Here is a 288,358-nt window from a genome sequence, read left to right as displayed (position 1 = left end):
ACTATCTACTTCAATTTCGTGACAAGTTAAACTACTTCTAACAGCAACAAACACGCCACCGCCAACCGTGTTTAGCCTATCCTTTCGGAGCACCGTTAGGTTTACGGCAAAAATTTCGGCTGAGCTTATATCCGGCTTTAGCTATCTTTCAGTGCCTGTAACGATTTGAGCATCAGTGCTTTGTGCAGAAGCTCTTCCAATACTAGGCTCATTTGTTCCCGTCTCATCAGTCTTCACAATCATCTTTTCTCATGTACACAGCTCCTTTATCACCTTTGCATTCTTCCAGTCTACGCCAGTACCTTTTAAGGTCTTTAAGAGAATATTTGTGTTAGTTTTGTCACTCTCCTTTTCCTAATCAACAAAACAGATACACATGGCCTTGTTAACATCCAATATTCTTCGGTCTATGATTCTCAGACATCTGTTATCAATTCTTTTTCCTCTTCCTTCATGAAATAATGTTGGTACTCTCCAATTCATTCCAAAATTTTGGTTTTAAATTTTATTAGCGGAACATACAGACAATGTAATATGACATATAAAAACTAACTGTTCTATAATCCTTACAATCTTTTTCGTTTGTTTTTTTGATAAAGCGACTGTAACAACATTAAACAGATTTTCGGACAACATATTATATTGAAAATCCTAATCAGTCCAGACACTGATCAAGTTCTCAATATGATTAGTGCCGCAAATGGTCTTTTCTCACAGCTTATTGCTTTTCTTGTCCTTAAATCTTAAATAGTCTTCTCCATTTTCATGACAACCCGTTTGGTCCACGTTTCATCCAGTCACACTGAAATTAAATCTCCAGTTTAGTCATATACGACCTCCTTGAGTCTCGTTTAATTCATGACACATATCTGTACCTATTTGTTATGTTGTACACCTGATGTCATATTTCTATTTTATGAAGTTTTCGTTCCTCATTGGAGCTTTGGTTTTTAAACGCTTAATGTCTTAGTACTGATTCTGTTCTGTATTGATTTCCCAAATTAAATGACAGTGGTTTTCTATAACCTGTGTATTAACCAGGCTGCAGTTACGGTAACTGAAGGACGTGAGTGAATCCACAGGTGCAGATAAGATATCCTAATCCTCAACACGTTATTATAAAAACACACAAAATGAAACCATTCTGCTGAGGCAAACACGCCTAAATGATAATCGTTCTCATTTGCTTTTACAAATGAAATATGAAGTCTTAGAGATAATAGTTCATTCGTGATATCCAAAGCACTAAATTATTTCAAAGTCCAGTCGGGTATCTATTATACATTAGTGTTACTTAGTACTATAAAAAATCAAAACCATCTGTCGCATACCACTATAGGAATACATTGCTTGATTGAGGCTGAGGTTGCTGCAGGTGATGACTCTGGTTGGGACAGCTGGTGGCTCGTTGTGGTGCTACTGTGGCGACCCGGATAGGTTGGTGCCAGTGGTGCCGGAAATGGAACATTCGACTTTATGGCCAGACAGCCTCTTAAGTAAAGACTAGTCAGACTGCTACTAGCTCGGTGTTCCTGTAGATACTTATCTGCAGAGGGAAGTAGCCTCTCTCGTGTAGGGTGCATGTGGTAAAATAAGCCTGGTGAGTGATAAAGCTGCTAGCGCCGCAGATCTCCATGTTGTCCTCTGGAATCTCATTGTAAACAGACTGGCATGTTTTGGTCAGCTGCTGTGTTGATGCAGACTCCAGCCTGTATCGTGATGTATCGTGAAGCCGGCAGGGGACTGAGTTAAGGCAACGTGTCCGTATTGTCCTTATTGTGGCTAGCTGGAGCTGTATGATGTAACATCACTCGGCCGTAGTAGATAGATGATGGAACAGAAAGTGTCTTCGGGTTTGCTGCCGGATCCTAAAATCAACTCGATTCAATATTTCGGCGCTCCAACTGTTCGCTATCTTCAGGAGGACGCTACTTCTGCCGACGATGAGAAGTTCTCAGAGGGACTCATTAGCAGAAGCAGCGTTCTCCTGAAGATTGCGAACTGTTGGAATGCCGAAACATTGAATCTAGTTGATTTTAGAATCCCGCAGCAAACCCGAAGAGACTTTCAATTTCAAGGCTTATTACGTCGGGAAAGCCTACGAAGTCACAGATGATGGCACTACCTCGATTCAATATTTCAGCGATCCAGCTGTTCGCCATCTTCAGGAGAACGCTACTTCTGCTGATGCTGAGAAGTTATTAGAGGGTCTCATTAGCAGAAGCAGCGTTCTCCTGAAGATGGCGAATAGTTGGACAACCGAAATATTGACTTGAGTTGATGTTAGGATACCATCGCACAAACGTCCTCAAGGAGCTTAAAACCATGGGTCGTTCTGCTGGCAGCTTGTCACTGTGGGCGGCGGTCTTCATTATCCATGGCTTGGTCCAGTGAGGATGACTGTGGAGCTCTTCGGCCAGGCTAACTCCATCCTGAGATGTGATCCAATTTGAAACAAAGAACAGCATGCGAAAGTCTTCCATATTTCAATCCTGCTGTTGCTTGTCCGTTTGTATTTTAAAAGTGCACATAAACTATTATCCCAAGCGAGAGAAGCAGAATCGAAGAGATCATACACACATGATGAAATATAGTAGTTGTAAGAAACTATTGATAGTCTGTGGAAGAATACTGGGGTCCTGTCTGTGACGATCGCAGTAAGTAACCATTCAATGGAGAGGACCTGAGCCAGAGCTCCAATAGATTGTGTTGCAGTTATGGGCCACATGTTTGAGATTTATGGAAATTTAGATGGGTATCGATGAATATGAGCCATAGTCTGCCCTTGAACGCTTGCAAAACCTAGATAAAACGATGACCATAGCTGAAATGGAGGAGGCCACAGGAGGTATTTCCCTGCAGGAGCTGCCTGGTGCTATCGGCAATGGCGACAGTTGGCGAGGATATGCTCGATATCTTAAGCCCCAATGCTCTTGAGAGTGTAGTCCTAGCGCATGTCGTTGCAGGACTGTGGTAATGATAACCCTAGTTTTGACGCCCCTTTCCCCCTCGGAGGATGACCTCTTTAAAAAACGTAATGTTCATAATGACAATGCCAGTATGCTGCAATGTCGTGCTTGCTGATTAACATTTCGTCAACTGGCTGCTCGTGTCAGACATGAAGCACCACAACGAATGGAATGGGGTCGCTCAGAATTAAACTGCTGACGGTTCTAGAGCGAAAGGGAAACAAGGTGACCCCTTCAATGGACACCAGATCTGTACAAAAACATGGTTGTGACGCCATGTCCAAATCCATGTTCTGCCCTGCTGGAAAGCAGTAGAATACGTTGACCTTTGTATGTTGTGTCATAGAGCTATACTGAAGTCTTAATGTAGGTATACGGACAAAAATATGGCTTACCATTTCCTATGGAACGCTGGCTCTCTTATGAAAAAAAAGACAGCAGTGTCTTGTGATTGGTTAAGAGGGTGAACAATTTGCCACTGATGTAATCACAGAATTTTTTGAGTATAAAAGTGATTGCTAGGGATTCTTTCCCTCTCTGGACGTAGGTGCATTGGGCTGTCATCAGAATTTCTGAAGCAAGAGCCGTAGGGCTTTCATTGTTGTTTAATTTGTGGGCTATAATGAAGAAGCTTGCACAGGATAGAGTAACATGGAGAGCTGCATCAAACCAGTCTCAGGACTGAAGACCACAACAACAACAACAATCCCTCCTAGCCCATAATGTGATGTGTCCACAATCACTATTAAGAATCTCTGAGGATCAGATACTGTCAGAGACGTGGGCTGGAAGAGAGCCTGCTTGTGATCGTGGAATGATTTTCGGCAGACAGATGACCAATACCACTATACATCCTTCACAGAAGGCTGTGCATGCGCTCCAATGAGGAGAATAAATTTCTGATAATAGTTCAAGCGTCTGAGAACTGACTTGAATTATTTGGTGTAAGTGGGCGCCGGAGTGTTTCTATGGTCTCCATATGTCAAGGTGCAGAATGGACCCCTGAAACTCTATAAATATATCCAACCTATTCTAGCGGTCTGACAAAAAATACACATTTATCTTTATTGCATGTGAGGTTGGCTTTTTCCAAAACTTCCAGTAACGTCTCCTGATTCCGCGACAGATGCCTTGTGTCCTGTCCTGTGGTTATAAGGTTGTCTAAATAGTCCGCAGTTTCTTGGACATCCAATGTCAGCTGTTCCAGATAGCGCTGCGAAATAGCGGGTGTACTTTATGTCCCCAAATGGCAACTTGTTGTACCGTAATAACCCGAAAAAAGTTGTGATCACCAGGATACATTTGGCCTGTTCCTATAATTATCATAGAAGGTACGCTTTTCAGAGTACTATTTTAGCACAAATGGTACCGTCCGCTAGTTTGAACATGATGTTTTCATCATTTGGGAAAGGATATGTGTGCAGAATCTCTGGGTGTTCACTCTGCAGTGGAATTCACCACGGGTGTCCAGATTTTGTTGGATATCAAATTGAGGACAACTTCTTCCTGCAGCTCTTGGAGTTATATCCTTAATTTTCTCATAAGGCGAGTGGTACATCCCTTGCTTCACAAAACTTTGGGACTGGTGGCAGCTGCATCGAGATGTGAGCCTCATAGTTGTGACCACAGAACATCGCCGTGCAATAATGGTCAAGAGTCACTTCTCAAGGGAGACTCATAGGAGACAGACAGCGCTAAATGACAGAGGCTTGTATATATTGTGAGCTTTGTGAAACCTTTGCTGTAGCAAAATCCTACGTGGGATTAATAACAGAGGTGAAATTCATGCGCGATGAAGAAGCAGGAGCTGAATTCATTTTATAGTGACCAGTGTTTGAGATTTCCTGTTGGCATGGACTTGGCACAGGTTTGTGGCAGCGGATAAAAATATTTTATTGAGAAGAAGAAATAAGTTTGATTTAAAACGCAAATAAAGGGTCAAAGACGAAATGTTTCATCAGAAGACGATGTCGTCGTCCGCAGCCATTTCAATTTTCAGCAGCTTATACGCTGTTATTTAAGCTTAAAATGCACAGACTCCACAAAAAGTAAATATGTGAAGGAAAATTGCTGAATCCCTCAACAGCGAGTCAATTAAGGAAGTAAATAAGTCCACGAGTGGGAAGAGCAACACGCGAATCAGCCCAAAGTAGCTTAGTCAAATGGTCCAAATGGCTCTGAGCACTATGGGACTTAACATCTATGGTCATCAGTCCCCTAGAACTTAGAACTACTTTAAACCTAACTAACCTATGGACGTCACACAACACCCAGTCATCACGAGGCAGAGAAAATGCCTGACCCCGCCGGGAATCGAACCCGGGAACCCGGGCGTGGGAAGCGAGAACGCTGCCGCACGAGCACGAGCTGCGGACGAAGTTGCTTCGTCAACTCCTAACCATAACGTCAACACATCTGCAGACCACCAACGGCGTCGTCAGCGCCGCTAATTCCAACGTCGGCCGCTCTCTCAGACGACTAATCGTCGGCAACGTGGTCTGCCTCGTCATGTGAACCTACTTCTCGCCGACCTCTCCAGGTAATGAGTGCTCTATTCAGTCTTCGGTGAACTGTATTTGAAACATGTTTCCTTATTTTCGTAGTTGTGGTGTGTGTGTGTGTGTGTGTGTGTGTGTGTGTGTGAGTGAGTGAAAAAACTGGTTCAAATGGCTCTGAGCACTATGGGACTTAACATCTGAGGTCATCAGTCCCTTAGAACTTAGAACTACTTAAACCTACCTAACCTAAGGACATCACACACATCCATGTCCGAGGCAAGATTCGAACCTGCGACCGTAGCGGTCGCGCGGTCCTGGGCTGAAGCGCCTAGAACCGCTCGGCCACTGCGGCCGACTCTGAACGAGGAGTATGTAGACTTTCTATATTACAGTAAAGTACTTTGGTAGAGCCAAGGGGCACGTGTGGGGCGATTTTTTTATTTCAAACTAGCTATTGTTGAATTTATGGAGGAAAAAGGAGTGCAGGAACGAAAATTGGAACATCTGCAATGATTTACAGACCTCGTATTTTCAGTGGGCTTGCCTGCACACTGTCTACAGTAAGATATTGCAAGGTGACATACAACTTTCTTCTGATCTGATGGGGATGCATTTAAAACGAAAATCTCTTCGTAGATGGGACAATTCAGACAAACACAGTCCAATTTCCTAAGCTGACTGGTGTTAAAGGAAATGCAAAATTTCGACGATTCATTGTAGCCTTCAAACCATTACAAGGAGAGATTCTTAAACGTTTTGAGAACACTGCCAAACCGGCCGGAATGGCCGTGCGGTTCTAGGCGCTACAGTCTGGAACTGAGCGACCGCTACGGTCGCAGGTTCGGATCCTGCCTCGGGCATGGATGTGTGTGATGTCTTTAGGCTAGTTAGGTTTAAACAGTTCTACGTTCTAGGCGACTGATGACCTCAGAAGTTAAGTTGCATAGTGCTCAGAGCCATTTGAACCATTTTTGAACACTGCCAATCTAACATTTGTGTCTGAGTTGTTTGCGAGACCGTTTTCCGTTTCTGTCGAAAACACCCCTGAGCATGTGCAGATGTAACTGACTGATCTGCAAGGTAAGTCCCTTTTTAAAGACAAATCCCTTTAAGATTTACTAAATTTTCCGTTGGCGCTTGGCAGAACATGATAAAATATTCAAGAGGGACACATTTTCTAATGACGAAATAAATGTCAGGTGAATAGCCTGGTATGAGTGTGCATGGGACGCAATATTTCGGCAATCGACCACGTTGCCATCATTAGGCACGCTGATGTACTGACCTGCGGTGGGTCGGCGCCAGGTGTATAGAGGACAATCCCCCTCCTCCCTCAGGCGCTTCCTATTATTTTCTCTTCCTCGTGATGACTGGGTGTTGTGTGATGTCCTTAGGTTGGTTAGGTTTCAGTAGTTCTAAGTTCTAGGGGACTGATGACCATAGATGTTAAGTCCCATAGTGCTCAGAGCCATTTGAACCAGCTTCCTATTAGTCGGTGCGGTTCGCGCTCCGCGCGCGGTCCACCTACAGCGTCTATTCTCCCGCCGTCTGGGCGCTGCGTCCTAGGTCTTCTCGTTCAGGAGGGTCTGTCGGCAACGCTCACGTTATTCTTCCCTCCTCCCCCGAAGCTGATGAAACCGAACATTTCCTACAGGGAGAGGGCCGCCATACGGGAGCTAAGAGAAGATCCAGACATAGTAATATTACCTGCAGACCGGAGCAACGCAACGGTGATCCTATCCCGACAGGATTATGCTGAGAAGATGTGGAGGCTATTTGTTGACAGCGCATAACGCAAGATTGACACCGATCCTACCAAGAGGGTCGAGAGGAAGGCTCTGGCCCTTCTCAAGGATTCCGGCTTCCCTGACGAGATTACCAAGAAGCTACGGCCGAGGGCTAATGTTCCTCCAAGATTTTACGGACTACCGAAGGTGCACAAGGAATCGATTCCGTTACGTCCCATTTCAGCAATATTGGTGCCCCAACGTACCATCTCGCCAAGCACCTCAAACAACTGCTTAGCCCTTACGTTGGGAGATGTACACACCATATCCGTAACTCCGTGGATTTCCTGGGACGCATTAACAACCTTACGCTGAAGGAATCTGACATACTGGTGAGCTTCGACTTGGTATCTCTATTCACTAAAGTTCCGTTACAAGTATCCTTGGAACTCATCAGTCAGAAATTTGACGAAGAGACCACCAACCTTTTCAGACATGTTCTGGCATCAACTTGCTTCTTATTTGACGGTGAATACTACGAGCAGACAGAAGGAGTAGCCATGGGGAGTGCACTCTCACCCGTTGTCGCAAATATATACATGGAACATTTCGAGGAGGAAGCTCTTGAATTAGCACATCTAAAACTCATCTGTTTCTTTAGATATGTTGTTGATACCTTCGTTGTCTGGCCACATGGAAGAGATAAACTGGCAGACTTCCTCACACACCTCAACTCCAGACACGAGAATATTAAGTTCACCCTGGAGATCCAGACTGGTGGGATGCTTCCTTCCGTAGATGTTTTGATTAGATGACGAGCTGATTGCACTTTGGGCCACATCGTGTATAGGAAGAGGACGCACACCGATTTGTACCCACATGCGGATAGCTGCCACCAACCGGCACAAAAGAATGGCGTGCTCAAAACTCTTGTATACAGAGCTCACACCATCTCCGACAGGGACAGTCTCCAACAAGAATTGGACCATCTGAAGACCGTGTTTCGTAGAAACGGTTACAAGGAAGGACCAATTCGGAAGGCTTCGCATCCCACACCTGCAGCACCGGCGGAAACTGAGGATGAACCTCAGCAGGAGGCGGCCTTGGCTATTATTCCGTTTTGTGGGGCTTTATCCGGAAAAAGTGAACGCATTTCACGTAAACACCAAGTGAAAACCATCTTCCGTCCTACAAGCAAAACCAAGAGCCTTCTTGGTAGTATCAAACACAACCTTGGTCTACGTAAATCAGGGGTTTATCAGATATCTTTCGAATGCGGGAGTGTATACATAGGTCACACTATTCGTAACATTGAGGACCGATGCCGAGAACATCATCGGCACACTAGACTGCAACAGCTCAGTAAGTCGACAAACGCTGAGTATTGCCAGTCGGAAATCCACAGCATGGATTACGGCCAAACCAAAGTCCTGACACAGACTTCCAAATACTGGGACTGTGTCATCAAAGAAGCCATAGAGATTAGAGTAAGGGAGCCACAACTAAATCGTGACAGCGGTTACATCCTTAGCAAGGCGTGGGAACCCGCAATCACCCAGATTAAGAAGTTGTTGTTGTTGTGGTCTTCAGTCCTGAGACTGGTTCCATGCAGCTCTCCATGCTACTCTACCCTGTGCAAGCTGCTTCATCTCCCAGTACCCTCTACACTGCCCTCCAATACTAAATTGGTGATCCCTTGATGCCTCAGAACATGTCCTACCAACCGATCCCTTCTTCTAGTCAAGTTGTCCCACAAACCCCTAATCTCCCCAATTCTATTCAATATCTCCCCATTAGTTATGTGATCTACCCATCTAATCTTCAGCATTCTTCTGCAGCACCACATTTCGAAAGCTTCTATTCTCTTCTTGTCCAAACTACTTACCGTCCATGTTTCACTTCCATACATGGCTACACTCCGTACAAATACTTTCAGAAAAGACTTCCTGACACTTAAATCTATACTCGATGTCAACAAATTTCTCCTCTTCAGAAACGCTTTCCTTGCCATTACCAGTCTACATTTTATGTCCTCTCTACATCGACCATCATCAGTTATTTTGCTCCCAAAATAGCAAAACTCCTTTACTACTTTAAGTGTCTCATTTCCTAAGCTAATTCCCTCAGCATCACCCGATTTAATTCGACTACATTCCATTATCTTCGTTTTGCTTTTTATGATGTTCATCTTGTACCTCACTTTCATGGCACTTTCCACTCCATTCAACTGCTCTTCCAAGTCCTTTGCTGTCTATGACAGAATTACAATGTCATCGGCGAACCTCAAAGTTTTTATTTCATCTCCATGGATTATAATACCTAATCCGAATTCTTCTTTTGTTTCCTTTACCGCTTGCTCAATATACAGATTAAGAAGAAAAAGGATATTTCCCCGAGTGTACCGACTTCCGGGGAGGAGGGAAGAATAACGGGAGCGGTGCCGGCAGAACCTCCTGAACGGGAAGACCTAGGACGCAGCGCCCAGACGGCGGGAGAACGGACGCTGTACCTGGACCGCGCGCGGGGCGCGGACCGCACCGACTCATAGGAAGCGCCTAAGGGAGAATGGGGATTGTCCTGTATATATCTGGCGCCGGCCCACCGCAGGTCAGTACACAAGCGCACCTGATGATGGCAACGTGGTCGATTGCCGAAATATTGTGTCCTATGCACACTCATACCAGGCTGTTCACCCGAGATTTATTTCGTCATAAACTACGCCTGGAGAAATTGAAGAATCACACATTTTCTAATATTCTGAAAAATTGTATTTGTTTTCACATGATCCAGCTTTCGCCTTCTCAGTCCATCTCCAGGTGACAACTGAATGTCGCAAACGTGGATAAGCAATGTAAGCCGCTCATCATGTGCGTTAAAACTGACCAGCACGTCTATATTGCTTTCCTCACGTAGGGTTTGAACCTTTCCGTAATGAGGTTGTAAAAGTGCTGCCACAGTATATTTCTACCAACATATGTCTGTGAAAGACGTTTTTCCGTTTATGAAACTAAATAACAAGCGATAACGTGACAACTTGAGTGCGAAAAACTGAGAAACTGTCTGTGTCCGTCCGCATGTTGGCAGTTTGTACCATAAAAAAATATGTCTCTTCATCACGGCAAAACTAGGTAATGCTGACTTAAAAGCAGCAAGTGTGCGGTTTCCCCTTCCTTACGCTCAGACAGGGTGGCATGGCGGGGAGGGGGGAGGGGGAAGGGGAAATGTGCCAGCCAGGTTCAGCGCTATGGCACTCGTACCAGGCCGCGGTCCCTGAGCCGACTCTTCGCTACCCGTGTGCTAAGGCGTTAATGTTAATTGAATCACATAATTCCTTGTCCACAGCTCGTGGTCTAGTGGCTAACGTTGCTACCTCTGGATCACGGGATCCCAGGTTCGATTCCTGGCTGGGTTGGGGATTTCTCTGCCTGGAGACTGGGTGTTTGTGTTGTCCTCATCATTTCGTCATCATCATCATCATCACTCATGGTAGTAGCTAGACTGGGCTGTGTAAAAAAGTGGACTGTGTAAAAATTGGAACTTTGTACGGGTGCTGATGACCGTACAGTTGAGCGCCCCACAAGCCAAACATCATCAAACATAATTACTTGATAAATCACATAATTACTTAGTTGGGATGTAATACTGAATTAGTAAAGTTAGATGTTATCAGTGTCACCTGTTGCTTAAGAGTGTTAGTGTCTGTGAAATCACTGGTCTAGTACAATCAGTTAAAAATATTCCTATGGGCACTTTTAGCGTGTCTGCTCAATGTATTTGAGATTTACTGCTAATAACACTGTAAGTGAGTAGCCTTTACCTGAGTGTGTGTTTTTTTTTTTTTTTTTTTTTTTTTTTTTTTTTTTTTTTTTTTTTTTTTTTTTTGGCGTCAGTCTATTGATTGGTTTGATGCGGCCCGCCACGAATTCCTTTCCTGTGCTAAACTCTTCATCTCAGAGTAGCACTTGCAACCAATGACCTCAATTATTTGCTTGACGTATTCCAATCTCTGTCTTCCTATACAGTTTTTGCCCTCTACAGCTCCCTCTAGTACCATGGAAGTCATTCCCTCATGTCTTAGCAGATGTCCTATCATCCTGTCCCTTCTCCTTATCAGTGTTTTCCAGATATTCCTTTCCTCTCCGATTCTGCATAGAACCTCCTTATGCTTACCTTATCAGTCCACCTAATTTTCAACATTCGTCTATAGCACCACATCTCAAATGCTTCGATTCTGTTCTGTTCCGGTTTTCCCACAGTCCATGTTCCACTACCATACAATACTGTACTCCAGACGTACATCCTCAGAAATTTCTTCCTCAAATTAAGGCCGGTATTTGATATTAGTAGACTTCTCTTGGCCAGAAATGCCTTTTTTGCCATAGCGAGTCTGCTTTTGATGTCCTCCTTGCTCCGTCCGTCATTGGTTATTTTACTGCCTAGGTAGCCGAATAACTTAACTTCATCGACTTCGTGACCATCAATCCTGATGTTAAGTTTCTCGCTGTTCGCATTTCTACTACTTCTCATTACCTTCGTCTTTCTCCGATTCACTCTCAAACCATACTGTGTACTCATTAGGCTGTTCATTCCGTTCAGCAGATCATTTAATTCTTCTTCACTTTCACTCAGGATAGCAATGTCATCAGCGAATCGTATCATTGATATCCTTTCACCTTGTATTTTAATTCCACTCCTGAACCTTTCTTTTATTTCCATCATTGCTTCCTCGATGTACAGATTGAAGAGTAAGGGCGAAAGGCTACAGCCTTGTCTTACACCCTTCTTAATACGAGCACTTCGTTCTTGATCGTCCACTCTTATTATTCCCTCTTGATTGTTGTACATATTGCATATGACCCGTCTCTCCATATACCTTACCCCTACTTTTTTTAGAATCTCTAACAGCTTGCACCATTTTATATTGTCGAACGCTTTTTCCAGGTCGACAAATCCTATGAAAGTGTCTTTATTTTTCTTTAGCCTTGCTTCCATTATTAGCCGTAACGTCAGAATTGCCTCTCTCGTCCCTTTACTTTTCCTAAAGCCCAACTGATCGTCACCTAGCGCCATCTAAATTTTCTTTTCCATTCTTCTGTATATTATTCTTGTGAGCAGCTTCGATGCATGAGCTGTTAAGCTGATTGTGCGATAATTCTCGCACCAGTCAGCTCTTGCCGTCTTCGGAATTGTGTGGATGATGCTTTTCCGAAAGTCAGATGGTATATCGCCAGACTCATATATTCTACACACCAACGTGAATAGTCGTTTTCTTGGGACTTCCCCCAATGATTTTAGAAATTCTGATGGAATGTTATCTATCCCTTCTGCCTTATTTGACTGTAAGTCCTTCAAAGCTCTTTTAAATTCCGATTCTAATACTGGATCCCCTATCTCTTCTAAATCGACTCCTGTTTCTTCTTCTATCGCATCAGACAAATCTTCACCCTCATAGATGCTTTCAATGTATTCTTTCCACCTATCTGCTCTCTCCTCTGCATTTAACAGTGGAATTCCCGTTGCACTCTTAATGTTACCACCGTTGCTTTTAATGTCACCAAAGGTTGTTTTGACTTTCCTGTATGCTGAGTCTGTCCTTCCAACAACCATATCTTTTTCGATGTCTTCTCATTTTTCCTGCAGCCATTTCGTCTTAGCTTCCCTGCACTTCCTATTTATTTCATTCCTCAGCGACTTGTATTTCTGTATTCCTGATTTTCCCGGAACATGTTTGTACTTCCTCCTTTCATCAATCAACTGAAGTATTTCTTCTGTTACCCATGGTTTCTTCGCAGCTACCTTCTTTGTACCTATGTTTTCCTTCCCAACTTCTGTGATGGCCCTTTTTAGAGATGTCCATTCCTCTTCAACTGTACTGCCTACTGCGCTATTTCTTATTGCTGTATCTATAGTGTTAGAGAACTTCAAACGTATCTCGTCATTCCCTAGTACTTCCGTATCCCACTTCTTTGCGTATTGATTCTTCCTGACTAATGTCTTTAACTTCGGCCTACTCTTCATCACTACTATATTGTGATCTGAGTCTATATCTGCTCCTGGGTACGCCTTACAGTCCAGTATCTGATTTCGGAATCTCTGTCTGACCATGATGTAATCTAATTGAAATCTTCTCGTATCTCCCGGCCTTTTCCAAGTATACCTCCTCCTCTTGTGAGTATTGAACAGGGTATTCGCTATTACTAGCTGAAACTTGTTGCAGAACTCAATTAGTCTTTCTCCTCTTTCATTCCTTGTCCCAAGCCCATATTCTCCTGTAACCTTTTCTTCTACTCCTTCCCCTACAACTGCATTCCAGTCGCCCGTGACTATTAGATTTTCGTCCCCCTTTACATACAGCATTACCCTTTCAATATCCTCATACACTTTCTCTATCTGTTCATCTTCAGCTTGCGACGTCGGTGTTGTCGGTGTTGGTCTGCTGTCGATTCTGATTAGAACAACCCGGTCTAATCAGAATCGACAGCAGACCAACACCGACAACGATAGTTCAGGTATACGTGCCGAAGTCGCAAGCTGAAGATGAACAGATAGAGAAAGTGTATGAGGATATTGAAAGGGTAATGCAGTATGTAAAGGATATCTTAAATACAAACCTGGAAATGTGAACCAACAACGTAAATGGGCTACCGAGCTCAAATCCACATCATTTACATGAAATTGCCTAACAACTGTTTCTCTGAGTACAATTCTTCAAATATATCATTTTCCCTTTTAAATATTAACATAGCCAATAACATCATCAAAAAATAATCATTTTACAGTACTTGCAGAAGTATTAGTGGTCTGTGGAAACCTAGTTGTTTGATCATGAAGCAGTTAAAATAATAATAAGAGAAATTACCTAACAACAACAAGCCAACGCTTCAACCGCTACAAATAATTACACTATTGATCTGGCGCTTAGGACATTTATGTTATTGTATTATGAATTTATGTCTTGTACATTTGGGTGCTACTTCATAACATATATGGTACGCTAACATATTATGAAGTGGAGGTGTTTGAGTTAACGAGTATTTTGCTCTCATTAAATATATGGCCTAAAGAGTCAGCCTACAGGAATTGTGAACCGAATCAAGTCGTCCAGGACCGCGTGCCACAATGGGTGCAGATTCACCTTGAGGTGGGGAACTCAAAGGCGTATATTGTGTATTGAGGCCTAAGTGCTGTGGTGTGCGAGTGAGGCATAGGGAAATCCAGTAGAAGCCGTTTGTGGCCAAGAAGACGTAGCAGTGTTTAGTATGGCGGACCTAAAATCGGCCATAAAGGGAAACATTTATGAAAACTATTTAATTCTGTAGCAATGCAGGGAATCAAGCCACAGTAATTTTAATCTGCCATCCTCCATAAATTTCGATGGTGATCCCAATAAAACTTGAAGATTGATCATATCTATAATAGTTTAGGATTTACTGTCAAAGTGATATTAACAGGTTTTGTAACAAAGACCTGAATGCTAAAATCTGAACGCTTTGGTCGATCTTAATGATCTACATTTCGTATAGAAGCCCATCATTAAACTGAAAGACAATGTAAATATCAACTCCGTAATTTTATTTGTTTAAAAGATATAGTAAATTTAAATTATCAGTGTATTCAGTTTAGCATCAGATTATCATTTCCACTACACAAAACACATTGAACGACGACAGCATGACACCTTTTTGAATCACTAGGTAATAGATTATTTGTTGTAAGGTTTAGTGCATAATAGTTACTTTTGTTCTCTATTTATTTATCAGAAAGCACATTGGTGCAAAGCTACTGGCAGTGGCATTCATAGTTAAGAAGGAAAATATGTTGGTTTAATGTAAAAGAATTTAACAATCGATATTGTTGCCATTTTATTTAGAACGTGAAAGTGGTCAAGCTTTGATTATTTACTATGTTAAAATGTAAAATAATGTAGGAAAGCTGTAGCCAATCAGATGGACGGCTTCAGGAACGGAAACTGCCCTAGTCAGTTTAGCGAAGATGTTCGGCGCGCGGGAGAACACGATCGGGGACGGGCAGAGACAGTGCTGGTGCAGACGCCGAAGGGAACAGTGTTGGTGGAGACACGAAAGCGGACGGTCGGTCTTTAGGTATCTAGGAAGTCAAACGACTTACAAAATTTCGCGTTGTGTGGTATCGCGCTACTTAGTCTCTGAGCGGTGAGCATCCGCGCGCCTGGTGTGAACTCTATCTTTTCGCATAGTTTACGATGCGTAATTCACAATGAGATTGTCAATGATCGAACTGTGTCAAACCGAAATGCGCTCGAGTGTAACAGTAACTCTAAATACGACCACTTTTGCTGTTAGTTTGCTTTCTGAATAATCATTATTCTACTCAAATCGCAACTGTGTGACCTACATCATTTTTTGGTCGTTAATCTAGATCGTGATATTACTACTGTTATTATGTGTTATGTTAACTTTGTATTTCCCAAACTTGCCTTCAGCCAGTGTACTGTTTCCCCTGGATGGACATGAATGTGAAATGTATAGATTACATGTATTTACAATAAATATTGTACGAGTAACTTGCGAGTTTTACCACGGAACAATATATTATGCTACAATGTATGCCTATTCCATGGAATTGAGATTTTGTCTTTGAACTCTGACCCCTTTTGGCATTACTATTCTTCTTCTTGGCTTATGATCCGGACGCGAATCGTAAGGAGCGTTGAACGAAAGTTTATCTTGCTGTATCAGCCAATGTAAATTATTAACAAAACTGAAAATAGAGTTGTTTGTGACTTAAAAACTGTATCCCTGTTGAAATAATTTGTAATACAAACCTTGCATGTCCACAGTAGACATGGACCTTAACAGAAATTCTCTTAGCTCATCTTAAAGACGTGCCGCCGGTTACAAAACTAAACATTTCTTTCAGATTCTACGAGCCTGGCGGTCGTTGCAAATTATTTAATGAGATTCACTTTCAGATTTTCTCGAAGTTGCCCCAGGCAGGAAGGCCTGGTCACAGGATTCTAGTTCTGGTATAAGATTGCATTTGGAAAAGCTAAGCTTGTTATCTTATATTTGGAATCAAGACGAAACCACGATTTTGAGTTACGGAATTTATTGTTGTAAAGTGAACGGACTGGTGAAATATTCTCTGGTGCTATAAGCACACGACTTTTAACTTGTCGTCTACGACGCATATATTGAGGAACATCTGTGGTGTTTTAATAGTTAAACAAATGAGTATTTACAATTCCGTAACCCCTGGGAACTGAGCTAGTTTGCTGAGTGCTTATAGGCGTCGGGCTAAATTAAACAACATATTACACTGTTAATAATATTCCTACATTAGTTATTTCCCTTTTATGGTGAGCCATTGCATTAATGTGTGTTTCTTTTTTATATAAGTCATGCCTCATATTTATTCATTTACATTACACTCATAGTAAAGAAAAAGAGCCACAACTATTTTTATTTTATTACATTACCCTGGCGCCGGTAGTAAGTAATCTGCAGCATGTGTAACTGAATGTTCAGAGACAATCATTATCACGACAGAACTTATGTTTTGCATGCAAACAGTGTGCTGCACATACACCAACAGCTGACCGCACTGCGATCGAAGTTGAAACTAGAATCCTCTGACCGAATTTAATTGTTGGCATTGATTAAATGTATGAATAAAAGCACAAAGTGAATTGTAAATAGTGAACAAAACGTTTCCGTTGCATGTATCATACGCAAGGGAACGACGACCAGCTGACAGAGAAACTGAATGAATGATCGCAGACCCACGCTGTTCACTACATCCAAAAGAGACTGTGAGGTAAGGAATCGGAATGCACGCGACCAGGTTTCTAATTAATGGTAGTTTGTACTATCTGGCCGCATGCAATTAATAACAAACTTTTAACATAGTGGCCTTCTAGTATTTCGATTGTGACTATTAGCATAGAAAGTGCTGTTCAGTTAGTGTCTGATTTTTGTGTGACGGGATTGACATTAGCTAGCAACATGGGTACACCAAACACTATGCGTAACCGTATAGACGTAGAAAATTACGAGAGCGACGAACAGCTTGAGAATATTCCTGTATGGTTGACAGGAGGAAATGCAGTCTCTGAGGCTGAGCAAACCACGATCCCACCGGATAATGTAAGATCGCAGACTGATATTTGGCAACAAAATTTACAATCACTGCGGCGGGGGGGGGGGGGGGGGGGGGGGACATTATAGGTGGTGCCCGCGCGCGAAATCAGCTGCGAGAGAACAGACGAAAGTGAACGAACGCATGTAGAACTACTAAATCCAAGCATCCAAGCGATAGGCTTGCACTGCTGTTCCAGAGATTGGAAATAATGTAATGGAACAGCAGAGAAAAATGAGCAAGAAATGATGGAACAGAAGAAAAAAATAGAGCACGAGGAGGATGTCCGAAGTCAGACTGCTTTTTTTGGAAAGTTTGAGACTAACATAATCGTCAAAGTAGACGAGATGTTAGTCAAACCCGAGCAAGAGTTAATACGGAAACATAATCGTGCCCTAGATGACAGGGATCAACGTATATTAGATCACGTTAACAAATAAATAGAAAAGGTAGAGTCGGGCCGGCCGGAGTGGCTGTGCGGTTCTAGGCCCTACAGTCTGGAACCGAGCGGCCGCTGCGGTCGCAGGTTCGAATCCTGCCTCGGGTATGGATGTGTGTGACGTCCTTAGGTTAGTTATGTTTAATTAGTTCTACGTTCTAGGCGACTGATGACCTCCGAAGTTAAGTCGCATAGTGCTCAGAGCCATTTGAACCATTTGGTAGAGTCGGAAGTATGTGAGGTTAAGAATTATTTGCGTGATTTACCCAACAAAGTAAGTAGTTTGGTCGGAGAGGTATCCGAGGTCAAAAAGGTTCCAGGAATCTCTCGATACCAAGGCCAAGCAATTAACCGAGGGCGTCGAGGAGATTTCTTTAAATACTGGACGAAAGGTAGAAGTAGAAGTGAAATTAGCAATGATTGATCAAGTTAGACATAAGAGTCATGAAGGTACAAGCATAAATCACGAACCTTTAAGACCCGAGATTATAGAAAAACCATTAAGTGGCTGTGATAATAGAATCATGAACTGTGTCGCGCCTAGTCCAAGCGGCAGTAGTTCACATGTAATGTACATCAGGGCGGAAACAATGTGTCAAACCAAAGGGCGGACGGAAATTCACCAGCAAATAATGTGACCGTTAGTATATATGTTGTGAATACATGCAAAAATAATCCGATAGTTGTTCACAATGAAGTACTTACTCTTGTTACCCTACAACAGGAAGAGTCATTGTTGAAACACAGACAATTTCATGTATTTTCCGAAGAAAAGTGATCTGTTCATCCGGTAACACTCATAAAGAGATTTAAGAATGTGTTTACCTGCATCGTGGCAGGAAAGGCAAAAGATACAGTTTGTCATCTCATATATTACCGGAGATGCCACATTATGAGCATCAGAGGTCGCAGAGAACTGTCATTCTTTTATTGAGTTCGAGCAACATATTTTGGCCTGGTTTTGGTCAGTTAGCTTACAAGTGAGATTACGGAAACAGGTATACAATCCTGAGATGTACAATTGGAAGCTAGGAACCCTCAGAAAATACTTTGAGAAGTATATAAACAAAACGAGGTACTGGTCAGAGACGATCGCCACACGCGACGTGCTTAGGATATTGAAATCCAAGTTGCCTATCGCAATACGTAGAGAACTGGTACACATACCCTACAATGACTTAGAGACATTCATGTCGGCCATGGATTCTTTGGATCTGATACAAGAGGACGCGCGACAACAAAATAATAACGGTGAGGGAACGAGTAATAACTACAAATTTAGGAATAACGGTTATGGAAATCAAAACCTGAATAATAACTAGGGACACGAATATGGTGGTTATAATTGTGAGAAACCAAATGGAAATAGAGGGAATGGTATGTCTAGCTGTAATAGCTCTTCCAGTTCGAATAGTAACGTTCTGATGAATAGGAAAAGGAGGAATGAGGAAAATTACGGAAGTAATTTTCAGCCTAGAAGTGTGAAACAAGGAGGTGGCAAGTGGTGGCAGAATAAGGCTGCTAACTGGTTTGCACCGTAAAATAGACAGGAACAAAGACTCCCGATCAAGAATGTCGAAGTTATTCCCATGCCGGCGAATACGTCGACATCAGAATGGGTTAATAACCCAGGCACTACACAAAATAATACGATCCAACAGCACAATGTGCAGATACTAGAGGTTACCGAGGACAAACAGCCAACAAACTACAGGGGGTCGATGTAAGCCTTCGGCACTCGAACACTCGGAATGGAAGCGAAGGCTAACTAGAAAAGGACTATAATCAGATTGCTATGCTGCGGTGTAATGATGGCCAGGATTTGCAGGAGGAATTAATTACCGAACCACATAAAAGTTCTGCCCCACAAACCAAGATCGTGCAAGCTGCGGTACACGTAAAAGTAAATGGTGTACCCGCAGAAGTTAATTTGACACAGGAGCGGCTGTGTCGGTGATGTCTGTCAGTTTTTTCAATGTTATCAATGAAAAGAAAAGACTGCCTATACTGCCGGTTCAAAATTGCAAAATTACGGGGGCAATAAAGGGAAAGTCTCAAAATGTCAAAGCTCAGGTGCAGGCAGGAATAGAAATAGGAAATGATGATATATTATGCACGTACCTCATTATTAAGAATTTAACTGCAACTTGCATCTTGGGATGGGACTTACTGGGGGAAAAAGGCGCTATGATCGACATCCCTCAGGCTTTGTGTTTCCTACGAACGCCTACCAAAAGTTTGCAATTCTCTGGTGCTGTAAGCACACGACTTTTAACTTGACATCGACTACGCATATATTGAGGAATATCTGTGGTGTTTTAATAGCTAAACAAATGAGTATTTACAATTCCGTAACCCCTGAGAACTGAGATAGTTTACAGAGTGCTTACACGCGTCGGGCTAAATTAAACAACGTATTACACTGGTAATAATATTCCTACATTAGTAGTTTCTCTTTTATGCTGAGCCATTGCATTAATGTGTGTTTCTTTTTTGTATAAGTCACATCTCATATTCATTCTATTACATTACACTGATAGTAAAGAAAAAGAGTCACAACTACTTTTCTTTTATTACATTACACCAGACAATTTAACCAAAGGGTCGCAAGTGTCTAATTTAGGGCGTGTAATGCGACACGTGCAGTTCAACCCCTAGACGAGTTAGAGCCAAGACATTTCGACGAAGAGGAACCGCATGTGAGCCCGAACATCTTTGGGATGTTAGCTCGCAACCGAAAGGGGAGTTCCTTCATAGGGAACTATAAGTATGTAGGGCGTGTCTTTCTGCAATAACTGGTATATTTGACAGTGTTTATAAGAATAGTATACCACTTTTAATCTCTATTTTTTGTTACCATATTGTGGCAAGATAGCGTAACTATACTGATAGCAGCAAAAGCAACTGAAGTTTACAAATTCACTTCGGCATTTTACTCTTCTGAGGTGAGAATAAAGGCAATACTGGATCCGTTGATACATACTTAATTATATGCAGAGCATATGGCAAGAACAATCAGGGGACAAACCTACCTCAGTAATAATTACCATATTTTATTTTATGCATTGTAGAGAATTTGTGTTAGTTTCGTAGACTGTCTGTAATAATGGGATTAATTGCTTGTATCTGTGGAATTTTATAGTTTTGTGGAATATAAGAAGGAGGTGTTGGGGTTTATAAGTAATTTTTCAGGTGAGTTTAGTTTTATTTTAGGATAAGTCATCTATGCATTTTCTTAAATGAATTACTAAACAAAATGAATATAGTAATAAAATAATGACTGGTAGATATATTTACCAGTTCATTGAGTAAAACCAATAGGAGTATGAAGATAAACCAGATGACTAGAAGGTAGTGACGACTAAGTAGAAGCTATGAATAATGGAACAGTTGTTTTGGAAGGCTAGCCCTATCAGAATACGATATAGCTAACATAGAATGGCGTAGTGTGAAAAACGTTGTTGCGGTAAGTGCTGTTAATAAAAGGACTTTGTGAAAATGTGATACATATAAACGAAAAACTAAGGCAATACTGAGAGATTACTAAGACTTGCAAATCCCATTGACAAAAATACAAACATGAGGGCACGAGGTATGATAGAAGTTATGTTCACATTTTGAAATGAGCTCTAAAACAATATAAAATGACATACTGCATTTTTGTGTAATTCGTTATAAGTAATGCAAAGGAAGAATTATTTTTATGTGTAATGATTTAAGTGCAAAGTCGCTCTTAAAATACTTAAAGATATTTTTAGTTACCTGGACGATTGAATTTTCATGACATCCTTCGTCTAAGTTGGGGATGTGAGGGGTAACGTATCACTTTCTCTCTCTAAACAACGATGGATACTCATGACCCTGAAAAAGCACGTTTGTTATTTTAGTAAGTAGGTGTATGTTATGAGCAGCATATTTTACTTTTGTGCACGTCATGAGAGTGAAAATGGAGGCAGGGGAAGGGCAGCTGGATTTTCTGCACATGGAGACACCTGCTCATCGGAAAAGCTATTCCACGAGAACGGCGTCCCACCTCGGAGATTCGCTACGCTCTCCAGAACCTCACCGTGCAAGACAATTCTCATGATGTCACTTATAAAGGGGCACTCGTAGAAGGCAGAGAGAGCTAAACGACAAAGGGGTGTATATAGTGATGTGGTCATCATCAGATGTAGAAGTATCTTCGGGTGTGTCCCAAGGAAGTGTGTTGGGACTCTTGCTGTTCATGTTGTAATTAATGACCTTGCAGGCAATATTAACAGTAAAACCAGGCTTCTTGCAGATGATGCAATAATCTGTAACGAAGTACTATCTGAAAGAAGCTTCACAAATATTCACTCAGATCATGATAAGATTTCAACTGGTTGCAAAGATTGGCAACTTGCTCTAACTGTTCAGAAATGTAAAACTTTACACTTCCCATCCTAGAATACTGCTCAAGTGTGTGGACCCGTACTAGACAGGACTAACAGAGGATGTTGAGCGTATATAGAGAACGGCACCACGAATGGTCACAGGTTTGTTTAAACCGTGGGATAGTGTCACAGAGTTGCAGAAGGAACTGGGTCGGAAGACTGTTGATGATAGACGTAAACAGTCCTGAGAAAGTCTACTAAGAAAGTTTCAAGATCTGGCTTTAAATAATTATTCTAGGAATGTACTCAACACCCTACGTAGCGCTCACATTGGCATCGTCAGGATAAGAGTAGAATAATTGCTGCACACACAGAGGCATTCAAATAATCATTCTTCCCGCGCTCCATACGTGAATGGAACAGAAAGAAACACTAACAAGTGATACAATAGGACTTAACTCTGCCATGGTCAAGATATAGATGTAGATGTATGGTGAGCTTTGTTAAATATGCAGTAAATTCTAGCGTGTAACGTAATACCGGAGATGAAGAACATGCGTGATAAAGAAGCAGCACTTGAATTTTTTTCTATTATCTGGTGTGTAGAATTCCAGTTGGCATGGACTTAGCATCTTCTTGAACGCAGTCTACGCCTAAAGACAGAGCATTCCGCTATAACTAAATCGAAGTAAGCTGGCAGTTAATGGCGGGTCATGTCCCATCTAACATATGCCGGTGTGAGGTGGAGGTTACACCATTAAGTTAAATAACGGTTTAGACTTTGTACACATGTATTGTTTGTGTTTTCTTTTTTTTCGTGTATAAATGTATAGCTATGGTGTTCTTTTAATCACTGACAAAGGTCTTCTTAGGCACTTGTGGGTTTTATTGTTCTGAAGAAGGTATAGTTATCTACGCCGAAACCTAGATTAACACTAGGTGCTTTTTTCGCAATCAAGGCGGGTTTCTGGTTTTTTAATAAGCTACTTCATGAGCTGGTTCATCGAGAAGAGTACTCACAATTAATTCATAAACTATCAATACAATCGTCTCACACATCTTATGCCTGTAAGATAAATACTAGAGACCTGTTTTCAATATGATTCAATCAAAACATGCACATCTCTAAAATGGGTCGTATTATATTCCGTTGTGAAAGAGGATAATGATTTAACAGAAAAGCCATTCATTGTGAGTTTCATGGACAATTTATTCCAGTCCATTCCGTAATAAGTTAAACGAACGAAATACATGTAAAATTAGCAGAACTGAACTAGTACTGGATATTTCTTTTAATTTACTTTCAATTACATTGATGAGGAAAATTTGTCTTTCAGTACATTAAAACGTAATTTACTGATGTGTTGCTTTTAATATCTGTTTCACCCTCGTCTGTTAATGGTTGCCTGTGCTCTCTCAAAAGTTCTCTTTTTCAAATAACTGATGATTAATTCCATGTATGGACCTTGGGCGCTTTTCAATTGCCCACTGCTAAAATACCGGTACTTTGTTTCTTTATCGATTGTTAACACCTTCGAAGCTATGACGTGAGCTAATGATCCAAGGTTTGAAAAAAAAGTTTTGTTTCTCTTCACTAGTTAAGTTTGAGTGATCTTCTAGCATATCAATGTAGTTGCTGCCATTGGCCGATACAAACCTTCCAATTTTAGTATTCAGTTCCTCAGCTGCTGTGTCGGAAGTCATTAATTTTCCAAATAAATCTTCACTTCCAACATAGTATAGCACTTCGATGCATTGTTAATTTACACAGCCGCAAATTATAAAAGATAACTATTAGTGTCCCTTTGACAGAGGAACTCAAAACCATTAAATTGTACTTGCTACGACTATAAGCTGCTCTAGAATGCGGATGACGATTAGGGTTGTCCGTGGTGGGTCGAAGACAGGTTCCATTACTCGTACTTCCCTTTAACCTGGCCTGGATCATCTCCAACTGGCTTGCGGTCAGCGGTTCGTCGTGTCAAGTGGCTAATGTGATGCGTTCTGAGAGAAAATTCAGCTCTAAGTAAGGAAATAGAATTGAAAAATCTGTTTGCATTAGATAATCAATTAATTTATCATGCAGAAATTTCGGGCGTATTATAGTATTTGAGAGTGTAGCATCGTGTTTTAGTACCTGAATAGTGTAATTTCGCTTAGTCTCCTTCCGCCGCCGAGCAGTGTCAGCAGTGCGCAAGTAGCAGCATTACTGCATTTACTAGGCAATCTTGTATTTTAATAACCGTTTAAATTTTGTCGATTTGTTTGCGCTCTCTGTAGATTAGTTCAGACGTTCTTAGCAAAACAGTTTTTAGCATGGATAGGGCCTGCAACTGCTGTGTTCGGATGCAGGCTGAGTTGGCATCCCTTCGCTCCCAGCTTCAGGCAGTGTTGGCTTCGGTCACACAGCTTGAGGCTGTTGCCAATGGGCATCACTGTGGGGGTCGGGATGGGGGTTTGTCGGGGACGGCCAGCTCGTCCCACGCATCCCCTGATCGGACTAAGACTGTGGTTGCCCGGGATACTGCCCGCATTGAGGCTGATCCCTCACCTGTGGTACAGTGGGAGGTCGTTTCAAGGTGTGGCAGGGGGCGAAAGACATTCCGGAGGGCTGAACGGAAAGCCTCTCCAGTTTGTCTGACGAACCGGTTTCAGGCTCTGTCTCAGGCTGATACTGATCTTCGGCCTGACATGGCTGCTTGTCCTGTTCCAGAGGTTGCCCCTCAGTCTGCAAGATCCGGGCAGTCGCAGAGGGTGGGCTTACTGGTAGTTGGGAGCTCCAACGTCAGGCGCGTAATGGGGCCCCTTAGGGAAATGGCAGCAAGAGAGGGGAAGAAAACCAATGTGCACTCCGTGTGCATACCGGGGGGAGTCATTCCAGATGTGGAAAGGGTCCTTCCGGATGCCGTGAAGGGTACAGGGTGCACCCATCTGCAGGTGGTCGCTCATGTCGGCACCAATGATGTGTGTCGCTATGGATCGGAGGAAATCCTCTCTGGCTTCCGGCGGCTATCTGATTTGGTGAAGACTGCCAGTCTCGCTAGCGGGATGAAAGCAGAGCTCACCATCTGCAGCATCGTCGACAGGACTGACTGCGGACCTTTGGTACAGAGCCGAGTGGAGGGTCTGAATCAGAGGCTGAGACGGTTCTGCGACCGTGTGGGCTGCAGATTCCTCGACTTGCGCCATAGGGTGGTGGGGTTTCGGGTTCCGCTGGATAGGTCAGGAGTCCACTACACGCAACAAGCTGCTACACGGGTAGCAGGGGTTGTGTGGCGTGGGCTGGGCGGTTTTTTAGGTTAGATGGCCTTGGGCAAGTACAGAAAGGGCAACAGCCTCAACGGGTGCGGGGCAAAGTCAGGACATGCGGGGAACAAGCAGCAATCGGTATTGTAATTGTCAACTGTCGAAGCTGCGTTTGTAAAGTACCGGAACTTCAAGCGCTGATAGAAAGCACCGAAGCTGAAATCGTTATAGGTACAGAAAGCTGGCTTAAGCCAGAGATAAATTCTGCCGAAATTTTTACAAAGGTACAGACGGTGTTTAGAAAGGATAGATTGCATGCAACCGGTGGTGGAGTGTTCATCGCTGTTAGTAGTAGTTTATCCTGTAGTGAAGTAGAAGTGGATAGTTCCTGTGAATTATTATGGGTGGAGGTTACACTAAACAACCGAACTAGGTTAATAATTGGCTCCTTTTACCGACCTCCCGACTCAGCAGCATTAGTGGCAGAACAACTGAGAGAAAATTTGGAATACATTTCACATAAATTTTCTCAACATGTTATAGTCTTAGGTGGAGATTTCAATTTACCAGATATAGACTGGGACACTCAGATGTTTAGGACGGGTGGTAGGGACAGAGCATCGAGTGACATTATACTGAGTGCACTATCCGAAAATTACCTCGAGCAATTAAACAGAGAACCGACTCGTGGAGATAACATATTGGACCTACTGATAACAAACAGACCCGAACTTTTCGAATCTGTATGTACAGAGCAGGGAATCAGTGATCATAAGGCCGTTGCAGCATCCCTGAATATGGAAGTTAACAGGAATATAAAAAAAGGGAGGAAGGTTTATCTGTTTAGCAAGAGCAATAGAAGGCAGATTTCAGACTACCTAACAGATCAAAACGAAAATTTCTGTTCCGACACTGACAATGTTGAGTGTTTATGGAAAAAGTTCAAGGCAATCGTAAAATGCGTTTTAGACAGGTACGTGCCGAGTAAAACTGTGAGGGACGGGAAAAACCCACCGTGGTGCAACAACAAAGTTAGGAAACTACTGCGAAAGCAAAGAGAGCTCCACTCCAAGTTTAAACGCAGCCAAAACCTCTCAGACAAACAGAAGCTAAACGATGTCAAAGTTAGCGTAAGGAGGGCTATGCGTGAAGCGTTCATTGAATTCGAAAGTAAAATTCTATGTACCGACTTGACAGAAAATCCTAGGAAGTTCTGGTCTTACGTTAAATCAGTAAGTGGCTCGAAACAGCATATCCAGACACTACGGGATGATGATGGCATTGAAACAGAGGATGACTCGCGTAAAGCTGAAATACTAAACACCTTTTTCCAAAGCTGTTTCACAGAGGAAGACCGCACTGCAGTTCCTTCTCTAAATCCTCGCACAAACGAAAAAATGGCTGACATCGAAATAAGTGTCCAAGGAATAGAAAAGCAACTGGAATCACTCAATAGAGGAAAGTCCACTGGACCTGACGGGATACCAATTCGATTCTACACAGAGTACGCGAAAGAACTTGCCCCCCTTCTAACAGCCGTGTACCGCAAGTCTCTAGAGGAACGGAGGGTCCCAAATGATTGGAAAAGAGCACAGATAGTCCCAGTCTTCAAGAAGGGTCGTCGAGCAGATGCGCAAAACTATAGACCTATATCTCTTACGTCGATCTCTTGTAGAATTTTAGAACATGTTTTTTGCTCGCGTATCATGTCATTTCTGGAAACCCAGAATCTACTATGTAGGAATCAACATGGATTCCGGAAACAGCGATCGTGTGAGACCCAACTCGCCTTATTTGTCCATGAGACCCAGAAAATATTAGATACAGGCTCCCAGGTAGATGCTATTTTTCTTGACTTCCGGAAGGCGTTCGATACAGTTCCGCACTGTCGCCTGATAAACAAAGTAAGAGCCTACGGAATATCAGACCAGCTGTGTGGCTGGATTGAAGAGTTTTTAGCAAACAGAACACAGCATGTTGTTATCAATGGAGAGACGTCTACAGACGTTAAAGTAACCTCTGGCGTGCCACAGGGGAGTGTTATGGGACCATTGCTTTTCACAATATATATAAATGACTTAGTAGATAGTGTCGGAAGTTCCATGCGGCTTTTCGCCGATGATGCTGTAGTATACAGAGAAGTTGCTGCATTAGAAAATTGTAGCGAAATACAGGAAGATCTGCAGCGGATAGGCACTTGGTGCAGGGAGTGGCAACTGACCCTTAACATAGACAAATGTAATGTATTGCGAATACATAGAAAGAAGGATCCTTTATTGTATGATTATATGATAGCGGAACAAACACTGGTAGCAGTTACTTCTGTAAAATATCTGGGAGTATGCGTACGGAACGATTTGAAGTGGAATGATCATATAAAACTAATTGTTGGTAAGGCGGGTACCAGGTTGAGATTCATTGGGAGAGTGCTTAGAAAATGTAGTCCATCAACAAAGGAGGTGGCTTACAAAACACTCGTTCGACCTATACTTGAGTATTGCTCATCAGTGTGGGATCCGTACCAGGTCGGGTTGACGGAGGAGATAGAGAAGATCCAAAGAAGAGCGGCGCGTTTCGTCACTGGGTTATTTGGTAACCGTGATAGCGTTACGGAGATGTTTAATAAACTCAAGTGGCAGACTCTGCAAGAGAGGCGCTCTGCATCGCGGTGTAGCTTGCTCGCCAGGTTTCGAGAGGGTGCGTTTCTGGATGAGGTATCGAATATATTGCTTCCCCCTACTTATACTTCCCGAGGAGATCACGAATGTAAAATTAGAGAGATTAGAGCGCGCACGGAGGCTTTCAGACAGTCGTTCTTCCCGCGAACCATACGCGACTGGAACAGGAAAGGGAGGTAATGACAGTGGCACGTAAAGTGCCCTCCGCCACACACCGTTGGGTGGCTTGCGGAGTATCAATGTAGATGTAGATGTAGAAGTAATGTTCATGTGTATTTTTTTGGGGAAATTTGTGTAAAATCCATCTAGAATACAATTAGATTAAAAAAGGAACGGCAGACGAGTAAAAGTTAACGGTTCCAAAATGGGGAGCGATCTCTAGTGTACTAGTTCCCAAAGACCACAGAAATGTAGTTTCCTGTTCCCTTCTTCATCGTACACTGTAGACCTAAAACACCTATTTGGTTTCAAAATTGCTCCTCCTTCCAGTGTAAGCCAATGACCGACTTCGTCCGACACTATCCTAAGAGGATGTTGCCACTTGAATCGAATGAGGCTTTTTTATCCAGATCGATTTTCTATCGCGGTTTGATTGCTCTTTTGCACATCCACAAAAATGTTTTCCCCTCGAAAATGGGCAAGTGACTTAAGAATATTCCCTTACTGAACTGTAGGTCTATGACAGCACTAATAAACTATCAGAAATTATATATAGATATTATACCTAGATATTTAAAATGTCTGAAAGTCTCAGTAATTTTTATCCTTTAGTAATTTAAGCTGGTAAATACATCGTTTTTCTGTACTCGTGCAAATTAAAGGAGCCATCATTCATTAACGGAAATATTGTATTTTCTTGGCATCAAATTAAAACGTTTCAAGTAAGAGACAATAGATAGTATGGTATGAGGTTCATGACGTGCTAATGTATTTGAATTGAATTAATCCACTGAAAGGAAATGATGGATCGACAGGTATGAAAGCAGTGAAGATGCAGTTACTTGAAATGATACAAGTGGAAACTTTTCATTTTAGAAAATGTGTTGCGACAATTGAAAATCTAGATCCGGCAAAAATTCAGTTTCCAGAATAAAATTTTCATTCTGCAGAGCAGAGTACGCTGATATGGAACTTCCTGGCAGATTAAAACTGTGAGCCAGAGCGAGACTCGAACTTGGGACCTTTGTTTTTTGCGGGTGAGAGCTCTCCTGACGCAGCTGCTCAAGCACGACTCAGATATCCTTCTCACAGCTTTACTTCCGCCAGGGCCTCGTCTCCTACATTCCGCACTTAACAGAAACTCTCTTGCGAACTTTGCAGAACTATCTCTCCTAGAAGAAAGGGTATTGCTGAGACATGGCTTAGCCACCAGTTGGGGGATGTTTTCTGAGTGAAATTTTCACTCTGCACCGGAGAGTGCGCTGATTTGAAGCTTCCTGGCAGATTAAAACTGTGAGCCAGACCGAGACTCAACTCGGGTCCTTGGTCTCTAGTAGGCAAGTGCTCTCCCGACTGAGCATATCAGCGCACACACCGCTGCTGATTGAAAATTTCACCTGGAAACTTCCCCTAGGCTGTAGCTAGGCCATATCTTGGCAATATCCTTTCTTCCAGGAGTGCTAGATCTGCAAGGTTCGCAGGAGAGTTTCTGCGAAGTTTGGAAAGTAGGAGACAAGGTACAGGTAGAATCGAAGCTCTGAGGAGCGATAGTGAGTCGTGGTTGGATAGCTCAATGGGGAGAGCGCTTCTCCGCTAAAAGAAGAGGTCCCGAGTTCGACTAGCGGTTTGGCATACTGTCTTAATCTGCCAGGAAGTTTCAGACTTTCAGTTATCAGGGCATATTAATTTAACTTTATTAATTATAACTTGATTTCAATGATCGAAGGCAGCTTTTCTGAAATATTTCTCATAAGTCCTTTTAAAAATAAAAAATTCCGTAGTAAAGTAAACAATTAAAATTCAAAAAGTAAATTTCAAATTACTGTGACCCTAAAGTCAATTGAAAATACTGTGACACGAGAAAACAAGCTAGCCTCTGCAAATGTGGAGACTGATAACTCCGTCCCAACAGGCCTGGAAGTCCCAACGGCACCGACTGGCCGCCGTTTCATCCTCAGTCCACAGGCGTCACTGGATGCGGATATGGGGGGGGGGGCATGTGGTCAGCACACTCCTCTCCCGACCGTTTGTCAGTTTACGAGACCGGAGCTGCTACTTCTCAATCAAGTAGCTCCTCACTTTGCCTCACAGCCCGACAGCGCTTAACTTCGGTGATCTGGCGGGAACTGGTGTTACCACTGTGGCAAGGCCGTTGACCGGAGACTAATATGTGAGCTAATATTAATGATTAATGAAAAGTGCCACAATTATTTATTTGCTCAATTTTTAATTTATTTATTTATTGACTCTAATCCGATTGGGGAAGTCAGGCTTACTCTTACATCGTACATGGTTTCACTCATATAGTACGTTTTTTATATCATAGTTTCAAAACAAATAACAATTTCAATATGAGACCGCCACTCGGGACCGCCACCAGCGTAAAGCCCTCGGGTTCCAGATGTATGCCATCATTGCCGCAGAGGCGAGGGAGGCATCACCCGCTGAGGTGGACACTACCGTTCGACAAGCGGCCACAGCCCGTGGGCTACCCAACGTAGAAGGTTTCAGGTTCGATGAAAACTTTGAACAAGCTTTCTCGTTGCCGCCTCACTGCACTGCAGCAGGAAGAAGCGTTCCTCATCCCGCGCTGGGAAGGCGGCTCTCATGGAAGTCAAAATCTTAAGAGTTTCGGTATTGTGGAATTCCTCTGCCGACCATTGCTGTTCACTTCTTCTCTTTTTAGAAGTCCGCCCCGGTAGCTGAGTGGTCAGTCTGCTTTCCGCAGCGCTGCGGCGAGGACGTCTTGTTTACGTCCCGTCCGCGCGGTCGCGAGTGCCCGTAGTTGTTTACTACTTCGTCGCCGCTAGTTTAGAGTCCATCACTACCGACGCAACATGGCACATTCATACAGACAAACCACCATCAAGATCAGTTTTCAAACCGATCATGCACGACCGCGAGCTTTTGAAGTGGAACGTTTTCTACGTGACGACGTTAAAATTGACCCGCGAGACATAATTGGTATCCATCTCTCTATCACGAGCAGTGTAGTCTACGTCAAGCTAGTAAGTGACGAGGTGTGCAACAGAATCGTAAGCGCACATGCGAACGATCTTAAATTCAAACATTCTGATGGCCATATTGGGGCGGTCTCTATCGATCACGCGGGGCTTGGCCTCCGTACGATACGCGTCTTCGAACTCCCTTTCGAAGTACCACCGGACGTAGTCACCGCGGCTTTCCAGCCCTACGGCAGAGTGATCAGCCATATGGCCGAAAAATGGACCACCTTTACAACGTACCCCGTTCTTAACGGGGTACGACAGATTAAAATTGAACTGACCAAACATGTTCCGTCATATCTTGTCATCGGCGGATGTAGGGCGATCATTATGTATGACGGTCAGCCACGCACTTGTTCTGGTTGTGGCCAAGAAGGGCACGTCCGGTCGGATTGTCTCCGACGACGGCTTACTCAAATCCCGACAGGTGAATCTATGACTCCTCCTACGGTGACGACCCTTCCTCTCAATTACGCCGAAGTTACACGGGCAGCAACTCTTTCCGATGCTGACGACAGTAGTCCGATAGCCGCCCCCGATGGAGAGACCAAAATGGCTTCTGCAGTACAGGATCCGGCCTCTACAACGGCGCCCCCACCTGAAGATAATCACCGATCGACCTTGCAAGAAGGCGTGGATGCCAGAATGGACATTGACCCACGGGTTGTGCCGACAGCGGCTTTTCTTCCAGACACCGGAGCAGCTGACGAAATCCACCCACATTCAGATACTGAAACACACGTCCGTAAACAGCGTTCCCCGCGAAAACACAAGAGACGGCGGCGTGCTCCATCGGACGAGTGTTTGCAGCGATCGTCTGACATGGACTATGGAAATTCCGACGACGGTACCGGCGGTACAGAGGCCGCTGTAACTCCAAACTCAACAGATCGCCGTGGTGACGGCTTCAGCCCCTCAGACCCCACAGCACAGCAGAATCACAAGCAGACATCCGCTGCCGATTCCCAGCCAGCAGAGCCGATGGAGTCAGCGCCGAGTGCCGCAGCAGCCACTAACAGCCACCACCAGCCGATGGTGTTTCACGGCGACTGGGCGGACGACTGTGAGGAACACTCCTTGCCCATCGTGTCGGACGACACGGGGGGAAATTTACCCCACCAGTGTTGATCCTTTCCCGCCGTCAGTTACAGTGACGAGACAGCCTTACCAGGGTATTGATGGCCAACACGGATGCTATGGATAGACCTCAAACTTATCGCGTTGCAACTATAAACATTAACACTATACGGACGCGCGCTAAGTTATCCTTGCTTCAGGATGTGTTGAACTCTGCTTCCATCGACATAGCCCTTCTCCAGGAAGTGTACGTCGACGACTTCCCAGGCATGTACGGTTACGATGCTTGCGTCTCTCCAGCTTCCCCAACAGGCAGCGGTGTCGCTGTACTTCTTCGGGAAGGGATAGTGGCGGATGATATCCTGTTTCTGCCTGGGGCAAGAGGAATGGCACTCACAGTACTGGGGGCCCGCCTTATCAATATCTACGCACCTTCCGGGACGGACAAACGTCGCGAACGTTCACGATTCTTCGCGGAAGACGTCGCCCCGCTCTTCCAAGGCCGCCACGACCATCTGGTGTTTGGAGGTGACTACAATTGCGTACTGGCGCCCAGAGATCAACTCCCACGACATAATCCGTGCCCAGAACTCGGGACGCTAATTCGAGACCTGCAGATGGTGGACACTTGGGAACATCTTCACGACCACCGACCGGGATTCACGCACTTCACAAATCACTCTTCCAGTCGTATCGATCGGATTTATGTCTCACGCTCTCTCGCCGCTGGAACACAGGATGCGGAACTGTGGCCTGCATCATTCTCGGACCACTCAGCTTACATTTGTGCCATCACCCTGCGGCGGCAACAAGTGTGGAGAAGCCGCAGCCCGTGGAAATTAAACATCGCTCACCTGTCGTACCCGGATTGCCGCCAAGCCGTTGAGGATACGTGGCATTCGTGTGAAAATCGCCTCCGTGCATATCCCACAACGATCCGCTGGTGGTTGGACTGCGCCAAAGCGGCACTGAGGCGAACGTTGATAACCTACGGTCGTGACCACGCTACCTGGCGAAGACATACACTCGACTTTTACTTCCGGGTCCTGCGCGACTGCGATGCTATGGCGCCGTCTCCGGAACGACAAACGGCGGTCCACCGTGCTAAGGCTCAGATCCTCGCTCATATGCGACGCCACCTAGAGGGGGTAGTCATCCGCTCGAGGACGCAGGATCGGATACCGAGCGAACGCCCGTCAATGTTCCACGTCCTTCGTGAACGTAAAGGACGCCAACGAGCGCTGATACGCTTCATCGACACGGAGGACGGTCATCGCCTCACCACGCAACAAGACATAAACACAGCGTTCTACAATCATTATTCCCAACTCTATTCCGCTCAGACCCCTGATCCGACAGCACTGGAGGACGTCTCTCAGACGATTTACGGCACCGTCACCCCGGCAATGGAAGCGGCCTTGATGGAAGAAATTACAGAAGAAGAAGTGATCGACGCCTTTCGAAAAGGTGCTGTCAACAAGTCTCCGGGTCCTGATGGCCTCCCCTTGGAATTTTACCGGACTTTTCAATATTTATTAGCCTCCCGATGGACGGACATCTGTCGCGAACTCCTATCCCCGGACGTGCCGCTCCCTGCGGCCCTTGTGGAAGGAATGATTATTCCTATTCACAAACCGTCCGGTGGCTCACGACTGCAGGACTACCGCCCGTTGACGCTATTGAACTGCGACTTTAAGATCTTTTCTCGACTGTTGGCGGCGCGGATACGCCAGACCCTACGAAATGTTATCTCACCCGATCAAACGTCATTAGGAGGCGACAATAATATTCAAACAGCACTCAGTGAATATCGTGACTTGATCTCACTGGCGAGGGCATGTCGTCTGAAGGGTGCACTGGCGGCAATCGATTTTAGTCAAGCTTTCGACCGAGTGGACCACAACTATTTGGAAGCGGTCCTCCAACATATGCGGTACCCACAGCCATTCGTCACTGTCGTCATGCGACTCCTCCGTGGCGCGACGTCCAAGGTGATCGTCAACGGCCGACCTTCGCAGCCCCTCACCATTTCTCGATCGATACGCCAAGGGTGCCCTCTGTCCACTTTACTTTACGCTGTGGCCATGGAACCTCTCCTCTGCGGCCTGCGCCAACGACTAACGGGTATGACGTTACGAGGCCACACTTTCCGGTGTAAAGCGTACGCTGACGACCTGGTGATTGTCATCCGCCACGGTGACAACACCGCTAGCGCACTAAATTGGATAACGAAATATGGCATGGCCGCTGGTAGTCGTATCAACGTCGCAAAATCGGTGGCGATGAACATCGGGGTCGGATTGTCTGAGAACAGTGTCACCCCCGTACAGCTCAGAGATAGTTTGAAATGTCTCGGCATTGACTTTACAGACGATATACGACGGACCGCTGCTCACAACTTTCGACGGCTTTTACGGAATGTTCGGACTGGAATTGCCAACAACCGCCTACGAGCCCTGGACATCGTCCAACGGACCCAGTATGTTAACTCACATTTAGCGTCACGCATTCCGCACATCGCCCAGATATTACCTATACCGGTGATGTTAGCACGCCGTATACATGCGGCTTTTGGGTCCTTCGTGAGTTCAGGAATGCTTTTCAAGATCAAATATGAGACTCTCACCCTTCCTCCGGATCGGGGAGGGCTTGGCCTTTATCACGTTTATGACAGAGCGGTCGCCCTATTTGTGAGCACATTAGTTAAACTACGGCACCGCCGTCCGGACAGTCTGACCAGTTTGTTAATAGAAGAACTAGCACCGCCCTCCCTGTTGCCGCCTGTGCCGATACACCACGTCCCCTCCTCGCTCTTCTACATCGGTGTCTTTTACCTCGAACTCAGTTACGTTCGACTTGCCTTACCAGCGACTCAACTGGCGACGGCAAAGACGGTTTATGGGGTCCTACAACGTGGACGACCCGATAACGTCGTGGAGAGCAAGCACCCGAACGTCAATTGGCGAGTAGTGTGGAGGACAATTCACCACGTAACACTGGACACTGACGTCACGTCGATGTGGTATATCACTGTCAATGGTAAGCAGGTGACCAGATCCAGGCTACATGCGATCCACATGGTGGACTCACCCACGTGCACGTACTGTGGCGTTCAAGACGACGATGAACACCGTCTTAGCTGTGGCGAGTCTACGGCAGTGTGGCACTTAGTGAGGCAAATGTCAGCATACTTCCTTCGGGTAACGCCGAATCATATCGACCCCAAGACTATCTTATTCCCGGATGAAACGTATTACCCACGCACTAAAACTAATGCAATGACGTGGCTTCGTGGACATGCAGTGCATTATTTGTTTCAAGACGGCACTAAGGACACTTTAGACTTTTGGAACTATTTGCAGGAACGACATTGCAAGATCCTCCGTAACCCTAAGTATCGACAATATTTTTCCAATTTTTTGTGGAGTGCGTTCCACGACCCTCCACGTAGCTGGAACATCACGGGTAAGAGAAGCTAAAATTACAATACGATGATAGAACACTACACGGTCCGACGTGGGATCTACTTTCATCATTACGAGAAGTCATACCTGGATGATACAGCAGATGGAGAGTTTCGTTGTGAACCCTCACACTCTGTAGCAGTATTTGCCCCATTCCTCTTTTTGTCCCCGGTGCGAAAAGGTCTTCGCAGTTATAGTTTCCCCATCCGGTGCAAGATGTAGCACTGGTTAATGGTGGTATGGATTCCACCCTTCAGTTTTGTTTCATGGTTTCCTTCGCCCCGCACTTTGTTCTCTTTCTTTATGCCTTTTTCTACAACTATTAGCATGGTTTTAGTTATGTGCGTCCCCAACTCGAAGCAAAGAGTGCACTTACTAGTTTTCAGTTCCTTACTGTTAAAAAAAAAAAAAAAAAAAAGCGGTTCAAAAAAAAAAAAAAAAAAGTGGTCAGCGTGACAGACTGTCAATCCTAAGGGCCCGGGTTCGATTCCCGGCTGGGTCGGAAATTTTCTCCGCTCAGGGACTGGGTGTTGTGTTGTCCTAATCATCATCATTTCATCCCCATCGACGCGCAGGTCGCCGAAGTGGCGTCAAATCGAAAGACCTGCACCAGGCGAACGGTCTACCCGACGGGAGGCCCTAGCCACACGACATTTCCATTTTTTTTTCTCTTTTTAGAGAAATGCAGAAATCATTGTGAGAACACTGTGACTTTAGTAAAGCGTAGAAAAAGAAATTCTCATTGGCTTGCACGCCGTGAAGTCAGAGAAGCGACAGGAGACGCTTCCCTTCCTATGATAAAATGTAACAACATGTGGGATTGTACAGAAATTGTTATTCGTTTTCGTAAGACAGACTGTGTGAGCTGTGCTCTTTCCTGTGATGGGAAGACGCATGCACGAAAGGATACGAAACAGTGGAATGTGAAGCTAGATAACTTTTCATTGGAGAGTCTCTTCAGACTTCATCTGTTATTTTCTGAATGAGGCACACTGCATTATGAGATTAACAGGCTTCTCTATGTCCTGCTGCCCTGGCAACGCGCAAGAGGAGTTTCTGTTTGGTAATCAGCAAGTGCAGACCGCCCACCTGGCTTAGCACACAGCCAAATGGACAGTTTTCTGTTTAACTTTCAGTTCATAATCACACGATTTACAGTCTGCTGATTACGATCGCCGAAAGTGGAATGTACTTAGAAAAGGATTCTTTTGCTCATCCATGTTAGGGGAGATTTGATTCTAAGTGTTTATTCAGGAGTTTCCTCAAGATCATACGTTTTACTATTGCGTTGGAAGTTTGTTCACTTTGTGTTGAACTTAGCGCAAGTTTGAAGACTGGTTTTGCTTTTGTTCTCTTTCACATAAATTAGGATACTTTTTTTTAATTATTTCATCGTAGTAGAGTTTCAGTCGTGATTCAACCACCGGCAGACGAGTCTGTAAGCACAGACCAGATATGCAGAACGCCAGTCAACGTGGCTACGACGCCTCTGTACAATCGCGAAGTACCACACAGCTCCGGAACTGCGGGAAAGTCGGGTAGAAACACTCAGGATAATTTCTTTCCGTTCAAGACTTTTTCTTTTCCTTTCACGGTATGCCCAGTTTCGTAAACATTTGTAATCGTCGTTCCTTGTTACTTGGGAAGGACGATTCGTCTCGTGAACGATATCAGACACTTTGTGGTTTCCAACACTACTTTTCTGTATGGAAAGACACGTCAACTACTTCAGTTAAATTGAGTCTTCTTTTTCTAATGACGTTTATGGCTCATGTTTAATGTGATCAGCAGTTGTTGAAGTCATGTCCCATATCCATTTTTTATGTGGTGAGAAAAAATGGTGTGACGTTTGGTGTAATTGTGCGTGTGTTCAGCAAGATTACAATAAAATTAGCTACTTCGTATTAATGTAACATGGGGTTTTATTTAATCACTGCTTTTCCCGGCTAATGAACGCTATTTTGTTAAAAAAATCTCCACCTGGGACGTGTAGCAATGTTGTCTGTCCAGCAGTATAGATGTCACTACGTTCATTCACTAAAGTCGTCATTTACAACCAACAAACAAACTGAATGTGTGGTAAGTAATCTGGACTAAACACGATTAATGATTTTTAGTAATTTCAGTGCTGCCATTTGAAAGACTCTTTGCTAATGGCAGATCGTGTATCAAAATTAACGCTACTGTTACCTCGAGGAGGCAACACTTTTCTTTGCGCAAAATGGACAGTTTTGTCACACAATACCACACGTACACAACACTAATGTATTTTCCTGTCAAAATATTACATAAAAGTTGGAACGAAATTACCAGCCTTCATGCATCAGCAGATAAGAATTTATATCTCTTTGCATTCATAGAAGTTCGATGTATCCACAGTCTAACTGGAATTTACTATCTGAGAGTGGGTCCTCGGCCACTGGTACACAATTATTATTGCAGTTATAGCCAACAACTTTTATGTCTGTATAGAAACTCAATTGCAGTATTTCACTAAGATGGCGGTTAACATAAGTCAATGACTTATCGATTCTTCTTCAGGCTGTGTTTTACTCGTGATAGATAATAGTATAAAATATTTTCTCACCTTCACTATATGCATTAACATTTGAAAATATTTCTCAATGTTAAAAGACGCGTTAATATTCACCATTACCAATAAACTGCGCTATACATCAACAGCGCTAATGGCTGCGCTTTTTAGTAACTCAGAAGAAAACTTAACATATATATAGCACGAGAATTACAATCAAATAAAACCCCAAACAAAGAAGATTCATTTCAGTAACACATAAACTCTATTTTCAAATATCGGTTAGCAACATAACAGTATTTTAGTACAGTTTTTTTTACAGACCTCTGCATTACGAGACATCAGTCACTTCCTATGAGTACAATAGTTCGAAGAAGAAGAAGGAGGATTTTTCTACAAATTCATAGATAACAAAAGAGGAAGATTTTCATTATTTTTTTACATGGGTACTTTCTGTGATACAATTTTTACACGATATTAAATTATGTCGTTGAGAATAATTATTTATTATTTTATTAACGCTGAAGTCCTTTGTATTAGTATTACTTGAATGGGATTGAAGTTCAGTCACATTCCACGTACAATGCTGTCGTGAATATTATTTTGAATAAAATATGGGCTGAGAAAAAAATAGAACTAATTTATGTATTGCATTTTTTTCTGACCACCATATCCAAGTTACTTATTGTTCACTTTCAGTTCATTAACACACTGTTCTCATTATGCAAATGTTCAGACATAACGTTGAGCAACAGATGACACAGTTAGTGTTGATGTGGTTGTGTAAATGAGTTCAGTAACTGTAAGATCTTGGAAAATGCGCCGTAGACTTACCGGATTGACTTATTCCCCCACGACCCACCCCACCCCCATCTGGGTTCACTGGATCCGGAAAACCGGGAACAAAACCGTGCAAGGGGCTTCAAGAGAAAACACTCTTTTGGGTCAGGCTTGACATGATTACGAGGTGCGGCTAGAAAAAAACCGGACTAGTACTGGTGAAACAATGAAACGAATTCAATAAGGCTGAGAGTCACGTGGCCTGTCACGTGACTCTCGCTCCGCCTACTGCTCGAGTTTCATCTGCCTCCTGCACTCAGTCTGCCCGTGGCGTCTGTTTTAAGTAGTTGACGTTTTGTCTGTGCGTCGGAAAATGTTGAGTGTACAGAAAGAACAGCGTGTTAACATCAAATTTTGTTTCAAACTAGGAAAATCTGCAAGTGAAACGTTTGTAATGTTACAACAAGTGTACGGCGATGATTGTTTATCGCAAACACAAGTGTTTGAGTGGTTTAAACGATTTAAAGATGGCCGCGAAGACACCAGTGATGACACTCGCACTGGCAGACCATTGTCAGCAAAAACTGATGCAAACATTGAAAAAATCGGTAAACTTGTTCGACAAGATCGCCGTTTAACACTCAGAGCAGTGTCTGAGTTAACAGGAGTTGACAAGGAAAGTGTTAGGCAGATTCTTCATGGAAGTTTCAACATGAACAAAGTGTGTTCAAAAATGGTTCCAAAGTGTCTCACAATTGAACAGAAGGAACGCCGAAGAATGACTTGTTCTGACATCCTGGAAAACATTGAAAGTGATCCCACCTTCTTACAAACTGTTATTACTTACGATGAATCGTGGTTTTTTACTTACGATCCCGAAACTAAACGCCAATCGATGCATTGGAAAACTCCTGGTTCTCCACGACAAAAAAAAGCACGAATGTCAAAATCGAAATTCAAGGCAATGATTATTTTTTTTTTTTTTTTGACATCAATGGGATTGTGCACATTGATTGGGTACCAGAGGGACAAACAGTGAATCAGCATTACTACATTAGCGTCCTGGCTACCGTACGTGAACGAGTACGGAGAAAACGGAACGATTTGTGGAGAAAAAAGTCATGGATCCTTCACCAAGACAATGCCCCAGCTCACAGTGCGTTGTCAATGAAGACGTTTTTGGCAAAACACAACATTCCCATCTTAGATCATCCACCCTACTCACCTGATTTGGCCCCCTGTGACTTTTTCTTTTCCCTAAATTCAAGTCAGCTTTGAAAGGAACTAGATTTGAGACTGTTGAAGCAGTAAAAGAAAAAGCGACGGAAGTAATGTATGGACTTTCCGAAAATGATCTGCAGCATTGCTATGAACAGTGGAAAATTCGTATGGAGCGGTGTAGAGACCGAGGAGGAGAGTACATTGAAGGAGATAACATGAAATTGTAAATAATTGTAAATAAATGTTTTTTCCAGCATCATCCGGTTTTTTTCTAGCCACACCTCGTATAGCAGAAAATGTTTTGAACACAAGTATTTATGTTTGTGTTTATTTGTATCAGAGCTAAAAATTTTTTTTTTCAACAAGGTTGAACATGAAAATTAAAAGTTGATGTAGTTCAAATTAACAAAAGTTCATATAACGATTCTCCATCCACGTCGTGTAGCCGACCCCGCGTCGAGCCGCTGGATCGAGGGCAGGTGGGGCCGCTACTGGAATGCCCCCACCGCGTGAATGGAGCGTCGGCTGCCGTCGGCCGCACGCTGGTCTGGATCTGTTGCTGTCTGGAAGTACTACTGCAACATGTCTTTTTCCACGTCCTTCTCGTAAATGGAGAGTGCATGAAATGTCGAAAAGGGGTGTTAGTAACAAGGTAATAATTAAATTCATCCTATCCTCCCCCATGAACCATGGACCTTGCCGCTGGTGGGGAGGCTTGCGTGCCTCAGCGATACAGATGGCCGTACCGTAGGTGCAACCACAACGGAGGGGTATCTGTTGAGAGGCCGGACAAACGTGTGATTCCTGAAGAGGGGCAGCAGCGTCTTCAGTAGTTGCAGGGGCAACAGTCTGGATGATTGACTGATCTGGCCTTGTAACAATAACCAAAACGGACTTGCTGTGCTGGTACTGCGAAAGGCTGAAAGCAAGGGGAAACTACAGCCGTAATTTTTCCCGAGGGCATGCAGCTTTACTGTATGGTTAAATGAGGAGTTTGTGGCACAACTTGACGAGAAGATGGGACCGGTTGGTAGGACATGTTCTGAGGCATCAAGGGATCACAAATTTAGCATTGGAGGGCAGCGTAGAGGGTAAAAATCGTAGAGGGAGACCAAGAGATGAATACACTAACCAGATTCAGAAGGATGTAGGTTGCAGAAGGTACTGGGAGATAAAGAAACTTGCACAGGATAGGGTAGCATGGAGAGCTGCATCAAACCAGTCTCAAGACTGAAGACCACAACAACAACAACAACAACATGGAAGAAATGTTAGTTTCAAGTTCACTTTCATTCGGCTGCCGTCGGCCGCACGCTGGTCTGGATCTGTTGCTGTCTTGAAGTATTACTGCAACACGTCTTTTTCCACGTCCTTCTCGTAAATGGAGAGTGAATGAAATGTCGAAAAGGGGTGTTAGTAACAAGGTAATAAATAAAATCATCCTATCCTCCCCCATGAACCATGGGCCTTGCCGCTGGTGGGGAGGATTTTCGGATGATGTTCTGCATCTCAACGCTGTTCATTTGAATGTAGCTATTCACTGTCAACTTTAATCAGCTATGCACATATACGACGCTGAACCGTTTTTCAGTCTGGTGTCCATCGTGTGCAATGTTCATTTTCTGAGGTATGCAAACGTTTGCGCTAGGCGCTGCGGAGCCAGCCTTGCATCATATTGTTACCACGCGGCTGGCTGTACAGTCTGTCTCATAACATATGACACGCGAAGATGTAACAGCTTTATTTAAGGTCTGGAATTTTATATCAACTTTCATACTGTGAACAGTTTTTCAACTTCCATGTCGTTGCTGCTAACATTAACACTCCATGAGAGCTCATACATTCACTGATCACAACTATAATAACTGTTCATCACTTTCCTTAAAAGAAATCACAGTTTTTCACGCGTCTACTAGAATTTCACTATTCTTGTGAGACACTGACCTGATTACTGGTAGTGTTTCATAAACCGTGCAACAGACAAACTTTTATACAATTGACAAAGTAATGAGTTTTGTTCATGTTCACATTGTTCCATATTGTAATAACATGATGACAAAGATCATATACTGTCAAAAAAATTATGAAAAGATGACTGTTGAAATCCTCTACATTGTTCTTACCATAGGTTAATCATTGAACTGTATAGACATCAGTACATTTTATTCCAGGTCCTCTACACTCATTCATTCATATTCTTGCCAGAATTATTAGTGGATTATGTGACAGATGTCCATGACTGGTTCACCTAATAAGAGAAAAGTTCACGAGAGCAAACGGAAAAGACAGCCGGGTATGTAAAACGTACCCAAAATGGCACACAAGAAGGAAAATACTCCAAACGTAACGAATGCGAATAAAGACAAACACGCTACTAACACGCAACTAACTGTGTGCGTTTACCTAGTTGAGGCCCGTAGAAACATTCATGACTCATTTACCCTCTACATGAATAAATACAGTATATATTGGCAATTTCTGTAGCCTACATAGAAAAGACAGGATAATTATGTTTACTGAGATAGCATTTACACTAACTTCTGTCAAGTAAATGATTTTTTCAGAATAATCAAAATTTTTATCACAAAAACATTATTCTCCCCATTTGATATTTACACTTCATGAATTCTGAACTAGTGACATGAAAACTTAGAAACTAGTACGTATAAATTCATGAAATCACTTATGATAACATTTTCACTATAACTACTATTTGCATATTTACATTTGTGCAGTTGTGCATTTGCTCTGGCTATCTTATTCTTTTTCCAGAGGCAGAAAGGTTCTTTCCTGCTGCAAATACTTCTTAATGTCTCCATGACAATGCAGTTCCTTTAGGTTCCCTGTACTGACATGTAATACATAACATCCGTCATGTGGGATTGAGATTATTTTAAATTTTCCTTCCTACAATAATTGCCATTTTCTATTCTTCCTCTTGATTACCGATGCCCTGGGATTCGTTCTTAGCAATACCAATTCAGCGACACAGTATTCCTGTTTGTTAGTACGTTTTTTTGTCAAATTTTGCCTTGCAGAGTTCTGTTTGGCGACTTATATTCTGTAATGTCATATTCAGTCTCTCCTGATGTGTTAGTTTTTCTTCTTGGGTCTCTGGTATGACATTAGCCCAATCATTTACTTCGTTCTTCTGCTCGTTCATTAGTTCACACGGTGTAAAACCGGTTCATATGTGCTGTAAATTATTGTATGTTTCCATAAAACTATTTAGACAGCCTACCCATTTAGTGTGCCTATTGTGGGCGTCAGTTCGTATGAACCGTTTCAGATCTCTAAAAGTTATCTCGTTCGGATTACTCCTGGGAGAAAACAGTGATATCAAGACATGTATGATGTTATGTTCTTCCATAAGATCTTTCCAGTTCTCCCCAGTCTAATACGTAGCATTATTAGTTAACACTTTAGATTGGCATCCGACAAGCTTGATATAATCGTTTGTTAACCTTTTCCCAATACTGATGGCAGTTGACGTTCGGAGTGGACACATTTTTATGTATTTAGTAAGCAAATCATACACTACAATGAAATTTTCACTCTACAGTGGAGTATGCGCTGATATTAAACTTCCTGGCAGATTAAAACTGTGTGCCGGACCGAGACTCGAAATCGGGACCTTTGCCTGTCGCGGGCAAGTGCTCTACCAACTGAGCTATCAGTTGGTAGGAGTCCTGCAATGGCGATATCTGCGATCTGTCCCGGGCGTCGTGGAACAATGGGATGTAATTCAGTGCCCCTACATACAGCGCTTTCACTTTCTGCCATATCTTACGGGTTCTTATACGTTCTTTTTTTTTTCCTCCAAATTGGGATAGTAACAATACTGATTAATCTTCATTGTGCATTTGATAATGCAGAAATGACCACACGCTCGCTGTGTTAACCAAATTAGGTCTTCAAGCTGGTCCGATGATATACACACTCGCCAGTTACTGTAAGGATTGTCTAATTTGTAAAACGGAATATCGTTGCTTAACCGATAATGTTGGTGAAAAGCACTGTCATTTTGCTGACGCCATATCTCTTTGACGTTCTTCCACATCGGATCACTTGCTTGGTATTGCTTCAGTTTTTTGCACAACGCTGGATACCTTTTTCCATAAGCTTTATCCTTTACCAGCAAGATCTTATATTCTGTGGAGTTTTCAACTAAGGCTGAAAACTATGGTAAGCGGTTGGCTGGATAATGAGTCGGCAATTACATTATTAGGTCCATGGACGTACCTGATTTCAAAGTCATATTCTTGTAGAGCTTAAGTTCATCGAGCTAAACGTCCGTGCATTAACCTGCAAGTTAACATAAAACTCGAAGCCTGATGACCACACGGGACGTTAACATGCTTCCCATACACATAGTAACGGAATTTTTTAAAAGCAAATACTACAGCGAATGGCTCAAGTTTCGGTCACTTTTATTTAATATCCTACTGGCAAATCCGATCATTTTGACTTCCAGTTTATCATCTACCTGTTCAGTTTGAAACAGGCATGCACCGATTCCATAATTCGAGGCGTCTGATGCAATGAAGACATCCTTTGACAAATCCGCCTGATGGAGAATCAGTGCATTAATGAGGGCCTCCATGATATTGTAAAAAAAAAGTCTTCCCTGAACTGCAATGTCCAGCACCGTTGTGCATTTTTTTTTAACAGGCTCAGTACCACATCGTTGTTAAGCTGCTGAGTCGCTAGAAATTTTCTAAACAAAGTATGGCAACCCAATGAAACTTCTGAGTTGCTTTTTCGTCCGTGGGTACGGAAAATTCGCAATTGCCACTGTGGTGCCGACTTGCTTTCGGTGGTCGAAATTCCCCAGACGGGATCTCCAGGCCAGCAATGCCATAAAATCATTTCTTTTTTTTCTACCTATCATCATGAAGAATTACTAAATTTAAATTCGTGCAAGTCAGATTCATTGTTAAGTGGTACCAGCTTAAATTCATGGAAGAATTACAAAATTGTCCAAAATGCCGGACCTTAAATTGAATTTCACAGGGTCAAATTTATTTCTTTAGATGAGGTTTTCAGATCCTTACACAGGTTTATCAGATATTCAGCTTGGGAGGTGGCTTTTCACGTGTGCACACAGGAGTCAGACGACAGCTAATAAAATAATCTCTCCAGCCGTCATTTCGCGGAAAAGTGGCATCCATTGCATAGATGCGAAATTTTGTCGTTCTCCTATGAAGCAACCATTAAATAAATTTAACTTCGGATGTACATTTAAAATTCAAAATCATTGTTTTTTGTTTCGATGATAGTAGTCGCTTGATATTAGTAGTGTAGCGCTGACACATTTTGCAAACACTTGTATTTTCAGCTTGATTCTGTAGGTTCTGCCCTACATCCCGTCGTTGTAATTCGGCGTTGCGCTTTGTCATTAAATTCACGGACATGTTTTATGATACCCAAAGCAATTTGTACAAGGGCTGCGCATTGCTCTGAAAATACATTTTTTTTGTCTTTGTCAGTTTTGTTGTCAAAGTAAATGTTACCTATGAACAGAGCTCGTAATGAAGAGCAAAATAAAGTCAATATCGCAGCTAATAACACGGAGCAATCGCAGAATAATTCTCAGGTCCAAATAACAGAGGTAGAATCAATTGTACCAGTGGAACAACCAATTCCTATCGGTTTCTGAAATGAACCGTTTGGTAACGAAATGTTGATTCCAGAGAACGAAAATTTTGTAGTGAAGTCCATATTGGAAAATGCAGACCAACAGTACATAGAAGCTGTTGTAACTATTCAAAATTTTCGTGACAGTGACGAAAAGAAAACACGTTCACCTTCTGTCAACCACTAGAATGTTCAGATGAATTCTCTGGAATCATTACCTAACAGATTGACTGATAACGCAACTAGGAAGCAAGATAAACTTGGCATTTTGTTTGATTTTATGAAACGTACTGTCGAAAAACTCACTGAGTATATTGACCGCAGGATCGAGTAGATGGTAGATAACTAGGAGAGAAATTGAAAAGAGTTGAGGACAAGTGTAATAAAATCGACGAAATAAAAGCAAGACAAGGAGAAATGCGTAAAGGCTTTGATGAGCGGATAAGAAATACATTAGGAAATTGCGATGGCAATCGTATAGCAAGCAATTCGTTGTCTGCTTTAAAAGAACCAACAAAACAGGTTCCTGTGGTTCTAAATTCGGTTATCGAATTACAGAAAGAGCAACCGAATGGTGAACTATATATTAAAGCCAAAAGGATAAAATTAACGCAACTGAACAACACTTCGCGACTAAACTTGTCAAGCTACCTATCAGTTGTCGAGAAGCAATCAAAATATATTAAAACAAAAATTCCTAAAGTGCAGGATTGCTCAGACGTCGTGAATCCAACTCCAAAAGGTGAAACCGAAAAAATAAAGGACGTGTTGGCTTTCGAAATGGGACAGGAGGCTACAGTAAGTGGCAGGAAGAGTACGTCTAGAGCTTGGAAAAGCGAATTGATAACTTTCAGGGTGAAACCACATAAACTAGAGTTACCCCGGTGTTAGTTAATTCTCGACAAAAAAAATTGCATTCCTTTGCTTAAAAACTTCGCCGGAAGGCACACGTCGTGCCGATCTGATTTAGCAGTATGTTTCGAACCCACAGAGCTCGCTAATGAGAGTATTCAGAATGGGGGCACAGTAATCCAAGAGGCTGCAGGTTTCGACTTCAAACATTTCATTTATGTACACAATTTTCAGACATACAGAGAAAGCGGGAATTTTTTACATCCCAATGTTTGGCTGTACCAATTCAAAGTACTCTTATCAACAAATTGGCCTCTACAATTTAATTTTGTCCTACATTTACGGGTACCCCGAAGGAAATGCATCAGAAAGAATGTGTGGCATTGCTGCTACACCAAAGTCGTACGAGGCAGTCAAAGAAGCGTTCTTGGGTAACGCTGGTCCAATGATACGGATGAAAGGATACAACGAGAAATTATGATGTTTAAAGATTTCAGAGCATCCAGTTACAAGAGCCGTCTCATACATTTGTGGCGATGATTAAGGATAATCAGGTCTTGGATACACCTTGAAGCACTAGTGAAATTATCCTCTTGTGCTATAGGAAGTTGCCGTTACAGTATCAGCAGACCTTAACGGAAAAGTGCGACAGTGACACCGAAGAATTCAAGAAATCTTTACGGGAATTAGAATTTGCATTTGGAGAACCCAAGGACAGTGTAATAACAACAATAATCAGTTTGGTGGATGGCCTAGTCATGATAATAGTATTAATAATGATTGGAACGGCTGGTACAAAAGCAGAACTCCAGGATAGGGACATTACAGTCCACAGCAGTTTAACAGTGATAACGGAAACCGAACCGTTAACACAACAGGCGTAACTGGTGTTAGCAATAGTCAAGGGCAGTGGAACCAGCCTCACTATGGAAATGACCAGAAGCGGAGAGCGGAGAATTTTTGGCGAAATGAGAGAGGGGATGGCTAGCCAACAGAAGCTATTGAAACTAGGACACCACAACTGAGATTACAAGACTCAAAACCCAGTCTTTCTCAGTAATAATGAGTAATTAACGCACGCAAGAACGGCACCTTAAATCCCACGCGAAAATTTCTCGGAGAAAGCCAAAATAGAAAGACTATGATAATTAGCTTTGCAGGATTTGATAACCGTATATGACACTGCCCACATTCAACCTTTTCTGAATAATGCTGGATAATGTATAGAATGCTTTTCTTATCTTGTGGTATTTTATATCCTTTTTGAGTGTGTCTATGTACATTATTTTGTGTCTATGGTTAATAACAAAGAGAAATATTAGCAGTTTAGCATATGTAAAGGTGTATTGTTTGTTGTATTTTCTTTCATGTAAAGAGCAGTGTGTACGAGAGAAGGGAAGACGAAGTGTTGTACTGAGGGTAAGAAGCTAGTAGTGAAGTCTGTTGTGTTGATTAATGTGTAATTTTGCGTCTAAGTTTATGCCAATGAAGAACGCATTATTGTGGCCTAGACAGACACGAAGCCCACACCTACTACAGTACTACAAGATTATATGCCAACTAGCTCTGCAGATGACGAAGAAATTGAAGAAACGTATGATGAAATAAAAGAAATTATTCAGATAGTGTAGGGAGACGAAAATTTAATAGTCATGGGTGACTCGAATTCGGTGGCAGGAAAACGGAGAGAAGGACACGTAGTAGGTGAATATGGACTGGGGCTAAGAAATGAAAGCGGAAGCCACCTGATAGAATTTTGCACAGAGCACAACTTAATCATAGCTAACACTTGGTGCAAGAAACATAAAAGAAGGTTGTATACATGGAAGAAGCCTGGAGATACTGACAGGTTTCAGATAGATTATATAATGGTAAGACAGAGATTTAGGAACCAGGTTTTAAATTGTAAGACATTTCCAGGGGCAGATGTGGAATCTGACCACAATCTATTGGTTATGAACTGTAGATTAAAACCGAAGAAACTGCAAAAAGGTGGGAATTTAAGGAGATGAGACCTGGATAAACTGAAAGAACCAGAGGTTGTACAGAGTTTCAGGGAGAGCATAAGGGAACAATTGACAGGAATGGGGGAAAGAAATACAGTAGAAGAAGAATGGGTAGCTTTGAGGAATGAAATAGTGATGGCAGCAGAGGATCAAGTAGGTAAAAAGCCGAGGGCTAGTAGAAATCCTTGGGTAACAGAAGAAATATTGAATTTAATTGATGAAAGGAGAAAATATAAAAGTGCAGTAGATGAAGCAGGCAAAAAGGAATACAAACGTCTCAAAAATGAGATCGACAGGAAGTGCAAAACTGCTAAGCAGGGATGGCTAGAGGACAAATGTAAGGATGTGGAGGCTTATCTCACTACGGGTAAGATAGATAATGCCTACAGGAAAATTAAAGAGGCCTTTGGAGAAAAGAGAATCACTTGTATGAATATCAAAAGCTCAGATGGAAACCCAGTTCTAGGCAAAGAAGGGAAAGCAGAAAGATGGAAGGAGTATATAGACGGTCTATACAAGGGCGACGTACTTGAGGACAATATTATGGAAATGGAAGAGGATGTAGATGAAGATGAAATGGGAGATACGATACTGCGTGAAGAGTTTGACAGATCACTGAAAGACCTGAGTCACAACAAGGCCCTGGGAGTAGACAACATTCCATTAGAACTACTGACGGCCTTGGGAGAGCCAGTCCTCTGGTGAGCAAGATGTATGAGACAGGCGAAATACCCTCAGACTTCAAGAAAAATATAATAATTCCAATCCCAAAGAGAGTAAGTGTTGACAGATGTGAAAATTACCGAACTATCAGTTTAATAAGTCATGGCTGCAAAATACTAAGGCGAATTCTTTACAGACGAATGGAAAAACTGGTAGAAGCCGACCTCGGGGAAGATCAGTTTGGATTCCGTAGAAATATTGGAACACGTGAGGCAATACTGACTCTACGACTTATCTCAGAAGCTAGATTAAGGAAAGGGAAACCTACGTTTCTAGCATTTGTAGACTTAGAGAAAGCTTTTGACAATGCTGACTGGAATACTCTCTTTCAAATTTTAAATGTGGCGGGGGTAAATTATAGGGAGCGAAAGGCTATTAATAATTTGTACAGAAACCAGATGGCAGTTATAAGAGTCGAGGAATATGAAAGGGAAGCAGTGGTTGGGAAGGGAGTGAGACAGGGTTATAGCCTCTCCCCGATGTTATTCAATCTGTATATTGAGCAAGCAGTAAAGGAAACAAAAGAAAAGTTCGGAGTAGGTATTAAAATCCATGAAGAAGAAATAAAAACTTTGAGGTTCGCCGATGACACTGTAATTCTGTCAGAGACAGGAAACGACTTAGAAGAGCAGTTGAACGGAATGGATAGTGTCTTGAAGATGAACATCAACAAAAGCAAAACAAGAATAATGGAATATAGTTATTAAGTAGTAAGTAGTAATTAAAACGGGTGATGCTGAGGGAATTATATTAGGGAATGCGACACTTAAAGTAGTAAAGGAGTTTTGCTATTTGGGGAGCAAAATAACTGATGATGTTCGAAGTAGAGAGGACATAAAATGTAGACTGGCAATGGCAAGGAAAGCGCTTCTGAAGAAGAGAAATTTTGTTAACATCGAGCATAGATCTAAGCGTAGGTAGTCGTTTCAGAAAGTATTAGTATGGAGTGTAGACATGTATAGAAGGGAAACATGGACGATAAATAGTTTAGACAAGAAGAGAATAGAAGCTTTCGAAATGCGGTCCTACAGAAGAATGCTGAAGATTAGATGGGTAGACCACATAACTAATGAGGAGGTATTGAATAGGATTGAGGAGAAGAGAAGTTTGTGGCACAACTTGACTAGAAGAAGGGATCGGTTGGTAGGACATGTTCTGAGACATCAAGGGATCACCAATTTAGTATTGGAGGGAAGCGTGGAGGGTAAAAATCGTAGAGGGAAGCCAAGAGATCAATGCACTAAACAGATTCAGAAGGATGTAGGTTGCAGTAAGTACTGGGAGATGAAGAAGCTTGCACAGGATAGAGTAGCACGGAGAGCTGCAACAAACCAGTCTCAGGACTGAAGACCACAACAACAACTACGTTCAATCAGGTGCTAGAAGGTTTCTTGGGGAATTGCAGCCCATTCTTCACGGAGTGCTGCACTGAGGAGAGGTATCGATGGCGGTCCGTGAGGCCTGACACGAAGTCGGTGTAACAGAACATCCCAAAGGTGTTCTGTAGAATTCAGGTCAGGACTCTGTGCAGTCCAGTCCATTAGAGGGATGTTATTGTCGTGTAACCACTCCGCCACAGGCCGTGCATTACGAACAGGTGCTCGATCGTGTTGGAAGGTGCAGTCGTTATCCCAGACTTGTTCTTTAACAGTGGAAGGAAGGAGCTGCTTAAAGCATCAATGTAGGCCTGTGCTTTGATAATGCGACGCAAAACAACAAAGGGTGCAAGCCCCCTTCATGAGAAAGACGACCACACCATAACACTACCGCCATGGAATTCTACTGTTGGCACTGTACACGCTGGCAGATGACGTTCACCGGGCATTCGCCATGCCCTCACCATGCCATCGGATGGCCACACTGTATGCTGTGATTCGTCACTCCACACAACGTTTTTACTCTGTTTATGCTCCTTATACCAAGCGAGGCATCGTTTGGCATTTACTTGGGTGATGTGTGGCTTATCAGCAGCCGCTCGACCATGAAATCCAAGTTTTCTCTCCTCCCGCCTAACTGTCATAGTACTTGCACTATACCCTGGGGCAGTTTGGAATTCCAGTGTGATGGACTGGATAGCGGTCTGCCCTTTATACATTATGACCCTCATCAACTGTCGACGGTTTCTGTCAGTCAACAGACGAGGTCGGCCCGTACACTTTTGTGCTGTACGTGCCCCTTCATGTTTCCACTTCACTATCATATCGAAAAGAGTTGACCTAGGGATGTTCAGGAGTGCGGAACTCTCGCGTACAGACGTATGGCGCAAGTGACACCCAATCACCTGACATCTTTCGAAGCGGAGCGTCCCATTCTGCTTTCTCATTGTATCTAGTGACTACTGAGGTTGCTGATTTGGAGTACCTGGCAGTAAGTCACAGCACAATGCTCTTAATGTGAAAAACGTATAATTTTGGGGGTGTCCGGACACTTTTGATCACTTAGTATAAAGGGAATCATATTAAGACGACCATCAGTCTATAATGCGAGAATGTTTCAGGTAAGATATTAGGCAAAGCAGATATGGCATTGATAATTTATTTGTTTCTCTGTGAACTGTTACACAAATACAAAGGTATTTTTGTTCACGAAGGAAACACCTTTTTTGGAGAGAGATATATCATATAATATGGGGTGATATACAAAAGGAAACCATTGGAAGAGTAAACAACGAATGACTGCACACAAAACCGTATGCAACGAAGAGGAAAAGTGAAGCATACACAAATGCAAAGGTATTTTTGTTCACGAAGGAAACACCTTTTTTGGAGAGAGATATCATATAATATGGGGTGATATACAAAAGGAAACCATTGGAAGAGTAAACAACGAATGACTGCACACAAAACCGTAAGCAACGAAGAGGAAAAGTGAAGCATAAATCATTAATTTGTAAGTAGCTCCAGCTTATGTGTACGTCACAATGAATTTAAGATTTGTTTGGCCAATTGGTTTTCATATTAACTTCGAGAAAGACATGTGTTTTGTATAGTCAAGGCCGGCCGCTGAGGCCGAGCGGTTCGAGGCGCTTCAACACGGAACCACTCGGCTGCTATGGTCACAGGTTCGAATCCTGCCTCGTGAATGGATGTGTGTGATGTCCTTACGCTAGTAAGGTTTAAGTAGTTCTAAGACTAGGGGACTGATGAGCTCAGATGTTAAGTCCCACAGTGCTTAGAGCCGTATGAACCATTTTTTGTAGAGGGAGAAATGACCATTGACTCACAAGCCATTAGGACAGAGGGGCAGTAGAAGACGAATCTGTGGCAAATACTAAACGTAACAACAAGCAGGGCTGCACAGAAATTTGTTTTCCTCTTGCAATACAGATTCTCTGAACTGTTCTCTAGCTGTGTGACTGGGATAGGCTTGCAAGAAATGATAGAAAGTGGAGGAATACAAACCTTTGTAATTTCCAACGCGACAGTCTGGCGTCATTCCTTATTTCACTTTTCGGAATACTTCTGCTATTTTCTGAGGCTTAAGGACTGATCTACGAGATTCACCGTCATCTGTATGTTCAACTGACCTGGCAATGGACAGGAGGTACTTCTGCTTGCTAACCAGCGAGTAAAGAACGGCCATCTGGCTCAGCACAAAGCCAAGTACACAGTTTTTCCTTACCTTTCAGTTGTGACATACTAAGCTCTGTTCATAAATGTAAGATTTCAAAGTCTGTTGGTTATGATCACGGAAAGAGGAAAGTACTTAGAAAAATTTTTCATTGAAATTGATTATCGTTTTCCTGATGGTGCTTATGGTTGATGTTCAATGTGATGCGTAGCTGAAGTCATGTTCCAAGTCAGTTTTCACGTGGTGAGAATAAATGGTATTCATTGAACGTTATTTGAAGCAGTACCACCATTCATCCCTGAAGTTTGGTTGTTATGAATGCAGTTTGAAGAAAGTATCAATTTGACGTCATATAAGTCAGATGCTCCTTCACTTAAAACTTCCGGGCTGATAGGCCGTGGTCGAAGTATAAAACTCTCTCCTGACGTTTCGTCTCCGACTGCGGGAGACATCCTCGGAGGTAAAGCGGCGAACTGCGAAGAGAACTCGAGGAAGCGATGATTATATAAGCAGTACAGAGGGCGCCACAGTCGATCACGTGGCGTCGGCTATGAGATTATCTCTGGTGATGCCAACATTCTCGATTGAAAGTAATCGATCGTCACGCTTGCGGTGCAAAGCTGACATCCAAATTTTATCCAGTTTAACACCTTCGTCTTTCCTGCTAAAATTATTGCGATGTTTATCAATCTCGATAACCTCTCTGTATACCTGTAAGCGTGCATAATAATGCGAGGTTTTTGATATGACACTTGTCTCGCTGAATTTTATTTCATGATCACCTTCCTGGTAAACAAGTTCCGCTACGGCCGATTTATCCGTGTGACCCAAGCGGCATTTCTTCTTATGTTCAACAAGACGGGTGTTCACACTTCTCTTTGTGGTACCAATGTAAGCCTGTCCACAACTACAAGGAATTTTATATACCCCAGTGTAGCCAAAGGGTGTCGTGCATCTTTTGCCGACCTTAAAAATTCTTTTATTTACCTTGTGGGTCTGAAAGTGGTTTCCACCCCATACTTGCCTAAAACTTTCCCAATGCGATCTTTGACCTTCCTAATGAACGGAAGAAAAACTTTGCCCTTGGGCGACTGTTGTTCGTCGTTGCTCCTGATTCTCTGCCTAGAACGAAGTGCTCGATCTATATCCTTGCTAGAATAGCCATTCTTCACGAAAGTTGACCGTAGATGTTCAATCTCATCTTTTAAATAAACAGGTTCACAAAGTTTGTATGCCCTGTCTACCAAAGTTTTTATTACACCTCTTTTATGTCTAGGGTGGTGGTTAGAATCTTTATGTAGATAACGATCAGTATGTGTGGGCTTTCTATACACCTTATGGCCCAACGTTCCGTCCCGTCGTTTAATCACAGACACATCCAGGAAATTCAATTGCCCATTCCTTTCCGTCTCCATTGTGAATTGGATTTTCGGATTAATGCTGTTTAAATGTGTCAGGAAGGCATCCAACTCCTCTGCCCCGTATGTCCATACTATGAACGTGTCATCGACATAGCGATACCATCTGGCTGGTCTCTTACTGGCAGTCTGCAACGCCCGTTATTCAAAAGTCTCCATAAATAAATTAGCCACAGCAGGACTGAGAGGACTGCCCATAGCCACCCCGTCAATCTGTTCATAAAAGTCGTTATTGTATTGAAAGTAGGTTGTGGTGAGGCAGTGTCGGAATAATGCCACAATACCGGTAGGAAAAATATCCACTATGCATAAGATAGCTTCGTTTACAGGAATCATGGTAAATAACGCCACAACGTCAAAACTGACGAGGATATCATCCGGGCCCACGCTCGTTTCCTTTAACTTGTCAATGAAATGAGCTGAATTTTTAATATGACTGTCCGTCCTACCAACATAAGGCTGCAGCATTGAGGCAAGGTGTCTAGCTATCTCGTGTGTTGGGCCACCTATAGCGCTGACAATTGGCCTCAACGGAATCCCAGGTTTATGAACTTTGGGTAAGCCATAAAGTCTAGGTGGGTACGCTTCCGTTTTACATTGTATGATTAAGTCAGATGTGTGAAATAGAGCCAAATTTAAATTCGTGCAAGTCATATGCATTATTAAGAAGGGCCACATTAAACTCGTGTTAACGAGATGTTTGATTACAAACATTTAGGGGTAGCAGTAATTTGTGCTAAATGCCGGACTTTAAACTGAATATCACGGAGTCATATTCATTTCTTTAGATGCGGTTTTCACGTCCATATGGTGGTGTATCAGACATTCAGCTTGAGAAGAATTGTATGGCACTTCACCTATGCACACACGAGTCAGATGACTGTTAATAAAGTAACCATTGAAGCCGGTATTTTACAATTAGACCGGGAGCTTTTGCTGAGTCGATTTCCTGCTACTGAGAAGAACTTGAAGGAAGTGGCTGAACGATGGAGTGGGACAGAAAGGATTTCACTCTGATCGGAATGGATGTTTCTGCCATGTCGTTCAGATAAGAGCGTTTAGGTCGAAAAGAGCTATGAAAGAGTGTTGGGGTCGAAAAGAAATATGAAAGAGCTTTTAGTTCGAAAAGAGGTGTGAGCGACAGTGGCCGTTAAGAAAACAGTAGAGTAGACAGGGAGTATGGAAATAACTGCGCTTGTCTGCACGCAGCCAGGATGGCTGTGCATGATACGGTGAAATGTGATCAAAATTTCGAACATCCGTGAAAGGCCTTCCAGGATAACATCGCTGTAATCAATACTTGGAAGTACACATATTTGTTTTGGTTTTCAGGTTAAGTGGACGTAGTTTTTTATATTTATGTAGGGCATGGAGAAATACTGATGCCTTCTTACACACCGCAGTTACGTGCCCAGTGCTATTTAGGGTTTTAACTATTATTGATCTAAGTACCACTTGTGTTTTGAATGGGATGGGCTTTCACACGATACCATTTTGAGAGTGCAGGCAGGTCGGTGCTCAGATTGCTGGTAGTGTGTTCAACTTTGTTGGTTTTGCACTTGGATACAACTGGAGGTCATCAACGTACATGCGGAATTTGTAGTAGGCCACATCTGATGACAATCATTTACGTAGAATAAAAACAGCACGGGAGCTAATACCGAACCCTGGGGGCGCCTGACACTACCTGCCTCCATGGTACCAGATATGCATTACTGGCAGGACATCAGATATGGACGAAATCATTACATTTCAACTTGGCGAGAAATTTAGGCCGATAAGTTTGGCAAGTAAAGTTTAGAAGTCGACAGTGGCAAAGGCTTTTCTGAAGTCTAACAACCACATGACAGTTGCCTCTTCGGCAACTATGGCAAGTTTCTGGTCATCTGTTGCGTTCGTTAAGGCAGATGTTGCGCTGAAATGTTTACAGAAATCTGGGTGGTATTCATCAAATAGGTTGTTAGTTATTACGTAGTTCGTTAGCTGGTCGTGGACAACTCATTCTAAGACCTTGGACAATGCAGGAACAATGCGAATAGGTCGCTTATCAAAGGATGCTATGGCAACGTCAATTTTTGGTTGTAGCATAATTAGATATTGATTGTATCACGACCGGTTTCGTTGCTTTAGAACATCGTCAGGTAGCTGAGTTCCACCAGTATCGTTATATAAGTGATTTAGTAACATTTGAGACAAAATCTAGAAATTAAATTACATAAAAATTATTGCGATGGCGTGGTGGAAGCATGTCGAGTAATAACGGTCAAACACAAGATTATTACATCTCGGGTGGGGATGATTCGGTCCGCATATCGTGAGTCAGCGCTTAATCAGGGTAGATACTACGCTGAGATGACAAAACCCATGCGATACCTCCAAATGTCGTGACGAACCTCATTTTTCCGGTTTAGTGCAGTAACTCTGCGTGGTACGTGTTCAACAAGTCGTTGGAGGTCCCCTGCGGAAATACTGCGCCATGCTGCCTCTATAGCAGTCCATAACTGCGAAAGTTTTGCCGGTGCAGGATTTTATGCACGAATTGACCTTCAGATTAAGTCCCATAAACGTTCGTTGGGATTCATGTGGGGCGATCTGCGTGGCCTCATTCACTCGAGTTGTCCTAAACGTTTTGACAAGGCGCATTGTCATCCATAACACTTCCATCGTTGTTCAGGAACATGATGTTCGTGAATGGATGAAAATTATGTCCAAGTAGTCCAACATAGCCATATGCAGTCAAAGATCGGTTCAGCTGGACCAGAGGACCCAGCCGGCTCCATGTAAACACAGTCATGGTAGAGTCACCACCAGCTTGCGCCGTGCCTCGTTGACATCTTAGGTCCGTGACTTCTTGGAGTCTGCGCCACACTCTAACCTTACCATCAGTTCTTACCAACTGAAATCTGGCCAGGCCTCGGTTCTCAAGTCGTCTGGGCTCCAACCGATATCGTGACGAGCCCAGGAGTGGTGCTGTAGGTGATGTCGCGCAGTTGGCAGAGACACTAGCGCCGGTCATCTGCTGCCATAGCCCATTAACGGCACATTTCGCAGCACTGTGCTAACTGATACGTTCATCGTATGACCCATACCGATTTATGCGGTTATATCAAGCAGTGCTGCTTGTCTGTCAGTACTGGCAACCCTTCGTAAACGCCGCCGCTCTCGGTCGTTAAGTGAAGGACATCGGTCACTGCGTTTGCCCGTGGTGAGTGGTAATGCTTCAAGGTTGACATTCTCGTCACACTCGTGACACTGTGGGTCTCGGAATATTAAAGTCGCTAACGAATTCCGGAATGGACTTATCCATGCGTCTAGTTTCAACTATCATTCCGCATACACAGTCTGTTAGTTCCCACGGTGCTGCCATAATCACGTCGGAAATCTTTTCACTTGAATCACCTGAGTACAAATGACAGCTGCGCTAGCGTACGTGAAACTATCGCCATCCGAATATACGGTGAATCACCTAAAAGTTTCACCGAAAGTATTTTGGTAGTGAAAAGCGCTGTTGGTATGCGGTTGTCACAGAATGGATTGGTATACAGGGGATCGTATTGTTAGCCAATAAATAGATTGTAATAATATTTAGAAAGTGTATTTTTTGTTCAAGCATACACTTTCTTAAATGGAGCAATGCCCATCGACATTAACACACTAAGTGTAGGGTAAATTAAAATGTAATCGGTGTTTGTGACATGATTTAAGTGCAAGTCGTTTACGAAGTACCGTATTTTGAGAAGTTGCCGCATAAACACATTTCTGCGCCATTTGCGCCAGGCAGCCTGCACATTTGCTAGTAGGTACGATGTTGTTAGAGTTGCTTGCGCTGTGCTTGTGTGTTCCTTGCGTGAATTGCGACTTGCTAGTCAGTTAGTGTGTGACAGTCCAAGCAGTGAGTGGACGATGGGATTTACTAATACAGAAAAAGCCGACATACTCGTGGTGTATGAAGAGTGTAGGAATAGCGCAGCTCTTCCTTGTATGGCGTATGGGGCAAAATATCCCTACAGACGTAAACCATTTCGGCAGTTATGTATTAGTCTATTCAACCAGTTACGTGAAAGTGATTGTGTAAGACCTAGACAAAGTAACAGACGACAGAAGAGGAGGAAATTAATGTTCTTGCCGTTGCAGTTGATCCACACATTAGCTCCCGCTCAATCGCATGAGGAAGTGGCAACAATCAGGCAAGTGTCCTACATATTTCCCATCGACATAGATTACATCCCTGTCACATCTCTCTCTGTCAACAGGTGCATGCAAACAACTTCGATAATCGTATTAACTTCTGTATATGGGCATCAAGACAGGATACTCCAGATGTATCATGTATCTTGATCAGTGATGAAGTCACATTTATCGATCGTGGCCAGTAAACCGCCGAAATGTGCCTTATTGGTCATTTGACAGTCCCCGATTGTTGCTTCTGGTGAAGCGTCACTGTCTATAGAATATAAACGTCTGATGTGGGATAGTGAACCATCACCTCATAGGCCCGTTTTTCATAGATGTAACATTGAACGGGCACAAGTATTGTAGCCTCCTTACAGACCATCTTCCACGGGTGCTAGAAGACGTTCCTCTGCAAGCGAGGAGGTAGTGGTGATTTCAACGTGATTGTTGTCCGGCCCATAGGGCACAAAGTACTAATGTATGTCTTTACAAATTGTTTCCAAGTCTTTGGACTGGACGCAAATGACCTCTGGCTTGGCTGGCCTGTTCCTAGGATTTGACTCCTACAGACTTTTTTCTATTTGGTAAGCCGAAAGACGCTGTCTACAAGGGCTTAACAACTACAACCGATGATATGCATTGGCGTACTACTGCAGCCTGCTTGGACATCTCCGCTGAAATGCAATCACGTGTGCATTAGTAGTTCCATACCAAAGTATAAGGGAATATTGCCACTGCCGGTGGTGATTTTGAAAACAAGGTGTGATGGTGAATTGACTCGTTATTGGTAAGAATTCACATAACTAGAATATACACTTGTGTTGTTCTTAAGTGTGTGGTACCACATGTACTGCACAAGTGTCGGTATGGGAAATGACTGGCACTAGAATCCTGCAATAAACAGCAATGTCATTCTAATTTACCCTACTTTTAATTTTAAATATCAACAGCCATTATTCCATTTAAAAGTCTATGTTTTCAAAAAAATACAGTTTGTAAGTATTATTATAATCTGTGTGCTGGCTAACAAAACGAGCCACTGACTACCAGTCGATTCTGTGAAAACCACACAGCAATATCACGTTCCATTTCCGCAGTATTTGCGGTGCAAGTTTTAAGCGATTCACCCTGTATGTGGGTATCACTATTCTACGACTTCTCTCACTTTCGTGTGTATGAACAAGTGCCATGAAAGCATTCACAGTATGGTGCGTTTTCTCTTAGTCACCATGGTACTTGTTTACTGCGACGCCACCGTCTGTTTCCGATAAAGGCCAAGTGCGGTAATAGGTGATCGAGTAGCAAGTATATGCGACTCAGCTTGTCTGTACACTAGACTCAACATGATCAAGATTATTGAACACGGCATACCGTGTCGTCTGCATATATTGCTCGCAGCCTCTCGCCAGGTGGTTGGCAGTTTATTTATGTGATCGTTGTCTTCTGAATGGGCTCTAAACCTCGTACGTCATGGTACAGGCACGACTCGACAACCTGATGATGTTCTAAAAGAACAAGATCGGTAGTTACACAGTAAGCGTGTATTAATACAGCTGTAGTGGTTTTCATTAATGGTTAATATTAATGTTTGTCAGCTGTGGAGCTCACAATTAGCAAGCATACATGAGCGGTCACACGACATCAAATATAACGAAAGTGACCAACATTAATTACAATCATATTTATATTCCTGCAGAATATTAATTCCCTGATTACAATTAAAAGCATTTCGGCAGTAAATTTTTTTCAGTGTCTGAAAAAAAAGCTTTTTATGCGGAGTTTCTTCAAAATTGCAACAACCGTTAGGACCCGCACATAATTTCAACAGTTCTTTCTCATAAAGGAGGCGCCATGCTAGAGAAAATCTCCTCCTTCACTTCGTTTGGCGCTCTGACATGATGGTAAATCTCTGAGGCTCGAAGGTGTAATCTGCTTTCTGTTCACAGCAGTTACAGCTGCCTTTCTCAGCAGTTGACTGGAGACTCTAAATTGGTTGGGGCACCGTGGGTGTGGGGGGGGTGGGGGGGGGAGAGGTCGAACTGTTACGGAACACCCATCACTCGTAGGTCATAAACCTCCGAAACGCGGCCGCCTCCAACCCAGTCAGATATCAGCGGTTCCAACTTCGTAAGACGCCAACGGGAATCTCATTCGGTTCCAGACGCTTGCCGCGTAGATTCTCCGTTTGTTGTTCATAGCCTTGGACAGAGACACGCAATGCACTTGAATAGGACACCGTCGTTTTAACGGGGCGCGAACAACTGATTTGAGCAGGAGCGTTACAGTAGCTTACTAGATGTAGCACGCCACCTTCGACATCGCCATGATGTAAGAAGACATCGCTATTGTCCCTTCGACGTAGCTCCCAGAGTGGACTGATCGCTCTGATTTATAAACACGGCTTTCAACAACAGTGTCAGCAGTGTAGAGACAAGATTTAGCTCCAAGAGCAATGGAACGTTATCCGGCTCTCTGTGACTACTACTTGTTTCGTAATTTCTTAACAGTGGTTGTTTCTCTTTAAGTGTTTTGCATGTGTTTGTCTGCAGTGAATTACTGAGAGCTTCCGTATTTTAATGGAGCTGTTATCGCAGTACGGAAGTTTTACGTTTCACTTCGTGAAAATTGTAATTATTAGACGTTTCCTTACGTACTGTAGCCCTGTCCACGTCCACAGTTTATAAATTAATCAATTTAGAAGCCCCTGTAACTAACGACGTGTTTCATTGTCTTACGTAGCCAACATAGAGATCGGAAATCATAGTTGCTTTACCCAAGGACTGAGCACAAGATGAAAGCATTCGAAACTCTCACTTTAACTAATTGACTGAGTCAGGCCAAGCGATTACATCCCGCAGACGAATTCAGTGGTCTTTCGGGTTCGAACCAAGCGATATTACATCCTGGCAGCTGCGTCTAGAGCTCGTGTCGCGTCCCACCAAAACATCACTACCTGCTGCCAAGTCTCAGGTTCACCCGAGCTGAAGGCATATTTTCTTTGACCTAGCAGTAACGGATGAACTTTAGGACCCTCTGCAGAATACCTCCACCCGGAGTTTCCACCCTGTCGCATGTAGTGGCGGTGACAGACAGTTGTTTCCCTGCGGAAGTTTAAGTATAGAAATGACAGGCACAATAGCCGCTTCAATACGAGAGAGAAAGTTGTTAGAGTTTTTCAAGCTCAACAAAATATTAGAGATATTTGTGAAGGTTACTTCTAATTCATGAAAAGAAACTATTCACGATAAACGCAACACAGGAATGTTCCAATATCTATCGCGAATGTTGTTAAGGTGAGTCTTATTTTAAATTTCCCTTTGACACATTTTGACGTCACTGTACTGCAACCTATAAATTTACGTGTAGCGTTTGGTCGATGACACCAGCGTTAACCTCGACTCAAAATTAACGCCTTGATAGTTACCTAACTGAAACAGCCTACCTGCTATACGACTGTGATAGGTTATAAGAGAAAAGCATAATAATGTGTATTTCTTTTATATTTATGAAGTTTTTCTAATAAGAAGTGACGCAACATTCGGTTAACTGTGATAAGAACAAAAATTCAGTCTAATTTATTTGCTAAGATGTAACAGCATGGGTTCAGTTCAGAACCGCAGTTCTGTAGAGCTCTTCACTTAGCCAGTAGTCCTGAATCTATTAAATAGATGCCTAAAATCTAAATTTAGTTCTGTAAATGTACCCCAGGCTATTTTTACTAATTACTTTACCCGTATACTCATATTCGGTCTGTTTCAGCAATTTGATAACTGTTTATCACAGAGAAGAAAGTAATTTTCATCAACAGATTAAAGCTGACACAGTCAAAGAGGCATCAATGTCATGTTCTTGTTCAGGTAAAGTTGTGCTGGAGTAAATGTTAAACCTCTCCGCAAGATTTCATCGAGTAAGAGCATGTGAAAATGTTGATGGTGGTCTGTCCGTTCCACGTGGACGTTAAATTCAATGGTCCCTTTGGTGTTGTTCTAGAAGCGTCGACTATGTTCTGGAACAAAGTTTCACCCTTATCTTTCTCAATAATCGCTATAACAAACACAAACACTTCAGTCCAATTTGCATACTTTATTCTGCAACATAAAGATAAAAACAGAACCGTTACATGAAGAGGTATCGAGTAAATTAGCTGAAACTACCTGTTAGTTTTTCCAGTGCACAATAGGGACTTAAATTTTTTCTTGCACCTTAGCATCAAGTCAACCTGTTTTGTTTCGTGATTCTCCAAGCACAGGGCTTCCCAACATTTTCAGCTGGTGGACCCCTTCTTCAGTCGAAAATCCATGGCGGACCTCTATTCAGTCAAGAGCAAGAGCGAAATCCATGGGAACTGAAAGCTTCCTTATGCAAGTTCCATGTTCCCAATAACTCCCCTCCCCCCTCCCCCCTTCCGAAGTATCGATAGTCTTTGGTTTAGAGATGAATGAAAACAACTTGAAGGTCAAAAATCGACTTATAAAATAGGTAGTGCACTGACAAAGCCAAGTTTAACATTTAATGATGCCTGGGGCCGCATACGTGCCAGCGAGCGCTGTTATTGGTCGCCAAAGCTCGCTATGCGCATGCGTAAAAGATTTCAGCGCATCTACCGCCGCTACCCGGAGCATTGTTGCGAAACAGTTGATCAGAGAAGCCGCATTCTCTGGCACTAAACTGTGTATGCGTTCTCACTTAGGAACCGCAAAGGCTGCTTGGGAATACGACCTGAAATAAAAGTACACACGTTTTTCACACGAAAAAAAGTGATGAATTTGATTTTCACATTTTCATTCAATAATTTTACTCATTATTTTACACGATTTGGTGAAGGGTGGCCGCGGACCCCCTAGAAAGAGCCGGCGGACCCCTAAAGGGTCCGCGGACCACACGTTGGGAAGCCCTGGCCTAACACATTAGGTAGACCTCTTTGAAGCTATCCTCGTTGGTAATTACTCCACAAACGTTAGTATCTACATCTGTTCTTACATTTGGCAAGGCAGATCTTTTTTCTCTGCTAATCTGGTTCTACCATAAACCCTACAATAATTTCATTCCTATAACTGGGAAGAACCATCGCAAGACGTAACGTTTTCGTTCTGTTGTCACCCACGAGTCAATAAGATTCTCTCAGCTCTTTGAGATGTAATGTTTGAACTAATACCCTCCTGGAAATTGAAATAAGAACACCGTGAATTCATTGTCACAGGAAGGGGAAACTTTATTGACACATTCCTGGGGTCAGATACATCACATGATCGCACTGACAGAACCACAGGCACATAGACACAGGCAACAGAGCATGCACAATGTCGGCACTAGTACAGTGTATATCCACCTTTCGCAGCAATGCAGGCTGCTATTCTCCCATGATCGTAGAGATGCTGGATGTAGTCCTGTGGAACGGCTTGCCATGCCATTTCCACCTGGCGCCTCAGTTGGACCAGCGTTCGTGCTGGACGTGCAGACCGCGTGAGACGACGCTTCATCCAGTCCCAAACATGCTCAATGGGGGACAGATCCGGAGATCTTGCTGGCCAGGGTAGTTGACTTACACCTTCTAGAGCACGTTGGGTGGCACGGGATACATGCGGACGTGCATTGTCCTGTTGGAACAGCAAGTTCCCTTGCCGGTCTAGGAATGGTAGAACGATGGGTTCGATGACGGTTTGGATGTACCGTGCACTATTCAGTGTCCCCTCGACGATCACCAGTGGTGTACGGCCAGTGTAGGAGATCGCTCCCCACACCATGATGCCGGGTGTTGGCCCTGTGTGCCTCAGTCGTATGCAGTCCTGATTGTGGCGCTCACCTGCACGGCGCCAAACACGCATGCGACCATCATTGGCACCAAGGCAGAAGCGACTCTCATCGCTGAAGACGACACGTCTCCATTCGTCCCTCCATTCACGCCTGTCGCGACACCACTGGAGGCGGGCTGCACGATGTTGGGGCTTGAGCGGAAGACGGCCTAACGGTGTGCGGGACCGTAGCCCAGCTTCATGGAGACGGTTGCGAATGGTCCTCGCCGATACCCCAGGAGCAACAGTGTCCCTAATTTGCTGGGAAGTGGCGGTGCGGTTCCCTACGGCACTGCGTAGGATCCTACGGTCTTGGCGTGCATCCGTGCGTCGCTGCGGTCCGGTCCCAGGTCGACGGCCACGTGCACCTTCCGCCGACCACTGGCGACAACATCGATGTACTGTGGAGACCTCACGCCCCACGTGTTGAGCAATTCGGTGGTACGTCCACCCGGCCTCCCGCATGCCCACTATACGCCCTCGCTCAAAGTCCGTCAACTGCACATACGGTTCACGTCCACGCTGTCGCGGCACGCTACCAGTGTTAAAGACTGCGATGGAGCTCCGTATGCCACGGCAAACTGGCTGACACTGACGGCGACGGTGCACAAATACTGCGCAGCTAGCGCCATTCGACGGCCAACACCGCGGTTCCTGGTGTGTCCGCTGTGCCGTGCGTGTGATCATTGCTTGTACAGCCCTCTCGCAGTGTTCGGAGCAAGTATGGTGGGTCTGACACACCGGTGTCAATGTGTTCTTTTTTCCATTTCCAGGAGTGTAGTTACAAGACAGACACATAGGTGTTAGATGAAGGTGTTTAATACAGGGTGGTTCAAAAGTCCGTTAACATTTCAAAATGCAGTAATTTACGGAATTATGTAGGTGGAGAGGTATAGACTGATACACATGCCTTAAATGACGGTGCTAAACCCAAAAAACCGCAAAATCTGGTCAACAGATGCTGATGAACAGCAACACATCAGTGGCACCACAAGATAATTGTGTATAAAATGAGCTATAGAGAGAGTGAGAATCAGATCATCCCTATCCCCACTGGAAGCTACGACTTTCATGCAGCATGGCGCTCCACTCGATACTGCTAACTGAGTGAAAGATCTCTTGCGCACATCGTTTAGCGATGAACGCGTGCTGAGCTGCCAAGTATGTCTTTCTTCGCCCCCAGGTCCCCAGGCCTCAATCTGTTTGGTTTTAGGGTTACATGAAGGCGCAAGTCTACCGCGATTGTCCGATCTCATTAGGGATGCTAAAAGAGAGATCTGGCGGCAGTTTCTCACAATACTGACAGATGTTCTGTACGTTACTGTTCACAACATTGTCCCTCGACTAGGGGAGACCGGGCCGGAACGGCCCGTCGAACATTTGGAGGAAATTTTGGAGGTCTGGGAATGGACTCCCTTTTTTTTCCTCCTTACTTTCTTCGATGACACATCTTACAAGTAAGCTGGGCTGCATCGTCCTCAGTATCTACGTAAGCACGCGCGTTATAAGCCCACTGCTTGTACTGCTTCCTGAAACTCGAAGCAGGGAGGCCGAGCCAAAGATCCAAGGACCCAGTTTCTCCATCCAGTTTCGTTCCGTTATGGAATGGGTGGTGGCATCCGTTTCTTTCTGCTCGTTGATACGTTGATCTGCGCATTTCTGTCATAGTCATACCAAAACATCTCTTTTCCAGATTCTTCATATATATGACATGTCATAACTCTTCCTCCTTATTAAAAACTCAGTGATATTTCCGTAGGTTTTATCAGTTGTTGGAAGGCGATTGCCATTTCTCATCTTTACGTATAGTTTTAAAGCAATCAAAGGCACGACAAGTTGTTTCGATGTTTTTCGTGCCTCATCGCTTTATTAATTTTCGATTCGACGTCTTGTTCCATGTTTTTCATGAACCACTTTTGTCTCTCCGTTTTCCGTACATAATTACCTATACAATCTGCAAGTGAGAAAAGCATACAATGCGGTAGGATTCGTCAAATTAAGAATAAAAGGCGACCGGGAAGGAACGGACCATTCCGCCCTAAACGCTAATCTGTTGATTCAAATGGCTCTGAGCACTATAGGACTTAACATCTGAGATCATCAGTCCCCTAGAACTTAGAACTACTTCAACCTAACTAACCTAAGGACATCACACACATCCATGTCCGAGGCAGGATTCGAACCTGCGACCGTAGCGGTCGCGCGGTTCCAGACTGAAGCACCTAGAACCGCTCGGCCACACGGGCCGGCGCTTATCTGTTGAGAAAATATTCAGTGTCCCCCGTAAACAATTTTTTTCAACTGCGTTGTATAAAAAGATAGCTACAAGTACATGGTAATGTAGGTGGACTAAACGTTGATCGTGATGAAAAAAACTGACAGATTTACCTTAGTTGGAAATGGTCCGGAAAGTTATGAAAGAGCCGACAATTCGCTCACTTTTATAGGTAGGACACGCAACTCGCGCGACCACAGCCGCAACCTTACTAAACCATTACAGACATTGGCTTTTTAAACACTTGTCAGTCTGAAGACACCTTTGCGCCTCTAGACGAAATTAGACTACCGACATCGTTCTGTCCCGGTAATCCATTCCGCCTCCGTCTCCCCTACAGGCATTGTTGATGAGCGACTGTCGACATACTGAGCATCTGTAAGAAAGGTCATCGTCTTCGCTAAAAATCAATTCTTATGTTAATTATGAAGCGCTGTCTGTTAGTCATTTGTGCACCTTTTCTTTGTTTCAGTTAACCCAATGTCATGTCAAAAATGTATTCGAATGTTTACCCCTCCACCTATTTTATTTCGTGAACTATTGAATTTTTCAATGTTTACTGCACTCTGCGTCACTCTGTACATACCGGCAGAGGAACGCAGAACTGTATGTTATATAGGAATGTTCAGAGCTGCCTTCACCTCAGGTGGCATGCAGCTGACGAGAGCCATGTTATCTGTTTCGTGTCGTTCCCTCGATAACACGCCCCCGACGAGGTAAATTACTCGAACTCTAAGTTGCACGCGCATAAACATCGCATGCATGCAAACGGATAGGCAGCAAACCACAATTATTTGTTGGTAGTACGTCACTTATTGCCTTGGGAGAAAAACAATGAGCCGTTTGACCTTGCGATAGTCCGTACAACTTCACAGCTAGCAAAATGTTAACACTACTTACGACCAAGTTACGTAACGTGGAATTTTCCAGTGCACTAAAGCCCCACGCAAGGTCTTTGTCTGACTATATAAGTTTTTGCTCGCAAAAGAACTGCTTGTTTGTACACCATGGAGTTGAAACTACTGACTGTGTTGGCACTCTTCGCCGTATGTGGTAAGTCTGCTCTCCTGAAAATGCTATCGAGAAGCCAAAAATGCATGTGTCCTACTTCACACTTTAGTTACTGTTATTAGTATTCAGTAGTTTCATTTGTTGATAATTATTTTGTTACATGTCGGAATGTTACTCACGTAACTTTCTCGGGTGACAAATGATATTATCGTATGCAAGCGTCGTAGTCAGTATGGTACTTTACACAGTAACCACATCCTGTGGATCACAAAATGGATGAAATCGGAAACACGACTGAAAATAAGTTCTGATCGCGATAAACGGGTTGTTAACTTTACAGAGATTCAGGGAGAGCATAAGGGAGCAATTGACAGGAATAGGGGAAATAAATACAGTAGAAGAAGAATGGGTAGCTTTGAGGGATGAAGTAGTGAAGGCAGCAGAGGATCAAGTAGGTAAAAAGACGAGGGCTAGTAGAAATCCTTGGGTAACAGAAGAAATATTGAATTTAATTGATGAAAGGAGAAAATATAAAAATGCAGTAAGTGAAACAGGCAAAAAGGAATACAAACGTCTCAAAAATGAGATCGACAGGAAGTGCAAAATGGCTAAGCAGGGATGGCTAGAGGACAAATGTAAGGATGTAGAGGCCTATCTCACTAGGGGTAAGATAGATACCGCCTACAGGAAAATTAAAGAGACCTTTGGAGATAAGAGAACGACTTGTATGAATATCAAGAGCTCAGATGGAAACCCAGTTCTAAGCAAAGAAGGGAAAGCAGAAAGGTGGAAGGAGTATATAGAGGGTCTATACAAGGGCGATGTACTTGAGGACAATATTATGGAAATAGAAGAGGATGTAGATGAAGATGAAATGGGAGATATGATACTGCGTGAAGAGTTTGACAGAGCACTGAAAGACCTGAGTCGAAACAAGGCCCCCGGAGTAGACAATATTCCATTGGAACTACCGACGGCCGTGGGAGAGCCAGTCCTGACAAAACTCTACCATCTGGTGAGCAAGATGTATGAAACAGGCGAAATACCCTCAGACTTCAAGAAGAATATAATAATTCCAATCCCAAAGAAAGCAGGTGTTGACAGATGTGAAAATTACCGAACTATCAGCTTAATAAGTCACAGCTGCAAAATACTAACACGAATTCTTTACAGACGAATGGAAAAACTAGTAGAAGCCAACCTCGGGGAAGATCAGTTTGGATTCCGTAGAAACACTGGAACACGTGAGGCAATACTGACCTTACGACTTATCTTAGAAGAAAGATTAAGGAAAGGCAAACCTACGTTTCTAGCATTTGTAGACTTAGAGAAAGCTTTTGACAATGTTGACTGGAATACTCTCTTTCAAATTCTAAAGGTGGCAGGGGTAAAATACAGGGAGCGAAAGGCTATTTACAATTTGTACAGAAACCAGATGGCAGTTATAAGAGTCGAGGGACATAAAAGGGAAGCAGTGGTTGGGAAGGGAGTAACACAGGGTTGTAGCCTCTCCCCGATGTTGTTCAATCTGTATATTGAGCAAGCAGTAAAGGAAACAAAAGAAAAATTCGGAGTAGGTATTAAAATTCATGGAGAAGAAATAAAAACTTTGAGGTTCGCCGATGACATTGTAATTCTGTCAGAGACAGCAAAGGACTTGGAAGAGCAGTTGAATGGAATGGACAGTGTCTTGAAAGGAGGATATAAGATGAACATCAACAAAAGCAAAACAAGGATAATGGAATGTAGTCTAATTAATTCGGGTGATGCTGAGGGAATTAGATTAGGAAATGAGGCACTTAAAGTAGTAAAGGAGTTTTGCTATTTGGGGAGCAAAATAACTGATGATGGTCGAAGTAGAGAGGATATAAAATGTAGGCTGGCAATGGCAAGGAAAGCGTTTCTGAAGAAGAGAAATTTGTTAACATCCAGTATAGATTTAAGTGTCAGGAAGTCATTTCTGAAAGTATTCGTATGGAGTGTAGCCATGTATGGAAGTGAAACATGGACGATAAATAGTTTGGACAAGAAGAGAATAGAAGCTTTCGAAATGTGGTGCTACAGAAGAATGCTGAAGATTAGATGGGTAGATCACATAACTAATGAGGAAGTATTGAATAGGATTGGGGAGAAGAGAAGTTTGTGGCACAACTTGACCAGAAGAAGGGATCGGTTGGTAGGACATGTTCTGAGGCATCAAGGGATCACCAATTTAGTATTGGAGGGCAGCGTGGAGGGTAAAAATCGTAGAGGGAGACCAAGAGATGAATACACTAAGCAGATTCAGAAGGATGTAGGTTGCAGTAGGTACTGGGAGATGAAAAAGCTTGCACAGGATAGAGTAGCATGGAGAGCTGCATCAAACCAGTCTCAGGACTGAAGACCACAACAACAACAACTTTACATGGCTGGGATGTTTTGCTCCGTCAACACGGTTATAAATTTTTGCGCGAGACATGCGGGTATTTCTCCATGGCGCAGTAGCTCCCAGTGCTCAGTGAGACACCATATCCTGCGTTCAAATGGTTCAAATGGCTCTGAGCACTATGGGACTTAACATCTATGGTCATCAGTCCCCTAGAACTTAGAACTACTTAAACCTAACTAACCTAAGGACATCACACAACACCCAGTCATCACGAGGCAGAGAAAATCCCTGACCCCGCCGGGAATCGAACCCGGGAACCCGGACGTGGGAAGCGAGAACGCTATCGCACGACCACGAGCTGCGGACTATCCTGCGTATTCTGCAATCTACCAACTTACGTTACTGGAATATTGTTCATGAATCCAACTCATGACTCTCGTCCTCTGTATTAACATTGCTAAAAACCAGAAATTTTGAACTGTCACACAAAAGAACTGTGAGAAATGATGCGATATAATTTTTGTAGCACAAAATGTGTCAGATTTAGAAAAAGACTTTAAGAACATTGTTACGGCAGTTTACAAATTTATATCAGAGTGCATTTCGACCATATATCACGCACTTTGGAAGAAAACGACATTTTGTCAATGGAGTGAGTGATTGATTATTTTGTAAAATAAAAAAATAAATGAACAAAAACGTTTTACAATATATTACACATTAGTCAGAATAAACGTTTTTCTGCTAAGTAGATTCCTTATCTGAAGCATGATTTGTCATAGAAAAGCGTGATACAAAGTGAACACAAATAAAGAAGATAGTCTGAGTTACTGATCTTTTATAGGGGAGAGTGTTGTATCGTGGGACGTGCCTCAGACTTTCGGTTTTAATTAGCTTATTCCATGTTTAAATGATGAAACTAACCTTCTTTTTGCTGCAGTATTTTTCAGAAGTTACAAAAATTACTTCGGAAAATTAAGATTTTTGCAAATCTAAAATCATGTTCCATGGTAAAAAATGGTCATGTACCTAGAAGCAAATATTCTGCTCACAAGTTAGAGGAGTCTGTGGAGCAGTTTATTACTCTGAGATTTATTTCAGCTGACTACCATTATGACTAAACCGAATGCTGGAATGTGATATAACGTGAGTTGTATTAATGTATCGGTGCCAGTAGTTAGTCACTCGAGAGCCCTGGTGCCGCATAGATTGTATTAAATCGGGCGCGCAGCGGCCCAACGTCCACCTAACGTTTGTTACGTGCCGTAAGCACCACAGACCACGACCTTTATATTTCACGAAAATGTTTGGCTCTCAGAGATAGTTCTGCACTCCTGCTCTCGATGCTACTCAATGTAAGCAATTTTGGGAAGCAACAAATCGACCATGTATTATTGTAATGAAAAAGGGTGTTGCAACGAATAAGAACACGGACCTTCCGTGATAAACAAAATATAATTAAGATGAGCTCTGTCCTCCAATAAAGCACATGTTACAACTGCAAGAGATTGCTATTACAGTAATGTTTGACCCCTGTAGTTAATCCGAGAGCACACAGATAACAGAGTATCAGGCTAACGTCTTCCCTTACGTGCTTTATGATGACACATCTCTCATTTATGTTCAGAAATTACCTTCACACTGAATCACATTGTATCCTTCAGAACAATGCAATATACGTTAGCCTTCTCTACAACAATCTGTCTTCTCTTTACGCACATAGAATTTAGGTACCAGTTTTACTCAGAGCTAAACAATTACTTTTGCTCTGCCACGCGGGACTTCTAATGATGCAGCTACAGCAAACACTCAAAGTAAAACCTTGAGACCATGAGGATCAAATTAGAGAGATTAGAGCCCACACGAGGCATACCGACAATCTTTCTTTCCACGAACAATACGAGACTGGAATAGAAGGGAGAACCGATAGAGGTACTCAAAGTAACCTCCGCCACACACTGTCAGGTGGCTTGCGGAGTATGGGTGTAAATGTTGATGTAGGTATCAGAAATTTACACCAGCGCTGAGCCAGGCAAGATATCGCTTACCCATGACGATGAGGCTACAACTTGATCGTTATACGCGGTTCTACCGGTGTTCTAAAATTTATCAGAGTCTCAATGAGATTCGTATCCCACAGTCAAAATCACTGCTTCGCTTACGTTTGTACTGGCGTATTAAATTGCGGAATAACCTGTCGCTACTGAACTGCTGTTCCAGACACTCGGAGCTGTGCCTGGGAAGCCATTTGCACTGTAAAAGTACTTACTGATCTAATAAAGTTAGCATTTCATCGGAGCGGTCTGATGTGGGTCTGTCCATCATGAAAGACCCAAAGCGATTCTCCAGAGCGAAAGTATCAACACCGAAACTAGCGCCCACCTCCTCTTTATTCGTACTTCTGCGCCACTGAGTAATCATGCCGTTACTCATTTTATAAATAAATGTAAGAAAATAGCATGTACAAGTGGAGATCATTTTCTTAAGCCCTTTCCTAAATCATGTGCTTTAGATTACATCTGAAATATATTTTTCTTAAGCTGAAGGGTTGAGAACAAGTGGGACTATCTTCTCTCGACTCTGATGTCTCACAATATCGCCATCGAAGTTCTACGGGGGAGTGGCTCCCCCCAGCATTCACAATCTAACGCGTTTTCTGATGCAGGAACGGTATTATCACGCTGAAATTGGTCTATAAGGTACTATAAACCTATCATATTTCCGCGCAACTGGCACTCCAATCTACACACTCGAGATGACTCAGAGCCTTCTATACCGATCGTTCGATGTATGCCTGCCCACTGCCTTCTGCATTTTCTCATTTACATTTACTTTGATTAATAACGAAAACATATAAATTAAAATCGCCTTTTGGGTGGCGTGAATTACTTTGGTTTAAATTTTGGTGAAGCCCTTACATTATTATTATTATTATTAAAATTACTATCGCAGCCTTTAAATAAAATTGCAAAATATAGTGGGCATATTTATTCAGCATTACGTAACGTAGTTGCTACGTTACATACTGAAATTTAAAGGCGTTGAAAACGAGAAAACTTTGCCCAATCTGTATTTAGTCGTCTATCTGTGACATTATTATTTCGCTACACAGCAATAATCAGCAAGTGAAATCAAATTAGGCATAAGTATTGTGAAAAACGAGTTTCAAATTAATATTCCAGTTTTCAACAAAGCTAAAACTGTTTCAACGTTAACGAAACTCAATTAATTTTCAGATACCCCACGTTCCATCGTAAAAGACCTTCGAAGTATCGTCGAAGTATGGTCCACACATATAACTATTTTTAAGGACGTATAGAAATCCACTTTCCGTAAAATTCTGTAACTGAAGAATCAGTGCACAACCGACAGGGCTCATACCTCAGATTCTATTGATTATAGAAAGATAGGGTCAAGTGTTTTAATAGCCCTTAGACTAGGGACCCTATTTATACCCAAAGAAGGATCATCTTACTGTAAATATCCTACAGTACAGGGCCAAAGTTCTAACAATACACACTTCCTCTAGCTTGCTATATGGGACCTAATCGTTTGGTTCTTTTTGCATCAGATGTGGTCAACGGAACGCATTATGCAGCTGATGGAGGCACTATTTAGTTCATTGGCGGCTCCTGAGAAAACCCGAAAAATACGGTTTTTGATTATCAGAAACGAGCTCCGGATTCAAATGGTTCAAATGGCTCTGAGCACTATGGGACTTAACATCTGAGGTCATCAGTCCCCTAGAACTTAGAACTACTTAAACCTAATTAACCTAAGAACATCACACACATCCAGGATTCGAACCTGCGACCGTAGCGGTCCCGCAGTTCCAGACTGAAGCGCCTTTAACCGCTTGGCCACACCGGCCGGCCGGATTCAGAGACGGCTATGTACAGCAAGTGGATTAAATGTGTGGGATATTTTTCTAACATCCAGATCCTGGAGACCCCTGAAAATATTCTTCATATCTTTAAACTTTTTCGAGATGCAGCAGTTCAAAGTAATTCAATTTGTACACGTAAATTATGCACGTAAAATCCAGTGTGAGACGAAATCTAAATAATAAATACGCAGAAAATTACTCAATTTTTGACGGTTTATTCTCTAAGTATTTGTCTATAACTACCATGTTTCCGTTTTCAAAAATCTTTATGTGTTTTCGAGAAACACCTCCAAAACATGGTTTTTGAGTACTGAAACCTAGGCATGGATTCCTAGAGGGCTATGAACAGAAAATGGCTCTAATTTTTACGGTATATTCCTAAGATCCCTCTCTCGAAAGAACTTGAAACTAACTTTGGTATCTTTACCTGTTTCCGAAATATAGAGATTCAAAATTTCCCTACCGGTACACATAAAATCCAGCGGCTGTAAAATGCATTCTGGGAACACATGTTTTTTTCGTGCAAATAAAATCCGGTGTGATGTGTAAAATTAGGTAACTGTGCACTATTGCAATTTCACGTAAGTAAATTTTTCTGAGTCATAAATTTCTTTTCAGATGAGTGGCATGCCCTGCCGTAGCAGGAGAAATAAGGGAACCAACGAAAAATACTCATATCGGAGCACAAAAATGAGAATATGCTCCTCTTTATTAAAAGACTTGGACTGAAAAGTGGGGTACTGGCTACCTCATTCCACCTTCCTCAGTACCTTTACAAAGTTTTCCTACAATTTTGACATGCGAACATATTCATGCTTTTTTTGCTAAGAGACGAGGAAACAGTGGCAGTGCCAAAAAGAAGAAAAGTAATAAATACTGGAAAATAGTAGTGGTTGTGGTACAGAGAAAGCGAAGGAGACAGGGGAAGTGTCGTAGAAGGAGACAGACATAGTCCCAATGGAACATAATTGGCAGTGACAGAAGATTGCTAGGAAAGGAATGAAGGAGGCAGTACTATTGGGAGAGGAATAAAGAGAAGGACAAAGTGGAAGCAAGTGAGAGTCAGTGATAATGAGAGCCCGAGTCTATGACAACCACAACGAAGAAGAGAGAGAGAGAGCTACAGTGAGAAGAGAAGCGTAAGTGGAAAGGAATTAATGAGCTGGCAGCAATAAGAGGGAGCAAGAGGGAGACAGTTAACAGCGAGAGGAGACAGTAGCAGTATTAGGATAGAACGAAGGGGACTGTGGCTGTGAGGCAGGAGACAATGGCGGTTCGAGAGACACAAAGAGATAATGATAATGAGTTGGGCTGAATGAGTAAATGAGAATAAGCAAGTACGAGTGAAAGGGTTTGAGCTACTTACAGCACTAGACTAGTGGCTGTGAGCCGGATACAGTTCTGGGAGCTTGTGTGGGTGTCAGTTGCACGATAAGAAGAGCGCAAAATGTGTTGGCATGCCCAAGAGTTTTGGGAAAATCTTAAAGGTGTTGACGAGGGTATAATGAGGCAGCTGGTACCCCTTTCCCTGTCAGTCTTATATTAAACAGGAACATATTCGCCTTGTTCATGTTCTTATTGGAGAATTTTTCCGCTGGTTAACAATATGTTCCTAATACCTGCAATATATTATACTGCACTTCAATATGTAGAACTCGAAATAAATTAAAATGTTGCATAAAACAGAATCTCATGTATAACAACAACATAAACTGTAGAAAATGGTGGAAACTGTCTGCGACGGGCACCAGTGGGCATTCCTACATGTCATTCTGAAATCAGTCGCTAGAGTGAAGTATCGACCAAAAAACTTCGTGTATGCCCTCCATGTACAACCATCTTCCCTAGAGAGAAATTGGTTTGCAACGAAACGAATTTCAGAATCAGTTCCAAGAATAGTTGTGTGTCTCTGGATTCACGATTTTATCGCTTGGTTTTCTACTTCAACTTTTTAGTTGCTTCGTTGTATGTTTCGGAATTTATGGTCCCTGTTTGTGGAAATTGGTGCTATGATCATTTCTTATCAATTTCATCGGTATTTGTTCTGTTTAGCCCTAGTTCACTATACAGTGTGAGATAAGTACGCAATGTAACCGATTACAATAAACACAAGAATAGAGAAAAAGTTTCTCTGAACAGGGGCATAGCTATTTAGAAGTCTTTAAAGTTACCCAGAACATAAACAGAGCGATTTAGAAAACATCTAATAATTTGGAGTCTAAGGTGCCTGAATTAATTTCTGATATTTATTTTATCGACGAATGTAACCTACATCGTTCTCCCTGCTTCGCACATAGTTAAGTGCTCAAACTGACCGGTTGTCATAGGTTCAGCATTCTTTACTATAATGGCAAACTTATTGTAGTTTTTATCGTGCCTTGTGTGCAATGTAGCTATCGTGATAATTTTAACCGCACTTCAGATTTCTTAGTAATGTTAACAAACTGAGGGACTACACTGGAAAACCTGAGAGAAGCAGTCAAAACTGAAAGCAGATGTGTACCTATTATTATATTTTCTTCAACGTGGAAAACAGACTGTTGAATCTCTTGACTGCGCTACGCAGCGAACGGAAAAATGAACGACATTTACGCAGTGTTAAATGTGTCAGATACAGTTTGGGTATGGAATTACCTCTTCATTGCAATTAAGTTTCTACTTTGGAAATACTAACTGATATATTTCGTAACACATAAGAACACCTTTTTGTCGGGATGATTGATAGAACACGAATATGTACATTAGTAAGTAATGTTTCAAATATGTGAATGGAATAGAAAGGTTGTTTACATTTTCGAAGTTAGTAAAATTTTACAGCATCATCATTATCTTCTCCAGTGTGCTGCCTTAGGGCAGGTATTCACATGTAGCTCTACAAGCAAGCTTGTCACTTTTTACCTGCTTAGTTTTCTCGTATTTGCTTTCTATCCTTACACTATCAACTGGTATTTTCTGCGTCCCCTTCTTCTTCCATCCACACCATCCATCGATAAACTACATTTTTTCATTCAGTGTCCAAGAAAATCGTATTTTCTTTTACTGGTAACCATTAAAACTCCTCCCCATTCACCGACTCTTCTCAGCAACTCCTCATATTTCACTTTGTCTAACCATTTTATCGCTTCAGTCCTCCTCCAAATCCACATCTCAACTGCTCCTGTTCTTGCACCTTCCTCTTTCCTCAGAGTACATCTCAGCTCTGTATAATGCCACCCCCCATACAAAGCTCTTTGTCAGTCTCTTCCTCTGTCCATGCACTCACATCAAAGCCTCGTCTTGTTATTAAATGCCTCCTTGGCAATTGCTACACCCGTTTTGACCTCCTTATTGCTTGTCATGTCTTCTGTAATTATGTTCCCCAGATATATGGAAGCACTAACCTTTTTACAGTTATCTTCAATGACGTTAAAAGTTATTATTGTTGTTAAATGTTAAGTCCTTTCTGTGACCACCATAAAGTATTAATATGTTAGTAACCAACATGGGTTTTCTTGTTTCAGGTATCGTACAGGCCAGGCAGGTCGCTCCGGTAAGTTATCCTGTTTTAGCTTTGACAAGTTTCCTAATTTTGAACCTCGAACGCACTTATATCATGTTCCATTTTAGAGACTTTCGCTTAATAACTCTATAGTGAATGGGCTTTTCTAATCCCACCTGTTTCCAAGAAATTATATCAACTGCTAAATATCAGTTTCCCTTACAAATGAATTCCTTCTTTGCAAATAGATACCAAGATGAGATCCGTTGACAATAGGTAAATACAGGAAGTTGCTATCTGTACAGATATCATTGATGATCTTGCAGCTCTCTAACAATGAAGTTATATGAAATCTAGACCTTTCATGCTTATAGGCATTGATAAATATCAAAGGGGACAGTTGAAAAATGTGTGCCTCAACTGGGACTCGAACCTGGGACCTCTTGCTTGCGTGGCAGACGCTCTATCCGACTGAGCCACCGAGGTCACAGACAACGTTGAAACTGAAACTTTCTGGCGCTGATATGAAACTTCCTGGCAGATTAAAACTGTGTGCCCGACCGAGACTCGAACTCGGGACCTTTGCCTGCAAGGTTCGCAGGAGAGCTTCTGTAAAGTTTGGAAGGTAGGAGACGAGGTACTGGCAGAAGTAAAGCTGTGAGTACCGGGCGTGAGTCGTGCTTCGGTAGCTCAGTTGGTAGAGCACTTGCCCGCGAATAGGCAAAGGTCCCGAGTTCGAGTCTCGGTCGGGCACACAATTTTAATCTGCCAGGAAGTTTCATATCAGCGCACACTCCGCTGCAGAGTGAAAATCTCATTCTGGAAATATTGAAACTGCTTATCTCTGCCACGCTCTGTCCACACACTACATTTCTGGTGCCCCTGCCCACCATACTCATTACTCACGGCAGTCAATCTACCGATTACCGTAAGAGTTTGAGCAATGTGAGTACACCCGGACTGGGACATGTCCGAAAGGATAGATATCATCTTCATATAGATAAGGATACCGGCCCATGGTCTTCTTCAGTGCGGATGCACTAAAATTGCCCGAACTCTTACGGGAATCGGTGGATTGACTGCCGCGAGTAATGAGTATGGTGGGCAGGTTCACTAAAATGTAGTGTGCGTCTCACGGGGAGCGTGGAGGAGATACGTCTCTGCACTCGTAATATCGTCTGTGTCCTCGGTGGCTCAGTCGGAAACAGCGTCTGCCATGTAAGCAGGAGGTCCTGGATTTTTCAACTGTCCCCATTGATATTTATCAACGCCTGTAAGCAGCGAAAGGTCTAGATTCCATATAACTTGCTACGTAAATACAGTCGCAAAGTACTTTGGAAACTGATTTTGTTGACTAATAACTACGAACAGAACACAGTAAAACGTGCAGTATAATTTTTCGTTTGGAAATTGAATGAAAATGTAGTTGTTAATTAAAAAATCTTAAAAGAAGTAGTTCTTGATGTACTGCAGCTCTAATAATGTTGTTCGTTTTTTAATCATAGTGCGGTTGCTATTCGGCAGGAAGGTCCAATCTGTCGCGAAATGGAAACCACTGTGAAAATCAAAGATGTTTTATTTGCAACAGCTATCTACACCTTCCAGCTAGTTCTCTACAAAGCCGCATCTCCAACTAAGACATCTGTCGTAGCGTTGTACCAACTTTCCAATACCCTCATCATAGAAAGCAACCGGCTGTGCTTTCCGCCAATTCTCTATATTGGTCCACAGCTCCTTGTCTGTACCAGAATGTGGTCTTCGAAGCCAGCGGTTCATGTGAGGAGATACGAAACGCAGGGGGAGACAATTACTGGCTATATTGTGCGTGTTCAAACACTTTACATCGAAAACGTTGCAGGAGCATCTTCATTTCCTCTGCACAGTGCGGCCGAGAATTGTCATGAAGACATCAGGCAAAATCTCCCACCAGACTCTCACACGTCACGGGAGACTCTAGTTTTTAGACATATTTCTGTGCACTCTGTGCGCTCAGAACTGAAAAGAGTGAAGGGACGCGATCGATGGGAATACTAGAACACAGCCCATCACGTCTGTGCAAAGTTTCATTGGATTTTCAGCGAGATTGCACCTTACATTTTGCGGCGTGCACTGTAGCTGTAGCGGTTATAAGCTAAGTACTGACAAACTTATTTGTGCTCTGTAATACAGTTATTACATTTAATAGATTTCAGCGGTGTTGCGTGCCGTTTGTGGCGAAATAACGACTTAATAAACTTTTGTAACCGTTCGCTCGCTGTGTTTTATAGAGTTTCCAGTGTGTTGAAGTCGTTTATGTCCATTATAATTATCCGGGCTGTTATGCCGTGGTCGGTTGATGAATTCTGAGGTGATTCCCAACGTTTCGTCTCCGACTGCGGGAGACATCTTCAAGGGGGTCCGTAGCTTGATGGAAGGTCCAACACACACACTGTCTCGCTACTGACTGAACTTCCATCAAGCTACGGACCCCCTTGAAAATGTCTCCCGCAGTCGGAGACGAAACGTTGGGAATCACCTCAGAATTCATCAACCGACCACGGCATAACAGCCCGGATAATTATAATGGACATGATATTTCCGGCCGTGAAAGTTTACATTTTGGTATGAAGTCGTTTAGTAAATTTCTAGTGAAATATTTCAGTAAAATTTTCATTTAGTGTTTTAACTTCGCTTAGTGTTACAGTGGTCGTTTTAACTTTTTGGCTTTAGCTAATAATTTTGTGAAGTTTTGCTGGTATTGGTATCGGCTGTGTTGTAGTAGTATTAATACAAGTAGGTGCTTTCTTAGTAGGCGGAGAATTTCGAGACCATTATTGTTAGTTCTTAAATAGTTCTACTGGTGTAACTGAACTTTGGTAACGTAGACGTATAGTTTATTTTCAGTAACTGTAAAATTTTACCATGAGTGGAAAGTGTGGGCTCCGTCGTAGGTTTGTGAGTAGTGGATTACGGTGTGGGATTTGTTCAAAGTATTTTCATTGGGGGGAATGCAGTGGGGAAGCCAGTGGTCATTTTAGGGACATCCTCTCCTGGGAATGTAGAATCTGTAGTAGAAACAAGTTAATAGAGGAGCAGGAGAGTAAGATCTGTGCCCTTCAGGTGCAGTTATAATGCACAAAGGAGGAACTAGGTAGGTTGAGGAGGGTGAAGGGTGGTGGGGAATGGGAACTGGCAGTTGGCAAGAAGGTAGTTAGGAAGAGGAGGTATTCAGTTTTACTTTGCATAAATGCAATAGATACGACCAACTGTCAGAGTTGAGTGGAGAGGAACCTCGTGTAGCCGTAGATGTAGGTAACTTGCAGCAGTCCTCAGCAATTAGGAGGCCTAGGTTAGTTGCAAAGTCTAGCAGAAAGAAGGTTCTGCTGTTAGGTACTGACACGTTCCATGACCTTGGAAATTTGCTCTTCAATTTGGTCCTACGGAACTTGACATGTAAATAAAATAAAATAAAATAAGCCTCGTAGTAGGTGACCAATACCAGTGGACTTTCAAGTACGGGCTCCTGATGTCAGTTACCTTGGAGTTTCTGGAATTCTGGAATATCACCGTATTCGAGGGAATGGTATCCGAATCTTCACAGGATTCCTGTTAGTTACCCTATACATTCATTATTGTGGGAAGTAGACTAGCTCTAAAAGAATTATTCTCTGATTAATAAAATGTTGGACACACAGTAATATGAGGAACAGCCAGATGACAACTGAACACACGCCACAACGGGACCTTGTAAGTAATAACCAGACACATTAAGATGTTTGTCCCACTGGGAGATGAGACAACTAGTTCCTGTTGAGCGCCCTCGGCCGCTGACGTATCCCCAAGCACACCTACTGTTCCACTTCCTCGTCCGACTGAAATCGAAATCCACGCATGTCTTTCTTCAGGTCGCTAAATACATGAAAATCATGCGGTGAATGATCTTGGCCGTACGGAGTGCGTTGTACTGTTTCCCAAGCAAATTGCTGCAGACTATCATTCGTCCCACTGGGAGTGTGGAGCTGGGCGTCATCGTCCGAGATATTCCCGAGCGTTGTGACTTTATGGTGCACCGCAGTTTCTGCAAACTGTTTTCATAGCACTGCACACTGATTATGGTTCCACGTTCGAGGAACTCGACTAGTAGCGGGGCCCTGGAGTCAAACACGAAGGTCATCATGACTTCAAGTAATGAAACCATTTCGAGGCCGAGGACAAACGCGAAAGCCAAAGTCGCCTTTCGGATGCGACTTTGTAATCCAGGCACCTTGTCGTGTACTGCCATAAAAGCCGAGACGTCAGCGACTCAGTCTACGGTATTACATCTACATCCATACTCCGCAAGCCACCTGACGGTGTGTGGCGGTGGGTACCTTGAGTACCTCTATCGGTTCTCCCTTCTATTCCAGTCTCGTATTGTTCGTGGAAAGAAGGATTATCGGTATGCCTCTGTGTGGGCTCTAATCTCTCTGATTTTATCCTCATGGTCTCTTCGCGAGATATACGTAGGAGGGAGCAATATACTGCTTGACTCCTCGGTGAAGGTATGTTCTCGAAACTTCAACTAAAGCCCGTACTGAGCTACTGAGCGTCTCTCCTGCAGTCTTCCACTGGAGTTTATCTATCATCTCCGTAACGCTTTCGCGATTACTAAATGATCCTGTAACGAAGCGAGCTGCTCTCCGTTCGATATTCTCTATCTCTTCTATCAACTCTACCTGGTACGGATCCCGCACTGGTGAGCAGTATTCAAGCAGTGGGCGAACAAGTGTACTGTAACCTACTTCCTTTGTTTTACGGCCGCATTTCCTTAGGATTCTTCCAATGGATCTCAGTCTGGCATCTGCTTTACCGACGATCAATTTTATATGATCATTCCATTTTAAATCACTCCTAATGCGTACTCCCAGATAATTTATGGAATTAACTGCTTCCAGTTGCTGACCTGCCATTTTGTAGCTAAATGATAAGGGAGCTTTCTTACTATGTATTCGCAGCACATTACACTTGTCTACATTGAGATTCAATTGCCATTCCCTGCACCATGCGTCAATTGGCTGCAGAGCCTCCTGCATTTTAGTACAATTTTCCATTGTTACAACCTCTCGATATACCACAGCATCACCCGCAAAACGCCTCAGTGAACTTCCGATGTCGTCCACAAGGTCATTTATGTATATTGTGAATAGCAACGTTCTTACGACACTCCCTTGTGGCACACCTGAAATCACTCTTACTTCGGAAGACTTCTCTCCATTGAGAATGACATGCTGCTTTCTGTTATCTAGGAACTCTTCAATCCAATCACACAGTTAGTCTGATAGTCCATATGCTCTTACTTTGATCATTAAACGACTATCGGGAACTGTATCGAACACCTTGCGGAAGTCAAGAAACACGGCATCTACCTGGGAACCCGTGTCTATGGCCCTCTGAGTCTCATGGACGAATAGCGCGAACGGGGTTTCACACCATCGTCTTTTTCGAAACCCATGCTGATTCCTACAACCGAGCCAGATCAACATGGACTCCCAGAGACTGTTAACATTTGGTGTTTAGTTATGAAGTGTGACTCGAGTTGGAAACGGATGATAACCACATACGAGTGTAGAGGCAGCGTCGTGAACGTTACGGTTACGCCCTCGCTGCCGTGCACCACATCACCTGCACAGCTAGCGTTACGGCCTCAGGGCTATAGCCCACGATAGGCGGTCCCCTTTAATTATGGTACATGGGACCTTAACGGTCCAGCGTTGTGTTGGCGACATTCTTGAGCCTGATTGTTCACCAGGGGTAGTTTTCCAGTAAGATAATGCTCGTCCGTGTAAAACCCGAATTGCTCAAGACTTCCTACGTCATGTTTCGACTCTCTCATGGCCGGCCTGCATCCCGGACTTGAACGCTACAGAGAGTGTGTGGGATCAGGTGAAACGCAGATGCCGTCACTCCGTACGTGATTTGGGGGTGTCTATTCAAGATTTGCGGGCCACTCTGCAGTGGGACATCAGACATCTAATCAGCTCGAAGGCAGGCGGTGTTGCGACATGTATTGTAGCAAAAGGCGGTCCAACGGGGTACTGAAGTTGCACTATACTAATCTGCTTGTATTCACTGTATTTGTTTACTTGTCTTGATTTTAAGATCAGCTGAATCAGTCAACCGTATCATTATGCCTAATAAATGTCATTTCGATCCGGTGCTCGTCTCTTGGTGCGGTATTTTCGGTATTGCTGCGTCTATGTAAAATATTTTACAGGACGCTCGTGTGGAAGACTGACTTCTCGCATAGGCAAGTCAGACGTCCAACGGTGCTTTTGTTTTGGACACATTGGGTCATTTTGAACCAATTAATGTTCCAGATCGTGAAGTATGTTTTGAATGTGTGACACACAGGAAGGCTGCGGTCCCAATCATTCAGAGACGTCAACCTTCCCATGTAAAAGTCCAACTGCCAATGTTCCGTTTGTCTTGAAGTCTTACGCCCGCTTATGGTGTCACCCATATAAATACCAGGACATGCCGAGGAATAATGTCTGTGAATTTTTTGTTTTATTCGCAGTATCGGTTGAGGAGTTAAATGCCATGCATATTACTCGACCGACTTTCCCACTTCGCCGATGTAAATTGCAAACCTCTGACGCTAGAGGGATCCAAATTGGCGATGTGTACCGTAATTATGTGAGTTCGTGAGAAATAGTGTGTTGTAAACATGCAGAAAACGTGCCTCCAGCTGAGTGCTCTGTCCTTCTGTAGGACAATGGCAGACTGCACACGAGCGCTGTGCCATGTGCAGCACACCGACGCCTTGGGTTCACTGACACGGATCATCCTACATACAGTCATGGCTCGACCCCTTTCGATTTTCTTCCGTTTCGAAAATTTAAAGCAGCTTCGAGGACTTGACTTTGATAATGGTGAAGCGGTGGAAGCAGAGATGAGGTTGTCGCTCCGTGAACGAAGTCCAACATTGTACAGTGATCGTATCAAGAAACCAGTCTCTCTTTGGATGACATGTGTTCGTAAGCGGGCTGACTATGTTGTGAAATAAATTTGTAGACATGAAGAAAAAAGATATAAAATGTTAGTAAAGTTATTTTATTTAAAGAGCTTTAAGAATTTTCGCATAAAGAACTCGGAGGCATTGCTTCTCAGATTGTCATCTTACCTGCACATAGGGCACTTCGTATTTTAAGTTAATCTTGATGTGTTACGGAAGTATGTTGCTCGTATAAGTAAAGGGTAAACGAAATTAATTTGGTACAAGACAGATACATATTTGGGGTAATGAAGTGATAATGACGTACTTGAAACGCCCGCTAAACCCGCAGGGCAGAACAGGTGATAAGGATTGTGGAAAGGTCCAAACAAGGTGGCGGTCAGTTTCACTTCAAAATTGTAATTCATTGTAATTTAATAACACGTTTAAAACAAAACGGCGCTTAGCCGGACTTTTACTACTACGAGTTACAAAATGCAATTCTTTCACGGCTGAAGGCCCCCAAACAAGAAATACTGAAGACACCCAGCAAAATTCCAAATAAAATAATTAAAATATATACGTATATCACAGCTAGGCTGAAAACCTCAAGGCAAAGGTGGCTAGAACAAACATAAACAAGGTGCAATACAAACGGCTAAATTCCACAATTAAATTTCAACATTTTAAAATATATTACCATAATCTTTTAAGGTAGAAGGCCGGAACGTTTTCGCTTAAGGGGAAATTTTAAGAATAAGGCTTTAAGCGGCTGAAGTGCCACAGTTGATTTTCCAAAAATTCAAAAATACCTTAAAACTTTAGGTTTTAAGTGACCGAAAGCACAGTAAATGAAAAAGTAACGCAACGACAATAACTAATTTAATAATAAGGTTTTAAGTGGCTGAAGGCCTACAATTGATTTTGCAAAAATTCAAAATAGCTTAAACCTTTAAGTTTTAAGTGGCCGACAGACAACCAAACGAAAAGATAGCACAACAGCAGTAGCTTTCAGCAAAATATCCGCTTGCCAGAATTCAAAATTACTTATACGGGCTGAAGGCCCTTGACTTACATAAACCACAATAATAACTTTTTTAAAAGCATTGGCTATAATACATTACCAACAGACCATTAAAAAAAAGACAGTAGAGACAACGGCACTCAGACGCCTCCAGGGGGGGGGGGGGGGGGGGGGAGGTTGGGGGGAGGGAGGCCTGCCCTCGAAAGATTAACGTTCACTTCGATGAGACAGGTGGTGGGCCCAACTACACTTGGCTGAGCACTATGGGACTCAACTGCTGAGGTCATTAGTCCCCTAGAACTTAGAACTAGTTAAACCTAACTAACCTAAGGACATCACAAACATCCATGCCCGAGGCAGGATTCGAACCTGCGACCGTAGCTGTCTCGCGGTTCCAGACTGCAGCGCCAGAACCGCGCGGCCACTTCGGCCGGCCCAACTACACTTGATCCGTCGGTAACCCAACCAAGATACAGTCACGGACCGACTGACCAAACCACTTTCTAGCCACCAATCGGTACGTGAACTCAAGTACCAAACTGTTACAGACGTGATTATCCGCAATGAAATATGTATTAAGTTGTCAAAACTACACACCGTGTTGGACAGTGACAACAGGTGAGGAAAGGACACTGTCTGAAATTACGTTAGTGGCCAGGGCAGGTAACCGGAACACTAACGACCACAAGGCAGAAAATTCCGCTTGTGCACTTGAATTGTAGTGAACCAATACAGTTAATTCCACACCACGGCGGCTCGATTTCTCCACTACAAACACTCGGCGTTGCTCACAGGAAAAGCTCCCCAACAGCAAACCACCGAAACGAGCAACACAACATGAACGGACGTAGCTTTGGTACTTAGGACACCACTCAACTTAGACGCCCAGGGTCGGTGAGCCACGAAGCTCGTAGCGATCGGACGGCTACACACACGCTCCGACACTGCGCAGGGACTGTCAGCGGACCCAGCCGACCGGCCGCATTGACAGGGGAACCTCCCCATCGCACCCCCCTCAGATTTTGTTATAAGTTGGCACAGTGGATAGGCCTTGAAAAACTGAACACAGATCAACCGAGAAAACAGGAAAAAGTTGTGTGGAACTATGAAAAAAGTAAACAAAATATACAAACTGATTAGTCCATGCGCAAGATAGGCATCAAAAAGGATAATGTGAACTCCGGAACGCCGTGGTCCCGTGGTTAATGTGAGCAGCTGCCGAGCGAGAGGTCCTCAGTTCAAGTCTTCCCACGAGTAAAAAGTACAATGTTTTATTTTCAGACAATTGTTTTGCGAAGCTGCACAGGTACACAAAGCAGTATTGTTTCCGTGATCGTGCGTCAATTATCAGAGTTCAGGTACTCACACATAATCAACTTCGCTGTCCAAAATTCCAAGACATATTCAGATCTGCTTGGACATATGCAGGATTTGACGGTCTACACACGGAAAAATTTGAAAACGTTAAAAACATATGTTTTGACAGAGCACAGGGAAAACTGTGCGACTGTGAAACTGTTTCATTCATTTGTTGCAGTTTATGTGACAAACTCTTATGTTTTCATCACTTTTTTGGGAGTGATTATCACATCCACAAGAAAACCTAAATCGGGCAACGTAGAAGAATCTTTTTACCCATTCGCCAAGTGTACAAATTAGGCGGGTCGACAACATACTCCTGTCATGTGACGCACATGCCGTCATCAGTGTCGTATAGAATATATCAGACGTGTTTTGCTGTGGAGGAATCGGTTGACCTATGACCTTGCGATCAAATGTTTTCGGTTCCCATTGGAGAGGCTCGTCCTTTCGTCTACTAATCGCACGGTTTTGCGGTGCGGTCGCAAAACACAGACACGAAACTTATTACAGTGAACAGAGACGTCAATGAACGAACGGACAGATCATAACTTTGCGAAAATAAAGAAATTAAACTTTTTACTCGAGGAAAGAGTTGAACCAAGGACCTCTCGTTCCGCAGCTGCTCACGCTAACCACGGGACCACGGCGCTCCTGAACTCGCGTGAGTCTTGATGTTGCATATCATACCTATGGACTACTCAGTTGGTATATTTTGCTTATTTTTTCATAGTTCCACACAACTTCTTCCTGTTTTCTCGATTGATCTGTGTTCAGTTTTTCAAGGCCTATCCACTGTGCCAACTTATAACTAAATCTGAGGGGGGTGCGATGGGGAGGTTCCCTTGGGAGATATCCTACCTGGTCCGCACCAACCGACCGACTGTCCGCACACACACAACTATATGCACATGACCAAAGATGGTACACGGTGGATATATCGATACACATCGCTGCTGCCACATGTAGAAGGAGGAAGAACCATGGTATAACCGCAACAACGGCGGGACCCGGAAGCAGAGAGACAGCGAAGTTCAAGGAAAGTCATAGTTCGGAGTGAGCACGGCTCAACCTCCCCCTCCTCAAACTTAACCCAGAAAGGGGTTAATTCAAACCCCGAGGTACTTGAACTTAACTTCACTAAGCTGAACCCGATGTTGCTCGCCTGAGCTGTTCTCCTTAACCAAGAGATTTACTGGCCTTAATAGTTGCATAATAGCGCAAGGCCCCAGGAAACGCGGATTGAATATACTAAGGTTGCCACCGCACACCTGCCTCCCTTAGAAATTGCGGGCATAAACTTGGTCCCCTGGCCTACCCTTAAAGGTTTCCCAATTATGTTTATAAAGCTCGGCTTGCTTATTATGAGCTCTGAGTATATTAAGCCTGGCCCTTTTCCAGTTTTCCTTGATGACCCGCGGATTAACGTCATGTGGAATAAGGTCCTGGATTCCCCGCAAGTTGGAAAGAAGGGAATTGCCTGGATAGGAAAAGATCAAGGATGCAGGCGTAACTCACGAGGCTTCATGAATGGCGGTATTAAAGGCAAAACTGAGCCAAGGAAGACTGCAGTCCCATTTGCAGGTTGTTTTCTGATGGTAAATAATCAAAGGGGCTTAAGATTCCTATTAACCCTTTCTGCAAAGGACACCTGGGGATAATACGGGGTGGTGATGACATGCTTAACACCATTCTGAAAGCAGAAGGCCTTAAAGGGGTCCGAAAGAAAGGCAGGAGCGTTATCACTAACCAGCTGCTTATGTGCCAGAAAACACTAAAGACACTAGTCAAGTGATTAATCATGGTGGTAGAGATAGCGTTACAACTCGGAAGGAGCCAAGTAAACCTAGAAAAAGCATCAATCATAACGAGTACATATCGATGACCCCTTTTGGTCCGAGGTAAAGGCCTCAGGTAATCAATATAGGGCTTGTGCACGGGAGAGGACTCTCGTTCAGAACTCAACCAGCCTTGTTGAATGGCATTGCTGGATTTGGCTACTTTACACAAGAGACATTTGTCTAACATCCTGGCCCATAGAGGGTCAAGTTAAATGCTCCTTGATCTTTTGGAGCGTCTTGTAAGTCCCTAAATGTCCATCCACCAATGAATCATGAAAATAACCGAAGGACGGACGCACAAAGGTAGCAGGCAAATAGATCTGAGACTGCTTAGCATTGCCCACCTTCCTGCAAAGAATACCCCTCTTAATCTCATATTCTTCCGAAAGCTCTACTGCCACCACACGTTGCTTAATACCAGCCCACACATAGTCCTGATCCTGATGGCGTGCAATGTCCTCAACCAAAAGGGGAAATACACCTAACACCATACAATTAAGATTGTCGCTGTCTACCTGCTCCCTTCTCTGAATACACACGTCTTTGGTAAACATCCGGCTGAGAACATCCGCCAAGACATTTTGAGAACCTTTAATATGTTTATCTTCGAACTGAAATGCTGAAATACGTACTGGCCACCTGGCAGTACGGCCAATTTTACGCGGCCTCGCCGGTACCCAGCTGAAAGTTTGATTGTCGGTTTCCAATTGGAAAACCCGATGCTCAAGGTAGAACCGACAATTTTCTAATGCAAACAAAACGGCCAAGGTCCCCCACTCATAGACAGTACTTAAGGTCGGCATCTGTTAACCGCCGAAACGCGAATGTAAATGGTTGTCTCTGCCCCTCAAATTCCTGGAGGAGAACAGCTGAAATACCGGCATTACAAGCATCAGTTTGCACGACAAACCTTTTGCTAAAATCGGGTACCCCAAAAAGCGGCGGGTTGGCCATCGCTTTCTTAATATGCTCAAAGGCAGCCTCCTGGGCAGGTCCCCATTCAAAACGCACTCCTTTAAGGCGCCTAAAGTAATTTGCCATGCCTATAAATCTATCATTCCACGCTTATCAACAGGAGGAGGCAATGCCCACAGGGCTTTCGTCCGCTCTTGGTCAATGCGAATACTCTGACCCGAGCCTATATGGCCTAAGAAAGATACCTTCCGCCTAGATAGCGCAGTTTTACTAGGTTTAACAGTCAGACAAGCTCGCTGTAACCTCAAAAGAACCTGCCGAACATGTCCAAATGTTCCTCAAACGAACGACTATAGATAACCAAGTCGTCCAAATGATTATAGACATGGACTAACTTCAAGTCCCCAAGAATATTATCCAATAAAGGAGTGAGCACCGCCGCTCCGCTAGCTAACCCGAAGGAGACTCTGTTAAATTCGAACAAGTTCCAATCAGTACAAAAGGCAGTGACATGTTTACATTCCTCAGCCAACGGAGATTGATAATAGGCCTGATTCAAATCAAGAACAGTAAACCAATTAGCACCGGCAAACCAAGTAAAAGAATTATGCAAATCTGGCAAAGGTACTGATTCGAGTACAACATTGTCGTTCAAACGCCGGTAGTCAACGACAGGTCTGAAATTCCGCCCCTGATTCTTAGGTACACGAAAAATTGGAGAAGCATAAACAGAAGTAGAGGGTCTGATGACTTCTTGTTGCAGCATCTGAGATATCTTAGCCCTGAGTATCTTAAACTTCAGGGTTGAGAGGCGTTATGGAGATATCCTAGCGGGAGTGTCATCAGACAAACGGATATAATATTCAAGAACGCCGATGACAACCAGGTTATTGTTAACCAGTTTAGAAAAACTATGCAACAAATCGCGCAGGTGAGACGCCTGATTGGGTAAGAGATGCGCCAGATCAAATTCATTAGCTGCAACCTCTACGCCGAAGGGCCTGGCAGTTCGCCATACACCAGGTTTAGCACACTTGCGAAAGCCAAACATCTCACCGGGTGATAACCTAAAGGAAAAGGTATGAGCGAAATAATCCAAAATGAGTCCGGTTTTATAAATGAAATCACACCCCAATATTAGATTAACAGGCAGTCCCTTAACCAAAGATACAGGCCAGGAATAATCGGCAACCGATGCATTCCCCGTACCCAACCCTGCAAAGGTAACACCTAGCATTTGGCCACCCAACATCTCTGCACCGAGGATGGGACCAAACGGAGTCTAGTAAGATGCATAAATTCCAAAAGCCACTCAAAACTCAATAATGACAAGGAACTACCGGAATCCAAGACCGCGCAAACTGGCTTGCCACCTACCCGAGAACAAACTTAAGGCAAAGGGAATGATGCGGGGGTGACCACGCCAGTTCACCAAGGCCTAGAGACTCGAACCCTAGTTCGCGTTCCAACCCGGCGTCTCTATTGGCTCCAGGAGCACGGGGCTGATCACAAAAGCGTACCAAATGAGCTGTAATGCTGCATCTGAAACAACGCCTGAATTCCATTTTGCTAACTTCAGCGGATGTGGATAATATGTAATCCGCCCCCATGTCGCACCCTGCAACCTTCCGACGCCCGTGGATCTCAAAGGATAATGCAGATGCAGCAAGGACAAGAAGCTGTGTGGACTATATCGACATACTGATATAACTGCTCATGAGCCCGCTGCACTTCCCAAATGCGGCAGCACTCAAGTTGTTTCCGAATCCCAGTGGTTAATCTTTGACTGATCACGAGCCCCCTTAATTGTTGCAAGGTAAACACTTCGGCCATGGCTCGTGAGAGGATGTTCTGCAACTCGCCTCTAGCTAGCGGGTATACCAATGACAGCATCACGTGGTGTGAGAACGCGAAAAGTGGCCGTCTGTTGTTCGAGACGAACCGACAACCACAATACATTTTCTACTTAAACAGTTCGCTCTACAATCAATTCGGTCGGACCCTGAAAGAAATAAGCCAGAGGGTTAGGCAACTTAGCAAACACGGCATCTAACTTAACAGCCACTGGAATAATGCGACCCCTGGCCTGGCCCCCATGTTCTGTTCTCCGTGATAGCGCAAGTCACTAACATCAAACTTCCTCCCATCCAACTCCAAGCATGAAGGCTTTAACTGCAACACACTCACCCGAGTCAAAATACCTCAAACCTTTAAGATTTAAGTGGCTGACAGCCCACTAAACGAAAAGATAGCACAACAATAGTAACTTTCAGCGAAATATCCGTTTGACAGAATCCAAACTTACTTATACGGGCTGAAGGCCCTTGATTTACATAAAACACAATAATAATTTTTAACAGCATTGGCTATATTACATTACCACCAGACCATTAAACATCCATGAAAAGGACAGTATAGACAACGGAACTCAGACGCCTCCAGGGGGGGGGGGGGGGGGGGGAAGGCCTGCCCTCGAAACATTAACGTTCACTTAGATGAGACAGGTGGTGGACCTACTACAATTGATCCATCGGTAACCCAAGCAAGATACAGTCATGGACCGACTAACCAAACTACTTGCTAGCCACCAATTGGTACATGAACTCAAGGACCAAACTGTTACGGACGTCATTATCCACAATGAAATATGTATTGTTGTTGTTGTGGTCTTCAGTCCTGAGACTGGTTTGATGCAGCTCTCCATGCTGATCTATCCCGTGCAAGCTTTTTCATCTCCCAGTACCTACTGCAACCTACATCCTTCTGAATCTGTTTAGTGTATTCATCTCTTGGTCTCCCTCTACGATTTTTACCCTCATCGCTGCCCTCCTATACTAAATTGGTGATCCCTTGAAGCCTCAGAACATGTCCTACCAACCGATCCCTTCTTCTAGTTAAGTTGTGCCACAAACTTCTCCCCAATCCTATTCAATACGTGTCCTACCAACCGATCCCTTCTTCTAGTTAAGTTGTGCCACAAACTTCTCCACAATCCTATTCAGTACCTCCTCATTAGTTACATGATCTACCCGCCTAATCTTCAGCATTCTTCTGTAGCACCACATTTCAAAAGCTTCTACTCTCTTCTTGTCCAAACTAGTTATCGTCCATAATTCACTTCCATATATGGCTACACCCCATACAAATACTTTCAAAAACGACTTCCTGACACTTAAATCTATACTCGATGTTAACAAATTTCTCTTCTTCAGAAACGCTTTCCTTGCCATTGCCAGTCTACATTTTATATCCTCTCTACTTCGACCATCATCAGTTATTTTGCTCCCCAAATAGCAAAACTCCTTTACTACTTTAAGTGTCTCATTTCCTAATCTAATTCCTTCAGCATCACCCGACTTAATTCGACTACATTCCATTATCCTCGTTTTGCTTTTGTTGATGTTCATCTTATATCCTCCTTTCAAGACACTATCCGTTCCGTTCAACTGCTCTTCTAAGTCCTTTGCTGTCTCTGACAATGTCATCGGCGAACCTCAAAGTTTTTATTTCTTCTCCATGGATTTTAATACCTACTCTGAATTTTTCTTTTGTTTCCTTTAATGCTTGCTCAGAAATATGTATTAAGCTGTCAAAACTACACACCATGATGAACAGTGACAACAGTTGAGGAAAGGACACTGCCTGAAATTACGTTAGTGGCCAGGGCAGGTATCCGGAACACTAACGGCCACAAGGCAGAAAATTCCGCTGGTACACTTGAATCTGAAATAAGGTAATAAGGTAATATGGTTGACTCCACCAAAAGGAACACTGCCTGAGTGTACGTCAGTGGTCAGGGCAGATAGCCAGAACACTAACGGCCACAATCCAGAAAATTCCGCTGGTGCACTTGAATCTTAGTTGACTATAGTAGTTAATTCCACTGCTTGGCGGCTCGAATTCACCACTACAAACACTCGCTGTTGCTCACAGGAAAAGCTCACCAACGGCAAACCACCGAAACGAACGACACAACATGAACGGACGTGGCTTGCGTACTTAGGACACCGCTCAACTTTGAAGTTCTGGCTCGGTGAGCCACGATGCTCGTAGCGATCGGACAGCTACACAAACGCTCCGACACTGCGCAGGGACTCAGCAGAGCCATCCGACCGGCCGCACTGAGATATCCTCCCTGGTCCGCACCAACCGGCCGACTGCCCGCACACACACTAGCTGGAAACTATATGCACAAGACCAAAGATGGTACACGGCGCAAGTATCGATACACATCGCTGCTGCCACTCGTAGAAGAAGGAAGAACCACGGCATAACTGCAACAACGGCGGGAATCGGAAGTAGATAGACTGCCAAGTACAAGGATAGGCATAATTCGGAGTCAGCATGGCTGAGTAGTCTATTTACATTTCAGCAACTGCCGTTCCTAATACTCTCGTTTACTTTATTAACTGCTAATTCCACACTTCCGTGTTTTAATATACGAGGGTATGTCGGAAAGTAAAGATACACCGTACGCCAGAGGAACAGAAGAGTTTTGGGCACTCGTGTTAACCTTGAACCGTTAGCTTTCTCCTCGCGGTCGTTCAGCAATTGAACGTTGCTTCTGGTTGGTGTATGTCGTGTTTAAAATGGCTGCGCCGATATAAAATCCCACCAAATACGAAGTGCGCTCCGTCATACGTTTTCTTCATGCAAAAGGTCAGCGACCAGCAGATATTCAAAAAGAAATTGTTTCTGATTATGGGAACATCATGAATCGACAAAATGTAACGAATTCTCTGAAGGTAGGACCGATGTTCATGACGAACAAAGAACAGGTCGGCCATCTGTGATCTCTGATGCCCTTCTTTGGAGAACGGAGGAAGCAATTCATGCGAACAGACGTCTCACATTGAATGAATTGCTTCAGATAATACCGGACGTGTCAGTGAAAACTCTGTATGACGTTGTGACTGTCAAGTTAGGGTACGGGAAATTCTGTGCGCACTGGGTTCCAAAACTATTAACAGAAGAACACAAAAAGAAAAGGATGGGCTTTGCACTCGACTTCCTCGCACGCAATGCTGAAGCAGGTGATGAGTTCCTTGATCACATTGTGACAGGTGCCTAGACGTGGGTTTATCACGATTCACCTGAATCCAAGCAACAATCAATGCAATGGCGCCATTCTAATTCATCAAAAGCCAAGAATTGCAAAACGTCGATTTCAGCGAAGAACATCATGGCTTCTGTTTTTTGGGACAGACAAGGCATTCTCCTATTGGAATTTATGCCTCCTGGAACGACGATTAATGCTGCTGCATATTGTCAGACTTTGAAACGTCTTTGAAGGGCAATTCAAAACAAACGTAGGGGAATGCTGACAAGTGGAGTCCGCTTGCTTCTTGACAATGCTGGGCCTCACACAGCGCTCGTAACCAAAGCACTACTCAAACAATTTAAATGGGACGTATTGGACCTTCCGCCATACAGCCTGGACCTTGCGCCGACCGACCTCCATGTCTTCCGTTACCTGAAGTTATATCTTGGTGGAAAATCATTCCACGACGATGAAGAGATCAAAGATGAAGTTGAAATGTGGTTCTGACAACAGGTGGCAACCTTCTATGACTGTGGGATACAAAAGCTTGTGCACCGACTTAACAAATGTTTGGATAACGGGGGTGATTATGTCGAAAAATAACAAATAATCAAGTTAATAAGATGTAACTGACGATTTCTAAATAAATGTTCTGTTTAAGGACTGCCAACCACTGTATCTTTACTTTTCTAAACGCCCTCATATATATGCCAGTAATGTACAAAAAAAACTCTTAATTAAATCTCTGAATCTGAATGACAAATTGAAATTGATTGCAGTATCAAGTTTATCTCTTTGAGGCCGTTTTCCTCCTCTATTTTGAGACACTAGTTCTCACATCTATTCCAGTGTTTTGTACTCCCTTCTTAAGTTCCTTATATACACATGTGACACCCAGTTCCTAAACCACTATGCAGCGTTTCCCTCTGATTCAAATAATTTACATGTCACATATCACTCTTAATATCATTTATGATCCCGATCAAGACTGATTCCTGTTTATACATAATTATTACAGGTCGCTGTTTTCCTATATAAGAACTATGTTCTTTAAATGTTAAAAATATGATAATTTCTTTTTTACAGGATGATTGTGACTCAATCTGCCTCCACCAACGTGAAGGTATGTACAAGTTTAATTCATACGTAACTTATACACTAAACTAAGCTACAGTCTGTCCGAACTGGCCTTGGAAGGCCCAACAGTACCGACCGGCCGCAGTGTCATCCTCAGGCCACAGGCGTCACTGGATGTGGATATGGAGGGACATGTGGTCAGCACACCGCTCTTTCGGCCGTATGTCAGTTTACGAGACCGCTCTCAAAATGGCTCTGAGCACTATGGGACTCAACTGCTGAGGTCATTAGTCCCACGAGACCGCAGCCTCTACTTCTCAATCAAGTACCTTTTCAGTTTGCTGCATCCCGCTTCCCAACAGCGCTCAGCAGACCGGATGGTCACCCACCCAAGAAATAGAAGAACAGTTTATGGGAGAACATACGATCGGTACCAAGAACGAGAGAGGAGAAAGAATAATTGAGTTCTGTAATAAATTTCAGGTGGTAATAGCGAATACTCTACTGAAGAATCACAAGCGGAGGCTTTATACACTCCTGGAAATTGAAATAAGAACACCGTGAATTCATTGTCCCAGGAAAGGGAAACTTTATTGACACATTCCTGGGGTCAGATACATCACATGATCACACTGACAGAACCACAGGCACATAGACACAGGCAACAGAGCATGCACAATGTCGGCACTAGTACAGTGTATATCCACCTTTCGCAGCTATGCAGGCTGCTGTTCTCCCATGGAGACGATCGTAGAGATGCTGGATGTAGTCCTGTGGAACGGCTTGCCATGCCATTTCCACCTGGCGCCTCAGTTGGACCAGCGTTCGTGCTGGACGTGCAGACCGCGTGAGACGGCGCTTCATCCAGCGGGACCGTAGCCCAGCTTCATGGAGACGGTTGCGAATTGTCCTCGCCGATACCCCAGGAGCAACAGTGTGCCTAATTTGCTGGGAAATGGCTGTGCGGTCCCCTACGGCACTGCGTAGGATCCTACGGTCTTGGCGTGCATCCGTGCGTCGCTGCGGTCCGGTCCCAGGTCGACGGGCTCGTGCACCTTCCGCCGACCACTGGCGACAACATCGATGTACTGTGGAGACCTCACGCCCCACGTGTTGAGCAATTCGGCGGTACGTCCACCCGGCCTCCCGCATGACCACTATACGCCCTCGCTCAAAGTCCGTCAACTGCACATACGGTTCACGTCCACGCTGTCGCGGCATGCTACCAGTGTTAAAGACTGCAATGGAGCTCCGTATGCCACGGCAAACTGGCTGACACTGACGGCGGCGGTGCACAAATGCTGCGCAGCTAGCGCCATTCGACGGCCAACACCGCGGTTCCTGGTGTGTCCGCTGTGCCGTGCGTGTGATCATTGCTTGTACAGCCCTCTCGCAGTGTCCGGAGCAAGTATGGTGGGTCTGACACACCGGTGTCAATGTGTTTTTTTTTTCTATTTCCAGGAGTGTATTTAGTAAAGGCCGGGAGATATAGGAATATTTCAGTTAGATTACACATTAGTCAGGCAGAGATTCCGAAATCAGATACTAGATTGTAAGGCGTACCCACGAGCACATATAGACTCGGGTCACTGTTGAGCATTGATGAAGAGCAGGCTGAATCGTAAGAGAATAGACTAATCAACGACCATAGAGGAAGGACTACGAGAGTGCTAAGGAATGTAGAGATAGGGTGCGACAGTGATAGCTCGGTAGGCAGTTCAGTTGAAGAGGAGTGGACATCTCTAAAAGGGGCAACCGGAGAAGTTGGAAAGAAAACGTAGGTACAAAGGAGGTAGCTGCGAAGAAACCAAGCGTAACAGAATAAATTCTTCAGTTGATCGCTGAAAGAGGATAGTGCAAAAATGTTCAGGGAAATTTAGGAATACAGAAATGCAGTTCACTTAGGAATGAAACAAATAGGAAGTGCAGGGAGGCTGAGGTGAACTGACTGCACGAAAAAATGTGAAGAAATCGAAAAAGATATTATTTTCAGAAAGACTGACTGAAAGTGTAGAAAAGCCGAAACAGGGTTCAGTAAAATTAAAAGCAAGAGGGCAATGGGTATTTTCATGTTAAATGCATAGAAGAGATCAGATAGATTGAAAGAGTACATTGAAGGCCTCTATGATGGGGAAGACCTGATGATGATTTGACAGACGAAGAAACATGAGATTACAGGGAAGAAACATCGGAATTTAAGAGAACTTTGGATGAGTTGAGAACAAATGGCGCAGAAGGGATAGATAACGTTCCATCATAATTTTTAAAATCGTCGGGTAACGGGTAAAAAAACTACTATTCACGTTTCCTTTTCGAACAAATGAGTCTGACCGTATACCATCTGACTTTGGGGAAAACGTCATCCACACAATTCCGAGGACTGCAAGAGTCGACAAATCCGAGAATTATCGCGCAATCAGCTTAACAGCTACTTTCAAGAGTAATACACGTAAGACTGGTCAAGGAAATTGAGAATGTGCAGATGACTATCAGTTTAGCTTTAGAAATGGAAAAGGTACCAGCGAGGCAATTCTGGAGTTGCATTTGATGATGCTAGAGAGACTAAAGAGAAATCAGGACACGTTCATAGTATTTGTCGACCTGGAAAAAGAGTTCACGACGTAAAATTGTGGAAGGTGTTCGTAAATCTGAGGAAAATTGGGGGTAAGCTATAGGGAAAGGCGGATAATATACAATATGTACAAGAGCCAATTGGGAACAGTATGAAAGGAAGACCAAGAACGAAGTGTTTGGATTAAAAACGGTGTAGGGCAGGGATGTAGTCTCTCACCCATTCTGTTCAATTTATACACCGAAGAAGTAATGATCAAAATAAAAGAAACGTTGAAGATTCGAGGTGAAAGGATATGAACAATAAGGTTCACTGATGACATTAGAGTCCTCAGTGAAACTGAAGAAGAATTACAGGCTATGCTGAATGGAATGAACAGTCTAATTATTTCAGAATATGGGTTGAAAGTAGACCAAAGAATGACGCAAGTAATTAGAAGTAGCAGAAATAAGAACAACTAGAAACATAACAACAGGATTGCTGATCACAAAGTAGATGAAAAAATGGCTCTGAGCACTGTGGGACTTAACATCTGAGGTCATCAGTCCCCTAGAACTTAGAACTACTTAAACCTAACTAACCTAAGGACATCACACACATCCATGCCCGAGGTAGGATTCGAACCTGAGACCGTAGCGGTCGCGCGGTTCCAGACTGAAGCGCCTAGAACGACTCGGCCACACCGGCCTGCAAAGTAGATGAACTTAAGGAATTTTGCTGCCTAGGCAGCAAAATAATCCATGACAGACAGAGCAACGAGGAAACAAAAATAACTCTAGAACTGGCAAAAAGAGCACTCATGACCAAGAGAGGTCTACTAGTACGGGACATAGGGCTTAATTTGAGGCAGAAATTTCTGAGAATGTAAAACTGGAAACGAAGAGAATCGAAGAATATCAGATTTTGAAAATTAGATCGACGGATAAGGTAAGGAATGATGAGGTTTTGCAAAGAATAGCTGAGTAAAGGAATATATGGAAAACACTGAGAAGAAGGAGGGACAGTAGGACGGAAAACTTCCATGCTACTAGACAAGGCTGTATAGGGTACAAACTGTCGAGGTAGACAGATATTGAAAAGAAAAGAGAAAAAAGGAGGCGTTAAAAAGAATTGAATTGGGGGGTGGGGGTTACAAAGTTCAAGCAGCTCCACATAAACCATCAGCACAACTTTGCACCCTGTCGTAAAGAGGCGTCTGTGAAACAACGTTTCGTATACAATATACCTGAAATAGAATGGCCTACCCAGACGCCCTGTCTCAATCCAATGTAACCTTTGGGATAAGTCAGAGTGCCGGCTGAACTCCAGATCTCAGTGTCTAACATCGTTACCTTCTCTAGTTTCGAATCTTGATGAAGATTTGGCTGCTGTTCCTTCACGGACATATACACCCTTTATTGAAAGTGTTCACAGCAGAGTTCAAGCCTTCGTAAAGACGAAAGACGAAAAAAAAACTCGTTATTATTTCCGCTAATAGGTATCCGGATACTTTGTATTAGATAGCGCTACACATAATGTTGTGAACTACGTACTCTAATCCCGCACATACAGCTTGCTGTTATTACTTTGTCTATGTGGCCTCAATAGACAGAGTGTATATAGCTTGCGCACGATTAGCACTCCAAAATCTCCTACGACTACCGTCTATACCAATAACGAGCGGAGCGATGATTGGACCCTCAACACTGCTACGACTTCCGTGGAAGAATGGATCACTGCTTTTCCCAGTGGTCTCACTGACACCTCACCATTGTTAGTGTCTGCATTGACCATTACACCACTAAATACTTCTCAAGCTAGAGCTATTGTGGGTCGCACAGTTTTGCTACAAGATTTATATCATGTTTCTGTATTCCATTTATACCCGATCAAATTAGGCATTAAGATCTTACTCAGAACTCTGACTACTCATTTTCTTCCTTCCTAAAGATCTCCCATTTTTAAATAATAATTTAATCGATACTAACACTCCTGTCACTGAGCTTATCTTTGTTTGACAGTGTAATTATCATGTTAGCATAGATTTGAATTATAGTCTTCCCTTGTCGTCTTCAAAAGATTTGGGTTTTACAGATCATAATCTCATTAATTACTGTTCAATGGGTTTCCTCCATTGCATAGATACTCGTCCTGTCAAAACGTGATTAGATGCACTTTCAAATAAAACATCGTCTCACCACTGGGTCGTAGACCATCACCCACAAATTCGCATCAGTACAAAAAAAAAGATAAAATAAAATAAAATAAAATCGCTATGCCACAGACTCCGTGGATTCCTCGCAATTGGCGACGTTAATCCCTCTCTTACACGACTCAATTCATGTTTCCTCAAAAACATCATTAAAAAAATCAGTGCACCACGCCTACATCATTAATAGGCCGCATTCACACTGAACATATCATGAAATGCTGTAAAGCCGTATGTTTCACCAACATATGTGTGGTTTCTGTTCTTTCGAAGTGTATGAAAAATCAGGCACCACACATAAAAAAGTAAGAGTACAGGCGTGGCTCTAGCAAACATGAGACACTGGTGTTACATCTCACAAAAGATAATTAACACGGTAATCATCTATCATCTAGCTGTGAAATGAAACAATCACACAACTCCTTCTTTACTATAAAATTCTATGGTAACGTATGCACGCATATGAAATTATTACAGGCACTATTCGATCTCAGGAAAAGAATAAATCAGGAAAATTGACAATATTTTAAATTGGACAGTCCTAATCTATTAATTTAATTTCCCGGCAAAGACTTCTTAGTTAGGTAAATGGCATATAACCATAATCTACGATTTACTTACAGGAAGACAAATATGCAGTGGAAACACAGTGATTGCCCGAATCTGCCAGAAGAATGAAAAATTACCACATGCAAATAACAACACTGGCCGAGTCGTAAACGAACCTTCAGTCACTCGAGAAAAGCAAAAGATTCGCGCAACTTCTTTTACCCTACAAACGCTGGGATATTCTCATACTTGCCTAGTCCCACCAGCAGCTTCTCACAACCTTCTGCACTCAGTGGAAAAATTGCAAGCGTCGTGATCTGCTGCTACTGACTGTCAGAACTGCCGTTCTCTTTATCTGCAGACGCCTCTTTCCCATTCCTCCGGATCATGTTATTGTTCCGTTTCTGCAGCTGAAGTATTCTCTAGCAGCTCAGAGGTCTCTGTTACTGACTACTTTCTGCAAAGCTTATTCAGATGGCGACCCGTCGGTACGGCCCAAAGTTCCTTTGCAATGCGCTTTCGTCGGAAGCATTGGGTCTAAAAACTAAGATTGTGCGCGAGTACAGGTGTTCAGCACGCAACGTTGTTCGACTTCACGTTGCACAGGGAGCATTATGCGAGAAGCTGCCGTAAAGCGGCACCCATTCTGGTCCGAGCAATGCATTGGTTGGTACGTATGCCGGCCGGAGTGGCCGAGGGGTTCTAGGCGCTTCAGTCTGGAACCGCGCGACCGCTACGGTCGCTGGTTCGAATCCTGCCTCTGGCATGGATGTGTGTGACGTCCTTAGGTTAGTTAGGTTTAAGTAGTTCTAAGTTCTAGGGGACTGATGACCTCAGAAGTTAAGTCCCATAGTGCTCAGAACCATTTGAACCATTTGGTTGCCACGTATACTTATCACCAGCTGGTGCTTCGTCTCATTCCTCTGTTTTTCTCCTCCGAAAGACAAGCCGAAACTCCCACGAGCGCCCGACTGGACACAAGTCTCTACCCTTGGTCTGTCTCCGTGTGACCGTTGCTAGTCATGGATCAAGCTAAAAACCAGTGAATACCCATGAAAAATTGCCTCTAGTAAAGGATCTTTTTGAAGTGAAATATGGTAAAGGTAGGAAAGCAATTGATCCGACGTCTGTCACAGATGTGGCCACAGTTCCGCAAGGAGGGGTCGAGCGGTGGGGTGCAAACTTGCAGTGCGCGGGGAATTGCCCGAACCTTCGTCATGCCTGCGAGCACGGGGGGTAAAATGCTACGAAACATCCTACATTGCTATCCATACTACATCACCCACGTCCAGGAGTTGCCTCCTGCTGATCTGCCAGCAAGACAAACATCCGCGCTGGAATTTCTTGCTCTCATGGAAGCGGACAATGAATGGTCATGGAATATTGTGTTGCGAGAAGAAGCCCATTTCCATATCTAAGGATATGTCAATGCGCAAAATTGCAGAATATGAGGAAGGAAAATTCAGCGCACACGTCAACCGGTACCACTTCAGTCTGAAAACGGGACTATGTGGATGGTTGATGACATATTTTATCGCAGACCTCCATTATTTCAAGGAGGAGTTCTATGGATCCTGTTACCTATACTGTCACTGGTAAACGCTTCGAGACACTTTTCCGCACCATCTTCACGACAAAGCTTCAACAGCGTGGAAATGAGGGTAGTATTATTTTTAAGCAAGATGGTGCTGCTCTGTACGCTGCACAGCCAGTGAAGCGGTTGCTGCAAAAGCGTTTCGGAAACGCTGTAATTATCAGCCGTCATTTCCTTATAGCCTGGTCGTCCAGATCACCCGGTCTACATCCGTGTGACTTTTGGCTGTGGGGTACCTTCAAGATGTTGCCATCAGTGCTCCAGTTAGGAGCATACCTGAACTAAAGACATGCTTTACGCAATGCATTCTGAACGTGACCCCCGAGACACTAAGATTTACTGAGAAATATGCTGTTTCTCTATTTCAACTTGAGGCAGGGAACGGCGAACAGCATACTGAACATATCTTGCTCCAGCCTCAATACAATTATAATCCAATATCATTTTGCTTTTTATGCGGTGCCTGGCCCCAGGTCAATAAGAAACCGAAGTCTCTCTGCCTTTTATGCAGTTTTTAGTCTCAGGACAATTAAAACCCGATTCATCCATCTGGTGTGGTACGATCTTGCTGTGGTAGAATGGGCTTACCTAACTAACATTGCCACAACTGTTGATTTCCGAACTTGTGCAGTTATGTACATTGAACAATACAAATAGTGTAATGTGCAATTCAAAATATTGCAGTCATATTGCGATTCGTCTGTCATTTGTAGCCGACCCCATTTACTTTAAGAGCCTTACAGCGTCATCTAGTGGTAAAATTTTGTTTAGTTTTGTTCATGACGTCTGTCTTGCGTCCATAACATTCTCTTAAAAGTTATACCGAGCAGAGGTTCTCTTTCCACAGCGTTTTGAAACTGGAATTTTAACTACGGACACCGTGTTTATTAATTGTTGGGAACAGAACGCAGATTGTAATGACTTTAAATAAATTATGAACGACACTTGAGACGCGTCAGTGCAGCAATGGACTGACGCTTGTCACTTGACGTTTGAGCACCTTCTTGCAGCGAGTCCTTTTTTGCTGCTTCTGTTCGACTCTGACGTCTAGGTGAATATATGTCTGACCTGCAGTACAAAATTCGATTGTTATTTCGCACAGCACTCAACAGTTACGGAATGCATCTTTCAAAAAGCATTTTCATACCTAATTCTCCTCGAAAAATGTACTTCACTTTACTTTCGAAATTCGTAGGTCGTCAGATATTTTATATATCTGAAGTCGTAGTTAGGCTGCAAATATTTCGGATTTATCTGTTATTCTAAAATAACAACTTGTGCTTTTGACGCCTGGTGCAAATTTACTACCAATATTGTCTATTCAAATTTTTGGCAAACTCTTTTCTAACGTAACAAAAAATGTTCAAATGTGTGTGAAATCTTATGGGACTTAACTGCTAAGGTCATTAGTCCCTAAGCTTACACACTACTTAACCTAAATTATCCTAAGGACAAACACACACACACCCATGCCCGAGGCAGGAATCGAACCTCCACCGATACCAGCCGCACAGTCCATGACTGCAGCGCCTAAGACCACTCGGCTAATCCCGCGTGGCTAACGTAACGATAAGAGTTGCTTTTCTATCTGGAAGAGCTAAATTCTCAGAGGAACGTTTTGTTAGAGACAACAACTTCTTAACAAAAACCCTAACAGGATAGGCACGCTGGTCTACCCTGTTATGAGTTGCTCGTGGGTCAATTCCCGGAGCAGTCTTTCAGAAGATTCGCTAACACGTTATTTTAAACTAAAGTATCCTTCTGCGAGGCGTTTCCACAAGTTTGGTAGGTGTCCCACTGGTCAGATATTACTTCTCAAGGAAATAAGCATTTAACAAGCAGCTATTAAACAAGGAGCCTGGTGACCTAACGATGCCTTCTTTGGTCCTCGGTTGGTGAATGTATGAGCACTCGTCTTTTTACCACCCTCTAAACGATTAATGACTGAACGTCTTGGGCTCCTTTGGGTCTCTTAGAAGCAACTAATGGTCTTCTCCAGCTTCAAAACCTTTCACGTTTTCCCGAATTGTGGAAGTTTCCCGTTCCACGTCTTATTGTTTGCTAATGGATGAATCTTATGTGCCTTCAGTACATTGGTTTGAGACTCTCCGAATTACTAAACGATCATAAACTAAATCCTGTTCTCTCTCTTATTTTTGTGGGGTTATTATAACTTGTGTGTTCCTGTAAAAGCTGCTAGTTCTCTTGTGATATCAGATAATGTCGAATATGTTGCCGGTACACCTTTATAACAACCCGAGATCATATAATTTTTCCATCATAGTCATTACCAATGATTTTTTTTTCTTCGAAGAACTGTTACGTTTCTCCATGTTCCTCCATTTATATTCGAATCTTTTGGCTTTTAATTTAAGAGAATAGTTCCACTATCCATGACTCTTTTGTTGTCTTCCAGTTCAATCTGTCGATCATTTCACTGGAGCTCTAGCTTTGACGCCACCGTAGAAATACTTCTGTCGAATCCTATTCACTTGGTGTCAAAAGAGGAAAGGCCGCTGGACCTGATGGTATACGAGTTCGATTTTACACAGAGTACGCGAAGGAACTAGCCCCCCTTCTTGCAGCGGTGTACTGTAGGTCTCTAGAGTGTGCTCCCTGCCGCCGTTGGACAAGCAGCTGCAGCAGCAAGTCGTATACTCCTAGCTCACTCATTTGTTACATAGTTTAATTCTCAATTTCTTTGCGTGTTTTTGGTACTTGCATTGTTTAATTCATAAATTTCTGGCGTATTATAGTATTTGAGAGTTGTAGCATCGCGTTTTAGTACCTGAATAGTGTAAATTCGCGTAGTCGTCTGGTGTATTTGTTTTGAACGGCCAGTGTCGGTTGGTCAGTCAGTGTGCTCCCTGCCGCCGTTGGATAAGCAGCTGCAGCAGCAAGTCGTATACTCCTAGCTCACTCATTTGTTACATAGTTTAATTCTCAATTTCTTTGCGTGTTTTTTGTACTTGCATTGTTTAATTCATAAATTTCGGGCGTATTATAGTATTTGAGAGTTGTAGTATCGCGTTTTAGTACCTGAATAGTGTAAAATCGCCTAGTCTCCTTCCGCCGCCGAGCAGTGTGTCAGCAGCGCGCAAGTAGCAGCATTACTGCATTTACTAGGCAATCTTGTATTTTAATAACCGTTTAAATTTTGTATCGATTTGTTTGCGCTCTCTGTAGATTAGTTCAGACGTTCTTTGCACAACAGTTTTTAGCATGGATAGGGACTGCAACTGCTGTGTTCGGATGCAGGCTGAGTTGGCATCCCTTCGCGCCCACCTTCAGGCAGTGTTGGCTTCGGTCACACAGCTTGAGGCTTTGCCAATGGGCATCACTGTGGGGGTCCGGATGGGGGTTTGTCGGGGACGGCCAGCTCGTCCCACGCATCCCCCGATCGGACTACGACTGTGGTTGCCCGGGATACTGCCCGCATTGAGACTGATCCCTCACCTGTGGTAGAGTGGGAGGTCGTCTCAAGGTGTGGCAGGGGGCGAAAGACATTCCGGAGGGCTGAACGGAAGGCCTCTCCAGTTTGTCTGACGAACCGGTTTCAGGCTCTGTCTCAAGCTGATACTGATCTTCGGCCTGACATGGCTGCTTGTCCTGTTCCAGAGGTTGCCCCTCAGTCTGCAAGATCCGGGCGGTCGCAGAAGGTGGGCTTACTGGTAGTTGGGAGCTCCAACGTCAGGCGCGTAATGGGGCACCTTAGGGATATGGCAAAAAGAGAGGGGAAGAAAACCAATGTGCACTCCGTGTGCATACCGGGGGGAGTCATTCCAGATGTGGAAAGGGTCCTTCCGGATGCCATGAAGGGTACAGGGTGCACCCATCTGCAGGTGGTCGCTCATGTCGGCACCAATGATGTGTGTCGCTATGGATCGGAGGAAATCCTCTCTGGCTTCCGGCAGCTATCTGATTTGGTGAAGACTGCCAGTCTCGCTAGTGGGATGAAAGCTGAGCTCACCATCTGCAGCATCGTCGACAGGACTGACTGCGGACCTTTGGTACAGAGCCGAGTGGAGGGTCTGAATCAGAGGCTGAGACGGTTCTGCGACCGTGTGGGCTGCAGATTCCTCGACTTGCGCCGTAGGGTGGTGGGGTTTCGGGTTCCGCTGGATAGGTCAGGAGTCCACTACACGCAACAAGCGGCTACACGGGTAGCAGGGATTGTGTGGCGTGGGCTGGGCGGTTTTTTCAGGTTAGATGGCCTTGGGCAAGTACAGAAAGGGCAACAGCCTCAACGGGTGCGGGGCAAAGTCAGGACATGCGGGGACCAAGCAGCAATCGGTATTGTAATTGTAAACTGTCGAAGCTGCGCTGGTAAAGTACCGGAACTTCAAGCGCTGATAGAAAGCACCGAAGCTGAAATCGTTATAGGTACAGAGAGCTGGCTGAAGCCAGAGATAAATTCTGCCGAAATTTTTAAAAAGGTACAGACGGTGTTTAAAAAGGATAGATTGCATGCAACCGGTAGTGGAGTGTTCGTCGCTGTTAGTAGTAGTTTATCCTGTAGTGAAGTAGAAGTGGATAGTTCCTGTGAATTATTATGGGTGGAGGTTACACTCAACAACCGAGCTAGGTTAATAATTGGCTCCTTTTACCGACCTCCCGACTCAGCACCATTAGTGGCAGAACAACTGAGAGAAAATTTGGAGTACATTTCACATAAATTTTCTCAGCATGTTATAGGTGGAGATTTCAATTTACCAGATATAGACTGGGACACTCAGATGTTTAGGACGGGTGGTAGGGACAGAGCATCGAGTGACATTATACTGAGTGCACTATCCGAAAATTACATCGAGCAATTAGACAGAGAACCGACTCGTGGAGATAACATCTTGGACCTACTGATAACAAACAGACCCGAACTTTTCGACTCTGTAAGTGCAGAACAGGGATTCAGTGATCATAAGGCCGTTACAGCATCCCTGAATATGGAAGTTAATAGGAATATAAAAAAAAGGGAGGAAGGTTTATCTGTTTAGCAAGAGTAATAGAAGGCAGATTTCAGACTACCTAACAGATCAAAACGAAAATTTCTGTTCCGACACGGACAATGTTGAGTGTTTATGGAAAAAAGTTCAAGGCAATCGTAAAATGCGTTTTAGACAGGTACGTGCCGAGTAAAACTGTGAGGGACGGGAAAAATCCACCGTGGTACAACAACAAAGTTAGGAAAATACTGCGAAAGCAAAGAGAGCTTCCCTCCAAGTTTAAACGCAGCCAAAACCTCTCAGACAAACAGAAGCTAAACGATGTCAAAGTTAGCGTAAGGAGGGCTATGCGTGAAGCGTTCAGTGAATTCGAAAGTAAAATTCTATGTACCGACTTGACAGAAAATCCTCGGAAGTTCTGGTCTTACGTTAAATCAGTAAGTGGCTCGAAACAGCATATCCAGACACTCCGGGATGATGATGGCATTGAAACAGAGGATGACACACGTAAAGCTGAAATACTAAACACCTTTTTCCAAAGCTGTTTCACAGAGGAAGACCACACTGCAGTTCCTTCTCTAAATCCTCGCACAAACGAAAAAATGGCTGACATCGAAATAAGTGTCCAAGGAATAGAAAAGCAACTGAAATCTCTCAACAGAGGAAAGTCCACTGGAGCTGACGGGATACCAATTCGATTCTACACAGAGTACGCGAAAGAACTTGCTCCCCTTCTAACAGCCGTGTACCGCAAGTCTCTAGAGGAATGGAAGGTTCCAAATGATTGGAAAAGAGCACAGGTAGTCCCAGTCTTCAAGAAGGGTCGTCGAGCAGATGCGCAAAACTGTAGACCTATATCTCTGACGTCGATCTGTTGTAGAATTTTAGAACATGTTTTTTGCTCGAGTATCATGTCGTTTTTGGAAACCCAGACTCTACTCTGTTGGAATCAACATGGATTCCGGAAACAGCAATCGTGTGAGACCCAACTCGCTTTATTTGTTCATGAGACCCAGAAAATATTAGATGCAGGCTCCCAGGTAGATGCTATTTTTCTTGACTTCCGGAAGGCGTTCGATACAGTTCCGCACTGTCGCCTCATAAACAAAGTAAGAGCCTACGGAATATCAGACCAGCTGTGTGGCTGGATTGAAGAGTTCTTAGCAAACAGAACACAGCATGTTGTTATCAATGGAGAGACGTCTACAGACGTTAAAGTAACCTCTGGCGTGCCACAGGGGAGTGTTATGGGACCATGGCTTTTCACAATATATATAAATGACCTAGTAGATAGTGTCGGAAGTTCCATGCGGCTTTTCGCGGATGATGCTGTAGTATACAGAGAAGCTGCTGCATTAGAAAATTGTAGTGAAATGCAGGAAGATCTGCAGCGGATAGGCACTTGGTGCAGGGAGTGGCAACTGACCCTTAACATAGACAAATGTAATGTATTGCGAATACATAGAAAGAAGGATCCTTTATTGTATGATTTTATGATAGCGGAACAAACACTGGTAGCAGTTACTTCTGTAAAATATCTGGGAGTATGCGTGCGGAACTATATGAAGTGGAATGATCATATAAAATTAATTGTTGGTAAGGTGGGTACCAGGTTGAGATTCATTGGGAGAGTCCTTAGAAAATGTAGTCCATCAACAAAGGAGGTGGCTCACAGAACACTCGTTCGACCTATACTTGAGTATTGTTCATCAGTGTGGGATCCGTACCAGATCGGGTTGACGGAGGAGATAGAGAAGATCCAAAGAAGAGCGGCGCGTTTCGTCACAGGGTTATTTGGTAACCGTGATAGCGTTACGGAGATGTTTAACAAACTCAAGTGGCAGACTCTGCAAGAGAGGCGCTCTGCATTGCGGTGTAGCTTGCTCGCCAGGTTTCGAGAGGGTGCGTTTCTGGATGAGGTATCAAATATATTGCTTCCCCCTACTTATACCTCCCGAGAAGATCACGAATGTAAAATTAGAGAGATTAGATCGCGCACGGAGGCTTTCAGACAGTCGTTCTTCCCGCGAACCATACGCGACTGGAACAGGAAAGGGAGGTAAAGACAGTGGCACGTAAAGTGCCCTCCGCCACACACCGTTGGGTGGCTTGCGGAGTATAAATGTAGATGTAGATGTAGATTTAGAAGAGTGTAGCGCTCCAAAGGATTGGAAAAGGGCACATATCATCCCCGTTTTCAAGAAGGGACGTCGAATAGATGTGCAGAACTATAGACCTATATCTCTAACGTCGACCACTTGTAGAATTTTGAAACACGTATTATGTTCGAGTATAATGACTTCTCTGGAAACTAGAAATCTACTATGTAGGAATCAGCATGGGTTTCCAAAAAGAAGATCGTGTGAAACCCAGTTCGCGTTATTCGTCCACGAGACTCAGAGGGCAATAGACACGGGTTCCCAGGTAGATGCTGTGTTTCTTGACTTCCGCAAGGCGTCCGATACAGTTCTCCACAGTCGTTTAATGAACAAATTGTGTGATTGGATTGGAGAGTTTCTAGATAACAGAACGCAGCATGTCATTCGCAATGGAGAGAAGTCTTCCGAAGTAGGAGTGATTTCACGTGTGCCACTGGGGAGTGTCGTAGGACCGTTGCTATTCACAATATACATAAATGACCTTGTGGATAACTTCGGTAGTTCACTGAAGCTTTTTGCAAATGATGCTGTAGTATATCGAGAGGTTGTAAGAATGGAAAATTGTACTGAAATGCAGGAGGATCTGCAACGAATTGACGCATGGTGCAGGGAATGGAAATTGAATCTCAATGTAGACAAGTGTAATAGAAAGAAATATAGGTCAGCAACTGGAAGCAGTTAATTCCATAAATTACCTGGGAGTAGGCATTACGAGTGATTTAAAATGGAATGATCATATAAAGTTGATCGTCGGTAAAGCAGATGCCAGACTGAGAATCATTGGAAGAATTCTAAAGAAATGCAACCCGAAAACAAAGGAATTAAGTTACAGTACACTTGTTCGCCCACTGCTTGAATACTGCTCACCAGTGTGGGATCCGTACCAGATAGGGTTGATAGAAGAGATAGAGAAGATCCAATGGAGAGCAGCGCGCTTCGTTACGGGATCATTTAGTAATGGCGAAAGCGTTACGGAGATGACAGATAAACTCCCGTGGAAGACTCTGCAGTAGAGGCGCTCAGTAGCTCGGTATGGGCTTTTGTTGAAGTGTCGAGAACATACCTTCACCGAGGAGTCAAGCAGTATATTGCTGCCTCCTACGTATATCTCGCGAAGAGACCATGAGGATAAAATCAGAGAGATTAGAGCCCACACACAGGCATATCGACAATCCTTCTTTCCACGAACAATACGAGACTGGAATAGAAGTGAAAACCGATAGAGGTACTGAAAGTACCCTCCGCCACACACTGTGAGGTGGTTTGCGGAGTATGGATGTAGATGTAGATGTGTGTTCAGTGTTTGTAGCGACGTCATCCAACTTCCAATTTTTCTACCACTGGATCGTGAATTCCAGTCTTCATTGCTTACCGAATTTTGTCTGTTCCCAACATGTCATATGATAGATTATGAGATCTGACAATGATGGCTGATCAGTAGGGTCACAACTCTGGAAACCCTATTTTTAACCATTAGTGGTGGTATTTCCTTCGTTTGCGTTCAGACCCCCACAAGTAAATACTTTGTAACCTCCATTATTTCCCCTTAATGGTAGAGGAATGGATGTTTCAACGCTGACATTACTGTGATATCTGTTGATTCCCGCAACTACATAATAGGGACGCTTTTACTTCACGTTAAAAGTTTCATTTGAGACGTTCTGAGGTACCTTCTTTGCATTTTATCCTTCCAGTACTTCTATATCGAACTACACTCCTGGAAATAAGAACACATTGACACCGGTGTGTCAGACCCACCATACTTGCTCCGGACACTGCGAGAGGGCTGTACAAGCAATGATCACACTCACGGCACAGCGGACACAACAGGAACCGCGGTGTTGGCCGTCGAATGGCGCTAGCTGCGCAGCATTTGTGCACCGCCGCCGTCAGTGTCAGCCAGTTTGCCGTGGCATACGGAGCTCCATCGCAGTCTTTAACACTGGTAGCATGCCGCGACAGCGTGGACGTGAACCGTATGTGCAGTTGACGGACTTTGAGCGAGGGCGTATAGTGGGCATGCGGGACGCCGGGTGGACATACCGCCGAATTTCTCAACACGTGGGGCGTGAGGTCTCCACAGTACATCGATGTTGTCGCCAGTGGTCGGCGGAAGGTGCACGTGCCCGTCGACCTGGGACCGGACCGCAGCGACGCACGGATGCACGCCAAGACCGTAGGATCCTACGCAGTGCCGTAGGGGACCGCACCGCCACTTCCCAGCAAATTAGGGACACTGTTGCTCCTGGGGTATCGGCGAGGACCATTCGCAACCGTCTCCATGAAGCTGGGCTACGGTCCCGCACACCGTGAGGCCGTCTTCCGCTCACGCCCCAACATCGTGCAGCCCGCCTCCAGTGGTGTCGCGACAGGCGTGAATGGAGGGACGAATGGAGACGTGTCGTCTTCAGCGATGAGAGTCGCTTCTGCCTTGGTGCCAATGATGGTCGTATGCGTGTTTGGCGCCGTGCAGGTGAGCGCCACAATCAGGACTGCATACGACCGAGGCACACAGGGCCAACACCCGGCATCATGGTGTGGGGAGCGATCTCCTATACTGGCCGTACACCACTGGTGATCGTCGAGGGGACACTGAATAGTGCACGGTACATCCAAACCGTCATCGAACCCATCGTTCTACCATTCCTAGACCGGCAAGGGAACTTGCTGTTCCAACAGGACAATGCACGTCCGCATGTATCCCGTGCCACCCAACGTGCTCTAGAAGGTGTAAGTCAACTACCCTGGCCAGCAAGATCTCCGGATCTGTCCCCCATTGAGCATGTTTGGGACTGGATGAAGCGTCGTCTCACGCGGTCTGCACGTCCAGCACGAACGCTGGTCCAACTGAGGCGCCAGGTGGAAATGGCATGGCAAGCCGTTCCACAGGACTACATCCAGCATCTCTACGATCGTCTCCATGGGAGAATAGCAGCCTGCATTGCTGCGAAAGGTGGATATACACTGTACTAGTGCCGACATTGTGCATGCTCTGTTGCCTGTGTCTATGTGCCTGTGGTTCTGTCAGTGTGATCATGTGATGTATCTGACCCCAGGAATGTGTCAATAAAGTTTCCCCTTCCTGGGACAATGAATTCACGGTGTTCTTATTTCAATTTCCAGGAGTGTATATCAGTTTTCTGCTTCTTATGTTCCAGCGTGAAAAAACTTACGTTTGAGACACCAGAAAGATGTCAAGTTTGTTTTCAGTTATGATGTCATGCTAGTTTCATTTAACGTAATTCGTTACCACTCAAATACTCCATCTCTGCTTTTCGGTCATGTTATGAGTTACCAGAGCGTACAAATTATGCATGCTAGAATGCACGCTGGAACCAGTTGCTAGTTGGCATCATAACAATAACTCTAGATCCTGTAACGACCAAGTACATCTACGTACGCTGTTCAGCGTAGCCTATTACACACACTCAAGTTATGACAAGGGATATTCATAGTTTAAAGTGTATTATATTTTTACATTTTCACACACACGTTCGAGGTTAAGGTCTTCACAGCAGTTAAGTGTTTTTTCCACATTTATTATATATTCTTTCATTTTTCACGCACGCACACGCCACAGACACACACACACACACACACACAATAAAATCACTTACAAAATGTTCTTAAAGCTTTTCCTTTGTTAAGGCAGTAGAGACATCAACTTACGGTGTTTACATTAGGTACAGTTCTCATCAACTATATTTTTCATACGTATACTAAAATCAAAATTAATATTTTCACAGTTTCCTACATGTTAGAAATGGAGGTTGTGATGCGTTTCGATACCTAGTTTAGGCTGATTCAGGGTCATGCAACCACCCACCTCGAACTACCTCTCAACATCACCATCTAAAAGATGTATGTAGTTCATCATAACTAGGAGAGGTTTTAAAGGTTTTTTGTAGGGTAACAAGTAATAAAACAAATTTATGTTCACAAAATCTTTGTTAATTTTTGATCATCAATATACCCAAGAAACAATTTTATATTTGTTTAGTGTGGTTTTAGAAACATCCATCTTAACTTTAACTTATAATGTATATCTATATTTAAGTCACCTGATTGTTTGTCCAACCACTAACTTCATAAATACAAAGAAAATACGTTACTGAATTCTGATACATATCTACTTTTTCTCCTACGTACTACCCCTTTTATCCCCTTAACAATCACCACCGTTGTTTCTAGTAATTCTTCTAGTTGAGAACTTTAGAGGATTTTAATGTTGCCTTTTACTTCCTCCTTTGAACGGTTGGTAAAACATTCCACACCTTCCTGGACGAAAATAGTGCACTCTTCACTGCCACGTTCTTGCAGAACTCCCTTCTAAAATTTCCAGTTTAGTATGATTGTAAGTGACTGCTTGTTAAATTTAGTTATTCTGATGGTTTTAAGCTCTACAAACAGCTTTTCTGTTGCTGGATGCATAATGCTCAGGCCATCATATTTAAGTACAATACAGTTATCGTTTCTGAGCAGATCCGATTGGGAATGGATGTTTATAAACAGATTTTTCATATGTCTTTTAATACAGTAAACATCATCGGATCAATCCTTCTCTGTGTCTACCGGCGCCTCAAGATGCTGGAACATTCCTTTGATTTCGCAGCATATGTTGTTGCCTTGTATTAGTCGTAGGCAGATTTCTGCAATTGACTGTGTTTAAAGTGGTATGTAAACATTGCTTCCACATCTGCAATGCTTTTTTTCCAGCAGTAGTTTATGTTCTTCCTTCACAACAGTTTTTTCCGCCAAATAATCCAGGTTTTGTTTTTTGGATACAATCTCTTCTGTTTCCAGCGTTCTTTTGAGTACATGTAATACATTAACCGTACTTAAAGGCATAATTACTTTAAATGAGAATGATTCAGTTCTATTTGATACTTTGGATCTTTTTATTAAACAAGAGTGGAATAATGTTATTTGTGGGAATCAGTCCCAATTTGGAAATGTCTTTATTTAACAGTATTGTGGACACCACTGTCCTTGATTTAGAAAATTAGTTTCCTAAACTTCGATTTAACACTCATGTATAGTACGTAGATTCTCCTTGTTGGAGTCTGAGTTGACAGTTTCAAATAGTTTTCAGGTGTATAATTAAAAGTTATGTCCTTTTTCTATACTGTCTAGAATGTTGATTTTTACACCCATCGACTTTTGCATATTCTTACTGCTACAACAGAACACTGTTAAACATAACACAGCAACTGATCTGTTAGCTATCTAGTAATGTATACCACAGAGAAACATTTGGTGCAGAGTGTATTGGAGCACATTTTAAGTACTATTCGTTGGTTTTTAATATATTTAAACAGCCTTCCACTGGTTCGAACGCAGCAGCATCCTTCCTATAGCTCTACATCGTAGCTTCCAGTCTGAGAATACTATGTTCTTTAGCAAAGGATAATGTAAATTTATTTTGTAGACAGATACGAGGACACTTTATAAAATCGATAAGATGTTGGTCAATATCCTGTGCTTGTAATTTGACACACATATCATTACGATTGGAGTTCAGTCGTTTTAAACAGCCTAATCCAACTGTCCTATTGTTGCTCTCCATGACATTGCTTATTCGTCCGAAGCGTCCTTGCACTCAAAGGAGGTGGTTTAATGTTATGTGACCCCACATCTCTATTTTGCGAAAAATTACAGAAAAATCTTGTGTCATATCTAGTCGTCTACACAAAGCTGCTGCAATATCCGAGGCAGCTGATGCATTAGGACAGTCATTTTGATGTCATCCAATTCTACTTTATATGGTAGAGCCACAGAATTTTTATATTTCCTGAAAATGGTTCCAGCACTTTGTAGCTGACATATTATCATCCAAGTGTAAGAGATATGACAGTTTTGCTTTCACGCCATCTCTTGCAGAGTTGACCATGGATAATTTACCACATAGATAATTGTTAAATGTAGCACACAGTTCCGTCTTTAATATTACAGACCGTCCCTTCTCCAAATTAATGTTCTTGGCAGTCCACTTGATCACCGATTTTAACCACCATAATATTGTTCTGTTATAGGTTTAAGCACATTAAAATTCTTCTTGTGAAAGAGTATGCCATTTTCGGAGAATTTATGTTCCCAATGTCAGTAACAAGACTGTCCAGGTTCTCTCATAATAACGACAAACCAAAGCCTTCTTTAGTTAGCCTCGTGTTCTTCCCTAATAGCTGAGTGGTGCTTAGCACCTTGGAGCAAGGCATGTTGACTGATTCTTCTACCACACAATACTGATGAGTTTTGCTTATCAAAGCTTGTTGTAGATGATAAAGCCCCAATGCGGAGACACTATCACGAAATCATGCCTCCACTTTTAGTTGAGACGTTGATTATGTCTAGATCCAGGTGCCGTATACCATCGAGGCCATTATTTATTATCTACATAAAAAGCAGTATTTAACATTTGTAGAGGTAGCAAACAGGGGTTTCTATGCTTTAAACAGTCGTCTTTCAAAGTCGGCCGAATGTAACAGTGACCCTATGCCTGCCGTACTAAACATTTGTTACCCTATACTCATATCAGTAGCTTACGTTATCGCACAGTAGAAATTACATAATACGTCGCCCTCCACACATCATCAACTACAGATCAATTGTAAATAATTGCCACACACATCGCTGTGTTATAGTAAAATCGTAACAAATTATGACAGTTAATTTACAGGGTGACTCCCATTACTCGTACTGTGGGTCAATGAAGGTCAGTTCATTGGGTGGAGCAAACACAGTCAATTTATCGTTGTACAGTCATGGTCAGCTGACAGGCAGACGGCTACTCCTCACAGATTCTACTGCTTGGGACAAAGAAGGTTAGTCGACAGGGTTGCTCCCATTACCCCAATCTCGGTGACTAGCATTAGGCCTCGAATTTATGGTGACAGTATACGAGTATGTTGCAGAACTCTGCGGTAGGTGCAGGCTACTCTGCCTCAATAAAATAAGATTGTAACCAGTTACTCAACAGATCCACCTGAGACCTTGCGGATTAACTGACTAAGTGCACGTAAAAATCTCAGTACACAGTGTAACATTATGTGATTGCCTTATCATTTTAAATCATTCACTAATCGAACAGTCGCTCGGCAACAGCTACAGTTAGCAAATAATATTGCGAGAATGTAAAAGGTGAACGACCTGTGACGTAACTTGTTTATTGTCGAAGCGCCATCAGAGATGCAGTGAGTTATTGACTTTGAAAACCGCGCCGCGAAAAACGGACAGAAGAAGAACACTTTTACACATTTTTTTGATGTACGAGATATTATCGATGAACAGTTACTCATTCTTCTCTTGTCTCTTGTAACTTGTGTCGGACGTGCATGTCTTGCCGCCGTATTCTTCTTGTTCTTCTTCGCGGATGGATCACTTAGGACCATGCGTAATCAACATTTGTTGGCCTTCCTTTTCGCCCAGTATTCCTTCATAAACAACGAATGGGCTAGCGTTCGTTGCGTAGACCATGTATGTCGGTTAGTTTTTCTCTCTTCTTCCTCAAAACCCCGTGTGTTTGTGATTTTTCTGATTTCATTTCTATCATGTAGATTTGGAGACCCTAATTCTCTCAGGTCTTTTTCCGTCTGTTTGTACCAGTTCGGTCTTGTAGTTTTGTCCTTTAAAAATGTATGGATTTTGTGCGTTAACCTGTTTGAGTCCATTCTTTCTAAGTGCCCCATGAATTGGATTCTTCTCATGCGCATTGTGTCTGTTATTTTGGAGATATTTTTATATATTTCTGCATTGGATTTTGGATGATGTTCCTCATCTTTAGTTCTTGGTCCTAGAATTTTCCTCATTATCTTACGTTCTTTCACTTCTAATTCCTCTTTTAGTGTTCTGTGTTGAAGGTTTAGTGTCTCAGATGCGTAGAGAACTTCGGGTCTAATTACTGTTGTATAGTGTCGTATTTTGCAGTTCCACGAGAGACTCTTTTTGTTGTAAATGTTTTTTGTTAACAGAAACGCCGTTAAAAATAATATTATTTTAGTGTAAAGTAAAAGTGCAATACTAAAAGTGCAATACTGCATAGCAGTAAATTTATTGTGCAACGTGTATGTGAAAACGTCAAAGGAATAATTTTTATTACAAGAAGAGAAGTGCCAGTCGAAACGGCATCCATGTTAAATCATTCATTGCAGTGTAAGTTCATCTATTAATTGCCATAAATTCAGATTTAAGTGGAATTGGTGTATGGACTATTTATTTAATATAGAATCTATGTCTCACTCCTTCATGAAGTTATTTAATTTTCTTTATGTTTCTGCCAAATAGAGAGTTCACAGTCACGAATTCTTTCGTCGAAATCGGACGGAAGTTATATGCGGCGAAATATTTTCTCCGCGCCATATTCTACTGGTAAATGCATGATAAACTACGGTCCCTTAGGAAATTCATGTTGAGCTATCCAAAAATAATTATTCTTTGAATAGGCATTTACTCTCCTCTGCAATGCAACTTCCGACTGATCAGACGATCCAACAAGAAACAGCCGCAAACGGTCGGCGTTCGCAAATATATTTCCACCGCTGATTATTGCTATATGTTACAGCACAAACGTAAACATATTGTTATAATTAGCGACTACGAACGGGGACATTTATTACTGTATGTTTATGTGTACACGTTACGTAAACATATCGTTATAACAGTCCCCTTTTACGTGACTAACCCATAATTGGTGAGTTGAGATACATATGTACGCGTGTCAACCCAGCCTCCCTCGCATTACACACATGAGGCAAGGAAGGAGTGGACCACATACATCGAAACATGATATCTCTGTCATGCAATTCGCAACGTCTCCACAGTGACCAAATTACACGCTGACTCCATAAAACCGGCTGACACATACACACCAATCCACTGCCATGAATTACGTCAGCAAAGAAGGGGCACATGACCGCGAGGCAGCCGTTGTACACCACCTACAGCGCTCCAGAGTGGCTAGCGTCTTCTTTTCAAGCTTTGACCAATATTTGGTCCGGTGAGCTTATACTCATTTACAGCGATGACAACCACTCTACCAATAATCGAGGACGATCAGGAATACGAACAAGATAGTAGAGAGTGTGTAGATGTAATGGAGACACACATTTCTATTACGGCACATCAGATTTACTGGCTGTGACTGTGCAATATTTCAGTAACAAGGAAAGACACACTGAGTGTATGTGTTCCTTCCAATTTAAGTTGTTCATAACTGTAATTCCCAGGTATTTAGTTCATTTTGCGGCCTTTAGATTAGTCTGATTTGTCGTCTAACAGAAGTTTAACGGATTCCTTTTAGCACTCATGCGGACTACCTCTCACTTTTCATTATTTAGAGTCGATTGCCAATTTTCGCACCCTACACATGTCTTTTCTAGATCGCTTTGCAATTTGTTTTCATCTTCCGATGACTTTACTAGACGCTAAATGACAGCGTCATCTGCAAGCAGCCTAAGACGGATGCTCAGATTGTCTCCCAAATCGTTTATACGATAAGGAACAGCACATGGCCTATAAAACTACCTTCCTCAGTAACAAGGAAAGACACACCGACGTTGACTTTCGTCCTCACGTCTTTGTTTTCGGATTTTGGCAGGGTATAACGTTCACAGGGTGCCTGCAGTTTCCTTAGGTCCTATTCTGTGGAACCCGTTTAGCTACAGTCTGAGAACATCACACCAGAAAAAAGTAATGAGCCAATAATCGCTCGAAAAATGGAAGAGGTACAGAGCTGAGATGTAGCATTAAGAGAGTAAGATTGCTGAGCGTTCAGTGGTGCCATACCTTGTATAACAAGAAACATTAATATTAGACAAAGCGCGGTAAGATTTATGCCATTAAGGGGGTCCGGAAAGGCTCAAAATCATGAAAAGTTCAATTTTTACTTTTTTGCGTTTTCTGAATCTGCAGACTATTACCTTTTAATAGATATATAATTTATTCAATTCCGAAGACTACAACTATTTTTAAATTTTTTTTGAAATGTGTTCTACATGGGCGTGACCCACTGTGGCGCTGTTAAACTGCTGTCAAATGGTGTTATTATTAACGTCCGTGTTCATCAGGTACATTTTAGTGATGTGAGATAAAGTATGTGTTGTGGCTAACTTGTGATGGTTCAATATATATCGCTGGTGTGATTGTCGATTGTTTCATGTTTATTTACTCTGTCGTTATCTCGAAAATATTCGTAATTAATTCTGTTTCTAGAGTCTCTGTTTTGTTGAGGTATAATAATGAGTAAAAGTAAAGTTATTAGAAATCCTCTGAAGGCTTTTAAGAAAAGGAGAAATGTTGGAAAGCCAAAGGTATGTGTTATTACTGTAAACAATAAAGACGATGAAAATCCCCAACATAGCTTGTGTCCCAAAGAAGAAGACAGTTGGTGTAAACATAACAAAGGATTGCTAACTGGTGAAGTGTACACTCATAAGCATAGTCTGCCTCATGCAATAATGGAGGTGATAAAACCTATTTTCAGAGACTTAGCAGCACCTGAACTGTTGAAAATGTGTATTCACGGAAAAACTCAAAACCCCAATGAAAGTGTAAATAGTGTTATATGGTCGAGAATCCCCAAGACTGTTTTTGTTGGAATGGAAACACTTCACTTTGGTGTGTATGATGCTGTTGCGACTTCCAATGATGGCAACATTGTAAGGTGCAAGGTATTTAGAAATATGGGAATGAAGATAGGTTCTAACATGGTACGAGCGATGCTTGCTTTAGACAAGGAACGCCTTCGGGCTGCAGACAGGGCTGTAAAGAGTCTAGATATTCAAGCAAGAGTAAACAGGAGGAGGAACAAGTTGCGACTTCCAACGATGGCAACATTGTAAGGTGCAAGGTATTTAGAAATACGGGAATGAAGATAGGTTCTAACATGGTACGAGCGATGCTTGCTTTAGACAAGGAACGCCTTCGGGCTGCAGACAGGGCTGTAAAGAGTCTAGATATTCAAGCAAGAGTAAACAGGAGGAGGAACAAGAGGAAGCTGGAGGAGGAGTTTGCAGAGGATGAAGATAATCCATCCTATGGACCTGGAATACACTAAAAAGTTAATCCAATATTTGTCGCTCGATTCCCAAAACTTTTATTTTCTCATACTAATTACATGTTTTCTAAGGATCTTCCAAACATATTTGTTTCAAACTTTCAGTAAATGTTACACAGTACCTTCTGCATAATTTAACACAGCCTTTTTCCAAAAAACTGTATATTTTTTAATATATAAATAAAAAATTGCAAAAAAATGTTGTTAATTTTCATTACAATTGAAAAAAAATCATCTTTAATAACTGAACTAAAATTTTGTAAAATCCCTGTGTTAAGTTGTAGCCCATATTCCAATAAATAATCTGTAAAAAGTTCAACTTCCTACCTCAAATACTATGTGAAGAAAGATGTAATTTATAAGCGTTATTTTAACATTGCAAGTATAGGGCGTTCCGGAGCCCCTTAAGTGAAGTGGAAACTCAACAGCTAGCGCATTAGCCGTCTCTCCTTTGCATGTGGCTCACTACTCGTCCGAAATTCAAACACTTCAGAACTTTCAGTCTCTCCAACTAGCTGTTCTGGCTTTGTTTACTATATTCTCTTGTTACCCCTCCACCTCTTCCTCTCTCTATAACGTCTCTCTCTGTCTCTCTCTTTCTCTCTCTCTCTCCCTCTCTCTGTCTGTCTGTCTGTCTCTCTCTCTCTCTCTCTCTCTCTCTCTCTCTCTCTCTCACACACACACACACACACACACACACACACACACACATTCACACACACAAATTTTTCATTATTTCGTTGGATCAGTGGAAAGGTGGCCCCACCTAGACTGCTTCGACATGTATTTTAATCTGTTCCAGGCTCCAGTGCCAGAAACGTGGTCCGTGGGAAGAAGCACCGCGCCTCCCGATCAAAGGGACATCTGGCGCCGGCCAGCCGACAACACGATTATGACTTCAGCACGTTCTGCGCGTCTTGTTACGGCTCGGAGACAACTGGAAAATTAGTAAGCAGTTTCCCATCCGATACAAGACAGTTTATAGTAAATAATTTGAATAACACTACCAAGGTGTCTTTCCATGAAGTATCTTGTAAGAAATAATCGTTTGGTTATGCGTAAATCGGACCTTACCAAGATAGGTTACCACTGGAAATTAATTATTTACGACATTAGTACTGAGACGCGTTTACGAAAAATACTTTCTGTCTTAACATCGCTTTCATTAACAAGTGTAGTGCGAGGTAGGTAACTTCTGAGCGTACAATATGAACAGTAGTCAGACGGACAGAAAGGTGGAAAACAAGGCGAACCTAAAGCAATTCCCTTTTTACAGACTGAGTCACGGAATACTGACAACCACTGACCTATTGGACTGGCACAGTTCTCCGCTTACATAGACACGATTTCAGCAACTGGAACCAATCAGAGACGGTTGAAATAACGTGTGCGCGGAAGGCGAGCTGTGCAGCTGACAGCAGTGCCAGTTAACAGCGGGACCAGTGACGTCACGGGGCACTAGGGGCCTACGCCTCGCGTGAGACGGCCGGTCCCGCATCCAGAACCCGTCCGCACGGCCTACTAAATGTGTACCCTTGATCTCTGTTAAAATTATCGTTATTTATTCTACTCGCGGCTACCTCTTTTATAACAGAGTTCGAGCACGTTGACGCACGAGTCAAGACTCTCGGCTTTTCAGATTGTATTACGTGTCTATTTTCCAGTCTATGCTCTGCTATGGCCGACTTGTCAAAGTCCCCTTGTTTAATATGTCGCTTGTGCTCAGTACAAAACCTCTACAGCTCTGCGAACTGTTTGACCAACACAGATGCTGCCGCATCCACAAGGGACATTATACACACCGGGCACACGAAAATCTATGTCGTTTTTAACACGGCGCAGCATATCTCGTATCTCAGCGGTGGGTCATTCCAAGTCTCTGCAGCACACGCCCTAACTCGCTACTCGTCACCCTACAGTATGGTAGGACAGCATGCGGTTGGCCTCTTCGGCCGATCTACAAGGCATCCTTCGTCGATGGCACCTATAAGCGTTGGCAGTGTCACCCTTTCTGTTACCATTCTCTCCGAAGACACGTCACAAATGCTGCAATTAAGACTGTAGGTGGTCGTCATTAGAAATAATATTTGCTATGTGTAACAACGTGTCCAGGGCCGCTTTCTTGTGTACAGGGTGGTGAAAACGACTGGCAGCATGTATACAGGTCAAACGGTTCGCACAATTGTACTGAGCACTAGTGACGTATTAAACAAAGGCATCGTAACAAGATGGCCAGAGTTGAGCACTGCCTGGAAAGTGGACACAACATACAATTTGGAAGGACGAGAGTCTAGGCTCATGCGTCAACATACTGAGATTCCGCTAAAAAGGAGGCCCCCGGGATCAGAATAAATAGCAAAAATTTTAACAGAGCCCAGGGGTACGCACTTATCTGGGGGTGGTGACGGGCTTTGGATGTCGATAGGGAGCAAAGATGGACGCTTGACGTTTGTGAGGAGGCGGGTGCGGTTGTCTTAAGCGTGGCGCCGACAACAAGCGCTGATCCCACAGCAGACTGCGAACTGCCGAAAGCGGCTTCCACAAACGCATCACATCGGCCCTATCTGATAGGCACAAGATGCTACAACCGTTTCTACATAAGCGGGAAACAATGCCAGCCCTGCACCATCCGTATCATTGACTTTTATCTTACCATTTACGCCTGTTCTCTCCAATTAACTAATCAGTTAAAATATCTTGGACTAACCCTCGACCGGCAACCTCAGCTCGTAACCATCCAATAGAAAGCCTGAAATACACTAAAACTACTAACAGGCCGAGCTTGGGTAACTCCCATCCTCTATTCTCCACACATGGAAAACGCTGATTCGACCCATCCTCTACTACGCAGTTACTGCATGGATTTCCACCCCACCAATTTTCTATACGTTTCTCCATATCCTTGGACGACTTGCACTCTCTCTCGATTTCCACATCCTTTTATCTGCCCCACAGGTATCCTCTACTATATCATCATATTACCGCCCTTCCTCACCTATTTCGAATACCTTTGGATCTCCTATACCATCCCCAAACCACATTCCAATATCCCATTGTCGACCCTCTGGTAGCCAACCCCTGTACGTTGTTGCGTCTTTACAAGCACGTCCCACCATCCCTACACCAATATCCGATCCCAGCAAGACGATAGCCAACTCCCTCTCCCAGACAATGAGATTCACCCCGATATTTATCCCTCCAAGCAACCTTAACTCTTCCCCATCCATCCCACTCGCATCAGGGCTACTCTGTCCTTTTCCCTCTCCATCCTTACTCATCCATTTCCCCTTGTTAGCGCTAGCCTACCCACACACCAGAATCCTCCATGCCCTTTTGTTTTTCCAACCTGCTGTCTTTCCACTATCCACTCCAACACCAACCTTCATCTCATAGTTTCCCTACTAAACAGACCCCTGAACCCTATGGAACATATTCTTTCAACCTGCAAACTTCTCTACCAGTTCACGTCCTTTAGATTTCAAGTGTAAGTGCAGTACTGCTGTGCTTTTAAATTTGTCTCTCTTTGATTTTTAATTTAAAAAAGATAAACAGTCCTAATGTTTTTCTCATATTTGTTACATTTTTAAAAATGTTCTTGGCTGAAGAGCAGAACATTGTACCGCTGGCTGCCAACCCCCACCCACAGGGGGTAGTAGGATGAAATAACAATAAACAAAATAGTTCTGCCAGTCAGCGGTTTTTTGCTCCTCACGATGATGGCAGAGACTGCCATCGAGAGCTCGAGTGTTTTATTTCGCAAACCTGGAAAATTTTATTCAACCAAACTATGTGCAACCACCTTTTTCGTATAGGTGATCCAGAAGAGTTGGGTATTATTGGCAAAATATTGTTTCACCGATTGTTTGGTAATCTATGAGAAGAGTCTCATTTGTATCTCATACTATTTACTGAGCATAACATGCCTGCCAGATGGACCAATGAGACGTTCTTGTTTCAGGGCCATTCGCCACCAAACCGTGTGTTTATAATGTTAGTTTCTTTTAAGAAAGGGTAACAGATATATATTAATAGTAAAAAACTGCCACACAGACTGGGGATGATTCTATATGAAACGGTCCAAATATTGTCGACAAATTCGTTTCTACGTTTGCTCTTAGACAGCTTTCCGTTCAGCTGGCATCGCCATTGTACGATGTGTTTTAGTGGTTAATTCTTCATCTAAAATATACCGTACGCCTCTTGCCGACGATTCTCTGGTGGTAGCTTTTGCATACAAAATTAACTGCCAATCTTCCAATATCATGTTAAACAATTTCTTAATGTTTTCATATTTGGGCAAAGTTTTGGGTCTTTGTATGGATCGATATTCCTGTTTCATCACTTCAGCGTTAAGCAAACAACACAATTCTTCTGGAAAGCCGTATAAACTAATCCATTCACTAAATAAACACTACACTTGAGTATGTTTGGACATCATGCACCAAAATGACGAAACTAAAATGTTATTCAAACATCTCTGACAGACCTTTTCATCTGGCCTTCATAAATATTGTAACTCGCATATTCTTAGTGTACAATGTACTAATGTCTGAAATTTTTACAGGATCGAGCGATCTCTTCAAGACAATCACAATCATTCCCTGCATCGATCGTGTCGACAGCGATGCGTAAGTTTCCTAGATGCATATACGAGTTAAGAGTTTAGAGTAAGTACAGTGCTCTTGTTAGACTAACAACTGTAATGAACGTTAGTTTTATTTAGTTCTACTGCTTGTTACCAAACGCCACACACACAAGAGCAATGGGAAAAGGATTTTGGGTGAACAATCGCCATCAGTGATGTTCAATATTTTTCTACAATTCCTCAGATGTGCTATTTCTATATTAATTGAATTTGTTCCACTTCAGAGACGACAAAAACAGTAGGTACATTGTGTTCATTCTTTCTTTGTGAGGTGTTTAGTGTGTTAACTGTGTAAATCTTCAAAGATGATTTTGATTTCCGTTTTCCAGAGAAGAATCTTCCTGTACTTGAATCAGCTCAGGCGTAAATAGTGATGACATTAATCTTAAATGTACTACCGTCATTTTGAGGCTTTCAGTTTTTGTCCAGTACGGGGCTAACAAAGTGTCCCTACTCAACATACCTATGTCTGTCCTGAGCTGTACGACGGCAAATAATGTTGATAACAAGACAAATGTCTTCTCAGCTTACAAGTAATTCAGGAATTTTATTTTCGCTGCAAACCGTGTAGCGGATAATCAGTACATTTGGCCGTTGTGCGCCAAAGGCCAGCATGTTCGAGTTCTGACTACAGCAGTGCATATGTGTTTATATTTATTTTGAATTCAGAGTGCTGAGACTGTAGCAAGGGCGAATACTGTATTAATTTCTAATGCAAGTCCCATACTTCTTGACAGAGAGTAAGGGAACGATACGGAAGAGAGAAGAGAGGATATAAGGTGGGAATTTAAGAAGATGGGACCTGGATAAACTGACTAAACCAGACGTTGTACAGAGTTTCAGGGAGAGCATAAGGGAACAATTGACAGGAATGGGGGAAAGAAATACAGTAGAAGAAGAATGGGTAGCTCTGAGGAATGAAGTATTGAAGGCACCAGAGGATCAAGTAGGTAAAAAGACGAGGGCTAGTAGAAATCCTTGGGTAACAAAAGCTATATTGAATTTAATTGATGAAGCGAGAAAATATAAAAATGCAGTAAATGAAGCAGGCAAAAAGGAATACAAACGCCTCAAAAATGAGATCGATAGGAAGTGCAAAATTGCTAAGCAGGGATGTCTAGAGGACAAATGTAAGGATGTAGAAGCGAGTATCACTAGAGGTAAGATAGATACCGCCTACAGGAAAATTAAAGAGACCTTTGGAGATACGAGAACCATTTGTATGAATATCAAGAGCTCAGATGGAAACCCAGTTCTAAGCAAAGAAGGGAAAGCAGAAAGGTGGAAGGAGTATATACAGGGTCTATACAAGGGCGATATAGTTGAGGACAATATTATGGAAGTGGAAGAGGATGTAGATGAAGATGAAATGGGAGACACGATACTGCGTGAAGACTTTAACAGAGCACTGAGAGACCTGAGTCAAAACTAGGCCCCCGGAGTCGACAACATTCCTTTAGAACTACTGACGGCCTTGGGAGAGCCAGTCCTGACAAAACTCTACCATCTGGTGAGCAAGATGTATGAAACAGGCGAAATACCCTCAGACTTCAAGAAGAGTATAATAATTCCAAACCCAAAGAAAGCAGGTGTTGACGGATGTGAAAATTACAGAACTATCAGTTTAATAAGTCACAGCAGCAAAATACTAACGCGAATTCTTTACAGACGAATGGAAAAACTAGTAGAAGCCGACCTCGGGGAAGATCAGTTTGGATTCCGTGGAAATGTTGAAACACGTGAGACAATATTGACCCTACGACTTATCTTAGAAGCTAGATTAAGGAAAGCCAAACCTACATTTCTAGCATTTGTAGACATAGAGAAAGCTTTTGACAATGTTGACTGGAATACTCTCTTTCAAATTCTGAAGGTGGCAGCGGTAAAATACAGGGAGCGAAAGGCTATTTACAATTTGTACAGAAACCAGATGGCAGTTATAAGAGTCGAGGGACATGAAAGGGAAGCAGTGGTTGGGAAGGGAGTGAGACAGGGTTGTAGTCTCTCCCCGATGTTATTCAATCTGTATATTGAGCAAGCAGTGAAGGAAACAAAAAAAAATCGGAGTAGGTATTAAAATCCATGGAGTAGAAATAAAAACTTTGAGGTTCGCCGATGACATTGTAATTCTGTCAGAGAAAGCAAAAGACTTGGAAGAGCAGTTGAACGGAATGGATAGTGTCTTGAAAGGAGGATATAAGATGAATATCGACAAAAGCAAAACGAGGATAATGGAATGTTGTCGAATTAAGTCGGGTGATGCTGAGGCAATTAGATTAGGAAATGAGACACTTAAAGTGGTAAAGGAGTTCTGCTATTTGGGGAGCAAAATAACTTATGATGGTCGAAGTAGAGAGAATATAAAATGTAGACTAGCAATGGCAAAGAAAGCATTTCTCAAGGAGAGAAATTTGTTAACATCGAGTATAGATTTAAATGTCAGGAAGTCATTTTCGAAAGTCTTTGTATGGAGTGTAGCGATGTATGGAAGTGAAACATGGACGATAAATAGTTTGGGCAAGAAGAGAATAGAAGCTTTTGAAATGTGGTGCTACAGAATAATACTGAAGATTAGATGGGTAGATCACAGAACAAATGAGGAAGTATTGAATAGGATTGGGGAGAAGAGAAGTTTGTGGCACAACTTGACTAGAAGAAGGGATCGGTTGGTAGGACAAGTTCTGAGGCATCAAGGGATCACCAATTTAGTATTGGAGGGCAGCGTGGTGGGTAAAAATCATAGAGGGAGACCAAGAGATGAATACAGTAAGCAGATTCAGAAGGATGTAGGTTGCGGTAGGTTCTGGGAGATGAAGAAGCTTGCACGGGATAGAGTAGCATGGAGAGCTGCATCAAACCAGTCTCAGGACTGAAGACCACAACAACAACAACAACAACGCAAGGCTGCACCGCCGTACTAAGCAAGGTCCTAATGGAGGTGGTTTGCCTACGCCTTCCTCCACCCGGAATGGGGATGGATGATGATGAAGGCGACTCAACAGCACCCAATCATCTCGGGGCAGGTGAAAACCCCTGACCCCGCCGGGAATGGAACCCGGGGCCCAATCTCGGGAATCGAGAACGCTACCGCGAGACCACGAGCAACGATTTCGATTCGATTAAATCATAGGTTTAAAATTTCCGAGCTCGCCGGGAAATACTATAATTTCAGTGATCTGTACGTAACTTGATTTTTTTCGGTCAGTACGCAGTTAACCGGGAACTATGCCCTATCTTTGCCAGGTCGCCTGCACTGGCACCGTCTGGCAGTCATCGTGGGTGTAAACCTTTACGGAACAGAGCCGGCAAAGCCGCCAGTCTTTTCTATCTTTCTTCCTCGTGCTGCCAGTACCGATCTACAGAAAAGGGTCGTTTGAACACCCTTGCGGGTTGATATTGGCTGCAATTTTCAATAACATCGTGAAGAAGACTGCTATATACAAGTACAACACTCCCCCTTGCTGAACAACGTAATCAGAGTAGAAGTTTACTATTATATGTTGACGGGGAAGACATGACGGTATCAGTCTGCAGTCAGGTTGATTTTGTTTCTTTTTATTTTCTGAGTTCTTCACCCCGGCAAGAATGACAGACCTTGCACAGTAGACTCCGAAGAACATTGCTATACTATAGGTGTGAGCATCCGTGTGAAAATATGTTCTCTATATGAACTGAGAGCTTTAAAAAGTCTGGGGGTGGGGGGATGGGGGCGGGCAATGGCGCCGGGCAGCACAGCGCTACATACAATCATCGAGTTAGTTTTCAATCCTACAGTCGAGATCACCTTGGCTTAGTACTAAGCAGTTATAAAAATATAGCTTCCAGAACATGTCTGCTTAATTATGCTAGTCGATATTAAATAGTTCAATGTTCGAACATAATAAAAACAACATTAACACTGTGGGACGAAAAAAAGGCGTAAGCCAGAAAAGTTTTGTATATGGCGTCACAGTTGAATAAATCACTTTGAACTACTTTCTCCACTTTGAGGAGGCATGCTTTGATTGTTAATTTGGTTCCTAACCAACGGAATTTTCGCAATCATCCTTATTTTTCTATTTCATATTTTTAACTTTCGCTGATAACATAACATTACTCAAAATGAAAGTTGCGTTTCTTGTGTTTGAAAACAATAACGAGGATTTCATAACAAAAATGTGCGTCTGTTGGTATTAATAACGTAAAAAGACGTATTCTGCCGATGCCGATGAAATACGCTTATCACTTAATATCAAAGAAATATATTTTGTGTACTTTGTCAGTTTTAGTATTTTGGGCACATTACCTTTTCATTCTCACTGGAACAGTTGCACATAAAATGTAAATTTTGGAATCTTGGCTCCTCTTGGATATATACCAACCGTCCAAACTGTTCCCGGACTGAGTTTATTCCTGGCGTATAATCGACATGGGTGCAGTAACTATAATGGATGTTTGAACTAGCAACACTTAGCAATAGATGTGCATTCGACTTGCCAGCTGTGAACTGGGTGTGTGGAGTACTGGACGTGCAATCGTAATACGACAGTGCTGTTGCGTCACAAATCGTAAAGCAGCAACATCTCTAGCTGAAGTGACAAAGACATTGGCCAGCCAGAGTGGCAGAGTGGTTCTAGGCGCTACAGTCTGGAACCGCGCGACCGCGACGGTCGCAGGTTCGAATCCTGCCTCGGGCATGGATGTGTGTGGTGTCCTTAGGTTAGTTAGGTTAAAGTAGTTCTAAGTTCTAGGGGACTGATGACCTCAGAATTGAAGTCCCATAGCGCTAAGAGCCATTTGAACCATTTGTCAAAGACATTCCCCAGAATGTTTTGATAAATAATAGAGTGATACAAAATTTTTCCCCTACACTTTTCCTCAGAACAAGAACAGCCATACGTTGACGTCTACTGTTTCTGACAAAATTATCACTTATGAGTAATCAATTGGATCATACCACAAAAGGACTAAAAAGTAAACTAAACTCCTCCAGAACAGGCCAAGAAGGCCGAACGCTACCTACCTGCCACCGCGTCATAGGCGTCACTGGATGCGGATATGGAGGGGCATGTGGTCAGCATACCGCTCTCCCTGCCGTATGTCATTTTCCGAGACCGGGACCACAAAAGGACAAAACGAAGAAATTCGAGTGTAGGCATGGCTCTTTGACAACGTGACCGACATTCAAGGCAACGTGATGCGTAATTTGGGTAACATTCCAAAGTATGACTTTTCTGATACTTTCACGTGCTTGTATGAATGTTATGTGTATTTCACTCAAGAGGGAATTGCGAAACATGGGTACATAGTATCAAAATTCAGAAAAAAAGGGTCGATTTGACACGCTTCCCGACAACATGTTTTTGAACAGGATGAAAGTGAGGGTGGCTCTCCTGAAATGAGGCACGGTACAAATAACTACAGTGGCACTCCTAGTGAAGAACGACCAGTAAGGACTATTCAGGAATTCTCATGTGGAAATATGGCAGTGGACAGATGAACACAAACGTTTCATGATTCATACTAAGAGTTAAAGCAGTCTACCCTAGTACATCTACATCTACATGACTATTCTTCAATTCACATTTAAGTGCTTGGCAGAGGGTTCATCGAACGACAATCATACTATCTCTCTACCATTCCACTCCCGAACAGCGAGCGGGAAAAACGAACACCTAAACCTTTCTGTTCGAGCTCTGATTTCTCTTATTTTATTTTGATGATCATTCCTACCTATGTAGGTTGGGCTCAACAAAATATTTTCGCATTCGGAAGAGAAAGTTGGTGACTGAAATTTCGTAAATAGATCTCGCCGCGACGAAAAACGTCTTTGCTTTAATGACTTCCATCCCAACTCGCGTATCATATCTGCCACACTCTCTCCCCTATTACGTCATAATACAAAACGAGCTGCCCGTTTTTGCACCCTTTCGATGTCCTCCGTCAATCCCACCTGTTAAGGATCCCACAGCGTGCAGCAATATTCTAACAGAGGACGAACGAGTGTAGTGTAAGCTGTCTCTTTAGTGGACTTGTTGCATCTTCTAAGTGTCCTGCCAATGAAACGCAACCTTTCGCTCGCCTTCCCCACAATAATATCTATGTTGTCTTTACAACTGAAGTAGTTCGTAATTTTAACACCTAGGTACTTAGTTGAATTGACAGCCTTGAGAATTGTACTATTTATCGAGTAATCGAATTCCAGCGGATTTCTTTTGGAGCTCATGTGGATCACCTCAAACTTTTCGTTATTTAGCGTCAACTGCCACCTGCCACACCATACAGCAATCTTTTCTAAATCGCTTTGCCACTGATACTGGTCTTCGGATGACCTTACTAGACGGTATCCTTAGCGCGGTGCACTGCGGTTATTTATTGCACACTGAAATATATTCTTACTTACAGTGATTACAAACTAAATAATGTTTAGTGCCTTGCAGAGTCGCTAACTCTGCCACATAACGACAGATAGGAACCAGTTCGCTAGTGAACAACTGTAAATTAACATAAAAGATAGCATGTCATGTCACACACTATCATTTAATGAAATTAGTCTTAGAAGGTACCAGCAGCTCGTAAAGCAACTTGTTTTTGTTTTATGTTACAGAGATTCCAGAAGAGGTAAGTCATCCAGTACATTTATTGAACGAACCATTTCCACAGAGATGCAGGTAAGTAGTTTGAATTAAAAGGGACACTTTCAATGATCTCTGACTCTCGCCTCACGAGTAATCACGTAGTGGTGGTGGGTAGCACATTCTTTCCTGGTCAGCGGCAGAATGCATTCCTGCTGACAGTGTTCTGTTGCTTGTATCAGGAAATCCCCCTTAAAGTTGGGCCGACTTTACGGATGAACTTTCTCATCATTTTAATTCACATGTTGCCCACGTGCTACCAAAGTTTCTTAAGGTAAATTTTATTTCTTTCGTAATGTTGAAGTGCGACTCTAAGGTAACGCACATAAATGTGCACAATGAATGCAAAGAAAATTAGTGAACTGGGTGATATATACTATGAAAAATTTTCCACTATTTCTATGGTTTAATAAGTTGTACTCTGCCTGTGGCGGCTGTAGAGTTACTGTTTTATATAATTTTGATATTGTAGAGTTGGTAATGTAGACCTATTAAACCCTATTAGTTCTTAAATCCACTAGTGATAGTGATTTTTTTATATATAAATTGAATTTTGGTAAAAATTACTTGATGCAAGGATTCGATGATTCGATCATGTGAATGTCATGTTGAAATGACACTGTAAATGAATTCTGGTAGACGTCATATTCTATCTGGAGTTGGTGAGTCTAGCTCTGTTGCATTTCATTTAAATCATCTTCTGGGCTACGACACTTACTGTTAGTTATCTCTTACCCTCGATCGAAATAGTAACCAAAGTTTCACTCTCTAACTGAACATCAAAAGTATAGCTAATGATGCCTCGTCAAGTACTACAATTTTGAAGTCTAAAAATATCGTAGTATAGTTCGAGGAAATTCATTTCCGTGTGAAAGTGAGCCGTTGGTACTGTTACATTATAAGGGTTTTGTGAGCCTCAGGTGAACATTCGACGAGGTGAAAACACTCGCCAAAGATCTTTAATTCATTAAACAAAGCTTGAAATGAAGCATTTCCTTGTAACTGTGTGCCTTAGGAAAGTAAATCTCTTTTGGCTTTCATAAATAAACCACCACAATATTAGTTACACCTCAGTCAAGATGATCGGACAAATATTTAAAAATTGTTGACTACGAACATATGAATTTGGGATTGATGTGCTTTAATTTCTATTTACCACTAAGAAGATGAGTATACTCTAATTAATGTGTAAAGACAGAAGTGACTAATTTCACTGGGATTGTCTCTAATACCTCAAACCCATATTGGTATGATTTATAGAGCCCCCGAACAGGAGAACAGACTAACAGCAGTGTAATCTCACATTATTTCTACATGACTTCGTGGTATGTCAGTTGTTATATTTAGACGTGATATTCACTCTTTGTGGTTAATTCCCGTTTGTTACCAGTCTTTCTTTAAATACACAATTGCCCCACACTGAGGTGAAAAACGTTATCGGATACCTCCTCATACCGTGATGGACCTCCTTCTTCCCAACCTAGTGCAGTAACTCCACGTGGCGTGGACTCAACAAGTCGTTGGAAGATCTTTGCAGAAATAATTGCCTATTTAGCAGCCCATAATTGTGAAATTGTTGGTGGTGTAGGATTTTCCTCACTAACTAGCCTCTCGATTGTGGCCCATACTTGATGGGCAATCTGTGAGGCGAAATCATTCGCTCGGATTGCTCAAAATGTACTTCAAACATGTTGCGGCCAATTGTGACCTGTGGACATGGCGCTCTCTTTTCTGTAAAAATTCCACCGTTTTCTGTTGAAACTTCCGGGCTGAGAGGCCGTGGTCGATGTATAAAATTTCCACCTAACGTTTCGTCTCCATCTACGAGAGACATCTTCTGAGGCTCCAGGTACTCTTTCATTTATAGAGCTCATAGAGGGCACCACCATTTGTCACGTGATGCCGACGGTATGCCTATCTTTGGAAGGCGTCATCGTTCTCGATTAAGGGTAATCGATTGTCATTCTGCTGGCGCAACGTCGACATCCGTATTTTGTCTAACTTTAAAACTTGCTCTTTTCTATTAAAATTGTTATGGTGTTTGTGAATCTCTATTGCTTCTCTATACATGCGCGCATGATAATGGGATGTTCGTGCTAGAACGCTTGTCTCATTAAATTTAACTTCGTGTTTCCCATCTCGAAAAACATGCTCAACTACGTCGATTTTTCGATGTGTCCAGCGAAACCACCTACCAGCAGTTTGCCTCAAGCGGAAAGGCGGGCACTAAGGGAGATCAATGCGGATAAAAGCATTATAGTACTAGCAGCTGATAAAGGAAATGCTACGGTTTTGCTGAACACCGAAGATTGTCACAAGAAGATTAGTGACATTTTGGATCCCACTACGTATAAAAAACTTCAGAAGGATCTTACAACCAAAATTTTGAGGAATACCAATCAACTGGTAAAACAATCTTCTCTTTCTTCAGATGATATAAAGAACAACTCTGCAAAACGGAAGCTTATCCACCCAGTCTTTATGTACTCCCAAAGGTACATAAACCAAAGGTCCGGTTGAGACCGATTGTGAGTGCCATAGGATCTCCAGCACAAGAGGTGGTCAGATATCTCGCCTGCTTGCTGCAACCATACATTGGCCGAAAAGACAGTTACATTAAAAACACGGCGCATTTTATTGAAAAACTGAGGGAGATTAACATCAGCCCAAGTGATATTCTTGTGAGTTTCGATGTAGTGACATTGTTTACCATGGCGGCTGTAAACGAAGTTATTTCATATACAGCAAATATTTTTACGACTGACATTGTGGCTTTACTTAAACACTGCCTGACGACAACTTATTTACAGTACAACAACGAGTTTTACGAACAGATCGACGGGGTGGCGGGGGAAGCCCTCTCAGCCCTGCTGTTGCAAATTAATTTATGGAGATCTTCGAACGGCGAGCGCTGCAGACTGCCAGTAAAAAGCCAGCTAAATGGTACCGCTATGTTGAAGACATATTTGTAGTGTGGACTCATGGTGAAGAAGAGTTGGATGTCTTCTTGGTGCACCTGAACGGCTTTAACCCGAAGATACGGTTTACGATGCAGAAAGACAGCAACTGTCAACTCAATTTCCTGGATGTGTCGGTAATTAAACGGGCGGATGGGACGCTGGGCCACAAGGTATATAGAAAGAACACTCATAGCGATCGATACCTCTACAAGGAATGAAACCATCATCCTAGGCAAAAAAGTGAAGTCATGAAAACCTTGGTGGACAGAGCCAACAAAATCTGCGAGCCGGATTACTTACAAGATGAACTAAATCACTTACAGTCAGCCTTCATGAAAAACGGATATACCAGCAAGGAAATTGATCGAGCCCTCCATCAAAGGAGAAAAGAAGCCAGAAGTCCAGAGCAACAACGGTCACCTACTGGAAAAGTTTTCCTACCGTTCGTTAATAAAGTCAAGGACAGTATCGGGAAAGTCCTGACCAAGCATGGGATCGAAGGAATCTTCTGATCCACCAAGAAGATTAAAAAATATTTAAGAACTGCAAAAGACGCCCGACACCCCCTAGCAAGACCTGGGTTATACAAAATTCATGCAGTTGTGTACTTTATATATTGGAACAACGATAAGAAGTGTAAACACTCGCTTAGCCGAACATAAAAGAAACTGTCGCTTAGGACACATCGAAAAATCGGCCGTAGTTGAGCATGATTTTCGAGATGGGAGCCACGAAATTAAATTTAATGAGACAAACTTTCTAGCACGTACATCCCATTATCATGCGCGCATGTATAGAGGAGCAATACAGATTCACAAACACCATAACAATTTTAATAGAAAAGAGGAAGTTTTAAAGTTAGACGAAATACGGATGTCGACGTTGCGCCAGCAGAATGACAATCGATTACCCTTAATCGAGAATGATGACGCCTTCCAAAGATAGGCATACCGTCGGCATCACATGACGAATGGTGGTGCCCTCTATGAGCTCTATAGATGGAAGAGTACCTGGAGCCTCAGTGGCAGTAGCCGGACGACCTCAGAAGATGTCTCTCGCAGATGGAGACGAAACGTTAGGTGGAAATTTTATACATCGACCACGGCCTCTCAGCCCGGAAGTTTCAACTGAAGACAACACCGGCCGTGAAAGTCTACACTGTATGATTAATTCCACTGTTGTTTAGGAAGACTGAGACCTTGAATGGCTGCAAATTGTCTCCAAGTAGCAGGTGGAGCTAAGGATCCAGTCCATTACAAGTTAATACGTCCCCACCACTGTGGAGCGACCATCAGCTTGCACAGTACCTCGTTCACAACTTGGATCCATGGCTTCGTGGGGCCTGCACCATACTCGATCCCTACTATCAGCTCTACCAACTGAAATCGGGACTCATCTGACTAGGCTACGTTTTCCTCTCTCTAGTGTCCACCCGACATGGTAACTAGGCCAGGAGAGGCGCTGTAATGTGTTATTAGCAAAAGGCACTCACGTCGGTTTTCTGCTGCCACAGCCCATTAACGCCAAATTTCGCTGCACTGTCATAACGGATACGTTTGTCGTACGCCCTACCTTGATTTCTACGGTTATTTCACGAAATGTTGCTTGTGTATTAGCACTGGCAACTCTAAGCAAACGCCACTGCTCTAAGTCATTAAGTGGCGGCCGCCGGCGTTGCGTTGTCTCTGTTGATAGGTAGTGCCTGAAATTTGATAATCAGGACACAGTCATGACACTGTGGATCTCAGAATACCAAATTCCGTAACGATTTGTGAAATGGTATGTCCCGTGGGTTCTGATTACTGCTACCGTTCATTGTTTAAAGTGTGTTAATTCCCGTCGTGAGGCAATAATAAAGTCGGGAACCTTTTCACACGAATCACCTGAGTGCAAAAGACACCTCCGCGAATGCACTGCTCTTTTATAGTTTGTGTACGCGGTATTACCACCATTTATGTACGTGCATATCGCTTCCCATGTCTTATGTCATCTCAGTGTATAATGTTTATATTCTTTCTTAAAAGTACAAATGCGGCTCGCATCACTCCAGCAATAACACTGTATGGCGAAAATTGGTTTCTAACAATAAACTGAAAAACTTACCATAAAAGCACTGCTCATCGTTTCACACGAAAGCTAGACGTTTGTTTCTCTGCAAAAATATTACAGTCTATGACAGCATTATATGGTAGTGAAACATGGACTATGGGAAAACCGGAACAGAAGAGAATCGAAGCATTTGAGATGTGGTGCTATAGACGAATGTTGAAAATTAGGTGGACTGATAAGGTAAGGAATGAGGAGGTTCTACGCAGAATCGGAGAGGGATGGAATATGTGGAAAACACTGATAAGACGAAGGTACAGGATGATAGGACATCTGCTAAGACATGAGGGAATGACTTCCATGGTACTAGAGGGAGCTGTAGAGGGCAAAAACTGTAGAGGAAGACAGAGACTGGAATACGTCAAGCAAATAACTGAGGACGTAGGTTGCAAGTGCTACTGTGAGATGAAGAGGTTAGCACAGGAAAGGAATTCGTGGCGGGCCGCATCAAACCAGTCAGTAGACTGATGACCAAAAAAAAAAAGAAAATGACCAAGCGAACTTACATTTCAGTAAGACAAGAGATCTTTAAAACCCTCAAACCAATTTCGCCTCATGGTGACGCTGCGTGGATTAAATCGTGCTGACATAACGCGCAGCAAGCGACGTACATGACACGTCAGTACAGGTGTATTTAGAGAGTCTCAAACCATTTTCATGGGCGCACGCCCTCAGTATAGGTAAGGTTCCTGATGGAGAGTTCTGTGGATTCTGTGGAGAAGCAGGACGGCCCAGCGAACACATTCAGAAGACAATATGCACGGATGAGTCTTTAACGTGGTAGTGGGTTACTGTTCACCTTCAGGGGAAATTAAATTACAAGCTGACTGCCATCAGTAGAGTCGCTTTGCAGCTGTGGAGAGCATTCCAGGATTAAAATTCATTGGAAGTACTAAGAAGACCGAGCACATGCTAAAGCTCAGTGTCAAGTTCGTTAGATTGTATTACGTGCCACAAGACGTTCGAAAAGTAGTTGCTTTCTTAGTAGAGAGAGAATTTCGAGACCGCTATAGTATTCTATAAATTGTTCCACTGGTGTAACTGAACTTAGGTAACGAAGCTGTACAGTTTTTCCAGTAACTGTAAAATTTTACCTTGAGTGAGAAGTGTGGGCTCTGTCATAGGTTTGTAAGTAGTGCGTTACAGTGTGGGATTTGTTCAAAGTATTTTCGTTGGGGATGGATACAGTGGGGAAGACAGTGGACATTCTAGCGAGATCCTCTCTTGGGAATGCAGAATCTGTAATAGAAATAAGTTGATAGAGGGGCAGGAACATAGGATCTGTGCCCTTCAGGTGCAATTACAACATGCAAAGGAGGAACTAGCTGAGGAGGGTTAAGGAAGCTGACGAATGGGAACTGGCAGTTGGCAAGAAGGCAGCTAGGAGGAGGAGGTATTCAGATAGTTATAATTTGCGTATATGTAATGGATTTGACAAAGTGTCAGAGTTGAGCGGGGAGGAACCTCTTGTAGCTGTAGGTGTAGGGAACATACAGCAGTCCTCAGCAGTTAGGAGGCATAGATCAGCTGCAAAGGCTAACAGAAAGAAGAAGGTACTGCTGCTAGGTAGTTTGCACGGTAGAGGTGTGGGCCAGCAGTTGCAGGAAGTGTTGGGGAGTGAGTACCAGGTCACCAGCATTGTATAGCCTATTACGGCGTTGGCTCAGGTGACTGGCAGCATATGGGGGTTATGCAGGAATTTTACGAAGGAGGATCAGATAGTGATAGTGGGTGGTGCAGGGACCAGTCTTAATAGGGACGGGGAATATGATTTAGGTGGTGACCTAGTAAAGATAGCTACTCAGACTGGTACCACTAATATGCATTTCGTCCAACTGTTTCAGCGACGTGATCGGCCTCATCTTTACGTGGCTGTTAGCCGAGTTAACATGGGGCTGGGGAGGGCAGTGATGGCAGAGAGCGTGGGTCACATTTCAGTGGTGCCAGTTGAAACTATCAGTAGATCTGGTTTCACTAGGCATGGCTTGCACCTCAATATGTACGGGAAGGTCAGGCGGGCAAAGCTTATAGGTAACAGTGTAGTGGGTGGTGGTGGGATCACTCATGGAAAAATTCCTGTAGTAGTTGGTGCTGGAATTCCACCTTTTATAGACTGAAGTCAGCTGAGATCTATACCTGCTCTCTAACTAATGACTCACCTTCAGAGAACGTCACGTTTCCAAGTAGAGAAGGAATTAGCATACTTCATCAAAATATAAGAGGTATTAGAGATGATATTAGTGAACTGCTTATTGATATTGACTCTGAAATGATTGGTATATCGGAGCACCACTTAAATAATTTGACAGTTCAGAGGCTTCCCTTACCAGGATAGAGATTAGCTGGCTGTTTTTCAAGGAGTTCCTTGCGGGGTGGGGGAGTGGCCATGCCATAAAAAACAGTGTTCCACTTGAGTCCATAGACGTATCATGGCACTGCACTGACGGATATTTGAATGTTGTGCAGAGACAGTTGAATTTAGTGAAACTAATTTTCTAATTATTGTTTATAGGTCCCCAAACTCTGACTTCAGACCATTTCTGCTCAAGCTAGAGATGTTTCTTGATTCACGTTATAGGAAGTACCATAAATTAGTTATATTTGGTGCCTTCAGCATCAATTTTGTATATGATGGTGGAAGAAAAGCAATGTTGATAGATCTCCTAAACTCATATCATCTGATACAGACTGTTTTTTCCAGCTAGGGTGCAGGGGAACAGTAGGACAGCCATAGACAGTATTTTTATTCATTCTTCATTACTAGATGGGCATTCTGTTAGTAAAAGGGTGAATGGCCTTTAAGACAATGATGCTCAAATTTTAACACTAAAAAGTAAGAAGGAAATGACAAGTATTTTGGACAGGTCAGGAAATCTGCTGGTGAATCCTGTGGATGCCTTGGGCAGATAGAGGGAATATTTTAAGAGTTGCTCAATGTAGGTGAAAATACGATCAGTAATGTTTCAGATTTCGAGGTAGAATGGGATAGGAATGATGATGGAAATAGGATCACATTTGAGGAAGTGAAGAAAATGGTCAATGGATTGCAGTGCAATAAAGCAGTTGGGGTGGATGAAATTAAGTCGGAACTCATCAAATACAGTGGAATGTCAGGTCTTAAATGGCTACACAGGATAATTGAAATGGCGTGGGGGTCAGGACAGGTTCCATCAGACTGGACGAAAGCAGTAATCACACCAATCCTTAGACATGGAAACAGAAAAGATTATAACAACTACAGAGGTATCTCTTTAATCGGCGTTGTGGGTAAAATCTTCTCAGGTATTATTGAAAGGACAGTGCGAGTATTAGTTGAGGACAAATTAGATGAAAATCAGTGTGGGTTTAGGCCTCTTAGAGGTTGTCAGGACCAGATCTTTAGCTTACGGCAAATAATGGTCAAGTGCTATGAGTGGAACAGGGAATTGTATCTATGCTTTATAGATCTAGAAAAGGCATATGACCGGGTTCCTAGGAGGAAGTTATTGTCTGTTCTACGAGATTAGGGAATAGGAGGCAAACTTTTGCAAGCAATTAAAGGTCTTTACATGGGTAGTCAGGCAGCAGTTAGAGTTGACGGTAAATTGAGTTCATGGTTCAGAGTAGTTTCAGGGGTAAGACAAGTCTGCAACCTGTCTCCACTGTTGTTCATATTATTTATGGATCATATGTTGAAAACAATAGACTGGCTGGGTGAGATTAAGACATGTGAACACAAAATAAGCAGTCTTGCATATGCGGATGACTTAGTTGTGATGGCAGATTCGATTGAAAGTTTGCAAAGTAATATTTCAGAGCTAGATCAGAAATGTAAGGACTATGGTATGAAGATTAGCATCTCCAAAACGAAAGTAATGTCAGTGGGAACGAAATATAAACGGATTGAGTGCCAAATAGGAGGAACAAAGTTAGAACAGGTGGACGGTTTCAAGTACTTAGGATGCATATTCTCACAGGATGGCAACATAGTGAAAGAACTGGAAGCGAGGTGTAGCAAAGCTAATGCAGTGAGCGCTCAGCTACGATCTACTCTCTTCTGCAAGAAGGAAGTCAGTACCAAGACTAGGTTATCTGTGCACCGTTCAATCTTTCGACCAACTTTCTTGTATGGGAGCGAAAGCTGGGTGGATTCAGGATACCTTATCAACAAGGCTGAGGTTACGGATATGAAAGTAGCTAGGATGATTGCAGGTACTAGCAGATGGGAGCAATGGCAGGAGGGTGTCCACAATGAGGAAATCAAAGAAAAAACTGGGAATGAACTCTATAGATGTAGTAGTCAGGGCGAACAGGCTTAGATGGTGGGGTCATGTTACACGCATGGAAGAAGCAAGGTTACCCATGAGACTCATGGGTTCAGCAGTAGAGGGTAGGAGGAGTCGGGGCAGACCAAGGAGAAGGTACCTAGATTCGGTTAAGAATGATTTTGAAGTAATATGTTTAACATCAGAACAGGCACCAATGTTAGCACTGAATAGGGGATCATGGAGGAATTTTATAAGGGGACTATGCTCCAGACTGAACGCTGAAAGGCATAATCAGTCTTAAATGATGATGATGATGATGATGATGATGATGAGGCTTTTGTAGTCAAATGTCACATGTAATTGCAGACTATGTAGGAAAGCTAATCCAATGGAAATTGAGTTTTTTAAACCTTGACAAGGAACATGAGTGGCAGGATGTTTATAGTACTGTTAACAGAAGGCAAATATAATGCTTTCCTTGACACATTTGTCATGATCTTTGAGAGTTGCTTTCAATTAGAACGTTCTAAACAGGCTATTAGCAGTAAAAGGCAGCCTGGGTGGCTGACTAGTGGGATACGGATATCATGTAGAAAAAAGTGGGAATTATATCAAAATGTTATAAGTAGTCACAATCAAGAAACAGTAGCCCATTACAAACAGTACTGTAAGGTGCTTAAAAGTGTTACTAGCGAGGCAAAGAGTATGTGGTACGCAAATAGAATAGCTGATTTACAGGATGATATTAATATCATATGGTTAGTTGTGAAGAAAGTGTCTGGTCAGCAGCACAAGGTCAACGATATAAAGTCGTTTCATAGTAAAAACATTTCTGTTACTGATAAGTCAGATATATGTACAGTATTTAACTCATTTTCTGAGCACTGCTGGTGAATTAAATAAAAATTTAGTTTCTACAGGGAAGCATATAACTCGCTGGGAAAAAGTCTTTTCGAGATTAATGCCTGAAATACTCCTCTGTGATACAGAAAAGGCCGAAATCGAATCAATAATCAAATCACTGGAGACTAGGGAATCACATGGATATGATGGAGTGCCTAGCAGAATATTAAAGTACTGTGCTGCTCATGTTAGCCCGTATTTAGCCATTTTTGTAATTTTTTCTTTAGGAATGGTCAGTTTCCTGAAAGATTTAAGTACTCAGTAGTAAAGCCACTTTATACAAAGGGAGAAAGGGGTATTGCAGACAATTTTGGACCTATTTCTATGCTACCAGTGTTTGCTAAAGTTATTTAAGACTATGTATGTAAGAGTAATTGATCATTTTATGCCACACGATTTTCTATCAAGTGTACAGTTCGGCTTTAGAAGTATTTTAATAACTGAAAATGATATATTCTCTTTTTTCTGTGAGGCACTGGATAGGGTAAACAGAAGGATTTGAACTCTAGGTATTTTTTTTAATTTAACTAAGATGTTCGATTGTGTTAATCACAAAATACTGCTCCAGACGTTGGACAATAACAGAATACGGGTAGTAGCTCAAAATTGGTTCACCTCTTACTTTATCAACAGGCAGCAAAAGGTCAGTATTCACAGCGTTGAGAATGGCTGCGATGTGGGCTCTGAGTGGGGTACAGTCAAGTGGGGGGTGCCCCAGGGATCAGTGTTGGGGCCACTACTGTTCTTCATTAATATAAATGATATGTCCTCTAAAATACACTCCTGGAAATTGAAATAGGAACACCGTGAATTCATTGTCCCAGGGAGGGGAAACTTTATTGACACATTCCTGGGGTCAGATACATCACATGATCACACTGACAGAACCACAGGCACATAGACACAGGCAACAGAGCATGCACAATGTCGGCACTAGTACAGTGTATATCCACCTTTCGCAGCAATGCAGGCTGCTATTCTCCCATGGAGACGATCGTAGAGATGCTGGATGTAGACCTGTTGAACGGCTTGCCATGCCATTTCCACCTGGCGCCTCAGTTGGACCATGCGTTCGTGCTGGACGTGCAGACCGCGTGAGACGACGCTTCATCCAGTCCCAAACATGCTCAATGGGGGACAGATCCGGAGATCTTGCTGGCCAGGGTAGTTGACTTACACCTTCTAGAGCACGTTGGGTGGCACGGGATACATGCGGACGTGCATTGTCCTGTTGGAACAGCAAGTTCCCTTGCTGGTCTAGGAATGTTAGAACGATGGGTTCGATGACGGTTTGGATGTACCGTGCACTATTCAGTGTCCCCTCGACGATCACCAGTGGTGTACGGCCAGTGTGGGAGATCGCTCCCCACACCATGATGCCGGGTGTTGGCCCTGTGTGCCTCGGTCGTATGCAGTCCTGATTGTGGCGCTCACCTGCACGGCGCCAAACACGCATACGACCATCATTGGTACCAAGGCAGAAGCGACTCTCATCGCTGAAGACGACACGTCTCCATTCGTCCCTCCATTCACGCCTGTCGCGACACCACTGGAGGCGGGCTGCACGATGTTGGGGCGTGAGCGGAAGACGGCCTAACGGTGTGCGGGACCGTATCCCAGCTTCATGGAGACGGTTGCGAATGGTCCTCGCCGATACCCCAGGAGCAACAGTGTCCCTAATTTGCTGGGAAGTGGCGGTGCGGTCCCCTACGGCACTGCGTAGGATCCTACGGTCTTGGCGTGCATCCGTGCGTCGCTGCGGCCCGGTCCCAGGTCGACGGGCACGTGCACCTTCCGCCGACCACTGGCGACAACATCGTTGTACTGTGGAGACCTCACACCCCACGTGTTGAGCAATTCGGCGGTACGTCCACACGGCCTCCCGCATGCCCACTATACGCCCTCGCTCAAAGTCCGTCAACTGCACATACGGTTCACGTCCACGCTGTCACGGCATGCTACCAGTGTTAAAGACTGCGATGGAGCTCCGTATGCCACGGCAAACTGGCTGACACTGACGGCGGCGGTGCACAAATGCTGCGCAGCTAGCGCCATTCGACGGCCACCACCGCGGTTCCTGGTGTGTCCGCTGTGCCGTGCGTGTGATCATTGCTTGTACAGCCCTCTCGCAGTGTCCGGAGCAAGTATGGTGGGTCTGACACACCAGTGTCAATGTGTTCTTTTTTCCATTTCCAGGAGTGTATTTCTCTTTGCTGATGACACTAGCTTAATAGTAAAGGATGTTGTGTGCAACATTGGCTCGGTTTCAAATAGTGCAGTTCATGACTTAAGTTCATGGCTTGTAGAAAATAAACGAACGCTAAATCACAAGAAGACTCAGTTTTTACAGTTTCTAACACACAATTCTACAAAACCTGACCTTTTGATTTTACCGAACAGGCATAAGGATGGTGAAACTGAACAGTTCAAATTTCTAGGTGATCAGATAGATAGAAAACTGTCGTGGAAAGCCCACATTCAGGATCTTGTTCAAAGACTTAATACTGTCGTTTTTACTATCCGAATGGTATCTGAAGTGAGTGATCGTTCAACACGAAAATTAGTCTACTTCGCTTATTTTCATTCGCTTATGTCTATGGTATTATATTTTGGGGTAACTCTTCCCGTTCTAAATGGATATTTTTGGCTCAGAAATGGTCGGTTAGGGCAATGAGTGGTGTAAGTTCACGAACCTCTTGTCGACTCTTGTTTACGAGTCTGGGTATTTTGATGTTGGCCTCTCAGTATATAAGGTTCTTACTGTCATTTCTGCCGGCCGGTGTGGCCGTGCGGTTAAAGGCGCTTCAGTCTGGAACCGCGTGGCCGCTACGGTCGCAGGTTCGAATCCTGCCTCGGGCATGGATGTGCGTGATGTCCTTAGGTTAGTTAGGTTTACTTAGTTCTAAGTTCTAGGGGACTGATGACCTCAGATGTTAAGTCCCGTAGTGCTCAGAGCCAGCCACTGTCATTTCTTGTTAACATAATTAGTTTATTCCCAAGAATAAGCAGCCGAAGTTTTAGAGTCCACGTTCAAGAAACCGTTCACGCAGGACAATAGCACAAACGTACTGCCGTTTGACCATACGACAGAGTCCCGTATGGATGGCATAGTAACAAGCATTAGAGAACTGAGAGAGGGAAAAACAAATAAGTCGCCAGGTCCGGATGGGATCCCAAAAGGGTCTAACGAAGAGTACTCTACGTCAGTAGCCACATATTTAGTTTGGATTTATCGCCATTCTGTCGACCAGTTCAAAGTGCCAAGCGATTGGAAAAAAAAACCGCAGGTGTCTCCTGTATACAAACAGGTAAAAGAACGGACCTGTACAATTACAGTACTATATCCTTAACGTCGGCTTGGTGCAGAAGTCTAGAACGTATCGTGAATCGAAAATCTCATATCTACGAATCAGCACGGTTTTAGAAAGCATCGCTGGTGCGAAACCAAGCTTCCTGTTTTCTCACATTATATACTACGAACTATGGATGGAGGACAACAGGCAGATTCCATATTTCTAAATTTACGAAAAGCATTTGGCACGGTACCCCTCTGCAGACTGCTAACGAAGGTACCGGCATACGGAAAAGCCTCCCAGGTATGTGACTGGCTTGAAGACTTCTTCAGTAATAGTACCCAGTATGCTGTCCTCGGTGGCAAGTATTCATCGTAGATAGGGGTAACATCACGAGTTCAAGGAAAGTGTCATAGGACTGTTGCTATTTTCTGAATACATAATGATCTGGTAGAAAGGATGGGCAGCATTCTACGTTTGTTCGCTGATAACGTCTTGGGCCGCAGGAAGGAGTCGAAGATAAGTGACTGTAGGTTTAGTTCGTGTGCTGAATGGCAGCTGGCTCTCAATGTGGAAAAATGTAAGTTAATGCGGATAAGTAGGAAAAACAAACCCGTAATGTTCGGATACAGCATTAGTAGTGTCCTGCTTGACACAGTTGCGTTGCTTAAATATGTGGGCGTATTGTTGCGAAGCGTTATGAAATGGAACGAACATGTGAGGATCGTGGTAGGAAAGGCGAATGATCGACTTCGGTTATTGGGATAATAATAAGAAAGTGCAGTTCATCTGTAAATGAGTACTGCTCCAGCGTTTGGGATTCGCACCGGGTCGGATTGAAGGAAGAAAGCGAAGCAATTCAGAGGCCAGCTGCTAGATTTGTTACCGGTGGCTTCGATCAGCATGTAAGTGTTACGGACGTGCTTCGCGTGCGCAAATGGGAATCCCTGGAGGGAAGAAGACATTCATTTCGAAAAACACTACTGAAAAAGTTTAGAGAAGCGTCATTTGAAGGTGACTGAAGAACGATCCTACTGCTGACAGTATACATGTTTCGCATAGGGATGCCGAAGATAAGATACGAGAATTTTGGGCAATACGGAGGCATACAGACAATCGTTTTTCCCTCGTTCTCTCTGCGAGCGGAACAGGAAAGGAAAGGACTAGTTGCGGTCCACTACGCATCGTTCGGTGACTTGCGGAGTATATACGTAGATGTAGACGTGAACGCCATTCTGTTCAGAGTTATAAAAGGTTTATGGCTTCTCTGTCACACAAAGTAATAGTGAAACCAGGTCCCCCGACTGTGATTATGTAGTTTGTAGTATTTTGGCAAAACAGTGCGATGGACGCGTGTTTCTGTTTAATTAACGTAACGAATTATTGAGCGTGACAAATTTAGCACTCTGGTTTTTGGATTATGGTTGGAGAACCTCGACCCAAGAAAACACAGCACGTTCCTTTGTACCTTTGGGCTTAGGTGTAGCTTTTAATAAGTAATTGCGCCTCACAAGCTATGCAGCGAGCTCTATCTGTGACATATTCTCGCCTTCGCCAAATCAGATTACTTTATTCACTTTAGATTCAATTGAAAGGTCTATGAACATAATTATTTTCCCTTTTTGTCTTTAGCGATAAAGAGCATTCCGTCTTCAGGCCACAAGTGGCCCATCGGGACCATCCGACAGCCGTGTCATCCTCAGTTGAGGATAAAGGTAGGAGGGGCGTGTGGTCAGCACACCACTCTCCCAGTCGTTATGATGGCTTTCTTTGACCGGAGCCGCTACTATTCGGTCGAGCAGCTCCGCAGTTGGCATCACGAGGCTGAGTGCACCCCGAAATATGGCAACAGCGCATGATGGCTGGATGGTCACCCATCCAAGTGCCGGCCACGCCCGACAGCGCTTAACTTCGGTGATCTCACGGGAACCGGTGTATCCACTGCGGCAAGACCGTTGCGTGTCGTTAGCGATAGTTACGTTTAAATTCCTAAAGGAAATATTAATTATTTTCCCCAGCTAGCAAAAAGTTACGTGAAGCTAGAAATTTTTAACTATACATTGGATTCACTTCCCTCAAACAAGTGACTACCATGTAGCGTGGCGCTCATTGTTTGAAAATTCCGGTAACTAAAACTGAAAGTAATAACCTTAACTTCAAGCTATTTGATTTTCTTTTAACTGTTACTGATTCTATGTTTATCTGTCCAGCATAGAAAACACTGCTTGATGTTCTTTAATTAATTACAGTTTTTAGGGAAACACTTTAACTTTTGGAAAATGTAATTTCCATTTTAGTGATGCATTTCACTTTTCATAAATGATGAGATACGCTATTTAAATGAATCTTGTATATATTGCTTAACACTTCTTTTTATCCAATAATTTGTATAAGGAATCATATACAGAACTTATTCCGAAAAAAATGTGCGTACACGGACGAGATAACGAAATCTAAAGCATACATATATTGTCCCTGGCAATCTAAGGTAGGGAGCTATAGCTTCCTAAACTTTTGCGTCCTTTGTCTCTTTCTTCCACCCTTTTATTACGTTTATATTGAAAATCTCCAAGCAGTTTCTCAAAAACTCTTACTGAAGGAAACGAACAACTAATCTAGGCTTTGTTTCACTTACCAAAAATGAACGAATGCTTACATTAACAAAGGGTGCGAGAGGCTGAAAATACCGCTTCAGTCGTAAAGTTCTTTTATTATCGCACGACCGGTTTCGGGCTCTTATAAGGCCATTTTCAGGTGTCGTGATTTGGTGCTCTGACGTGTACTAGGCGCGGTGTGCTGCGTACCTGTTCTGCGCTCGTAGGTACACGCCGCGCCTAGTACACGTCCACCGCGGCGCTCAGGGGTCACAGTATCAAGCTACGATACCTGAAGATGGGTAGAGCCCGAAACCGGTCGCGTGATAAAAGACCTTTGCAACTGAAGCTGTATTTTCAACCTCTGGTATAATGCTCAGTTACGGATGTTCCATCAACAGGATTCTTTGTACCCCAGATATGATTTATCTTTCTTTGCATATTTGATCCCATTTATGCAATTTTTTTCAAAGAACATGTGTAAAGTATACTACATACAGGCCTTTCAACTTCTTTTCCCACGTCCTGCAGTAGCCTATGAGGATTTTCTTGTTTAAAGTTAGTGTTCAAAATTCACCCGTTCATTTCGAAAATAAAACAACACTAGTTTGTGTTCGAGGAGACGACGTTAGTCTGATCGCCTGGCAACGCAGTCGTCAAGTCACTGGAGGCGATTACTAGCACTTTGTGAACGATTTAGTGATGAGTCACTCTACAGCCTGAGGCATCCCATTCAAGTACGCAGAAAACGATTCCCCATCGATCAGTCACCAACTCGAGCCGTCAACGAGTTTCATTTGAATTCCTCCATGTGGATAGATCATTACTGGTAATGTGTATGTATTCTACCGTATGAAACTACTCATCTTCATTGTCTATGCCTATGTACTGACAAATACTCTCGCCAGAGCAACACCAGCTGGTGTTTCATACGCTACTAACAAATTCTGAATTATAATGAAAGACACATTTTAATGTTATGAACTAACGATAAATTTCTTTACATTGTTGCAGGCAATGAGTGGCGTCTTTGGTGGATCTGGTGGATCTGGGTCATCATCGTTTCGTAAGTTCATTTACTGTTTAGGTTACCAAAATGGTAGTCTAAGAAGCTCCATTGGGAAATGGGTCCGACGGGAATAATAAGACACATTTTGAGCTAGAGATTGCAGAGATTCTGTTAGTTAGCGTAGTTAATTCAATAGAAAGAAGGGTACAGTCATGTAGCCAACTATATCCTTAGAGACGGAGTGTAAGTACTTTCAAAAAAGATAGTTTCTGTGCTTTGGTCGTAACTTTATTAAAGAATTTATCTCCGTGCCATGGGTCCCTTAGATTCTCATGTGACATAATAGTGCAAGGAGTCAGGAGAGCTAGAGTGTTTATTTATACCATTGGTGGTAGAAATGGGAAGGCCGGCTGGCTGCTGCAGCAGCAAGTATGTAATGCCAGGTGGACGATTTTTGTGAGTTAATAGAAACATTGAGAAAATAGCCTGTTTATTATTCACTGGCAGTACAGCAGTTGAAGTAACATCACGCTGCAATCAGCGCCAGGTAGCACAGCTGACTCCGCATGGTGATATATGCTTCGTCAGCACGTGGCCTCAGCAGATGGCTGGCTCACAAGTTGTCAGATAGCCACCAGCGGTGACAGAGTTGTTTCGTCAGCCTCTTGGGGAGCGTAGCGCTGCATCAGGCCAAGGCAGGAGGCCAACGCACAGAGACGATAGATTGAGTAGTAAGACGGTCAAGCCAAACGACTCTGGTGTACTTCTTTGTGCAAGAGGTACTCAATCGGATGCATTCCAAGAACCAGCAGTGCAGGATGCAGAGGCAGCGATGCATTGCTTCAAGCCTACAGTGGTCGAGTGCTAGCACACAGGGCAGACATTGGCTCCGCAGTGAGTCAGGCCCAAGTGCGGATCGTGGACCCCCTGGGTGGGCAGCCCGATATTGGACAGTCAGCCACCAAGTGGCCCCACAGCGTCATCAGGCCTGAGCGTGCAGGTAGCGTCTGGTTGTACCAGACTGGTGATCTACAGCAGATCGACAAGTGTTGTGGGGTACGGCTCGAAGCTGGCTTCCGATGACAGGTACGGCATATCTGGGACTTTATTTAGGGCCACTCGAGCCAATTTCCTTTGACAGAACATCGTCCCTAATCTCAAAGGCTTGGAATTGGGGCAGTCCCAGGCTTGGTATAATCCAGGTCATCATTACGACAGTATGGCACCCCCATTTTGCTCTGTGTATGTTCCAGACCTGCCAGCAGTGTCAAGGCTGGATATGTGGCAAGCAGCCCCTCTCTAGTGCCAGGTCGGAGGCTCCCGTCACGTCAGCTCTGTATCTCAATAGCTTGATACATCAGACTACGGTGACAAGTTTCTATTCATTCAGACACAGTTACAGGCGCCAAGTTAAAAGACAGCGTTGGAACAATAGCAACTGCAGAGAAAGTAGACGAAGCGAGATAATTTGTTAAGGGATTAAGGGGGAATGGCATGATGCTATGCCACACCTACAGCTTGTTAGCTGAGAAACGTTCCTGTCTCTCATCCTGAGTCCTAATACACGGTACAAAACATTACAGATACTTGGCTCACCTCGAAACGCGTGCCGGCCGCTGTGACCGAGCGGTTCTAGGTGCTTCAGTCCTGAATCACGCTGGGGCTAAGGTCGCAGGTTCGAATCCTGCCTCGGGCATGGATGTGTGTGATGTCCTTAAGTTAGGTTTCATTAGTTCTAAGTCTAGGGGACTGTTGACCTCAGATGTTAAGTCCCATACTGCTTAGAGCCATTTTTTTTCTAAACGCGCGACTCAGAAAAATCTAGTAATACCTGTGGCGGAACAGAACCCGAAAGTCGGAGCGTTTCATTAGTTCTAAGTCTAGGGGACTGTTGACCTCAGATGTTAAGTCCCATACTGCTTAGAGCCATTTTTTTTCTAAACGCGCGACTCAGAAAAATCTAGTAATACCTGTGGCGGAACAGAACCCGAAAGTCGGAGCGTTTCATTAGTTCTAAGTCTAGGGGACTGTTGACCTCAGATGTTAAGTCCCATACTGCTTAGAGCCATTTTTTTCGAAACGCGCGACTCAGAAAAATCTAGTAATACCTGTGGCGGAACAGAACCCGAAAGTCGGAGCGTATGGCACTTCAGATCTTACAGTGGAAGGGGCTTTTGAATCGTGTGTTTCGTCACTGGCTTCCAACATCATCTAACAGAACGTGGCTTAATTCTCTTTTGTGAGATGTATTAAAGACTCCATCTTTGCGAGGAATTTTCAAACGATCTTGGGTCATCTGCCACGCTGCACATCAACAGCAGTTATTGCAGTAACTGAAGATACAGGGAGATTACAAGTAAAGTTGCAGTTTCAAAATTCTGTAAGAAGATAACCACTGCCCAGAATGGTTTCAAATTCGAAAAAAAATTACCGCAGAAGGAGGAAATGTCGTGGGAAAAAAATCTTCCCGATGGGGCTGTAAGTCTCATAATATAAATAGATTTGGCTATAAACGACAGATGACGCGCAGTAAGATGGTTATGGTCTGAGTTACAGTTTAAACCAACCACACTGTGCAGTTCAAAACCAAACAAGTTTGGTATTCAGCAGTTGTGGCACTGTTCGTTAGGTGAGCACATTCAGTACAGCAGGGTTGTAGCACGTTCAGGGAAAAATCGCAGGAAAAGCATCAATGAATCTGTTTTTAAATGCCGTGAGGCCAAAATCCGCATAAAAAGAATCAATGAAACTGGTTGTTAACCATGCTGTTAAAGGGTTGGAGTGAAGCTGGTATACAAAAGACTCTCATAGCATATACTAGCGGAAGTATAAGTAACAGAACCCGCAGGATCCATCAGAAAAATATGGTCCGATGATAAATGATGCCGTCAAATCGCACCACACAGCTACCTTTGCAGAATGAACCGGTACCGGCTGACTTGCGAGCCGATTTTCATAGCCCATATTTTGCAGTTTCGTGTATTGACAAGCCATTGAAGATGGAAAGAGGCTTCGTTTGTCCACAGAATGTTTCATGGTCATCCATTGCCCACTTCAGTTGGAGGAAGAAATTCTGGAGCAGAAAACTGTTTGTAAATTGTATGATCGCACTCGACACCGCCTGAAATTCTGTGGCCATATCTTATACTGGCGTCGGATCAACTGTTTTCCTGCCTCTCTCACGCTGCACTTGAAAAGAGCCTTTTTCTCCGAAGTTAACAATCATTCTCTCCAGACCCGTGGCAGATTTTGGACAAACGACTTTTTCATGCCCTTCACTGCCCGGAACTTTTGTGCCGAGCTACCGGCGATCGTTCACCGTTTTTGTGTAAGACCTTTGACAGCAGCACGTGGTCCTGTGTTTAAACCGTGAAGACAAGCGCCTCAAATGCAGGTTGAGACAGCCATGTTTCCTACATAATTTATCTTGCATATTCTGTCGCTTACAGCACCATCTACTGGTAAATCTTTTTTCTTTTGTTTCCATAACGTTTCTCCTTTATTCGATAATATTCCGTTCAAATTTGACGTCATCCTGAGCAGTGGCTCATCTTCTTACAGCGTTTTGTAACTGCAACTTTAACTATAATCACCGTGTATACTTGCAGAAGTGTGGGACAAATTTGTGTGCCTTCTGTACGATTGACACGCGTTGTGGGTGACATGTTAAATACTTGTGTAAAGAAACTAAAGGTTTTACCCGTAAACACAACTGTAAACAGTACTCCAGAGTTGTATATACGTGTTAGTAAGAGATACAGCATTATAAAATGGAATAGTCCCTTCGGAATGAAAAACTTTCTAGCCCTATGTGTACCGCACGTTAAAATCTATTCCAGGTTTACCGAGCGAGGTGGCGCAGTGGTTAGCACACTGGACTCGCATTCGGGAGGACGACGGATCAATCCCGTCTTCGGCCATCCTGATTTAGGTTTTCCGTGATTTCCCTAAATCGCTTCAGGCAAATACCGGGATGGTCACTTTGAAAGGGCACGGCGATTTCCTTCCCCATCCTTCCCTCACCCGAGCTTGCGCTCCGTCTCTAATGACCTCGTTGTCGACGGGACGTTAAACACTAATCTCCTCCTCCTCCTCCTATTCCAGGTTTCTATCATCACTCATCTAGAAAAGACTGCACTGTGAAACTGGATAAATCTTTCTGAAACGGTCTCCATTTTTCTCTGTCTTGACCGTCTCGCTGTCTAGAAGGGAACCTATGAACCTATGACAAAATACATACTTTCGTGTGTACAAAGTTCAATGAACGGCTCGAACTAAATGAAACTGTGTGCAGTGGATTTGGGCAATTCTGTAAACGATAGTCACAATAAATACATTCATTCATCGCCGTTGCAAAATATCATTTGATTAGCAAATATTAAATTACTGTAATGGTGTGCAATCATTTATTTTAAAAAATCGAAACTTCCCTATCTGAAAAGTTAATTATATCGAAATTTTTGAAACCTTAATTAAAGTCAGTTTACAACAGCAATTAGGTGAAAACGAGGGCTTTGTTAGTTTAGTATCAATTATTTTATTAACGTTACAAAAAGAAGAATTGTTGAAGAGGACCTTAAAGAAGTTACAGCCAAAAGCCATTTAACATTTGGTACTAACGACTGTAAAAATTGCACGACCATAAGACTATAGGTGAGAGAAATTACCTCTACAGAAGGCGGAATCTGGATTGAGCTCTGAAAGGTTTCCAATATCTGAGACTAGACAGGAGAACGTTCGATGGAACCCGACAGTTAATGTCAGACAGTCGCAGATCTATTTGTGACAATAGCTGACAATCTTTACATACTAACTCAGTGTTCTGTGTATTCATACCACTTTCGTCGGGTCTAATGAATAAATTTTCACAATAAGTATAAGCAAGGACTGAAAGTCTCCAACTTCAAAAGAGGCTATGTAACTTCTTTACCAGCTACAGTTAGTGATCCGGCACTCTTCATACTAACTACTCGAAGTACAGTTGCTTGTAAGCGTTCATTGAAGTCCGCAAGCAAGCGGAGATGGAAGGAAAGGAAGGGCTTTAACGCCTGATAGTGGAAGGGGTCATTAAATGTTCGAAATTGACAAGAAAGTGAAAGGGTTACTATCTTGATCGTGTCACAGGAACCATCCCGATATTTGCTTAAAGTAATATGTGGAAATCACAGAAAACATACGTCTGGAAGTCCGGACGGAAACTGAAATGCCACCCTCCTGTATGGGTGTCCAGCGTGGTAACTACTGGGCCACATTTCCCAGTAACCACTCCTCCGAATGTGAGTACAGAGTGTAAACCATGTATCCGTGTTACACAATTTAAAACCTGTAAATCAAACCTCACTGACTAACCCCAATGTGAAATGAATTACGTACAGTCCATCTGTTGGAGATTCCGCTGTAAAATTGACGGCTATTGCATGAGACGTGAAACGGTTGGAGTAGTCAGGTGTTAAAATTAATTATCTGCATAAATTAGATAGAAAACCATCGATTCACACCTGATATTACATTAAACTGTACAAAGCTAAGAGGAAGTAATGCACTATTATTTGTGAAAATTGTTTCATTGAGATGCCAGCCTTGATGTACATTGGAATATCATGATGGGTTTCAGGTGAATTTATTGCGCTGCATTTGTCTGTAGTAAAGGTTCTATGAGAGAAGAATTCTCCTCTTCGGCTTGATGGTGTACAGTATCGCAAAATTATGTAGTCTGAATGGAGGAACAAGACTGTGCATTGTGGTATACATTTTTCACGTTCTGTGTTTACAGCACTACTCAGTGATACGATCGCAGATGAAAAAAACCAAAGAAAATTAAAATAAAACATTTACTTCAACGTGTAAAGTGATGACAGGTATTGCAAGTGCAGGGTCTACACTCGTTTCGTAATCATCTGATATGTCAAGAATTCGAATACTACTGCTACAGCCTTACCACTTCCTCTCCTCGCCGCTTTAAGCACACATATTGAATTGTGAACTACATTTAGAAATCAGAGAAGAAGACACTTGTGCCACACTTACCACATTTGCTAGGGATTTCATTAAATGCAGGAATATTTACAAAAAAGTTATTTGTTTCGTTTTCTAAAATTTTGAATGACACTAGGGCAAGAGAGTAATTTAGTAGAACATTTTGAGAATCTTAGTAAACTGTCATTAATTATTATGCCAAATCTTGTACATACATAGAATGTACTACCAAATGTACTGTGTATTAATAATTAACACCGTTTCTCTCTTTTTTCAGTTTCTGGCTTCCCGGTAAGAATTCCATTTACTTCTAACGAGATACGTTGATACTGACTTCAGTGATTTTCATCGCAAATTGAAGTACTTTCTGAGCGTTATTCGACCCATGTGTCAATGTAAAGCACCCACCCAGGGAAGTATCTATTTGTATGATAAGTATCTTATATGTAAATCACTATGGTTAGTTTAACTCAGATTTTTAAATTTTTATCTTTGAGCGCCAGTATAAAGCATCACTGTTGAAATGAATGTTAGGCTCATATAACTTACGAACAATCTTCTAAGATAATAATGTTTCCAGTTTTCTCATTTAATCTTTATGACTGATGAAAGAGGAGTCGAATATGGATTAGCACTAACTTAGAAGCAAAACTAATGATACATCCCCCACAACAAGAAGACCCATGTGCTTATACCTAGTCGCTGTTGAAGAGAAAAGTTTTCAGTGTCCACTAAATTTGTTACTTATTTGATAGGCACTACACACTATCCCAATATGTTTTAATATGCTTACGCATTTTTTCAACGTAGTCACGCTATAGAGAAGAGTGACACGTGACCCAGATTTTCTTAAGGCGAATGACTATTGCCTCATTATATCAGATGAATGAAGCATTACAACGCAGTAGAAAGTTAATTTTTCAACACAGAGACGATAACAGTGACGTAAATTAAAAAGGACGTCGTCAGCTCCTAACATGTAACAGCCTTTGCTTATGTAAGACTAGCGATCCGCCTCGACTGTATGGTTAGCACTAAGAAATCAATGGCCGTACGACTTACATGGCGCTGCACCAATTTCGTTTACAGCGCAGACTTATGATAAAAAACCCGAGAACGTGGGCAGGCAACTGCATATCATCACTTTCATATAAATTAAACAATTTAACCAGCACAAGCCGCTTGCTGTACCGCCACACCTCAACCCACTAACAATGCGAGCAGCGCATCAAAGACGCCGCGGAAGGTACATCCAGTCTGCCGCGATAATAGGCTGCACATACGGGCATAAGAAATGTGGCAGGGGACTGTAATTCATCATTGTTCAGCAAGTCTGCATCAAAAGTTAATAAATTATATGAGCCTTCCCCGCAAAGCAGTGTACCCTCTAGTGAAAATCTTATCAAAATTCCTGCTGTAGTCTATGAAATTAGCGTTCATATACTGCCAGTAAAATGCGGTGGGGTACTTTAATTTACAGCCTCTAGACAAGGAATGTGCACCACTTGAAAAATGCCCCTGACGGAGGACAAAAATAGCAAATATGCCCGTTTTAAAAGATTCTGACAGAAAAGTATGAAACCAACTGCTTCAATCATCATTCGCACTCATTGAATATGGAACTTTGTAAATCCTTTTACTCATTATCCCTTTGTAGCGAAGCCTCAATACTCAGCATCTCGCGCACAGTGGTACTGCCTCCTGTTTCTCCCATTGGAACTATCCCCTCACTGTCTCTCCCACTGTCACTGTCTTCATCTTTTTCTCTCTCTCTGCCTTACTATTACCTCCCCCTCTGCCACTTTCACCGTCTCTCTGTCCCACTGCCGTTGTCTTTGCCCCATTCCTTTTCCCTCCGCTCAATTTCTTTCTTCCTTACAGTCTGCTGTCTTTCCATTCAATCACCATTGTCTCCTCTTCACATACGAGTTTTGAGATGGTTTGTTCGAGATTTTTTCTCGTAGCCCTGGAAACTTTAATATATGTTTGTAAGGGATGGGTTAAAGTGGGCAATGTTTTTCATCAGTAAGTTCGTCAGTCATTGGGGAGGGGGGGGGGGGGGGGGAGGAGGTTGGAGGGTCTCCACGCATACGTTTTGCATTTCCAGTGTCTCCCCTTTCTTTAACTACCACTGCTACTATCTCACTCATATCTCTTTCTTTTTTACTGCTACTGCTCCTCGATGACCATCACTATCTCTTCTGTCTTTGGCTCACACTCCTGCTGTCTCCATCCACCCATCTATCTTTTTCACTTCCTTTCTCTTTCTCTACAACTGGCAGTGTCTCGCAATGGAAGTGCATCATGACGTTTTATTACTGAAAAAATTGGTACTAAAACCGTAGTTTGATGACGTCAGAACCCTTGTCATAACCCCATAAACCTTACCATTTGTTTACTATGTCAATTGGAACAACATTTACGCCTCGCACCGGATATTAGGTGCATACGCTATGAGTACGGTAACTCTCAACTCTGGCTCTCGGTAACAGGTAATGACAACCAAAAAATTTCGTGTTTTCGCGAGAACGTTACCTTAAGAACACATGGTTAAAATTTAGACGATTTGACATGAATAGAAATTATAGACGTAGCCATCCCCCCAACTTGTTCCTTTATTACCCAAAACTGGTGGTTTTTTGGGGTTTTCTCAGGTACTGCTCATGAACTGACAGTGCTTTTATAAGTCATTTGAAGTCCATCCTAGACCACACATAACTCAAAAGCAGCAACCGATTTGCTTAATTTGCCTGGACTGGAGGAAGCGTTTAACGTTTAAATTTTTGACACTTAACTGTTGCATAGCTACAGTATTACTGTTCTTCCGATGGGTATACAATTGGTCGCTAGAATAATAGATATTCAGAACTCGTCACGTCTCACCGCTGTCATCAACGGAACCCGAGATATGAGATAAATAAAAACCGCAATTTGCGCATGCGGCTTTTCGGAACATGGTAGTGCCCTACAAGGACCGATAGATTATAGTAGTACCAACTGCGCCTGGTTCAGTGTCCTGGTGCAAACCTTTAACCTGCTTCTTGCCAGCCAGTTATACAACTGGCGAAAGGCGACCCACAGATGAAGATGGAATCCGACAAACGTTTCATTTATGACTTATTTCCGCATCATTGATAAGCAATTGCGAAAGGCAAAGGTCCCGAGTTCGAGTCTCGGTCGGGCACACAGTTTTAGTCTGCCAGGAAGTTTCAAGTTTCAAGCAATTGATAAGTTTGAAATGCTTGTGTTGTTTTTCTTCAAACCTATCCTAATACTGGATTGATGCAGTTCTCCCAGCTACTCTGTCCTGTGCAAACGTCTTTACCTCCAAATAACTACTGCCACTTACACCCATTTGAAACTGCTTACTGTATTCGTCTCTTTGCTTTCCGCTGTAGTTTTTATCTCTGATACTTCCCTCTAATGCTAAGATGACAATCCCTTGATGTCCCAGAATGTGTACCATCTACCGATTCTTTTAGTGAAACGGTGCCATATAATTCTTTTCTGCCCACTTCTGTTCAGTACTTCCTTATTAGTTACATCATCTATATAGCTAACCTTCAGCATTCTTCTGTAGAACCGTATTTCAAAAACTTCTATTCTCTTCTCGCCTGAACTATTTATCATCCTCGTTTCACTTCTATACAAAGCTACTCGCCAGAGAAATACCTTCAGGAAAGACGTCCTAACACTTAGATCTCTATTCGATGTTAATTAGGTTACCATCAATTATTTTACTGCCCAAATAGTGAAACTCATCTACTACTCCGCCTCGTTTCCTAATACAGCTCCCTCAGTATCTAATGATTTAATTCGATTACATTCCATTGCCCTTTCTATGTTCATATTACATCATCCTTTCAAGACATTCTCCATTCGCCGGCCGCGGTGGTCTAGTGGTTCTAGGCGCGCAGTCCGGAACCGCGGGACTGCTACGGTCGCAGGTTCGAATCCTGCCTCGGGCATGGATGTGTGTGATGTCCTTAGGTTAGTTGGGTTTAAGTACTTCTAAGTTCTAGGGGACTGATGACCACAGAAGTTAGGTACCATAGTGCTCAGAGACGTTTGAACCATTTGAACCATTCTCCATTCCATACAACTACTCTTTCAAGTCATTTGCTGACTTTGACAGAATAACAATTCTTTATACCTTCTCCATAACTACAAACTGTTATTACAATTTCAGTACATTATACTAACTCACAAGTTTGTTACATTTTCAGTTAACTTATTTCCTGCGTTTCCAACATATACAGTAGGTTACAATTTTAGTACATTAGATTCACATTCAATAGGCTGCAATTCCACTTTCATCCACAACACTTGTTGTGGTATTTTTCAAAACAGGAAATGGAATTCAGCAATCAGTCGCAAATGCAATCTTTATTTTTTTGCACATCTGGATTGTAGCTATTCAACAGCAATAACATCGTCAAGCATATGACAACTCATTTTACTATGCGAGTTGAATACCTTCGTAGCCAAATTCTAACTCAGTTAACTGAATTCCTTTTCGCGGTATTTTATTGCTAAATCATCTGTGAATCACGTCTCCGCTTATCATAGAGTATGAATGATAATTTCTTTTGCCGATAATGACAATTTACAAGTATTGTAATGGAAACTGTGTAACGTGGTTTGGATTATAATACGAAGTGTCGGTTTATCAACATCAGTTGTTACACGTTCTTCGTAATCATCAGTGTTTGATTTCTCAGGTAATTAGCGTTTGGCGACTTTCGCTTTTCACATTACTCGTTATGTTTTCTTCTAAGTGTATATCTTTGTCCTCTGTCCTATGAGTTATATAATAATGCCTTCTCTACAATAATAAATCTTTCATTAAACTCAATTTACGTTATAAGCAGTCGGGAACCTACTTTTTGCAGCGGTATATCTATGCGAACAGACCTCTGAAGTCACACTAAATAATTTTTAATTGTTGTTTGTCCGTTATAAGCTGAATGGAAATATATAATGTTATCATCAGGCTAACTCTAAGTGGAAAATCACCAGTACATATCAGTTTTCATAACATCATAGGTATGTGAGGTAGTCGCGTGATACATCAAGGTATCTATGTCTGTGTAACACATTATAACACTTCTTGCGTCAAATGTCCTTATCGTGTGTCAGTAATTGAAATAAATACGAAGAGTCTTAGCACTATCTAAATTAGCTATGAAATATTCCTTAAATACGACACTGAGGCTTGAATTTTGAATTAGCGTACAGTTCGGCAGTTTCGTAGCTACGTTCCCTGCTTCACATCACTCATATTTGGGATGTTCTACACAATTTTGTCAAAAGTAGTGTTACACAAAAATTTCCATGGATTATTTATAATTGTATCGATTGTAAGCTACATGCACTGTTACTATAACGTAATGAAATTGTAATGTATAGGTTATAAATGTAGAAGAGATGTAAGGGTTGACTGACCTGAATTGCGTGTTACAGAAATATTGTCAGAATGAAGATGTAACATACTGGTTATAGATGTATTGTGAAAATGTATCTATAACACACTGCCTCTATGTTTAGAAAAGGTGTACTCGTTGTTTTACGAAAAACTCACGTACTATGTTGACTTACGTACCTTAGTGTTTTCCTTGTGATAGAACGTTTCACAAATGGAGTAATAATGACAGATTTAAAAGAGGGTGGTCATGCCAAGGTAACATTCTCGAATTGCCACTGTATAAGTTTCTGATATAGATGTAGTAGGGACGTGCATCAGCAATTCCCATCTTAAAACTCAGCTGAAAATGGCTGCCTGGTTGTCAGCCGAAACATTGCAACTATATCATTACATCATTCAGCTGTAGTCCTGACATCTCGTGGAATAATCATTATGGTCGGAAGAATTCAATAATCTCATAAGCTGCCTTCGCTTACTTCCTTTCGTAATCAGTTTTCTCACGACCGTCTCCATTGTGACCATATGCTATCTTGAGCCTTGCAGCGTTTTGAGTGTAATGGCTGTTACTGAACTCAGTTGTTTATTGTGAATATAATTACACAGCAGTGGTGCCTTACGTACATTTTTCTCATTAAGTAATAATTAAAAATAATATATATGACTTCACAGCCAACCGTATGACATGAAACTTCATTCCTTAATACTAATATAGCTAATGCATACCCACTTAAACTTTGAACATAAAGGCATTTTGACTTTATATGGAAGTGAAAGGTATCACAAAAGTTTTTGCAGCGTTTGTCCATATTTGAAAAGTGAATGGATTTATACTCTCACGACAGACCTGACACTGTTAATAATGTGCCAGTTGCCAATGAATCAAGATCTGTGTAGGTCTTCCTAACTTCTTACTTCATTACATCTCATTAACGGAACACTAACTAGTGCACTTACCAGTATCAGATCCACGCTCCAAATATACTGTTCCACGTAATTTGTAGTTCAAATAAATGTCCTTAATCTGTCTATATTGCCGATATATAACTCTTCGTCAGTCTGTCAGAACATTATACTACTGATAATGAACAAACTGAACCGATCGCCAAAGTGCGAAACGATTTCTGTTATCAGTGTCTGTATTACACGTTTCATTGTTTTTAATGGTCTTCTAGTGGACTCCATTATTATAAAATACTATTATAATTTATTTTACAGGTAGCATTCATTTAGTTTATGAGTTATAAGATACATGACTATGTCGGTATATAAGTCTCGTAAACGTCACACGCTGTAGACACATGGTGAGAATTATTGAACTATATGAAAAAAAGAACTCAAATCAGTTACAAACCACAACGTGCACACACTGTATTCAGCACGTAAACGTCACTACAGGTATTTGGATTTAGGTTATGACATGTTCGGTATGGGTGCCATCGTTGGCGACGATGTGGCGCAGACGAATAGCGAAATTCTACTTGACCCGCTGAAGTGTCAGAACGTCAGTGCTGTCTGTGACCTCCTGAATGTCTATTTAGCTCAACAATAGTTTTGAAATTGTTGCTGTATACCTTGTCTTTAATATAGCATCACAAAAATGAGTTTCATGTGTTCAGATCCGGAGAATATGGCGGCCAATCGAGGCCCATTCCAGTGGCCCCTTGGGTACCCCAGAGCCAGAATGCTGTCCCTAAAATGTTCCTCCATGACATCAAACACTCTCCTGTTTCGGTGGGGTCGAGCTTCATCTTGCATGAACCACTTATTGTCGAAATGAGGGTCACTTTGGATAATGGAAATGAAATCATCTTCCAAAACCTTCACTTACTGTTCCGTATTCACCGTGCCATCAAGGAAAGTCGCGCCGATTATTCCGTTGCGCACCACACAGGCACCCGTTGAGGGTGAAGAAAGAGACTTCTAGATAGCGAAATGTTGATTCTCAGTAACCTAAACGAGCCAAGTTCGCTTATTGACGAATCAATTCTAATGAAAGAAGGCTTCGTCGTTAAACCAACCTAAACAATGCCCATCATGCTCCTGCGGCCAACCATGTAGTGTGAGCGTCCTGACGCAAACCGATCAGAACTTATGACGATTTTATTTCATATAGTTCAATAATTGTCAACCTGTATAAAGGCAGGTGCAGCCATTTCCAGGCTGTCTCGTTCTACGTAAAAAATGCTGTAGTACGTGTGCGTAGTGTGTCAGTTATCAAAAGATCCCACCTCCACCTGAATTATTTATTGGGCTGGAAACGTTTTTCTTCTACTCATAACTTCAGATGTTGGACTATGTATCGATCTGAGAAGGCAAATCTGTTCAGTGGGATGTATGTGTCTATTCCTTCTTCATTTCCTTTGTCTCACCGTCGTGGCAACCCGGTAGTCGGGTGCAATACCCAAATGAAAGATTATAATCGTTTTTGCACTGCAACTCTATTATTCATATAACTGTTTAGAAAATTTCCTTAGCCTTTCCCACCTATTGATTTGTACTTTACAAGGCGATAAACACAGAAACACTTTAGCAGATCAAATAACACTCTCCACAAAATTTGTCGTAGACTTCAGTTTCTTTTGCAGCCCTAGTACAGACGTTTTGTACCCGATTTTCGTTTCTGCAAAGGAATCGTCGAGTAACGTCTTATCCGCAGCAACAAATCAACGTACAATATTTTCATGGAAACAATCCTTTCAGTAATAACGTTATCAAGAAATCCGTTTCCACGTATGATATGTATCGAAATTATACGAATTAGACATCAATCTTCAATACAGATCTCTTCCAGTTCGTTATTAAAGTAACTATATTGTAGCCTTTCTTTTAACATGTCTGTGATTCCAACTATTCAATGCACGTTCCGTGATAAACGATCAAAAATTAAAAATGAAAGCATAATTTTATTTACATCTACGAAATATCAGTGACTGATCCAGATATTTTCACATTATTTTGCATGATATATTGTGATATGCATACTCCACAGAGTACATGCTACCAATATCTACTTATTTTCCAGAATCCGTTCAACATCTTCTCATCTGGTTCAGGATCATCTGAAAGCGGATCTGGATCATCCGGTGGTGGATCGGGATCATCTGGTGGCGGAATCTTCGGTAAGTTTTCTAGGAAACAGTATGTCTTAAAATAGGTTCAGGTACGTTCATTAGTCTCGACAGCCTGTGTTTAGTATCAATTATTAACCGTAGGAATACCAAATCATTTTCAATCACGTGTATTATCAAGTGGATTGGGGTGGTACTTTACGCCCACTCTTTAAAAAAATTAAAGGAAAATAATTTGTTAAGTGAAGATGATTTATGTTAGCAACATATTTCCTGAAGAGGATGTGTACCCATAAAATATCTTGTAGCACACTTAACATCAAACATTCAACAACGTGTACTGTATAACCAACACAAAAAATTAAAAATACCTGTTTTGTTAATTGTTGTTGGCTATTTCTCATAACATCCTTTTTAAAGAGATACTGGTTCGTATGTAGGATCTTGAGCACGAAAATGTGGAATATGTAGTTCATTGTGAAAGGTCATTGCTACTACTCAGACTTATATTTTCGGTTGTGTAACTGAAAGATTAGAAACATTGATGGAAACTTAACATAAGACTCCATGATAATTTTTTTGCAGAATTTTAAAATAAAGTGCACCGCACTATATTACAATACTTTCAAAGGGTGGCCATAAGGTACCCTCACCCCCACCCCCACCCCCACCCCCACTCTTGGCATTGCGAGTGATAATAATAATGAGGATTAAAATAAAATGAATCACACATCTGAAACGGTAGCAATATAAAGATCCTGCTGATGTACATCAGTAATTCCATGCCAGACTAGCGTAGAGGTACAAGTACAGTCTGCAAAGAGGATCATATGAAGGGAAATGCAAAGCAGTGACTGTAAACAACCGTCGAAATTTCCCAACATCCTTCTTTTCTCCATCTACATACTACTCGAGCCACTCCTACTTCGAGTGCGCACATAACCCAAAACAACGAAACTGATTATACTGAATCCTTAGTCAAATGAATTTATGTGGTTCCAGAGAGGTTTTGAACTCTCAAACATTTATGATACATAGATGCAGACTAAAGTGACGAATTAAAATTTATACCAAGGTCGGGATTCGAACCTAGGGCCACTGATCACTAGGCAGAAACGGTATCCGTTATGCCTCCCTGGCACAGTGGCTTTGCACAACTGCGCAGATTATCCTAGCACGTTTCAGCCCACTTGGTATTCTCTGTAAGACCGAACACGGTTGCTGAGTTTCTCCGTCTGCATTGGGATATCATTTCAGCAGCGAATGGAAGCTAGCATTTCGCTTGAAACCCAGGCAATGGTCCCAGAGATCTCTTCAATTACCAAATATCTGTGATGTATACGGATACTGAAGGGACGAATGAAAATTTGTATCAAGTCTGGGATTCGCCCGAGAGGGCCGGCCGGTGTAGCCAAGCGGTTAAAGGCGCTACAGTCTGGAACCGCGTGACCGCTACGGTCGCAGGTTCGAATCCTGCCTCGGGCATGGCTGTGTGTGATGTCCTTAGGTCTGTTAGGTTTAAGTAGTTCTAAGTTCTAGGAGACTGATGACCTTAGAAGTTAAGTCCCATAGTGCTCAGAGCAATTTTATCACCGAGAGGGGTGAGGCATCAATGGGAATTTGGATTGAGGAGGGAGACGTGCTAGGCCGCTGTGTTAGGGGGCCTTTGTGGTTAGCACATTTGCCTGGTGAACAGGAGACCAGGTTCGAATTCTGACCTTGGTACAAATTTCAGCCTGCAAATATATATAAATCCTCTGCTAAACATCTTCATTAATGACACAGAAGTAGAGGAACACACAACGAACAGAGTTAAATACTGGAACCAGAGATGCCATCTGGTGGTTGAAGGCCTCATACTTCCCATTTAAAGTCAAGGCGTGTACGCCACTGGTGTGCCTTCAGTATTCATGCCCTAAAAGTAATACTTTTCTTGAACAAAATTTTCACCCATGAACGGACCACAATGCGATCTGCCCTTTTCTGATGGAAATATTCGTTAGTTTGTAGGATTCTCATGGTGCATCGAGAAAATATAGTGTGATCTTGCACACACAGTTAAGAGATGATAAATAGGACCAAGAGGGTCGGGCATTCTAACACAAACTAAAAGTGTGAATGTGAGCTCCCGCACAAAGACAACGCGGACTCTGGAGATATATAGTGCGCTTTTCATGACCGACCATCTATCCACAAGAAGTGTGGATCACAAAAGCCATTCTCTACATATTCAGGATGGAAACATGTGTCACGAATTTCTAAGCAGCTCACGTCTATCCCAAATTTAATTTTATATGCATGCAGAGATATGAATATTTCATTTTTCGACGGCAGTTTATCACTATAGTGATTCGACTGAAGAGAGAACAGACGCAGTGAGTTGTGCTCGGATAAACTTCTGAGACAAAAGATAAGTGACTACATTGGAACTGACCGTGAGAAAACATAATAATTTGTAACTTCTGGATGCAAAACTATTAAAGAGAATTTGAAGTAACTTTCGGTTATTATTCAATTAGCAAACGCCAAAGTCAGTAACAAGGTTACTTATGTCCTCCAAGGGACATTGTTGGTTGGTTGGTTGGTCTTGGGAAAGGAGACCAAACAGCGAGGTCATCGGTCTCATCGGATTAGGGAAGGACGGGGAAGGACGTCGGCCGTGCCCTTTGAAAGGAACCATCCCGGCATTTGCCCGGAGCGATTTAGGGAAATCACGGAAAACCTAAATCAGGATGGCCGGACGCGGGATTGAACCGACGTCCTCCCGAATGCGAGTCCAGTGTCTAACCACTGCGCCACCTCGCTCGGTGGGGACATTGTGGCAATGCGATGGCTCACATTATCAGAAACATGAATCATTATCAAAAATAGAACACAGAGAAACAACATGTAATATCAACTCGCCGAGGTAATATAAGGAGAACATAACATGAACTACAAAGGATAACTCAATTAATCCTTGTACATGGGTCAAAGACTCGATCGGCACAACAGCTTTAACCTTGATCGCACAGAAAACACGTCTGTAGAGCTGAAAATCATGTAATAAAGTGAAACACCGAAAGCACGTTCGCGGGCAACGGTCTCACCGTGAATTCCCGAATCTTGCTGCTTGTAAATGACCACCTTGGCAGTACACAAGATAAGGGCCTCTGAACTCCACAAAATGATCCACGTTGGTTGCACTCGGTGTCCAGAGAAAGACATCTACACGACTAGAAGCATTGCCTGACCCAAATCTGAAGCGCCAAGTCACCTGGTAGTTTCTTCGAACGGGGACTAGACGTTGGATGTCACCTGAGTAAAAAGTTGTCCAGGCCATTTGTAACCTTCTACAGTTGTTAACTTCGGCTGTTGTGACTATGATGTCGAACGCGAAGGAACACCCACAGCTAAACCAAGACTAGTCCGACCTACATCTACATCAACATACATACTCCGCAATCCACAATACGGTTCGTGGAGGAGGGTGCCTCGTACCACAACTTGCACCTTTCTCCCTGTTCCACTGCCAAACAGAACGAGGGAAAAATGACTGCCTATATTCCTCTGTATGAGCCCTAATCTCTCTTATCTTGTCGTTGTGGTCTTTCCGCGAAATATAATTTGGCGGCAGTAAAATTGTACTGCAGTCAGCCTCAAATGCTGGTTCTCTAAATTTTCCCAGTAGCGATTCACGAAAAGAACGCCTCCTTTCCTCCAGAGACTCCCACCCGAGTTCCTGAAGCATTTCCGTAACACTCGCGTGATGATCAAACCTCCCAGTAACAAATCTAGCTGCCCGCCTCTGAATTGCTTCTATGTCCTCTCTCAATCCGACCTGATAGGGTTCTCAAACGCTCGAGCAGTACTCAAGAATTGGTCGTATTAGTGTTTTATAAGCGGTCTCCTTTACAGATGAATCACATCTTCCCAAAATTCTTCCAATGAACCGAAGACGACTATCCGCCTTCCCCGCAACTGCCATTACATGCTTGTCCCACTTCATATCGCTCTGCAATGTTACTCCAAAATATTTAATCGACGTGACTGTGTCAAGCGCTACACTATTAATGGAGTATTCAAACATTACGGGATTCTTTTTCCTATTCATTTGCATTAATTTACATTTATCTATATTTAGAGTTAGCTGCCATTCTTTACACCAATGACAAATCCTGTCCAAGTCATCTTGTATCCTCCTAGTCACTCAACGACGAACCTTCCCGTACACCACAGCATCATCGGCAAACAGCCGCACATTGCTATCCACCCTATCCAAAAGGTCATTTATGTGGATAGAAAACAACAGCGGACCTACCACACTTCTCTGGGGCACTCCAGATTATACCCTCACCTCCGTTGAACACTCACCATCGAGGACAACCTACTGGGTTCTATTACTTAAGAAGTCTTCGAGCCACTCACATATTTGGGAACCAATCCCATATGCTCGTACCTTAGTTAGGAGCCCGCAGAGGGGCACCGAGTCAAACGCTTTCCGGAAGTCAAGGAATATAGCATCCGTCTGATACCCTTCATCCATGGTTCGCATGATATCACGTGAAAAAAGGGCGAGTTGCGTTTCGCAGGAGCGATGCTTTCTAAAGCTGTGCTGATGCATGGACAGCAACTGGACCTCATATACTGACGTACAGGGATCGTCGAGTATGGCAGAAGTTTGTTGTAAAAAACTCCATTCATTCACCTGAAGGAATGATTCCTGAATTCTAAACTGCTACCAGCTGTCCTGGCCGGCACAATTACTATCCATCAGGGATTAAAAATAACATGGTGCGATGTTCGAGCAGCTACTTATGAGCCACACTTATCTGTACTATATGGAAAGAGAGGCGATACTGGACAGTTGATGACTCGGAACAAGTGATTTGTGTCGATGAATCACCCAATACCCTGTCACAGTGTGATGGAACGTTTTGGGTTTTGTGAATCCCTGGAGAATATTTACTGGAGAATATTTCCTGCCATCATTTGTAGTCCTAACAGTGAAGTATGGAGGAGGTCGTGGTAAGGTATGGGGCTGTTCTCCGTGATTGGGGCTTAATCCACTTACTGTGCTTAAGAAAACACTAACTGCGGAACAATACAAGCACATTTTACAGCACAGTGTGCTGGGTGGAGTAGACGAATAGTTCAATGACGCTGATTATATGAACTTGACTATACATCACGTCATAGGGCCGCATCTGTGAGGCAGTGGTTTGTAGACAGCAACGTTCCTGAAATGGATTGGTTTGCCTAGATTCGGAATTTAAACGCAGTGGCTCTTTGGGACGTGTTAAAACAAACAATTCCCTCCATAATCCAGCGCTCAACGTCAATAACTTAAGCCCTTTCAAACAAGAGCGGAAAAAGTCGAACAGAGGAAAAATCGTGCAATGCCATATTTTTGTGCAGTGGAGGAAGTTGACGAAGAACACATTAAGCATTCCCATCGTTGAGTTGTGAGCATTGGCCTGGGAGGGAGGTATGTGGCATCGCTTACAAGTACCTTCTTCATGTTTCTTTAGAAACTCTACAGCCGCAGTTTCTAGCAAAACGGTTTCTCTGCATAAAATTAAACTACATTAAATTTTCTAATAGAAGGTCCTATTTTTTTTCTCTAAAAGTAACTGCTTCCGCCTTGCAGGTGATGGAAAACTCGCGAATTATTAAAGTAGTGTTTTAATGGTAAAGAATTATTGCTTGCTATTAAATGAGCAAATAATAACTGGTGTGTAAAATGTTTATACGCAGTAGAGCTGTATAGGGGGGGTGAAATTGTGTTCTTTGTATGTAACTGGATGGAGACGGCAGGGGTCGATGGTAGAAGAGCGAGGGGGGCAGGTGCCGGATTATGGTCACGAACGTCGTTTGTTTATACGCCTCCAAACTAAAGAGCGAGCGAAAGAAGCACTACAGGGTGTTTCAAAAAGTTACACCAACAGTCTGTAATTCACCTTATATACCGTGGACGATGGAATGTGATGTAATGTGGCCTGATTTTGTACAGGGAAATATATTCGCTAGAAATCGCTGTTTTCGAGTTTTAACAGAAAAAAACTTCAAAAAGCGACATTTAAGCTTCACCCACACGCCTACGCCCCACGAGTAGGGAATTTCAGTATGTTGTTCATGACACTCCTTCCTACCACTGTATAGGAATTTGCAAGTACACGAGTTCTTCCCTTAATTTTGTTTCGTTGATCGGAGTACTTATTCGGGTTCGGCCCTTGTGGAAGAACATACTGTCATTTCTTCCCAGACAATACACACCAGCTGAGTTCAGGACATCGCAACAGCGAAGGGTGGACACATCCCGTGTTAACATTAGCTAATAGTCCTCTGGATTTTTTATCACGACGTGTGTCGAACGTGTTTAACCTAACACCCCGTTAACTGTTTTCTGTTACAAAAGAGATTTTTAGGAATAATAGCGCACTGTTAAAGACATTCGTATGTTTGGTTAAAAAACACATTTAACTATACGTTACAAACACTACTGAAGCCTTTTGATACACCATAGCCTTTCAGCACGAATCTTCCTTCAACTTGCCTACGAAAATTATTAGCATTATTTAAATGTTCGCTAATATTACTAGAGGAGAGAGGAGAAACATGCCAATTACATGCCTGAGTTAGGTTATTGTTGTGATCAATGATGACTTAATCTACCATTCAGCGTCAATGAAGGATTACAGAGAGATGAAGTTTCAGTGACCCAGAACAAGAACACTACCATAAAGAGTAATGGATGCCGAAACATTTACTTATTCAACGTTCTGATACGATCACTGATATACCTGGAGAGCCAAATAAACTGGTACACCCGCCTAATATTGTGTAGGGCCCACCGAGAGCACGCAGAAGTGCCGCAACACCACGTGGCAAGGACTCGGCTAATGTCAGAAGTAGTGCTGGAGGAAACTGACACCATGTATCTTACACGGCTGTCATTAAATCCGTAAGAATATGAAGCGGTGGGGATCTCTTCTGAACAACGTGTTGTAAGGCATCCCAGATATGCTCAATAACGTTTATGTCTGGGGAGTCTGGTGCCCAGAAGAGTGTTCCTGGCTCCACTCTGTAGCATTTCTGGACGCGTGGGGTGTCGCATTGTCCTACTGGTATTTCCCAAGTCCGTCGGAATGCACAATGGACATGAATGGATGCAAGTGATCAGGCGGTATGTTGGCGCACGTGTCACTTGTCAGAGTCGTGTCTGGACGTATAATGGGCCCCATATAACTCCAACTGCACACGCCCCACACCATTACAGAGCCTCCACTTGAACAGTCCCCTGCTGACATGCAGGGTCTATGGATTCATGAGGTTATCTCCAGACACGTACACATCGATACAATTTGAAACGAGACTCGTCCAACGTGGCAACATGATTCCAGTAATCAACAGCCCAATGTCGGTGTTGAGGGGAACAGGCGAGGAGCAAACCTTGTGTGTCGTGCAGTCATCAAGGGTATACGAGTGGGCCTTCGGCTCGGAAAGTCCATATTGATGATGTTTCATTGAATGGTTCACATGCTGACACTTGTTCATGGCCCAGCATTGTGATTTGCAGTGAATTGCGGAAGGGTTGCACTTCTGTCACGTCGAACGATTCTGTTATGTCATCGTTGCTCTCTTTCTTGCAGGATCTCTTTCCGGCCGCAGCGATATCGGAGATTTGACGTTTTACGGAATTCCTGATATTCGCGGTCGTACTGTAAAATCCTCACTTCATCGCTACCTCGGAGATGCTGTGTCTCATCGCTCGTGCGCCGTCTATACACCACGTTCAAATTCGCTTAAATCTTGATAATATGCCATTGCAGTAGCAGTAACCGATCCAGCAGTTACGCCAGACGCGTGTTGTCTGGCTCCGTATGCTGCCTGTTTACATACCTCTGTATTTGAATACGCACGCTTATACCAGTTTATTTGGCGCTACAGTGTATTTATGAATGAGTATTAGCATCAACTATAACTCTGCTCAGTTGATGCACAATTATATCTATAAATATTTTTAATAATAGCTTAAAATCGATGTAGGGCTTAATGGGGATTTGCATTGTACTACTGAACTCATGGTTAAGCTCAAGTTTTAATTCACCAACGTAGGTTCACATGAATTCCATTGGCAAATAAGGAGTTAATATGCATACACAAGGGACGACTGAAAATTTGTACCAAGGCTGGGAAGAAAACACGGATAGGAGCTCATTAGGCAAATGCGCTAACCACTGCGCCACCCTGTCACGGTTGCTTGACACACCTGCACGGACCACCCGGTCGCGCCACTCTCCTTAATCCAAATTCCCATCAACGTCTCAGTCCACTTGGTATCCTTCCTAAACTCGGCCAGAAATGCAATGGCTATGTAAATGTACTGCAATAGCATTTCAGGATCGAACGAAAGGGAGGATCCTGCCTGAAACCCAGGTATTAGTTCTTTAATCAAACGAAATTATATGTTTCCAGAAATTATATGTTTCCAGAGATATTTTAAAGTCTCAGACAACTCTACCTATTCAGCAGGAGACCAGAACAAATTTTCATGCGTCGTTTCCGCCTACATACACTACTGGCCATTAAAATTGCTACACCACGATGATGTCGTGCTACAGACGCGAAATTTAACCGACAGGAAGAAGATGCTGTGATATGCAAACGATTAGCTTTTCAGAGCATTCACACAAGGCTGGCGCCGATGGCGACACCTACAACGTGCTGCCATGAGGAAAGTTTCCAACCGATTTCTCATACACAAACAGCAGTTGACCGGCGTTGCTTGGTGAAGCGTTGCTGTGATGCCTCGTGTAAGGAGGAGAAATGCGTACCCTCAGGTTTCAAACTTTGATAAAGGTCGGATTGTAGCCTATCGAGATTGCGGTTTGTCGTATTGCGACACTACTGCTCGCGTTGGTCAAGATCCAATGACTGTTAGCAGAATATGGAATCGGTGGGTTCAGGAGGGTAATACGGAACGCCGTGCTGGATCCCAACGGCCTCGTGAAGATGACATGCATCTTATCTGCATGGCTGTAACGGATCGTGCATCCACGTCTCGATCCCTGAGTCAACAGATGGGGACGTTTACAAGACAACAACCATCTGCACGAACAGTTCGACGACGTTTGCAGCCTGCGGTTACCCTTGACGCTGCATCACAGACAGGAACGCCAGCGATGGTGTACTCAACGGCGAACCTGGGTGCACGAATGGCAAAACGTCAGTTTTTCGGATGAATCAAGGCTCTGTTTACAGCATCATGATGGTCGCATCCGTGTTTGGCGACATCGCGGTGAACGCACATTGGAAGCGTGTATTCGTCATCGCCACACTGGCGTATCACTCGGCATGATGGTATGGGGTGTCATTGGTCACATGTATCGGTCACCTCCTGTTCGCACTGACTGCAATTTGAACAGTGGACGTTACATTTCAGATGCGTTACGGCCCGTGGCTCTACCCTTCATTCGATGTCTGCAAAACCCTACATTTCAGCAGGATAATGCACGACCGTATGTTGCAGGTCCTGTACGGGCCTTTCTGCATACAGAAAATGTTCGACTGCTGCCCTGGCCAGCGCATTCTCCAGATCTCTCACCAGTTGAAAACGTCTGATCAATGGTGGTCGAGCAACTGGCTCGTCACAATACGCCAGTCACTACTCTTGATGAACTGTGGTATCGTGTTGAAGCTGCATGGGCAGCTGTATCTGTACACGCCATCCAAGCTCTGTTTGACTCAATGCTCAGGCGTATCAGGGCCGTCATTACGGCCAGAGTTGGTTGTCGTGGGTACTGATTTCTCAGTATCTATGCACCCAAATTGCGTGAAATGTAATCACATGTCAGTTCTAGTATATATTTGTCCAATGAATATCCGTTTATCATCTGCATTTCTTCTTGGTGTAGCAATTTTAATGGCTAGTAGTGTATATGTGTCATACACGTTCGGGACTTGTTAACGTTTCTGGGACCATTCCGTTTCATTTGAAAAACCATGGGATTGATGTCTTGAGATGTGATAGTGTGCAAATAAAGTTACGGAAAGGAATAACTAGCGGTCAGGTTAGTAATAGTGTCACAGTCTCCAGCACACTGTCTTTACAATAATATGCAATCACATGCGTCTCATTATGATCAAATGGCTAGTCAAAGAAATTAAACAAATGTTTCCTACTATCTTTGATCGTGCGGTGTAGTACTGCGGTGTCACGCTCGACTTGGTTTCAGGAGTGATTTTGCATGTAATCGAAGAGACGCGAAGCAGGATTACATAACATAATTGCTAGTTTTAGGAGGCATGAGCAGCTGCTAATGTGATGTTTAAAATTCTATGTTTCAGGCCTTCCAGCAGAGGTAAGCCATCCAACACCATGACTGGACCCACCATTTCCTGAATGATGTCACTAAGAGCTTGGCATACGGTATAAATTGTTATTGAACTGTAATTCTCACTTATTGAGTGAAATTTTCGTATAGGTAGGTGATGCATTGTCTTACGATTTGCGAGGGAGTGAATACTTTTTAATCTTATGCTGTTACATGTGTCTGAAATCCAGTTTTAACTTTCTGTTGAAGACAAGTTTACGCGTAGACGTAAGTACCCGTATAGTAACAATACATATTACCCATTTCCTTCATTTCATTTCTTAGTGGAATTAATCGAACATTTACACCTCGACTTCCTGACCATAGATACGCTGAAATTAAATATGAAAGTCAAAGAAATAGTAACTGACAACTTTTTCCATGGTTTATCTCATAAAACAGTTGGTAATGTGATTGAATTACCAGTAGAAGTTTCTTTTCTAGTGTTGTATAAATATTGATGCAGTAGTTGTCTAACCATTCTTAGAGCTCTCTTCTTTTATAAAACATTCCTTGGCCCTACATGTTATTTATATATCAGAATAACTGGTTTAAGTTTAGTGCATATCAAATAGACCTTCTTTTCATGAAAAGTGGTATGTAAAGGAGTGTGGTATACGTTTCAGAAACTGCTAATATTAGAGAAATGGTATCAGTACTCGTTAATTAAATGGTCTGAGTGCAACTCGCAGTTATTTAGTGCTTCTTAACATGGCAGCATATCTTTCCATTATGAGTGGCGTCAGTTTCTGACTGTATCGCTCAGTCCATCGGAAAAGAAATATTGTTCATGAGTAGTTCTACGTAGAGAACTAACTACCTCTTTCACATTCGCGATATGAATAGCTCATGGCATTACACTCAAGTGTTAAAGGATCACCTATCAGCAGTGACATATCACATGTTTGCATGATGCAATATTGGTTAAGGTTATGTTCTTCTTGTGAAACCTTCCTTATGATTGAACTGTAGTTTTCCTTAGCGTGATATCTGAATATTGCTACAATTCATACACACTAGTACATTAGTATGCGAACAAGAAGATAACTGTGTGTAACTTTCTGTTCATACGTTGGAGAGATTTTTGAGACCTACGAGGAAATACAATTTCTTGACGATGCTGCAATGGCCACCTCGTCCCCTCCCCCATGAACTATTGCCGTCGGTGGTAAGTCTTGCGTGCCTCAGCGATGCAGATAGCCGTACCGTTACTGCAACCACAACAGAAGGGTATCTTTTCAGAGGCCAGACAAATGCGTGTTTCCTGGAGAGGGCACAAACCTTTTCAGCAGTTGCAGGAGCAACAGTGTGGATGACTGGCCAATCTAGCCTTGTAACATCAACCAAAACGGCCTTGTTGTGCTGGTACCGCGAGTGGCTGAAGAGTTCAGCGTAGTTTTTCCACAGGGTATGCACCTCGACTGTATGGTTAACTTATGATGGCGTCCTTTTGGAAAAATACGCTGGAGGTAAAATAGTCCCCCATTCGGATCTGACTAGTTTTATAGGGGCCGCCACGAATTTCTCTCTTACGCCAACTTAGTCATCTCAGAACTTGCACCCTACATCCTCAATTATTTGCAGAATGTATTCCAATATCTGTCTTTCCCTACGGTTATTACCCTCTAGTTTTGTCAAGTGTCATGGAGATTATTCTTTGATGCCTAAACACATGTCCCATCCTTCTATCCCTTCTTCTTGTCACTATTTTCCACGTGTTGCTTTCTTCACCGTTTCTGCTGAGAACCTCCTCGTTACTTATGTTATCGGACCTCCTGATGTTCAACGTCATTCTCTAGAACAATATTTTGTTGGATTCTCTTCTGTTCCGGTTTTCCCAGTGTCCTTGTTCGACTACCGTACAATGCTGTGCTCCAAATGCACGTTCTCAGAAATTTCTTTCCTAAGCTAAAGCCTATATTTGAAACGAGAGGACTTATCTTGGCCAATAATGCACTGTTTGCCTCTGCTAGTCTGCATCTTGTGTTCTCCCTCCTTCGTCCGTCAAATGTTCTATTCCTTGTCAAGTAGGGGAGTACCATAACTTCGTTACCGCAAAGTTTGACGCTATGTTTCTTTTCTACTTCTCATTACTTTTCTCTTTTTCCTGTTAACTTTCAAGGCATACTCTGTCTTCATTAGACCGCTCCATTGAACTCTTTCTTCACCTTCACTGATGACAGAAAAATCATTAGCGAATCTCTTCACCGAAATCATTTCAATCTGAATCTTAATTCGCTACTGAACCTTTCTTTTACCTTTATCATTGCTTCTTCGCTGAACAGATTGAACAATAGAGGTATTAAACAATTAAAATGGACGTTCGTGTTCGTAAACTTCTCCGAAATCCAAACTGATCTTCCTCAAGGTCGGCTTCTATCAGTTTTTACATGCTTCTGTAAGGAATTAGTGTCAGTATTTTCCAGCCATGACTTATTAAACTCACATTTTTCAGACCTATCAGCAACTGCTTTCTTTGGAATTACAATCACTAGATTTTTCTCTAAGCTGAGGGCCGGCCGCGGTGGTCTCGCGGTTCTAGGCGCGCAGTCCGGAACCGTGCGACTGCTACGGTCGCAGGTTCGAATCCTGCCTCGGGCATGGATGTGTGTGATGTCTTTAGGTTAGTTAGGTGTAAGTAGTTCTAAGTTCTAGGGAACTGATGACCACAGCAGTTGAGTCCCATAGTGCTCAGAGCCATTTGAACCATTTCTAAGCTGAGGATACTTCGCCCGTCTCACACATCTTGCTCAACTGATGGAAGAGTTTTATCATAGCTCTTCTAGTCTATCAGTAGTTGTGACGGAATGTCGTCTACCTCAGGGGCCTTGTTTCGACATGGGTCTTTCAGTCCTCTGTTAAGTTCTTCTCGCAGTGTCACATCTCCAATCTCATTGTCACGTCCTCTACCATTTCTGTCATATTTGCTTCGAAAATTCATCTACTTTGTGTATCCCCTCTATATACTCCTTCCACCCGCCAGCTTTCCCTTCTTTGCTGAGTACTGGCTTTTCATCTGAGCTTTTGATATTCATACAACTGCTTCTTATTTTTCCAAAAGTCTCTAATATTCCTGTAGGTGGTATCCATTTTTTCCCTTGAGAAATATGCTTGTAAATCCTCAAATTTTTCCTCTAGCCATTCCTGCTTAGTCATATTGCACTTCCTGTCAATCACATTTCTTAGAGATTTGCATTCCCTTTCGCCTCCTTCATTTGCTGCTTTCTTATATTTTCTCCTTTCGTCAGTTAAATTCTGTGTTCTCTGTGTTATCGAAGGATTTCTGTTACCTATTCTGTTACCTATTTGGTCCTCTACTGCCTTTACTATTCCATCTCTTGAAGCTACCCATTTGTCTTCTACTGTATTCCTTTCCCCTGTTCTAGTCAACCGTTGCCTAATGCTCTGTCTGAAACTCTTAACAACCTGTGATTCTTTCAACTTATCGAAGTTCCATCTCCTTAATTTCCTACCTTTTTCCAAATTCTTCAGTTTAATCTACAGTTTATAAAAAATAAACTGGTCAGAGTTTACATCTGCCTCTCGAAACGTCTTAAAAATTAAGATCTTGTTTCGAAGTCTCTGTTTTACCATTATGTAAACCTTCCGGAGTTTAAAGGTTTCTTCCATACATTAAACATTCTTTCATGATTCTTAAACTAGTGTTAGCGATGACTGAATTATGCTTTGTACAAAATTCTACTAGGCAGCTTCCTCTTTCATTCCTTACCCAAAATCCACTTTCACCGACTATGTATCGCTCTTTCAGTTCGTCATCAGAAATTTTCGTCTTCCATAACTATCACAATAATTTCTTTTATCTCATCATACGTTTCTTCCATCTCTTCGTCATCTGAGAAGCTACTTGGTATATACACTTCTACTACCGTGAAAGGTGTGGATTCTTGTATGTTTTGGTTGGAGTAATGGATGGATCGATGGATGTGCTGTTTATATTAGCTTACCCGAATTCCTATTTTCTTATTCGCTATTAAAACCACTCCTGTATTATCTCTGTGTGGCTGTGTTTAAAACCCCGCGTTCACCTGATCAGATATCCTGTTTCTCCTGCCGCCGAATCTCACTAATACCTACTACAGCTAAATTCAACCTATCCATTTTCCGTTTTAAATTATATAGTCTTCCTGCCAGATTAATGGATCCACCATTCCACGCTCCGATCCGTGGAATGTCTGTTTAGTTTCTCCTGATGGCGACATCCTACGAATGAATGCAAAATGTACTACAGACCTGTCACATTGCTTACTTTCTCACACCACACCACGTTTCCTGTGTGAAATCCCTCCTCAGAAAACCGGAAGCTTATATTTGTGTAGAGCTAATGAACTCAACCCACTTGATCATTTTCAAAATAAAACAGCTATGTTCTAGGAGATCACATGGCGAAGTGGACGCCGAGTTGTCGCTTCTGACTGTCAAAACTTTGCTGACGGTTTACTGATGTGCCACTCTGAAGTATGCGAGATTCTATTCAGCTACGTTGGACACAAATTGCAAGCGACGAATCAAAAACTCGTGACGCCGACGAGTTCCATTTGGGCTGTTCTGTGTGCACCAGGCGTTATTCATTCCACATACGTTGTCTCCTCATGAAATTACTTATCTTTATAATGATATAAAGGCCAATATTCTTGCTAGAATAAAACCGGACGTTGTTTCATACACCAGTAACAATTTATTAGTACCCACAAACAAGTTTTTGAAGTTATGATCTAATGAAAAATTTCTCTTCACGCTTGCAGATGATGAACAGCATCACCGGAGGATCCGGGTCATCGTCACTTCGTAAGTTCGTTTGCTGTTTAGATTAACAAAATAGTAGTTGTGTAGTTGCGTAGCAGAGCTTGAATGAATGTAATTTACATTATTTGAACTACAGAATGTACGTAGAAATTCGGATGGTAATATAGCAACTGATTAGAAAGAAATGTACCGTCCTGTAGCCAAACAAATTCTTGGAGATGGAGCACGAAATCGTTAATAAAACATAGAGTTAGTACTTTGGTCGTGACTATTGAAGACTTTCCTCGGCATCATAGTTTCGCTACATCACATATACACTGAATAGCCAAAGAAACTGGTACACCTGCCTACTATCGTGTAGGGTCCCCGCGGACACACAGAAGCATCGCTACACGACGTGGCATCGACTCGCCTAGTGTCTGAAGTCCCGCCCGGTTAGTCGAGAAGTGTGATTCACTGCTTTCCGGGCGGAAAGGCGTGCCGGCTCCCGTCACGAATCTGCCGGTCGGATTAGCGTCGAGGTCCGGTATGCCATCCAGTCTGTAGATGGTTTTTAAGGCGGTTTTCCATCTGCCTCGGCGAATGTGGGCTGGTTTCTCTCTTTCAGCGTCAGTTACAATACGTCGGCGATTGCTGCGCAAACACTTTCTCCACGTACGCGTACACCGCAATTACACTACCACGCAACCATTGGGGCTACACTGGTCTGGTGTGAGACGTTCCCAGGGAGGTCCACTAGGGACCGAACCGCACAATAACCCTGGGTTCGGTGTGGGGCGGCGGTAGGGGGAGTTAACTGCTGTAGATTGTCGTGGGGTTGCTGACCACTGCGGCTGCGGCGGGGACGGATCCTCTCCGTCGTTTCTAGGTCCCCGGTCAACATACAATACAAGTGACCAGGCACTCTTCATTCAAAATAACTCAAGTGCAATTGCTTGGAAACAGTCAAAACATTCGTCCAATTTCGCAAGTTTTCGGAAGATGGGCAGGTATTTGGTGTTTTAACGTCTTGTAGATATAGTGGTTATTACATGCTCGAAACGGACAACGATGAGAAAGGATATTGAACTTCTCTGTACCACAGGAACCGAACTGATATTTGATTTCAGTTATATGTGGAAGCTAAAGGGCACAGAAAGCATAAACGAGAATAGCTGGAAGAGGAACTGAGCTCCGAAAACCAGAAAAGAAAGGACGACTAGGGTTTAGCGTCTCGTCAACGACAACGTCGTTAGAGAATTAGCACAAACTCAGGTTAGGGAAGGTTAAAGAATCAGTCGTCGGTGTTCTTTTCAAAGGGACCACTCGAGCATTTACCTTAAACGAGTTAGGGAAACCACAGAAAACCTACGTGTCGACGAACGGGCGGTATTTGAAACGCTGTCCTCCCCCATGGGAGTCCAATGCGCTAACCACTGAACACCCTTTTTCGTTGGCGGCTGTCCCAAAGAGCAGTCCAGTGTGTGAACCATAAATCCGTATTACACGATTTCAAGGCTGTACAGGAAACGTTATTGACCTCCCTAATATAAAACGAACCACATACTGTGTAGTTGTCTGAAGATTTCGCTATAAAATTGATCTTTGTCGACGGATATAGCATGCAGTGGGAATACGTTAGAGGGTTCATGTTTTCCGTTCCATTATCTGTATAAATTAGGTAGACGACAATCGTTTCAAACCTTATACTGCATAATGCAGTAATGTTTTTGCAAATTGTTTCACTGGGATGAAAGAAAGCGGATTAAAACCGATGTGATGTATCACCCCTGATGCATTCTTTGGAATTAAATGATTAGGTGAGAATTTTTTGCGGCGTTTGGTTATCTGTTTGTAGAACAGTTTCATGACAGAACAACTCCTCTCTTTGATGTGAAAGTGTATGGTATCGCGAGATTATGTAGTCTGATAGGAGCAACAAGAATGTGTAATGCTACAAGGATTCTTCATATTGTGAAAGCATGTTTACAGCACTACTCATTGAGACCTATGCAGATGACGAGGAACTAAGGAAAGTTTTAAAACCTGTGGTTCAACGTGTATTGCAATTGTATGACAAAGGCATTTCCAAACCATCTAGTATGTTAGAAATGCAAACAATACTTGCACAGCCTAACCATTTCCTCTCCTCACCTAGTTAAGCAGATGTATTGAATTCTGCACTACACTGTGATTACAAAGAAAAAGAGACTTGCGTCACAGTTCCAAAATCTTTTTGGGTTTTGATAACATCCAGAAACTTTCACAGCAACTAGTGTGTTTCATTTTCTAAACTTTTGAGTGACATTAGAGGAAGGGAAATGTTCAGTAGAAGATTGTGAGAACATTAGCAACAGTTCATTAAATCTGACGCCAATTCTTGAGATTATATAGAATGTACTGCCAAATGTGTTGTCAATTAACCCAGTTTCTCTCTCTTTTTCAGCTTTCGGCGTCCCGGTAAGAATTCCTGCCACTTCTAACGACATAATGTGATACTGATCTTCCTAACTACCATCGCAAATGGAAGTATTATCTGACCGTCATCTGACCCATGTGTCTATGTAATTCATGCGCCAGGGAAGTATGTAATTGTGTAGCAAGTAACTCATAAGTACATCACCAGGGTTATTTTAACTATACATTTATTAAAATTTTCATTGAATTGGATTAAAAATCATTGAAATGGGAATAAATTTTAGGTACATATAATATTTCAACAAACGTCTTAGACAATATTTTTTTCCATTTTCTAATTTAATTTTTATAATTAAAGAAAGAGGAGTCGAATGTGCTGAAGCAAAACTCACATCAACAAAACGCACAAGTTTATATCTAGCCGCTGTTAATGAACAAAAACTTGTCACAGTCCAAAAAATTCGTAAGTTAAATGACAGATACCATAGGGCATATCAGTATTTTTTTAAATGTTTGTATATGTGTCTAGCATAGCCACGCTATTGAGATGCGTGATACATGAGCCAGCCGTTTTTACTGATAATGACTATTGGCTCATTAAATCAACTGAACTAAGCTCTTTAACTCAGTATAAAATTAATTTTTCAACTGAGTGAGAATGCTAATGATGTAAATTAAAAAGCGACATCGTCAGTTCCTAACATGTAACAGCCTATTCTCACGTAAAAATAGCGATCCGCACCAGCTGCATGGTTAGCTCTACACATCTACGGCCGTACGACGTGCTTAGTTTAGCGCAAATATTGTTTCTGTCACCTTGAACAGAAAAATGATAAAATAACTCCTAGAACAACGTTCTGTAACTGAATATCATCACTCTAATATATGTATATATCTACCAGATGAAAAATGCTCCTGTCAGAGCACGAAAGTGGCGAATATGCACCTCTTTAAAAGACACAGAGGTCAGGTGCCTCAATACTTCTTACGCCTCTCTGGAATAAAAATTGGCCTGTGAAAATAATCACGCTCTTCGAACACAGTGTTCTAAATCCTTTTACTCAGTCTCTCTCTGCAGTGAAGCCTTAATACTCAGCATCTCCCGCTCAATGATGCTATCTATATATCTCTCTTTCCCACTGTCTCCATTTCCTCCCATTGGCACTTTCTCCTGTTTGCCTCTCCCTTGGTCACTGCCTTCATCCCCGTCTTTCGATCTTCCTTACCAGTGCCTCCTTCTTTGCTATTTTCACTGCCTCTCTGGTCTATTGCCATGATCTTTGCCCGATTCTTTTTCCCACCCATTGCCACTATTTCTTTCTTTCTCGCTTCAACCACCACGTCGGCTGCTCTCCACACAGACCGAGCGAGATGGTGCAGCGCTTAGCACAGTGGGATCGCATTCGGGAGGACGACGGTTCAAACCCGCGTCCGGACATCCTGATTTAGTTTTTCCGCGATTTCCCCGAATCGCTTCTGGCAAATACCGGGGGTAGTTCCTTTGAAAGGACACGGCCGTTTTCCTTCCTCATCCTTCTCAAATCCGAGCTTCTGCTCCGCTTCTAATCATCCCGTTGTCGACGGGACATTAAACAATACTCATTTCCTCCTTCTGTCCTCTACGTAAATGTCCTTTTGGGGTGGTTTACTCGGAGTCTTTAACCCTATCCTGGATTATAGAGGATGGTAGGCTCGCCATTCGTGGGGGGAGGGGTGTTCATATCCTCTCCCTTTTGCTCCCATTGCTACACTCTCGATCCACTATCTTGCTCTTTCACTGCCACTTTCTCTCTCCCACCACCACAGTCTCCACTCTCTTTTTCCACTACTAGCAATGTCTGCTCTCTCCCTATTCCACTGCCACTGTATCTCTGCTACTCTCTTTCAGAAAGAAGACTGTATGGGAATGAAGAGCCCATTATACAGAAAAAAGCGTCATGAAGTTTTATTGGCAAAAAATAGCGACCAAAAACATAGACTGGTGATCTCAAAACCCTTATGATGACAACAGATACCCTGCCGTATGTTCACTAAGTCAGTCAGAGCTACGTTTACGACTCATATGGGATATTATTCACATAATTTGCGTGCATAAGTACGGTAACCTAGAACCTCCGGATCTCTGTAACGGATGATGTTATCGCTTAAAGTTTCGAGGTTTCCCGAAAGAATTATTTTAAGAACTTATGGCAAAAATTTCTACAATATACCATGAACTGAAATTATAAAAGTGTCAATCTCCAGCCCGCATCTCGTGGTCGTGCGGTAGCGTTCTCGCTTCCCACGCCCGGGTTCCCGGGTTCGATTCCCGGCGGGGTCAGAGATTTTCTCTGCCTCGTGATGGCTGGGTGTTGTGTGCTGTCCTTAGGTTAGTTAGGTTTAAGTAGTTCTAAGTTCTAGGGGACTTATGACCACAGCAGTTGAGTCCCATAGTGCTCAGAGCCATTTTTTGTCAATCTCCAGAGTTGGTCCTTCTGGTACCCAAACATGTACCTTGATATCGGACCAAGATTTTCTAAATCGGGAAAACTGCGTTTCTAGATCAATGTCTAAAAGGTGTACAATTAAATTTTGAGTCATTTATGTGAATAGTTATCTAGATATTTGCGGTCAACAGTGAAAAAACGGCTAAAACCAGTTTTTGTGGTTTTCTTCATAATTTCGATAACTTTGAACCTCTGAATCTCGGTAACAGATAATAAAATCGAAAAAATTTTAGGATTTCCCCGAGAAAATCATCATAAAAACATATTCTAAAAATTTAGAAATTATAGAAGCAGTCCTCCACACCATCGATATTTTTGGTAGGTAGAAGTCACGGGATTTCCAGGTGCACGCAACGTTAGATTCCGGTATTAAAAATGTCGGGTGACTGAATGTCCTGAAGCAAGTCTTTGAACTTGCGTCTCCCTTGACAGTTATCCAACTCGTAAAAGGCAACCTACAGTTCAACGCGGAATATGACAAACATTTCTTTTTGACAAAACTCCACATTATTGACAGGTGATTGCTAGGTTTGAAATGACGTTGGTTTTTGTTGCCGTTGTTGTGGCCTTCTGTCAGATGAGTGGTTTGAAGCAACTCTCCAAGCTACCCTGGTTTGGCAAGCCTCTTAATCTCTGTATAAGTACTACAACCAACATCCATCTCTACGCACTCTCTGTATTCATCTCTAATCCTCTCTGTGCAGTTTTTTTCCTCCCACACTTCTCTAGAATACTAAAATGACGATATCTGATGTCTCAGAATGTGTACCGTCATCCGATCCCTTGTTTCAGTGAAGCAATACAACAAATTTTTATCTCCTCAGCTTTCTTCAGTACCTCCGTATTCTTCTTTAGACACATATTTCAGAAGCTTCCGTTCTCTTCTTATCTGAACTGTTATCCTCGTCCACTTTTCACTTCCACACAAGGCTACCCGTCAAGCAAATATCTCTAGAGAAGACTTGCTAACACTTGACCCTGTATTCTACGTTACGAATTTCTCTTCATTAGAAACGTTTTTCATGCCATTGCCAGTCCATATCCTCAGTACTTTGGCCATCATAGCTACTTTACTGCCCGTAGAGCCTCATTTCATAAATCAACTCCCGCAGCATAGCATGATTTAATTTGAGAACATTCCATTCCCCTTTTTCATATTCATCGTATATCCTCCTTTCGAGACACAGCTCAACTGCTCTTTCAAGTCCTATGCTATCTCTGACTGAATCACAATTCTTTATGCCATTTTCCATATCTACAATCTGTAAGTTACAATTCCACATGTACGCTACAGCTTTAGTTTAATTATTCTCTACGTTACAGTTTTAGTACATTAGATTCACAACCAGTAGCTTACAATTTTACTTACATCCACAACCACTATGTTACTAAGTTTGATTTCATCGGAAGAGTTCTACGGAACAATTGCGATATATTTCAAAAAAAGGAAAAAGAATACAGCAATTAGTGTTTTACTGATAAATCAATTGTAAATCACCTCTTGTTGCGCAAACACCTATTGACAAGCCATGTCTTCTCGAAAATTAATTCATGTTACAGTGCTCACGTCATCATAGAATACGGAGTGACTATCATCTTTTGGGATAATTACAATTTACAATGCTTTGTACTAGAAACTGTGTGTATGTTGTATTGAATTAAATTCCTAAGAGTTGATTTATCAACATCATTTAATACATATTCTCTCTAATCATCAATGTTTAGGTGATTGGTGAATGTTTCACTCGTTATGTTTTTCTTTTTTTTGTGACTGTATGTTTCTGCTTCCAGTCCTAGCAGTTCTGTAATGATCCTCCCCGACCCCATAATTCATTTTTAATTAAAATCATTTTCTTCCTATTGATGCATGGGTTGCCACATATGTCATTAACGGACTAATACAAAGTGTAAAACCACCTGTACACATCACACTTAATAACACTGTACATATTTGACGTACTCATATGATACTGTAAGCTATCCATGTCTGTGTTACATATTTTAAATTTTTTTGCGGCAAATTTCTTCAATTTATGCCCATAACGGATAGCAATAGGAAAAGTCTTAGCAACATCTATAATAGCCGCCAAATTTTCCTTACATACGATATTGCCCTTGAATTTTGATTTCGCTAATAGAGCAGCGGTTTAGTAGCTACCTTCCTAATGCATTTATGGCTCATTTTTCGGACTCTGAACATAATTTTGTCTAAAACAATGTTTGACAAAATTTGCATAACTTTTTTATAATATTGGAGCCTACAGGATATCTTATATAATTTGTTGTAATTGTAACTTATATGTTGTGGACACAGAAAAGATGTAAAAGTAATATTTATTAATCTGAATTGAGTGTAATAGACACATTATCAAAATGAAGATGTAACTTACTAGCTACAGATGTTCTGAAAATATAATTGCAACATAATGGTTATATGTGTAGAAGAGATGAACTCAATGTGTTACGAAAATGTAACGGAAAGCTCCCATGACATGTTGACCTACATATCTCAGCGTTTTCCTCGTGATGGATCACTTCATTGATGGAACGATAATGACAGACGGCACTGAAATCGACGTAGGGTGGTCATGCTAATGTAGCTTATGCGCATTGGCCCCAGTTTCTGGTTTAGGCATCAGCCATTTGCAGATTAAAACTGCCTAGTTGGCAGCCGAAACATTATGGCTGGATGGCTACAGCTTTCAGGTGCAGTAGATAGCTTAGGGGTTGCGAAGCAACTCAAATCGCTTGATACGGGCAAGTCTTCAGGTCCAGATTGTATACCGATTAGGTTCCTTCCGGATTACGCAGATACAATAGCTCCCTACTTAGCAATCATATACAACCGCTCACTCACCGATATAACTGTACCTACAGATTGGAAAATTGCGCAGGGCGCACCAGTGTTTAAGAAGGGTAGTAGGAGTAATCCATCGAACTGCAGATCTAAATCATTGACGTCGGTTTGCAGTGGAGTTTTGGAGCATATACTGTATTTAAACATTATGAATCACCTCGAAGGGAACGATCTATTGATACGTAATCAGCATGGTTTCAGAAAACATCGTTCTTGTGCAACGCAGCTAGCTCTTTATTCGCACGAAGTAATGGCCGCTATCGACAGGGAATCTCAAGTTGATTCCGTATTTCTAGATTTCCTGAAAGCTTTTGACACCGTTCCTCACAAGCGACTTCTAATCAAGCTGCGGGCCTATGGGGTATCGTCTCAGTTGTGCGACTGGATTCGTGATTTCCTTTCAGGAAGGTCGCAATTCGTAGTAACAGACGGCAAATCGTCGAGTAAAACTGAAGTGATATCAGGTGTTCCCCCGGGGAAGCGTCCTGGGACCTCTGCTGTTCCTGCTCTCTACAAATGACCTGGGTGACAATCTGAGCAGTTCTCTTAGGTTGCTCGCAGATAATGCTGTAATTTACCGTCTAGTTAGGTCATCCGGAGGCCGGTATCAACTGTAAAGCGATTTAGAAAAGACTGCTGTATGGTGTGGCAGGTGGCAGTTGACACTAAATAACGAGAAGTGTGAGGTGATCCACACGAGTTCCAAAAGAAATCCGTTGGAATTCGATTACTCGATAAACAGTACAATTCTCAAGGCTGTCAATTCAACTAAGTACCTGGGTGTTAAAATTACGAACAACTTCAGTTGGAAAGACCACATAGATATTATTGTGGGGAAGGCGAGCCAAAGGTTGCGTTTCATTGGCAGGACACTTAGAAGATGCAACAAGTCCACTAAAGAGCCAGCTTACACTACACTCGTTCGACCTCTGTTAGAATATTGCTGCGCGGTGTGGGATCCTTACCAGGTGGGATTGACGGAGGACATCGAAAGGGTGCAAAAAAAGGGCAGCTCGTTTTGTATTATCACGTAATAGGGGAGAGAGTGTGGCAGATATGATACGCGATTTGGGATGGAAGTCATTAAAGTAAAGACGTTTTTCGTCGCGGCGAGATCTATTTACGAAATTTCAGTCACCAATTTTCTCTTCCGAATGCGAAAATATTTTGTTGCTCCTAACCTACATAGGTAGGAATGATCATCAAAATAAAATAAGAGAAATCAGAGCTCCAATAGAAAGGTTTAGGTGTTCGTTTTATCCGCGCGCTGTTCGGGAGTGGAATGGTATGGAGATAGTATGATTGTGGTTCGATGAACCCTCAAGCACTTAGATGTGAATTGCAGAGTAATCATGTAGATGTAGAAATCCGAAAAACACATGGAATTACAGTTACGGTTGGAAAAAAATTAAGAATCTGATAAGTTGGTTTCCTTTACTTCCGCTGGTAGTCAGATTGCTCAGCACCGTCTCCATTGTGACCATACGTTATCTTGAGCTGTGCAGCGTTTTGAGTTTAATTGATATTACTGAGCTCAGTTGGTCATTTTGGGTACCACTACATGGCTGTGGAACATTTTTTCTCATTAAGTAATAATTAGAATCACTGTATATGAGTTCACAGGCAATGATAGCAACATTCATCATATGACATGAAACTTCATTCCTTAAGACTGATAAAGTATATGCATAGCTATTTGAACTTCGTATTTGGGAGTAATGAGAAGTTAGAGTTTACATGCAGAAAATGTATAACAAAACTGTTTGTATGATTTATCTGTACCTGTAAAGTGAATGATTTTATACTCTTATGCATTATGTGCCAGTTGCCAGTGAATCGAGTTCTTTGAAGATCTTGCCAACGTATTGTTTCATCACATTTTACTAACGCATCACTAAGTAGTGCAACTGCCAATATCAGATCTTTGTTGCAAATATATCGTTCCAATTAATTTGCGTTTCGCATGAATGTCCTTACGCTGTTTATATTGCCTTTGTAAAGCTCCTGGTGAGTGCGCTGGAACATTGCGCTACTGACATAGCTAATGCTAATGGACAAACTGAACTAAACGCCGAAGTGGGAAACGAAATGTGTTAATTCTCTTATCAATGTGTTGATTACACATTTCTTTTTTGTCGAATAGCCTTGTGGCAGACCAAATTATTTTCTAACACTATTATAAATTATGTAACAGGATGCATTCACTCAGTTTATGAGTAACAAAATGGATTAACGTATTGATGTATAAATCTCTTAAGGTCACACTCTGTAGGCTAGGACTGTCATTTTCAGGCTGTCTCGTTACACATAAAAAACTCTGTTATGGGTGTACGTAGTGTGGCAGGCGTCAAAATCAGCCCCTCCATCTGGATTACTTACTGGACTGGCAACGTTTTTCACCTACTGATAACCACAGATGTTGGACTATGCATCGATCTGAATAATAAATGCAGAGAAACTTTGTCAAATCAAATGACACTCTTCACAAAATATATCGTAGCCCTTATTGTCTGTTGGAGCTCGAGAACCGACGTTTTGTACCGCATTTTCCTTCCTGGAGTGAAATCGTCGAATAGCGTCTTATCCGTAGCAAAAAGTCATCGTAAAATACTCTCACGGAAAAAAACCTTTCAGCACTGTCAAACATCGTCGATAAATTCGTTTCTGCATATGATTTACCGGGATTTAACAAATTGGGCATCACTATTCAATACAAATTTCTTCCAATTCATTGTTAATGCAGCCGTACAGCAATCCTTTTATTAATATTTCTGTGATAACAGCTGTTTGACGCACTATTATGGACGAATATAATAAAAGAATAATTTCATTTACATCTACGAAATATCAGTGACAGGTCTTGGTGTTTTCGCATTATTTTCCTTCATTGACCGTGGTATACGTATTCTTCAAAGCTCATGGTACTATTGTCTGGGCATTTTCCAGAATCCACTCAGCATCTTCTCTCAAGGACAATCATCATCCGGTGGACGCGGATCTTCTGACAGTGGATCGGGATCATCTGGTGGTGGATCTGGATCATCTGGTGGTGGATCTGGATCATCTGGTGGTGGAATCTTCGGTAAGTTTGCTAGCTATCAGGTGTTAAAATAGCTTGAAGTACGCCTATTAGCCAGGACAGACAAAGAAAGGATTTGATAGTTTTAACCACTAACCGTAGCAATACCAATAATTTTCAATAACGTGTATTACCACGCGGATTGGGACGGTACTTTTTTAATGCAGTAAAAAATTAAAGGAAAATAATTAGTTAAACTAGCAGATTTACATTAGCAACATATTTTCTAGATAGGTTCTGATGTGTAAGTAGGGCGCAGAAATAGAAAATATCTTTGAGCATGCATAGCAACACCAGTGTACTTTCATAAACGTGTACTACCGAGAGGAGGTGGGTGTATTTTAAACCACCACAAAAAACTGTAAAAATATATATTTCGTTAATAGTTGTTGGCTGTTATTCACATCATTTTTAAACGGGTGTTGGTGTGTAAGCAGAGTCCTGTACGTGGAAATACTGAGTGTGACATTCTATGTGAAAGGACATAGCTATTACAAAATTCTGGTTAAATGTAACTGAAAGATTAACAATATTTGTGGAAACTGATTAATACTTAACCAGAAAAAGATAAATACTATTCGAAATTTTAAAATAAAAAGTGACGATCTAGATTACAATATTTCCCAAAGGTGGGTATTGCGAAAAATAATAATAATGAGGATTAAAATAAAATGAGTCATAGATATGAAATGGTGGTAAAACAGAGATCCTGCTGATGTACATAAGTAACTCCATACCGGGTTTGTGTACAAGGGGAACTACAGTCATAAAGAGAGTCACACTTGAGAAATGCGAAGCACTCACTGTTAATGACATTCAAAATTTTCCAACACCGTTCACGGCACTATCTGTATACCACTAGAGTAACTCCTTCTTCGAGAAGGCACATAATTAAAAACAATGAAATACATTTTATTAAATCCTTAATCTTGTATTCCCTTTTTGTTTGTGACTGCAAGTCCAGCGACTTCCACGTTAAAAATTCCAGTTCACGAAGATAGTATTTGGCTTCTCTTTTTGAACGGTACATTCTTCTAACGGCTTGTAAAAGGCAGGTATATAATTTAGCCTTATCAGTACAACATTACATAACATAGCATTAAATAAGACATTATCGAATGTCCCTGATTTACAGGATATGCCTCCCACCAACAGTAAACAATGCACAATTTGTCTCACCTACTTAATTCATCGGTGTCTGTTATACTGTCGCTCAGAGGGTGCATCAGGAACAGCAGTTCTGTGACGAACTGCATTCTGTAACCTCAGAAAAGTTAGTGATGTGTGCAGAAAAATTGCAACTGGACAATGAACAAAGTGGAACAGTGAGATACTTCCGTTACCAGAATGAGTCTCTTCGGTCGTGTGTCTCGTGGGACAGTGGTAGAATAGGCAATCCCAGGAACGCCATGGAAAGAGACCAGTTTGATGTGGCGAGGCCCTGGAATAACACAGGGATGTGGCTTACATGGGATCTGATAGCGATGTGTTAATGTCTTCATTAACAATGATATAGATGTAGAGACCTTTCAGTATCACGAATACGTGGAGAGGAACACACAACGAACAGAGATGAAATACTGGAACTAGAGATGCCTCATACTTCCTATTTGAACTGAGTATGCAACTGGTATGTCTTCAGTGCTTATGCACTAAAAGTATTCTTTATTGTAGAAAATTTTGACCCATGAATGGGTAAAAATGCGATCTGACGTCTATTGATGGAATATTCGGCAGTAGATAGGATTTTCATGGTGCACTAATAAAATATAAAGAGATTTTGTACATGCAGTTAAGAAATAAAAAGTAGCATCGGGACGGTCGAGTACTCTAACATACACTACAAGAGTGAATGGTTGCTCCCTTATACAGGGATCGTGTACGCCGAAGATGTAGACCGCACTTTCCTTGACGTAATACCTATCCATAAACAGCGTGAATCACAAAAGTTATTCTCAAAGTATTCAGGATGGCAGCACGGGCCTTGAAGTTCTCAGCAGTTCAAACATATCCCATATTTGATGTAATTTGCAAGCCGATGGCAGTTTACTCCACTGAAGACGGAATATCCGCTTTGAATTGTGCTCGGGTAAACTTCTGACACAAAAGATTAGTGACTACATAGGAAATGTACGTGCGGCAACATAATAACTTGCAAGTAATTTTTAAAAGAAAAACTATTAAAGAGAATTTGAAATAACATTTTGTTACTATTCAAAAAGCAAACGCGAAACTCAGTAACCCGGTTACTTATGTCCTCGAAGGGATCTTGTACCAGTACGATGTCTCATAGTATCAAAAACAGAAATGCCACTTACTATCCAAAGAAGAACAAAAAAAAAAGACACGTTATCTCGCCTCGCCGTGATGAACGTAACATAAACTACCCAGGATGACGCAAAGACAGACCGATGTTAATCCTTGTACATGGAAAAAAGCCGCGATCGGCCCAACAGCCTTCATCTTGATCACAAAGAAAACAAGTCTCTAGAGCTGAAAATCATGTATAAAGTGCTACGCCAAAGCACATCTGCGAGCAACGGTCTTAGGGGGAATTAATGAACCTTGCAGATTAGAAATGAAGACGTTGGCAGCACACATGATCAGGGCCACTCAACATAATAAAATGACCCTTGTTGGCTGAACTTGGTGTACACAGGAAGAGGTCTACATGGCTAGAAGCTTTGTCTGATCGAAATTTTAAGCGCAAAGCTACCTGATTGCTCAGTAGCGCTCCTTGTTGAAGCGCGATGTATAGATATGCTCTTACAATATGCAGAAGATGTAACTTCCCTAGCAGACGAGAACATTTTTTTTTCTTTATTGTATTTCCAATTCCCCATCTGGGGCGAGCTGCCAGCAGCATAGGCGCTGCTCTTCAGCCGAAAGACATTACAGGTACACAGGAAGACATTTAAAACAATATAATGAAGAAAACATGTCGGAACATACAAACAAAAAAGGCGGAACATAAGAGGCATACAAAAAGCAGCGACTGTAAAACGGAGGTAAAAATCTAAAAAGACGAGAATAGGGCCTGAAGAGACTTTATACCTCGCTGAGTATACTTAATGTGAGAAACGTTTCCTCACAGAAGTTCACAGTCAATATAAATATTTTTCCAGGATTCCGATAAGCTGTTAGTTTTGACCGTTTTCGACTTTCGATAGGTCTCTTAAAACATAGAAAACACCGCCCCGGTGTCAATTATACTATGTGATCGTAAGTACATGAACAGCCATATTTTAATACGGAATCGTCCGCTAGATGTCACGAGAGGAGACACGCCCGTATAAAAGAAGGCTCCGTGCATAGTAAAGTCAGTAGAGAAACAGTACCATCTGAGTAAGTCAGTCAGGAGAGCTCAGTTTCATCAAATGGGGACTAGACGTTGGATGTCACATGAGTAACAAACTCGCCAAGGGTATTTCAAACCTACTAAGGCTACCCGAGTGAGCTATACTAACTACGAAGTAGAACGAACGTAAGAAACACCTACAGCTAAACCAAGACGAGTACAAGAACGCGAAACTTACGTACTGACCTACAGGGACTATCGGGTATCGCAGAGAACTGTTCTAAACAATCGCATTACACGAATCACTCCTGAATACCAAGGTGCCACCAGGAGTCCAGTTAGCACAATGAATGTCCATAAGAAGTTAAGAATGATTTGGTGGTCGAGCAGCTCCTTATCTGTAATCGAGCAGCTACTTACCTGGAATCATGTTTGAGATATGTAAAGAAAGGCGCTACTGGGGAATGAATGACTCGAAACAAGTGACTTGTGGTGATAAATCACGCAATACACTGTCACAGTGTGATGGAAGGGTTTGAGTTAACTGAATCCCTGGAAAACGTTTCTTGCCATCATTTGTAGTGTTAACAGTGAAGTATGGAGGTGTTCTCCGTGATTAGGATGTAGTCCACTTACTGCGCTGAGAAACACTAAATGTGGGACGATATAATCAATTTTACAGCATTGTGTACTGCGTAGCGTAGACGAATAGTTCTATAACGTTGATTGTATGAGCTTGACAATATATGTCATAAGGCACCATCTGTGAGGTAGTGGTTTGTAGACAGTAACATGTCTGAAAATAGATTAGCTTGGCCAGGTTCGGAATCTGAACACAATCAATTATCTTTGGGATGAGTCATAACACTAGTTCTCACCTGAAACCAGCGTCCCACGTCACTAGTTTAGCTCTGTGAACGAAGACAAAAAAAGTCGAATACAGAAAAAATCGTGTGGTTGCAATTTTTTTGTACTGTGGTAAGAGGAGTGTCGTACACAACATACTAAAAATCCCCAACTTTCGGGTATTAGCATGGGTGGCTGCGGGAGGTGGGGGGGTGGGGGGGTTAGGGAGCGTTTTTTTATGTTTCTCTTCAAAAACTTGAAAACCGCAGCTTCTAGCAAAAATGTTAATTCAAACAACAATGGATTTCGTACAAAAAAGACAGTGTTCTTTTTTCCTACAATCAATAGTTTCCGTGTTGCAGGGGATGTAAAACTCACATATTATTAGATTGCTTGCTGTTAAATGAAGTGAGCTGAGAACAAGTATTAAATGTCTGTACATTGGTAAGTCATCGGATTGTGATCATGAACTTCACTTCCTTATAGATTTTCGGACTGAAAAGCGATCAGATAATTCCGCATTCTTTCTACCCCATCACGTCAGAGGAAGGAACTACAGCGTGTTTCACAGAGTTATACAAACCCTATGTATCGTTAGCAACGGAGTGCACAAACATGCCCGGGGAGTGTTCATTGTCCGTAGAGTGTGTGTACTCTGTATGGGGTACAGATGTAAGCTACTAGTCATATTAACGCAAGAAACTCATATGAACAGAATCCACGTGAACCTCTGCAAAATGTTCTTTACTGCTAGATGGGAAATTGATTCTTAGTCATACTGTGCTGTAACTCTAGCATTCTTTGTGAAACACCTTGTAGCTGCTTCTTACGACGTAGTAGGGTAGAAAGAGTGGGGGAATCATCTGCTCTATCTTCGGTTTGCAGACTTGTAAAAAACCGAAGTGCACCTTCTAAATCCTACGAACTACCTTCCCTGACGCTTCTACTTCCAATCCCATACTTCCACCTGCAATCCGTCCCTTAAGGTGGGTCCACTGCATTTAGAGGTGGCACACACATTTAATAATAGTTCTAAACCCACTCCATTTAAAAGTAAACGTTAATTTCATAGCATTTCAGTACTATTTTTAATAATATGCTTTGCCGAAACTATTAGTTCTAGAGGAAAAAAAGAATGGGACTTTTGTAGTATGAAATGTCCTGTAGCTTAATTTCGCACAGGGAAACATTTTCGTTAGGAGTCACGGTTTTCTAGGTGTTCGAGAAAAAATTTAGGAAGTGACATTTAAACTATCCCTCATACCAACGCTTTCACTCCGCTGGTTGGGAATTACAGTATGTTGTTCATGACACTCCTTGCTACCGCCGTACAAGGATTTGTGACTACACGAAATTTTCCCCTAATTTTCCTTCGTTGATCGGACTACTTCGGCTTCTGCTCTTGAGGTACAACTGACTGTCATTTCTCCACAGACATTCATATACCTCATTGAAAGTGTCACCAAGCAAAGTTCTAGACATCACAACGGCGAAGGTGGACACACCCAAATTTATGTTTATGTTTGATAATAGCTCTGTGTATACATTTTATCATATAGTGTGGGAAAGATGTAAAACCCAATATCCCATCAACTCTTTTCATTCACAAAAGAGACTTTTAGCATTAATATTGTATCGCAAGAAAACATTCTTTTCTTTCTTACAAAACACGTATAAATGTACGTTTCGAACATTACTGAAAGCCGAAAGCCTTTTGATTAAGCAGCGCCTTTCAGTGCGAGTTTTCCTTCAACTTGCCTATGAAAATTGTTGATACTGTTAAACTATTGGCTGACAATACTGTATTACTGGATGACTATATGTCAGTTATATATCTGGTGTTTTTTATTGTTGTTAACACTGGTGACTAAATACATCGTTCATGTTAATGGATGTCTTCGGATGTCTAACGAACAATGAAGATTTTAATGACACAAAAATGGTTCAAATGGCTCTGAGCACTATGCGACTTAACTTCTGAGGTCATCAGTCGCCTAGAACTTAGAACTAATTAAACGTAACTAATCTAAGGACATCACACACATCCATGCCCTAGGCAGGATTCGAACCTGCAACCGTAGCGGTCGCTTGGCTCCAGACTGTAGCGCCTAGAACCGCACGGCCACTCCGGCCGGCTTAATGACCCAGAAGAAGAACAATATCGTAAAAGATAAAAAGTACTGGAACATTTATTTATCGAACGCTTTGATATGATCACTGAAACATGATATGAATTAGTATTAGCTTGCCGGCCGTTGTGGCAGAGCGGTTCGAATCCTGCCTCGGGCATGGATGTGTGTGACGTCCTTAGGTTAGTTAGGTTTAAGTAGTTCTAAGTTCTAGGAGACTGATGACCTCAAATGTTAAGTCCCATCGTGCTCAGAGCCATTTTGAGGTATTAGCTTCGCTCTAACTCTGCTCGGTTGGTGTACGAATATATCGACAATTATTTCAGATAATAATTCGAAGATAATGTGCTACTGTACCTTGTGCTACTGAACTCAGGCTTCTCTTCGCCCTGTAATGCATCAACGCAGATTCACATTAAACCTACTGACAGATAACCTATTTATCTAGGCAACACGTTGTCTAACAATAAAAAAGAGAGAAATATACATGCAGACTGAAGCGACCAATTAGACTTTGTACCAAGGCTGAGATTTGAACATCGGTCGTCTGCTCACTAAGCAAATACCCTAACCACTACACTACCCTGGGACAGAGGCCTTGCCTAAATTCACGGACTACCCTAGCACCCCTCCCTCCTCAACCCAATTTCCCATTCACACCTCAGTGCACTGGGCATTAGCCCTAAATGCGAGTAGCAGTGCTGAGGCTCTTCAACTTCGAACGAAATGAGGGATCCTGCCTGGAACCCACGCATAGGTGCTTCAACCAAATGAAACTATATTGTTCTACAGACCTTTGCAAGTCTCAAATATCTCTACCTACTGAGCAGAATATCCGGGTTCAAATCCTGATCTTGCCGTAATTTTTCATTCGTTATTTCAATCAGCACTTGTATGTCATAGATGTTTGAGACCTAAAAGGGGCTGTGGAAACAAACAATTTCATTAACAAAAAATTCTGTTACTGAAATGAACAATAAGTTAGTACCGAATCTGTACCTCATTATCTTTACCACAATGCATAACCACATGTGTCACATTATGATCCTATGCCATTTACAGTAATTATAGAAAATAAATATTTTTCTACCTTCTCTGTTCGTGCAGTGTGGCAGGGTGGTGGCCCATTGGACCCACATTCGGGAGTAATTTTGTATGTAATCGATGTGGTGCAAAGCAGTATTACATAATATATTTGTTAGGTTTAGAAAGTGTGAGCAGCTGCTAATCGACCGTTTTAAAATTCTCTGTTTCAGGAGTACCAGCACAGGTAAGCCTGACTGACCACACATTTTCCAGAATGTTGCCAGTATGGGTACGGCTTATCATACACGTTTATGTTGAACTGTAAGTCTCACTTAATGAGTGAGATTCTAATAGCGGTAGGTGATTCATTGTCTTACAATTTCTGCTCTTATGCTGCTAATCATGTCTACATTTGACTTTTAGCAACTTTTTTTATTGAAGACAACTGCATGCATAAACTAATACTCTTGTATAGTTTCAAAATACTTGTTCCCCACTTTCCTTATTTTCTTTCTTAACGGAATTCATCGCACACTCGTGCCACAGTTTGCTGACCAGAGGTAAGTCCAAAGGGAATTTCGAAGTGAAAAGATAAGTAACTCACAACTTTTTCAAGAGTTTACCTTATAGCCTAAAAAAATTTGTAACATGATTAAACTGCCTGAGGAGGCTTATTTTCTCGTTTTGTAAAAATATTGGTGGCGTAGTTACCTAATTGTTCTGAAAACTCTTTTCCTCTTTAATTCATAGCACCTTAATATTATTTATGTATCAATATGTCTGGTTTAAGTTTACAGCATAAATTTCAGTTTAAATGCGATGTAAAAGTATGAGATACATCTTGAAAAAATTACTTAATATTGCAATAGGATTACCAATACTCATTAATTCGCCAGACTGCAACTCACAGTTATTAGTTTCTTCTCTACAAGGCAACATATATTTCTATAACGAGTAGTGTGAATTTCAGAACGTACCATTCGGTCCGTCGATTGAGTAACATAGAAAACTAAAGACTGAAGTTTTATCGTAACCTGTGTTCAGAATATTGAAAGTATCACTGAAATTGTCACAAGAAAAACAACTATTCGGTATTAAAAAGCTCCGGATAACTTAATTAGTAAAACAAACAACGTTTATTTCAGTGGCCAATAAGATAACGTTCTCGTTTACCATTATCTCTTTTGTGAATACTGCAAAAATTTAGCAATACATTTAACGCAATAAACCACAGAGTTGGAAGATTTGCGTAAATTATGCCACGACACACTAAATCGATACGAAATGCTGAAGTATAAAACAAATTGGACATTTATTGGAGGACCTGTCACAGCCATGTCTAGAACTGGTTGAAGAAATCTGCCTAAATATAGGTGCGAGATAGAGATTTGAACCCAGTCCCCCGCAGAATCACCACTGGTTTCTTGTTTGTGGGCCACCTCCTTCGCTGCTACTGACTGGTGCATACAGCTAATTTGTTGCTGATGATCTGTGCTAAGATACGAAACATGTGCTTCTGTGTAGAAAAGCTACTGTTTCACGTCATCGGTATGAGTTGTTCATGAGTAGTCCCGTGTAGACGATTCACTAGCTGTTTCACATTCGCAGTATGAGTTACGCATCACATTATGACTCTACGTAAGAGAATCATTTGTCGGCAGTCAAGTATCAAATGTCTACATGATTTGATATTGATTGAGGTAACGCTGTGTTTGGGAAACGTTTCATACGATTGCTCTGATACTTTACCTAGCATGATATTGTCAAATATTGATACAGTTCATAGACACGTGCACAATAATTTAGTATACAACAGGAAGATAACGATCTGTACTTCAGTACACAATCACGTTCACAGGTTAGAGTGCTTTTTGAAATCCACGATGAAATACCACGTGTTTACGAGGTGCTTGGACCGAACTGTGCCGGGGCAAAAACTGCACACACAGTGTGTCACTCCAGTATGGGACCACTTTACGTTCTTGCAATAAGCTGTGTGGGCAGAGATATGGAATTCAGTGGCACCTGTTGTCTCCTGTGTTTACATTTTGCTAAGGGTAAACGAGTCGTATAGAAGCAGAGTGGCACGTTGAACACATTTGTGTCATCTGCGTGGCTGCATCGAATACCAGAGGAATCTGAGCCCAGTCGTTGCCGGTACGAAACTGGTGTCCACTAGTCATTCACAGCACTGAAGTGGACTCCTGGATGAATGGAATACCTCTATGTCATTACGAGGAAGGTTAACTATATGCTTCGGCACAGTACCAGTACCGTTACAGTGCCTGTTGTACCCAAAGATATCTAACTGGCACAACAAAAAGTTTGTGTATATAAGTTGTACGAGATATTTCTCTGCATGCCTGGGCTAGATCAATTTCATCCCACAAATTTTGCATATGAAATCATGTGCTGTGTTTTGTCAACCATTGGCGATTACAAATGCAATGGGATGACTTTAGAGAGTGGTTATCCTATATTTTCATTTGATCCATACGGAGGATCTTACAGTCCTTACGATAGGATCGACACGGTAGCGCTGAAATTGCATTCTTGTGTGAAACAACGTTAATAATACCTACGTCACTGCAGATATTTCTAGGTTCCTTGACTATGGTGATTCAAACCTCTAGTGGCAGTTGATATTTTGCACGGTACATAGGAACTTTGTTTCCATACGGTTGATGATAGTTTTTCGCTATGGCTGTTCAGTCAGGTAAATGACTATAGCACATGGCTATAGTGTGTAGCCCACATTATGTCCTTTAACACGTTCAACAGACATAAGACTAAAGCCTCAACAAGACCACAATGCGCAATGACTCTCCCATAGACGCTGTTGATTCAGAAGTAGGATGTTTTATCGGGAACCACGTCCACAGTTCCAAACCAAAGTAAAAGTTTTAGTTTTGCATCAGATATTGCCACTAAGCGAGTATCTCACACGCCATATTGAAATTCTGCATATACTATCTAACATCCTACCCCAATCATATGAAGTGTAGACCCAGTAATTTTGTTTCGATTAGCAGGAGATACCACGAGTGATCCAGGCAGTCCGCTTCACCATAGTAATGCATAAGGTGCGTCAACTGTTTCCTACTAATGCATATTTCGCCACAAGGATGAAGATATTGTGATCACTGGTACTTTTATATTTTACCACTTCAGTGCGTTAGCTCTTCTTTGAACAGTCTTCTAGCAAGCACGTCAGATAATTTGCTGCCTATGTTTTCCGCTCGGTCGTAAGTGCACCACTAAGTGGGCTACCGCTTTACGTCCACGCGTCTACCCGTTGCCCATGACAAAATAAGCATCAATGGCTTTCTCTTGCCATATGTGCTTGGAAGAAATAGCCAACCTAAAAACATATTACTCCTAATCGCTATAATTATTAATCCGCAAATAAAGTGCATATTAATGTAATGCTGTTCAGTACACTGTTCTCTGGCAATAAAAAGAATATGTTTTCTTATACCCATAACAACCTGTATACATATGAAAACTTGTAGAGTTTAGAGTAGATAAAAGGAAATAATTTTTAAGTTACAGAAAATGGCACTAGTGCACCGTTTCCCGACTAGGAGTCCACGAAGAGACCAAGTTGAAACTGCCATGTGATGAATATTGTTTTAGAGATGTTGCTGAAAACGTCATTTCTATAGATTAATGCACACTGCCATTTGCATTCTAATGATTGTCTAATACTCTCAAAACTACCAGTTGCTTCATGAATAAACGTGAATCCAGTCCTTCTGGAGTGTCTATCGGTGCCTCGTAAACCAAACGTTTCATCACCCCCACAAAAACAAACCGATTTGAGTGAGTTAGGGAGAACGGGTGGCCACAATATTGGCCCACCCCTCCCATTCCAACAACTGGAGAAAACGTTTGCTGAAATATCCTCTGACACAAACGACAAAGTATGTTGAGGCCCCGTCGTGCTTAATTGTTACCTGCCCGACGGCGCCACATTCTCCAACATATCCGGTAGTATTCGTGGAGAATCATACGGTGATTTGCTTCACCGATCGCGTTACGCCAAAGATACGTCTCTATCATGTGGTCATGAACAACACTAGGCCAGGCATTTCGCACGGAGATGCCAATTGTGCGCTAATGTAAGATGACTACGTTTTCAGCAACATTTCTAAAACAGTATTCATCACACGGCAGTTTCAATGCCGTCTCTGAACAACAATAGCATCAAATCTTTAATACACTTCAAGTGTGAAAATGGCATACGAGTTACCTTTTCGTCAAACTAAATAATTCATTGTTTTGTCTTCTCTATGGACTCTAAATTTTTGTATATGTAGTTTTGTATTACCCTGTATATATACTTGCTCTGCTCTCTGCTAGCTGTAACACATAACGTGCCACAGCCACGTCTCATGGTGGTTAATAAAGCGTGCCATGTGCTTACTGTTACAGAGAGTTGGCGGTGCTCATTAGCCCTTGTAACAGGAAAGTCGATTTCACCATACCCTCATTGAACTTGCGATTCCCGGAATTTGGCACATTTTTTAATTTACTAATTGCTGTTTTTATATATAATTTATGCCCTGGAAACAACTACAGGTCCTATTTCACTGTTATTGAGTTAATCGCCATAGTTCACAGCACATCAATAAAACTGGTTCCATCATTTATAAATATTTGGCTTAAACGTTGGCACCGGCTAAGCTTACAAAATACCATGGACGTACCGATCTTTACTATATTCATAAAGAGTTGTATTTCCTTAAACGTGCTGGGAAAATCTATCAACGTTTGGATTGTTACCGATTACGAACGTATTCGGTACCAATTGCCTTGTTATAAGTACTACGGCTCTCTAATACTCTAACAAGCCCGGTATGAAGTTTTTGCATCCATGATGTTCGATAAGGTAGCAGATGATACACACATTAAAAAAAGTTTTGCATCACCCCGTTCCCAGAACTCCTAAAAATAGACTTTGAGCGTGGATATTGTATCACAGACACAGTCCCTTTGACTGTTAGGAGATGTCGCTAAATCCACCCAAAGATGTAAACAACCATGCATGAGCAACGCATATTAGATGAACGGTGTCGGACAGCCGATCAGTTCCAGATATTCCACCAGGAAGGGGGTACACTGTTCGTGTTGTCTGTAGTTCAACCATGCCTAGACGGTCAGTACCATGGTTCGATCGTGTCCGCATTGTTACATTGTGCCAGCAAGGGCTCTCAACAAGGGAAGTGTCCAGGCGCCTCGGAGTGAACCAAAACCATGTTGTTTCGACATGGAGGATACACAGAGAGACAGGAACTGTTGATGACATGCCTCGCTCAGGCCGCCCAAGGGCTACTACTGCAGTGGATGACCGATATCTACGGATTATAGCTCAGAGGAACCCTGGCAGCAACGCCACCATGTTTTCGTGCCGCCACACGACGTCGTGTTACGACTCAAACTGTGCACAGTAGGCTGCATGATGCGCAGTTACACTCCCGACGTCCATGGCAAGGTCCATCTTTGCAACCACGACACCATGTAGCGCGGTACAGATGGGCCCAACAACATGCCGAATGGACCGCTCAGGATTGGCATACGTTCTCTTCACCGATGAGTGTCGCATATGCCTTCAACCAGACAATCGTTAGAAACATGTTTAGAGGAGACCTAGTCAGGCTGAACGCCTTTGACACACCGTCCAGCGAGTGCAACAAGGTGGAGGTTTCCTGGTGTTTTGGGGCGGCATTATGTGGGGCCGACGTACGCGACTAGTGGTTATGTAAGGCTGTACAGTACGCGAATGTCATCCTCCGACCGATAGTGGAACCATATCGGCAGCATATTGGCGAGACATTCGTCTTTATGGACGACAATTCGCGCACCCATCGCACACATCTTGTGAATAGCTTCCTTCAGGATAACAACATCGCTCGACTAGAGTGGCCAGCACATTCACCGGACAGGAAACCTACCGAACATGCCTGGGATAGACTGAAAAGGGTTATTTATGGATGACGTGACTCACCAACCACTCTGAGGGATATACGCCGAATCGCCGTTAAGGAGTGGGATAATCTGGACCCACAGTGCCTCCATGAACTTGTGGATAGTATGCCACGACGAATGCAAGAGAACGTGCTACTGGGTATTAGTTTTCTGTACTGGTTCCGGATCTCTCGTAACCGAGGTGACGCAAAACTTTTTTTTATGTGTGTAGTAAACCATATCCTTTAGAGTTCTATAGTACCGAAGAGGCTATTTCCGGATAGCTTAAAACACGTCCTATCGTCACGTCCTTTCTTTAAGTCAGTGTTTTCCATATGTGTCTTTTTCCACAGATTCCGCGGTGAACCTCCTCATTCTTTAACTTAGCAGTCGACCTGATTTTTCAATATTCTTCTGTCGCATCACAGCTCAATCGCTTCGATTCTCTTATGTTCTGTGCTCAGAACGTACATTCTAATAAATTTGTTTACCAATTAATGCCTATGATTTACACTAGCAGTCTTCTCTTGACCAAGAACGCATTGTTTGCCTGTGCTAGTCTACTTTTTATCTCCTCCTTGCTTCGTCCGTCGAAGGATACTTCGCTTCCAAGGTAGCACAGTACTTTAACTTCGTGACCGACAAACTCGCTGTTAAGTTTCTAGCTACTCTCATTTTCGCTATTTCTGGTTACCGTTGTCTTTTTTCGGTTTAATCTCGATCAATGTTCTGTATTCATTACACCTTTCGCTGAATTGCTCCTGTAATTCTTCTTCATCTTCACTGAGTATAGTAATGTTATCACTGAATATTTGCATTGATATCATTTCACCTTGAATTTTGACGCCACTCATGACTCTTTCTTTTACTTGCGTCGTTATTTGTTAGATGTGTTCATTGGACAGTACAGACATTAAACAATTACAAATATTTACTCTTTTCAAGAATATTTCGGCATTTACTTCATTCTCACCTTGGGGCGAATACTGAACATTCAGTTAAACTGCGATGCAAGGAAAACATAACGGGAATGCGCACGTTGGGTTAACTACATTGGTTCTAACACACCAGCCAGATATAGGGTGATTATTCGACTGCTTGCTACACAAATTCTGCGCTGATTAAGAAACTCCGTTACGCAAGAAAGAGCTATTACAAAAAAAAACGCAAACTATAAAGGTTGCTCATATCAAAGAGACGCTGTGCTCGCACATGCCTCCCTTACAGTTACTGATGTATGAGGTAACAGTAGAACGCTTGTAAACAAGCTTGAGTAGTGAAAAGTCATGGACCAGGTATTTCCCTTCATTACTGGACAGTGAAAATGAAGGAATTAAAATGTAAGATGCAGCAGACTGGAAAAAGATCAGATTAAACTGAAAGTTAAAAATATATCTGCGCATTTCTTGCAACTTATTAAGCCTTAGGGCATCCGTAAACAGAGAAGCTTGGAAAGAACTTAACTGCAGGCGACCTAAATTGGTGACTCGTTGTCAATTGGATGGTAATACTGTTCTGCAAAGTGCACAGCTCTCAAATGATAAACTGAAGCTGCCGATTGTGAGCGTGGGGGAGAGGAAAACGGTCTGAAGGTCCCAACTATCTTCTTGTGACATTTCGAGTACTCGGACAAATTCAGAGGAAGTTGTGGTAAATACAGACACACGAATCAGAAAACTAAGACAGTTCTCAATTAATCCATACATCGATACGCACATAAATCACCGGCTGTTTTTAGCAGCTATGGCGCTACACACGCAGATACAAGTATAACTTTTTATAGAAACATTGTTATGTGAACACCACTGTGTTCGAATTTGAGGATATTTATGGCTTCTCCCTCGTTTTAGTCGTTTGCCGGCGATAATGTAGTTTTACACAACGACAACGGCGGTGGTTGTCACACAACGGAATACTCATGAATTACTTTTTCGTGCGTACTTCATCCCGTTAACGTAGTTCTTTACTTTACTGTTTCACAAATGAAATGTAAAATATATAGCAGACACCGCTCCAGGCTTCCCGATGAAAATCCCTCCTCCAGTAGCCTGGAAGCTTATACTTGTATAATGCTTCCAACAAGTTTCAACATTTTCAAAGTAAAACAGTCCAGATACATGTTCGAGGAGATGGTCTGTGCCAGATCGCTTGGCAAAGCGGTCGCCGTGTCGCTGAAACTGACTGCCAAAACTATTCCGTTGGTTTACTCACGGGTCACTCTGCAGTCTGCGGAGTCCTGTTCAGCTACAATGGACGCAATTCGCAAGTGACCACTCACGATCTCGCGACGTCAACAAGTTCAATTTGGGTTGCTCCATTTGCACCGACCCTACATTGTCCTCTCATGAAATTCCGCATATTTATATTTGATTTAGGGACAAATACTCCAGTCACTATAACATCAGCTAGTGTTCCATTCAACAATAACAAATTCTGACTTAGTATTGAAAGACAGTGAAACATTATGAACTAATGGCAAATTTCTCTTTATTCTTGCAGATGGTGAACAGCGTCTTCGGTCAGTTGGGGTCATCGTCACTTCGTAAGTTTATTTGGTGTTTAAATTAGCAGATAAGTCGTCTAAATAACTGCAGTGGGAAAAGGGTCAGACTGGTAGTAAAGTACGTAAATTGATCCAACAAATGGTGCGTAGATGTTCTGACGGTTAACACAGTTAACTGAATAAAAGGTATGTCTGTCCTGTAGCCAACCATCTTTTACGGACGGAGCACAAGTTCGTTTATAACACATTAAGTCTGTACTTTGGTCCTGGATTTCTTGAAAAATGTATATCATCATCACAGTTCCCCTGTATCAGATACATTTGCACATAATATGCACTGCAGGCCAAAACATTATGAACATTGCTCACTGCGACTTGGAATGTCGCCTGTTGGGGCGGGCACTCGACGCTGTGAAAACAAGCATGTAAGCGGAGCAGACACGGATGGGGGATCACCGTCGTGAAAATATGGATGGCAGACGGGGAGATCCATTGAGATATGTAAATATCACAAAGTGCCGATCATTATTACGCACAGCCCATGAACGAGTATCTCGATATCGGCGAAGCTGGTGCACGCACCGTTGGTCGTACATTGCTGAATTTGGAGATCCGCAGCAGACCACCTTCACGTGATCACTTGTTGACCCAACAACAACGTCAATTACGATTGCAGTGGTCGCATATCCATAGAGATTCGACCGTAGATCAATGGAAACGTGTTGGCTCTTCGGTTGAATCACATTTCTGCTACAATAGATCGCTTGCATGGGACCTGTGGTAGTAATGACTGGAAAAGAGCACAGGTAGTCCCACTCTTCAAGAAAGGTCGTCGAGCAGATGCCCACAACTATAGACCTATATCTCTGACATCCATCTGTTGTAGAATTCCAGAACTTGTTTTTTGCTCGCGTATCATGTCATTTCTGGAAACCCAGAATCTACTCTGTAGGAATCAACATGGATTCTGGAAACAGCGATTGTGTAAGACCCAACTCGCTTTATTTGTTCATGAGACCCAGGAAATATCAGATACAGGCTCCAGGTAGATACCATTTTCCTTTACTTCCGGAAGGCGTTCGATACAGTTCCGCACTATCGCCTGATAAACAAAGTAAGAGCCTACGGAATATCAGACCAGCTGTGTGGCTGGATTTTAGAGTTTTCAGCAAACAGAACACAGCATACAGACGTTAAAGTAACCTCTGGCGTGCCACAGGGGAGTGTTATGGGAACATTGCCTTTCACAATATATATAAATGACCTAGTAGATAGTGTCGGAAGTTCCATGTGGTTTTTCGCGGATGATGCTGTAGTATACAGAGAAGATGCAGAATAGAAAATTGCAACGAAATGCAGGAAGATCTGCAGCGGATAGGCACTTGGTGCGGGGAGTGGCAACTGTCCTTTAACATAGACAAATGTAATTTATTGCGAATACATAGAGAGAAGGATCCTTTATTGTATGATTATATGATAGCAGAACAAACACTGGTAGCAGTTACTTCTGTAAAATATCTGGGAGTATGCATGCGGATCGATTTGAAGTGGAATGATCATATAAAATTAATTGTTGGCAAGGGGGGTGCCAGGTTGAGATTCATTGGGAGAGTCCTTAGAAAATGTAGTCCATCAACGATGGAGGTGGCTTACAAAACACTCGTTCGACCTATACTTGAGTATTGCTCATCAGTGTGGGATCCGTACCAGGTCGGGTTGACAGAGGAGATAGAGAAGATCCAAAGAAGAGCGGCGCGTTTCGTCACAGGGTTATTTGGTAAGCGTGATAGCGTTACGGAGATGTTTAGCAAACTCAAGTGGCAGACTCTGCAGGAGAGGCGCTCTGCATCGCGGTGTAGCTTGCTGTCCAGGTTTCGAGAGTGTGCGTTTTTGGATGAGGTATCGAATATATTGCATCCCCCTACTTATACCTCCCGAGGTGATCACGAATGTAAAATTAGAGAGATTCGACCGCGCGCGGAGGCTTTCCGGCAGTCGTTCTTCCCGCGAACCATACGCGACTGGAACAGGAAAGGGAGGAAATGACAGTGGTACGTAAAGTGCCCTCCGTCACACGCCGTTGGGTGGCTTGCGGAGTATAAATGTAGATGTAGATGTAAGCGAAGACACGCTGACACCTGTGAACTAGCTGCATCCCTTCATGCTTTATCTCTTCCCAGAGGGCGGTGTCACCTTTCAGCAGTATAATTGTCCTTGTCTAGGAGCCAGATCCATACTATAGTGGTTTGAAGAGCATATAGCAAACTCACGTTGATGTCTCGGCGACAAAATTCGCCTGATATAAATTCTATGGGACCCATCTGGGTGACTATAAGGCAGCAGCATGGCGGAGGCATACCAGTGGTCCTTTATTTACCGAATTACGTGAACTGTCCGTAGACATCTAACGCCACAAACCTATCAACAAACTGTCGGCTTCCTGATGCGCAGAACCATTTCGTTCCAAAGACGAACAAATAAACTATTAAGGAGGTGGTCATAATGTTTTGGCTCATCAGTGTACTAGTGCATTGGGTTAGGATGGCTGGAACTTTTATTTAACCTCTTGGTGGTCGTAAAGGCAAAACAGGTGGGTTGACGGGGTAACAGTTACGTACTACGAGGTGAACGGACATTATGAAGTCATAGAAACGCTGAGAATACAGTAGTCATTTTAGTAATCACAATTGGTAAGCAATGGGGTCTGGGTCTGATTTCATGTCGGGTCGCAGATTTTATCCTCTCGGTGACTGGGTGTTGTATTGTTCTTACGTCCGTATCGTCTTAACTGACATCACGCTAATAAGATGGCTGAAGGGGTGTGGCCCGGAAGCCAATAAATTGAAAAAAATCTCATTTACCTCTGCATGGAGCCTGAGGAGGTGGGTGGGTCACAAAGTTCCCAGGCAGGCACAGCGCTCACGAACCCGTCAGGAACCTGCACCGTGTCGTGTCCGAGCAGGAGGCCAGCGCGCTGCGACAACAGGTTGTATAGTAACAAAGACAAACTGTACACGGCTAAAAGGGACACATAGGTAGCCGCTCTTCCGAATGGGAGTCCAATGTGTAAACCATGAATCCGTACTACGCGATGTCAAGCCTATACATGAAACGTTATTGATTTCCCTTATATAAAGTGAATCACATATTGTGTAGCTGTCGGAGAATTTTTCTATGAGACTGATTTAGGTTGACGGCTATTGCACGAAGCGTGAATGAGTTTAAGGCTTCCTGTCTTTCAATACACTACATGGATAAATGTGGTAGAAGGCAATCGTTGCAAACTACATACTACATTAAAATCTGCTAAAATTGTAGAATGTAATGCTCTACTGTTTGTGAAACTTGTTTCACTGAGATGAAAGAGGGCGGTTTAAAATCGATGTGATGTACCAGTCTTGATCTACTTTGGAGTAAAATTATGGTTTTCAGATTAGAATGTTTTTCGCTGCGTTTGGTTATGTGTAGAAAAAGTTTCGTGAGAGAACAGTTGGTTTCTTTGACGTGAAGGAGTACGGTATTACGAGATTATAGAGCAACAAGTGCAAGGATATTTCATATTGTAAAGCTGTGTTTACAGCACTATTGTCTGGTACCTGTGCAGAAGACTGGAGACTAAATAAAGCTTTAAAAAATTTAGTTCAACATGTAAATTGAAGATGGGTATCGCAATTGCACGGAAAAGGCGTTTATAAATCATCTACTACGTTAGGAATTTAAATAATATTACTACACCCTCTCCTCACTGCATTAGGCACACGTGCTAAATTCTGTGTTACGATTCGATATAAAAGAAAAAGACACTTCTGTCGCAGTTAGCCAATTTCTTCGGGTTTTTATAAAACGCAGCAACTTTGACAAAAAGGTTGCGTGCTTAGTTTTCTAATCTTTTTGATAAAATTAGAGCAAGATAATTATTCGGTAAAAGACAATGCGATTGTTAGTACACTACCATTAATGCTTATATTAATTCTTGAGTATATATAGAAAGTACTGCCAAATGTATAAGGCACTGATAATTAACACTGTTCCTTTATTTTTCAGCTTTTGGCGTCCCGGTAAGAATTCCAGTCCCTTCTATCGAAATACGATGATTTCACTTAATATCTTCGCAACTCGAAGTATTTTTTGACAATTATTTCAGCTATGCGTCTATGTAAAGCATCCACCCAGGGAAGTATCTACTTTTGTAATAAGTATACCGCTAAGGTTATTATAACCTCATATTTACTAAATTTTTCGTTAAAGTCAAGTAAAAATCATTGATACGAGTGTAAAATTGGTCTCGTAACCATACTGTCAATCATTTTAGATAATATTGTCACCACTTGTCTCATGTAATCTGTATTATTGAAGAAAGCAGTGTCGAAACTGAACAATCGCTACTTTAGACGCAAATATAGCGATACGGCCTTCACTACAACCAAACGCAAAGTTTATATTAAAGAGAAAACTTTTCAGCGTACAGTAAATTTGTTGCTTATTTTACAGAAACCACACACCATCATAATGTGTATTAATATGTTCACATATCTGTCACATGAACCATACTTTGTTACTGAGAGTGATTGTTGGCTCATTAAACCAGCTGAATTAGGTGGTAACATAGTACAAAGTTGATTTTTATACTCAGGGAAGGTGACGATAATGACACAATTTCAAACACACGTCGTCAACTCCTGATCTATAACGGCCTATTCTCATGTAAAATTGACGAGAATTTGCGCTGGAGGTCTCACTTATATACCTTTCAAGTAGAATATTATTACGCTTAAGAAAGGTGCAGCATTTAATAATCTGTTTCTTGCAGGCCTAGCTAGATTTCAACCTCTGGGTGGCTACCAACAGTGCTGAAAACGTATAAAAATGCATTACAATAATACACACGCGCCAGTCGAGACACATTATGTTTGTATGAGCGTTTAACAAGAGTAGATGATAAAGTAACATACTGGTAAGATGCAAGTCAAACCTTAATTATGGCTTGTCTGTAGAAATGGCACCTAGTGGACTGTCCATGTCAGTAGTTCACTCTGAGGCCGCAGTTTATAAGTATTACACGACTTCACCTCGGACATTGCTAAAGACATCTAAGGTATGTATCATTCATGCAGTCGCTACCCTTGTGCCAGTAGACCTGCGAGATGGTTGCTGTGTTAACTAGCAGTAGTTTGATCATATTACTGCTGAAAAAGTTAAATAAATAATAAAAAGTAAAACTTAACTGTTGCTCACGAAGATAAAACTAATTACTAAAACAAAATTAGCCTCATTTTAACTCCAGCTTCGATTAAAAAAAAAGAAAAAAGAAAAAGACAGAAACTTTAGGAACTAAGTACCTTTAGAAGTACGTTATAAGAAAAAAAACATTACATTTTACAATGCATGCACACCCAGATGACCCATTGGTACAGCTTGGGGCTAAATTAAGTTCTAGAGTACGCTGGCTAATGATGAAGAAAAATAGTTATGCTATTTAATACCGAACATGTTCTCATATATATGAGTGGAGGAATACTGTTATAACTGGTCAGTACTAGTGGCCCGATGCATCTGCTGGCCTCTGCTCACACCAGCCGAGCCTAAAGCGGGTTTTAAGAAGCTACCAAAAACGTGAACTCCTCGTTTCGACCTGATCATTGAGCAGCGTACCGTGGGGTGACTGCTAATGGCAGTAAAAGAATGAAAAATTTATGGACCATGTAGAGGAGCTGTAAATTGTTTGTTGGACTAATTCTGAACAGCAATACTGACATGGATAGGCTATCGGGAGGTATTTTTTTATAGGAAAACGATAATTATGGTTTGACTCGCATCTTACCGATTTGTTACTTTACTATCTACGCTTACACAAAGCATATAAGTCTATTAAAATGATTTGTTTCATTCATGTGTCACACTGTAACACACTCAAAGACAGAAAATACGACGCATCATGAAGGAATTATCCGAATGGAACGGAAATCGGGAGATGTGATGTACAAGTACCGACAAAAATTACAATTTCAGAAAAAAATGGATGATTTAATCAAGAGGAAGAGCTTCACAAATTGAGCAACTCAATAACTCGGCCGGCCGGAGTGGCCGTGCGGTTCTAGGCGCTACAGCCTGGAACCGAGCGACCGCCACGGTCGCAGGTTCGAATCCTGCCTTGGGCATGGATGTGTGTGATATCTTTAGGTTAGTTAGGTTTAATTAGTTCTAAGTTCTAGGCGACTGATGACCTCAGAAGTCAAGTCGCATAGTGCTCAGAGCCATTTGAACCATTTCAATAACTCGTTGGTCAACCTCTGGCGCTTACGTAAACTGTTATTCGCCTTGGCATTGATTGATAGTGTTGTTGGATGTCACATTGAGGGATGTAGTGCGAGATTCTATCCAATTGGCGTGTTAGATCGTGAAATTCCCGAGATGGTTGGAAGGCACTACCTGTAATGCTCCAAACGTTTTCAACTGGGGAGAAATCTAGCTGGCCAAGGCAAGGTTTGGCAAACACAAAGACAAGCAGAAGAAACTCTCGCCATGTGCGTACGCCCACTATCTTTGTGAAATGTAAGCCCAGGATCGCTTGCCATGACGGGCAACAAAACAGTACGTACAAACTTATGGACTTATCGGTGCGCTGTAAACATGCCGCAAATGACAACTAAAGGGGGTCTGCTATAAAAGGAAATGGGACTCCAGACCATGACTCCTCGTTGTGAGGCCCAATCGCGGGCGACAGTCAGGGTGAAACCCAACCACTGTCTACGGTGTATCCAGACCCGTCTGCGGCCTGGAATCTCTTTGACTGGAGTAGAATTGTCCACGATGATGTCGATGTATCTGTCTTCATATATAAGTTATGCTGAATTTAATTATTTAAAATTAAATTGATTTCTCTCAATTATTAGAGTTATGGATCATATAACTATCTTAGCCGATATGTCTCATCAAAAGCAACAATTTGATCGTTCAATCTCTTTGGTGGCTTGATTACATTATAAATAGCTAGTTATAAATTGCTCACATTCTAACTAAATCTATTTGTCTCTAACTTGTTTATACTATTAGATGCGTAAATCAATCCGGTTTCTGAGGCTTACCAGCGGCCGGTGAGCACTGACATCACGGGCTAGCGAAAAAACCCTCACGAAGTCCGCATTCCGCTCAGCGGAGGGGACGAGCTGAACGGTGGGAAACGTGTTCCAAGCATCACCTGTGACTGGCGAGAGGTGCGAAGCCGTTCAGCACTAGCCACATGAGCGATTCAAACCTGGCGTTCGACCAATAGACCTGAAAAGCCGATAGGACTTGCTGTGTAATAACTGTTACTTACAGGTTGTAGACACACAACAGATGTAATGGTAGCATTATGTGACTTGGCAGGCTTTTCCGGTGTAATAAATCTTTAAAGTCTTTCGGTTTTGCTGCCGGATTCTAAAATTAACTCGATTCAATATCCCAGCGATCCAACTGTTCGCCATCTTCAAGAGAACGCTGCTTGTGCTGATTATTCCCGCTGAGAACTAACGCCAGGATGCAAATCGACGTCCTATATAGGCCTCCCACCACCATAAGCAACGTTCTCCTGAAGATGGCGAACAGTTGGATCCCCGAAATATTGAATCGAGTTCATTTTAGGATCTGCTAGCAAACCATAGGAGAATTTCAATGGTAGCATTAACTGAAATTGTAACCTGCACCTTACAGACTTATTCTAAATATAAAATGTAACACATTGGATGTAAATGAATTATGAAAATATCATTGTAACTCACTCGTTACCTCGTTACAGGTGTAGAATGGGCGCCATTAATTTGTTATGAAAATGTAACGAAAAACGTCCGTAATGTACTCTACTGACCTTCACATATGTCTTTTCCTTGTGGTATGTACCTAACATTGGTGTTTGAACCTGAATGGCAGAAAGCATATTCTGTCTCCTCCATGCGTGTAGAAAACTGCATAGATTGTATCACATAATAGCTCTCGTGAAATGGACTACTTTATAAGACAGTACATGTGTAAGGACTAGGCTGTGTGCAGACCATAGAAGTATATTCCTCTTCCAACCTGTATGCCGTACAGTTGACTGTCAGACATTATACAATGCCCATCGCCACTGGAAGAGAATGAAGTCACATTCCCCTACCCATTCTCATTGTGGAAAACCGTCTGATTGGTTGTTTCATTTTATGACAGTAAATGCTGAGTTGTGAGAGCTAAATACTGTAGTACAATCTGTTTATTAGTCTCTAATTGGCCTATTTTAGAGTATGGGATCTGCCTCTGCGAGGGAGGTACGAGGGAGAGGAAGAGAGAATGATAAACGAGATGGATGGAGAAGTGATAATAGAAGGCATGGGGAGGGAGGGGAGGCGGGAATTAGAAGGTAACACCCAAAAGCCAAAGGTCAAATATCGTCCAGAATAGTCTGAGACCCTCTACCGTGGCTCAAAATAAGCATGGAAACCCTTCTCATTGTGCAATATCGGCACCTATTGGTTATAACCACTGAACTTTAGCTCCACATGCACACAACTGGACAGTGTTTGTGCTTGCGGTATCATTGTTAACCATGTGAATGAACCTCGCAAATGGTGCACTAATCCACAGAGAGAGCTAACTCGACACAGGGCGTTTATTCTACAATAGCCTATGCGTATGTGCTACCGCAACAATTTCTGGTACTTAAATTGGTACGTGCACCAGTGATATCCGGTTTAAGACTCAGCTGTAGAGCAGCCTAGTTGCATCATGGGTACATATATACATCATTAAGCTGTACTCTGGAAACATCATTGATTCACGATACGGATGGAAAAATCGGAGAATCACTTAAGCGTCCTTCGTATACTTCCGTTGTCAGTCAGTTTGCCTACCACCGTCTCTGTAGCGACCATAACAACGTTGTAGGTGCAATTCTTGTAGCCGTACTCAGTTGGTCATTGTAAATATCATTACACTCATTGGACTCTTATGTATATTTCGTTCTCATTAATTAATAATTAAAAATGATATTTCAGAGTTCACAGCTAACAGTTGCGAAATTTATCATATTACATGAACCTTCATCCCTTAAGAATTAGGAACATATATACATATAAGGAACATTTATATCTTACAGAGAAGTTAAACGTAGCCCCAAAATTCTTTGCACCATTTGTCCGTATTTTTAAATACGGCAGAATAGCGTCTGTTGATTATGCACATCTTGGTGATCAATTGAAATGTGGGTAGATCTTGCGTTCTAATTTCCTTTTGCTTTATTTCTTATTAACGCAAGTGCTAGATTCATTACTAAGTAATGTGAATATCTTTACCAGAACTACGTTCCAAGTATTTCGTCCCAACTAATTTTTAGTTCACGTGAGTGTCCCTGCACTGGCTACATTTCCGAAATAGAGATGGTCGTCAGTCCATCCGAGTATTATGCTGTTGACCTAGCTACAGCTGATATTGAACAAACTGAACAAATCCTCAAAGTGGAAAACTAAATGTGTTAATTCTGTTATCAATACCTGTATAACATGCTTCATTGTTGTTCAGTTGACTTGTGGTGGATTCCGTTACTGTCAAATATTGTTCTAATTTATTCTCCAGGACGCAAGCAGTCAGTTTACCAGTTGTAACATAGATGAATATGTAGATGTATAAATCTCTTATGTGTCATACGCTGTGCATACACGGGTTGGCACAGATATTCTCAGGCTGTGTGGCTTGACAGAAAAAATGCTGTTTTTACATGTATTTGGTGTGGCAGATATAAAAATTATCCATCTACACTGGGTTAAGTGTTCTTTGGTCTAGAAACGCTAATGATAAATTTAGATAGTGCAGCATGTATCGATCTGAGGGAAGAAACAATCTGTTGAGTGGGATAAATAATCCTATTCGCTCTTCAAATTCTCTTTTCTAATCATCTTGGCGCCTCGGTGGTCAGGTACAATACCTTGATGACAGATGGTTGTCTTTTTCGTACTGCTGTACTGTTTTTCATATAACCTCTCTGAAACTTGCTTGCTGTTTTATTCTTTGTAAGATAGCAAATACAAAATACATTTGGCATACTAAATAATAATGATCATAAAATTAGACGTAATCTTCAATTTTTATTTGGTGCTCACACAACTGATTTTTATATATTGTTTTTTCTTTTCCAGAGTCAAATATTTGGTCCATCTATAATCCTTAGTAATAAATCAATGCATAATATTCTCAGGGGAAGGAACCATTCAACACTGTCAAACATCGTCAAGAAATTGATTTCTCCAAATGATTTGCGCTGGATTTCAACAAACAGGGAATCAGTGTTCAGCTGATATCTTTTCAAATTCATTATTTATGTAGCTGTATAGTAGTTTTTCTCTTCGAATGATTCTGACCACAGATGCTCCGTACGAGTATTGTGCAATACGACCAAAAATAATACAAGCGAAATGTCATTTATAACTATGAAACGCCAGTGACATGCCGTGATATTTTCACATTATTTTCCTTAATAGATTTTGATGTTCTTACTCCGTGTAGTATATGACACCATTGTCTGATGATTTTCCAGAATCCAATGAGCATCTTCTCTCAAGGACAATCATCTGGTAGTGGATCTGGATCTTCTGGTAGCGGATCTGGATCGTCTGGTAGTGAATCGGGATCATCTGGTAGTGGGTCGGGGGCAACTGGACTCTTCGGTAAGTTTTCTGGTTACCTGTATGTCTTAAAATAGGTTTATACAGGGTGAGTCACCTAACGTTACCGCTGGATATATTTCGTAAACCACATCAAATACTGACGAACCGATTCCACAGACCGAACGTGAGGAGAGGGGCTAGTGTAATTGTTTAATACAAACCATACAAAAATGCACGGAAGTATGTTTTTTAACACAAACCTACGTTTTTTTAAATGGAATCCCGTTAGTTTTGTTAGCACATCTGAACATATGAACAAATACGTAATCAGTGCCGTTTGTTGCATTGTAAAATGTTAATTACATCCGGAGATATTGTAACCTAAAGTTGACGCTTGAAACCTCCGACGTTCAGTTGCGTGTTGTAACAAACAGCTGCAACATACATCGCGTTTCTACAGAATGATCTGCCAGCGTTGCTCGGAAATGTCCCATTGGAAACGCATCGACATATGTGGTATCAGTATGATGGTGCACCTGCACATTCCGCAATTAACACTAAGCTGACAGGATGTTCGACGGGCGTTTCATAGGACGTGCAGGACGCATAAATTGGCCAGCCCGTTCTCCTGATCTTACACCTATGGACTTCTTTCTGTGGTGTACGTTAAAGGAGAGTGTGTACCGTAATGTGCCTACAACCCCAGAGGATATGAAACAACGTATTGTGGCAGCCTGCGGCGACATTACACCAGATGTACTGCGGCGTGTACGACATTCATTACGCCAGAGATTGCAATTGTGTGCAGCAAATGATGGCCACCACATTGAACATCTATTGGCCTGACATGTCGGGACACACTCTATTCCACTCCGTAATTGAAAACGGAAACCACGTGTGTACGTGTACCTCACCCCTCATGGTAATGTACATGTGCGTCAGTGAAAAAGACGAATAAAAAGGTGTTAGCATGTGGACGTAATGTGCTGTTCCAGTCTCTTCTGTACCTAAGGTCCACCACCGTTCCCTTTGGATCCCTACGTAATTCGGTGCTCTCCGATACCCACGATCGAACAGCGGAGGAGTGGTACTCAAGCGTCAACTTTAGGTTACAATATCTCCGGATGTAATTAACATTTTACAATGCAACAAACGGCACTGATTACGTATTTGTTTATATGTTCAGATGTGCTAACAAAACTAACGGGATTCCATTTAAAAAAAACGTAGGTTTGTGTTAAAAAACATACTTCTGTGCTTTTTTTATGGTTTGTATTAACCAATTACACTAGCCCCTCTCCTCACGTTCGGTCTGTGGAATCCATTCGTCAGTATTTGATGTGGTTTACGAAATATATCCAGCGGTAATGTTAGGTGACTCACCCTGTATACGTTCGTTAGACAAAGAATCGCACAGATTAGCATTAAGCATTAACCGTAGCAAATTTTGAGTATGACATTCACACCTCCTACTGATATTTAACTTTCGGTTAAGCTAAGTTGAAAGCTTAAAAAGCTTTCATGGAACTGAAAGAAGACTTCATGAAAATCGATAAATATTTCTTTAATGATTTTAAAACATAAAGTGCGGGACTAGATTACAGCACTTGCAAAAGTTGGGCATAAATTACCCCCGCTCCCCTCCTCTCCTCCTCCTTAGTACTGAGAGGGGTTTAAGAATGAGGATTAAAATAAAATGAGTCATACTGTTACGGTACCACCGATCACCTTAAAACAGCAATCGTTGCTAACATTATACCTCTGAGAGGAATTTGAAAGTAAATGGCTGTGAGCACTATGGGACTTAACATCTGAGGTCAGCAGTCCCTTAAACCTAACTAACCTAAGGACATCACACACAGCCATGCCCGAGGCAGGATTCGAACCTGCGACCGTAGTGGTCTCGCGGTTCCAGACTGAAGCGCCTAGAACCGCTTGGCCAGGAATTTGTAAGTAGTTGTGACCGTGGGATAACTTAATGGAAACAGAGCAATCAAACTGGGATTCGTTTCCGAAACACTCCAGCAACGTATAACCAACTGTAAACATTTTGTGAGGAACAGACGTTCTCCCAGCACAAAAGCAAGTTGTAATATTACATATTAAAACAGGCAGTCTTGTGTCAAGCAAAATGATAACGCAGAAGGCAGTGCTAAGGCTAACCAAACTTTCCTTGACACCCACTAACCTCTTTCTTTATATCTGTTCATGCTACAATACGGTAACCTAACCTTGCAGATAAATGTGCTCCTAACAAAAAAATGACCAATGAAATAGTAAACAGTAACATATGCCTCTCGGCAACACGAAATAGGTGTAACAGTTTATAAAACCAATTACCGACACACATGAATCTAGTAGCAATACTGATGAGGAAAAAGCTTGACGTGATTCTGAATTTAAATCAGAGGGTCTGCTGATGATCATATTCTGTTACTTCATTGCTTAATACAGCGCCTCTATTCCTGTGCATTAACCAAAAACTATCAGAATAGATACACAGTACATACTTCTTTCTTGAACTCGGTTTGAAGCCACTAAACAGAATGCAAATCTAACTACAGTGGCTCTGAAGGAGCCTTTGCATTGCTTTATTAACTAACTAGCCTAGTACATGAGGACCCTTAAACTTTCATAGTTTGAAGAACCATGCTCATTAACAAAAGCTACACCAGTATGTGTAATAAATTGAAAGTATTCTTATCACTAATTATTAATTAAGTAAAGCACAACAAACTATAACTCTTTAAATAACAGATGTGCTTTGATACTCAGTCTTTCGACCTGCTCAGAAATATAATTGCCTGTCCAAACGCCAACACAACATTAAATTTAAACTTACCCACTTTCTCATAATAAATCAAGATAGTCAGAATTAAATTAACTAGGATATTATTCCTGTCCAGCTTTGTGATTTGGGAAAATGACGGATGTAAGATAGAGTTTTTAATAACACCACAATCATTATTATAAAATCAACCAAACTGCACAAATACCTGGGCCATTTAAAGAGTGCGAAATATACACTACTTAGAGGAAGGCTAGTGGTACTGCTGGCGCAACTTTCAGTGGCTCTTAACCTGGCGGTGATGCAATCGTACTAACACTGTTGGCCTCGCCCTGTTACATATGCTTTTGGTGTCGGAATTATATTTATAGGGCCAAAAACCATGCCATGGTGATGGTATCACCAAATGCTGCATCCGAGGCCCATAAATACTGCCTTTAAGCTCATCTGATCTCATAACTCCAGGAATATGAGCCACAATGATCCGATACTGCTAGAGGGGTGTTAAACACAGCACTGCTCAGCCCAGACTCCTTACCCGTCACAATGGACCTGTTGCCACTTGGTTTCCAACCACACCTTTTCCACTCCGCCAGGCTACTTCCATAGCTGCGGGACTTACACATCTTTTACATTCAACACTACGTTCCCTAACTATGGACCAAGTCATTTACAGTAGACTAAACAACAATCATTTCAGCTGTTATTTAAATTCACAAGCATAAGATCGATCAAAAGTTCACATATCTGAAATATGTACACATAGTCAAAGAATTTGCCATGACAGATACAACATTATACATAAGCATTACTACAATTGGACATAGGAATGTCGATACAGGTACAAAATAGGTGAAAGTAGATGTTACAATACGTCTCAAATGGTGTAAAACAAAGGTCCTGCAGATGTACGTCAGTAATCCAAGCCCGACTAGTGTACAAAGATAAGTACAGTCCGGGAAATAATATCACATTATGAAAAATGGGAAACAATAGCTGAAATGACAACTGAAATTTCCCAACCACCCTCACTGTGCTATGTGTATACTACTGCAGTTACTTCTGATTCGACTGGGCACATAGTTCAAAACAACGAGACATATTTTACCAAATCCTTGGCACTGAACCCCTCTTTCTTTGTCAATGCAAGTCCTGTTACTTGGCAATGTTAAAACACTGTCATCAACAAAGATGGTATTTGGCGTTTGTTTTTTGAACTGTAAATTCTTCAGATGCCTTGAAAAAGGGCAGGCATATAGTATCGTCACGTCACTATAAAAGAGGTTCTATATTTGAATAAATGTACAGGAAATACCTGTACAAGGATTGCAGGTAGTAAACACTGCACAACATTGCCAACACATTGCGTCAGCTATATTATGCATCGGTATCTGCTATACAGTTTGTACAGAGTGTATTAAGCTGCATCAGGTACAGCAATTTCGTGACGAAATGCGTACTATGACGTAAAAAATTTGATGCACATTTGAGACACCCACTCTGAGATGAGACAGATTCCTGTGTAAATGTCAATATTGAGACTGGACCACGAACTGAGTGAAGAAGTGAGATTTTTGCAGATGGTCGCTGCTTCTATTTGCAGAATGACTCTCTTCGTACGTTTGTCTCGAGAGACAGTGGTACACGAGAATGTCTCAGGAATACCGTGGAAAGAGTCGAGTTTGGTGATGGCTAGGTCCTGCTATGGGAGGGGGGTGACTGATGGACGAACGATTCATAAACAGTCACATAGAGTTAGTCCTTGCAATATCATGAACATTTGGAAGGAACCCTCAACGGACAGACATGAATATTTGGAACGAGACTTACTGTTCAGTACTTGAAAGACTCATACTATTTGTATTTAAACTTTAAATGCAACTGGTATGCCTTCAGTATTTATGGCCTAAAGATATTCTCCTCCTTGAACAAAATTTTGACCATTGTAGTGGTTAATAAAAAAAAAAGCAAAGAGAAGAAAAGAAAAGACTGGGTTGAAAATGTGGGAAGAAATGGTGAATAAAAAAAGGGGTTCTAAAATCGTTAATGACCATGAAGAAGGGAAAGAATGAAATGCAAATAGGACTTCGTATTACAGACAAGTTATCGGACTTCGTGATTCGGAAAAGCTATTGTTGGGGAGGTCCTTGTGGCGTTTCTGAGCAAAAGTCAAACCAATTTCCACTAAAAAAATTATTAGAAAAAAAGACAGAGAATAACAAAATGTGATTTACGGGAGGAAATGGCGTAGATAAGAGTTCATCCTTTACCATGTTAACATGTCTTCTTTCGTGCGGCGTTCAGGTCTTCAAAAATCTCCTACTTCATTTCTGGGTGAAAAGTCTGCTCCGAAATCTTGCAATTGTCCAGGAATCACTAATTTATAAATTAAAATCATCTTGATACTGAATGCTATTTAATTTTATGTTGCTACTTCCATCCTACGAATTTCATAACAACTTCCACAATATGTCTACACATTAAAATCAGATCAAGACTAGCTAACAAGTTTTTTAAGTCTGCATTAAGCTTCCGCTCTCGAGGGACAAAAGACGGATAGATAACAAAAAAAGAGTTACAATATTTGTATTTTCTCTGCCGTCGAGCGCTCATACCGCTGCGACGGTATAATTTGTATCTGAGGGAACGAGTGTAGTGCGGTGAAATTCAAAGTCCCGCTACACCATGAATGAGCAACAATGCGACTTGACCTATATTGATGGAAATACTCGGTAGTAGGCAGCACTTTCATATGCATCGATAAAATATAATGTGGTTTTGCATCTGTAAGTAAGCAACGAAAATGAGGAACAAGGAAAGCATTCTAACACATACTAAAAGTGTGAATGCGTGGTTGCTTATGAGAGAACGTATACGCCGAAGATGTAGACTGTGTTGTTCTTGACCGAACACCTATCCATAAAAAGCATTAACCACAAAAACCAGTGGAAAGTAACACGAACTACCGCGGACGACTCAAAAATAAACTGATATTAATCCTTGTATATGGAACAAAGCTTCGATCTGAACAACACCTTTAATCTTATTAATAATAAATGAAAAGCACCAGTTTGCTATTGTTCTGCATTGTAGAACAATAGCAAACTGGTGCTTTTCATTTATTATTATAATGTTGTTCTACCAAGAACCGACGGAAGATTCTGTTAATATGATTTAATCTTATTCACAAAGATAACATGTCTGTAGAGCTAAAACCATATATTAGAGTATTTCGCCAAAACCCGTTTCCGAGCAACGATCTCACCGTGAATTTCTGAATGTTGCAGCTTAGAAATGACCGCCGAGGCAGTAAACAAGAAAAGCGTCTCCGAATTTAGGGGTATGACCAAGGTAGGCCGCACTCTCTGTATCCACAGGAAGAGATCTGCACGACTAGACCCAGCGGCCAGAGGGAAAGAAGCTTTATCTAACCCAGAAGCTTTATCTGACCCAAATCAACCGACGGGTCATTAGGACTACGTCTCAAAGTATAGCTTGCAGGTGGTCCTATTATGTACACAAAGATGTTATTTCCCTAGCACACGAGATCAGTGCTGAGAGGAACTGTGCACATTGCTAATGGCGTACAGATCGCATTGTGACAGTTAATATGAAAGCCGTTTACTAACAAACATTCTCAATCGCTATTAATTATTTTTCCAAAAGTCAGAAATGCTGTTTTCTGAGTGTTTTTTACTTTCAATAGTACTTTTGAAACATAGAAACAGCCGAACTGTTGCCAAACTCACTATCTGATCAGGAGTAAGTTGCCATCTCTATGCGGATTAACGACAGAAAGTCACAAGAGACGTCCGCGCCCGGTAGCTGAGTGGTCAGCGTGACAGAATGTCAATACTAAGGGCCCGGGTTCGATTCCCGGGTGGGTCGAAGATTTTCTCCGCACAGGGACTGGGTGTTGTGTTGTCTTAATCATCATCATTTCATGCCCATCGACAAGCAAGTCACCGAAGTGGCGTCAAATCGAAAGACTTGCGCCCGGCGAACGTTCTACCCGACGGCAGGCCCTAGTCCCACGACATTTATTCACAAGAGGCGAACCCTTCAGTAAAATAGGAGGTGCAGCGTACTGCGTTGCCAGCAGAGCGGCAGCAAAAATGGAATAGATCGTTCAGAAGAGCTCTCTGACTTCGAATGTGGACCATCGGACATACCTGAATAACAAACCCGTTAGGAAATTTCAGCCCTTCTACGTTCAACTATTGATATAAATGTGAAACGGGAACGCGGAGGCGTGTTTAGGCAAACCTACTGTCTAAAATTTTAGAAACCATTCTAGAGCACAGCTATCGACATAAATGGTAAAAACCAGATAACAACAGTCTCGATCGCGCTTTCATATTTTTTTATTTGTTAGCAACCGGTTTCGCCCTTTCCTCAGACCATCTTCTGGCTTTTGACCGGCATTGGCAGTGACAACCTTACTTCTAAGAATATTGTCCCGCCTGCTGCCACCAGCAGCCGTAATGGCAGTCAAGAGCCTGAAGATGGTTTGAAGAAAAGGCCAAAACAGGACGCTAACAAATAATAATCTGAAAACGGTATCGAGACCGTTTTTATCCGATTTTTAGAACTACTGTCTGACGTACAGGTACCGTTGAGCTTGGCGGAGGATTGTTGTAAAAATGGCATGGTATCAGCGCAAGGAATCACTCCTGATTTTCAGCGCACTACCAATTGTCCAACTAGCACACATAAGCAGTTAATAAACAGTAGTGTATCTGTATCTCGTCTACATCTACCTCAAGACTCCGCACGTCACCTGACGGTGCGTGGCCGAGGGCATTTCTGGTACCACTAACTCATCGTCCTTCCCTGTTCCACTTGCGAGTGGCGAGTGGGAAAAATGGCTATCTGTAAGCCCCTGTATTAGTTCTAATTTGGTGAATTTTCTTCTTGTGATCGTTTCACGAGACGTATGTGGGCGGAAGTAACATGCTGTCACACTCTTTCCAGAAAGTACTCTCCTGAAACTTCAATAGTAAGTCTCTACGTTCGGCACAACGTCTCTGTTTTAAGTTCTGCCACTGGAATTTGTTGTCCATAACGCTCTTGCGTGGACTAAACGATCCCGTGACGAAACGCGCCGCTCGTCGTTGGATCTTTTCTATCTCTTCTGTACTACCTGGTAATGGTCTCAGATTTATACTCAAGAATCGGTCCAACAAGCACCTTTCAGCCACTTCCTTACTGGATGAATTACATTTCCTTAATATTCTTGCAGTGAGTCTCAGTCTCTCACTTGCTTTTCCCATTATTTGTTTCATGTAGTCATTCCCTTTAAGGTCGGCGGTTACTGTGTTCAGTAATTTGTCATTAATTGTACAGTTACACAGCAGCGGTTTTCTTTTCGTACGTATGTGCAATATGTTAGAGTTATTTAGGTTCAGGGTCAACTGCCAGACTTTTCACCATTCAGCAATCCACTGTAGGTTATTCTGCAAATCGTTAGTGTCTTCTGACATTGATCCCTTCTTATAGACAACCAATCATCCGTGAATAGCCTTAAAGAGCTTCCGACGCGTTCTGATAGATCATTTATATACACTGTAGACAGTAACGGTCCTAAATGAGATTTTCACTCTGCGGCGGAGTGTGCGCTGATATGAAACTTCCTGGCAGATTAAAACTGTGTGGCCGACCGAGACTCGAACTCAGGTCTTTTGCCTTTCACGGGCAAATGCTCTACCATCTGATCTACCCAAGCACGACTCACGCCCCGTCCTCACAGCTATATTTCTGCCAGTACCTCGTCTCCTACCTTCCAAACTTTACAGAAGCTCTCCTGCGAACCTTGCAGAACTAGTGCTCCTGAAAGAAAGGATATTGCGGTGGCATAGCGTAGCCACAGCCTGGCTGATGAACCTTCCAGAACTAGTACTCCTGAAACAAAGGATACTGCGGTGGCATGGCTTAGTCACAGCCTGGGTGATGTTTCCAGAATAAGGTTTTCACTATGCAGCAGAGTGTGCGCTGATATGAAACTTCCTGGCAGATTAAAACTCTGTGCCGGACCGAGAATCGAACTCGTGCTCTACCATATGAGCTACCCAAGCACGACTCACGCCCCGTCCTCACAGCTTTACTTCTGCCAGTACCTCGTCTCCTACCTTCCAAACTTTACGGAAGCTCTCCTGCGAACCTTGCAGAACTAGCACTCCTGAAAGGAAGGGTATTGCGGATACATGACTTAGCCACAGCCTGGGGGATGTTTCGAGAATGAGATTTTCACTCTGTGGAGGTAGGAAGGTAGGAGACGAGGTACTGGCAGAAGTATAGCTGTGAGGACGGTGCGCGTGTCGTGCTTGGGTAGCTCAGATGGTAGAGCACTTGCCCGCGAAAGGCAAAGGTCCTGAGTTCGAGTCTCGGTCCGCCACACAGTTTTAATCTGCCAGGAAGTTTCAGTAACGATCCTGTCACACATAATCGAGGTGGATCCTAAGTTCCCTTTAAATGAAACGGTTTTGTTCCCATAAGAACAAAGTGTTGAATTTTATCTACAAGGAAGTCTTGAATCCTGTCGCAAAATTAGTTAGATTATTGGTAAGCTCGTATTTTTTCATTAAAAGGCAGTGCGGGACAATGTCAAATACTGTCTTACAGTCGACGAACACCACAACAGTCCGAACGCCGATGGTTACTGCACTCGGATCCCGTGGAGAAACATACCGAGCTGGATTTTGCATTATCTCTGTTTGCGGAATCCGTAGTTTCTTACTGAGAAAATTTTTATTTTCCAAAAACGTCATAATACATCAAAACAAAACATGTTCCATAATTCTACAACAGATTGACGTCAACTATATGGGCCTATAATGACGTGTATGTGTCCTGCAACGCTTTTTGAAAACGGAAACGACGCGCACTTTTTCCAGTCACTAAGTCCATTTGTTGCCCCAGAGACCTACACTAAGCTGTTGCTAGAAGGGGAGCAAGTTCTTTTGCGTAATTGCTATAGAAACTTACAGGTACCTCATCTGGTCCTGTTCCATCCCCCGAGAAAGCGATTGTGTTTTTCTCTTACGTGATCAGTTATCTCAGTAGCTACCATTTCGTACGATGATTGAAAAGAGGGACCGTGTTACTATCTTCTGCGATGAATCAGTTTCGCATGATCGACTTCAGTATTTCGGCCTTCCCTCTGTCATTTTCCGCTTCCGTGCCATTATGTCAATGAGTGACCGAATAGATGTTTTCAAACTGCTTACTGATCCTACGTAAGACCAAAACCTTTTAGAGTTTTTAGTCAGAACAATTTTTAATTTCAATATGATTGAACGCTTCTTTCGTTGCTCTCTCTACGCTCATTTTCACTTCATTTCGCTTTGTTTGTCAGCTATGTTTCCACTCCCCATGAATTTGTGAAGAAGATCTCTGTATTTATGTAGCAGTTTCCTAGTACGTGTATTAAAGCGCTATGCGTCTCGCCTGTCCATTAAGACCTCGGTCGGAACATACTTGTCTAAGCCATACTGAAGGATGCTTTTGTATTTCTTCCATTTGTGCTCCTCATCTGATGTTGACTACTCAGAAACTCTACAGTTTGTATCCCGTTACTTTTCCTAAGCAAAAACATTTGCCTACATTTCATGATATTCCTTAAAATACCCTTAATCGTAGCTGTTATGACAACCTTATGATCAATGATACGCTCCTCCGTGCTACCTGATTCCAAAAGTTCAGGTCTGTTTGCCATTGAGGAGGTCCTAAACATTACCTTCAGGAATTGATTGCGCGAAGTAACTTTCAGACAAGAATTTCTGCCTCTGGCACCAGGTCTGATAGCATGACTCTCTCAATCTATACCTGGCAAGGTTGTTCACCCCCTGTTACACCAGAACGATCAGGACATCTGTTAATGATATTCCCTGTACCTCCCTGTTCCCCCTCCTCGCGCTCAGGCAGAGCGTCTTGGCAGTGGGGGGAGTGAGCGACCAGACTGAGTGCGACGGCATGCTATACATAACGCAGTCCGAGTTCTGAGTTCTTGGCTACCCCTGAGTTAGCCCAGACCCCAGTGTCCAACTTCATTGCCTTCTCCGCTTTTGGCTATTGGGGAAGAATGGACTGTCATTTCTCCACAGACATTCACACAACAGTAGAGTCCAAGCTGTAACAAAGGCGAAGAGTGGATATCCTGATATTAATGTTTACTTGTAGCTGTCCACGTACTTTTGATGAAGTAGTATCGCAACAATGGTTAACCAAATAGTTTTTTCAAGTACAATAGAGAATTTGAAGATAATTGGTATCATGGGTTGCAAATCACTTTTAATTATATGTTTCAAACATCACTGAGTGCCAAATGCCTTTGTTTAAGCAGAGACTTTCAGTCCAAACCTTCCTTCAACTAGCCCTTGAAAATTGTTAATATTAACTTCTCGCTAATAATACGAGAGGTTTGAATGGTAATGTGCTAACTGTACAGCTGAGTTAGGTTGTTGTTGTTTACACTGACGATGAATCGATCGTTCGCCGGAAATCACTGAGTGGCTTTAATGTAACAACGAAGCGTTATTGGAGAATTGCGGATGTCTTATTATGAACCAGGACAAGAACAATCATTATAGGAGAAAGAGGACAGGACCCTTTATTTACTGAACATCCTAATACGATCACTAATCATGGTATGAATCAGCATTAGCATCAGCATCAGACCTCACACTATTTAGTTGATGCACTAATATATTGACCAATATCTCGATTTATAGCCCCTAACTTACGTAGAGCGTTTACGATGCTCCAGTTAGTAACAGTTTCACAATTTCCATTTCGGTGTTTTCACCATAACGCACAATCACCTGTGTCTCAATGTCATCATATGGATACTTAAAATAATAATATAAGCTACATATTTATTGCGCTTCTTTGATCGTGCGGTGTGAAACAGTGGTAGCGTACTGGACTCACACTCTGGAGTATCTTTGCATGTAATCTATGCAATGTAAACTTGTATTACAAGTTATACTTGTTAGTTTTAGAAACTATGAGCAGCTCATAATGAACCTCTTAAAATTCTATGTTTCAGAAATACCAGAAGAGGTAAGCCATCCAGCAACGTGACTGGACACAATTTCCCGAATGATGCCCCTAAGCGCTTGGTATACGATATTCCTATTGAACTGTAGCTTTGACTTACTGAGTGAAAATATCATGGCGGTAGGTGACGCACTGTTTTATGATTTGTGACAGAGTGAATACTTGCTGACACTTGCTGTATGACTACAATTTACGTCTGGCATCTATTTTGTTGGAGATAATTGTATGCATTAACTTAGGTACACGTGTAGTTTTAAAATACGTTTTCCAGCATCGAGTTAACATACTATCAGAATTTCGAATTAGTACTGAAAAATTATTTTATTTTAGTATTATATTTTAATGTTAATGAGAATAACACTCTTTTAAATTTCGCAGTTCGCCGATGCTGTCTTCGGAACTGGGCAATCGGGGTCACAAGGAGGTCGTAAGTTCATTTATTGTTTTCATGTTTGTATATGTATTAAATGCATTCTGTTTCATGTATGGACTGATGAGTCATTTAGAATTAACAAGATATTATTTGAGATTTTAAATGTTATACATTCGCGGTTCCTGTAATTAATTATATGGAAACAAATTTAGACTTCAAGGTCTCGTCTGCACAGATATCATTGAGTGCAGAAGAAACGTTGAGGCCGTGCCAACGGTTCCTGTGATTTCTTCAGCTCAATTAGATAGGCAGACAGCACGATAGTAGGTGAATAAGAATTTATACAAAAACTTAAGTAGTAGGGAAACTAAGAGAGAATGCAACAGTGCTTGGAATGACTACTAATAAATTACGCAAAATGTGACGACTTTGAAACTAATTTGTGATAATGAAAGAATTAAAACTGTATAAATCAATATTCTGAGAAAAATAATTTTAAATATCTTGGTACACAGTTTAAACAAGGAAGTAGTATCAGCAAAAAATGGTTCAGATGGCTCTGAGCACTATGGGACTTAACATCTGAGGTCATCAGTCCCCTAGAACTTAGAACTACTTAAACCTAACTAACCTAAGGACATCACACACATCCATACCCGAGGCAGGATTCGAACCTGCGACCGTAGCGGTCGCGCGGTTCCAGACTGAAGCACCTAGAACCGCTCGGCCACACCGGCCGGCTAGTATCAGCACGTTTGTTAAATAGAATTTAAATCTGAATTACGATAGAGTTTGAACGACACGTTTTAATTCTATAAAATTGTTTAAAGAATCCTTAAGGAATGTTGTAAACGTCAAAGAGCTCTAGAGACACACTACAGTTTCAAACAGATTGGTAATTGTGGTAAAACAGAGATTTGGAGCCAGGTCTTAACCTGCGAAACATATCTAGGGCCACATGTGTACTCTCATCAGAATATATTAGTTCTGCAGAATAAAACTAAAGAAAGAGCAGAAAGATAGAAAATTAAGGAAAGGAGATGTAATTGTATTAAAGAATCAGAAGTTATTTTAGAGTTTCAGAGAAAGCTTTACGCAACGATTGAATCAAGGATAAGGAATACCAATAGGGAATACTACAGCAGGCGAATGAAAAAGAGAAGGCAGAACAAGACCAAATAGGCAAAAACTCAAATCACAGCAGAAATCCTCGGATGCACTGAAGTTTGAACCTATTAGATTCAACGAGGGAATATAAAAATGAGACATTTGAAGCAAAAAAAGGGATATCAGCATTCTGAAAATGAGATTGGTAGACGCGAAGACTGACTCAGCAGAAATCGCTAGATGAGAAATGCAAGATTGTAGAAACTTACATGACTAGAAGAATGATAGATGACACGTAAAGGAAAATTAAGGAGATTCTCCGAGGAAAGAGAAGTAAATGTATGAATATCAAGATTTCAGATGGAAAATCGGCTCTAACCAAAGAAAGGAAGGCTGGAAGAAATATAAAGGTGACCATACAAGGGAAACCAATTTATGGAACGAGAAGAAAATGTAAACTAACATGAGGGAGATATAATGCTGCGAAAAGATGCCCTGAAAGAAGTTTAGTCGAAACAGGACCATTGGAATATATACAGTCCTCCTGAATTATATTAATCCTTAGGAGAGATGGCCACGACAAAATGATTCCACATTGTATGTATGATATACCAAAAATGCGAAATACCCTGATGTTTCAAGAAGAAAACAACAATTCAATTTCAAAAGGAAACGGAGTATCATAGGCGTAAATATTACCGAATAATCAGATTAATGTATTGAGATGACAAAAGTTATGGGAGTTACGGGTTAGTGACATGTAATAACCAAATGCCAGTAGTATCATGTACAGAAGATATAAAAGGGTATTAGATTTGTGGAGCTTTCGTTTATACTTAGGCAATTCATGTGAAAAGGTTTCCAACGTGATTATGGCCGCAGAACGGGAATTTACAGACTTTCACCGCGGAATCATAGTTGGACCTAGACGCATGGGACATTCCATTTGGAAATTGTTAGGGAATTCCATATTCCGAGATCCACAGTGTCAAGAGTGTGCCGAGAACACCAAATTTCAGGCATTACCTCTTACCACAGACAACGCAGTGACCGAAGGCCCACGCGGTTCTAGGCGCTGCAGTACGGAACCGCGCTGCTGCTACGGTCGCAGGTTCGAATCCTGCCTCGGGCATGGATGTGTGTGGTGTCCTTAGGTTAGTTCGGTTTAAGTAGTTCTAAGTTCTAGGGGACTGATGACCTCAGATGTTAAGTCGCATAGTGCTCAGAGCCATTTTTGACCGAAGGCCTTCACCTAACGACCGAAAGCAACGACGGTTGCGTATAGTTGTCAGCCCTAAGAAACAAGCAACACTGCATGAAAAAACCGCATATATCAATGTGGGACGTACCGCAAATGCATCTTTTATGACAGTGCAATGGCAGACGTGAGTGCCTTTGCTAATAGTATGACAACGCCTGTAACGCCTCCCCACGACTCATGATCTTATAGGTTGGACACTAGATTCCTGGGAAACTGTAGCCTGTCAGACGTGTCTCGGCTTCAGTTGTAAGATCTGATGGTTGTTGTTGTGGTCTTCAGTCCTGAGACTGGTTTGATGCAGCTCTCCATGCTACTCTATCCTGTGCAAGGTTCTTCATCTCCCAGTACCTACTGCAACCTACATCCTTCTGAATCTGTTTGGTGTATTCATCACTTGGTCTCCCTCTATGATTTTTACCCTCCGCGCTGCCCTCCAGTACTAAATTGGTGATCCCTTGATGTCTCAGAACATGTCCTACCAGCCGGTCCCTTCTTCTTGTCAAGCTGCGCCACAAACTCCTCTTGTCCCGAATTCTATTCAATACGTCCTCTTTAGTTATGTGATCTACCCATCTAATCTTCAGCAGTCTTCTGTAGCACCGCATTTCGAAAGCTTCTATTCTCTTCTTGTCCAAACCATTTATCGTCCATGTTTCACTCCATACAAATACTTTCAGAAGCAACTTCCTGACACTTAAATCTACACTCGATGTTAACAAATTTCTCTTCTTCAGAAATACTTTCCTTGCCATTGCCAGTCTACACTTTATATCCTCTCTACTTCGACCATCATCAGTTATTTTGCTCCCCAAATAGCAAAATTCATATACTACTTTAATTGTCTCATTTCCTAATCTAATTCCCACAGCATCACCCGACTTAATTCGAGTACATTCCATTATCCTCGTTTTACTTTTGTTGATGTTCATATTATATCCTCCTTTCAAGACACTGTCCGTTCCGTTCAACTGCTCTTCCAAGTCCTTTGCTGTCTCTGAAAGAATTACAATGTCATCGGCGAACCTCAAAGTTTTTATTTCTTCTCCATGGATTTTAATACCTACTCAGAATTTTTCTTTTGTTTCCTTTACTGCTTGCTCAATATACAGATTGAATAACATCGAGGAGAGGCTACAACCCTGTTTCACTCCCTTCCTAACCACTGCCTCCCTTTCGTGCCCCTCGAGTCTTATAACTGCCATCTTGTTTCTGTACAAATTGTAAATAGCCTTTCGCTCCCTGAATTTTACCAATGCCACCTTTAGAATTTGAAAGAGAGTATTCCAGTAACATTGTCAAAATCTTTCTCTAAGTCTACAAATGCTAGAAACGTACGTTTCCCTTTCCTTAATCTTTCTTCTAAGCTAAGTCGTAAGGTCAGTACTGCCTCACGTGTTCCAACATTTCTACGGAATTCAAACTGATCTTCCCCGAGGTCGGCTTCTACCAGTTTTTCCATTCGTCTGTTAAGAATTCGCGTATTTTGCAGCTGTGAGTTATTAAATTGATAGTTCGGTAATTTTCACATCTGTCAACACCTGCTTTCTTTGTGATTGGAATTATTATATTCTTCTTGAAGTCTGAGGGTATTTCGACTGTCTCATTCATCTTGCTCACCAGATGGTAGAGTTTTGTCAGGACTGGCTCTCCCAAGGTCTTCAGTAGTTCTAATGGAATGTTGTCTACTCCCGGGGCCTTGTTTCGACTGAGGTCTTTCAGTGCTCTGTCAAACTCTTCACGCAGTATCCTATCTCCCATTTCATCTTTATCTAGGGTTCGAGTATGGAGCGAACCACACGAAGCCATGGACCCAAGTTGTCAACAGGATACTGTGCAAGCTGGTCGTGGCTTCATAATGGTGTGGGCTTTATTTGCACGTAATACACTGGGTCCTTTATTCCAACTGAACAGATAATTGACTGCAAATTACAATGTTCGGCTACTTGGTGATCATTTGCAGCCATTCATGGACTTCATGTTCCCTAACAACAATGTCATGTCACTGGGCCACTGTTGTTTACCACTGGTTTGAAGAACATTCTGGACAATTCTAGCGATTGAATTTGCCACCCAAATAACCCCAGATGTGTTGTATTGAATATTTATGGGACATAATCGAGAGGTTTAATATTTGTCCAGTATCCTACATCGGCCACACTTCGCAGTTATGGGCGGCTGTGAAGGCAGGATGGTGTACTCTTTCTGCAGGTGAGCTCCAACGACTTGCTACGTCGAGTTGCTCCATTACGACGAGCAACAGGAGACGCGACACGATATTAGGAGAGATCCCATGATATTCGTCACCACAGTGAAAGTCAGGGTTGCAAATTCTGACACGAATTATTTACAGAAGAATGAACAATCGGTAGAAGGTCATTTAAATGTGCTCCCTGCCGCCGTTGGATAAGCAGCTGCCAGCAGCACGTCGTAAACTCTTAGCACACTTATTTGCTACATAGTTTAATTCTTAATTTCATTGCGTGTTTTTGGTACTTGCATTGTTTAATTCATAAATTTCTGGCGTATTATAGTATTTGAGAGTTGTAGCATCCGCCGCCGAGCAGTGTGTCAGCAGTGTGTCAGCAGTGCGCAAGTAGCACACAGCATTACTACATTTACTAGGCAATCTTGTATTTTAATAACCGTTTAAATTTTGTGTCGATCGGACTACGACTGTGGCTGCCCGGGATACTACCCACATTGAGGCTTATACCTCACCTGTGGTAGAGTGGGAGGTCGTCTCGAGGTGTGGCAGGGGGCGAAAGACATTCCAGAGGGCTGAAAGGAAGGCCTCTCCAGTTTGTCTGACGAACCGGTTTCAGGCTCTGTCTCCGGCTGACGCTGATCTTCGGCCGGACATGGCTGCTTGTCCTGTTCCAGAGGTTGCCTCTCAGTCTGCAAGATCCGGGCGGTCGCAGAGGGTGGGCTTACTGGTAGTTGGGAGCTACAACGTCAGGCGCGTAATGGGGTCCCTTAGGGATATGGCAGCAAGAGAGGGGAAGAAAACCAATGTTTAGGACGGGTGGTAGGGACAGAGCATCGAGTGACAGTATACTGAGTGCACTATCCGAAAATTACCTCGAGCAATTAAACAGAGAACCGACTAGTGGAGATAACATCTTGGACCTACTGATAACAAACAGACCAGAACTTTTCGACTCTGTAAGTGCAGAACAGGAAATCAGTGATCATAAGGCCATTGCAGCATCCCTGAATATGGAAGTTAAGAGGAATATAAAAAAAGGGGGGAAGGTTTATCTGTTTAGCAAGAGTAATAGAAGGCAGATTTTAGATTACCTAACAGATCAAAACGAAAATTTCTGTTCCGACACTGACAATGTTGAGTGTTTATGGAAAAAGTTCAAGGCTATCGTAAAATGCGTTTTAGACAGGTACGTGCCGAGTAAAACTGTGAGGGACGGGAAAAACACACCGTGGTTCAACAACAAAGTTAGGAAACTACTGCGAAAGCAAAGAGAGCTTCGCTCCAAGTTTAAACCCAGCCAAAACCTCTCAGACAAACAGAAGCTAAGCGATGTCAAAGTTAGCGTAAGGAGGGGTATGCGTGAAGCGTTCAGTGAATTCGAAAGTAAAATTCTATGTACCGACTTGACAGAAAATCCTAGGAAGCTCTGGACTTACGTTAAATCAGTAAGTGTCTCGAAACAGCATATCCAGACACTACGGGATGATGATGGCATTGAAACAGAGGATGACACGCGTAAAGCTGAAATACTAAACACTTTTTTCCAAAGCTGTTTCACAGTGGAAGACCGCACTGCAGTTCCTTCTCTAAATCCTCGCACAAACGAAAAAATGGCTGACATCGAAATAAGTGTCCAAGGAATAGAAAATCAACTGGAATCACTCAACAGAGGAAAGTCCACTGGACCTGACGGGATACCAATTCGATTCCACACAGAGTACGCGGAAGAACTGGCCCCACTTCTAACAGCCGTGTACCGCAAGTCTCTAGAGGAACGGAAGGTTCCAAATGATTGGAAAAGAGCACAGGTAGTCCCAGTCTTCAAGAAGGGTCGTCGAGCAGTTGCGCAAAACTATAGACCTACATCTCTGACGTCGATGTGTTGTAGAATTTTAGAACATGTTATTTGCTCGAGTATCATGTCGTTTTTGGAAACCCAGAATCTACTCTGTTGGAATCAACATGGATTCCGGAAACAGCGATCGTGTGAGACCCAACTCGCTTTATTTGTTCATGAGACCCAGAAAATATTAGATACAGTTCCGCACTGTCGCCTGATAAACAAAGTAAGAGCCTACGGAATATCAGACCAGCTGTGGGGCTGAATTGAAGAGTTTTTAGCAAACAGAACACAGCATGTTGTTCTCAATGGAGAGACGTCTACAGACGTTAAAGTAACCTCTGGCGTGCCACAGGGGAGTGTTATGGGACCATTGCTTTTCACAATATATGTAAATGAGCTAGTACATAGTGTCGGAAGTTCCATGCGGCTTTTCGCGGATGATGCTGTAGTATACAGAGAAGTTGCAGCATTAGAAAATTGTAGCGAAATGCAGGAAGATCTGCAGCAGATAGGCACTTGGTGCAGGGATTGGCAACTGACCCATAACATAGACAAATGTAATGTATTTCGAATACATAGAAAGAAGGATCCTTTATTGTATGATTATATGATAGCAGAACAAACACTAGTAGCAGTTACTTCTGTAAAATATCTGGGAGTACGCATGCGGAACGATTTGAAGTGGAATGATCATATAAAATTAATTGTTGGTAAGGCGGGTACCAGGTTGAGATTCATTTGGAGAGTCCTTAGAAAATTTAGTCCATCAACAAAGGAGGTGGCTTACAAAACACTCGTTCGACCTATACTTGAGTATTGCTCATCATTCTGGGATCCATACCAGATCGGGTTGACGGAGGAGATAGAGAAGATCCAAAGAAGAGCGGCGCGTTTCGTCACAGGGTTATTTGATAACCATGATAGCGTTACGGAGATGTTTAGCAAACTCAAGTGGCAGACTCTGCAAGAGAGGCGCTCTGCATCGCGGTGTAGCTTGCTCGCCAGGTTTCGAGAGGGTGCGTTTCTGTATGAGGTATCGAATATATTGCTTCCCCCTACTTATACCTCCCGAGGAGATCACGAATGTAAAATTAGAGAGATTCGAGCGCGCATGGAGGCTTTCAGACAGTCGTTCTTCCCGCGAACCATACGCGACTGGAACAGAAAAGGGAGGTAATGAAAGTTGCACGTAAAGTGCCCTCCGCCACACACCGTTGGGTGGTTTGCGGAGTATAAATGTAGATGTAGATGTAGCTGTAAGGGAAGATTAATTTGGCTTCTGAAGAAGTGTAAAAACATGCGATGACTAAGGTACCATAGAGAGAAGAAACATATCGTAAATTTTGTTGGGAAATTACGAACTGTCCAGTTCTGCCAGTAAGAAACAGTTCATCTAATTGGGTATCTGCTTCCCCTTCGTGAGATCAGAGCAATTATCTAAAGTAACACTCCTCTAGGAATTTCAGAAGCCAATCTGACTCACTCTGATAATGTGTAGAGGCTGGTAATAGCTTTTCCTCGAATACTGTTATGGAAATTATATTTATTTTCTTATTTTTTATATCACTCAGCTTTTCTCTTGCCCAAGAGAAATGATCTGCTCAAACTGCATTTTTGTCCCACAGATTACACGTCTAGGGCGACCATTAGTTTTCTTGAAGGGAGGACTGAGGGCCCACCACATACACAGCGGCAGGCTGAACTACTCCTTGGAAGTAGTGAGCTCTGTCTTCCTACTGCAGACAAAAGACTCAAATTAAAACTGGCATGTGGGGATGGCGAAAACTTGAGTGTTTCATTAATCCAGGCTGAAATCAACTATAAAATTGATATATCCCATAAGGGTGTACGGAGTGGATCACAATACGTAGCGAAAACTGATAAGGATGCAAGTATACATTAATGGAATCAAAAACTGTGAAATAAACATGGATCCTCGAAAGCCATCTGCGAGCTAAGTGTGAACATGTGGCTTCGAGCCTCTACCGATGGCAGTATGAAATATTGTTATAGTCGCTACAAATTCATTTGAAACCTGGACTTTTAGATTGAGTCCTCATCCGTTAGAACCAAAATTTCACCAATAGCTCATGGTTGGTGAAGGTGGCAGATGGATCGTGGAGCAACGGAAAAGCTTGCTGCTGATGTACGATGACATCCAACGTCGCAGAGTAGTGGTCTACCATGACCACCAAGATTTGCTGACCTCAGTCCACGGCATTATTCTGTGTAAACTGAAGCATCGTTGAAGCTCTGAAGCAGCCAGTCTTGTAAAGATTGATGAGATGATCCGTGGATATCTGAAAGAAACCAGAGCAGTATCCATGCAAATGCGAGGACGACGTGTCGAACACCTCTCTTAACTAGTACGTGTATTCACTAAATGAAATGAAATGATCGTTTGGCATTGTTGGACGAGATCTTCCAGTCGGGTTCGGCCGCCAAGTGTAAGTCTTATTTCATTCGTCACCACATTTGGCTACTTGCGGCCGTTGATGAGGATGAAACGATGATAAGGTCAACACAACACGCAGTCCCCGAGCGGAGGAAACCTCCGATCCGGCCGGGAATCGAACCTGGGCCTAGTGCCACTCAGCTAAACAAGCGGACTATTCAGTAAATAGTAACAAGTAACCGGAATACATATCTCTTGGTAAGGTGGTCATGGATGAAATTTTATCCCAGTCAGATTATCACCTAATCGACTAGTTTACATTAAAAATGCTTTTGTATTACGACGACAGTATCTCATGCAGACTCCAGTGATGGTTCGTAACTACAAATTCTCAGTCATCTCGTAAATTTATTTCTGGAGAATTTGTGAGCCATTGTTTACTGGAACTCTATTGCTTCTGTTATACCCTTGTCAGTTTTCGCTATGAGTTGCGGTACACCCCGTGTAGTGCAGGGCAGTAAGAACGACACTTACAGTAATACAGTGCTGTTTGATCCTAAAGTCTGCTAACAAGAAGAAAAAATTCCTAGTAGCAGAAAGTCTCACTACGCTTCAGAATGTAGACTTTGAGATCGGGATGAAAGTGCACCCACTGTATTTATCCTATCCTCAATATAACGTTTAGTCTTCCTCAAATGCTCCTGATTACGTAGAGGTTCTATAATGTCATTTCTCCACGATTAGTTTTCGGTGACAATTAGTTAACAAGTAACAGAAGTATTTCTTCTTTGTTTCAGTGACTGCAGAAAATTTGGTGAGTAGACAGGGAACACTACCTCAGCACGTAAGTATGAATGCTACGTGAATCCGGAAGAGGACGTGGGAACAGGACTCTGATAGTCGATACAGATAAGTAAGAGTGAATGTCTCTCTTGTAATTCAGTTGCTCGACGCTATTATTTTTCCTCCCTTTTTGACATTCTTTCGGCCACGCGAATATCTGTTTATGATTTGTCTCAAAATTTTCCTTCGCTCTTATGAGATCACTTCAAACGCGTCAAGCTTCCAAATTAAGACGTGTTCTCATGGACTCGTTCAGAAGTCTCTTTTCCTGTTTTGTAACTGTAATTCGAGTGAGGCATCCACACAAGATCTTCCTTTGCATCATTATAGCTTTATTTAGCGATTCCTATATTTATCAATTCTTTTCATTGATCACCCTGTACTGAAGCTTTTCTTTCCGCATATTCTGTTTCTTATTACGTTGACATCTACATGTGTACGTTCAAATGTGGTACCTGGCCTGCCAAATTATAGATCTTTTGCTTTTCACTGAAGTGACGAAAGTCGGGGGCTATCTCATTGTATCGTGTCTGACCCCCTTTTCCCCGGCTAGTGTAGCATCTCGATATGACATGCACGCAATAAGTCGTAGGAAGTCCCCTGCAGAAATATTGAGCCATACTGCCTCTATAGCAGGCCATAATTGCGAAAACGTTGTCGGTGCAGGAGCTGAGCACTAACTGACCTCCTATTATGTCCCATAAACGTCCAATAGGACTCATGCCTGGGGATCTGGGTGACCAACCCATTCACTCGAATTGTCCAGAACATTCTTCAGTCAGATCTCAAACATTTGTAACCCGGTGACATGACTCACTGTCATCCATAAAAACTGTATTGTTGTTTGGTAACATGAAATCGATGAATGGCTGCAAATGATCTCCAAGTAGCAGAACATAACCATTTCCAATAATTTACCATTTCAGCTGGACCAGGGCATCCAGTCCATTCCATGAAAACACTGCCCACGCCACTATGGAGCAACCACCAATTTGCATAGTGCCTCGTTGATAACATGGGTCCATGGCTTCGTGGGGTCTATGCCACACTCTAACCTTGCCATTAAATCTTACTTACTGAGATCGGGAATCATCTGACCTGACCACGGTTTTCCAGTCGTCCATGATCCAACTGGTATGGTCCCGAGGCCAGACGAGGCGCTGTAGGCGATGTTGTGCTATTAATAAAGGCACTCACGTCGGTCGTCTGCCGCCATAGCCCAATAACGCCAAATTTCGTAGCACTGTCATGACGAATACGTTCGTCGTACGTCCCATGCTGATTTCTGCGGTTATTTCAAGCAGTGTTGCTTGTCTGTTAGCACTTACAACACCACGCAAACGCCGCTGCTCTCCGTCGTTAAATGATGGCCGTTGCCAACTGCGTTGCCTGTGGTGAGAATGAATGCCTGAAATTTGGTATTCTCGGCACGCGCATGACACTGTGGTCTCGGGAATATTGAAATTACTAACCATTTCCGAACTGGAATGAACCATGCGTGTCACTCCCACTACCATTCCTCGTTCAAAATCTGCCCATTCCCGTTGTGCGCCCATAATCAAGTCCGAAATCTTCCCACATGAATCACTTTTGTACGAATGATAGCTTCACCAACGTTCTGCCCTTTCATACTTCCCCTTCGCAGTACTACCGCCGTCTGTATATGTTATATCGCTATCCCATGAATTTTGTCACTTGAAAGGATATGACTCCAGTAAACTGACGGATGTTCCAATGTTTCTTTGCCTCCTCGGGTTAATCCATTTTTTTAATTACTTTGCCATAATGATTTTCATTGACTTAGTTAGTTTACAAACATTTGTGGTCACGGTATTGATCATGTTTTTATATTTAACATGATTTTTCTCTTCGTGAAATGTAAGTAATGATCTGTTTTGTCTGCAGTGCGTTTCAGATGAGAGACTGATCTTGTAACCCTTTGTGCATCACTTAAAACAGCGCGTCGTACTCAATTGTCATTTATCTTGAATACCGTCTCACTTGGCCTCTCATTCTAAATATTTTGATTTTCTGTTTTATATTTTCGGATACATTTTATGAAGACAGTAGGGGGTTTTTTCTGTGAAACTCACGTACAGGTAATCACCGGAGGCTTAAAAGATGTGATGATGAACCAAGTTGCCCTCCAGTGCCCCTGCTCGACTTAATGCCAGTTTCAAAATCAGCACCCACATTAATGCTATCTGTATCGCAGAGGATATCAAACACTTAATAATGTTTCTGTTTTTTTGACAAGTATGAAATCTCAACTAAATTGTTCAGGCACAGTTTCACTCTTCTATATCGTTACAATAGTACATTCATTACAGTTAGTATCATTATGGACTATTTGCAAAAGATTCTTCTTACAGAAGCGAGATTGTTGTTGGTTTTAATTTAAACACGTGCCAATAAATCTACGAATTTCTTTTTAACATCGTATACGACAAGTTGCATCCCTTACTACTTACGAAGTATTGTAAACGTTAATTATTTCCTCGATGAATAACTTCCCACATAATACATTTTTCATTTCATCACAATTTTCCACGGTTTTGTCACTTTCATCGTTATTCTCAAATTTGATGTTCATTATTCACACACGCTACTCCACTCCAGGTGAAACTTAGTGATGAAACATAAAAAACCACGTGCGTTCGAAAGAGAAACCTCTATGGTTAACATGCATGGCCGTCTATCTAGCAAAGAACTTGGACAGGTAGATATTGTACCCTTACTGTGTGTGTGTGTGTGTGTGTGTGTGTGTGTGTGTGTGTGTGTGTGTGTGTGACAGAGAGAGAGAGAGAGAGAGAGAGATAGAGAGAGAGAGAGAAAAGGAGAGAGCAAGAGATAGGGAGAGAGAGAGAGAGAGGGACAAGGGGAGGGATAGAAAGCGTGTACTATATATGTATGTGGCATTGCACTACACCATCTCCTCATCTCCTATCCATCCAATAGCTATCCTTTAAACTTTCTTTGTTATAGGTAAGGTCTGTTTCTTTTCCCTAGTATGTGTTCTGATCTGGCCATTCCTGTAGATGTGAACTGATCATAATCCGTACAAGAGTAACTACGTTTATTACAATCATTCGATTATGTTTCTTGTATATTTATTCGATTCATTATTTCTTCAGTCTCATTTCCATGTCATTTTGATATCGGATATGCACGTTTACCATAAAAGAATGGTGTCGCTGATTTAAAATTTTCGCTTTTTACGATTGGAACTGCTAAATTCCTAACACCCTTTACAAAGAGCTAGTTTCACTGAACTACCTGCTGCAGATCAAATTATATTATTCACGTTATTGTGGGATGTAATATTAACAGTAGGTACTTCTACGTACAAGTAATTTCATTCCATCATATTTGGAAGCAATGTAAAACTCTAAACAATGACTTTTTTTGCCATTTCACAGGTCTCATATTGTCAGCAAGCGTGTAACTTCGCAGTGCCTTCCTCCAAAGCAAGGCGTCCAGAGGCGTCAGGGCGCAAAGGTATTGACCACCTTGCATTTTATTTCCTGTGTACTTCTTTAATCTATAGCAGGTTTCTAGCAGATTTAGTATTTTTCAGCAGCGTGCAAGATAATTTTAGATGCAAATTTAAAAGTTTACTTCAATCGTGATAGTTATGCTACAATGATCCGATTGTTGGCAGTAACTTATTAACTATAGATAGAAGACGTTGCGGTACTGCAACAAGATATACTTGTTAGTGTATTTCATTTCGATATTTGTCCCTAGGTGACTACAAATGAAACCATGTATGTAAAGTGCACCAACGAAAAGACGCAATCAATACACTCACTCTGCGATAACAATGGTGATGTTACGAACGACACTGCCACTAAAACAGAGTCACTAGACACAGTTTCACGAAATTCCTTCACTAAAGAAGATGAAGCGAATATTCTTGAATTCGAATCAAGAACAATTGCCAAAATGAGTTTCAGGGTAGCGAAGCAGCTTAAATCACTTAAAAAACGCAAGACCTCTGGTTCAGATTCTATACCAGTTAGGATCTTTCCAGAGTATGCTGGTACAATACCTCCACACTTAGCATTCATATACAACCGCTCGATCGTCGAAAGATCCGTACCTTTTTGACTCGAAAGTTGCACAAGTCACACCAGTATCCAAGAAAGAAAATAGGAGCAGTCCGCCGAATTACAGACTCATGTCAGTAATGTCAATTTGCAGTAGGATTCTGGAATATACAGGACATAAAAAATGTACGGTACTAATTGGAGGACACATTCCTCGCCCGTAAACGAAGAAATTATCTTATACGAACATGGGTCTGGGAACGTTTTCTTTCCATGTTCGACTCATTTTCTCCAACTCATGAATCGTGGAAGACACACACGAACTCAACGCACCAGCATACCAGATGCAACTCTTTCTCACAGAAGTTAACTATGCCATCCGTGGTCACTGATACACGCATCAAACCGCCGTCGTGGTGAATCTCCGATGCGCAGATGTATCCCTGGAGTATTGCGTATGGTTTCGCAGCCTTCCATAATACGGGCACGGAGACTCTGAGCGTCTTGTACTGGGGTTCCATAAACTAGAACTTTCAGCTGCCACCACAAATAAAAGTGCAGTAGGCTTACGTCCGGAGAGCTCGGAGGATAGGCAATGGTCCAGCTCTACCTATCCATCTGTTATTTAGAAGCCGAGGGCATCAACACTAAAATTAGATGATCTACCGTGCATGAAGTACAGCTTCTCTCGCACAGCTAAAGGCACATCTGTTAACAGACCAGGTAGAACATTCTCTACGAAATTATGGTAACTTTTCCCATTGATCCTAGGTGGACCAAACAGTCAGCAAGAATGCCAGCCCAAGCACTGACGGAAAATCTTTATTGATGACTTGCGTCAACAGTTTCGCGAGGATTGACGTCTGCCAATAAATGCCGATTGTGCAAATTTACAATCTGACCTCATTGAAACGACGCTTCATCTGTGAACAGCATCGTCGCATTAAAATTAGGGTCGACACTTCGTGAAAAAACCGTTCACAGAAGAGTACCTTTGAGGGAAAATCAGCTGCTGACAGTGTCTGCACACCCTGTAAAGGGTAAGGATACAGCTGGGTCTCGTCTAACCTCGACAGCCATGTGGTCACCAAAAGTATTGCGGCTACGTGTCTTGTGCTGATACTAGGGTCGTCGTTTTCCTGTCGGGTCATCTTCGTCCTGTAAATCCTCCCTGGTACAAAAGTTGAGCGTTAGCGCCATTTTCGTCACCTAATCCATTCATCAAATGGGCATCTGCCATCTCCGCATTTGTGTACACTGTACACTGCCACTGCAGGAGCCTAGTTCACGATTAACTCTACGTAATAACCAGTGTGCTTTCAGCGGTCGTACTGATCGCTCGAACATTTGTTACCTGTAAGCAAGCAATGATGAATGTCACATGGCAACAGGGACATATGAAACAAAACACTGGCGGTGCACAACGTAACCAGACGTCACCAAGATTGCAGGTTCCCCTTGGTTGTAACGTTCTGTTGTAGTGTGTACCCCGTGATTAATGAGTTGGAGAAAATGAGTTGTAACACGGGAACATAGAGTTTCCAGACCGAGTTTCATGTAACATAATTTCTCCATCTACGTATCCTGCAATTTATGCCGTACGTTTTTGTTACATCTTGTGTTCTGTGCTAGGGCATTACGAATTACCTCGATGGGAACGATTTATTGACAATCAGCCAACACAGATTCAGAAAATATCGTTTTAGTGAAACTCAACTAACTCTTTATTCTCACGAAATAGTGAGCAGTCCTCCTAGATTGTTTGCAGATGATAGTGTCATTTACGGTCTTGTAAGGTGATCAGACGATCAGAACCAATTGCAAAACGATTTAGACAAGCTATCTGTATGGTGTGAAAAGTAGGAATTGCCCGTAAGTAACGAAAGTGTGAAGTCATCCGCACGAGTACTAAAACGAGTCCGCTACAATTCGGTTACACGATAAAACACACAAATCTATTCAACTAAATACTTAGTGATTACATTTACGAATAACTTAAACTGGAAGGATCACATAGATAGTGTTGTGGGGAAAACAAACCAAAGACTGCGGGTGATTGGCAGAATATTTATAAAATGCAGCAGGTCTTCTCAACCGGCTGTTTACACAACCCTTGTCAGACCTGTGCTGGGGCATTGTTGTGTGTGTGTGACCATCATCAGACTAAACTGACGGAGGATATCGAAAGTGTTCAAAGAAGAAGGGTAACTGGTTTTGTATTATCGGGAAGTGGGGGAATGAGTGCCACGGCTATGACACGCTAACTGGGGTGGCAATCTTTAAAGTAAAGGCGATTTTCATTTCTGCAGAATCTTCTCATGAAATTTCAGTCACCAGCTTTGTCCTCATAGTGTGAAAATATTTTGTTGGCGCCCACCTACTTAGTGAGGAATGATCATGTTAGTAAAATAAAGGAAATCAGAGCTCGCACAGAAATATTTAAATGGTCGTTTTTCAAACTCGCTGTTCAAGAGCCGAACGGTAAAGAAATAGCTTGAAGGTGGTTCGATGAACAATACTCTAGGTAGATAATTTTGAATAACAGAGTAAACATGTGGATTTAGATGTGGATGAAAGGCCTCGAAATAAAGTGAGCAGCAAATAAATATCAGTGGAAAATCCAACAAAAATAGAGTGTGTGTTGCAAAACAAAATATTTTTCTGATCTTGCAGAGTCCAGTACGTCGCTTATCAAACAACACGAATTTCATAAAAATTCGCCTCAGGTACCACTAGTAAGCCTGTAAACAAGTGTTTCCTGCTCATATTAATAATTTACGTAGACCATTCTTCAATTAAGAAAAATCTGTTTTATCTTAGATCGTCGAAAAACATTTTTATTAAAATAAGAACTGAAAGAAACAGATCTATAGCTTCCTACAACGTACAGCGCGTAGATTCAGGTGCAAAAGAGTACAGATAGTGTAGGAAAGCCTGGACACATGCCATCAGTGGATCTGATCGAGGCCTGATAGTGCATGGCCAACACATGGAGCACTCTACTTATTGATACATTTACACATAACGGTACCAACAAGCAAACACGTTCTTAATTCATTTCTGGGTCTATAGACAACATTCTCTGCCAACCGCCAGTTACGACTAAGGTTTTCTGAAGGCTTCCGCTCTTTGTAAGGTGAGTTCTGTAATGCCAAACCTCTTATAAATATTCCCGGTTATTAACTCCTCTGCCACTCTGCCAGCTCATTGGGACAAGACTGCAAAGATCTAAATTATACATGTACTCCACAGGCTTCTCTTCAGTCATGGTGAAGGGGTCTTAACGTAATTATTAACGATTGCATGTGCCGTTCTATCGGGTAATGACCCGGAATATGTTACGGTAGTCGCACTAATCGCTGGGAGTGCGAGCTGCCCGCGGCCATCGTGGGAATTCATATCGCCATGCGGGCACGATGCGCGGGCACCTCACATTCAATTACTCGCGAACAGGACGGAAGACTGCCGACAATACACGACCAGCAGCTGACTCTCGAGATTGTAGTCACGTTCGTATTCTTTGCTTTCTCGCAATTATTACAGTACGAAAATACAATGAATACCTACGACACAATATAACGTATACATAGTATTTGATCAATAATTCCAGGAGCTCCATCTGTTGTGTTCAACGAATAGCGTTCCCAAGAAATGTCATTTTGTCAATAACGTTTCCTAAGCAAGAAAATAAGTCGTCGGCCGTAGCTGAACGGTGCATAAGCACTTAATCTAGAATTTCCTCCATAAAGCTGAACTCAGCGTCCACTCTTCTCACAAATTCACCAATCTGAGCCACATTCGTCGCATCCTTGCTTTCATCGAAAGCCAAAGAAGAAAAGAAACCAAATGTCTAGTTTTATCCATAAGTTGGGTTTCCCCGTTCTTTGCCATTTCTTCGATGCGTCTGCAAACTGTTCTCCATGAAAAAGGAGCTATTTCCAAAACCGGAACAGTCCCTAGGCATAAGATTGTTATGGCAGAAACAAAAAATTATTTCACAAATTCTCCACGCTAAGGCGAGGCACTGTGATAGCTCACTCTAATTGCACAGTCGTTATGGATGACATGGTTCTCTTCCTGTGGATACGTTATGAGGAACAGGTAAAATCGAGAGCAAAACAATATAATTGGTTCAAATGGCTCTGAGCACTATGGGACTTAACACCTGAAGTCATCAGTCCCCTATAACCTAAGGACATCACAAACATCCATGCCCGAGGCAGGATTCGAACCTGCGACCGTAGCGATCACGCGGTTCCAGACTGAAGCGCCTGGAACCGCTCGGCCACACAGGCCGGAAAACCATATAAGTCTCTATAAATAATAATAGCAACATTTTGAGGAAATGATGTATATCTATATGAACTATCTTCTTTCTCTCTTTCCTGTTTTAGCGCCAAATGTTTTGCCTTCCATTCCTCAGTGTGCAAAGTGATCATAAATTTCTCATGCAGGAGTAGAGAATGTTGGTTCACATCGTACGTCTTCCACGCTGTTAAAATAGCATCACAAAGAAGACAGAGGGCCGGTATGTTATCCAGTAAGAAAGTAGTCTTCTTCCCAGTGTGGACTGAAGCGTATGGATTAGACAGCTTTCCTTTTTGAGGATCGTAATTCCTCAGCCATTTTCCTGTCACTAATTTCGTTCCACCGTGAACGCCAAAGGGACGTCCACACGATAACACTAATGAAAAGAAGTAAACAGGCCTGTCAAGGCGGCTTGCGCATCAGTAACAAATGGGTCGAGTTAGCGGAGGGGCGGAGGGGGAAGTTCTGGCTGACAGCACTCGCGGGGAAACAGAGAGGGCACTCGCGGCCGCCCGCAACCGTAATAGCGCATTTGCCCATACCTCATCTACGTGTCAAAGGATACACAGGTGTTCTCAGTTTCATTACGACAATCGTCTAAGGGTCATACGCCATGGTGGAACAACCTTCGTTGGAAGCCAAATGTCAACTGATGCTTGCCGGCAATGCTAGCCATCGTTTAGTATTTGCAGGCCCCAGGGCAATGAGATTTCACCGAACTAGCAGGGTCTGCTAACCATGTGTGCAGCATACAACCTACCTCAGTAAATTGAAAAAGTGACTTCCAACATGAGAACCGTAAGAATTAATGTCTCTAAGCAGAGAAGCGAAAATGGAACTTTAGTTGCCTCGGACTGCGCCTTACTTGCGGGCAGATGACTGGACGATAGGCAACACACTTTGCATACGCATGTCACCATGTGCCTAAGCTCCAGAGCGTCTCAGGAGTGCAGCCGGTCTTAAAGGACGCCTAGCGTTTCGGGAAGCATCAGTGATTAATTTTTCGCTAACAAAATTTATTACTTACGACGTGGTCTATCACTGACAGAGGTTTGTCGTAAAGACTTCGGAGTAGTATCAGTTCTCTATACTAAGCGAACGGTTTCATATTTACATTTTCTGAGCAGCTGTAGAGTATTTTCACTCTGTACATTCTATGGCGAATGACCTTGCCGCAGTGGTAACAATGGTTCGATTCAGAGCACCGAAATTAAGTGCTATTGGGCTTGGCTAGCACTTGGTTGGGTGACCGTTAAGCACTGGGTAGCGCAGTTGGCAAGCGGGGTGGTCTCAGCCCTTGTGCGACCAGTTGAGGCGCTACTTGATTGAGAAGTAACAGCTCCGGTCACGAAAACTGCCAACTGCCGGGAGAGCGTTGGGCTAATCACAAGCCTCTCCAATCCGCACTCAGAAACGCCTATCGGCAACGATGGTTGCTCGGTACCGATGGGCCTTCCGAAGCCTGTTCGGACGGAGAGAGAGAGAATATGCTACAATGGAGTGTTATGATTTAACTGTGCGTCTTTGAGATTTTTCCGTGCCTGCTGTCAGTCCTGCGTGATGGGAAGTCTACATGCTTGAGCCATACACTAGAGCTGGTATCAGTAGCTTCTTTCGTGCGGTGTCGTTTGCAGAGATTCTGTGCGTTTCTAGTACTCTTTCACTGACCATTCCCCTTCACTAGCACTGACTATTTGAGGTCACTGCCAACTATAGCGCAATTGAAAGCGTATAAACGGCCTAAAGTGCAACAACTGAGTGACCAATTCAGTTCAGGGCAACACCAACATGCCAACAGTGTTACGCAGTACAGAGGTGATCGTCCTTACGTCACAAGTGCAGGATCACTACCGTTCGGCTCCTCAGATTGTACGTCCTTGCATTCCTACGACTTTTGAAGTACCTTGCTCAGCCAATTACAGAAGGATCTACAGTTTAATATGTACTCTGAGCACGGGGCTGGTCAGAATTATTCTTGTCAGTACATGTTGGCAGAGGAGAAACACAAATTCATAGTACAAAGTGAGGACAGAATACCACTTCTATCCATAGTCAGTTTCTTAACACTGAACCACGGAGCCACAACGTCGTCGCAACTGTTGACTGGCGGTAGACTTTGCAGTGTACTACGTCAAGATACTAGTATAAAGAAAACTACTTGGAGTGTTATACCGAGTGCAAACGTTAACTGTTTACAGCGCACAGCAGTGTTGCAGGGGAATAGGAGGCAAAATGTTTTGTACGAGACACTTGTGGTCTTTCAAGTCATGTTCAAATGTGTGTGAATTCCTGCTGAGGTCATCGGTCTCTAGACTTACACACTACTGAAACTAACTTATACTAAGAACAACACACACACCCATGCCCGAGGGAGGACTCGAACCTCCGGCGGGAGGGGCTGCGCAATCGGTGACATGGCATCTCTAACCGTCGCGGTTTCAAGTCGTGTGACAGCCTTAAGTTGGAAAAGCCGCATAATGAACTACAATTTACGCTCAAGCCACAGCGCCTTCGCGCCGCGCAACGTTTTTAAATAGGGTAAAACAGGGGTAGACAGCCGTTCGGGGAAGATGGCCAACGGCTGTGGTTCTCTAATACCCGCTTTACACCGCTGCCGGTCGGCACATGGTGAATCTTCGTCGCGAGTGACACGCTGTTACTTCCCTTCTGCCTTTACTTCAACAAAAACTAAGTATTTTTCATGATTTAATTTTAATACACCTCTATATTATATACTATGTCAATACTATTCAATTTTTTCACTATTTCGATTGTGAGTAGTTACTGAAACTTACATTTCAGGGATGTATAGGCCTATTTTCACACCTTCATGATGGTTTCTCTCGGCGTTCTGCCCGCCTCGGGCCCGGGTTCGATTCCCGGCAGGGAACTGGGTGTTTTATCTCCTTCATCATCACTGACACGCAGGTCACCGAAGTGGCGTCAACTAAGAAGACTTGCAATACGCTGGTTGGACCCAGAAAGGGATATCCCGGCCTATAAATGCTATACTATCATTTCATTCCTTTGCGTTCTCGTCCACCATGTTTGATGATGCACTATAACTATTTCTCCCTGCCGATTAGGAGAATCTACAGTTCTGGTTTCTATCAGATTGCACTCAGTGTGATGAAATTGTTTAATTCGGGTTAAATATTTGCATGATATGCATTTTATTTGAAAAATCTGTTCGCCCGTTTTGGGGAAAGACCTGCATTGCACCTGGGGCAAGCGGTAACTTTTATTCGAAAGCGCGTCATGTGTCATTCGTTATGTCTCTGAACTGCAAGCGGCAAATCTCATGTTATTCTACTGCATAATCACTGATGGTACGGTATCTGGAATCCAGCTAAGCTGCGATCCGATTTAGCACGATCACATTTACGGATTAATGATCTAGTCCCCTTACACATAGTTGAGTTGAATTAGTGCCTTGAAAAAATTTTATTTTTGCGCTATCTTTACAATGTTCTGACAAGAAAAATTTGTCTGTAATTTATTTTCCCCACCACACACACACACACACACACACACACACACACACACACACGCAGGTGCGTCGTGCGTTGGCGCGCTCAGTCACCCGCATACACTAACTTACACACAAATTAATTGAGACAGGGAGGGAGAAATAGACAGACAAGCACGTACAGTCTCAGGTGTCCTCCTTGAGAATAGATTTGCATCGCAGGTAGGGAGCATCTAACATTAAGTGCACTACGAGGCTCCCACTTGCCGTGTCATGTTCCAGGAGCATCCCACGGCCACAAGGAGCGCCACGCCAGCCGGTCGGCACTTCCACAGCACACCGCTGTTCGGCACACTCGGCAGGCAGGATCATCCTCCAGCGGCATCTGCCCCACCTTCTGCCAGAACTTAGACTCGGTAAGCACCCTTTCACTGTCTCCTATATAGCAATTATACTGCGAGGATCGTGGATCGTCACTGGCATCCTCATCAGCACCTAGATGTCCTAGCAAATTCTGCATCATTCAGAGACGAACAGATGTTCTGTTATTTATATGGGTATTATTTGTTACGATTCGTGAATGGTAATGTGTGTGTGTGTGTGTGTGTGTGTGTGTGTGTGTGTGTGTGTGTGTGTGCGTGCTTGTGTTTGGTACGTATTTCATTCAGCATACACTCTAACATAATTAAATTAAATGAAAACGACGCAATACGAAGGAGTTATCCGAATGGGCCGAAAACTGGTAGACGTGATGTACATGTACAGACAAGCAAATGATAACAATCACAGAAAAATTGAATGATTTATTAGAGAAAGATTTTCGCAAATTCAGCAATTGAATAATGATTTCATCCACCTCTGGCCATTATACAATTAATTGTTCATCTTGGCATAGAGTGACAGAGTTTCGGGATGTTCTCCTGCGGAATATCGTGTCATATTCAGTGCAGTGGACCCGTTAGCTGATTGTAGATCCCTGACCATAACCATCGAAACGTTGTCAATTGCGGGGAGATCCGGCGACCTTGCTGACTAAGGTAGTGTTTAGCAACAAGAAGACAAGTAGCAGAAACTCTCACCGCGAGCGGGCAGGCATTGCTGAAATGTTGTAAGTTCAGGGTGGCTTGAAATGAATGGCAACAAAACGGGGCGTAGAATATCATCAGCGTACCCGGTGTTCTGTAAGGGTGGCGCGGATGACAACCAAAGGGGTCTGTTACAAAAATTACATCGTTGATTATTACTCCTGGTTGTCGGACCGTATTGTGGGCGACAGTCAGCTTGGTATCTCATCGCTGTCCGGGTTGTCTCCATACAGGTCTTCGGCCTGGAGTGTCACTGGCTTTATTGTCTTCAGTGATGAGTTGTGCCTCGATATGAGTCTCAATTACTGGGGAAGACGTGGCTGGGAACTCCCAGACAGCGTTGGGATGTCTATGTGACAGATTTCAGAAGGGCCAGCGGAGGTGGACCTACGCATTATTCACTTGCTGAAATTGTGAAGGTCTTTCACTTGAATAAATATTCACTGAATAATCATCCAGTTTTTCTCAATTTTTTTTCAGCCCTCGATATATAATATCTGAATACAATGCAAGTTACTATTTACATTCTAGTGCATTCAGCAAATACGTCATGTTGCCTTTAAATACAACGCGATCTATTAATTATATTTTATTATTGATTTTATTTGATTAATCTGTCTTTATTCATGATCTATCATCTTCAGTATTTGTATCACATCAGCACCACCACTACAGCAGTTTTAATCATTATCATCACCATCATCACCAAGTTTACGAAACTTCTGGAGAAGGGCTCACTTATCCCTTCTCATCAATTACAGTCTTCAGGTATAAGTATCCTTGTTGCTCCAGCATATTCTCTGACCTGTCTTCCTTCTATCTTCCTCTTGGTTTCTTCTTGCATCCAGATATCCAGCAAGGAACTTCTTTGGTTTAACCAGCATTTATTCGCCTGGCTTTAACAGTCTGACACATCTTTATTTCTTTTCCGCTACTGTCATAAATGTTTCTTCTACTACAGTCCACATACACTTGCTTATTTTTGTGTTTTCACCCCGGTAATTACTAACATGCATCTCCACTGCTTGGTGAAGAACATTTATATTTTAGTGGTTTTCTCTTGGAAATTCCATGTCTCGCTTTCACCTCTCAAATCTGCTGTCAGCCATGATTTTTTCATTTACTTGTGAATTTATATTCTTTATTTATGTGCCCATTGAATCCTTACTAACTTTATCTACATTAAAAGCATGTAAAATCAGTCTTTGCAATTACTAATATATGCGTTTCGTTTCGTTGATTTAAAACATAATTAGTGGTCTAGAGTGAAACGTATTTACAATTGTTTGTTGGTTCCTGACAAATAAAAAAATCTTATCTCAGTACCTTTTGCAACGAACTTTCTTAAATTGAGAGAATCAAACTAAAATTTTAATTTCTTTTCATACCACTAACGATATTTTAAATCCTTAAAAAGAAGTGCGTATGGTGATATCAATATACTTTTTTTCGAAAGACTAGCTTTTAACACTTTAAAAAGTAGGAAGTTTAAATTACTAAAAGAACTTCAGGCCAATATCACACCTATGTTTATTTCTCTTCCTGTCCATTCAATGGTTTTCTTTTGAGTCCCTAAAGATACAGTACAAATTCATCAGTTTCGCTAGTTTCGTAGTTAATTAATGTAACTCATTTTCACTCGTACTTTCAAAATTACGTTACTAAGTCCTTCCATTCGTTCTCTAATTATATCGGTACAGAAGTACAACACTAAAACGGATCAAATGTGTTTCATTAATACGTACTTCTCCGTTTTTCCAGTTCAGGAATGTGAAAGCTTCCAACAGAACCGCTGAGAACAATTTTGGTGATCAGTGATCGCACTCTCTGACGTCTCTCAAAATTTGGAATTTATCATTGTCCTGATGAAATAAACTCAACCAAAAACATATATTGAATCGAAACCTGGTTCTTCAACAGGATTCCAGAACTTATTTTAATAAAACTCACTCATAAACTTACTGTAATGCTGTAAATCACACTTAAAATAGTAAATAGTACCTATTTTTGTGCCCTATAACTTCGTGCAACGCTAACACACTTCCATTGAACTATGTTCATCACTAATGTCGTATTGTTTTTGTAGCTGACTAAAATATAATTTGCTTTCTATGTTGCTGTTAATGACTGAGGTTAATATCTTATACATTACAAATGGAACACTGGGAAGTCGCTAATTATTTGTCTCGTCTGACCCATTCCTTGTGAAGGAAATTAATTACAGACTGCTCTAGATTTGTATAAATCTCTTCTTTAGCAAACACTCTGCGAATAATTTCGCAGGATAGTTTTTTTGTACCTTTCTATTAACAATATCCATTTGTGTTAAAACATCATCATCTGCACGATCTTCTCTTTCTTCACGGTGTTACTTATCTGGAATGACATTAGTTGTATGTATTTTTTGTTGAGCTCTTGATCCGTAAAAACATTTAAAGAAATATTTTAATGCTTGTACAACTTTCTCTGTGTTCTTGGTTACTGTACCATTTACCATCATGACTGATAAAATATACTATTTATCCAAAATTACATTTCGCTTTACCTTCCTTGTTTGTTATACTATACAAAGTTGTTTCCTGTATTAATTTTTATTATATCTTGTCACGTCTTCTAGAAGACGTTTCAAAACAGATTTATTTTCTATCGTCTACATAATTTCCTTTGCTTGAAATCGTAGTTCTTCTTGTTTGCCACTGTTTCCTTCCTCCATATCTGCATTATCTTTTGCTTTCTCTATAAATACTTTTCTTCAATATTTATCCCTCTCGTCCGTACTTAATTTAATATGGTATTCTTTCTTATTCATACACAAATTCTCACAACCTACATTTCTGACACATTGCTTAACACATCTGTTGCTGTGTCCCATTATATCTATTTTTACTCTACAGCTTGTGAGTTTAAGAACATTAAAAATTCTGGAATTGTTTCGCACATCACTTCATGTAAAATTTGTTTATTATTTTATTAAATACAATATTTCTCGTTTCAGTTTTATTTGTTCCTTGCCAAATCAGTTTTCCATTTTTTTTTCTTCTACAAGAATGTATTATTGATGGCCAGTTCCAACCCTCTGTGACTTGGACGAACTCTTAACGCCGTGGATCTCGGAATATTCACTCCGTAACGATTATGTAAATGAAATTTCCCATGCGTCTAGCTCCAACTACTATTCTGCGTACGAAGTCTGTCAATTCCTGCCGTGCGGCCATAGTCTCGTTGGACACCTTTTCAGGTGATCAGCTGAGCACAAACGACAGCTCCGCCAGTAAACTGCCCTTATATACCGTGTGTATATGATACTACCGCCATCTTTATATGCTCATATCGCTGTCTCATGACTTTTGTCACCGCAATGTAACCTTAGAGCCAGCTCTTTATTCATTCTATCTTCATGCACCTCACCCGAGATACTATAGTAAATGAACATTTACTCATTTTTTAGACTCTGCTTTGCGCCCTGAGACCAGTTACTGTATTAACCTGTCGCTTACGACCTTTTTTTTACGGCCACTGATCTTAGCTGTCTTGCATGTTTGCAAATAGCACACCATTCCATATAAACAGTGCACAGTTTGCGTTCATACAGCATCAAATCAGGCGGCTTAAACACGATGTGGTCACGTACAAACTCTATAGCTCTTTCCTGTCAATCTGTCAGCTGCTGACTCCCATTCCACTTACCACCTACACACCACTTCACTGTAATGATTACGTCAGCGGTGAAAGGTCACAATAGCGGTTGCTACCAGCTGTACCCAATTTACTGTGCTTCAAAGCTATAATGTGATCTTTTAAAGGGGTTGACTAATAATCTGTCGCCTGGAGTTGGAACTACTGCATTACATAAGTTTTTGGAAACCGTCGTTTGTGTTAAGACGGATTTGAAGAAGTACTGGAGAAAAATCTCTTAAGAAATTTACATTATAGCGCTATCTTATATGGCTCGTCGAACTAAGAGAAGGTGAACAAAATTTAACAATGAATGTAAAGTGCATCGGAGGAAAGCATGATGCAGTAGAACTGAAGAGGCAGAATTACAAATAAATGAATATGAAATGAAGAAAGAAATTACTCAGCTACTGGAACAGCAATAGCGAGGACATTTGAAGAGACTTCAGATGAAAGACTGAGCAAAATTATCACAAAATAGATTCAGCCCGAAGGAGGAAAGAAAACTCGGAGACAAAGAAAATGTTGAGCATAACTTACAGCGGAAACTGTGATTATAAATCACATATACATCCATTCCTAAACATCTCGCTCAGTTTTCTAAAACCTCATGGTATTCACTGCACTGAGTTGAAAGGCAAAAGGTAAAATTAATTGTGATAAGTAAATTGGATTCGTATTACTACTAACTTAATTTTCTGGTTGTTATTGGCAAGTTTTTATAAAGGAAGGAAATTCCTTACACAATATTATCGCGTATGAAGACAGAACATCCTAGACGGGTTGTATTAATCGTAGGGGACAGAGATATTAGGTGAAATAGTTAACACTAAAAGTGGTAGGCTACTAATAACACTAACAAACACATTCGGTCTTTTCGGTCGTTATTTACATCACGCTTAAATTTCGATTTCTTGTGCCGTTAACACAGAATCAAAAGTAAAATAACAGTAACAGATAGTGCCCTAATTCTGATGCATCCAATAAATTGTGTTTGAAAACACCTTTTTAAACGCCAGTCATCGAAACTTGTACTTTTGCTCAAAATAAACGTTGCTGCTGGACCAATTTTGTTATCATTTGGTAAGAAATGATTATGCCAAATGAGATTTTATTGCTTCAGACATTACAATAATATCTTTCTTTCATGCATCTTCTTCTTCTTCTTTTTCACTTTACGTATTAGGCAAACACCCTGATACTCCATCCCTCTATGATCTTCCTACATTTCTTCTTCCACAGCATTTATAACTGAGAGCCCTTTTCGGGAATCTTTCTCCTCTCATATGGTTTACATTTTCCTCCCATTTTCCTTTGTTTTCCTTTATTTTTATTTGAATTACATGACACTAAATCTTTCCTTTTATTCTCATTTCTTTTTGGATCTTCCATTGTACATCCTTCCACTCTTCTTAGAAATCTCATTTCTCGAGCCTGCATTCTACTTTTCTGCCTTCTTGTTGCCCAAGCGTCACCTTCATAAATGAGAGTTGATACTGAAATTTTTTTAAAAGATTCCAGATGGGTTCCTTGCCAGGCTTTATTCTGCAAACTTTTTGCAGTATTTGCACATATGAAATTAGATTTATTTAATTCTTGGTCCACGCCCCGGTTACTTTCGTAAGTGATGTTGCATCCTAGATATTTAAAATGTTTTACTTGCCAGAAAATTTTATTATTCAAGACTATTTTAGATATAACTGGTTGCCTTCCCTGAATGCCATCACTTTCATTTTATCTACCGACAATGGTAGGCTGTCATCTGGGGCTATCCGCTGCGGCTCATCCACTCCTATCTTAAGGTCATCTCCATTTTCTGTAATCAGAGTCAGGTGACCCTCATATTAAACTACATTTAGTCTAGTGACACGATGTAAAACAACTAAATTTAACTTCAAAATTTTCCATTTGCCGGTAACCTGACTGTTCTCTAGGTATTAGTCTTCCCATGATGTTTTCAGTTCTTGAATTGAGGATTTCGGTATATAGTTTAAAGGAGGAGACTTATACTTTGATGATTACTACATCTGATTTAATCGCCCTTTTTAAAGATTGTAGCTTCTTATTTCGCCAGCATTGATGAAAGATGGGAAGAAGCCTTTCATGACTTCATATTGAATGAATGATAACATACGTCTGCCTTTGTAAATAAATTATGTGTCAGAACGTTTCATAAGTGACTCTGTTGCCTGGATATATTATGGAAGCGTATTCTTTAACTCACTATCGGACTCAATGGTTAATCTATTCAGAAATTTGCTTGTTAGTGAAAATCGAAATACGTCGCTCTCATACTTCGTCCCAAGCAATTAAAAGCCTACATTTGTGCCCAAGAAAAACTAGGTGATAGAAACAGTTTTCGTGTGGAACTGTCTCTGCTATTTTGAAGGTATTAGAAGTTTCGCCAAGCGAGGTGGTGCAGTACTAGCACAGTTGACTCATATTAAGGAGAGCCCTAGTTCAAATCCCCGTCCAACCATCCAGGCTGAGGCTTTCCCATAGAGTTTCTAAGTCATTTAAGGCAAATACCAGGATGGGTCTTCCATCTCTTGAAATGGGCATAGCCGGTTTGCTTCCTCACCTTCCCTAGCCCGAGCTTGTGCCTGTCTCAAATGGCCTTATCACCGACGGGAATATTAATCCACGTCTACATCTACGTCTACACTGATTAGCCAAAACATTTTCATCACTGGCCACCGCGATGATAGTTGCTGCCTAGTGGTGTTGCGAGAACGTGGCGCAGTAACAAATGTATTTAACCGGAGTAGACGCGGACGGCGCAGCACCATAGACATTATATAGGCTGCAAATGGGGAAATCCTTTGAAGTAAGCGACTCTGACAAAGGGCGGATTATTATTATTATTATTGCACAGAACCTGTGAACGAGTATGTCGAAGACGGTGAAGCTGGTCGAATGTTTACGTGGTAATGTCGTGAGCATCTATGGAAAGAAGTAGAACGACAGTGAAACTACCACCAGGCGCTAAATGGTTGGACTTCAACGACCTTCACAGAACGTGGGGTTCGGAGGCTTGTCTGCTTTGTTAAGCAGAACAGATGGCGATCAGTGGCACCACAATGCTGCTACTTGCACAACTGTTTCGTACATTATTGAACATGCAGCTCCTCTGCAGACCACGCCTACGTGTTCACATGTTGACCCAACGACATCGCCAGTTGCGATTGCAGTGTTCATGAGACCATCTGGATTCGTCCGTCGATCAATGGAAACGTGTCGTCTCTTCGTGCGAATCACATTTTTGCTGTCCTAGGTCAATGGTCATCTCCCAAACGATTTCATAGAGTGGAAATGTGCAGCGCGCCACGGACGCAGGCTGGTGGGAACAGTAATATGCTGTGGGAAACATTATCCTGCGCTTCCATGCGACCTGTGGTAGTTACTGAAGAAACGCTGTCAGCAGCGAACCACTTGCATCTCTTCATGCTTGATATCTTCCCCGAGGCCGATGTAATTTTTCAGCAGCATAACTGTCGGTGTCTCGGAGGCAGAACGGTGCTACAACGGTTTGAGGAGCGTTATAGTGAATTCACGTTGACGTCTCCGTGACCAAACTCGCCTGATGTCAATCCTACAAATCCATCCGAGTCGCCATCGAGAGCTATCACCGCTTACGCAAATCAGCGGTCCGTTGTCTACACGAACCATGTGATCTTTTGCGTAGAAATCTAATGCCACATAACTCCCCAAACCTGCCAAAAACTGTCGGATTCCTAATATGCGGAATCAGTGACCTATTTCGTTCTATAGATAGACTAACAAGCTATAAAGCAAGCGGTCATAATCTGTGGCTCATCAGTGTACTTGCATATTTCACAAGCCGTCGCATGATGCTCGGTGGAGGTTACCCTGTACCATTACCAGTCATTTCCTTTCCTGAGTGAGGGGAAAAACGACTGTCTGTATGTCTCTGCACGAGTCCTAATCTCTCTAATCTTGTATGTAGGTTGGTGGCAATAGAATCGTTCCGTAGTCACCATCAATGCCATTTCTCTGTATTTCCTAAATATGTTTCTGACAAAGAACGTCGCCTTCTCTGCAGTGAATCCCATTCGGGTTCCTGAAGCATCCCTGTAACACTTGCATGTTGTTCAAAACTACTGGTAACAAATTTAGCGGTCCGTCTTTCAATAGCTTTGATATCTTCCAGTAATCCCACGTGATGCGGTTCTCAGACACTCAAACAGTACTCAGCAACGTGTCGCACTAATGTCCTAGACGCGGTCTCCTTCACTGAAGAACCACACTTTTCTAAAATTCCCCCAATAAAACGAAGTCGACCATGCACCTTCCCTACAACAATCCTTAAAGACTTTTTCAATTTCATGTCGCTTTGCAACGTTACGCCTCGATATTTAATCGAAGAGACTGTGTCAAGCAGCACACTATTAATGCTGTACTCTAACGTTATGGGTTTGTTTTTACAACTCAATCACATTACCTTAGATTTTTCTACATTTAGCTGCCATTCATCACGTGCAACTAGAAATTTGGTCTAAGTTGACTTGTACCCTCCTGTAGTCACTCAAGCACGACACCTTCCCATACACCATAGCATAGTCAACAAGCAACTGCAGTCTGCTGCTTCCCTGTCCGTCAAAACTGTTATGTATACAGAATATAACAGCGGTCGCATAACACTTCCCTGGGGCGCTCCTGACGGCACTCTTGTCTCTGATTAACCCTCGCTGTCGAGGACAACGTACTGGGTTCTGTTACTTAGCAAGTCTTCCGTCCTTTGCGCGAAGATGATTCCGGTCTCAGGTGGATTGTCAGTGCCAGGAGGTAATCTAAACATTCAACATATGTGATCAGAGGTGGCAACATATTGCACGAGACCTAAAAATTATGATTTTAACTCAATACCATTCTTGTGTACAAAAGAAAAAGACTGCTTAAATATACGTGTGCTCAGCTAAACGGCCTTTGTGATGTTACAGTTCCTTCCCGGCCTCGGAAGCTCGTCTCAGAGCTCATCCTCGGGCAGCTCAGCAGGTTCCACTGGTGAGTCTGGAACCAGTTCACAAACTTCCAGTGACAGCCAAGGCGGATCTACAACTGGTTCGGAAGAATCTTCCACTTCTTCGTAGAGTTCCAGTGGTACCCCAGGAAAATCTTCAGATCACTTTAATCCGTCGTAATATATTTGAACCATCTCGCTTTCAGATCGGAAGCTTTGGACATTGAAACAGGCCACGTAAATCTAAAAACTAGTGTAGTTCTCTTTCTTCAGCTCGGCTCGTCTGCACTCCTATCTATCTTATAGGTTCTTAGTGACAATGATCAGAGTGCACACACAATGGAAACCCTACGCAGACCCAAGCAAAACTAACCATTTTGATTTTCTTTCTCAAGCGTACTGTTAGCAGTCACAGAGGAACTATAAAATATTGTTAATTGTAGCATCTAAATAGTCAATTATTTACGCGTCTGATGATTATGTTCGTGAATGTTATTATAATATGGGTTTTTGAAAACTGTAGTTTAAATACATGTGGAGTTTTAACCATTGAAATAAATACCTTACTAATGCATAAAAAGTTTATTTCTTTTCCACATAACAGTGACCTATGAACACGATCATGTAACGATTTTTTTTTCTCGATATTCTTCACTGATGCTCTCCTTTCGTGAATCGTAAACCTCATTCATTGATTTTATTTGGGTTTTACATTCAGGGGAGTGAGGATGAAAACACAATACCACAATTTTGTGTTTGCGTTCTTAACGTATTCTCAGGTGATAATAGCAGACCACTGAGAAACGTATGAAATGCTACGTCGGGCGTATGCTCATACGTACAGATTTACGGTCGAAGTTACTCATATTTCAAGAACTGTTTTGTGTGTTTCGTACAGCTGACGCAGTAAAAATAAATGTATCAGCTGAAACTAACGACGTCCAACGAACACAACTATTTCTCCAGATGCTACCATCAGAGATCCATTCATTCAAATTCACACAAAAGGATATAGCACTCCGATATGATACCTATCTCCAACTCTCTCCTCTATATCTCCGTTCACCAACACATACAGTTCCAACATACTGGATCACCAGTATCCTAAGATCTTGCCCTTGAGTATACACTTAGGAAATCAGGCACGTGTTACAAATTACTTAAGATAAACTTTCACTTCATCCTGAAAGCCTGCTTAATATCACATAATTTCAAATGCAGTATTATACACTTGATCATAAGCTAAACTCTAATTTTCGTGATACAAGGGATGGATTGAAGATAATTCCGTGTTTAAAATCGCTTGCAGATATCTCCTCATATTGTGGGCGTTATGTGATCCCTTATGATTATTGCTTCGCTCCTTTTGGGCACACGAGTATAATGGACGCCATTAACAATAAATTTCCCATGTAACGTAAAAATAGACTGTACTACCTGACGCCTGACACATATGAAGTACAAATGATTACGTCATAGGTTCCAGTTAAAATAATCTTTGGAAACGTTTGCACGAAGATCCGGGTTCATAAATACACATTGATGAATTAGCAAGAAATGGGTGTACGACAGCTCGATCGATTTGTCATCAGATAGGCACACAACTATTACACCATACGAATACTTGGAATGCCTATATGGACGTGAGTGAAATATATCCACATTAATATGTTGAACCGGTTCAATCAAACAACAATAATGAGACTTAATTTACCTAGGTCACATACGAATATGAGCAATTTATAAGTGAAACGCAAATTACACTAAGTCATATATAGGTGCCAATCGTATATACATCCATACTCTTTTACCCTCGATGGCAATCCACAGGATTTTCTTAGGTAAATTTAATTTTACATTTTTCTTAATGGAGAGAGAGAAGAACGAAAGCCAACAAAGATTCAAAACCCTCTTGTTACGACGTCTTTGTGTCATTATGATGACTATGGAAGAGATAATTACTGTGACAAGCTTCCCAGATTTAACTCAAGTGGTAGCACATAGCCCCTGTGGGGTGGGATAAGACGTTTTAGTAAGTAAACATAACTGCCACCGTTCTGGATTCTCTGGTATGATTAATAATTTATATCTTTGGCTGGTGGTGATATTGATCTTAATTGCTACCTTTTTCAAATTTGTATGTTTTCACCCATTGTCCTTGATTTTCTATTTTCAGAATAAGAATAAGAATATATTGGCATTCAGAATAGCGTGACATGTCGTAAGCGTAATAAAATATACACATCGTGAAGCGAAGAACACATGAAACAAAGAAAAATAAGTTAGCAATAGTATGTAATATTCTTATAGTATGCAATATTCGGATACCAACACATTACTCACATAATATAGAGTAGGTTTGCTCATATAGTGAACCAGAACGAAAAATGCTCCTACCATAGCACAAAAAAGGCGAATATGTCCTAGTCAGAGTTAGAGAAGTAAAAGAAAGAAACTAGCTTTTCGACTTATCTGGTATATACAAAGACATTTAAATCAAAACATCCCGACATATTCAAGTTTCAACCCTAAATAAGAAATAACCTTTATTACACGAAAAATCCCATAACCATGCCCCGCAATATAGTAATATGATACGTGATGCCATGTTGTGCACCATGACATAACCATCATGTCATCCAACAGGGCATTTGTCATGTCGTGCAATATAACCCAATGTGTTATTAAAGTTTAGGACTCATGCACTCCCATTCTCAGATAGTCTATATTATAGATGAGTCCCAACTCTCAGATACTTCCGATTGTACTTTCAGCCCATACTCTTGCTTCTATTTGTTCCTACGTCCCTTAGCATAATCTAACAAAGGATGTGTTTGGGGAGAAACGGTCCCCTCGGGGAGATATCAGACCCCCTCCCTCCTTTCCCAGAAACCAAAAACTGTTTTAGCGTCCTCCTAGAAGGAAATTCACTTCCAGAAATTTTAGCCCGCCAGTAAAACTTTTTTGAGCTATTACATGTTGCTCTTCAGCCATATGATGTTATATACTCATTTTGTTTCTTATGGCTGGTGAATTTACTGGATTTTGGACACAGGATCAGGGAATTTAGCCTATAAATTGCAAGGCGCAGACGTGCTAATGCCTTGCAGCTATGAGAGCTCACTGTAGGGGGAGTTAGAATTAACTCAAAAACATGTCAAGATGTTTTGATTTATTTGTCTTTCGTGATATCAGATAAGTCGAAACGCTGGTTCCGTTCTTTTACATTCCTACCTCTGCACAGGATATATTCTCATTTTTTGTGCTATGATAGGAGTATATGTAGATTTTGTTTTGCAAGTTAAGACCGAATGAAGCTCTATTCTTAAAAGAGAGTTCCCCATTTTACCATAAGAATGTACTCTTTTATTTCTTTTATTCACTGTAGTGCGTTTCCGCGCATTCAGTTTACGTAAGAACGAATTTTAAATGCCTTATTTAGCTTGACTTCAGACCATCGTATCTCGGCAACGGATTAAGCTTACTGGATACTAAAAATTTCGTTTTGCTTATATCTATTTATCTATTCTTGTGCGAAACGTGTACTGATTCGTACAAGTCTAAAGAATAGAAGTGACGCGCTTCAGAAACCTCCCAGAGAAACATGTTTTTCCCAGGTAAAATCTGAGTACAGATGCAACTGGTGCCATTAGCTGAGCATTGATTTCAGCCCAATTAAAAAGTTTGGAAAAGGAATTGATCGGTCCACACAATTTGTCTTGGTGCTAGTTCCGGTTCGTCGTTAAATCGTTGCTTAATATACTGTAACATAGCTACAGTAAGATAGATGTCCCAATGGCTAAACAAATGGCCTCTGGTCCACGCTAGACCAAAAATATTTTATGCCTTGTTTATATCTCAAATTGAAACCAGCAACAAGACTCCCTCCTCCGCAAACCGTGATCCTGCCGCGACGTTTTCAGAGATATTTTTTACTTTCCTTGGAAAAAGACTCTGCCTATACTAATCACACATTACAATAAGTTTTTATATAAAAGTAACACGGGATTCTGTCACCAGTGGGTAATCATTTGATGCCACTCCACCACACGCCTTATCGTGTGGAAAACCAAGGAAAACCGTAAGCTGAGACTTCAAATTCAAGCAACTTCCCCTCTAAAACAGATTAGGGGAGTTTTATATTGCTTTTCGTTTGAATGACTATAAAATATAACTTTATTATTTTGTGAGTGGAGGATATGAACTTACACAGGTTGAAACGTCAACCTGACGAGAAAGGGCAATTATTCATGTATCTAGTCATTTTGATGAGAGGACAGATCACAATGTAGGTAGGTAGTAGCTTCCAGTCAAGGCTGTGACATCTTGGTTCGCTGATATTACCCTCGAAAAGGTTACACTGCAGCTCTCGAAATCGCCATCCAGCACACGAGGCGACAACAGTATTTGAAATCTTCTTATAAGAAATTTAAAAAAATATGTAAAGGAAACATATTATTGAAAAGGAGACAGTATCTATATTTCAAAATTCTTTAAACGGGAGGCAGACGCACTCATTCTGCACAAATACATCTTATTCTAACATCAACTGGAATCGTCAGGATTCAGGGAAGAAGCAGTCTTCACTAAAAATCGTCTTCCACAGTCGTATGAATAGTTTCTTTTGCTGCCAGGAGCAGTTGGCTGTTCATCATATTACGACTAACAGCACGGGCGTCCTTGCTGCTTGTTAATAGCAATATTTACGCATCAATATTTACAAAGCGAGGGTGTTCACCTCATCTATTTTAACATCAACGATGTAGAATGAGATTTTCACTCTGCAGCGGAGTGTGTGCTCATATGAAACTTCCTGTAAGTTTAAAATTGTGTGCCGGACCCAGACTCGAACTCGGAACCTTTGCCTTTCGCGGGCAAGTGCTCAAGCACCTGAGCTACCCATGCACGACTCACGCCCCGTCCTCACAGCTTTACTTCTGCCAGTACCTCGTCTCCTACCTTCCAAACTTTACAGATGCTTTCCTGCGAAACTTGCAGAACTAGCACTCTTAAAAGAAAGGATATTGCGGAGACATGGCAAAGGTCCTCAGTTCGAGTCTCGGTCCGACACACAGTTTTAATCTGTGAATAAATTTCATCATCGATGTAGTCTGGCAAGTTTGATATCGGCTCCAAGGTGATTGCAAACAGTAGATCTACGTACTTATCAATGTTTACCAGTGCAATATCTAAACGTGCTCTTCATGGCTCATTGAATTCCGCTCACAGATAATTCGTCACTTTGTTATTGTTGTTGTGGTCTTCAGTCCTGAGACTGGTTTGATGCAGCTCTCCATGCTACTCTGTCCTGTGCAAGCTTCTTCATCTCCCAGTACCTACCGAAGCCTACATTCTTCTGAATCTGCTTAGTGTATTCATTTCTTGGTCTCCCTCTACGATTTTTACCCTCCACGCTGCCCTCCAGTACTAAATTGGTGATCCCTTGATGCCTCAGAACATGTCCTACTAACCGATCCCTTCTTCAAGTCAAGTACCACAAGCTCCTCTTCTCCCCAATCCTATTCAATACCTCATCATTAGTTATGTGATCTACCCATCTAATCTTCATCATTCTTCTGTAGCACCGCATTTCGAAAGCTTCTATTCTCTTCTTGTCTAAACTATTTATCGTCCATGTTTCACTTCTATACATGTCTACGCTCCATATAAATACTTTCACAAACGACTTCCTGACACTTAAATCTATACTCGATGTTAACAAATTTCACTTCTTCAGAAACGCTTTCCTTGTCATTGCCAGTCTACATTTTATATCCTCTCTACTTCGACCATCATCAGTTATTTTGCTCCCCAAATAGCAAAACTCCTTTACTACTTTAAGTGTCTCATTTCCTAAACTAATTCCCTCAGCATCACCCGACTTAATTCGAGTACATTCCATTAACCTCGTTTTGCTTTTGTTGATGTTCATCTTATACCCTCCTTTCAAGACCCTGTCCATTCCTTTCAGCTGCTCCTCGAAGTCCTCTGCTGTCTCTGACAGATTTACAATGTCATCGGCGAACCTCAAAGTTTTTATTTCTTCTCCATAGATTTTAATACCTACTTTTCTTTTGTTTCGTTTACTGCTTGCTCAATATACAGATTAAATAGCATTGGGGAGAGGCTGCAACTCTGTCTCACTCCCTTCCAAACCACTCCTTCCCTTTCATGTCCCTCGACCCTTATAACTGCCATCTGATTTCTGTAAAAATCTTAAATAGCCTTTCGCTCCCTGTATTTTACCCCTGACACCTTTAGAATTTGAAAGAGTGTGTTCCAATCAACATTGTCAAAAGCTCTTTCTAAGTCTACAAATGCTAGAAACTTAGGTTTGCCTTTCCTTAATCTTTCTTCTAAGATTAGTCGTAGGGTCAGTATTGTCTCACGTGTTCCAAAATTTCTACGGAATCCCAACTGATCATCCCCGAGGTCGGCTTCTACCAGTTTTTCCATTCGTCTGTGAAGAATTCGCGTTAGTATTTTGCAGCTGTGACTTATTGAACTGATAGTTCGGTAATTTTCACACCTGTCAACACCTGATTTCTTTGGGATTGGAATTATTATATTATTCTTGAGGTCTGAGGGAATTTCGCCTGTCTCATACATCTTGCTCACCAGATGGTAGAGTTTTGTCAGGACTGGCTCTCCCAAGGCCATCAGTTGTTCTAATGGAATGTTGTCTACTCCCGTAGCCTTGTTTCGACTCAGGTCTTTCAGTGCTCTGTCAAACTCTTCACGCAGTACCATATCTCCCATTTCATGTTCATCTACCTTCTCTTCCATTTCCATAATATTGTTCTGAAGAACATCGCCCCTGTATAGGCCCTCTAATACTCTTTCCACCTTTGTGGCACTTATCACACAGACATACTTGCCCACAAATTACCGTCGCTAATAGAATGTAATTGAACATTAAGGAGCATGAATACAAGATGAAGATTTATTGTTCGCCGCTTCCATGCCACTAGCTATTTCGTCGAAGCTTGAATCATTATGATGGCCATTTCCGAACACAAATCTGTGGGACATCGGATATTCACAAGTCAAAATTAGAGTCTCCCCACACCGCATATGAAATCAGTCTAAATATAAGAGTCAGTGATATATTCTTTACCACAGTTTTTTTTTCACATCACCTTATGCCAATCCTACTGTGAAAATCATTTTTCTCCGCTGCATCTTGAAGACATAAGCATCTCCACATCACCTGAGGCCAATCAAGCAAGCCAGGTAATCAAAACACCAGATCAAGAGATTCATCAGGAATAACATTTTAATGTTTAACCCGCGCACGTGCCGAGCAAGGGATGTTAGCCAGACAAGTGACTAACTACCGCATATGTTTTAAATCTTAATTAATAAATCGACTTTTGCTTCTCAGACGCTCATTCGCCTGGCGATTCTGCACATCTTCTTTTTGTGTACAGAGCACAGGCAGTTATAGAGTACACAATACATCATTACTTAGTCCCGGTCAGTCCTATCAATACTTACAAGAAGTGCTACCAAACATCCTAAAAACTTCATAACTAGCTAAAACAACAAAGTTATCAACATGAGACGTCAACTCGGAATTCCATTTACATAACGTTAACATACTAAATTTAAAGTAATTCAAAATGCTGCCAAATTGTAGTTTATATTTATATTATTTTCTGAGAAACACATTTTACACGTATTCCCAGTTAAGAAAGTAAATAATTATAGTAATAAATTCTCTATTCAGGATCATATAAGCAACAAGAATCAGCTCGATCTACTCTTTTTTCCAACATTACTGAATATAGCTTAGACCTCAATATAATGGTTGTAATAACACAACACATATAGAATGCAAAAGTGTTCTTTCCGAAATAAGTGCGTAATAATAGCCAATTTTCAGCCTACAGTTGAAACTGTTAGTACATACGCTGTGTTGAAAAAGTCATGGAATAGTGATATACACTTATACAGTGGTGGTAATATTGCGTACACAAGGTATAAAAGCGCAGTTCATCGTCGGAGCTGCCATCTGTACTAAGCTAGGTCATGTGGAAAGATTTTTGACGTGATTATAGCCGCACGACGGAGTGGTAGTTGGAGCTATACGCAAGGGGAATTCCATTTCGGAAATCATTAGGGAATTCCATGTTCCGAGATCCACAGTGTCAAGACCTTGGCGAGAATACCGAATTTCGGGATTGACTCTAGCCTCGGACAAAGCAGTGGCCGACCTCCTTCGCTTAACGATCGAGAGCAGCGGCGTTTGTGCAGAGTCGTCAGTGCTATCAGGAAAGCAATATAGAGTGAAGGAACCATAGAAATAAACGTGGGACATACGACGAACGAATGTGATAGGACCGTGCCGCAAAATTTGGACTTAATGGGCTATGGCACCAGACGACAGACGCGAGGGCCTTTCCTAACAGTACAACATAGCCTGCAGCACCTCTCCCGGGTTCGTGACGACTGGAAAACGGTGGCCTGGCAGAATGAGTTTCAATTTCAGCTAGTAAGAGCTGGTAGTAAGATTCGAGTGTGGCCCAGACCCCACGAAGCCATCAGCACAAATTGTAAACAAGGCACAGTCCAAGCTGGTGGTGTCTCCATAGTCGAGTGGGCTGTGTTTACATTGTGTGGCCTGAGTCTTGGTTATGTTCGTCTACTTGGAGACCATTTTCAGCCAACCATGCACTTTATGTCTCAAAAAAAACGATGGCATTTTTGTATATGACACCGGACCACAATTTTTTGCGACTGGTTTACATCTACATCTAAATCTACATCTACATAGACATCCACAGGCCACCGTACGGTGCGTAGCGGAGGGTAGCAGTTCAACTACTAGGAATTTCCTTTCCTGTTCACTCGCAAACAGAACGAGGGAAAAAGGACTGTCGATAAGCCTCCGTATAGGCCGTAATTTCTCGTATCTTATCTTCGTGATCCTTCGACGCAATGTTTGTTGCCGGTTCTTTAAATCTTATCAGTAGTGTTTCTCGAAAAAAACGTCACCTTCCTTCCAGGGTTTCTCATTTGGGGTACGGCAGCATCTCCGTCACACTTAAGTTTGTTCGAACCTACCGCTAACAAATCTAGCAGCCATCCTCTGAATTGCTTCGATGTCTTCATTCAATCCGACATGGTACGGATCCCAAACACTCAAGCAGTACTCAAGAATAGGTCGCACCAGCGTCCTATATGCGGTCTCGTTTAAAGGTGAACTCGTTCCTAAAACGCTCCCAGGAAACAGAAGTCGACCATTCACCTCTCCTAGAACAGTTGTGCATGCTCGTTCCATTTCATATCGCTTTACAACATTAAGCCCAGATATTTAAACGACTTGACTAACTGAAGCAGTAATACTCCATCCGAACATTACAGGTTTGATTTTCCTACTCATTCGCATTAACTTACATTTTTCCATATTTAGGGCTAACTGCCATTCATCACACCAACTGGGAGCTTTGGTCTTGTATCTTCCTACAGTCATTCATCTTCGACTCGACTCCATGCCAAGTCAAGTTGCTGCACTATACCGGGCAAAAGGCTATCCGACGCGATATTAGGAGGTCTGCCTTGACTTTTGTCAGCTCAGTGTACATATTTACACACTAGTATTATCTGAGTTTAGGCTTTCATCCAGAATGAAGACTGGCCTCTTACTACAAAAGTTCATTAACAGATATAGATAAACCATTCACTAAATAACTAAAAATAATAAAAAGTTTCATTACAGATAAATGATCGTGAATAATTCTGGATGTCCTCCACTGTGAACGGAGTACTGACTACCACATGTGCTCTAACACTTCATTTTCGTGTCAGTCTATTTGTACACACTTTTACAATCGACATACATTACTACTAGAATATTTTGGTAGGTTTTGGCTCATTAGCTCAGTTTTGGCTCATATCGGAGCTCTCCTCGATTTCACCCAAAAACTTGCTAATTAGCGAAAACCTACCAAAATATTCTCCTATATTTCCAAATACACTCCTGGAAATGGAAAAAAGAACACATTGACACCGGTGTGTCAGACCCACCATACTTGCTCCGGACACTGCGAGAGGGCTGTACAAGCAATGATCACACGCACGGCACAGCGGACACACCAGGAACCGCGGTGTTGGCCGTCGAATGGCGCTAGCTGCGCAGCATTTGTGCACCGCCGCCGTCAGTGTCAGCCAGTTTGCCGTGGCATACGGAGCTCCATCGCAGTCTTTAACACTGATAGCATGCCGCGACAGCGTGGACGTGAATCGTATGTGCAGTTGACGGACTTTGAGCGATGGCGTATAGTGGGCATGCGGGAGGCCGGGTGGACGTACCGCCGAATTGCTCAACACGTGGGGCGTGAGGTCTCCACAGTACATCGATGTTGTCGCCAGTGGTCGGCGGAAGGTGCACGTGCCCGTCGACCTGGGACCGGACCGCAGCGACGCACGGATGCACGCCAAGACCGTAGGACCCTACGCAGTGCCGTAGGGGACCGCACCGCCACTTCCCAGCAAATTAGGGACACTGTTGCTCCTGGGGTATCGGCGAGGACCATTCGCAACCGTCTCCATGAAGCTGGGCTACGGTCCCGCACACCGTTAGGCCGTCTTCCGCTCACGCCCCAACATCGTGCAGCCCGCCTCCAGTGGTGTCGCGACAGGCGTGAATGGAGGGACGAATGGAGACGTGTCGTCTTCAGCGATGAGAGTCGCTTCTGCCTTGGTGCCAATGATGGTCGTATGCGTGTTTGGCGCCGTGCAGGTGAGCGCCACAATCAGGACTGCATACGACCGAAGCACACAGGGCCAACACCCGGCATCATGGTGTGGGGAGCGATCTCCTACACTGGCCGTACACCACTGGTGATCGTCGAGGGGACACTGAATAGTGCACGGTACATCCAAACCGTCATCGAACCCATCGTTCTACCATTCCTAGACCGGCAAGGGAACTTGCTGTTCCAACAGGACAATGCACGTCCGCATGTATCCCGTGCCACCCAACGTGCTCTAGAAGGTGTAAGTCAACTACCCTGGAAAGCAAGATCTCCGGATCTGTCCCCCATTGAGCATGTTTGGGACTGGATGAAGCGTCGTCTCACGCGGTCTGCACGTCCAGCACGAACGCTGGTCCAACTGAGGCGCCAGGTGGAAATGGCATGGCAAGCCGTTCCACAGGACTACATCCAGCATCTCTACGATCGTCTCCATGGGAGAATAGCAGCCTGCATTGCTGCGAAAGATGGATATACACTGTACTAGTGCCGACATTGTGCATGCTCTGTTGCCTGTGTCTATGTGCCTGTGGTTCTTTCAGTGTGATCATGTGATGTATCTGACCCCAGGAATGTGTCAATAAAGTTTCCCCTTCCTGGGACAATGAATTCACGGTGTTCTTATTTCAATTTCCAGGAGTGTAGTTCAGATCTAATTCACCCCATTTCATTCAAAAGAATATATTTTTTTCCAAAATGAATTTCAATGTTACTTATAAAAGGTGCACGTAAAAAATGATTGGTGCACAAAATAAAAGAAACTTAATATATTTTTTTATAAAAGGTAAACGTAAGAAAATGAACAGAATGAATTGGTTAATGAAAATTATTGACTAAAAGACACAGGATTTTTATTAAGAGCAGTTTTCAAAAATATAATATTTGTCAAAAAGTGCACTACCTTTGGCGCCATTTGAAGGAAACCCGGAGGTTTTTTTTTCCTTCTTGATGGTACTCTCTGTATTTCATTTTTTCACCCTCTCGGTTTTATGCTGAATGTCACTGTTTTTCTGCGACTTTGATTGCTTTTCATCGTCCACCCATCATCTTCTTCTAGTAGTGTCTTGTCATCTATCTCTGGAATAGATGGGAGAGCTACTGACGACGGATGTTGGCGTCTTCTCCTTGATGGGCTGCAGCGGTGCGTCATCAAATTACAATAGTATTGGCTGGCTAAACCAATTCTATAGCAATTCAGCTTTTCTCTCTCAGGGCAAAGCAATAGCGCTGGTAATCTCTATATATAGTTCGTTTTTAAGTTTCAAAGTACTTTTCAGAAGCTCTACTTTTATGAACGGATTTTGATGAAAATAGGTAATATTTTTCACTTCACTACATTTTGTTAATAGAAAATCTATGTGAAAAAAACATAAATGTGGCTGTAACCGTAAAAATTAAGTTTAAAAAAAGAATTATTTACGTTTGAAACCAAACGTGTTCCTCTGTTAATGGTAATGGAACTTGCATCAATGCCTTCCTCGCACACTCCAGGAACTTTTGAAACGTCAATTCATTTTAGTAGCTTAGAAGTGATTTGTTGTACCAGGCTAATAGAATGTCTAAGGAGATTGCACGTTTCTGCGAATGCTTCCATATGCACGCTGATGGCTTGTCGTCACAGCGAGAGTTGGCTCAGAATCAAGATAAGTGAGTGTGACCTTCACACTGTCAGAGTAACAGCTAGCCACCGAGCGAGAAGGAGCAACCTTCAGATAACAAGCCAGGGGTCGCATGCCGCCAGCCATTGCACTTTCCTGTTGCGGTCAGTCTGAGTTCGCTTGGAGCTGGATCTATGTAACATAGACTTTGCTACAGCGACAGTATAGATCGACTAATTGCTAATTTAGCAACTAAATACTAACCGATTTTAAAAATTCAAACAGCTAACATGAAACTGACCAAACTGCCTTAGCTGCAGCTACGCTACATAAAAAGAACTATTCAGAAAAGATAATAACATTTTCACTTCTTACTTTCTCTGAATTTAAAGGGGAAGAAAATGCTCCCCTTAAGAGGTACTGAAAGATCAACTATTTTTGTCAGGAATAGAACTATCAATTTAATTGAGGCAGTTGCCTTAGAGATATTTTGGTTCCTTTATTCGAAGAGAAAAGAGTGTTAATTACTGATGGTATTTTAGATTTTTTGTATGGAATTGCAGGGCCTAAAAATTTAGCACCAGGAATTACATCAAAAAATTAATGAAATTACGTTTAGTTTCTTAAAACTAATGATATCTCAGTCCCAGAAATTCAGTGCGACAATCCATTAATTTTAGAATACGAATACATTCAAATAGAGATTATTTCAACACCAAACAAACTTGTTCAAAAGAAATGGTTATTATTAACAGTTGAAAAATTTAAAGAATCTGGATGGCGTTCAATACAAGGCAATCTAAACAAGCGAGAACATATTGTGTAACTCTCGAAAGAATATGTCTTGATTTTTTAAAAATTAGGAAAGTATATGAGTAGTAACTGGGCGGATTAAGCGCACTCGCAGACAGTTTACCGACATTTTCCACCTACAATGAACTTATTAGAACGTATTCAGAATAACAACACTATGGTTGATAACAGTAAAGTAGTTTTGGTGATAACTGATAAAGAGAATAATTTATGATTTAATGCTAAGGATACTGCGGAGATACTGAAATTTAAAAATACAAGAGCAGCATTTTAGAACGTGTAAGAGAAAAATATAGAAAAGTTATAAAGATATAGGGAGCAGCGATTTGCTACCCCCTTCAAACATGCAACCACATATTGTATTTATTAATGATCCATGGTTATATTCACTAATTACAAAGTCAAAATGAGATTAGCTGAACATTGGGTTTATGAAGAAATTTTACCATCAATTAGAAAACATTGTGTATACAAACTGCAGTCAAAAATGGGAAATTTACAAGACAAATTCAAGATTTACAAATTTATAAAGAAATGGCTATGTGTGTTCTGAGGAAAAGAAGAGAAAACATTAACTTCACTTTACTTTTAGCTTCTCAGTGTTGGCTACTTTTCAGTAGTCAAAAAATTCACCCCTGAAAAACATCATAACATTTATGGAAAACTAGGGGTGAGGAAATCACTCAATTTGGTTGGCTTAAGACATAACGAAATATCAGTTGTTTTTATCAATGAACAAGGGTTGCTATCACAAGCACATCTTCAGTTGTCAATAATTCAGAAACACCAATGCTGAATATATTTGAATTCATTCATGAAAAGAATTATGAATTAAGTTTAGGTTCTTGGTTTAGAGACATTCGAGTTCCACTGTTTGAAGACAAAAATGAATTGGTTACCAATTTTTTACACAGATTTCAAAGCAGTAAGTATTTACCACCTGAAAAATTCACACGAAACAAACGAAATTACGCTAAATTTCTTAAATAAAATGATATACCTTACATAGAACATTGTCTTTATTTACCCAACTATTGTATGAATTATAAAATAGGTCATCAAGAGATGCCACTAGGACAAATGTTGATACAGGTGATAAAATAGGCATAGTAGACTTAATACATTTAAACAGCGATTTGAAATTACTGTCTCCAATTACAAACAATATAGATGCAGATGACATTAATACATTAGGAAATTTTAGACCTATCCCCCAGATGGGTCTAACTTATAATGAAAAAAGAACATTATTTATTAATGAATCTGGATTATATTCCTTAACTTTAAAATTAAATATTTATGGAAAACTAGGGCTGTAACTATCAGTTACATTCTTCAAAAATGCAGCAGAGTTCTTGTACAGTTTTAAAATTAAATTCAATAAAGTTAAAACAACGCCAAATAAGAATACAGAGAGAGTTGAATTTATGTGAGTGCATTGAATGACCGACAAATAATTTGTTATTTAGTTTCATGTATCTATTTTAACTGTTTCGAATTTCTCTAGAATAACTATATTATTCTGTTTCAAAATCTAACAATAGTGGCGTATAATTGTAGTTACGTGCAACTAAACTTCCTATGTATTTGCGAATGTAATAATCTCCAAATATATAACAAAGATGAATTAAATTTCCATCTTCTGCAGAATAGATGTGGTAAACATTACATCCTAAGTAGCTAAACAATAACAGAAATCGTTACTTTTCGCTAGTCAAAAATATGAAGCTTAATTTGCTAAACTATAAAAAATTTGTATTCATAAATGGTTAAATAGAATAAGAAATATTTTGTTATTACAGACTCAGGCTTCCCCAGAAGTGAAAAAAATAAAGCATAATTTGCTATACTATAAAAGATATGTAGTAATAAATGGAGGAAGACAGAAGTGCTAAAATTTTAGATCTATTCTACAAGAATAAAACGCAACACCGGGATATGAGAGAAAAATTATGTAGTTTGTTAGATGAAGAATACGAAGTCGAATGTTTGGATTTAATTTTACTTAAAAACGGCTGTTTAAAAATTACATCGTACAACAAGGAAAAGGATGCTTTTGTGGAATTAAAGAATTTAAACAAACTAAGTAGAAACAAATATATAAAAAGGATTCTTAAGGCAGAATGATACTTTCACTCTGCAGTGGAGTATCCGGTGATATAAAACTTCCTGGCAGATTAAAACTGTGTGCCGGACTGAGACTCGAACTCGGGACCTTTGCCTTTCGCGGTTAAGTGCTCCACCAACTGAGCTACCCAAGCACGACTCACGTCCGTCCTCACAGCTTTACTTCTACCAGTACCTCGTCTCCTACCTTCCAAACTTTACAGAAGCTCTCGTGCGAACCTAGCAGAACTAGCACTCCTGAAAGAAAGGATATTGCGGAGACGCGGCTTAGCCATAGCCTGGGAATGTTTCCAGAATGATATTTTCACTCTGCAGTGGAGTGTACGCTGATATGAAACTTGGGAGGTAGGGGACGAGGTACTGGCAGAAGTAAAGCTGTGAGGACGGACGTGAGTCGTGCTTGGGTTGCTCAGTTGGTAGAGCACTTGCCCGCAAAAGGCAAAGATCCCGAGTTCGAGTCTCGGTCCGGCACACAGTTTTAATCTGCCAGGAAGTTTCATTCTTAAGGCAATTAGTAAATGTTATTTGGAAGAAAACGTTTCGGATTCTAGCGAAGAAGACAAAACAGATATCGGTAAATATTACAAAGATTATTTTCCACAAGAAGAACTTGTAAAAGAGCACAATGGTGGACGAATTTACGGAAGCGGAATTTAAATTTTTATATAATTTTGCTCTAATTATTGGCTGGAGAAAGACATTAAAGTTGTAAATTTATATTTCGTTTTTTTAACACCTGCAAGGATTACATTTTTAATCTCTAGATTTCAATAATTCGAAGGGATGATAAATTTATAAAACTTTGAATGAAGATCAATTAAAATCGAAATGACAATAAAACAAGCAAACGTTACACAAGCTGACTGACCAACTAAATGATTACCTGATTGATTAACTAGCAAACTAACTGAGTAACTAACTGATAGACTAACATACTGAGTTACTAACAAACTAAATGACGAACTAACTAATTGACTAACTCACAGGCTAACTAACTGACTGACTAACAGACTGACTGACTAGCTGACTGAAAAAGCACACAAATATCTTACAGAAATTGATTACAATCTCTTGTGTCTAAAATTTTCAGGGGTGAAATAATTGACCACTGGAATATAGTATAAAATTAATAAAATATCATCAGTAATCAACAACAGTACCATGTTTACTTTTTGATTTCCTTTCTGGAAGCGGCAAATGACTGACACGTTATTTTCTTGATTAATATAGTTCCTTTTTCATTATAAGTTAGACCCTTCTGGTTGGTAGGTACAGAAATATCTTCACATTTTCCTTTATCGTCCACTTCTATATTTACTCTGATGGTTTGATCAGTATTTTCTCCATGTTTTCGAATTGAAACTTCTTTGTAATCCAATCTTGGAAATTTTCTGCAAAAGGCATTTTGGGTTTCATAACTAATAATACAGACCAGAGTTCACTGATAGATTTTGTTGAATTTGTATACATTTAGGTAGTGTCATTTCACCACTAATGAAATTTTTATATTTTTTACAATTCTTTTATTTTATATAAAGTTTTACAGCATATCCACAAGTTCAGCGACTTGATTTCCATAAAACAATGCATTATTATTTTCATAAATAAACACCTGCTTATTATTATACGTAAGCTTATTGTTGAATAGCTCTTTTTATGAAGATTAGCGACAGCTAAAGCAGAATTTGACTACTGAGTGATGTTAGCACTTTGAATTTTTGAAAATGGGTTGATATATGGCTGAGAAATTCGCAAAAACTCTATCTATACTGTCGCTGTAACAAGCTCAACGTTACTTAAGTCCTGCTCCAAACGAAGACTAACTCAGACCGAGCGCGACAGGAAACTGTGATGACTGGCAGTGTGCGACCCACGGCTTCTTATCTGAAGATTGCGCCTTCTGGCTCGGTGACTATCTCTCATCCTGGCAGTGTGAAAATCACGCTCTCTCATTGTGGTTCTAAGCTAACACTCTCTTCGGCAGAAACACGCAACATCCTTAGATATTCTGTTAGCGTAGTACAGCAACTCACTTCTAAGCAACTAAAATGAACTGGCGTTTCAAAAGTTTCGAAAGTGTATGATAGATGGCGTTGATACAGGTTCCATTACAATTAACAAGGGAACATGTTTGGTTTCAGACATAAATAACTCTTTTTTCTAACTTAATTTTTACGCCTACACTCACCTTTATGTGTTTTTCAGATGAGTTGTCTATTTACAAAATGTAGTAAAGTGAAAAATATTACATATTTTCAGCAAAATCCGTTCATGAAATTAGAGCTTTTCGAAAGTACTTTGAAACTTGAATACGGACTATATATACAGATTTCCAGTGCTATTGCTTTGCCCTGCAGAGATAAAAGTTGAAGTGCTATAGAATTGGTTCAGCGAGCCAATACTATTGTAATTTGCTGTCGTAGTCTACCGATGCAGCCCATCAAGGAGAAGACACCAACATCCGTCGTCAGCAGCTCCTCCATCTATTCCAGAGACAGATGACAAGACACTGCCAGAAGAAGATGATGGATGGACGATGAGAAGCAATCAAAGTCGCAGAACAACACTGACATTTGCCAAAAATCCCAGAGGGTGGAAAAATGAAATAAAGAGAGTACCATCAGGAAGGAAAAAAGCCCTCCGTGTTTCCTTCAAATGGGGTCACAGGTTTTGCACTTTTTGAGAAATACTATGTTTTTAAAAACTGCTCTTCATAAAAATCTTATGGCTGATAGTCAATAATTTTCATTAACCAATTCATTTTATTTATTTTCTTAGGTTCACCTTTTATAAGAAAGTGTACCAACTTTATTTTCTTTTGTGCACCAATCATTTTTTTACGTGCACCTTCTATAAAAAACATTAAAATTCATTGTTCTTACGTGCATCTTTGCAAGGAAATATATTTTTGAATGAAATGGGGAGAGTTAGACCTGAACTACTTGGAAATGTAGTAGAATATTTTAGTAGGTTTCGGCTAATTAGCCAAATTTTTTGATGAAATCGAGGAGAGCTCCGAGATGAGTCAGAATGGAGCTAATGAGCCAGAATCAAGCAAAATATTACATCACTACTGTATAATGATTCATGTTCATGTGTCTTCTCCCTCTTCCAGTAGAAATTTCCAATAACATTGTGTCGGCGGTGTTATATGCCTTGGTGGATATTGGTGGGTCAGCATGAGTAGCTAGCCACTTCGGAGCTGCATAATCCCATTGTTACACGCAGTACTTCGTTGTATAACTCATCCACACATCAGGTGCTCCTGGAAGGCAGGCCTCGACCCACAGACCCCTGCAGTGAAGCACTGTAGTAGGACGCCAACTGCTGCTATGCTGTCCAGGCGTGGCCCATCTTGCACAGTCGACTGTCCCACCCACACCTGTCTGATACGGCATGCTGACAGTGTGTCACTGCGTCCCTGGTACGGCACGTAACAAATGCAGACGTCCAGAGAGACAACCTTGCTCTGGCGGCTGAATAGTGATGATCCATGCTGGCGTGTTCTTCCCTGGCTAGGTGGCTGTTTGGGCCTTACTTGAATATCAACCCATCTGATGCTCGCAGGAACCCTTTGGCAGCTGGTCCTGTCAGGATGACAACAGAGTGGCGGCGACTTTATGGTAGAGGCAGGTATTACGACAGATGAAGTCTCCATGACTCACTGTTTCGCCGCCATCTGGCTGAAGGGCCAGTATTAATTTGCTCGGAAAATTTTTTGTAACAAAATCTGGAATAAATCGAGCTCCACAGACTACAGATATTTATTAAAGGATAGCTTCTATATACCACGGTCTGTGCTGGAAATGTTTCATTCGTCAAAGCCGGTTTACTGGTTTATAACTTATCGTCGGTGGCATCTGATTTAGAGGAACATGCAATTGTATCTACACCGATTTCGGCCAAATGATAACAGTACATATAGTAGCAGTAATAAAAGTGTACTTACGTTACATACTTCTATGTCAATGAACGTCAGTTACAACGATAGAATCTGAAATCTGACCTATAGCCTAGTATACAGATTGTCATGTATGTTGATGCTGTCAGATCTTAGGCAGTGACAATAGTTCTTGGTAACGTTTGACATAACTGTCACACAGAGTAAAAGTGGAACTGACAGGTCAAGGAGTATAAATTACCTGTCTTTTGTTATTCCTAAGACCATATTTATATATCTGCAAAATGCAAATTATAATTTTTTTGATAATTGGTATATGAAATTAGAATATACAAATGGAACAAAACAGTAAAATAATTCAACATGTCACCATAAATTAGAGAATTTTACATGCAACACATATGTTGCAAACGAGAATTGCACGGTTGAAACATACAACTTATTCGGCTACGAAGGATGCTGGTCATATGTTTTATCATATTGGTGCATCTTTCAGTTTATTCTAAAATAATTAATAATCTGCCACTTTCGGCTTCACAGAGAATGGTGATGTTTTTGTAAATGTCAGTAGCAGAATGCTCGTATTCTCTTAAATGGACAATGAGTACTAAGGGATTGGCTTCGCTGACATTATTACGTTCTCTAAACTTCGTTTTGATGTTTCTTCCCGTTTGGCCACATAAAATTTGTTACATTCGCTATTTGTTACTTTATACACAATAGACATCTTGTGGGTTTGGTTCTCATCTGTATTGCGTATAAGAAGTGATCTTACATTGTTATCAGTCCAGAAGCCAATTTGGTCCTAATTTTTCGAAAGAAGCGTTTCATTTTGTCGTAAATGTTACACCACAATGGTAAGGTTACGAACTTATCTTTTTCTGCTTGCTTGTTCTTTTCTAATGTAGTCTGATTTCTGTTCTTAGTATGTTCTCTTTTTATGTATCATTCCACAGTTAATTTTGTGTTATAGCCATTGTGAGATAGTACCTTTTCCAGCGTTTGTAATTCAGGACTAATATTAGCCTCTTTCAAAGGGTATTTGATTAACTGGTCAACGCTGAGTGGGAATATGACTCTTTATGAGATCGTCCATGGAAAGAACTTCTGTGAATTGTTGTAGTGGGTAGTCAGCATATGTTAATAAAGTGAGCATTCACTTCTCTTTTAACTGTCACGTCCACGAAGATAATACACTAATTTTTTCACGTTCTATGATCAAGATGATGATTTATATAAATGATTAAATCGTTAGTAACGTCCGTTAGTTTTGTCAAACTTTTAACGCGCAAGAGTGGTGTATCACATACATAAAAGCGGTAGTATATGACTTTCTTAGTTATGTCACCGAAATTTTCCAAAATTTTTCATCAGTATGATCTAAAACTCTATTTGGAAATATCGTCGACAGGTAGTTCTCCATACCTAGCCCTTTTTTTCATATATGAGGCCATTGAAGGTAAAATAGTTCTGAGATAGACGTAATTCAGTAATGTCACCTGGTTCATCAGTTTCTATTTGAATTATTTTATTTTGGCTGTAGACGTGAGGAAGGTCGCATACCAAGGTGTCCGTGTTTAAGGAAACATTCTTGCACATAATGGTAGGCGGATGGCGACATCTGATGAGGCTTTGGCGCAACGCCAGGTCAGCGTATTGCTGCAAAAACCGCTTGATGGCTTCGCTTCCATCTGCATAGGCTCTGGTTGTTACCTTAGATTCACACTTCAGTATCTAATTGTCTACAGATATGTTTATGGAATATCACTGGATGTAGTTTTTCAGATCCTGGGTGGGATATTGTCCATAATGTATCAGTTCTACGACGGGTAAGCAATTTTACTCCGCAATGAGACATGAGAATGGATTAACAACTGCTCTAGCTATGTGGGTTGACTCCATGATAGTATTACGTATTCTCGAATTACACTGGACTTGTCTTCAAACTTTCTCAGTATATAAAAAATTCCCAGTTACATCACATCGTTGGATTAGGCTCAAATCAGTTATATACTTAGTTGGTTATTCAATTAACTTAATGTCCTACAGGTCATTTGCACAATAAATTGTAATGACGAGAAACGAGTCATTTTAAATTCACATCGCAAATTTAATTGTAAATATGTCTAAATGTTCAACATTTTCTTTTTCCTTTTTATTATTATTGTTGAATATACAGATTTGAGCTAGTAATTGCAAAAAACCGCCTTTTGCGCATAACAATAATAGAAATTCCTCTACAGAATACAAGCAGTTGTCAAGGAGAAATTTATTGAGTTTCCTTCCAAATTTTATTGTGCTGTCTATCAGAAATTTTATATTACTAGGTAAGCGATCAAAAATTGAACTCGCAGCATTGAACACTCATTTATGTACTAAAGACAATCTTAATGTGAAGTTACGAAATACATTTTTCCAGGTATTTCAATTAGGTACATCACTGATCCTTTTGAACTGCATTGGATTATTGACAACAGAGTTCATGCGGGGAACAAATCTGGGTTGAGGTAGTGTTTAGAACGCTTATGTCCTTAGAGAGCCGCGCGGGGTAGCCGCGCGATCTCAAATGCCTTGTAACAGTTCACTCGGCTCTCAAGTCGGAGGTTTGAGTCCTCCTTCGGACATGGGGTTGTGTGTTGTCCTTAGCGTACGTTAGTTTCAGTTAGATTAAGAAATGTGTAGGCCTAGGGACTCATCACTTTGATCCTATAGGAACTTACCCCTAATTTCCAAAGTTTCTTGAAACAGGTGCCTGCAAGATGATTGCAGGTGAGCACCACCATATTATTCTTGAATCACGTTTATGAGTAATGAAGGTTTTCTTTCTTAAATATGAGATAACTCCAAAATATTATTTCATATGACATTACTGAATTAAAGCATGCAAAATATGTCAACTTACTGTTATATTTACCCCAAAGATTTGCAAATGCAGCTGGCCAAACTTTCTGTAGGCATTTCAAAATGTCCTTTTTCCCATTTAAATTATCATCAATGTAGACACGTAAAATACTTTATGTTTCCACCCCAATGACTATTCCCTCACTGTGGGTTACACTTATCATTGAAGGAATATCACTAGATGAGTGAAACATCATATGTTGTACCTTTTTGAAACGGAGAGTACTTTGTCCTGTAAAAGTTCATCAATATGAACATCCAAACTTTTTATAGTACTCACTCCATTCAGTATTTTCTCACTGTGTGTTATACTAATCATTGGTATAGTATTTTACATGTGCAGAGCTGAACATCTTGAATCTTTTTAAGACTGAGAGTGAGACCATTTGCTGAATACCAGTCAATGACACTGTTAAGAAAACTGTTTATCATTTCTTGTGTTTCTCTGTGCACGTGTAGACTGATTACGCTACCAGTATCATCCGCAAAATAACTAATTCCGCTTGTTGTATATTAGATAACTGATCACTTACTTAAATGAGAAACAATAGCAGTCTAGGACTGAGCCTTACATAATTCCTCCCTGTTCAGAATAATCTGCTGGACTACATTGGCTGAATTTCTGAGAACAGCTTCCTGCATTCATTTGGTCAGACACGACGTTATCAATTTATTGACTATTCAATCAATGCTATAAAACTTCAGTTTATCTGGGAGAATATTGTGGTCCACATAGTCAAATATCTTAGCTGAGCCACACATTATACCAAGTAGTTCCATTTTGTTATTTGTATCTTGTAGTATTTGGTGACTTAACATATGAATAGCATTGTCAGTAGAGCAGTTGAGGATGTATTGAGGACATATTGGATCCTTAGATGGGTTGCTGTTCTAGAACACTCCACCTTCTCAAATATTTTTGAAGAAGATCTGAGTTGTAAAATAGGTTGGTGCATATGGTCCTTTCTTATATAGGGGTTTAACAATGACATATATCAGTATCTCCGAAAAATGCATTGAGTCGGTGTTACATTACTTATTTCAGATAAGACAGCGCTCATTATATGTGGACATGTTCTTAGTACTCTGTTGGAAACACCATCAAATCCAAACCATCTTTCAGTTTTGTGAAAATATATTTTTCTTTATATCAGAAAGAGAAGTTAATGGTTCATTCAAATGGCTGAATTTTATGAAAGTGCTTTTTCAACATACTATTGTGCTTTTTCTCTTGAATTGTTTTTCTCTATATTTTCTAATATATTTAAAAATGATGATTAAACGCATTTGCTACCAGTGACTCTTCATTTATAGGCCGTCCACTTGTCTCACTAAAGGTGTTAGCCTATTCTTTGGCTAGTTATCCTCCATTCTTTGACTGCTTTCTACATAGTCACAAGTTTGTTGTCAGAATTACTTACAATATTGTTGGAATTACTTACTTATACAATATTGTGTACACTAACGGATTTTTAGTAATTTTTCTTAGTAATTTTGAGTAACGTTTACATTTTGCAGCTACTGAATGATCTTTACTAGTTCAAGCCAACATATACAATTTCCTTTTTCTTTTACATTGTAATTGAATCCTTCTAGTGATCCATTGTCTTTTTCATGTCTGTTTCATGTTATTTCTGATTATCTTATGCAGAAAGTTGTTTTTAAATAATGATATGAATTTATCGTGGAGTAAGTCTGCCTCGACTGGTCAGCATGGCAGAATGCCATGCAAGGGCCCAGATTCGATTTCCGTCTTGGCTGGAGATTTTCTCCACTCCGGGATTGGTTGTCACGTTGTCCTCATCATCATATCATCCCCATCGACACGAACATCAACTCAAAAGACTTCTACCAGGCCACCGGTCTACCCGACAGAAGGATGTAGCCACAAGACATTTCATTTTTATCGTGGAGTGGGTTACACTTTATTTCACCATTTGGTTCAATGTAATTTTCATTGCGTAGCGTCTCATGTGAACTGTTCTTAAAAACATTTGTTCTGAAGTTTTTATTTACAGTACTTACAGTTATTTGTTTTCTTTGAGCCTTATCAAAGAAAACATTATCTGTTACATTCCTACATTCTTTATGCACCCATACGGGAAAGTTAATTGCTGAGAATAAATTGTAGGGTCAAAATTAGATCTCTAGAACATATTTCGCGTCATAATCATTCAGAAAATCTGCATTGAAGTCACTACTTGCTGCTGTCTGACATATATCTTAGCAAGGGGTCCTTATTTCTCATGAACAGTTCAAAATTTCCCTTCAGGGCTGTATATACAATAAAAATTAAAAGAGAACTATTTTTCAATAACATTTCACAAGCACGAACTTCTGTGTGCTGATAACTATAAAATCTACTTTCTTCAATATTTTTGAACTTGTTTTCGGTCTTAAAATGTGTAACAAGTCCTTCTTTTCCTGTATTAGTTCTAACACGAGTAAAACGCTAGACTGTAGTCTTTTACATTTAACTTTTCTAGCCATGTGGTTACGTGGTGCTCAGATACGCACATGATGTGTACCTTTTCAGAGTTGTCTAAATTTTCCAAGCAGGTAAGAATCTCTTCTTCATTATTACTTAGCCCTCCAATATTCAGATGAAATAAGCTAACATTACTTTTCTGTGCACTGTTGAGCATTTTGTGCGACTCTTCTGTTAATTTAACTTCTTTCTTAACAGGTGGTCCAGCTGGTCACTGGATAGTAAAGTAAAGTGATTCTAATCTAAATGAGGTACCTTTCTGACACCAGTAACCATAAGGATCTTGCACTAGGAGATGGTGGAACCCCACAGATTATCTGCAAGAAGCTCAGCCAACCTACCACTCCCTCTCTTATTCGGGAACAGGCAATGTCTACGACACATAATGTTAACAACGTTTATTTTCTGTAAAAAGCTTTCACAATTGGAGGCATTACTTTTCATAACACTCTCTTAGTACATTCCCATCTCCCAATTGATTCAACAGGCAATCACTCATATGAGATTTCAGTTCTGTGAGCATCAGCCTCCTCAACAATGTGTTCATTACGCTCACACCAGCATTAACACAAGGCTGGTCATTTCACTACAGGCCGTCCACTATACTGACACTTGTGTCTCCAGCTACTACCCGTCTTTCATCCAGATCAATCCTAATCTGTAATTTCTGTTTTTAGCCAGTATGTTTCCTGCTCCATCTACTATAGTAATCTGATCCTTCTTGTCAAATTTCTTACAAAGATCCCCTGCATCCTTTGTCACCTGGCTAAGTCGGTTGCACTTTTCTTCACCCCCCCCCCCACCCCCCCACCACTGCTGTAGGTTACACGTTAGCCTTGGTACTGAAAGCTCAAATGTAGATTACGTTGCACAGCTGTTTCCCAATCATCCATTATTTGTCACTTGTAAATAGTTGCCGCTATCTTTTTCGCATTCAACCCACCCATTCCAAATTTCGCGTATTCTAATCTTGCCTGAAGCTCGCAAGCTTTTGTCTCCTGTTCAACGGTTCTCCTACCTTTTTTTCAGAGCCTACTTTTCCGTGGGAGAATTTTGTTGAGTTCCCCATTGAGTTCTCCACTGCAGTCGCCCCTGTGAAATTACAACTCACAACCCTCACTTACTGTTCCCGGTCTGACCACTTTGCGGCGACATCCGCATTGCAACACAAGTTAAACGTTTGAAAATATAATTGAAGCACTTAACGCTTTACGCTAGATGAATTTTCGTAATTTACGAGCCCCAAAAATTAGGCTAAAGGCAAGCAATTTTAATGAATGTCGTAACGTAAAAAATAAACTATTTTCCCTTAAAACAAGACCGCAGCACTCACTGGACTGTTAACTTCTTCACAATCCAATATAACTTTTAATCGGTACTTATTACAATTGTTACTTGATATCATACAATATTTACTATCATCAGAGTAAGGCCTACTACACGTGACGCATTTTTACGTGATAATTTAAAATTGAAACCTCAGATCACAAAATCTTTAATAGCAAGGATGAAGATGATGTAAAGAGAAAAAATTACGTATAAAATATGTTTCACACAATCACTTTACGAAAATTGAATATTTTGGACCAACAACGAACACGGCTTTAGCTAGGCACCAGTGCTGCCAGCTCAGTAATTCAATTCCTTAAATAATAGCACTCCCATGCGTAAAATAGCTTCAAAGTCCAAATTCCCTTGGAGATGAGCTAATACGCTAAAAAATATTTGAATATAAATTTAAAGTTCGTTGAAACTCGCTAAGTGTTCTTGTTATCAAACTCTAGATGAGTATAGTCAACATAATATGCATTGAGGTTCAAGAAAAGCGAGTTCTTTACGCATGTCAATCTTTATGACGTCACGGCTCCTGAGCTATAAGTTCCACAATGATATAACTTTGTGAGTACATTCTGTACTTTATATGGTTACTGTCTGCAAAACTTGTGAATAGAGACTGTGGTAAAGAAGTAACAAATTAAAAAGTCATGCCTGGTCCAGGAGTTTACTTCATGAACAACAGAAATGTAGCAAGCGATAAACTTTTCTCCTTTTCTTATTTTGTGAGGAGTATCAGCGGAAAAGCCTTGAAACAATGCGTAAACTTCGTTGCAGGTCGCTAAGTTGCTCACTCACTATTCCTTGAGAACTGCATGCCTAGTTTACAGTCTAACACTAAATTATCGATTACTAAGAATGTGCATTTAATTGCTGTATTTCCCAGGTTCATAGGCAAGGGGGTCATGTATTTTTATATGTCGAGTTCTCATACCTATAGCTAGCAGAACCCTGCAACTGCTGTTGGATAAAGTGGGTGCTTTTATGTTTCACACCTTTTTTTGAACAGATCAGTGAAGACCAAATTAATATCAGAATCTGTATTTAAAACTGTGGTTACTGGAATATTGCCTACATTTGTTCAATTTGCTGATTGCAGTAATGTGGAATGTTGATTGTTGCACTGGTTTATATCAAAGTAGAGCTTTTGCGTAATGTCAAGCCCATTGTTGTATTAGCATACTAGATGAATTTGCCTGTCACAGCCCCACTTCGCATCTAGTTATCCCTCTTCAGGTTGATGGAATGTTGTTTCCATTCTCTACACTCCTCTCACGAGTCTGACTACACCAATATAGCGGGATGTCTAAGAAGGCGTGATGTAGGTGGAGATCCTCTACAGGAGATAGATATGGATGCCGCAGAAGAAGTCAGTTCACCAATGCACGAAACTCTTTATTGGTGGTTATTTACTTCCAAAAGTCTCCGATACTGCTAATTTTGATGGCAGGTGTGCATTGCAAATACACTGGGACTTCCATGGAGGTGGCAGGCGTTGAGTTGCTCCTGACGTTGGATGATTAGTGGTGGACATAGGTTTGGCTCCCAGCGATGCTGGTGATGGCAGCGTCATCGATCTAGATCTGACCGTCACAGACAGGAGTCGTAGTAATACCCAGCTGTTCAACAACAACGGTCTGGACCCAGGTGGGTTTAAGTACCACTGACTGGGGCTGGCTGTGTCACTTGGAAGCAACTCCAGCATGGGCCAGTAATGTTGTCATGGCCGCTGCTACACCATGGTGGTTAGAAACCTGTAAGCACCTCAACCCTGACGGGTACAGCATCGGTAGGCAAACGAGGGTGGCCAGTTGAAAATGTCCACAGTCGTGTACTAGGCTGTGGAAGCGGCTATGGTTGTGGCTATGAATGAGCCATTATACTTCCTTCTCCTTAAGAAAATTCGGCCTTTTGGATTCTTGTTGTAAGTTGGCACTGATACTTTTGTGCCCTTTAATTCACTTACAGTGACAGTTACTCCTTTATACTATTTACACTTTTTTGCTGTTTCAATGTGTACACATGCTGTGTTTTTGATTCTTACTTTGCTCAGTCCTTCGTCAGTCTGTTACTAGTTTTTTTTCAATAGTACTAGTGTGAACCTAGGCCTGAGTGTTGGTAAAGATGAAATTTGCTAACTCCACGTCTGATCTGATAGTAAGCAATACCTTTCATGGGTAAAATCATGCAGACAGCTGAGGTTGTGGCTCCTGTGGTTATGAGTTACTGATGTGATATTCTGTGCGATATCTTTCAATGTGGACGGACTGATCGGTTTTCTATTGGTATGGAACCGTTTTGCACAGTTTGAATCTGACCTAGGAAGTTGAGCAGATTCGAGTCTAAAGTGTTATTGAAACAGGTCATATTTTCGGCGGGTAGGAAGGCAAAGAGTAGTTCATGTACGTAAATTAATGTATTAGTGATACTTAAGGTGATGGTTCCAGTGACGCTGGTGGATAATCGGAATGTTGGTCCAGAAATATCGCATCAAGTGTCCTTGTCCCTACAGTTCTAAGTTCTGTGCGCCACTTTAAGGTCCTTGCACGTAACAAGAAAAGTGATTACCATTGCATTTGCCGTGGAATGTAACCAATGCAGCCCTATCGGTTACCCGAATTACGTTTTGTCTGTGTTTATCTCTACAGGACATTCCGCCACAGACTTCTGATAGTGGAGTAGGGTGAATTCGTACAACAAGAGGATGGTGTGTATCTCTTGCCTAGGCCCGGTACGTCAGTGCAGTAATTACTGCTCACGTGAATAAACTGATTAAGAAAAAAATCTTTACCCACGAAAATCGGACTCACATATACACACTCGCACTCAGTAGCATCCTACTTGCTGTAAAAAGAACTAATATTCGACTGTCATTAGCAACAATGCAAAGGAGAGTTTCGTACAAAATATCCTTCATCCTAGTACACATACAACATCTTCCTTTTCCTCTCATTCCAAATTCTCTTTTATGAAACAAAACGCTCCATAATTCGGTATTCTTAAAACATAGAGATAATCATAACATTCATTCGTCTTGAATCCCACCGAGCACAAGTGGGTTGCTTTGGGGTGACATACCGCAGCACACCCAGATGCACTAGCAGTTAACAGCAGCGTT

The 288,358-nt window shown here is 42.0% G+C and overlaps 1 protein-coding gene across 1 annotated transcript; it reads left to right on the top strand.

Moving 5' to 3' along the window:
* The first annotated feature begins 67,684 nt into the window (after positions 1–67,684).
* Positions 67,685–259,894, top strand: LOC124711583 (putative lysozyme-like protein). The gene is made up of 23 exons (XM_047241730.1): positions 67,685–67,766; positions 77,479–77,507; positions 95,675–95,711; positions 121,523–121,668; positions 125,285–125,348; positions 131,952–131,965; positions 149,097–149,148; positions 155,345–155,358; positions 163,515–163,611; positions 173,890–173,903; positions 178,679–178,721; positions 181,105–181,118; positions 189,366–189,501; positions 197,028–197,041; positions 205,264–205,306; positions 209,312–209,325; positions 215,811–215,940; positions 227,715–227,728; positions 228,104–228,152; positions 237,708–237,724; positions 241,173–241,251; positions 249,862–249,995; positions 259,301–259,894. Exons 1-23 carry the CDS (start codon positions 67,721–67,723, stop codon positions 259,448–259,450), a joined length of 1,350 nt encoding a protein of 449 aa, XP_047097686.1. The 5' UTR covers positions 67,685–67,720; the 3' UTR covers positions 259,451–259,894.
* Positions 259,895–288,358: the final 28,464 nt, after the last annotated feature.

This window comes from Schistocerca piceifrons, chromosome 8, assembly GCF_021461385.2.
Source record: "Schistocerca piceifrons isolate TAMUIC-IGC-003096 chromosome 8, iqSchPice1.1, whole genome shotgun sequence".
Classification (NCBI taxonomy): Eukaryota; Metazoa; Arthropoda; class Insecta; order Orthoptera; family Acrididae; genus Schistocerca; species Schistocerca piceifrons.
This window is presented reverse-complemented; position numbering and strand designations above follow the sequence as displayed.

Coding starts and splice junctions, on each gene's coding strand:
- LOC124711583 (XM_047241730.1), top strand. CDS start 67,721: ATGGAGTTGAAACTACTGACTGTGTTGGCACTCTTCGCCGTATGTG. Junction 67,767..77,478: donor GGCACTCTTCGCCGTATGTG/GTAAGTCTGCTC, acceptor TTCTTGTTTCAG/GTATCGTACAGGCCAGGCAG. Junction 95,712..121,522: donor CTGCCTCCACCAACGTGAAG/GTATGTACAAGT, acceptor AATCTGTTCCAG/GCTCCAGTGCCAGAAACGTG.